This window comes from Magallana gigas, chromosome 5, assembly GCF_963853765.1.
Source record: "Magallana gigas chromosome 5, xbMagGiga1.1, whole genome shotgun sequence".
Taxonomy (NCBI): domain Eukaryota; kingdom Metazoa; phylum Mollusca; class Bivalvia; order Ostreida; family Ostreidae; genus Magallana; species Magallana gigas.
This window is the reverse complement of record NC_088857.1, coordinates 34,239,044-34,507,863: the sequence shown is the minus strand read 5'-3', so window position 1 is coordinate 34,507,863 and position 268,820 is coordinate 34,239,044. Positions and strand designations below refer to the sequence as shown.

Genomic DNA, 268,820 nt, shown 5'->3' with positions numbered 1-268,820 from the left:
ATTTACAGATTAAAGTGTGAATTTTACAGATTAGAGGGTACAATTTACAGATTAAATTGTGAATTTTACAGATTAAAGTGTAAATTTTACAGATTAAAATGTAAAATTTACAGATTAAAGTGTAAATTTTACACTTTAAAGTGTGAATTTTACAGATTAAAGTGTAAATTTTAAAGATTAAAGTGTAAAATTTACACTTTAAAGTGTAGAAAATGAAAAAAATGTGAAGTGTATATGTTGCACTAATACGCTTTCGTAATCAAAGAATATGTTTAACGCGTGTGAAATTTATTGTAATGTTTCATTGAAATAATTTATTTTCTCATTCATGGTGGGTTTTTTTTTTTATTGTTTTACGGTTTTGTTTTTTGTTGTTGTTTTTTCGTTGTTTTTTTTAAGAATGTTTTTTAAAACATTTTAATTGACGACAAGCATTTCCTCGTCATAAACATAATCGAGAACAGAATCCTTTTTCCGCTTTTTAGTAGGGATTGTTTTATTTTAAACAAAACCCTTTCATATGTTATGTGCTCTAAAATACTGCTTTGTTGTCACGTGAAAAATTCATAATTTCATTTGATAACCTTTCAGTTTTCATAGAGGCTTATCAGTTTTTTGTCGGAAGTCTATATTCTGAAGTCGCCCAACGCATCGACCTAATTATCAAAGCTTTATTCGGTTGATGCTCCATTATGGCCTCGAGCAATCTGACGTTCAAATGCATTGTAAGGCCATCTCTTTTGCTTCCTCATGATGCTATGAAGTGCAGAGAAAATGCACCGAAAAATTGTCGCAATTGCTAGTAGCTCGATATACAAAATACATTTTAACGCGGTCGAATACATGTAACTGTTTATGTTAATAAATAGACAATTCGCTTGAACAAGCGATATTTAGACTCGGGTCTAAAGCGCGAAGAAGCAAGCACGCTCTCTTAGTCTGTCACACGTTTTCTATTACCCTGGCTCAAACATTGCTTATATTTCGTAGTTTATTTAGTTATTTAGCTCGATTATGCGCGGATCTACAATGTAGGGATGTTGGGGAGGGGGGGGGGGTGGTTGTAAAAGATCAGTATTAGCTCTGTGTTACAGAATTAATTTCCATAGCAACCCACACAAGTCTTGTTACACGGTTTTCATTTATAATCAATATTTTGTCTTTTTAGAATACATGAATAACGACAGTAACGTTCTCTTTTATTTCAGGTTCCCTATTCTGGAACAACTTACAAGTATTTAGCAACCAGCAACTTTCAATGGCAACCATATCCTAGTGATATTTGTTTGGTAAAACGATTTAAAGTGAAACCATAATGGAATTATAAGATACTACACATTCGGCCAGTTAGAAGGAGTGTTTGAAGAAATACAACGAACGGTAACTCCGAAATAAGAAATAATGAAAATTACCGACCCGTTGTTAAAATATACCGGTGAATTGCACGCATAAGCTAGGATTTGCGGGTGGGGTTTGGATGGATTTAGAGACATAACTTTAACAATTTTTTTTTATTCAAAACTAATAGTGATATGAATTATTGCAACTTTTCGAAGTAACTCGTAAAACAACTGTAGGCCCCAGGTAGTCCATCTGAATTTTTCAGACCAGGAGCTACAGACCTGCAACTACGACTTCTCAAAAGCACGTCCATCCGCCTCCTGGTTATTTTTCTCGCAAAATGAGGTTCTCAATAATGTAGCATGTTCATCTGTTTTGAATAATAAATGTGGCATTATGTTGAAAAAAGAAAATTGAATGAAAGCGTTAATTTTCGCCAGTAGCTCTTAGTGTTTATGACAAGGCATCTTAATGAATAAATTTTAAAAGCTTGACACAGGTCTATGAAATCAAGCGACCACCATCCAAACTAATAAGTTAAATTAAAATCTGACTGGGTTATTAAAGTCTTTTCGACATGGAATAGTATTGTTTATATTTATACAAGACTTTATTTTAACCTGTGAACCCACATTTTTATCAGAGAGGATGAACAATGGAAAAGGAGATAATTGATTAAAGTATTGCCCATACCAGGCCCATTCCACCACTCTTTCTATATCCAATAGATTTTTAGGGTCTTCCGTTTCCAACGGAAGACCCTCTTGTTATTCTATTGTTTCTTTTTATTATTAGGGTTTTCCGTTTGTTATTCTACTGTTTCTTTTTATTATTTTTTTTCCCCGCAAATTTTGTGCAGTCCACTTCTCGTACATTTTTTGTCTGATTGCTATGAAACTTTCAGGGTATGTAGATGGTATTAAGATCTCTAGACGTTCTTGTCAAATTTTTGCTAGATGTGTCCGCGCAGAACAAATCTCTGTCGGCGCCCCTGTCTGTAACCCCAAATATAAACAGCGATGAACGGCATTATGGGAAAGACAGAGCCATGGATGCCGAAAGCAGAGGAGAAGTGTATTTTTTCGCCGTACATGTTGTACGTTCACGTGCACTTTTCAATCCACAGTGAAGCACATGAACAGATGTTTACGTTTACATTGATCAGCTGTTGATAAGCTGATAAGAGTTACGAGTAATAACAGAAAAAAAATGGACATTTAACAGGTCTAGGCAACCTCCGTTTTTGGAGGATAGCTCAATTTCAAGATGGCTGCTGATTTTTACCATATATGGAAAGTCACTTTGCATTGTGGGTGAAATTATCCTCCATTTTTGGAGGATAGCATGGGTATATTTCAAAGGCTTCGTGCATATCTTTAATGAAAAAATGCAAGCACCAGACTATATGGGAAATAAAGTTATGGAAATAAACTAATGATTGTATGCGGCGATTTGAAATTCTATGTATAGTATTTTCACAATATGCTTTGAAAGTGTGTACTTCCTGTGTTCAGTTTTACAAATGACATAGACTATTTACATCTGTTTCATTTAATCAAAATCACAAAATAGTGATGTTTATTCCTCATTAAAACATTAATGACTTAATTCACGTTTAGAGACACATAATAGATATATTGATCTGCTATATTGTACATGTACAAAGGAAATGTTTGCATATACCTTAGGAACTTTGTAGCTCTTATTCTAATTAATTCACAGGTTATTTAGTATCATTTAAATTTAATCCCCTTCACACAAAAAGACAATGTTAAATTTTATTAATCAAAATGATACCATTTATAGATATCAATTATCCTGAATATTGAAAAAAAAATGTGAGAGTCTTCACATAAAATATTTTCTTTAAAATCAGCCCTGCAATTATTTAAACTTAAATATTATCAATAAATATAATTATTAATAGCTAAATAAGGTGATATTTTTATTGTCTAATAGTTATATTTTATTCATAGTTAACGCCCTTTGTAAAAACAGAATTAATTGCCCTTCATCTGAAAAGATCCACCAGGGGGCACAAACATCTATCCTCCAATTTTGGAGGATAAAATCTATCCTCCAAAAACGGAGGTTGCCTAGACCTGTTTAAAAGTGTGATTTATGTGGATGTTACTGAAGAAGGTAAGTCTTTTTACTCATTTTAAAGTTTGAACTTTCTTGTCTTTAGTGGTTAAAATGTCAGCATGTAAACTAGTTAACATTTAGTCTATAGATGTGTACATGTAAGTACGTGCACACTGTCACTGATGTATGTTATTTTGTTAGTTCAGACAATATAAATCCTTTTAACAGAGTTGAATCCAAAATGTTTACCTTTTATTTGTTTTTTTCCTTTACTTTTTACCAGAATTTTGTTTGAATTACAATTCAATTTATTGACAAAATCCACATGTGGCGAAAGTCATACATACAGTATACAAATATAGTTAGTACATAGATTTTCTTATGTTATGTGCATCACGTATGAAGTTACAAATATTTCTTGCTCGAGGTTCATGGGAGACTGGAAAGGATGACCAAATTTATCTATTTAAAAAAAAACAGTTTGTGAATTTTGAACTCAAAATTCAAAGCAGGGTCTAATTAGAAACACATGATATATTCTGGTGCGGAAGACTTTAAATGTAGACATGAATACCCTGTAGACATAACATCAAGTAAATAAATTGTATACTTCAGAGTTAAAACATGACTTTAATATTTTTATGATGCCGATCATTGTATCATTAGAGAGGTTTAGCAGACCAACGGGTACCTGGTACATGTACATGTAGGTTACAAGTTAGAACTATGCGTACCAGTTCACATAATTTTTCTTGTTTAGCAATTATGATGTGTACTTAAATTGTCCTTGTTAATGTTTTAAATGTAATTTTTATATTCTCTTTTTTTTAATCTGACTACTGGCAGTACTGGCGTGCGAGCAGTTCTTGCCGAGGACCATTTCTTGCTGGTGCATTGTTACATCATATTTTCATATATAATTTTATGTGTTGATATTAAAAATGACGTAACAATGCACTGGTGAGAAATGGTACTCGGCGAGAACTGATCGCACGCCAATATTGATTAATTACAGACAAAAACTGAAGGCTGCAAGTGTTATATTTTATTGAACACCATTGTTTAAATAATTCTTTATATATGTGACAGTCAGACTGGTTTGAATACCAGTGCCAGATAGCTCAGTTGGTAGCTAGAGCACCTGACAAGAGATTCAGGGGGCCCAGGTTCGAATCCCAGTCTGTTCCGTCATTATTTCTCCCATCTTGTACATATATATCAGATATACATGTATAAAAGATGATTAAGAGTCATCACATGTTTTGCAAGATGCAATTTATTTAAGTGTTAAAAACGTTAACTTTACAACACAATACATTTAAGTGAATATTTATGTTTCTTGATATTATTTGGTGTGGTTTTCTTGACAGCGTCGCATTCAAGTCAGTGTCAGCTACATTATGCATAAACAATTTACCCGCTCCTAAACCACAAACTTTCTTATTAGTGGATTTAGGTTACCACTGATTGTCTGCTGTTGCAGCAGACTAATAATATATGCACAGACAAAACACAATGAACTTATCAGAGAATGAAAAATCCCTCGAGTTACTTTCAACTGTTGGAATTCGGGTATTTTTTTTTTTAAATTTACATACTTGTGACAAAACATATATGTGGTACATACAGCTGTAGCTTTATGAAGAAAATTTGGGTTAGACCATATATAGCTACCATGCAAGCTAAATGATATTTACAAAAAACTTGCAATTTATGGCGCACGAAATATACGCTAGTTTTATAAAGATTGACATACATGTAATGTACCACATTCTGTGAAATATAATCTATTAAAAATTCTTTATTAAGTTTACTCATACATGTTTTATGCTTATTGCACATAGTATATTTTAAAACATGTAATTTATAAGAAAAGAAACAAAACCCTTGCTAAATTTATTTGCAAAAAAAAACAAACCAGTAGAATTGATAAAACATGGTATACCAGAAGCTAATACATGTACTTTGACGCTGTTTGGATAGGTAATATTCCTTTGTAATTTACGAATTGAGATATTGACTGTTGCACTACAAGTAATAAACTCTCTCTCTCTCAATCTCTCTCTCAATTTGATAAGTGTCTATACCTAAGAAATTTTTTTGATATTGCCTAAATGTTATGTCATGTATTTGGATATGTCATACTTATTACACTGCTTGGTCAGTGTATTTTTTCCAGATATACTATGCATATGTTAATGTAAACACAGCTATTACCAGTACATGTATGTAAACACAGCTAATTTTTTTTTTTATTTCAGCTCAAAACGGACTCCTGTTACCACATGGCACAACATGGCTTTTACCGGTACCTATTGATTATAGTGGGTCAGCTCTTGAGGTTAACCTGTCACCTCTAATCACATGCATATTCCTTGTGTTCTACAGACTATTTACTGGTAATTCAAATTAAATCGGATAATGCAAGAACAATAATGGAACTTTAAGAAAGCATCATGGTATGTTGTGGTTTGTGTTTGATAAGAAATTATGAAAAACAAAATTAAGACTGTTTAAAGAAATTCATAATTGTTGTGAAAATTTGTTTTTCAATAAAAGTATGCAATTATGTTTCCTTTATTTTTTATTTCATAAAGATATTAAGATGTGTTTACATAATTGAAAAATCAACCCCCCCCCCCCATCCAATTGTCTGCATTAAGATTACATGTAGGATATGTAAATGTACATTTGACTTTGAAATAACATCTGCTATGATAATTACTTTTGAAATGAACAAGAAACAACCTATTTCTACCTTTCTAAGGTATATATGCATAAAAAAAGTAGAAAAACATGTCAAATTTGAACATTTTTCATGGAAATCAACTCAATCTGTCTCCAGCTACCTGGGTGTGTTTGAATTTAATTTTAATTTAAGGCAGATGTCTAACTTGTAGGTTGTAACTAACTGTTTTAGCATGGTTAGAAGGAGACTAGAAATCAGAATAGATTAGATATTCACTATATATGATTGTTAGCTTACTTTTTTCATGAAAACAAGAAATCACAAGCAGGACAGCTGTCTATTTGTTAATTAAAATGGTACAAATCATACAATAAACAAATAAAGATCAAATTTTAGAATCAGTGATGATTGTTTTCAAATATGTGTGAGAAATGACTCAAGGAAATTGCCACAAGTTTCATAAAATTAGGTAAAACATTTCAAACCATTACTTTTTGTGAAAATCAAAATATGGGGGGGGGGGGTATACATGTAAGGGCATTTCTAAGTGATGTGAAGCTTTTTATCATGATTATATCATGTAGATGTATGTTGTATTGAATAAGGTTTCTTTTTAAAGGTGGTTGAACAACAATTGACCTCTAAAAGGTCAGGTAAAGATGTTTTACTATGGAGAACCCTATAAATCTGTGTTTACTAAAGGAAATTGGAAATGGTGGGTTCACTTAAATGGCCATATTTTTATTAAACCTCAATGGAATTGGCAATATGTGGTATTCTTTTTCTCAGAATTGCATTAGCTTTCTTATTCTAAGACAAACCGTCTTTTCATAAAATGTTAGTGTATTAAGTTAAAGGTACAAGGAACAGTTTCGGATAAAGTACCGTCAATATTTTTGTAAAATTGAGAGTGACTGTACTTGAAGGTTTATCAGTGTTGCGTAGATTCATGAAATGAATTTTAATGATTATCATTAGTTAGAGGGATGTCTCTTGTTGGAATTGGTAAGCAATATTAAGGCCCTCTTGTTGGAATTGGTAAACAATATCAAGGCCCCTAATTTTAAGTACATGAGAAGCAGTAAATAAATAAATTATGAAACTTGCGGCTATGACTGTTGTGTTGACTTTACACAGTGAAATTGAAGGTTGCAAACACAGGTTATATAACATGAAATGTAGGTGGATGGGATATTATATACCTATTTACTGGGTATGAGGACAATAGCAAGTTTAATGTCCCCCAAGACAGCAACTATTTCATGAGGCAAAGCCAAGGGAAATAGTTGCTGTGGAGTGGGACAATAAACTTGCTACTGTCCGAATAGTCAGTTAATTTGTATTTTATTATACCAAAGAAAACTTTATTTGTCAGCGATACAGAATTTCTTGATGATAAACAAATTAGAGTTATAAAACTTTGTATTTAATGCAGCGATCTGATTAGGTCAGAGGTGTTCCTAGTTTAAAAAGGAGGGAAATCGAATTCTGCTGATGAATGGTTTTGATGACTATTCACCATGGGCATATAGCATGGATAATATTTCAAATTAGATAAAAAAGCATGTTTATGTGGGCGCGCCTTCTAGTTATCAGTTGATGTCCGTCTGTCCATCCAAGATTGCTTGACTGGAGCATAGCTTCTCTCCCCTTGGCCCAATCTGGCTCATACCTCATCCACAGGGTTTCTTTGGGTAAAGGATGTGCAGTGACATTGAACCATGTTCTTAGGTATAAGGTTAAGGTCATAGCAGAATTATATATATAAAATCCTGTCTGGGGCATATCTTCTCTCCCTTTGGTCCAATCTGGCTAATACTCACAGAGTGTCTCTATGGTTAAACGATGTGCAGTGACCTTGAATGAAATTTCTAGGTAAATGGTGAAGTTCATATCGGATCATGCAAAAATCCTTTTTTCAGAGCTTATATACTTTCCACTAACCCCTATTTGGCTAAGACTTCACATAAGCAGAGCTTTTGAGTAAAGGGTGTGTAGTGACCTTGAACCTATTTTCAAGGTAAACTGTGAAGGTCATAGCAGAATTATATTAAAAAAATCCTTGTCCGGAGTATATTTTCTCTCCCTTTGCTCGAATCAGGCTCATACTTCACCCACATGATGCCTCTGATCAAAGGATTTGCAATGACCTCGAATTATATTTGTAGATCAAGTGTCAAGGTCATATCAGATCACACAAAAATCCATATATTTTAAGAGCATACATATACTCTCCTTTAAGCCCCTATTTGGCTAATATTTTACCTAAACAGAGCTTATTGGTTAATGGCGTACAATGACCTTGAACCAAGTCAATGTGAAGGTCATAGCAGATCTTTTTAAAATTAGTTTTAGACTGTAGATTATTTCCAAATATGCTTAATCTTGGTCAGATTGCACAAAAATGCCTGTATGTTAGGGGGAATGAAATTGATCTAGAAGTTCTATGCCAGCTGGAAAAATTTCAATTTATAGGTCAAGGTCAAAGCAAAATTCTCTTAAATAACATCAGCGGGGCCCTTTGAAATGCTCACCATTTCAATGTTGTCTGGTTCATTGTAATTTTACATAGAAAATATTCACAGAGGTATAATAAAGAAAAACTATACATCAATAAGTTTCTGACAGTTGATGATGCAACAAGCACACAGTACGAAAGGTCAACCCCTTTGAAAAGCAATGAAGAGGAAAAGTTGCTCAGAATTATGTTTTAATCAAAATTTTTGGTTGGTGGCCCTGTTAAGGAGTTTAAGGGTTCGGCCCCTAAAAGACAGTGTTTCAGATATATCTTGAACGGTCAACAATTCTTGAACACTTGTTGAACAAAATATGTTTATATTTACGAGATCTTTTATTTGATATTAAAAAATTGATTTTTACAGAAATTTTAATTTTGCACTCTGGATTAAGAAAAAGATATTAGTTCAAGGTAAAGTTAACTTGTACCTTAAATGTAGTTTATATCAATTTGTTAATTCGTACTTAAACACATTGGGATTTTTTGTTAAGTCGTTCTTGAAATGGTTAAGGTTTTTTGTTAATTCATACTTAATACCATTCGGGTTTTGTTTAGTCGTACCAAGAATCATTCGATTTTTTTTTTCTTTTTGTACTTAAGTTACTTTTGTTACTAGATTAAGAACTCTGCTTCTTAGAGGTACTTCTAGCGTTACTTCCGACATTAAAGGAAAACCCACTTGTTGCTTTGCAACGAGCTTTGCTCTAATTATTATTTTTATTCTTTTTCTTTTCTTCTGACTCCTTTTTTGCTTCATAACTCAAAAGGTTTTTAACCGATTTTAATGAAATTTTCAGAGATTTTTGGACGTTAGCGTCCCTCAAAAATGTTAAAGTTTTAAAGAGAACGTCACCTCCGTTTTGACGTGACGTCATTTTTAAAAAAATTTAAAAGTCATTTTGTCCGGGACTTTTCTCAAAAACGCTTTAAGATAGAGGGTTCAAATTTTCAATAGTTATGATTTGGTCGATTTTAAGGCTCGAAATGAAAATCTGTCACTTCCGGTCGAAACCGGAAGGGAAACAAATTTTTCGAAAAAATGAATTTTCTGATCAAATCAAAAATGAATATGTGTTTTTTAGAGCTGAATCTAATACTGAAAGCCGTTTTAAAATCGGACGATGCATTACAGAGATATCGGGGTTTAAAAATTGATTTTTCCGGAAATTTTGATTCCGCATCCTTGGTTTAAAAAATAGCGTGATGTTCACAGTAAAATTAACTCGTACCAAAAATAATTGTTAAGTCGTACTTGAACACATTCGAAATTTTTTTGTTAAGTCGTACTTGAAATCGAAAAAGTTTTTGTTAAGTCGTACTTAAAAATCATTCGTATTTTGTTAAGTCGTACCAGGAATAATTCGATTTTTTCCATCTTTTTATTTTAATTACTCTTGTTCTTGGTTTAAGAGCTCTGCTTCTTTCAGGAACTTCCAGCTTAACCTCCGACATTAACGGAAGACCCACTCGTTGCTCTGCAACGAGCTTTGCTCTAGTTTCCATTTTACTTTTCTTATTAGGTGGAGACCATTGAAAAGGCTCAGTGCCTATACCCTGGCCTCCCTCTCAGGAAATTTTTTTTTTATAGCTTAAAATAGTAAATATTTGTGCGTGTGTGGGATATTTTCTACTTTTCCGCCAGACTTTCATCAGTTAAAAAAACAACTTTTGAAAGTACAATGTGGTCCAAACACTTTTGAAGTAAGTGGCTACGCCACAGCAAATAGCATTTTCGAGAAAGAATGCGGGATGCATAGTTATAGGTCTGTAGCTCCCGAAATTGCATTAAGAATTTAATAGTACAAATTGTTTCACAGAATTTCGTATGAATAATGTCCAAAACTAGCATACGTTTTTGTGCGCATTAAATATACATTTTTTTAAAATGGATGGCACTGTATCTCCCAGGTCGTCCATCCCAATTTTTTCAGACCGGGAGCTACAGACCTGCAGCTACGGTATGCAGTGATTGATTCATGATTTAAAGTACGTTTTACTATTTCTTTTAAATGTAAAGCACAAAGTAGTTCTATAATATGAATCTAACACCCCAACCCCAATCCCACGAGTTTTCAAAGGTTAATTAAACATGCATAAAAAAACACCGCTGGTGCACTGTCCAAGCTATATTCCTAGCAGTCATGTCTTTTATAAAAAAGAAATTTCTTTATATATTTATGGATACTTTGGACAGCAAGATCCATTGCTTAACTTGTGCACTTCTTTAAAACCGTGAAAGTAAATCCGAACCTATTTTTTCTAAACCTGTATGCTCATGGTCTTGGCGATGACAAAATTCAAATTCATTCCGGTTCAAATTCCGAATTCTAAGGACTTGTTATGCTGATTATTAATTAAATTAATTAAATAATTAATTAACGCTCATAGAATATATTTATTACCACTCTATCAATGTGTGTAATTTATCTTTTATGGTTTGCAAAGTTTTCAAGATACCATAAGTAAAGAATAATTCTTATTTCAGTTTATTTATTTCTATTCAATTGTTTTACAACATTGATTTGAGAAAACGGAGATGTTCATGAAAATGACCGCTTGTTGTTATTTTCTTGAATTTATTATGTTATTTGCTCTATTAGATGTAGTGCTGCGATTTACAACACAATCATATCATTGAAATGTAATTGAAAATTCAGTTGTAACTTTGATCCTTGATCCTTACTTCCATCATATAAAAAGACTGATGTCCAATCCTATTATGTACTTATTTGCCAAATAAAATATTTTTTAAATTAGATTCTGATACCTCACTTCTCATCAGAAAATAACCCTCTTTTGACTATTGATTGTAGTTCTTATGATTTTACTTTTTCAAATATATCACATGTATGTAGAAGTCTGTGTTACTTAATTGCATCGATCGGAAAATTACTAACCACCGATCTACTGTATTCTATAGTATACCAAACCATGCAGTTAACAATATATACTGTTAAATTACATAACTTGCTTAATAAGTTCACAATGTTTGAGGGGAAAAAAATCGTTAAATTTGACAATATTTGGTCTAAAAAGATAAAATGTTGGTATATGTTTTTTTCTTTCGTTTTTCAACACAGTGCAACACAAAATATAGTGAAATTCATCTCCAATGTCTCTTTAACATAAATTACATTATAACCTCTTACTTCTGTCTACATGTGTATGACATTCCGTTTACCAGTTTCAAAAGGTAATTTATGGTGTGATGTTTGAAATCTAGCGAAAACCTATTTCATATATTTACTTAAATTACAATTATCATACGATTGGCATCTAAAGTCTACATCAGTAAACAACTGATATATGTAACACCTTTTGAAGAATTATCACATATTGATTCCCAGTTTTGTTGAAATGATCTGTTAGCTTTTGTTTTAAGCTTTTAATTAGCCATTCATTATTAACTTCTTGGTTATTCATCCAAATATTACTATACCAACTGTCATCTAAAATTGTTTTAGGTTTTTTAACCATTTAGATTCTTTACCATTTACATATTTAACATAAAACACTATACATTATTTAACAATATTTAGAATGTTTTCCATGGATAATTTTAACCAATATGCAATAATTCTTGTCTTGATATATACAATTAATGGACACAGATACTCTCCCTATTTCTCCATATGTCATAGTAGAAGACTTAAGATGAAAAAGCAGGTTACAAAATTTAACATGTATTCTTTCTGTTACATGTATATTAAAATTACTATATCCCCATACTTCACAGCCATATAACAGTATAGGAACTAAGATCCTATCAAACAAATGTAACTTATCGTCTCAAGAAAGAAGCAATTGATTACCCTATATAATGACAGGTGTTACGCACCGGTTTGTTGAATCGGTTGTAAACTTAGATGTTCAGAGACCGATAGGCAGACAAAGAGGACCGTTAAATTATTTTACCGATGAGTTTTAGGCAAAATTCAAGCTGATGTGGCAGCTAAATCTAATGTAAATCCAAGGTGGCGGCGATGAATGTTATTTTTTAATATATTTTGTTTCTATTATGAAAAAATATAAAAAAAAAAAACGTCAAATGCCCGTGTTTCTATCTTAATTTTGAGCATTTTAAAAAATACATGTACATGTATTTGCCCAAATTCATAACTCTCCTTTTTTTTGTTGACAATAATTGAACAAGTTTAAAGGCAGATTGAATTTCATAATAACGTTTTTGTTTACATACATCACTCTTACTTTTTCATTTTTTCGGTAAAATGGACAAATTAGAATAAAACAAAACTCACATTCAATCTGTGATAGTTATCATTGTCTACACAACCTCTTTTTTTAGGAATATTATAAAATATACCACGCTTAATCTGAAGTTGGTGAGAAGATAAACAATATCTATTTATAAGCTGTACATGCATATTCTTTTGTTTTTTCAAATGCACTTGTAATTTAAATTATTATATCAGTGCTATACATAATACATTTGAATTTTGAAAGAACTTAATGATAGTCCGATATATGATGTGCAACAATTCCTCAAGTTAGTCTATTCAGAAAAAGAAGAAAAAAGTCATAAAAAGAGAAAATTATCCTAAAAGTACCAATCAACACATAACAAAACGATTAAGTCACCATACAGATAGGGTGGTGTAACGTCAAACTGTTAATGGTTTATATTAAGGAGTAACTGAAAAATTGCGATTCAAATTTCCATCGATACTTGAACATAATCACATCTAGCCTTCAAAATTGCAACTCATTAACTTTTTTTTGGTCACGTATTTCAGCACAGAATAAGCTGATCGGGGGCTTTTTTTAAGAATGTCATGTCATCCCGGGGTATATCAACCTTTTACTATAAAAGTTCAGAAAAAGACCTGATAAGTTATTTTATCTACAGGAATCACAATGGTAAGTCAAAATATCGTGGCATGAGTGTATTTTATGAATGAATGCAACACTTTTTAATTCAATAAACAAGTAGAAATTTATGAATATTTCATTAAAAAAGTTATTATTTTCATTATTTTCAACAAACAAAAAAATAAATTTCATCATTCTTCAACTAATTTTTAAACAATTTATGTTCAGATTTTTAAAAATGTCAGCCATTAATTAAGTCATACCGGTATTTTTTTATTCAAATTTTAATACATTTTGATTGGAGACATTGTGCAGGGTATAGATTTTATGGCGGGCCCACAATGAAAACACCAGAGTCGACTGACATCATTGATGCCCACAACTTAACATCATGGATCTCAAACTACACTACACGAGCCATGCTGATGCAGTACCTTGTTCTTTGTCCAGAACAAAATATGTGTCAGGGACAAAGTCTGAGAAGAAGTTACGTCTTTGATGTAGAAATGACCAGAGCTTGTACGCCTTGCAACTGCGATGCATCTTGTATAAGAAAATCTTCTTGTTGTCCCTCAAAGCATTTGCTTATGGAAAATAGCTCAGATCCGATTGAACAATTGGAGCAAAACAAAACGATTTCTCTTAGTTGTTCATTGCCTTTATTGAACAATCATTCCGATTTTCAGGGACAGTCGTACTGGATGGTCGATAGCTGTCCAGATGGAAAAGTATGTATCCCATCCAAAAGCCAGTCTATAAACGTTTCCCTATTCACCCCGGTGACCTCTCTTTTGACCAACGAAACACACCGGTATCTACAATGTGCGCTTTGCAATGAGGAAAATATTTCCGACTTACTGCTTTGGAAACAGGACAAGATCGTTTGCACGTCGCGGTCTTATCTTTTGTCGTCGGTTTTGATCCCGATGCAATATATCAGAAGATATTTAATAGACTTTTGCCATGCAATATCTTGTTTTATCCACCAAACACAATAAGAGAATTGGTGACTCCCTGTATATCTACAACAGGCATTACTTGCAACCAAACAGGATCTCTCGACGGAAACTCATCGTACCTTGTTCAGGCGTGCAAGGACTATTACCTACCTTTCATTACAAACTACAATACATTTAAAAATATATTCTGCGCTCTCTGCTTTTATATGAACTTGTTAGAATTACCAATTGAAAATAAAAAAAAGCTTTGGTAACGCGGGGTCCAAAGATTTTCCACTTTTCTCGGCTTTAATAAATTTCAACCAAAAGATATCCGTCGATGAATTTCACAATGACGTAAAATGTAGTCATGGACAAATATTTCATAAAGAGTTGGTGTGTATTTGTTGTTCGGTGTCTTTTTAATTTTCACATTAGAACCACTCGTCTGATATTGCAGCAAGTTCTGTACACTTTTAAAGAATCTTTCAAATTTGTTATGAATGAAGGTGATAATGCAAATCTAGTAATATGTGTTCTTTAATGTTGTAGAAGACCTGTTTTGCCTTGACCTGTGAGCAGGAATACGAGTTCACTCATCACCCACCTGAACCACCATCTTGCCAATCATCTTTTTCCAGATGGGAAGAAAACAACTACGAGATCAATTTGATTTTTGAAAAAATCGGTGGACACAACAGTTTAGCTTTCCTTTCAGTTGGAGTGCTTTTGCAAACCCATTTAGAAAACAAATTACTTAGCGACTATTTATGCTCTCTGAATATATTTGAACTTGACGAACGAACAAGTCTTCTTAAAAACCTATTGGTAGGAAAAGCAGAAACTTGTGTGGAAGCATATATTCATGTATTGTACATTCAAATGTAGTTCAAATCATGACCCCTCCCCGGGGGTGGGGTCATAATGGTAGTCGACGTTTACATAGTGATATAAAATGAAAAATCTCTAAAAATATTATTCTCAAAAACTATATAAGCCAGAAAAGCTTAGACTTGTGTGAAAGCATCCTCAGGTAGTGTTGATTCAAATTTGTTCAAATCATGGTCGATGGATTCCCTTAAGGAGGATTGGGACCATAATGATATTTAATTTTTTTTACATAGAAATATCAAGGAAAAAAACTTTTAAAATCTTCCAATTGCATTAAAAAGCTATCACTTAAGTGAAAGCATTCAAAATTATTAACTTCATTATTCAAGGAATAAATAGCAGTAATTAGAATTTTAAAAGAGCAAGATATGTAATTATGAATTAAATGAAACATTTATAATTGTAAATTGATTTTGTATAATATCCAACTGAAATTGAAGTATAGGACCAATATATACAAAAAAAGTGTGAACTTCAACATGTTCTTTCCTATTTAAGAGTTAAATAAAAAATCAATTTATAAAGATCATTGTTGAAAGCAACTTTAACAAATCGCCAATGTTACTATAAATAGCACAACTTCAAAAGTAAATAAAAAATCTAACAGCGTCAAAGTAAAAGCTTCTGCTATACCAAATAGTTACACAAAGAGCCACATTTTCTCAAAAGTGTTGGCATTTTGTTTCTTTTATTCTAATTTCGAGAGAATTGTGTATCTTTTTTAGTTTTCTTATTAATTACTTGTTTTAAAAACAAGACTAGGCATTTTGGATACATACAATGCGCATGAATTTTATGAACTATTTTGCTGCGCGTTGAAGAAATGGGGATTGAATATATAACGCTTGTTGCAAAATTCAAGGCAGCAACTGTTGAGCATTTTCTACTAGACAGATATATTTTTGTTTGTAGCCGCTTACAAAATTTGGTCGCTCTCTGACGCTTTGCAGACATTAAAAGCATAATTATGAGAAAGAGAGATATTAATTTTCAGTCTTTACCACACAATATGCATAGAGACACACCAAAAGAGCTCGGCTTTCAGTACTTCAGTACTTTAATTAGATTTTGTTTATCATAAAAACACTGCCTTTTTACCATACCATTCAAAATGAGCTCATACGACGCGAGATTACTCTATAAGATTTCTGAAAATTTCTCGATCATACCCAAAATCGAACTTGACCTAGATATTTTTATGGTAAATATGTATTTCAAATTTCATACCAATATACACTGTATGCAACATATGCCAAGAAATGAACAGAAGAACTACAAATAATTGGAATTTCGAAGTCCAAGGCACATAACTCTTCAAAAATGTATCAATTGTACCCAAAAATCAAACTTGGCTTAGATATTCTTATGATCAATTTGTATACTAAATTTTTTTTACAGTAGGTGCAACCTCTGCGAAAAAAATAAACAGAAACTGCAAATAATTGGAATTTTTCGAAGTCCAAGGAGCATAACTCCGTCAAATATTTCTCGATTGTACCCAAAATTAATATACTTGACCGAGATAGTTCTATGGTTACTCTGTGTAGCAAATTTCATTACAGTGGATGCAATACAGTGGGTCCATTAGGATTATCTGTAGACAACTCTGAAAATCTTTCTATACAGGCTACATTCGAATACATAGTCTAGATTAGAAAATATTTAATGATTGCATCTTGTTTTACAGTTTTTACTGAGAACTTAATATAGTCCCTTCGGAGGGTTGGGGTATTGAAATTCACAAACTCTTTCTTCTCTATTACTAATATTACACAACAAATTTGGTCATTGTAAGCACATAATAACAACTAAACACAAAATTGAAAAGTTTGCGATCGATAAAAGCACGAACGAAGTCGGATGCATCTAGCAATACGATACCTGATTGAACAGATGTGTGTTTTGTTTTTCAGTGCTATTCTATACCTAAGTTTATTTTTTTTTTTTTTTGTTATTTTTTTTATTTTGATATACATTATAAATGGCTGCTATGTATAATTGATCTACTACATTATTTACTTAATAGTAGCATTTTAAAAGACTTCTCATTGATGTGGAAACGAATGGACTAAAAATTGCAGAGGGATGATTAATTTTCAAACGAATTGTAAACTTAAAATCAATTTGGGCATTGTTCACGTCTATAATTTTTTTTATTTTGATATAATATTTGTGGCCATGAGATTAAATATCGGGGGCATATTGTTTTTGTTCTGTCATTCCATATAACAACTTTCCTTATGAGATACTTTGATAAGTTATACGTGTGTATCTTAGTTAAAAAGTTTTTGATTTAAGCGTTTTTGACCATTCTTACCGTTCGCCCATTTTTGCGTGAAAATAAATTATACTCCAAAAAAATGACATCGGTCAGAGCCGGTATTTTATGCATTCTTGTAGCATTGGTGGACGAAATGAATGCGGTGTACAAAGAAGAAGGTCACCATTGTTCTTTTTTATGTAATATGTAAATAAGTCGTGTTCTTTCAAATGTTAATTAAATGCTTCACGCTATCACGCATTGTTTTGTTTTGTTTTTGGTTGAAATATCGAACATTGCAGTTGACAAAAATGTTGTTTGACCTGACCAGCTGATGGTTTAAATGTCGAACATTATAGTTTAATGTACATTGTCTTACCTGATTTATGTGGGAGAAGACACTGAATTCTTATGTGACTATCAATTTCTCTTGAATGGTATGGTATGGTGGAAATTGGAGAACATGAATTTATTAAAATGCAATGTTTGTTTTTATGGATTTCTCGTTGGAAACGTCTTGCAAAATACGTTAAGTTAGAGGCATGTACATTCAACTTCCTGATATTATCTCCTCTAACAAATAAAATACACAACATTAATATTTTGACGCATTTTAGGTTTGGGCAGTCATGCATTGCATTTATTTTATTTGTTTAAGTAATTTATACTAGGAAGGACATTATGCATCATGTTTATATTATATATAAAAGGGAAATTGTCAAACAACATACATGTATGCAGCATTCCTTCCCACATTGATTATTATTGACGGTGGTTGTAAAATATTATGCATATTTTAATTATGCAGTACATACAATTTCTACTCTCAAAGGCATTTGTGTTTATCAAACATTATGTTATTTCGAGATTCCATACATACACTTATCCGCTGGATAAGAGTGGAATAGCTCGCTTTATCAAACCATCAACAATTCGGTTTGAAGTAAAAATTCATTCAATTGATAAAACAAAATTCGCACTTCATTACGAATAGTTTATTTCCACAAACTTTAGGACATTGCTTAAGAGGGTTTGCATGACACGGAAATGGACATTTGATCAAATTTTCCGCATTGTTCTATTATATTTTTATAGATCCTTATAAGGATTTCAAATTGCACGAGTAAAAAAACCGTACAGATAAGGAAAGTGTTGTATTATAGATTTCATCTGCTCTATATGGTGGCATAGATCTGCCACCACTTGTCAGATAATTATATCGACTGGTCAGATGATTATGTCGACGTGTCAGATATTTATGTCAACTTGTCAGATTTTTATGTTGACATGTCAGAAAATAACCATATTGACTAGAACCTCAGTATTTTGTTAATAAAGCGTGTTAGGGCTACTAACTGCCATTTACTTGGCATCATAATATCTGACAGGTCGACATGAAGATCAGACAAGTTAACATAATTATTTGACAAGTCGACATAAAAATCTGACAAGTTAACATAATTATCTGACAGAAAAAATAATATGGCCACTAGTTTAAAGGATATTATCACTCATATTATAAGACGACTTTTCAGATAATGATATTGACTTGTCAGATGTTATGTCGTCTTGTCAAATAATTATGTCGACTTGTCAGATAATCATGTCGACTAAACGAGGCCGAGTACAGAACGAGTACGCATGCTTTCGCGCAGCGTTTCATTTGTATTGTGACGTCATCTTTTTTGCTTTGTTGACGCCGTGGCGTGATAGTTTCAACTGCAGATATTCAGTGAAATTTGTTGAAAATAGCTCGTTTGATGCGTAAAATTGATATTATATTGTGGAATAAACATAAATGTCTCGAAGTATAAGCTATATTTGGACTTGGGTCGAAAACATGAAGAGGGTTCAGCAAGCCTAGCCCTTTGTCACGTTTTCTTAACCCGCCTAAATATAGCTTAATTCATATATTTCAAAATAATAACCATGTATTTCATATTAATGACCCTTAATATATGATGTTATATATTTATTTATTACTTAAATATGTCTGAATATTTTAATAATAATATAAAGATCACCATTTCCGCCTTTGTGAAATAAAAAATAGACATTATGGGAAATTGGGCATACAAAAAACAACTTTGATAAGGCCCCTGGAACAAACCAGGAGGCAAAAGGTTTTTTTTATTTGACCATTTGATGTCTTTTAGCAATAACTTTAATATGTAGAACAGAAAAAGAAATTCCTAGGGCAGAAGTTTAAAAACATTGTAAAAAATGTGCAAAAATTGATCAAAATTCCATAGAGTCCTATGTTAAAAATTAACAAACTTTGAGTTGATCCCTTAAACAAACGGTGTGGTAAATGTCTTATTTTTCTATCTTAAAATAATAATTATATCAGTAGAAATTCATGTAAAAAATTTCATCCAAAAATCTAGGGCAGAACAATTTAGACTCGGCCTCGTTAAAAGATGATTAAGTCGACTTGTCAGAAAATATTATTTCAACTGGATGGCACAAATTTGGCGTGGAAAGGTTATAGTGTTAAATTTTTAAACACGTGAATAAGTCACAAGTCGACTTAAAAAACTGACAAGACAACATAATTATCTGACAAATCGACATCAAGATCTGACAAGTCGACATAATTATCTGACAAGTGGTGGCATATCTATGCCACCATAGTTCTACATAGGTATTGTGAATGCTTATCCCCTCTTGTTTTATGGTAAACGCTTATCAATTTAATTTGATCTGTCTCTTCGGAAAACAAGTTTTAATGATAGATAGCTATTTTTATTATTTTTGTCAGTCTTTTTTTTAAATATTTTAGGAAGCTACATTCAACAGATGTTTTATGCATTCTTTTCAGCTTTTATAAACTCGTGTGTACATTCAATCGTTTATCTTCTTAGCGTTTGTAAATCTTCTTTACTAATTTTTTTTACATTACAAAATAATATTAAACCTTAAATTTAAAATTAATAAAGAGTAAATAAAAGTGGTGCTACTTCATATAAAAACGTCAATTGCTTTGTTAAATTGTTAATGTTAAATAAATGAGATATATGTAGTTACAAAATGGTTGTTTGAAAGAAGATTTGTTTGACCTGTACAATATACAGGAAAATAATGTAACAGACAGTACCATTACTGAGAAAACACCGCATACATTACATTTTCATTTCAGACTAGTATTAATATTATTTCTTATATTAACTTTTGTGTGTTAGTAACGATTTGATGAAATATGTCGATGATTGATTTATCCTTTGTACAGAAAGAGGAAAACATGCTATAGCTGATGCTGAAATGTAGTGCAGGTGTAGACTGTATCGATTCTGTTGGAACACAGACATGGTCAGATGTGGAAGCTGTGAATTGAATGGCCTACTTCTACAATGGGTGTGTGGGTTTAATCAATAACGGACATCGAGGTTGGTTTTACGATGGCATCAATACTCGTCTCTTCCTCTCAACCACACGAAGAAAATCACTTTTAAATTGACACAACTCACGAATAAAAAAAATATAAATTTGTGTAGTGAGGAAGATGTTTAAAGAATTCAGCTCAATAGATGCATGTAGTAATGTACATGTATCATTAAAATATTACGAGTCCTATGGGTCACAATGCTCACCTTATACTTATTGTCTTGGTGTGAGCCAACCAGTGAACTAGTAATATACATACATATCGACGTTATCAATTACAAGAAAATGAATAATTTAATACTCCAATTAATAACATTTTACTTCTTCATCCAATCTATCATTGCAAGGCAAAATCTGTCGATCTACTTACAAAATCTGCATGCAGATCAATTATTTGTTTTCATAAAGAAATGTATCTTCCTAATGTGGTAAATAATATCGGTCTGTACATCCGTGTTCCTAATTTAGACGCCTTAATTGCTAATAATCTTCGTAGGGGTCAAATGTTTGTATATGTATTGGAAAAATCCAATACTTATTTGTTTACATAGCTTCATTCGATATTTTTTAAGATGAACACGTAAATAGGCACTGTCCGTCATATTCCTTTTTTTATCACCGCTGTCCATGCAACTCCTTTAAAAATTTTACGCACTTTTGTCACGCCAGAAGTATACTAACATCAAATAAACAGATCAATGCAATATTAACAAACAGAATATGCACATATATTCACATAAAATAAGAAATAAATGCATAAAATCAAAAGACCACGAAAGAAATGCAACACGTAGGCCTCAAATTTCAGGTGTGCAATCGGGTTTAAAACGAAATTGAAGGATTTATATACCGGTACCTGGCCTCGGTGACAATGCATATTTACGAACGGTGTTAAGCTTAAAGATAAAGAAGTTTTTCATACAAAATCTTGACCCCTTAGTTTTAGCCTGGATCATAAGGTCATTCAAGCACATTCTTGATTTTAAAAATTTGATCAAGTTAAGAAGGAAAAGTAATTCCTGTGGGCCCAGTGTACCGGAAACGCAGTGCACACACACACACACGCGCGCACAAGAAGAAAACAAAGAAGAACAGTGGTTATTTTCACAACATTATCTTATTAGTGAAATAAATCTGTAATTTAATGAACACAAGGTAATATGTGTAAATAAGTCGTTGTTTTACATGTAATTGGCCGCCAAATTCAAGCGTCATTATCACACATAAGGCAAGATATTTTTTATAGCTTCAATCTTAAATCAAAACATGGGCGTTTGCTCTATAAAGTAATGCACGTCAGAAAAAAACCATACTTTAAGTCTGCATGATTAATATCTAGACTGAATAGATCCAACGCCAGACGTATAACGATACTGGGTCAAACAATGTCAGAGTGGTAACAAAGGCAGGCATTTAGCGCAAAATTGTTTGCCTTTGGTGTATCTACTAGTTCTATTACACAAAAAAAAATTTATTTGATCAAATTATTTTATATTTCTATATATTTTTAAATCCCAAGCAAACAGCATACAAAGAAATCCCTTGGTACTAAGTAACTATCCTAAATAGCAGTATATATAAGAAACACAAGCATTTGACACGCCCTCTTTCTTGGCAGAATCATCTGTACAAAATGATTCAAACAATCTTCCATTCATTAAACTTTCACGATTTTCTCATATTTTCTCATATTTTTAAAAGATAATTTTCAAAGCCTCTTATTTTTTCCGAACGGATTTATTATTTTATTTTTTTTTTTGCTGCTGCTGCTATATATTCCTATCAATATTGAGTTCCCTACTTGTGCCATCTAGTGATCATAGGATATAGTAACTACATGTATATATAATAAATTCCACATTCTTCGAACTTGGTGTTTCCCATAATTTTTTTTTCATTAAGTTTGTGTATTAGTACAAAACAGCACCTAATATTATATCAATGACCAATGTTCTAAACAACGAAAGTTTTATTGCATTTGTACGAGATTATTTCATGACAATGTCTCATATTACAGTCTGCATGCCATCTTATACTTGTACAATGATATAAAGTCAGTCGACTGCACTGGAAATCAGTATGCGCCCACATAACATACATGTAAATGAAACCGGATGCAAATTACCGGCTTGGGGTAAAATGCTGACGATGGACCCTCCACTTTGGAGGGTCCATAGTGGAGGGGGTGGAGCTTGGTGTGTCAATCTTAATTTAGAGTCTGTTTGATTTGTCATTCCAATTTCATCATGCACCTAATAGCTAAAACATATGGGTTGTTTATTAGAAATTGAAAAAAAGGAGACGGAGATCCTAACATTTAATGTATTTAGCAACTTCAAATGAACTTTATCAGGCTTGGGGTAAGATGCTGACGATGGACCCTCCACTGTGGAGGGTCCATAGTGGAGGGGGTGGAGCTTGTTATGTCAATCTTAATTTAGAGTCTGTTTGATTTGTCATTCCAATTTCATCATGCACCTAATAGCTAAAACATATGGGTTGTTTATTAGAAATTGAAAAAAAGGAGACGGAGGTCCTAACATTTAATGAATTTAGCAACTTCAAATGAACTTTATCAGGATACATAAATTACTCTATGTTTGTGTAACAATTATTCTGAGTCCAGTGAGACTGTGAACAGGAAGTTTACTCATCTCAACGTTGGGAGAGATTTATCTTTTTTCCCCGAGTTACATTAATTGTAAAAAAAAAAAAAATGCTATGGATGTGGACAACTACTTACAGAAAAATTTAGAAAACCACCCAATGATCCTGTTCTCAAACAGTATGATTATTGGAAAAATCTAAGTCCAAATTCCAAGTCACCAAGAGTGTCAGCTTCGTTGCAAAATATGTATTAACAATGGGGATTGTTGTCAGAGACAATGTCCGGTGTTTGAAATGTCTCGCCATGTCATAGTGCATTTAGAAATTTCAGCACAATTATCTTCAGGACATAGGGACATTTAAAGGAAATGTAATATAAAATAAATTAATCATTTTTACAAGACTTACACTTTTGTAGAAAATTTGACATTATCATATTGAATATTTTCATAAGCTGTTATAAATTTTAAAAATTTTGTCCATTTCAGCAATAAAGCAACTGTAATATTTTTACTATATATACATCTTGTGTAGAACTAATGAACAATATGTACTTTTAAAAAACCCAGCACCTAAATGAAAGTGCCATCATTTGTCATCGTCAATTAGGGGAGAGAAGTTTTATGTGCTTGTGTTTAAAAACAATGTGCCCCATTTTGTTTCTGATTACATAATTGGAATGACAGATCAAACGGACTCTGAATTAAGACTGACACACCAAGCTCCACCCCCTCCACTATGGACCCTCCAAAGTGGAGGGTCCATCGTCAGCAATCTACCCCAAGCCATCAGGATACATAAATTACTCTATGTTTGTGTAACAATTATTCTGAGTCCAGTGAGACTGTGAACAGGAAGTTAACTCACCTCAACGTTGGGAGAGATTTATCTTTTTTCCCCGAGTAACATTAATTGTAAAAAAAATGCTATGGATGTGGACAACTACTTACAGAAAAATTTAGAAAACCACCCAATGATCCTGTTCTTAAACAGTATGATTATCGGAAAAATCTAAGTCCGAATTCCAAGTCACCAAGAGTGTCAGCTTCGTTGCAAAATATGTATTAACAATGGGGATTGTTGTCGGAGACAATGTTCGGTGTTTGAAATGTCTCGCCATGTCATAGTGCATTTAGAAATTTCAGCACAATTATCTTCAGGACATAGGGACATTTAAAGGAAATGTAATATAAAATAAATTAATTATTTTTACAAGACTTACACTTTTGTAGAAAATTTGACATTATCATATTGAATATTTTCATAAGCTGTTATAAATTTTAAAAATTGTGTCCATTTCAGCAATAATGCAACTGTAATATTTTTACTATATATACATCTTGTGTAGAACTAATGAACAATATGTACTTTTAAAAAACCAGCACCTAAATGAAAGTGCCATCATTCGTCATCGTCAATTAGGGGAGAGAAGTTTTATGTGCTTGTGTTTAAAAACAATGTGCCCCATTTTGTTTCTGATTACATAATTGGAATGACAGATCAAACGGACTCTGAATTAAGACTGACACACCAAGCTCCACCCCCTCCACTATGGACCCTCCAAAGTGGAGGGTCTATCGTCAGCATTTTACCCCAAGCCAGTAGCCAGTTTCATATCTTTAAAAAAAAAACGTGCTTGTGTCATTTACTCCAAACTTTAAATAAATTAATCCAGTCAGACTAAGGTGAAATCAATGTTTCTGTAAGTGCAATCCATTGATTATTAACGCCATACCATTTTGTGTAGATATATGGTGCACCCACAATATATGTATACATTTCTGATCAGAACTGGCTTAATAAGAGTTACTATAAAAGAACAGAAAAACGCTTCTTCAATTGATTTAATTGGTTTGTCTCAAAAATAGTTTAGTCTATAATGCTTTTGTCCGTAAAGAAACAGCACAAAACGTTTTGTTTCGTCTGGGTCTGAGTATTGCATTTGGGGGGGGGATTGAGGGGGTCAGTTCATTTATTTAGAAACTAGCTATCTCATATTAATAACTCCTTAATGTTGCAAATTATTACGACATATTTAATTGTATGTATACATAATGCACAAAAGGTTTAGAAACAGGTTCTTAAAATTTACCAGGGCTTGCTTGTAAACAATGTCTTATCACAGAATGTCTTGGAAAACATGTTATTCAATAGGCTATTCAACATCAAATGTTAAAAGAAAAGAAAAAGGTGAAGAAGTTTCTCGTTTTTTATCACAGTATCGTTTATAAATTATAGTAATGAAATTAAAAAAAACAAGTAATTATTTTTGAGAGAGAGAAATAAAGGTGGTTTTTGAAACCAATATTACGTAATGAAATAAAAACAAGTAGTTTTGTTGGACAGAGAGAAAAAAAGGTGAACACAATCTTTTTTGTAAACGCATTCCATTGCTGATTAATGTCATCCAATCTTACGTAAATGTTGTAGTGTTTCTCATCACTTTAAAACTAATTATATAAATTCTTCAACCTTAGTTCGATTAACAACTTTTCTGCATAAATATCCAAGATAGAACCAAGGGTTTCCTCCACCTGTTGGAGTGTACAGCTGAAGTTCAATGTTAGGCTTGAGAGCTTTTCTCCCTTCTTGACTATATAATGAGTAAAGAACCTGCTGGTCAGAATTCATTAGTTTCTGGTCAAGAAAGTATAATACTGCTCTCTCGTAAAGTTTTTCAAACTCTATCACAACATTTCTGGTCCCAATGAATAATCCTCCACCGACCCATACTATATTGCTACGAAATATGCTAAAGGGTCTTGTGTTCATTCCCCGATGAGATATAAGATTGACTGCTAAACGAGATGAGTCAAAGTTTGGTGGGATTTTTAATTCAAAATATTGATTGCTTCCAATCAAGTCTCGAAAGTATCCTATATCAAGCCAAGCAAAATATGAAGTGTTGTATAAATTCCTTCGCGCTGCATCTGCAACCACTGCGTATTTTGCATGTTGCGCAGCAGAGTAGGAAGGATTTACGGTGTTTGGGTAGTGCGCTGGGTACCCTGGTTGGCTGTACACTTGTTTAATTTTATCCAACAATGAAAATGGCCAGAGAGATGTCCTATTTATAAAAACAAGTTCAGTCTGGTACTCCAATTTTCCTTCGGACCTCTCTTTGGTTATTAAATCGCGAAATTGCACACAGTCTGTGTATATCACAAGAGGATTCATAAGGTACTTGAAAGTCTTGGTCCATGTTAAATAAGTATTCGTTGTAAATGTTTGATGAGATCCTTTCCTGAAAGTTCCAAGATTCCAGTAAGCCGTTACGACTGTTAAGTTAGAATGGGATATTTTTTGGGATGTTTCATTAACAGCATTTCCATCGACATATTTCCCTTCCTTCGGAAAGATTTTCGATAAAAAATTCCATGTACCTTCATCTGATGTTTTGTTGGACACCAAATGCAAATAAATCCTGTTTGGTAGATTCCATTTCTGCAAAAGATAAACAGGTTTATAACAAATAGTGATACTTCCTCGAAATCATCGTCAACTTAAAAATGTACACGGTATTCCTAATTTTATTTATTCTCCTAGAAAAACCATATACGTGTAACAATTTTGTTATTTATGAGATTAAGAAATAAAATACGTGTTTTCTTGGATCACTTAAGTGGACTTAACAAGAGTTTTCTTAGACATAACAAGATCACTCAAGTTTACTTAACAAGATAACTTAAGTGTGTTTTTGAAATACTTGTATAATAGCAGATACGAGATCGAGCACATCAATAACATCAATAAAAACTTCAATTCTGCTCTACTAACATCTCAGATTTCACATTATATAATAATAATAATAATAAATTCCAGCTTTTTGTTTGGCTTATTTAGGTAGCTTTTGCCTCCATTTTGGATCCGATTGTGTCAAAACCATGTGAACTCAGGTATTTTAAAGTAAACTTCAAAATTTTGAAAAACTGATAAATTGAAAATATAAAAATATACACTTTAGTTCACTTCAAAATACTTCTTTTCCGATTTTTTATGTTTTCATTGACAAGACAATAAGACTTTCTACAGTCTTTTTTCTTTGGTCAAGTTTTATGATTAATTTGAGTGTATTAGTGTTCGTTCAAACACTATTCGTTGGTATTTTAACAGTACGAAGAGATGTATAACGCGTTATAAACTTTTAAATAGACAAAATGATGGAATAAGATAATAAACTTTTACTATTTGAGATATATATCTTTCTTTCCTTTTTTAATTGCATACAATTATTTGTAATTGGGCTATTTTCTACATATTGTGGCTACCAACTCAATGTACTGAAAAGTACACTAAAGTGGTGCGCTCATTAGATCCTCTGTCATTCTCACTCTATCAAAGACAACAACTTTGTGACCCAGATCAACACCTTTCTGCTTACATTCATCAAAAAACAAATTGTTAACTTGATGTTTGATTATTTTGCAATCCAGACAATATGTAAAACAATAAATCTGGAGTACCCAAAATAACTGATTTTTATTAAGACTAATATTTACTAGTCTTTTAAAATAAACCTGCTCTTTATACCACTTTACTTTACCCAATACCCCGGTGTTACTACATTATATTTATATATTTCTTTTCTTTATCTCGTGTAACATAATTTATGTTTTGAGTGTAATAAATGAACATTGATTTTAGAATACCCAACAAATAATTAGTTTCATGTATATATATATATATATATATATATATATATATATATATATATATATATATATATATATATATATATATATATATATATATATATATATATATATATATATATATATATATAAATTGGAGGATGTGTAATTAGTGTATATGTTATAATTTTATTCTTGTTTTGATTGATTAGTTAAAGACTAACGATCACGACACTTCTTCGACTATGACAAAAACCGTACAGGAAGTAAAGTACATGTACTTGCATATTTCCAATGTGTTTATCCTGAAATGGAAGTAATTACGCACAAACAATGTGTTAAACTTGTCCTCAAAATGAAAAAATACAGAATTCCAATTTTGAATATTGAAAGTCTTTTTTAATATTTTATAATTAATTCGAACACAGCTCAAGCGCGAAGTATTGCTCAGCACATTGTGAGGGGGTGTTGTAAAGAAGGCAATGTGAAATTATTTGATAGATATCATTTGCATATCATGCTGAGCCCGTGCAAGTTTGATAAGTATCCTCGGACTGGCTTTCAAAATATAAAATAAAATTAAAGAACGCCTAAGTAGATTTAAAGGAAAGAGTGTGTGTTGAAACTAAACACTACGTTCATTGCTCTTGTTTCCGGAAACTCGAGTACTTCTCCTCCTAAAAATACTAGTATGTCACACTTAGTAAATGTAGGAGAGGTTTAACTTATCGGTTTTGCATAGTTTATAAAAGCTTGATTCTTCATCTAATTAGTATATATATCTAGATTGTCTTACAAAAATATCAGATCATATTATCATGTCAAGTCAATGTATTTTGACAAATCAAAAAACAAAAAACAAAAAAAAAAACAAGATTGTAAGCAAAATACAAAATTGCGTAAGTTTAATGTGGAAAAGAAGTGGAAACTTACTGTTGAGATAAAATTCCTTTGTCCATAATGATTTATCAAAAACCCAATAAGAAATGGTACCAAAAACAAAGAAAGGGCATAATACTTCCATTTTGTCATCTCTATCCTATTCAATCTTGTAGTGAAAACTTAATGGATACAGGAAATTAATCACGTGATTATATTTTTAGACAACCAGACGTTCTGTAGCGATCTCATGTACTGTGTTACATGAGTAAGACTGTTTCTCATAAGTTGAAGTAGTTATCGTACTAGGATCTTGCTTAAAGTAGTCCGAGTATCGCACTACGTCATAATACGGATTTTACAATATTGGTTCGACTTTTACAAAGCGTTTTAGATATCCGGTATTGATTTTGCTCTACATCGCTGTTGTAAACAATGGCAATAATAAGCAATTAGAACGGTAATATATGTATTCTATGAGAGATAGAAATTATTAATGTTGAGAAACTCGATTCTGTTAAAGTAAAATGAAAAACGAAGTTTCTGATTAACCAGGATCTCAGGTATGCTTATATCTTCTTTGTTTTGACCCCCCCCCCCGAATTTCTCTTTTTCTTTTACTAAAACCGGTTTAAATTTAGAGACAGAAGCTTTTTCGAATTTAATCAATCGTCAATTAATTAATGTTTAAATGATATCTAACACTGTTGACAGATCTAGGCAGAAAACTGTAGCAAAATGTGATTTTTACGGATTTTTTCGTCAGGGTCTACTTGGTTTAGAGCTTATAGCGTGAAAAGTAATCCGTCAACATACAATTTATTTTACCAAATCTTTTTTCTAAGATGTCAGTCTATAGAATAAACACCATGAATTTAAGTTTGAGTCCATAAAATAGTAAAAAAAATTACCAAACGCGATACTAGCAATGCATTTTTTGTATTCTATTTTGATACATCAGGTCCATAAAGCGTACTTACTTACAAAAATTTGCGCAAAATTATTGATGAGATATGGCTTAAATAAATATTTTTACTATATTTTGTATGCTCAGTTCTAATTTTCCCAAAATTGGTAATTATTTTTTTGAAAAACAGACGTCTAGCAAATTTCATAATTGTCAATAATTTTCGCAAGGGGGTACACCCGTCTGAGAGGTGATAACAAACAAACTAGCATGTAAACATACATATTTTCTTTTGTATATGTATTGCTAGAATGTATATTTATCATTTAAAGCTAAGCTTTTAATGATTGAGCCCATTTAGTGCCGAGTATAGGACTACCTTAATACGATATTTCCGTTAATTTTATCCTCGGGATCTTATTTGTCCTTGACCAGACACCTGGCGTTGTCTGTGCCACGTTATATAACCCAGAATTCTCTCCTCCTCAACCTTAATAAAGTTCTCTAACTGGAAGAATTGACGTTACCGTGGCTTGGACGAAGACCGGATTTCAACCACTATATCGTACTAGGATCTTGCTTAATACGATATTTCCGTTAATTTGATCCTCGGGATCTTATTCGTCCTTGACCAGACACCTGGCGTTGTCTGTGCCACGTTATATAACCCAGAATTCTCTCCTCCTCAACCTGGGGAGTAGCCCTTTCCCTGTATAAAAAGAGGAGGCAAAAGACAGCTTCCAGTTGACTACTTCTTTTATTCAAGTTTACTAATAAAACATTCCAATCAAATTCCACAATATAATATAATGTATAATTAATAACAATAAACATTGATTACAAAAACTCTGAAAATAAGATATTATATTTACTTGAACCTTCTGAATCATTTTTGTTAACTTTTATTAAAACCGCGCAAGTATCTTAATATGATCTTACCTGTATAAAAAGAGGAGGCAAAAGACAGCTTCCAGTTGACTTCTGGAGAGCCGCTTTCCCCGCACCTCCTTTTTATACGCACGGACACTACCTCCGATCTCCGGACCTTATAAGTAAATGCGATTAAGTGCATACTAATGATCTGACGCACCGTGGTCAGTAGAAGCGTTTTATTTAGATTTCTGACCCGGCATCGACAGGCTCATCACTGGACTTAATAACACATTTCTCCATGACCATAAATAAACATACGTTATCTATTTACCGCATGTCCTTTAACCAATTTCTGTATAATTTCCGTTATGATATAGTTATAAACATCCAAGCAGAGAGAGAGAGCGAGAGAGATATTTGTTGAATGTGAAAATTATGTTATTGTTGGTGTCAAAGTCTTATTTCCTTTAAACTTCCAATTCACATTTGTATCCAGTCCTTCGATTTACTTGTTAAACTATTTGAACAAGTAGGAAATAAAAGCATCATAATCCGGAAAATAATGTCTGCAATAATTGAACTTCCACCTTTATTATGTGGAAATCATCCGTAATATCTCTACCAAGTTGGTACAGATGACCCCGCTAAATATAATACTTACAAAATAACTTCTATATTAAGTGGGGTCTACTGTATTTCTATCTGTACATAGATTTAATTGAGAATGTTGTAACTTTTTGTCATTTTCATTTTTCACATTTTTTATATAAAAATCGTAGGACAGAAAGCGGTCAGTGAGTAACAATGGAGTGAACACACCCTATAACAAAGCTGATATCGCAGATCTAATAGAATTTCCTGATATTCATTATGCACATGCCTTTTTGTTCAAACTACGGAACAGACTTGCTCAAACACTCTAAACCATCTTAAGGTTTTCAATGTATAATGATCTTGGCATATAAAAGTATAATGTATTTACATTTACATGGAAATTGCAGCCAAAAATTGAAATTTTATGTGATATGCAATGTAAGAAAATTTTGCTGTTTGTGGTTAAGATTTATTGTAAGATTGGCACAGTTTGTCAAAAAAAAGAAACCATGTTCATTTATCTGTTTATTGTTGTGTATACGAGTTGGTAAGGGGTGATGCGTTGCAGGTACCGTTGTAATTGAATTGTAAAGAATATTTGATTTTAAAATGGGGTAACGTTTTTAAGCGTGTATCGTTTTGAAAAGATGTGCAAAAAGAGGACGCGTGAAATGTCCATTGTTTACATGATTATTTCAAACAGTCAAACACCGGAAGGTGTGAACCCCTCACACCTGCAGGGTGGATTGTGTATACAACATCTGGTTGGTTTATTCCCACGTAGCTAAAATTCTAAAATTCTTATTCCAACCTAGCTAAAATTGTGTTTTCACACCTGAGTGAGCATTGTGTATAGTCTGTTTTAGGTGTGAACTACCTGTATAGAAATCACCTGTGATATATAGTTATATGTATATATATTCTTGACAATAAAAATTTTGATTTAAGTTCTATCAATTATTCAAAGGTTTAATATTTATAAATTGAAAAAATAGAATAAATTTAAGAAAGAATAAAATAAATTTAATAGGCCTGGCAGGCAATTGCGTAAATAAACAACACACCACAGAAATAAATGGTTAAATTAGATCATATGAAACTTCAATCAAACTAATGCTTGATTTAAATGCCATTAAATTTCATTAAATGCTATACCATTAACTATCATACATGTACATTAAATGTAGTTTATGTGTATTCTTCTAAAATGTTAAGGTTCCCAGCCCAGTCCATCATACAAACATGATCTTTTTGAAGTATATATAAAAGCAAAATAGATTTTCATAAAGAAATTTCTATCTATGACACGTTTCAGTATTGTAAGTATATTCAGCCTCTTACAAGCCTTTTCATGTATATTTGTTACAATAGTATATAATAAGTCCAAGTTCCATCAGCCTGAAAAATCATTCCTAAATGTACATGAGCATTTGATTTTTTTATATATATATATAATCACCACCGTAGCCATAGTGTATCCTGTATGATGTGATAATTTCTCTGCTTTCTTGTAAAATTAACATTAATCGTTTTTCCACTATTGGAATCAACAGCCCAAAATTTGGACCACATAATTTTAATTTTTTTCAAGATCCTCAATAAGGGGCATAGAAGGGGTAATAATGTCATTATCAACAATGGCAAACAGAAATGTATCATCAGCAAAAAATCTAATGTATTTAATATGCCATCAGCAGTATCATTAATATATCTCAAAATCAAAAAAGGATCAAGGACTGATACTGGCTCTTGTGGTATCCCAGATCATTAATTTCAATCTCAAAACCACTTTGCAATGGTATAAAGAGACTATGTAATACATAAACATTTCTAAAAAAGAGATATTCTAATTAAATAACAATTATCCAAGCATGTATAGTTTTATAAGTAGATGAAAAACCTTCTAAATTCACTTTATGTTAATTGTCTATCGGTAAGATAAGCTTCAATCCACCCCAGGATATTTGCAATAAAAAAGTAAATTATAAATAACTAACATGCTAAAAAATTGTTATGTACATGTATATGATATTCAAAATAAGCTATAACTGCTAAACAGAGTTTGTTGTTGACTTTGATTGTACATGTACAAGTATTTAAAATAAACTTTGATGCAACTATGTCTGTTTCCCCTCTCCTCAAAAGAATGAATATTGAGTAATTTTACATACAATAAACTTTAGCTACTATCCATCATAAAACAAACCCTTTTTAATAATCAAAATTTACTTCTATTACAAGTATTTAAGTTTTTAAAATTTTGAACAAAATCTTAAAAAATTGCCTGGTATTTTTTTTATTTAAGGTCAATAATTGAACAGACTATAGTTCACCTGTAATTAATTACCTTTGTTCTTTGACACCCTTACCTGTGCACCATTCCCACTTAGCTAAAATCAGTCATCCATAAAAAATTCAGAATTTTAAGTGGGAAGACACCATCTGGTACAAGCCATTGTTTAATAAATGACACCAATCAGTTTCATTTCATGTTTATATAAGATAGACTGGCAAAACTAAAGTTGAAATGAAAATCCAGTTTTAAACAGTAATAATTTTTGTGATTTATTTGTGTTCATCAAGCTACATGTATACGTATTTTCATTAAAACTCTGTGCTGGATATTTACTGACTCAGTTCGGGAAGGTACTCCTTTAAAAGAATTACAAAACAGTACCACTTATTTTGTAACAAAATAGTCGAAATTGAAAAATATAATTGAAAAATATACCCCGGACATTTAATGTTAGGCGGACCTTTTCTTATACGGGCCGGACCCTTTTAGAGCAAAGGCGGACCCTAAATGTTAACATTAAGGGTCTGCCCCGGACCATTTTACGGGGCGGACCTTAAATTATACGACACCGGGCACATTTTCGTTTGTTAGGATAGTGTCGGGTTTTAACTTTCAAGTTCGTCATACGTCATTTTCTTTTATAAACTGTGTAGGAACAGGTTTAACAATTATTTACAAAACCGTCGCTGTCACACTCTGTGGGAACAAATTAATTTGAAATCAAAAAAATTAACTAACCTAAGGAGAGTTTTCAACTACAATGAAGCGCATTGAAGTGGTAAAATTTGTCGTTCGAATGGAATGTTCTAAACTTTGTATCGAACGTCAATTGTTACATAAGACACGCCCATTTCTTTTGAAACGAATAAAACAGTATTCGTCACAATGCTTTCGGAACCGCTACTCTTCTAAACAGCACAAGCAGGAATTTCACACACGTGCATTATACACAAAAACAGACATAAACACACTTTTTTTCTTTCCAAATATATGTTCAGAAACAGTGATATTGTTCAAAATGAAGAGTCAAGAATATTTTAGTAACAAATTTATTTGTGTTTACATTGTGACGAATACTATTTTCCTCGTTTCAAAAGAAATGGGCCTGACTTATAGACATTCGATACAAAGTTTAGAACATTCCATTCAAACGTAAAATTTTACCACTTCAATGCGCTTCATTGTATTCAAATTTGTTTTGATCAAATTCAATATTACTCTGAAATATTCTGGGGCCTGTATGAGAATGTATTAAATATTATGAAATCACATGTACAATGTATCGAATATGACAAGACGGGTGCATGATTCTTAATTCGTATATACATACATGTAACTATATATTTTTAACTTCCTATTTACTAACCTGATTTTAATACATCCTTAATGTAAATCTAGTTAAAAAATCCATTAAGATGGACTAAATTTCGTACGTGATACTGTCACCCGATATTTCAGAATGTAGCGATGTCGATCAATACCTTCCCCTTTCTTTGTTGTCTCCCTAGATTGTTCAATTGTGTAGACGTTCCGCATAAGTGGTTTTGGACACAGGTTTAAATCAATAGCAAGACGGAAATGACCGGTTGTTTATCGTAGAAGCCGAAATAGATTGACATATCAAGATTGTCTCCAAAACACGCTAACCGACCTCAGAAAATGAAGTATGTTAAATTTACATTAAGATCAGATCAAGAGTCGCCATTTTTTCATGTAAACACACTGAACCACTTCACTTCACGATGCTGGTGATGGTGTTTGAAAAATTATCAGAGGCAAATAATGAGACGACATTGGAAGTAAATTGCACGAGGAACTTAATGGTACTAATTTTTCCCACAGAATATGTGTGTAAATAATGTTAATTTGTCAAAAACTAGCGCAATGTTTTTTGGCGCCGTAAATTGCAGTTTATTTTAACTTTAGGAGGTGCCAGTTGTGAATCCATTTGGGTTGAGTGAGGGCAAAAGTTTCGAAATTCCCAAGAATTTTCTCTATATCCATTAATATTTTAACATTTACACCTTATGACGACTTTTGAGTCCCCTCCATTGGAAATATTTTTTTTGGGGGGGGGGGGGGGGGAATGACTTGTTTTTTTTATCAGGAACTGCAGCAGAAAAAAGTATCTATAAGAATATGTCTGTACAATATAGACAAGGGTCTGAAGGTTAAGTACATTATGTATTACATTCAAACTGGGTCTCTGTCAATATTTCTCTAAAACCCATTGACTGTCGAGGATCTTTTAAATTCCTTTCAATTAAGACCATGTCCGTATTTCGGCAAGAACAGTTATTGTTGGAAGAGCCTTCCATGGCCATACACATTTTGTTTGGGTACTATGTTTTATTATCTGTTTCATATCAAAAATAAAAATCTGCGATTCACCAGCTATATAATGATTCCGAATCCAGCTATATAGGTTACAGTATGTGAGGAAACTGTTGGTAAAAATGGATCAATGTATTGACACTGTAGACTTGGTGGTATCTAGGTACTAAGCATGTTAAGTATTTGCAGACACACGTTTATATTCCAATGTGTACAGTGTACAATATAACATATGGACGAATAAAAAAAAAACCTATGAAAATTAATAATCTTTAACATACAATTCACGGATGCTCTATATTTTACCCTGTATATTATGTGTTTTAATAATCGCGACTTACCGTTATATCATCCAGAAAAACTGCGTAGGAAACAAAAGTCACGAACATAAAAATTGCTGCAGCAAGAACTATTAGCTTGGGTCTCTCCATGAATACTTCGCTACATGCACATGTACGTCCATACCATTATCACGGTCACACATGCGCAAACACTGCCGGGTATGTCGGTCATAAACTGTTTCTTGAACGAAAATAATGAAATCCTAAGGAGGGCGAACGTAAACTAAGGTGAGTGGTGAAAATATAAGTGCATGTACACAGAGAAATTCAAACCTTCTCCAGTTTCGATCCTTACAAAAAAAAGTGTGCATTTAAAATCCCCAAAAACAATTTAAATAGTTTATGTTTACGGACATACCGCGGGTTATTCCACACCTTTTATGAAAACATTTGCATGTCCACAGGCATTTGGTTCAAAGAAGCGGAAAGCCATCAAGGAAGACAATGCTGTAACTCGACCGTAACGAACTGTGCTGAAGGCACAAAGCCGATAATGGAGCCGTTGTTTGCCTGCACATTTTGTCCTCGTAAATTTTCCAAGAAAATGTGTGTCCATATGGACACGCAGTTCACAGCTAAATATAGGAACACAATTCAAGAAGACAGATTACGTAACCTCATTTTTAGCATCACAGCGTTTTTTTTACAGAACAAAGAAAATTTCGGAGCCGAGCAAATTCTGAGCTATAGTTATGTGTAAGCACCAATTTAAACAACCATGCATTTTAATCTCCTAGCTGTACAATATTTATTCAGAAATGAGGTTTTTAACAATGATTTGGCCATGAAGTGGCAAGCATGCAGATAATGTCTAAGATGTAATGATCTTACGTATTGTGGTGCTAAAGGAGGCATTGTTATCGATTATGTATTGGGCACTCCGGGCATTCTAAATCATATGTTCATAGCTAAACATATTTTTTTATTTCAAGGTGGAATAACACATCATCACAAAATGGCTGACCGCTGATCGAAACGACATTTCGTTTTATTAAAAGGATTTTATGGGATGGTGTACATAGACGTCGGGGCGGGGTGGGGGGGGGGGGGCTAGGGGGGGCTAACCCCCCCCCCCCCCCATGGCACTAGTCTAGCCCCCCCCCCCCCCCACTGTAAATTTGCTTCCGACACCAGTGATGTATGTAACTTACTCCCCCATAGCCGAGTGGATAAAGTGTCCGACTTGTGATCCGTACATCCCGACTTCGAATCCTGGAGGAACTTTTGTTATTATTTACTGGAACTATTATTTTAGATATTAATTTTTTATCCCCAAACTGCAATTTTTTTGCTTTTTTGACATTTTTACAGTTTATTTATCATTATATCGTTCATTATCAAAAAAAATCCTGTTAATTTGAGTGACTTTTTCCGGGTGTGTTATTCCACCTTAACCATTATATTCTGGTCAATAATTAATTCACATTGAACTGAGAATGTGTTTGAATATCACATTAAATTTCAGAAGGAAATATATTCAACAGACATGCTTAATGTATATAGCTGGAGGGAAGATTTAGATCTTTAAGTTGATTAAATTATCACTTCCGCAAAATGTACTTAGATTAAAGGAATATTTAAATTTGATTTATCTATTAACACAGGGTTTGAAAAATGTGACTAGACTTTTGTGAATGAAGTAGTGTTCCTGATGTCTGACTCTCAAAAGCTGCCCAGTTCCCGTTAGACAAATCGATAATGAGATCGACTATGGGCGACGGAAAGGGTAAAAAGACGTTAATGCAAAACGAACAACTTATTGCGTGGACCCTGAGGTCCACGCAGAAAATATATAAGCGAGGTTAAACCGGATGCTATGGGTAAAATGCAACCTGCGCATGAGGTAGCCTGGTTCCTGTGCGTAATGGGTAGCTCAGGGAACCAGGCTAGCACACGTTTATCTGAATCGGGATCGGGATTCCGTGCCATAAGTTCAAAGGCGCTGTCATGCGCGGATCCAGAAAATTTTTCCAGGGGGGGGGGGGTCCGAAGGATAATTGTGTTTGCCAGGGGGGGGGGGTCCGAGGCATATTTTCGCGATAATTTTACTATGTAAATTTAATAAATTTTCATTTTCCAGGGGGGGTCGGGACCCCCCCGACCCCCCCTCTAGATCCGCGCATGGCTGTAATTGTAAAGTTGTCGGTTAACAGTACAGAAACAAAGTATTCCTTTTAAAGAAATGATCGGCATGTGATATAAACTGTCAGTATTATGAAATAAGTTAATGTTATGCCGAAACTACAACATGCATCAAATAGCATAATTTGCAATGTATTGTTGTTTTCCGAATACACATGATACTTAACTTTACCTTTATAGTAGGCGAGGCTAGAGTACTTACCGATTAAAATTGTTTAAGCATTTAAGTATGATTGAATAATTATGTCACTGTATAAACGTTTAAATCTCAAGAAAAATGCATAAAAATATGAAGTTTTTAATTTACACAAAGCTGTTCCTGCATAGTTAACGAAGTCGTGCGAATCGTAATGTGTGAGCAAATAGTAGAATTCACCGAATGCCTGATACTATACATGCAAACTTCATCAATAGATAGATCATGATTATTTAGGAAGTATGAAGCCTTTCAATTCTGAGATAAAAGGTCTGGGCTGTATACTTAAACAACGTACAAATTTAGTGGTTAAAAGCATGAGGCTAGAGTGGGTGAAATCTCTGATAATCTTATCACGTTTTCGTTGGAAATACGTGCAAATATTCCACGTATTGTAGTCCTTTTTTAAAGGACAGCAACTTGTTTTATAATAAAACAAGCTAAAATACAAAACAGACCAGCTTAAAACAAAACCTAGAGCCTCTTTTGCGAAATCAACAGATAATGATGCCAATCATATGATCACCGATGCAAAACCAAAAGTCATGCACTGAATTATTACTAGATGGAATGCAAAGATGTATCAGGAGAAATCGTATCCTGAAGAAAACGTATTCATAAATAAGGGTGCGTTTTCTCTGAGAGAAAAATAGGAGAAATTGGAAAAAACGAAAAAAAGAATTGAAATAGTAAAAAAAGAAACTGTACTAAAGTAATAAAAAGTACGTTAAAATCCTGATCCGTTGGGGGGTGGGGGGGGGGGGGGAGAAATATCGTAATTTACACCAGTTCCTATATTAACTTCAATTTCACCGTTGATTTCCTTCCTTTCACTTCAGTTTCTTATTATGGACTGGCCAACTTCACGTCCATTAACTTTTATAAATGTTAGAATGATTTTATTTAAAAAATTCCGAAAATTGAAAAACATGCGATATGTCCTTTAAACAAAGCGTTTTTCTTTTTCCAATCGTATTCGTTTACTTCAAGTTGCTGAATATCATATGTTTTGGAAGGTAAAATTCAACGCGTGTGAAATTTATTGTAATGTTACATTGAAATAATTTATTTCCTCTTTCATGGTGGGTTTTTTTTTGTTGTTTTTTTATTGTTTTTCGGTTTTTTTTTTTTTAAGAATGGTTTTTTAAAACATTTTAATTGACGACGAGCATTTCCTCGTCATAAACATAATCGAGAACAAAATCTTTTTTCCGCTTTTTAGTGGGGATCGTCATTTTTAAACCAAACCCTTTCATATGTTATGTACTCTACAATACTGCTTTGTTGTCACGTGAAAAATCGTACTCATTCATAATTTCATTTGATAACCTTTCAGTTTTCATAGAAGCTTATCAGTTCTTTGTCGGGAGTCTATATTCTGCAGTCGCCCAACGCATCGACCTAATAATCAAAGCTTTATTCGGTTGATGCTCCATTATGGCCTCGAGCAATCTGACGTTCAAATGCATTGTAAGGCCATCTCTTTTGCTTCGTCATGATGCTATGAACTGCAGAGAAAATGCACCGAAAAATTGTCGCAATTGCTAGTAGCTCGATATACAAAATACATTTTAACGCGGTGGAATACATGTAGCTGTTTGTGTTAATAAATAGACAATTCGCTTGTACAAGCGATATTTAGACTCGGGTCTAAAGCGCGAAGAAGCAAGCATCGCTCTCTTAGTATATCACGTTTTCTATTACCCTGGCTCAAACATTGCTTATATTTCGTAGTTTATTTAATTATTTAGCTCGATCATGCGCGAATCTACAATGTAGGGATGTTGGGGAGGGAGGGGGGGGGGGGTTGTAAAAGATCAATATTAGCTTTGTGTTACAGAATTAATTTCCATAGCAACCTGCACAAGTCTTGTTACACGGTTTTCATTTATAATCAATATTTTGTCTTTTTAGAATAGATGAATTACAATATTAACGTTCTCTTTTATTTTAGGTTCCCTATTCTGGATAACTTACAAGTATTGAGCAACCATCTATATATTTAGTTTCAATGGCAACCCTATCTTATGATATTTGTTTGGTAAAACGATTTAAAGAGAAACCATATTGGAATTATTATATACTACACATTCGGCAAGTTAGAAGAGGTGTATGAAGAAATACAACGGACGGTAACTCCGAAATAAGGAAAAAAATAAAAATTTACCAACTTGTTGTAAATTTAAAAATATTATCACCAGGTAAAATGTATATTTTACATGTTGCGAACATTTTCTATAGTTTAGCTTGTTGGTAAATTAACGTTACTTACCCTTCTTAATTATCGTGAAATTCCTCCTGACTGTGATGTGATAGAATGTAAATTAATGTTTATCAAACGTCTTAACTTTAACAAAAAAATAGGACATCGAAGTAATCAAGTTTAGCTTTAGGAAATATACTTATTAGAAAGGCAGGATTAAAGGACAATGGTTTCAGGTAACAAATGTGTGTTTGACACTAACAGAGTTAATGCAATTAAATAACAATTAGCGGATTAACGCATGTGAATAAATGGGCGTTTACCTTGGAGATGGTCAGTTTAGGGATAAAGAAATATTCTCTGATTGGATGATTTATATATGTCAATTATTTAGATGTTCACGCCAGTAAAATATTATTATATGTTTTATAGATGATTCTAAGTTAGTTGAAGAGAGAAGAATTCAGTAGTTAGAGGTTAAGAGTCAAGATACAAGTCGCCCGTCTAATCCGTTACGATTTCCCTCACTGTAATATGTAGGTTAACATTAAGTAAGAATTATTGACAAGCGAGTTTCCCCTTTTTAATGTGTACGGAGTGGAGAGTAACTGTTTGTATAATTGTGTTATTAACTGGAATAAATGTGGAAAATACAGCGAGTGTTGAGGTAATTCCCTAGTAATCGCCCGGTATGGAAAATACCCCATACTGTACAAATCCGGCGGTTATAATATACCGGTGAATTGCACGCATAAGCTAGGATTTGCGGGTGGGGTTGGGGTGGATTTAGAGACATAACTTTAATTATTTTTTTATTCAAAACAAATAGTGAAATAAATTAAATTATTGCAACTTTTCGGAGTAACTCGTAAAACAACTGTAGGCCCCAGGTACATGTAGTCCATCCGAATTTCTTAGACCGGGAGCAACAGACCTGCAACTACGACTTGTCAAAAGCACGTCCATCCGCCTCCTGGTAATTTTTCTCGCAAAATGAGGTTTAATCTCAATAATGTACCATGTTCATCTGTTTTGAATAATAAATGTGGCATTATTTTAAAAAAAAAGTTAATGAAAGTGTTCATTTTTGCAAGGAGCTCTTAGTGTTTATGACAAGGCATCTTAATGAACAAATTTTAAAAGCTTGACACAGGTCTATGACATCAAACGACCACGTGTCATCCAAACTAATAAACTAAATTAAAATCCGACCGGGTCATTAAAGGCTTTTCGACATGGAATAATATTGTTTATATGTATACTAGACTTTTTTTTAACCTGTGAACCATCATGTTTATCAGAGAAGATGAACGATGGAAAAGGAGATAATTGATTCAAGTATTGCCCATACCAGGCCCATTCCACCACTCTTTCTATCCAAAAGATTTTTTCTATTTTACTTTTTTTATTAGGCGGAGACCATTGAAGAGGCTCAGTGCCTATACCCTTCACCCCCCCCCCCCCGGATATTTTTTTATATAGCTTAAAGCAATATGAGCTGTATTTTTTAGAATTGTATTTTGTTGTTAAATCCTGCTAGTATGATAATTCTGCATGTGACTTAAACTTTTACGATAAATACGGTTGGAAAAAATCATTAATTTTTGTCAGAGGAAAGATAATTCTTCTAAGGAACATATAGTAAATCAATTTTTGTACAGGACGACAATAATTCAATTTCGCTCCAATTAATGCTCCTTAACGGCCCTTTTCACACAAATTTGGCGAAATGAAATTTAAAAACCATGATATTTTTGTCATTTTAGTAAAAAATAACATTTTCGTTAAAAAAAAAATTTTATCATGAAAATTGCAGCTCATATTGCTTTAAAATAGTAAATATTTGTGCATATGTGGGATATTTTCTACTTTTCCGCCAGACTTTTATCCATCTCAATTTTTTCAGACCGGGAGCTACAGACCTGTAGCTACGGTATGCTGGGATTGATTCATGATTTAATGTACTTTTCACTATTTGTTTTAAATGTAAAAGTTTAACACACAGTAGTTCTATAATATGAATGTACATTGTAAAACCCCCCTACCCCAATCCCGCGAGTTTCCAAAGGTTAAATTTATTTCTTTACGTTTTTAACTTCGTTTATTTCCGTTAGTATTCGTATTATCTGGTTTACTTCAATACTGGTTATTTCATGCACGAGCGCTTTCGCTCTCAGTAGTATTCGGGGAGTATTCGATTAATGCGACGTTCGTTACAAAGCAGTATAGGTTGTCTTTGGTTTTTGGTATGTCGACAGAATCTACAAATAGTTCTACGTCGAACAGAGATGTTACCCGAGAATCACAGGCCGAGTCTAATTCCAACTCTGGACAGGATTTTGATGTTATTGACGCAGTCAGTTTATTCAATAGCAGGTTAGACGCCGCCCTTGAAAAACAATAAACGTTGATACCCTCAGAAGTACAAGATAAACTGAAGCCTACAAATTCTCTTGAGTTTCGAGGGGAAGGGAACGAAATTCAGTACAACTTTAACGAGGAAAGACTGCGTGGTTTAGAGCTTCTATCACAAAAACTTATATCCGGCGACTTCAGCGGAATCACCGATTTAATTTCTTCCGAGAAAGAGGCCATTCGTCAGAGAAACAAAATTCTACGCATAGCTGATAAACATGGCTGGGGGACCGTTAAGGACTATGTTGATTCTGATATTGCCGACAACAGTGAGGATGCCGCCAGACTACGTACGTTCTACCATTTCAAGAGCCGCAAACAAAAAGCGACAATCTCCGTACGAAAGACCGGGTTTCCAGAGAAATACGGGAGTGTTCGACGGCTAATCCACCCGGCAGCTTTTTCTTGGGAGTGCAAAATTCAACAGCCGTCCGCAGTTCGCGCCGAGATTCAACTTGCCCAACTACACAAAACCCTACAAGCACAGACCGCAAACATCGTCTGCCACTACTGTCGGCTCCCTGGTCACTTCGCAAGATTCTGCCCGTATACCCAGCAGTTCCAGTCTACAGAACCCACAAGCCCCAATCATCAGCACTCGTCCCAACATCGACAGCAAATCAGCAGTGAAGTTGAGTATCATGATATACATCAATTATTAGATTACAAATCTGACTTTGAGTTAAAATCTAGCACTTCAGTTAAAAATCGTTTAACAAAAAAAATTCATTCAAATTTTGGAAAAATGTAATAAAGCCTGAAGATTATATACTGAATGTCATAAAATTTAGTCACAGGATTGAATTTATTACACATCCTGAAAGTGTATTTTTGTCTAAGTTTGAGTAGGAATATAGAATTTTCTGTAGCCTGGGTTCCACGAGAGCAGAAGAATGTAGAAGCGGATTTAGTGAGTTTTTGATTTTGACGATTGGGCTGTGAGAAACCATATTTTTTCATTTTTAAATACTGTTTGGGGGCCTTACACGTGTGATATTTTTGCAAGTTGCAATAATTTCAAAGTAAACAAATTTTATTCTTTGTTTTGGACACCTGGAACAAGCGGTGTAGATGCATTTGCGTTCGATTGGTCACAAGATGTAAATTTGATTGTGCTGCCTATTTCTTTGATAGGGAGGGCAGGAAGACATTTATTAAGTTGTGGCGCCAAGGGTACATTAGTTGTTCCGAAATGGAAATCTGCAGTGTTTTGGCCTTCTTTGATTGATAAAAATGGAAAGTTTTTGTGGTTTGTTAAAGATAGAATATAAACATCCAACAATTTTTTTCGTTCCAGGTTCTGATAAAAATAGCATTTTTGCAGCTCAGAAATTTAACAGTAACGTTATAGCATTAAATCTGGACGCTTCATTTTGAAGTTATTAGAATGTTGTTTATTTATATGAACTCATAAATACATGACTGTGTAGTACATGACTGTTGCAGGTATAATTGTATATACATATATATATTGATACGTGTTGCACGTGTGAGATAAATAGTTGGTACACAACGGTTGACTGCTGACCAGTGTACTAGAAATTATTATTGGAATGATTTGTTACGTTTGGATGACTGCTATCCAAAAAGGAGGACTGCTCTCCTGTGATTTGAATAAATGTTTTGCTGATGAATGACTGTTATTCAATTATATATGATATATGATATTTAATGATTGAGGTCCAGTTTATGGATGACTGCTATCCAGTATACAGACAATTGTTCTTTTGTATTGTATATAAGTAACGTTTTGAGTGCATTATGCTGGTTGGATTATATTGCATTGTTGTTGATACGATTTTCTAATGCGCATTTTTTATGTATTACAGAATGTACAGAACTTTCAAGGCCAATGGTTAAATATTGAAAAGTTTAAGAAAGATCGCCATTTACGAGATACAGCGAATTTTTTGCCGCATATTGTGAAAAACGCAAAATCTCAATCGACGAACAAGAAATACAACACATATTTCTCAAAATTCAGAGAATGGTGTTTGAAGCATTCTTTTGTACATCTTCCAGCATCAGTGTCTACCGTAGCTCTTTTCATGGGAGGTTTGGTTCAACAGAGGGTTTCAACTTCCGTTTTTGAAGCATATTTCTACAGTATTAACTGGACTCACAAATTTTCTTCAAGTTCGAATCCAAGTGAAGACAAGTTTTTAAAACTAGTGCTTGAAGGAGGGAAACGTATGTTATCAAAACCTATCAACAAAAAGGAGCCTATCAACACAGATATTCTACGCAAGTTAATGGATTTCTACTCCAAATATCCTTCAAATGTTTTGCAATTTAGAACATTTGTGATGTGTTTACTTGGGTTTTCCGGATTTTTCCGATTTAGTGAGTTATCAAATATTAGAATGTGTGACATCAAGTGGGAAAATGCTCATATTGAAATCAACATTCCTAAGAGTAAAACGGATATTTATACAAGAGGAAATTCCGTGATTATAGCAAAGACTGGAAATGACCTGTGTCCTGTTTTTTGGTTGAATAAATATATTGATTTGTTAGGGTTAGAAAAAATTTCCGAAGATGATCTGTTTACAGCTGTTAATTATTTAAAATCCCAAAATGTTTATAAAACTTCAAACAAATCCAAACCTCTCTCATACACGAGAGCTAGAGAAATATTGTTATCATCTTTGAAAGAAATTGGCCTTGATAGTTCCAAATTTGCGTTACATAGTTTACGCAGTGGTGGTGTCACCGCTGCTGCTAATAAAAATGTGTCTGATCGATTGTTGAAAATACATGGTCGTTGGGTCACGGACAACGCCAAAGACGGCTATATTAAGGATAGCATTGAACAAAAATTGCTGGTTTCAATGAATCTTGGTTTGTGAAATTTTTGTATTATAGTAACACTATACTCCTTTGTATATGCGATTTGTAACGAACGCACCAATCCTAAAAAATCTGTTTTTGTTTTTCAACAAATTAGTTGAGAAAATATTTATTTTCGGAGGAGTGAAACGAGGGAGAAAATAAATTTATTTCTTTACGTTATTAACTTCATTTATTTCCGTTAGTATTCGTATTATCTGGTTTACTTCAATACTGGTTATTTCATGCACGAGCGCTTTCGCTCTCAGTATAAATAGATTTCCCGGGGAGTATTCGATTAATGCGACGTTCGTTACAAAGCAGTATAGGTTGTCTTTGGTTTTCCCTATCCGCCCTGACCCAAATATGTTTTTTGATATTAACTTATATTTGTGCTGCCATTTATTTGTATGTCGAATGGATATTAAAAATGCGATTTGTAACGAACGCACCAATCCTAAAAAAATCTGTTTTTGTTTTTCAACAAATTAGTCAAGAAAATATTTATTTTCGGAGGAGTGAAACGAGGGAGAAAATAATTGAACATGCATCAAAAACACCGCTGGTATATTCCTAGTAGTCATTTCTTTTATAAAAGTTCTTATTTCTTTTATAAAAGTTCTTTTTTCTTTATATACTTATGGATACGTTGGACAGCAAGATCCATTGCTTAAATTGTGCTCTTCTTTAAAACCGTGAAAAGTAAACCCGAACCTATTTTTTTCTAAACCTGTATGCTCATGGTCTTGGCAATGACAACATTCAATTTTATTCCGGTTCAAATTTCGAATTCTAAGGACTTGTTATGTTGATTATTAATTAAATTAATTAAATAATTAATTAACGCTCATAGAAATCGTTATTATTATTTACAGATGATAATACCCTTTATGTGACGTGTGAATTTATTTCATGTATGTCTTTTTATCTACATGTAAATCTTTATATGATTATTATTTCTGTTTGTTCATCTGAAATGTTTGACGACAAGTGTTATGTAATAGCAGGTGCTACGTTTTGGTCTTACTTGCTAAATTTAACTGTCCTGTATTATGCAAAATGATAAATTACATCACTTGCTTTTGACAATATTTGGTCTAAAAAGATAAAATTTTGGTATATGTTTTTTTCTTTCGTTTTTCAACACAGTGCAACACAAAATATAGTGAAATTCATCTCCAATGTCTCTTTAACATAAATTACATAACCTCTTACTTCTGTCTACATGTGTATATGTCATTCCATCTACCAGTTTCAAGAAGTAATTTTTGGTGTGAAGTTCAAAATCTAGCGAAAACCTTCTTCATATATTTACTTAAATTACAATTATCATACGATTGGCATCTAAAGTCTACATTAATAAACAACTTATATATGTAACACCTTTTGAAGAATTATTGCATATTGATTCCCAGTTTTGTTGAAATGATCTGTTAGCTTTTGTTTTAAGCTTTTAATTAGCCATTTATTATTAAGTACTTGGTTATTCATCCAAATATTACTAAAGCAACTGTCATCTAAAATTGTTTTAGGTTTTTAACCATTTAAATTCTTTAACATTTACATATTTAGCATAAAACACTATACATTATTTAACAATATTTAGAATGTTTTCAATGGATAATTTTAACCAATATGCAATAATTCTTGTCTTGTGATTTTTTGAAGTATACAGTCTCATAACTGCAGCGATTCTGGCATGCAAATTTTCATAACGCGCTAATGCGCGTTACTCAATTTGTATGCACACACCGCTGCAGTTATGAGACTGTATACTTCAAAAAATCATGATTCAATGCTATATAGTAACTTATCGTCTAAAGAAAGATGCAATTGATTACCCTTTATAATGACAGGTGTAACGCACCGGATTGTTGAATCGGTTGTAAACTTAGATGTTGAGGGACCGATAGGAAGACAAAGAGGACCGTAAAATAATTTTACCAATGAGTTTTAGGCAAAATTCAAGCTGATGTGACAGTTTGTTATAAATCCAAAGTGGCGGCGATGAATGTTATTTTTGACTATATTTTGTTTCTATTATGTAAAAAATATAAAACGTCAAATTCCCGTGTTTATATCTTATTTTGAGCATTTTAAAAGATACATTTACAATCATGTATTTGCCCAAATTCACAACTCTCATTTTTTTGTTGACTTTAATTGAACAAGTTTAAAGGCAGATTAATTTTCATAATAACGTTTTTGTTTACACACATCACTCTTATTTTTTTTTCGGTAAAATTTTCAAATTAGAATAAAACAAAACTCACCTTCAATCTGTAATAGTTATCATTGTCTACAAAACCTCTTTTCTAGGAATATCATAAAATCTACCACGCTTAATCTGAAGTTGATGAGAAGATAAACGATATTTATTTATAAGCTGTACATTCATATTTCTTTTGTTTTTATAAATGCACTTGTAATTCAAAATTATAATATCAGTGCTATAAATGATACATTTGAATTTTGAAAGAACTTGATAATAGTCCGATATATGATGTGCAACGATTTCTTAAGTTAGTCTATTAAGAAAAATAAATAAAGAAAAAAGTCATAAAAAGAGTAAATTATCCTAAAAGTACCAATCAACACATAACAAAACGATTAAGTCAGCATACAGATAGGGTGGTGACACGTCAAACTGTTAATGGCTTATATTAAAGAGTAACTGAAAAGTCGCGATTCAAATTTCCATCGATACTTGAACATAATCACATCTAGCCTTCCAAAATTGCAACACATTAACTTTTTTTGGTCACGTATTTCAGCACATTGCTGATCGGTGGCTTTTTTTATGTCATATCATCCCGGGGTATATCAACCTTTTACTATATAAGTTCAGAAAAAGACCTGATAAGTTATTTTATCTACAGGAATCGCAATGGTAAGTCAAAATTTCGTGTCATGAGTGTATTTCATGAATGAATGCAACACTTTTTAATTCAATTAACAAGTAGGAATTTATTTCATTAAAAAATTATTATTTTCATTATTTTTAACAAAGAAACAAAAATTTCATCATTCTTTAACTAATTTTCAAACAATTTATTTCAGAGTTTTAAAAATGTCAGCCATTAATTTAGTCATACCGGTATTTTTTTTTTAAATTGTAGATCCCTGTATTTCTTTTAATACTCTTTGATTGGAGACATTGTGCAGGGTATGGATTTTATGGCGGGCCCACAATGAAAACACCAGAGTCGGCTGACATCATCGATGCCCACAACTTAACATCATGGATCTCAAACTACACTACACGAGCCATGCTGATGCAGTACCTTGTTCTTTGTCCGGAACAAGATATGTGTCAGGGACAAAGTCTAAGAAGAAGTTACGTCTTTGATGTAGAAATGACCAGAACTTGTACGCCTTGCGACTGCGATGCATCTTGTATAAGAAAATCCTCTTGTTGTCCCTCAAAGCATTTGCTTATGGAAAATAGCTCAGATCCGATCGAACAACTGGAACAAAACAAAACGGTTTCTCTTAGCTGTTCATTGCCTTTTTTGAACATACATTCTGATTTTCAGGAACCGTCGTACTGGATGGTCGATAGCTGTCCAGATGGAAAGGTATGTATCCCATCTAAAAGCCAATCTATAAACATGTCCCTCTTCACCCCGGTGACCTCTCTTTTGACCAACGAGACATATCGGTATCTTCAATGTGCGCTTTGCAATGATGAAAATATTTCCGACCTACTGTTTTGGAAACAGGACAAGATCGTTTGCACGTCGCGGTCTTATCTTTTGTCGTCGGTTTTGACTCCCGATGCAGTCTATCAGAAGATATTTGAAAGACTTTCGCCATGCAATATCTTGTTTTATCCACCAAACACAATAAGAGAATTGGTGACTCCCTGTATTTCTACAACAGGCGTTACTTGCAACCAAACAGGATCTCTCGACGGAAACTCATCGTACCTTATTCAGGCATGCAAGGACTATTACCTACCCTTCATTACAAACTACATAACATTTAAAAATATATTCTGCGCTCTCTGCTTTTCTATGAACTTGTTAGAATTACCAATTGAAAATAAAAAAGACAGTGCTTACGGGGGGTCCAAAGATTTCCCACTCTTCTCGGCTTTAATAAATTTCAACAAAAAGAGATCCGTCGATGAATTTCACGATGACGTAGAATGTGGTCATGGACAAATATTTCATAAAGAGTCGGTATGTATTTTTTGTTCGGTGTCTTTTTAATTTTCACATTAGAACCACTTGTCTGATATTGCAGCAAGTTCCGTACACTTTTAAAGAATCTTTCAAATTTGTTATGAATGAAAGTGATAATGCAAATCTAGTAATGATGTGTTCTTTAATGTTGTAGAAGACCTGTTTTGCTTTGACCTGTGAGAAGGAATACGAGTACACTCATCACCCACCTGAACCACCATCTTGCCAATCATCTTTTTCCAGATGGGAAGAAAACAACTACGAGATCAATTTGATTTTTGAAAAAATCGGTGGACACAATAGTTCAGCTTTCCTTTCAGTTGGAGTGCTTTTGCAAACCCATTTAGAAAACAAATTGCTTACGAATAATCTTAGCGACTATTTATGCTCTCTGAATATATTTGTACTTGACGAACGAACAGATACAGAGCAATTCGGTGCACTTATTGAATTAACTCTGAATCGTGTTCACAGTCTTAACGACATGATTAAATACTTGTTAAATCTTTTTGCAAAAGACAAAGAAGTTGTTCTTGAGGATACCTATTTGGGCTTAAACATAACTTTTTCAAGTTTTTTAATTGGACAAAGATTTATTTTGTACGAGGAAGACAGATATTTGTCCCTTTTTGCCCGTCATTATGTTCATCCAATAAGTTATCGAACAAAATCTTCTTTAGCTTTTATTAATATGGCCTCGACTCGTATTTTCTGTTTAAAGTCTCTCTCCACAGTGGTTGTTGCCGACTGGTATACTTGTCCCAGAGTCAGGATCAGTACGGAAAATACTCTGATAAGTTTGAAAAACTACTCTTTGTGTCTTCCAGAACTGAACACTTGTATTCCTTCTAGGTACTTTAAGAAATCTACAAGTAATCTTCAGTATGACATCTGTTTGGACTGGTTCAATCGAGCTCAAGTAACTGCCGCCCAGCCATCTGCAGATTTAGAAGAGAGTAAATATCTGTCATTGGTTTGTCTTTCCCTGTCTACAGCAGGGTCCGTCTTGACGATCATATCTTACATTGTCAAATCAAATCCGTTGGTTTCTCCAGGATCTCACATCGTTGTTTTGTCCTTCTTTATAACATTTGCAAATATTATATACACAATTTCTAAGTTTTTCCTTTGGAGCAAATCTGCATGCATAACCGCAGGTGTCTTCGTTCATTTCTTTTGGTTATCTTCGATGTTTTGGATGAGTCTCTCTTCCTTCAAGATCTTTCAGACTTTTACTGACATTGCCACCTTTCGAAAAAAATCCAAAGTTTCTACTCTCTTGTTGGTAAATTTCTTCTTCTGTTTGTTTTTTATTAGTGTCAACATATCTGTAAGCTTCTACTCTAGCGGTGGTAACAGTTTTGGGTATTCTACTTCAACGTGTTACATTGCCAATCCGAACATGATCCTTTACACGTTTGCTCTACCTGTTGGTATTAGCGTCATTATCAACACATTTATGTTTTTTGTTACGGTCAAAAAGATTTTTGAAAAGGAAGACGTACGCAAGTCAAGGGAACAGCAGAGAGTCAGTGCTTACTTCCGGTTATCCACTTTGACTGGTGCGTCCTGGTGTTTTGGTTTTCTTGCTCAGATTACCCACCTACAAGTGTTTTCGTTTTTGCATACAGTTTTCAGCGGGGGTCAGGGCGTTCTTCTTTACTTTGCCTTTGGAATTCCCTTGTGGGTAAATTGTAAAACCGATAATAAACGAAACATGTCCAGTAATTAACAATAGAACATAGGTGCAGTACTCATCACTATTCTACAGTTGAAACATTTGAATTCTTGTCAATCTGGCGGCGTGATGCATGTTAATAAGTTTCTTTCAAAGTGTTGGCTGTCGATTTTGAATCAAACATTACTAGGTATGTTGTCACACTAGCATTGTTTTTCTCCTAGATGAAATACCCGGTATTTATTTCCTAGATGATATATAGACTCTAGATTTTTATAATGAATACTTCCTTTAATACTTGCTGGTTTGTTTGTTATTTGTTGTTATTTGATGTTATTCGCGTATCAAATGTGTTTTATGTGGTGCTTTTAACTTTTGTTTTTAAATTCTATAATATAAACGTACGAAATGTTGATTAATTAGTAAACCATCCAATGTATCATATCGTAATTTAAGATTTTTTGTCAGGTACGGCGATATTAGCTGACTTTTCTTGTACAATTGGAACTTTTATCTATTATAAGATCAGTTTATTATTAAAATTAGTTTTTGTTTCTTCAATTTGGTGCCCACGTTTAATATTTCATGCTTAATTCATTTACTTTTCATAACTTATGTCCTTTAATATAACCTTTGTACATGTATATGTACATGTAATTATGTTTTACACGTATTCAATACTTTTGGATAACCTTTGTGTATGTACATGTAATTATGTTTTACATTCTATTCAATACTTTTATTTTAATAACCTTTGTACATCTTTGTTCGTAAAATAAAAGAGGCAAATTAGGTTTTTTTCTCAATATAAATCATGATAGATTTAAGGTATTACAAAGCTGACAAATGTTTTATTGAGATATACTTTTATTCATATACATGTACCAAGCATAAATGTTCATGAAAGTGTTGGATACATTTTCAGAGAGAAAACAGCACCTAAAAGCATCACAGGATTGAAATCTTCTTACTGATCTATCAAATATATAACACAGTCGTGGTTGTGTCAATATTAATCGTTGAATACCAATTTTTGTGGATTTTGGTTGAATTGATCCACTAAATTAATGTTCATTAAAAGGGCAATACTGATATCTAAAAGTTATTGTAATATAATAGGAGCATTAACCACGAATTTAACTATTCTTGACACTGATTTTTTTAAATAAAATTAAAAGAGCTCGATGGTCTTGGCCATTATCGCCATTAATATCACATGTCAAAGTTTAAAGAACATCTGATGGTTAAAGGACATATCGCATGTTTTTCAATTTTCGGAATTTTTTAAATAAAATCATTCTATATTCATTAAAAATAAAGTTTATTATCGTTTTCATAAAATAATCTGCCTATTTCGTGAGTTTGAAAGCAATGAAATTCAAATGTCGCGATATGCATATTTTCTCTCTCGATCTACCCGCCATGATGTGTGACGTCATATGCGACCTCGAGCGAGAATGTGCCGTTACCCATCTTTGTAATTGGATTAGATTTAAACGACAATTAAACTAATTATCACCTATTAAATTGCCAATAACGGGACATGATGGTGTTTTGTGCCTCCTGCGGGTGTTCTAGCCGCTAAAAATGGGAATTTGGACTGTTGGTTTTTTTTTTAATTTCCCTTACGAAAGTATGCGGAAAGGGGTCTATCCGTCGACGAGAGGATTTATAAATAAATATTCAATGCATATATTATTAATTATATGGTATATTTTTGTAATTATAGTTTCATAAATAGATCTGGCTTATTTTTCAAATAGAAAAAAATAGAAGTTTATCCACAGGAGCCTGTGTACAAAACGCAAGTTCATCGGAGAAAAATAACGAGGGGACGCCATTTTGGATACCGCCTCGCTTCATTAGCTGTTTTCTTATTGTTATTGTTAAACTATACGTTCATGTATGCGTCGGTTTTGTATAAATTGTTTCTTCATTCATAGCTCAAACTCTGCAGAAATCTTAATTTAAGTACGGTAGGTGAGATTTCTGTGAGTTTCATTTTTTTGTGGGAGAAGTAAAGGATCCAGTTGTCAATACTAAATGTTTACGCGAGAAAGAGACAAAGTTTGTTGATATACATTTATACGTAAATGGATAAAAAGATACGGATATGGGATCTTACAGAAAATTAAAGAAAACGTTCTTGCCTTCTTTTATAACATATATTTATACAATGTAATATTGAGTAAAGAACCTTAGAAAGTTGTGACCAGTTACGGCCGAAGAAACAAACTTCTTATGCACCACAGTTTTACAATAATGAACATTCTGAGTCGTAAGGAACGCCAAAAAACAAGACCATTGCAGATTTTAATAGAATAAACACTTTTAACCGATTTTTTTCAGCTATAATCCTTACTAAGTTGTGTTAACAATGTTACACATCGATCAATTTGATCGTTATTGCCGACTTTATCGTCGCTTCTCCGGCAATATCATCGTTTTTTATCCGTACTGGTGGCTCAAACATGTATGACTGAATAAAAAGATTCTTTTAATTTAGTCAGCAAAAAAATGTAAAATGTCCCATACTTTAAAAACATGCGGTCTGTCGTTTAATGTGTTGACCACCCAGGCTCCTTAATAATTGATGCCTACATAATAGCAAATATATAATTTTATAAAAAATATTATTATTTTATACTGAGTGTAATGATCACAACCTTCATATATTTACCCGCGTGCAAACCAACAAGCTTATTAATTCATTTATTGAATGTCGAGACAAAGTGCAAAATATATTGACTATTGTCATTAAAGTCAGAAAGAATTTCATTGTTTATATGTATATCCTTTTATGGATGAATAAACTAGATGACATATTATGATAAATGAAGCTATATATACATACGACTCTTTGATTGTATCTTATCCGTTTAACCAAATGTATCGTTAATAGTGCTTAAACCGTCTAGCGAACAACAATTGTTAGAAATGGGATGAATAAACTTTTTACTAGTCTATGTTCTAAATATTCTCTTATAAAGTACTATAGTATTCTGAATATTCTACTTTATTCAATGACATATAAATATCGTTGATGACACAAGAGCACGTAGTTTCAGATATAAGCAGCTAATTGATTTTCCAACCAGAAAAAGACGTTCTTCCCCATGGGTTACTCGTCATAGGCAGGTTTCCGTCTGGTATTCCGCCTCCGTTTCTGGTTCTTAGATATACATCGTCCCCTTGGTTAAGGTAAAGAACAACAGTTGTACTGCTCTGGTCTGTCTCCCCGACATGCGCGTGTTGGTAAACAGCCCCATACTCTTCATTGTTAATCACCAAGGTAACAGAATGTTGATTACCATTGTATTCTCGGATTGTCCATGTGAAGACATACAAACCTGTAATTCAAAAACAAAATACAGGATATCGCAAGTAACGATACGCCTATAACTTTGAAAATAAGTAGGATTTGATTCCTTTACAGTGCAAAAAAGTATGTAAACTTTGATGATACTAGTACCGGTAACTCGAGATAGCTCGAAGTCCATGGGACCGAGGAAAAACCTCGAGGTTTCAAGAGTTCGGAATTTTCCGGATTGACCGACGTGTTTAAAAATTAGTCTTACCGGATGTACGATTAAGCCATTTATTTAGTGGTAACTAACTTTAATGTACTAAGTTTGCCAAACATACATTAACACACCAGTAAGCATAATTTAACAGAAACTGTTGTAAAATTATCATTTTCTATATCCTTTTCGTTACGAGATACAGTACATGTAACGCGGATCCCGTGTTTTTTCCGCGCGCCGTCACGGTATAAATCGGCCAGGTGAGACAGGTATACCGCATTTTCATCACGGTAAACTCATCATCTACCTGTCCCCGCCACGGTAAAATTATCGATGGAAAAGTATCGTATACAAGCAGGAGTTATCTCCCCGAATGACAAATAAATTGCATGTTTATTTATATTTAATGACGATATTTAACCAGATTTTGACAGATTATAATCGAAATACTTGGAGTCTTTTTTACTGTTTTTTTTTTTATTTTATAGCTATTAAATAAATTATTAAAGTATTTAATTTAATACTTGTGCAGCAATTGCAAATAAAATATTTTCGATTCCATTATCATATTTTAAGAAGGTCGTTAAAATAAAAATTATCATGAAATTGTTTTAATTGCCAATAAAATTATAAATGTGTACGCAGTGGGATTGTGTTTTCTTAACAATTAATTGGTCCGCCTATTATTGTATTGTTTGTTGTTGAAGTCCATGCGTGTCAACTAATGATGAGCAAGTGATTAAAAATTAGGGCTTCCTATAATCACCAACCCGGTATTTTTAGCATGTTCGATTCATTTCTTACAAGGTCTTCTATGTGTAAAAAACATTTTTTGTGAATTCACGTTTTAGTGATTTTGTGTTGCGTTACTTTAAGTATGGCTCGTCGTTTGTAATTGCGCTAGGATTCCCACGTTCTAGTGCGTTACGTTTGCGACGACAATCTTCAAGTGTGAAGCCGTGTGTTCTTCAAGACAACAGAAGTACTGCTCCGATGCATTCTAACTATCTCCAGCTTCAAATCGTGTCGAATACGCCCCATCGTAATGCGAAAAATCAAATTAACGTGTATCTCTCTGAACTGAATTATAACAGAGCAGAGAGGAAGGAGCCTTAGAGATACTCAGAGTTGCATAAAATTATGTAATCGAAAGATATTGTGGGTATCCCTTGTCATGTTGGTCGTGATGGTGTACCAGCTACCCGCCGTGACAGAGGTTTGCGTTCGCTCGCGACCGAGCCTCTCTCTTAACAGAATAACTATATTTTTTTTTGAGAACGAAATGTTGTTAAACCGTACTCATATGTTCTGACACATTTCAAACAAATTAAGAACATGTTTTGATAGTTTTGTTGTTGATATTTCATGCCGATAAAAAACATTTAAACATTTCAGTAAATGTATTTATATTTAAATTTAATTCTCTATTTGATATAAGTAACCGTTCAAACTAAAGTAAAATTGGGCAGTATTTCATTTTCAACATCATCGGTCAATCCAGCGTATATCTGCTGCATCTTGTGGTATGTTAATTTTATATTTACTTATATATTTCTTTACTACCATGTTAGTGATTAGGGCATTTTATTTTAATAGCAAAGTTTATACTTTATCGTATGTGTGCAGTTAGATTTCTCATAGTAATTTCTAAAACTTGTGTTCAAATGTTAAATTGTTACAAAACATGTTTTTATATTATAAATGAATACTGGAGTAACGGTAGCTTATTGTCAAAGATTTCAGAAACTAAACATATCAAATGTACATGTAAAACTGTATTTTATGTCTAATGTATTATATCTTTGTTTATAGGTCAATGCTCTATTTATATATTTAATAAATTGACTGAAACCACCATCTGTCTCCTTTCTGCTCGGTTACATCATGGCACTGCGAGAAAACATATTCAAGCATTGACCACCGTAGGAATTTATTTTCCAAATATGCAGCTAAGTTTCTAATTGAAGTGAATTTTATATCGGAAAGAAATATGATTTCTTTCGTTTGAGGGACGAATTAGACAGATATCAATTTCTACTTGGTATAATAATGAATTAATTATCCAGATATATAAGGTTTTCATTCGAATACCTGTTTGTGTCACCTGGTTCTTAAGAACCGGTATATTAGCAAGGCTATATAAAGAATTGCTCAGGTGTTAAATACCAGGTTAGGACGCCACGTACAGCGGAAAGTTTAAATTTTCAGAATTGTTTTATTAAATAGATAAATCATGTGATCCAACTTTATGACATAATTATGTGTGTGTACATTTAATATGCCAAATATTAAATAGCTGCAGCGTGTCGTTGCTAATTCCACACAATGTGTTGTTATTTACTAGTATCATAGTATTCAGCTTTCATTTGGAAAGTAATGAATGGATTTAAAGGAGAACTTGTTCGACTTGCTATTGTTTCAGTGAGTAGATATCATGCCGAATGATTTCCTGTCTGTGTTAAAGCCCTAGTACTTTCCGCTTTGTGAATCGTTTTCATGAGTACTTTTGATACCATTGTAAAATTATCACCATGAAGAAAGCTGAATTGCAACACCGTGTCCATGAATTGGAAATGGAAATACTAGAAGCAAAATATAGATCGCAATCGAAACAAGTCATTGAAAAGCAAACCTTTATCCCAGAAACAAGAAAAAAAAGACATTTTGTGGCCGCCATAAATCAAAATCTGACATATCTGTTGATGATGACTGGATGGATGACATAGAAATTGCGTTTTCAGCAAGAAAATACTCAGATACTCAAAAAGTTGACTTGATATATTCACATTTAGAGGGTCAAGCAAAAGAAGAAGTCAAATTCCGACCAGATATACGACAGGATCCGCACGCCATTTTGGACTGTCCTCTTTGAACGAAATCAGCTAGAATCGGAAACTATTCGACACTATTCATACGCATTGCTGGATTTATATCAAAACGTTATCAGAAAAGACAGAAGTGTATTTCCAAATAAACACATTACGCTGTGCGAGAAGTTTGCGAATGGTCTACGGGATTCATTGTTAAGAAAAGAAGCAAAGAAGCTTTTGCGTAATGAACCTACAGACTTCCACAAGTTCCGAGACGAAATTATACTACTTAGCGAGGAAGAGGAAATGATAGACAAGGATTCCGCTAACTCAACCCATTCGAACATGATCAGTGATCAGCATAATTTAAACACCCAGCCGAGCGACTCGCCTACAACGGAACAGCTTTTGAAAATCATCGAAGCACAGTAAAAGCAGATCAACCGGTTTGATCAGAGATCGCGGAACCAGTCAGCATACAAAGGAAAACCGGAATTTTTATCGTTCACCACCTGTGTGCTATGAGTGCGGTAAAGTTGGTCATATGCAGAGAAATTGTCGTTCTAAACCAAGTGAAACAACAGCCGGGTCATCGGAAAATAAGTCACATCTATTAAAGGGAGTTCGTTAATAGATGGGGGTTTACACGACTCTTCATTTTCGTGTCGTATCATAGGACAGTGTCCAGTGATTAACATTTGTGTGATGGATTTGAATATCAGATGCCTGGTTGACACTGGTTCGATGGTTTCTGCAATAACCGAAACCTTTTATCGAAAGTATATCGAGCCGCTTGGAAAGATGGTGAACCCAACATGTCATTTAAATGCTGCTAACGGACTAGGTATTCCTTACATTAGTTATATTGAGCTTGACGTAAATTATAACGGGAAAATCATACCTCAACGTGGATTCCTAATAGTGAAAGACTCGAGTGATGACACCACGCGTAAACGTAAAGAATCTGTTCCCGGAATAATTGGAATGAATATTCTTGGTGCCTGCACGGACATTTTAGGTGATGTTCGTAGAGACGGAAATTTAAGTGAAGTTTTTGTGACATGTAATTTAAAACAGAAGTCTCTTTGTAGGTTTGCCAGAATATTCGGAACTGTACCAATGGCATTCCTGCAAATACCGCCATTATTATTCCATGTACCGGACCGCATGTTAAGGGCGATGTTATTGTGAATCCTTTGACCAATGGTGCCCATTTACATAGGAATTTCCGTACTGTGAATACTTGTGTCAACATTCATAACGGTCGTATGTGGGTTCGTGCAGCTAACATTGGTGATGAAGATATTTATCTTAAACCACGCAGTATGATAGGTACAGTGTCTCTATGTGATGTTAAAGGTGATAATTCAGATATTGGCTTTAATCGCGTGGGGAACACTGAAGAGATCTTCATTCAACCAAGTCATGCAATCAACGAAATTACTTTCTCTGAGACACTGTTTGATTTACCTGAAGATATATTTCAACTTGACTGTAGTGAAGAAGAGAAGTTCTTGATCACATCTTTATTCCGAAAGCACAGAGAAGTCTTCTCGAAGGATGATGACGATATTGGATGTACAAATACACTTACACATCAGATTCGCCTCACGGACAACAAGCCTATCGCTCAACAGTACCGACGAATTCCTCCGTCCCAGTTTCAAGACGTCAAACAGCATATACGCAAGTTACTGAAGAATGATGTCATTCGCGAAAGTACCAGTCCGTTTGCTTCACCGATAGTGCTAGTTCGCAAGAAGGATAACACTTTACGTCTTTGTGTGGATTACCGCAAACTGAATGAGAAGACCATCAAAGATAAATTTCCGTTACCAAGAGTAGAAGAAACATTTTATGTTTTACACGGATCGTCTATGTTCTCAACTATGGACCTTACCTCGGGCTATAACCAAATAGCAGTTGCCGACGATGACAAAGAGAAAACTGCGTTTACCACCCCATTCGGACTTTCTGAGTTTAAAAAAATGCCGTTAGGACTTACCAACGCACCTGCAACATTCTAGCGACTAATGCAGCATTGTTTCAGAGAGGAAGTGTTCAATATCTTATTAGTGTTCTTGGATGATATCATAGTGTATTCCAAAACATTGCGTGAACAAATAGACCGTCTCGACAAAGTGTTTCATATTCTTCGCAAGCATGGATTAAAATTGAAAATGCGCAAGTGCAAATTTTTCAGTCATCTGTGAAATACCTAGGTCGTATAGTGAGTAAAAATGGAATATCCACCGACAATGAAAAGATCAAGTGTATCGAAAATTGGAAACTACCCGAAACAGTCAAAGAGCTTAAATCATTTCTCGGATTTGCGGGATATTACCGGCGATTTATTCGAAGCTTTTAGCAGATTGCAGAACCTTTATTTGAACTTTCCAAGAACCACGGGAATCATCCGAAAACAAAGTTTGGTGATAAATGGAACAGTGAATGCCAGAATTCGTTTGAGAAGTTAAAGACTGTCTTATCAACTGCGCCGCTACTGGGATACGCCGATTTTACTATTCCGTTTATTGTGGAAACTGACGCCAGTGCGCATGGACTCGGTGCTGTGTTATCTCAGAATCAGAGTGGACGTATTGTTGTTATTGCGTACGCCAGTAGAACTCTTAGACCAAATGAAAGATCCGCAAAGAACATGAGCAGTCTCAAATTGGAATTACTAGCCCTCAAGTGGAGTGTTACAGAAAAATTCAGGGATTATTTACTGGGAAATAAGTTTGTAGTACTGACAGATAACAATCCTCTGAAATATCTATCTACAGCAAAGCTTGGAGCATACGAACAAAAATGGGCAGCACAAATCGCTGATTTCGATTTCGAAATAAAATACAGACCAGGCAAAGAGAACACCAACGCTGATACTAGGGACATCATTAGTGAATGTATTCATGGATCCATGATTCCACCAGAAATTAAAGTTGCACAGTCTTCGGCGATATTCATTGAAGCTACGGACGTGTCAAGTGCAGAGACTTTCCCTACTTATTCCAATTGTGATTTGAAAGACATGCAGTTGAATGACAGAGTGATAAGTAGATGTGTTGAATTTGTGAAATCAAAGACTGTCCCAAAACAAAATTTTCTAAAGAAACAGGGTAAGAGAACTCAAGTGTTATTACGGCAGTTAAAACACATGGACTTCATCGATGGTGTTATTCTCAGAAAGATCAACGATCCGAAATTAGGTGACCTCAATCAGTTATTACTTCCGGAGTGTCTAAAGGACATCGTTCTCGAAAGTCTACACGATCAAAATGGACATCAAGGCATAGAAAGAACATTTAATTTGATTAGACAACGATGTTATTGGCCAAATTTTTCCTACTAGAAAAAGCACAAGGGTACGAAAATGTTTTGGTTATAACAGATGTATTTCTAAGTGGACAATAGCTGCACCTACACGTGACCAGACAGCCCAAACTGTAGCTCGAATATTAGTGAATGAATTATTCTTTAAATTTGGAGTGTGCAAAAGAATTCATTCCGATCAAGGAAGGTGTTTCGAGGCAGAAATTATTCAGCAACTGAGTACCATATACCGCATCAAGAAATCAAGAACAACTGCATACCACCCTCAAGGCAACGGTCAATGTGAACGGTTTAACAGAACACTCCATGATCTACTTCGATCTCTACCCCCAGCGAGAAAACGGAAATGGCCGGAATACATCAGAGAACATGTGTTTTCATATAATGTGACGCCGCATGCATCCACCGGATATTCGCCATATGTCCTTATGTACGGACGCGACCCATACCTACCTGTAGATTTCCTACTCGGGAGGGGCAACGCTACTTCAACAACCGATCTAAACATGCGTACGGTCGGACCAAAGCAGAAATCCAAAGCAATGAAGATAACCGGAAGAGAAGACACGAAGCGGGAAAAGTTGACAGTAAATTACAGATTGGTGATCGGGTGTATCTACGCAACAGAGGAATCAAAGGACGCGACAAGATTCAGGATAAGTGGCGAACGGAAGTGTACGTCATAATCGGAAAACCATATCCGTCAGTGTATAGTGTAAAGTTAGAAACCAGTGATTCCGTAATTAAAAATGTGAACAGACTGGGGTTCCAGCGTGTATTCATATTTTTCATGCATTTGCTAAAATGAACTTTTGTGTTTTTTAATTTTTGTGGTTTATATATTTTGTGGTTTCTATATATATTTATTAAAATGATAAATCTATAATCTGAGGACAGATTAACAATTTTCCGGGGGAGTATGTGATAGTATTAAACATATTTCTATATGTATTCGTTTTATTTATTTTATTATCCGTTTTTGTTAAACACAGTCTTAAATTTTAAATAACCGCCAGTTACACTGCGCAACTGGATTGAGTTGGCTGAGTAAAGTCTTTCGTTTTTCATTGGTTCTTTAATTTCATTGGTCTTTCTTATTTTCATTATCCAATAAATTTAATTCTCTATTTGATATAAGTAAAATTAGGTAGTATTTCATTTTCAACATCATCGGTCAATCCAGTGTATATCTGCTGCATCTTGTGGTATGTTAATATTATATTTACTTATATATTTCTTTACTTCCATGTTAGTGATAAGGGCATTTTATTTTAATTGCAGAGTTTATACGTTATCGTATTTTTGCAGTTAAACTTGTCATAGTAATTTCTAAAATTTGTTTGTAAGTTCAAATGTTAAATTGTTACAAAACATGTTTTTATATTATAAATGAATACTGGAGTAACGGTAGCTTATTGTCAAAGATTTCAGAAACTAAACATATCAAATGTACATGTAAAACTGTATTTTATGTCTAATGTATTATTTCTTTGTTTATAGGTCAATGCTCTATTTATATATTTAATAAATTGACTGAAACCACCATCTGCCTCTTTTCTGCTCGGTTACATGTATACACAAGAATGCATACTGACATAACACGTTATGATGCAATGTGCTATAACGCAGCACTAACTTTATATATGAATGATAATTTTATTATTGAATGGAAAAATAGATTTGTTAGTTGATTCTCGACATTTGTTCATTTCTGAATTTAAAACATACACATGTACATGTATTGACAGTTTACAGCGCCATGCGTGTCAACTTATATAATGAGAAGATAGATGAAATTGCTCTGCACTGATACAAGTTCATCTAATGAAAATATTTAATTTTAAGATTGTTATAAAAACAGGATTAACAACTATTAGAAATAATAACTGAAATAAGTACGTCAAATACAAAGATATTTGTTCTTATTTACACATCACAAAATTCAACAGCGTAATAATCATGTTATGTTGTAATTCGAATGTAGTTACCAATTTCATGAAATTCTATTTCATAAATATAATTTATTAATTTTATATTAATATGAACCACACTTTATTTACAATGCAGCTGTTATGCTTAAATCTGAAGTCGCATATTTGACGTGGATTTTCGCGCACCCGCATTGCCTGTAATGTACAGTACAGGTAAAGTAACAACAACAAGCAGTAGCAGAAATAACGGGAAATCACACCGTCGCGGTGTCATCACGGTCGCAGACCATACTGCGGTCAAAAACCGCGATGGTGTATCGCGGGAACGATAAAAATACCGTGACTGTAACGCGGGCCAATACGGGATCTGCGTTGCCTGTACTGTATTACGGTTACTTTTTGTGTAAAATGTATGGAGGATGCTTAAACAATGCATCAATCACAGTTGTGTGTACATGTACCTGATGATGGAACCATAAATACTCCAGTACTATGGTGGAAACTGTTTCCAATGTTAGTTTTCACAGTATCAAAGACTAGGACATGATGATTGTTGGTATATGCCACTGATGTTGACATGTAAGCATAGAAAGCAACAGCGTTTTGAACAGGCGACCCTGGGGTAGTTTGGGATAAAAGCCGTTCTGCAAAACAAAGAAACCAATTTAATTAGATATCAAGAACCGAAAGTTGAAGTATAATTTTCTGAAAGGTTTCTATCGTCGACCGTCTGTCTTTATCCCTATCTGTCCGTCCATCTGTATGTTTACTTTTTCGTTTACGACTTTCTCCTGAACCACTTGCTTTAAGAGTTTCACTGAATAAAAAAATATTCGAACACGGAGACTAGAACGTAGAAGAAAGCTTATATGTAGAAGTTTATTAATAAGTTTTCTTTATACCATCAAAAATGTAAATGTCAGAAAAAGACGAAATTTTCCTTTTACGTAGGAAAAAGTACAACGGGGTATGGGGGTCTGATAAATTTACGGAGAGTTACATAGAAAGATAAAGAAAAAATAATCTAACAAAAAATGAAGCCTGAGATAAATATTTCATTTTTGGATGTCAGTAAGTACGAATTTATTCAGTACTTTGAAGCTGGTATTCCTGAACGACAGAGACGGAGCTCAATAAGAATCAAATGGAGTCGGGGGAAAACGTGCAAAATATTTGTAGACAATAGGCTAATATATAATGAAAGTTTTGTAAGAACAAAAACAAACACCTTCTCCTTCTTGTTTGTTTTAGATATACGATAAGAAAAGTAATTTTTTTATTTGAATCAAAGTAGGATATTGTAACTTAGGTGAACTATGTGGCCCATGGGCCTCTTGTTCTTGGGTCCATCATTAATTTGACTTATGATAGGTTACTCTACAACACTGATATTTCGCTGCAATATTCGCCTCTACTTTGGGATTCTATGCATAATAACCCCATATATTCATATTCCTACAAATAATCGATTTGAGAGATAAGATGTGATAATCATGAAATGTTTCTGTGTGTCATTACATTTTAAAAATAAACATAGATTTAATTGTTGGTATATTTTGTACTGTTTTCATGAATTTGCTGTTATACATAAATGCAATATATAGAATTGAAATCCATTAATTTAAGCACTCATGAACATGCATGACGGTGTCTGCATAATATCTAGAAGAGATAGAATCTTACACAATCTTACTATTTCTTTGGTCTTCAGCCAGCAATCCTTCGTGTGAACTTTCCTGATAGCCCCGTATGACCCTTGAGTTTTCATATACCGGCATGTGATGTTCCCCGACGTTTTCACTTTTTTGGTTTACTAAACCAGTCCGTTTGAAACTCCAATTCCGAGATTTATTTTTAAGATCTTGATTCTCTGACAAAAGCTTTTCAATGAGCACCTGTTGTTTTTCTATTGTCTTTTGTTGGTCTTCTGCCGTTTTCTGCAGTGACTTAATCTCTGAAGAATGAAGGCGGCAAACATCCTGGAGACTTACCACCACACTTTTCAGATTCTCCACTTCACGCCGCAGAGTCTCCACCTCTGGGTCGCCGCTCACCACAACCAAAACTATTGCGGAACAGACAACCGCCACCAAATTCATTTTCCTTTGAGTCACGTTCGCGTGGCCCAGAACTTCTGATAGCATATATAGTGCTTGGCTAGTAGATACAAATGTAGTAGATAAGGCAAAAGGGAATATGAGGGAGAAAGTCTTTGATGCCCGAAACATAAATAGAGTTTTATTGAAATTTGCTTAAAGATAGATTAAAACATATGTACTATTTATTTAGATTTATATAAATTGTCTAAGAGCATGTTTTTACTATGATGTGCAAAATAATATATGAACAGTGACATATGTGTTACTGGCTGCGTTCTATTTTTCCTACTGTTGAATATGAGGAAAAAAATGAAGAATTTTCCATGTTTTTGAAAAATGGCGGGAAATGAATTCATAAAAGCACAAGGAAAGAACGATTTTATATACTTAGTTAAATTTAAAATTCGTTTACATGCATACTATTGCTGTATGCTGAGAGGAACTATAGTTCTAAGTTGTTAGAACTTGTTTCCGATCCATCTGATTAATGTCAATAAAATATGTTCAACCCAATGTTGTACAATTTGTAAATTTTCTGTAATTTACAAATTTAGCTTTTTATGTTTTGTATAAGTATCAGTATGAAATGAAAATATTTTAAAATTTGTAAAAACAAGAGGCACAAATCCTATCGAATATCATCCTATTTTGTTAAGATGTTTGATATTAGCACAATACTATTCACATCTTGCTTATTTTTCAAATTTTTTTTGGCAATCAGAAACGATTGAGTATTGAAACAGTACTTTATCCAGTAATTTTAACTAGTAATTTTAACTAGTACATGTAATTGCAATTACCAAACGTTTCAGCGTGTTTTCTATAAAAGAAAATCTGTTTAAGGTCTGACCAAATCAGAAAAAGAATAATTTCAACGTTTCTTTTTGAAAAATATTGAAAGTAACAATATTGTTTAAGTATTTTCTCAAATACTACCAGCGAAACTGTTACAGCAAGCATCGATTCACAATGCACATGTTATAGAAGTGGTTTGAAATACTGGATGTGTTTTGTTTTGGTTACAGTATCATTTAAATGAAATGTTTTTAATGTAGGGATACCTTTTGAAATGATAATCTAACTGTAGACTAAGCTTTTAATAAAATCATACTAGACAATCAATGGGGAAGCTTCTTTTTTCTTCGAAACACGATACTTTGGAGTGACTAAGCCTACTAGTATATGCGATATGTCATTTGATATATTTTGTCTGAAAAAGGTGATAACTAAGTGTAAGTAATTTACTTAGATGTAGTACGACAAAGGGTTTTTCACGTAGAACTTTAATGATTCACGTTATCTTCATTAGGAAAGAAATTGACACTCATAGTGACATTTCGCTGACTGAGTGTCCGGTCGGAGAGACTCTTTCTTTGTGAATACGACACGCATTGGTAAAAGAGTGTTAGAATGACGCTAATGTCCCAAAAGATGCGCAATTGTAATGCAAGACAAGTCATGAAAAGGACAATACCAACAAAACATTAAACAAAAACAAATAACAACAACGCGAGAGAAAATGACTAGGACCGAGATGTATCGGTCAAAACACATTTTAAAAATGAATCTATTTTGTACAAATTTATTTTTAGACTATAAACAACTATCTATTATTTCTCATTTAATTCAGAAAAAATGGAAAATTTAAAATTAAAATTAAAAACTATTGTAAAATGAAAATGATGTGAAGTGGCAGGCATGCAGATAATGTCTAAGATGTAATGATCTTACGTATTGCGATGCCAAAGGAGGCATTGTTATCGATTATGTACTGGGAACTCCGGGCATTCTAAGTTTAAGGGTCATACATGTAGCTTAACTTCTTTTTTTATTTTTTTTTATTTCAAGGTGGAATAACACATCATTACAAAATGGCTGTCCGCTGATCGAAACGACATTTCCTTTTATTAAAAGGATTTTATGGATTGATGTATGTAACTTACTCCATAGGCGAGTGGATAAAGTGTCGGACTTGTGATCAGTACATCCCGAGTTTGAATCTCGGAGGAGCTTTTGTTGTTACTTACTGGAATAATTATTTAGATATTCAGTTTGTATCCCCAAACTGCAATTTTTTTGCTTATTTGACATTTATACAGTTTATTTATCATTTTATCTTTCATTGAAAAATATTCCGGTTAATTTGAGTGACTTTTTCCGGGGTGTTATTCCACCTTAACCATTATATTCTGGTCAATAATCAATTCACATTGAACTGAGAATGGGTTTGAATTTCATATTGAATTTCAGAAGGAAATGTATTCAACAGACATGATTAATGTATATCGCTGGAGGTAAGATTTAGATCTTTAAGTAGATTAAATTGTCACTTCCGCACAATGTACTTAGATTAAAGGAATATTTAAATTTGATTTATCTATTAACACAGGGTTTGAAAAATGTGTCAAGACTTTTGTGAATGAATTAGCGTTTCTGATGTCTGACTTTTATAAGCTGCCCAGTCCCTGTTAGACAAATAGATAATGAGATCGACTATGGGCGACGGAAAGGGTAAAAAAAAAAAGACGTTAACGCAAAACGAACAACTTATTTTATAATAAAACAAGCTAAAATACAAAACAGACCAGCTTAAAACAAAACCTACAGCCTCTTTTGCGAAATCAACAGATACTGATGCGAATCATATGATCACCGATGCAAAACCAAAAGTCATGCACTGAATTATCACTAGATGGAGTGCAAAGAGGTATCAGGAGTAATCGTATCCTGAAGAAAACGTATGAATAAATAAGGGTGCGTTTTCTCCGAGAGAAAAATCGGAGAAATTGGAGGAAACGAAAAAAGAATTATAATAGTTAAAAAAAACCTGTACTAAAGTAATAAAAAGTACCTTAAAATCCTGATCCGTGGGGGGGGGGGGAAGAGAGAGAGAAATATCGTAATTTACACCAGTACCTATATTAACCTCAATTTCACCATTGATTTCCTTCCTTTCACTTCAGTTTCTTATTATGGACTGGCCAACTTCACGCCCATTAACTTTTTTACCTGTAAATTTAAGAAGAATGCTTGTTTTAATGTTTCTAATAATTTAATGTTTTTCAGTGTAATTCTTTTTATAATGAAGTGATTTATTTATTTGGAATTTGAAAAGAGGGTTTATGTTGAAACACTTATAGATTCTTTAAAATACATGTACCATTGGAGTAATCATTGCTTAGCCAGCTAGTTATATCACTCTACTTAATTTTAAACAAAGCGTTTTTCTTTTTCCAGTCTTATACGTTTTACACCAAGTTGCTGAATATCATATGTTTTGGAAGGTAAAATGAGTGATAGGAGACGTTCTTCCTGTAATCAAATAAATCATGTACTGGTAATTGACCTGTATCTTTGGTTAACCCCCACCCCAGTCCTCATCCCCTTTCAAAAAGACGGTAAGTAAGATTCTCTAGTGTTAATGAGTCATCATTCTATCAACAAATTAGAAATTCCATTTCAGAATTTGTGATTTAAACGCATTTTTTCAAAGTGCATAAATTGTCTCGATACTAAAAAATGTTGATGTACCTTCATAACGCGTTTTGAAAAAAATTTTCAAAGTGCGTTGGTCAAGTTCTAAATCTAATGCACTTTGAAACAATTTTTCAAAGTGCGTCATTTTTTCAAAGTGCATTGCCACACCGCCGTACATGGCCGACCAAGGTTTAATGCTGAAAGTAAGCGATTGTAGAATATTTTATCATAAAGCGCCAGCTGACTTTGACAAAAAAAACATAAATTTTCAAAATCAAGTAAAATTCAATACAAAATATTTGAAAGAAATACCAATAAAAAATGTCATAATGAAGGTGATTTGTTAGAATAAGTGGTATAACTTCTCGGGTGAAAATTGAATTAAATAATACAATAAATGGTATTGTTGTTCCGTCCGCATTTTTAAACAAGATTGTCCTTTTTTCAAACAGCATTTTATAGTGCATCAAAATAGATATAAAAAGTGATTTGACAACAGGCATGCAGTTCCTATATAAATCTTCTTCACAAGGAATAATGTTAGAAATGATTTACATGTCACAATTAAAGAATATATTTAACGCGTGTGAAATTTATTGTAATGTTACATTGAAATAATTTATTTCCTCTTTCATGGTAGTTTTTTTTTTTTTCGATTTTTTTTGTGTGGGGGGGGGGGGGGTTGTTGTTGTTGTTTTTTTTTTTTTGTTGAAGAATTTTAATTGACGACAAGCATTTCCTCGTCATAAACATAATCGAGAACAAAATCTTTTTTTTCCGCTTTTTAGTAGGGATTGTTTTTTTTTAAACCAAACCCTTTCATATGTTATGTGCTCTACAATACTGCTTTGTTGTCACGTGAAAAATCGTGCTTATTCATTATTTCATTTGATAACCTTTCAGTTTTCATAGAAGGTTATCAGTTCTTTGTCGGAAGTCTATATTTTGCAGTCGCCCAAAGCATCGACCTAATAATCAAAGCTTTATTCGGTTGATGCTCCGTTATGGCCTCGAGCAATCTGGCGTTCAAATGCATTGTAAGGCCATCTCTTTTGCTTCGTCATAATGCTATAAACACCGAAAAATTGTTGCAATTGCTAGTAGCTCGATATACAAAACACATTTTAACGCGGTCGAATACATGTAGCTATTTATGTTAATAAATAGACAATTCGCTTGTACAAGCGATATTTAGACTCGGGTCTAAAGCGCAAAGAAGCAAGCATCGCCTTTTTAGTCCATCACGTTTTCTATTCCCCTGGCCCAAACATTGCTTATATTTCGTAGTTTATTTAGTTATTTAGCTCGATCATGCGCAGATCTACAATGTAGGGATGTTGGGGAGGAGGGGGGTTGTTGTAAAAGATCAGTATTAGCTCTGTGTTACAGAATTAATTTCCACAGCAACCCACATAAGTCTTGTTACACGGTTTTCATTTATAATCAATATTTTGTCTTTTTAGAATAGATGAATTACAATAGTAACGTTCTCTTTTATTTTAGGTTCCCTATTCTGGAACAACTTACAGGTATTGAGCAACCATCTATATATTTATAGTTTCAATTGCAACTCTACCCTAGTGATATTTGTTTGGTAAAACGATTTAAATTGAAACCATATTGGAATTATTATATACTACACATTCAGCTAGTTAGAAGGAGTGTATGAAGAAATACAACGAACGGTAACTCCGAAATAAGAAATAATAAAAATTTAGCGACTCGTTGTAAATTTTAAAATATACCAGTGAATTGCACGCATTAGCTAGAATTTTTGGCTGGGGTTGGGTGGATTTAGAGACATAACTTTTAATTTTTTTTTTTTCAAAACAAATAGTGATATACTAGTAAATTATTGCACCTTTTCGAAGTAACTTGTAAAACAACCGTAGGCCCCAGGAAGTCCATCCTAATTTTTCAGACCAGGAGCTACAGACCTGCAACTATGACTTGTCAAAAGCACGTCCATCCGCCTCCTGGTCATTTTTTTTTCGCAAAAAGAGCTTTTATCTCAATAATGTAGCATGTTCATCTGTTTTGAATAATAAATATGGCATTATGTTGAAAAAAGAAAATTGAATGAAAGTGTTAATTTTCGCCAGTAGCTCTTAGTGTTTATGACAAGGCATATTAATGAATAAATTTTAAAAGCTTGACACAGGTCTATGACATCAAGCGACCACCATCCAAACTAATAAGTTAAATTAAAATCTGACTAGGTTATTAAAGGCTTTTCGACATGGAATAGTATTGTTTATATTTATACTAGACTTTATTTTAACCTGTGAACCCACATTTTTATCAGAGAGGATTAACAATGGAAAAGGAGATAATTGATTAAAGTATTGCCCATACCAGGCCCATTCCACCACTCTTTCTATCTCCAAAAGATTTTTTCCATTTTACTTTTTTTACTAGGTGGAGACCATTGAAGATGCTCAGTGCCTATACCCTGCCCCCCCCCCTCTCAGGATATTTTTTTTATATAGCTTAAAATAGTAAATATTTGTGCGTATGTGGGACATTTTCTACTTTTCCGCCAGACTTTCATTAGTTAAAAAACAACTTTTGAAACTACAATGTGGTCCAAACACTTTTGAAGTAAGTGGCTACGCCACAGCAAATAGCATTTTCGAGAAAGAATGCGGGATACATAGCTACAAGTCTGTAGCTCCCGAAATTGCATAAAGAATCGAATAGTTCAAATTGTTTTACAGAATTTCGTATGATTAATGTTATTCAGTCCAAAACTAGCCTACGTTTTTGTGCGCAATAAATATACATTTTTTTTAAATGGATGGCACTGTATCTCCCAGGTCGTCCATCCCAATTTTTTCAGACCGGGAGCTCCAGACCTGCAGCTACGGTATGCAGGGATTGATTCATGATTTAATGTACGTTTTATTATTTGTTTTAAATGTAAAACACAAAGTAGTTCTATAATATGAATCTAACACCCCCAACCCCAATCCCACGAGTTTCCAAAGGTTAATTGAACATGAATCAAAAAACACCGCTGGTGCACTGTCCAAGCTACTGTGGTTTCATCAATATTCGTTGAATACCAATTTTAGTGGATTTCGTCGATTAGTTGATGCACGAAATTAAATGTTCATTGAAGTGCAATTTTTATTAACATTTTGTATTGAAAGGGTCATTGGCCACGAATTTACGTATCCTTGAAACTGTGATTTTCACTTTATCCACGAAAATTGATGCCCTTGAAAATTAATGAAACCACAGTATATTCCTAGCAGTCATGTCTTTTATAAAAGTTTTTTTTTCTTTATATACTTATGGATACTTTGGACAGCAAGATCCATTGCTTAAATTTTGCACTTCTTTAAAACCGTGAAAAGTAAATCCGAACCTATTTTTTTCTAAACCTGTATGCTCATGGTCTTGGCGATGACAAAATTCAATTTTATTCCGGTTCAAATTCCGAATTCTAAGGACTTGTTATGCTGATTATTAATTAAATTAATTAAATAAGTAATTAACGCTCATAGAATATATTTATTACCACTCTATCAATGTGTGTAATTTATCTTTTATGGTTTGCAAAGTTTTCTAGATACCATTAGTAAAGAATAATTCTTATTTCAGTTTATTTATTTTTATTCAATTGCTTTACAACATTGATTTCAGAAAACGGAGTTGGTCATTAAAAATGACCGCTTGTTGTTATTTTCTTGAATTTATTATGTTATTTGCTATGTTAGATGTAGTGCCGCGATTTACAACACAATCATATCATTTAAATGTAATTGAAAATTCAGTTGTAACTTTGATCTTTTGGGAGATGACTTGCATATATAAAGACTGATGTCAAATCCTACTATGTACTTATTTGCCAAATAAAATATTTTTTAAATTAGATTATGATACCTCACTTCTCATCAGAAAAATAACCCTCTTTTGACTATTGATTGTAGTTCCTATGATTTTACTTTTTCAAATATATCACATGTATGTGGAAGTCTGTGTAACTTAATTGCATCGATCGGAAAATTACTAACCACCGATCTACTGTATTCTATAGTATACCAAACCATGCAGTTAACAATATATACTGATAAATTACATAACTTGCTTCATAAGTTCACAATGTTTGAGGGAAAAAAATCGTTAAATTTGACAATATTTGGTCTAAAAAGATAAAATTTTGGTATATGGTTTTTTCTTTCGTTTTTCAACACAGTGCAACACAAAATATAGTGAAATTCATCTCCAATGTCTCTTTAACATAAATTACATTATAACCTCTTACTTCTGTCTACATGTGTATGTCATTCCATCTACCAGTTTCAATAGGTAATTTTTGGTGTGAAGTTCGAAATCTAGCGTAAAGCTTTTTCATATATTTACTTAAAGCAATATGAGCTGCAATTTTTATGTTGATGAAAAATTTTTTAAAGAAAATGTTATTTTTACTAAAATGACAAAAAATATCATGGTTTTAAAATTTATGTTAGCTCTGTTTTTGTGGGAAAAGCCATTAAGAAGCCTTAATTGGAGCAAAATTGAATTATTGTCGTCATGTACAAAAATTGATCTGCTATATATTCCTTATAAGAAAAACCTTTCTCCTGACAAAAATTAATGATTTTTTCAAATGTCATTTATCATAAAAGTTTAAGTTACAGGCAGACTTATCATACTAGCAAGTTTTTGCAGCAAAATAACATTCTAAAAAATACAGCTCATATTGCTTTAAATTACAATTATCATACGATTGGCATCTAAAGTCTACATTAGTAAACAACTGATATATGTAACACCTTTTGAAGAATTATTGCATATTGATTCCCAGTTTTGTTGAAATGATCTGTTAGCTTTTGTTTTAAGCTTTTAATTAGCCATTCATTATTAACTTCTTGGTTATTCATCCAAATATTACTATACCAACTGTCATCTAAAATTGTTTTAGGTTTTTTAACCATTTAGATTCTTTAACATTTACATATTTAGCATGAAACACTATACATTATTTAACAATATTTAGAATGTTTTCCATGGATAATTTTAACTAATATGCAATAATTCTTGTCTTGTGATTTTTTGAAGTATACAGTCTCATAACTGCAGCGATCCTTGCATACAAATTTTCATAACGCGCTGACGCGCGTTACTCAATTTGTATGCACACACCGCTGCAGTTATGAGACTGTATACTTCAAAAAATCATGATTCAATGCTATATAGTAACTTATCGTCCCCTTTATAATGACAGGTGTAACGCACTGGTTTGTTGAATCGGTTGTAAACTTAGATGTTGAGGGACCGATAGGAAGACAAAAGAGGACAGTAAAATAATTTTACCGATGAGTTTTAGGCAAAATTCAAGCTGATTGACAGTTTGAAATAAATCCAAAGTGGCGGCGATGAATGTTATTTTTGACTATATTTTGTTTCTATTATGTAAAAAACATAAAACGTCAAATTCCCATATTTATATCTTATTTTGAGCATTTTAAAAGATACATGTACAATCATGTATTTGCCCAAATTCACAACATTTTTTTGTTGACTATAATTGAACAAGTTTAAAGGCAGATTGATTTTCATAATAACGTTTTCGTTTACACACTTCACTCTTATTTTTTTTCGGTAAATTGGACAAATTAGAATAAAACAAAACTCACCTTCAATCTGTGATAGTTATCATTGTCTACAAAACCTCTTTTCTAGGAATATTATAAAATCTACCACGCTCAATCTGAAGTTGGTGAGAAGATAAACGATATCTATTTATAAGCTGTACATTCATATTTCTTTTGTTTTTTTAAAATGCATTTGTAACTTGTAATTCAAAATTATAATATCAGTGCTATAAATGATACATTTGAATTTTGAAAGAACTTAATAATAATCCGATATATCATGTGCGACGATTTCTTAAGTTAGTCTATTAACAAAAAAAGAAATGAAGAAAAAAAGTCATAAAAAGAGTAAATTATCCTTAAAGTACCAATCAACACATAACAAAACAATTAAGTCACCATACAGATAGGGTGGTGTCACGTCAAACTGTTAATGGTTTATATTAAGGAGTAACTGAAAAATCGCGATTCAAATTTCCATCGATACTTGAACATAATCACATCTAGCCTTCCAAAATTGCAACACATTAACTTTTTTTGGTCACGTATTTCAGCACAATGCTGATCGGCGGCTTTTTTTTTTTTAAAAGTCATATCATCCCGGGGTATATCAACCTTTTACTATATAAGTTCAGAAAAAGACCTGATAAGTTATTTTATCTACAGGAATCACAATGGTAAGTCAAAATATCGTGTCATGAGTGTGTTACATGAACGAATGCAACACTTTTTAATTCAATTAACAAGTAGGAATTAAATTCATAAAAAAAAAAATATTATTTTCATTATTTTTAACAAACAAACAAAAAAAAATTTCATCATTCTTCAACTAATTTTCAAACAATTTATTTTCAGAGTTTTAAAAATGTCAGCCATTAATTTAGTCATACTGGTATATATTTTTTTTAATTGTAGATCCCTGTATTTCTTTTAATACTCTTTGATTGGAGACATTGTGCAGGGTATGGATTTTTTGGCGGGCCCTCAATGAAAACACCAGAGTCGGCTGACATCATTGATGCCCACAATTTAACATCATGGATCTCAAACTACACTACACGAGCCATGCTGATGCAGTACCTTGTTCTTTGTCCGGAACAAGATATGTGTCAGGGACAAAGTCTAAGAAGAAGTTACGTCTTTGATGTAGAAATGACCAGAACTTGTACGCCTTGCGACTGCGATGCATCTTGTATAAGAAAATCCTCTTGTTGTCCCTCAAAGCATTTGCTTATGGAAAATAGCTCAGATCCGATCGAACAACTGGAACAAAACAAAACGGTTTCTCTTAGTTGTTCATTGCCTTTTTTGAACATTCATTCCGATTTTCAGGGACAGTCGTACTGGATGGTCGATAGCTGTCCAGATGGAAAAGTATGTATCCCATCTAAAAGCCAATCTATAAACATGTCCCTCTTCACCCCGGTGACCTCTCTTTTGACCAACGAGACATACCGGTATCTTCAGTGTGCGCTTTGCAATGATGAAAATATTTCCGACCTACTGTTTTGGAAACAGGACAAGATCGTTTGCATGTCGCGGTCTTATCTTTTGTCGTCGGTTTTGACTCCCGATGCAATCTATCAGAAGATATTTGATAGACTTTCGCCATGCAATATCTTGTTTTATCCACCAAACACAATACGAGAATTGGTGACTCCCTGTATTTCTGCAACAGGCGTTACTTGCAACCAAACAGGATCTCTCGACGGAAACTCATCGTACCTTATTCAGGCATGCAAGGACTATTACCTACCTTTCATTACAAACTACAATACATTTAAAAATATATTCTGTGCTCTCTGCTTTTCTATGAACTTGTTAGAATTACCAATTGAAAATAAAAAAGACAGTGCTTACGGGGGGTCCAAAGATTTTCCACTCTTCTCGGCTTTAATAAATTTCAACCAAAAGAGATCCGTCGATGAATTTCACAATGACGTAGAATGTGGTCATGGACAAATATTTCATAAAGAGTTGGTATGTATTTTTGTGTTCGGTGTATTTTTAATTTTCACATTAGAACCACTCGTCTGATATTGCAGCAAGTTCCGTACACTTTTAAAGAATCTTTCAAATTTGTTATGAATGAAAGTGATAATGCAAATCTAGTAATGACGTGTTCTTTAATGTTGTAGAAGACCTGTTTTGCTTTGACCTGTGAGCAGGAATACGAATACACTCATCACCCACCTGAACCACCATCTTGCCAATCATCTTTTTCCAGATGGGAAGAAAACAACTACGAGATCAATTTGATTTTTGAAAAAATCGGTGGACACAATAGTTCAGCTTTCCTTTCAGTTGGATCGCTTTTGCAAACCCATTTAGAAAACAAATTGCTTACGAATAATCTGAGCGACTATTTATGCTCTCTGAATATATTTGTACTTGACGAACGAACAGAGCAATTCGGTGCACTTATTGAATTAACTCTGAATCGTGTTCACAGTCTTAACGACATGATTAAATACTTGTTAAATCTTTTTGCAAAAGAGAAAGAAGTTGTTCTTGAGGATACCTATTTGGGCTTAAACATAACTTTTTCAAGTTTTTTAATTGGACAAAGATTTATTTTGTACGAGGAAGACAGATATTTGTCCCTTTTTACCCGTCATTATGTTCATCCAATAAGTTATCGAACAAAATCTTCTTTAGCTTTTATTGATATGGCCTCGACTCGTATTTTCTGTTTAAAGTCTCTCTCCACAGTGGTTGTTGCCGACTGGTATACTTGTCCCAGAGTCAGGATCAGTACAGAAAATACTCTGATAAGTTTGAAAAACTACTCTTTGTGTCTTCCAGAACTGAACACTTGTATTCCTTCTAGGTACTTTAAGAAATCAACAAGTAATCTTCAGTATGACATCTGTTTGGACTGGTTCAATCGAGCTCAAGTAACTGCCTCCCAGCCATCTGCAGATTTAGAAGAGAGTAAATATCTGTCATTGGTTTGTCTTTCCCTGTCTACAGCAGGGTCCGTCTTGACGATCATATCTTACATTGTCAAATCAAATCCGTTGGTTTCTCCAGGATCTCACATCGTTGTTTTGTCCTTCTTTATAACATTTGCAAATATTATATACACAATTTCTAAGTTTTTCCTTTGAAGCAAATCTGCATGCATAACCGCAGGTGTCTTCGTTCATTTCTTTTGGTTATCTTCGATGTTTTGGATGAGTCTCTCTTCCTTCAAGATCTTTCAGACTTTTACTGACATTGCCACCTTTCGAAAAAAATCCAAAGTTTCTACTCTCTTGTTGGTTAATTTCTTCTTCTGTTTGTTTTTTATTGGTGTCAACATATCTGTAAGTTTCTACTCTAGCGGTGGTAACAGTTTTGGGTATTCTACTTCAACGTGTTACATTGCCGATCCGAACATGATCCTTTACACGTTTGCTCTACCTGTTGGTATTAGCGTCATTATCAACACATTTATGTTTTTTGTTACAGTCAAAAAGATTTTTCAAAAGGAAGATGTACGCAAGTCAAGGGAACAGCAGAGAGTCAGTGCTTACTTCCGGTTATCCACTTTGACTGGTGCGTCCTGGTGTTTTGGTTTCCTTGCTCAGATTACCCACCTACAAGTGTTTTCGTTTTTGCATACAGTTTTCAGCGGGGGTCAGGGCGTTCTTCTTTACTTTGCCTTTGGAATTCCCTTGTGGGTAAATTGTAAAACCGATAATAAACGAAACATGTCCAGTAATTAACAATAGAACATAGGTTCAGTACTCATCACTATTCTACAGTTGAAACATTACAATCCTTGTCAATCTGGCGGCGTGATGCATGTAAATAAGTTTCTTTCAAAGTGTTGGCTGTCGATTTTGAATCAAACATTACTAGGTATGTTGTCACACTAGCATTGTTTTTCTCCTAGATGAAATACCCGGTATTTATTTCCTAGATGATATATAGACCGTAGATTTTTATAATGAATACTTCCTTTAATACTTGCTGGTTTGTTTGTTATTTGTTGTTTTTTGATGTTATTCGCGTATCAAATGTGTTGTATGCGGTGCTTTTAACATTTTTTTTAAATTCTAAAATATAAACGTACGAAATGTTGATTAATTAGTAAACCATCCAATGTATCATATCGTAATTTAAGATATTTTGTCAGTTACGGCGATATTAGCTGACTTGTCTTGTACAATTTGAACTTTTATCTATTATAAGATCAGTTTATTATTAAAATTAGTTTTTGTTTCTGCAATTTGGTGCCCACGTTTTATAATGCTTAATTCATTTGCTTTTCATAACTTATGTCCTTTAATATAACCTTTGTACATGTATATGTACATGTAATTATGTTGTACACGTATTCAATACTTTTGGATAACATTTGTGTATGTACATGTAAATATGTTTTACATTCTATTCAATACTTTTATTTTAAAAATCTTTGTACATCTTTGCTTGTAAAATAAAAGAGGCAAATTAGTAGGTTGTTTTCTCAATATATATCATGATTGTTTTAAGGTATTACAAAGCTGACAATTTTTTTATTGAGATATACTTTTATTCATGTACCAAGCATAAATGTTCATGAAAGTGTTGGATACATTTTCAGAGAGAAAACAGCACCAAAAAGCATCACAGGATTGAAATCTTCTTACAGATCTATCAAACATATTACACAGTCGTGGTGGTGTCAATATTAATCGTTGAATACCAATTTTTGTGGATTTTGGTTGAATTGATCCACTTAATTAATGTTCATTAAAAGGGCAATACTGATATCTAAAAATTATTATAGTATAATAGGATCATTAACCACAAATTTAAATATTCTTGACACTGATTATTTTTAATAAGATTAAATTGAAAGAGCTCGATGGTCTTGGCCATTTTTAGTCTATTTTAATCTTCTTAAGGTGGCAGGGGACAGGTTTTTTTTTTATACAATTCATTGTAGCCAAGGGATGTGTGTCTTCGGAACTCTATAACTAGAATTTCCTCAGTTCCCATTCAGCACAAATACCTTTAATTCACTATTTATAAGGCCAATCACCAATTTCTGAAGAAAATTATTATTCAAAACCTGTAAAATTCTCTACATACTGGTTTTTATGAGATTTTGACCCAAACATATTTTGCTAATTTTTCATGATTTTTCAGCTTTTTAGACCTCCCCCAGCTAACTCCCTGCAGAGGGTTGACCTTCCGTACCGCGTGCATGTTGCACTATCACATGTCAGAAACTTACCGGTGTATAGTTTACAATGTCCCATCCACCTACTTTTCGTGTTATTTTACCTCCCGTCTGTAACTTGCAATTTCACTGTGTAAAGTCAGCACAACAGTCATAGCCGCAGGTTTCGCATTTTACTTCTGATTCTTATGTACCTAACATAAGGGGCCTACATATTGCATATCAATTTCAACAACGGACACCCCTCTAACTAATGATCATCATTAAAAATCATTTCATGAATTTTAGCAACACTCATAAGCCTTCAAGTACAGCAACTCTCAATTTTACAAAAATATTGACGGGTACTTTATTCTAAACTGTCCATTGCTACCTTAAGAAGAAGAGTGTGAATACAAATATAGAAAAATGATCAAATATCACAGCTAAAATATTTGGTATTTTTCTTCACTAATGTAAGTTTATCGCCATTAATATCACATGTCAAAGTTTAAAGAACATCTGATGGTTAATGTGTTGACCACCCAGGCTCCTTAATAATTGATGCCTACATAATAGCAAATATATAATTTTATAAAAAATATCATGATTTTATACTGACTGTAATGATCACAACCTTCATATATTTACCCGCGTGCGAACCAACAAGCTTATTAATTCATTTATTGAATGTCGAGACAAAGTGAAAATATATTGACTTTTGTCATTTAAGTCAGAAAGAATTTCATTGTTTATATGTATATCCTTTTATGGATAAATAAACTAAAGGACATGTTATAATAAATAAAGCCATATATGCAGACAACTCTTTGATTGTATCTATCCGTTTTATCCGTTTAACCAAATGTATCGTTAAAAGTGTTTAAACCGTCTAGCGAACAACAATTGTCTAAGAAAGTAGGATGAATAAACTTTTTACTTGGTATGTATATAGAGTGCTAGTATTCTGAATATTCTACTCTATTCATATAAATATTGTTGATGACACACGACCACGTAGTTTCAGATATCAGCACCTAATTGATTTTCCAACCAGAAAAAGACGTTCTTCCCCATGGGTTACACGTCATAGGCAGGTTTCCGTCTGGCATTCCGCCTCCGTTTCTGGTTCTCAGATATACATCGTCCCCTTGGTTAAGGTAAAGAACAACAGTTGTACTGCACTGGTCGTACTCCCCGACATGCACCTTTTGGTAAACAGCCCCATACTCTTCATTGTTAATCACCAAGGCAACAGAATGTTGACTACCATCGTGTTCTCGGATTGTCCATGTGAAGACATACAAACATTTAATTCAAAAACAAAATACAGGATATCTCAAGTAATGATACGCCTATAACTTTGGAAATAAGTAGGGATTGATTCCTTTACAGTGCAAAAAAGCATACAAAGTTTGATGATACTACATATGTAGTACTAAGTTTGCCACAATCTCGTACATCAACACACCAATAAACATAATTTAACAGAAACTATTGTAAAATTATCCTTTTCTAGTATATTCTTTTCGCAACAAGATATTGCAGTTACTTTTTGTGTAAAATGAATGGAGAATGCTTAAACAATGCATCAATCACAGTTGTGACTGTATACATGTACCTGATGATGGAACCATAAATACTCCAGTACTATGGTGGAAACTGTCTCCACTGTTAGTTTTCACTGTATCAAAGACTGGGACATGATGATTGTTGGTATAAGACACTGATATTGACATGTAAGCATAGAAAGCAACAGCGTTTTGAACAGGCGACCCTGGGGTAGTTTGGGATAGAAGCCGTTCTGCAAAACAATGAAACCAATTTAATCAGATATGAAGAACCGAAAGTATAAGTATACTTTTCTGAAAAATTTCTGTCGTCTGCCGTCTGTCTTTATCCCCGTCTGTCCGTCCGTCTTCCTGTTTACTCTTTCGTTTACGACTTCCTCCTGAACCACTTGCTAAAAGAGTTTAACTGAATAAAAAAATCTTCTCTCGAACACGGAGACTAGTACGTAGAAGAGAGCTTATACGTAGAATTTTATTAATAAGTGTTCTTTATATCATAAAAAACGCAAGTGTCAGAAAAAGACGAAATTTTCCTTTTACGTAGGAAAAAATGAAACGGGGGTAAAGGGGTGTCTAACAAATGTACTGGGAGTTACATAGAAAGATAAAGAACAAAATAATCTGACCAAAAAATGAAACCTGTTATTTATATTTCATTTGGATATCAGAAAGTACGAATTTATTGAGTACTTGGAAGCTTATTTTTACTGGTATTCCTGGACGACATAGATGGACCTCAATAAGGATGAAATGGAGTCGGGGGAAAACGTGCAAAATATTTGTAGACAAAAGGCTACCAGTATAATTTATTGAACGTTTTGTAAGAACAAAAACAACACCTTTCCCTTCTTGTTTGTTTTAGATACACGAAAAGAAAAGTAATTTCTTTATTGGAATCAAAGTAGGATATTGTAACTTTGGTGAACCATGTGGCCCATGGGCCTCTTGTTCTTGGGTCCATCATTAATTTGACTTATGATAGGGTACTCTACAACACCTATATTTCGCTGCTATATTCACCTCTACTTTGGGATTCTGCGCATATTAACCCCATATATTCATATTCCTACAAGTACTGTGGAATCATTAGAATTCGTGGTGGCTCAATTTTCGTGGAATTCATGGCTACCTCTCATCCACGAATATACACCCCCACGAACTAATAAACTAGGGCTATTAAGTCATAATCCTTTTGTATGTATACGAAAATACACGAAATTACGTCCCCTCGAACATGTAAAATATAAGCAATCCACGAAAATTGGCCCCCACAAATTTTAATGATTCCACAGTAATCGATTTGAGAGTTAAGATGTGATAATCATGAAATGTTTCTGTGTGTCATTACATTTTAAAAATAAACATAGATTTAATTGTTGGGATATTTTGTACTGTTTTCATGGATTTGCTGTTATACATAAATGCAATATATAATATTGAAATCCATTAATTTAAGCACTCATTAACTTGCGTTACGGTGTCTGCATAATATCTAGAAGAGATAGAATATTACACAATCTTACTATTTCTTTGGTCTTCAACCAGCAATCCTTCGTGTGAACTTTCCTGATAGCCCCGTATGACCCTTGAGTTTTCATATACTGGTATGTGATGTTCCCCGACGTTTTCACGTTTTTGGTTTACTAAACCAGTCCGTTTGAAACTCCAATTCTGAGATTTATTTTTAAGGTCTTGATTCTCTGACAAAAGCTTTTCAATGAGCACCTGTTGTTTTTCTATCGTCTTTTGTTGGTCATCTGCCGTTTTCTGCAGTGACTTAATCTCTGAAGAATGCAGGCCGCAAACATCCTGGAGACTTACCACCACACTTTTCAGATTCTCCACTTCACGCCGCAGAGACTCCACCTCTGAGTCGCCGCTCACCGCAACCCAAACTTTTGCGGAACAGACAACCGCCACCAAATTCATTTTCCTTTGAGTCACGTTCGCGTGGCAAACTTCTGATAGCATATATAGTGCTTGGCTAGTAGATACAAATGAAGTAGATAAGGCAAAAGGGAATATGAGGGAGAAAGTCTTTGATGCCCGAAACATAAATAGAGTTTTATAGAAATTTGCTTAAAGATAGATTAAAACATATGTACTATAAATTTAGATTTATATAAATTGTCTAAGAGCATGTTTTAACTATGATATGCAAAATAATATGAACAGTGACAAATGTGATACTGGCGTTCTATTTTTCCTACTGTTGAATATGAAGAAAAAATTAAGAATTTTTCATGTTTTTGAAAAATGGCGGGAAATGAATTCATAAAAGCACAAAGAAAGAACGATTTAATATAATTATTAGTTAAATTTAAAATTCGTTTGCATGACTACTATTGTTGTATGATGAGAGGAACTATAGTAATTTGTTGGAACTTGTTTCCGATCCATCTGATTGATGTCAATAAAATATGTTCAACCCGATGTTGTACTATTTGTAAATTTTCTATAATTCACAAATTTAGCTTTTTATGTTTTGTATAAGTATCTGTATGATATGGAAATATTTACAATTTGTAAAAACAAGAGGCAGAAATGAGATCCTACCGAATATCATCCTTTTTTGTCAAGATGTTTGATATAAGCACAATAAGAATTAAGTCTTGCTTAATTTTCAATTTTTTTATGGCAATCAGAAACGATTGAGTACTGACACAGTACTTAAACCATTAATTGTAACCAGTAATGTAAACTAGTACATGTAATTGCAATTACCAAACGTTCAGTCTGTTTCCTATAAAAGAAAATCTCACAGGTCTGACCAAATCAGAAAAAGAAATAATTTCGACGTCTCTTTTTGAAAAATATTGAAAGTAACAATATTGTTTAAGTATTTTCTCAAATATTACCAGCGAAACTGTCAAGTTGCAAGCATCGATTCACAATGCACATGTTATAAAAGTGGTTTGAAATACTGGATGTGTTTTGTTTTGGTTACAGTATCAGTTAAATGAAATGTTTTTAATGTAGGGATACCTTTTGAAATGATTGTAGACTAAGCTTTAAATAAAAACATACTAGACAATCAATGGGGAAGCTTCTTTTTTCTTCGAAACACGCTACTTTGAAGTGACTAAGCCTACTAGTATATGCGATATGTCATTTGATATATTTTGTCTGAAAAAGGTGATAATTAAGTGTAAGTAATTTACTTAGATGTAATACGACAAAGGGTTTTTTTCACGTAGAACTTTAATGATTCACGTTATCTTCATTAGGAAAGAAATTAACACTCATAGTGACATTTCAGTGTCTGAGTGTCTGGTCGGAGTGACTCTTTTTTTATGAATACGACACGCATTGGTAAAAGAGTGTTAGAATGACGCTAATGTCCCAAAAGATGCGCAATTGTAATGCAAGACAAGTCATGAAAAGGCCAATACCAACAAAACATTAAAGAAAAACAAATAACAACAACGCGAGAGAAAATGACCAGGACCTAGATGTATCGGTCAAAATACATGAAAATAAAAATGAATCTATTTTGTACAAATTTATATTTAGACTATCAACAACTATCTATCATTCACCATTTAATTCAGAAAAAAAAACTATTGCAAAATAAAAATGACGTGTATAATTTGTATAAGACATGATACTAGTATATGTGAAATTATTATTCTTTTCTGATAAACGCTTTCTAGATGGATGAGATAGATGTATGTTTGGGTTAAAAAGTTATATCCATGTTGATGAAAACGTGGTACATTTTTTTATTCTGACAACCTGACTTCAAAACATACTACAAGTATCATGGTATTTTATTTTGGATATATAAAATGTAAAAGCCTATCTTTTAGATAAATATCAGACTATTTTATTGCTTTGCTATTTTGTAGAATAATTGACATTTAAGTAAACCTACTTTTTACCTTTAGGTTGAATGAGTCGAAAAGTATGCGATTTTTTTCATTCCCATGAAAATATTTTAAAACTGTTAATTTCTGGGTTTCCTTTATGTTAGCCATCAATCCATAGATCTTGACTTGGTCTTGAAGAAAGAGAATACCAACGTAAACTCAGAATAGGTTTCATAAGGCATGGGTAATTACCAATTCAAACCTAATGTACCGAAAAAGCACAATTTCAAGCACTTTTCATAGAATTATTTTGGTTTTTTTTTCTAAAGTAAGCTGTGTATTTGATATGATAAAATGGCCCCAAAAATAGATTAAGCAATCATGATACCATTCGGCTCCAACTCATTGTCCTCACTTTGGGCGTTTACGTCATTGTGTTAATTGCGTCATTTTAATGTATTCTGCGTATGCAAAAAAATACAAAAGCTTCAGTCTATAATGCTTGTTAAAATGATCATTTTATTAAAACATTATGCATCGTACCGTATAAGGAAGAAAAAGGGGCATTATGTTACTAACATTACATAACGGACAGTAATGAATTATTCGACACGATGAGTTTTGCATCAGTTGTTAACAAATGGTAACTATAAAACAAAACATGAAAGTACATAAGAAATAAATTAAATCAAAATGGATGCTACCAGTATATATTTTACGCCATTAAACTGCAAAAATGTGAAACTGTGCTTCCATGTGCAAATCTGAAGAGCTGAAAATATAACAAATATTCCAAGTTATATAACAAATATTCAAAGTTACAACACGTAATTTTTCGTTATCAAACAGCTACTTAAATAGGAGAGGGGGTCCGATTCTATTTCAGTAAGGCAGTATATAAGATTTAAACATTGTCTCTGGAATACCACCTAATGTCATGGAACGTATACCAAAACGTTAAAACGAATACAAGTGCAACCTGGCATATTGAACCATCTGAACATTTCGTTAGGTAGTTTTCTTTAGATACAAATGACATGAGAGGAAAACATCTTTTGAAAGTGACCTCGCAGACAGGGAACCCGGGGTGGCGCGGATGGGGGTGGCCGTCTACCCGGCCGATTCAATTGTCTGACGAGACTGGAGCGACGACCGGGGAACCTCCACTTTGGGGGTTTCCACGACCTTGATGACCTTTTGACGCGTACTTGTCCGGCTGGTCAGCGTGGAGTGGGATTTCTTCAGTGACGGCCGCGGTTGTTTCGGCAGGAGGCTGACGTTGGCTTGGTCCTTCAGCAGACTGGCTTGGATTCCACTGATGCAGTCGTCCAGCGCTTGTTTGGAGCCTGGGGTGTTCTTCAGGTAGGCATTGTACGTATTGACCATGCTGGGTCGGTTGTACGTGGGCCGCATTTCGTTAAGTTTGTCCAGCTCCATCCTGTAGAAATCATTCTTAGTTTTCGTGTAGTCTTTCTTCACTCGTTCGGGTGAACGTTTGCTCCATTTCTTCTTCAGTTGTTTCCTTTGAATAGATTAGTGCTTTGTAATATTTTTTCTTGATTGACTTGACAAAAATCGGCCAACAATGATTTTTATAAGCATGCAAAAACATATCTTTTTTTATTTGTTTTTGTTTTGTTTGGGATGTTTAACATTGGGGTGCAATTAAGCAATAGTTGGATGCATTTATTCACGAGTTTTCATACAGTACAAATTATTAGTTTTTGATTTTTTAATAGAAACTATTTGTAAGTATGATAATATCTCCAACGCCCCTTACCTGACTTTGGGTACGTCATCAAGTTCAAATATGCGCGTGGGACTCTCTGATCCACCATAAGGATAATTGACATTGGGAAATTTGGGGAAGTAGGTGCTGCCCTCTGGCGGCGGTCTGTTGGGGTAATCTCTCCGCCGTCTGAAAGGAAAGTGCTAATTTCAAAATTTTGCAAAGTTTTAACATGTACAGCCTTAGCACGTGTAAAAATTATGGATTATTTAAAACATAGAGCACTATTATTTTATTATTCTTGTAAATGTTTTCTCCAGTGTAATTCTGGAACGCTGTACTTGATGTCCACTGAATTGAAGAAATCGGGTCTTACATGTACATGCGTATTAATTATGGACTTTACCAGTTTTTGATCAACACACCTTAAACAACGCGCGCGTACGAATCGTTGTAAAATATTTTTGTTTATTTACTGCAATGTGAATAGATGTGTATTGTTCAGGCCATTCGTCCAGTGATTCAGTGACAAACTACATGTACATATATGAGGTCTCTCGATAATATTAATGGTAAACAAATAGTGGACAAATTCGTAATTATGTTCATGTTATGAATTAGCAATTGCAACCAATACTTTCGTAAACGTCCGCGGCCATGCAGATTTTGAAAAATGTTTTACAGCTGTTTACTGTGTGGGTCTACACGAGTACTCGCGATCTTGAGCGTTCATCTACAACACATATACTTACTTCTGGGCTCCCCTGTAACGGGGAACTGTTCTTCTGGAAGACTCTACGCTGTCCAGTTCCAGGAAATCCCAGGGATCCAACATGTCGACGGCTGTTTTCCGATACAAGTAACCATGGTCCGAGTCCGGGTTGGACGGCTGTTCAAAGTGAAATGTACGTGAAGTACAGTATGTATGTACATTTTGCATACAAATTATGTACGCGTGGAGGAGTGAATATGTACATGCAGTAAAGTATATATGTACGTACATGTAGTGTACAGTAGGCCGAAATATCTGACGTTTTCCTGGCTTTTTAAATGGTTTTGATACTTTACAAGCTCATGTAAAATATCAAAATCATGAAAACGCTAGACATTTTAGACTAAGTGTACAGTAATTAATGTGTATATGTAGTTATGTGCATGTAGTTCAGTAGGTTTGAACATGTAGTAATGCAAATAGGTATATTCAGTACAGTAAATATGCATGTGATGTGCATTAAATAAGTACAACAGTACAGTAAATATGTACATGTAAATGTAGTAAGTACTGTAAATATTAACATGAGTACAGAAAATTTATATTTTTATAGTACATTTTTTTCAAATTTTGAAAACTAGTATTAGTCATTTAACAATTATATAAATGTACTAGACTAGGACTAATTCTCACCAGTTCTCGCAAAGAATTGACAAAATGCATGGTTCCCAGTAAAGGAACTTTGCGAGAATTGGTTCAAGACCAGTGTAGATATTCAGCCAGTTATGTTATTAAGTTTGATTTGTGCATCTGACACATTGATCAAAGAACATAGTAAACTCACAATGGATTTGGTGATTCTTTTCATTTCTTTCTCCCCCTGTTCAACCTTGTACGGGTCAAGTCTGGATATGAGATTGGATTTGGTTCTAAAACAAAAGGACCGATCTTAAAGGACACTAACCACTAGCATTTACTAACTGACTGTAGAAAATTAATTTCCATTCAGTATCATTACACTTATTTTACAAAAGCGTTCGATCACTTGATCACCTTTAACTGTACTTGATATTATTTTTTTTATTCGTCACCCTTTATAGTTTTGCGTCCGAGTACGGGTGTTTTCTGCGATATTCATTCTATGCCAATTGGAAAACAAAAATTAAAAATTTGAAAAAAATAGTGATTTCCAGAATGCATTCACTTACGGATTAATCCTCGGTAGCATGGTGCGGTCAAAAACGTGTATTTCTTTGACGTGGAAAAGTTTCTTAAATGCAAGTTCTTTCCTATATAAACTGCAATGAAAATTCAAACAATTCTATATATACTAGTATATAGATTACTCATTCTGAAGATAAACATTGCATCTCTCTCTCTCTCTCTCTCTCTCTCTCTCTCTCTCTCTCTCTCTCTCTCTCTGAACTACTTACGATTGGAATCTCTTGATGTTGACCTCGTCAACTTTTTCTTGGATGGCGGGTAGACGAGCTAACTCACGGGTTTGGAGATTTCTGTAATGTGCGACTCTGTTCGAAGTCTTCCTTGTGTGTTTCAAGTGGTCGCCACCATCCGCTTTTTGCGAACCTTCAGTTGTTTCTCTTTCTTTGCTATCCTTAATTAAACTGTCCTTTGACGCAACACTGTGTTTCTCTATCCCCTGCTGTTTACGGCTTTTTCCCGGTGCAGCTGCCTCTGGCCCGTCCCTTTTCTGGTCATTGACCTGAGGGAGTTTGGTTTCCTCGGTGTCTTTTGGTCCTGGATCTTGTTTCGGCTCCGGGCTTTTGATTTCCGGAAGCTGTTGAACCTCTTCTGGTTTTTTGCCCTGACCGGAACCTTAACAGGAGATGAAATAGTCCAAGATTATTTGAATTGTATAGCAAGTACAGAAAACAATTACACAGTTCATATAACTGGATGTTCCATAGAAACTACACTGATTTGGTCACAGCGGAAAGGGTCAAGGTGCAAGTATCACCAGGTAAAAGAGGCCAAATGGGAATCCCAGGTAGGAATCGAATATTTCTTATTGGTATTTGGCGCTGATTAAAAACTTCACAGCTTTTTTTATGTTGTCTCACAAGACCAGTTAACATTCATTTCTTGCATAAGAATATTTATGTTGATTAAATAATTTTGTTTACCGTTGTATAACGTCCAGAAAACGGTCGATTTTCCTACAACGAGCCTTTTTTATTCACGTAAGAATACAAACCGATTAACATATTTAGAGAAGAAAACAATGTACATTAACATGTTGAGATAATCTGAAAGGTATATAAGCTTTAAACTTTCTCTCTAATACATCTTAGTATTGATCTTTTTGATAGGGTTTGTGAGGGACTTCCATAATTAAGCTGCGGCAACACTAACCTTTAAATCCCGCTTTTAAAATTAACTAAACTTCGCCTATATATGTTTCTAGATATATGCGGTCTAAGTCATTCTATTTTTTACTCATAGAATGGAAGGTCAATATATTAGAAATACTCGAGAATATGAGATAGCTAAGAGACTGATAATGACTGTGTGAATCTCGTTGAAAAATCGGAGATATTTGAACATATCGGTACTTACAGCCTACATATATGTGCAAGCGTGCCTTAAAAAGTTTTTAAAATGTTGAATTTTCAAATAACTTTATATATGTACATTAAAATCATATTCAGACCAACATTTATTTGAGTGAAGACTGGTAAGGTTTCAGTTACTTATAAGTATTGATGCCTAATAATTATAAATCAAAATACACGTAAACCGTCGTTTATCATTATATTAGTTTTACAATATAACGATCCAGCTAGTGTTGTTATTTCACTAAGATTACTTAATCTATATGCAAATTTACACGCTATTTTCATCAATCTAATAAAAAATAATCTCAAATTCTTACATATACATGTGCCTCTTATCTTTCTTTTTGCCGTATTAATGAACAAATGTCGAAAACTGGGTCAAAGTCGGCGCATTTTTGGTTTTTAAAGAGCATTAACATACAAGGATGCTTAATGGCAAGAAATGTATCTCTTAATGGCTCCAACATTTTAAATCGTATATTGATAAGACAACACATAAATGTACATTATCATGTAGAAATGGATTTCCTTTTTAAATGCAAACAAACTATTATGTAAACTTGAAACGAAATGAAGAATAAAGGGGCATAAATCTTTTGGTGTAAGGGGTATTTGTAAAGGATAAAGCATCCCAAGATTAGAAGACCACTTACACGAACTAAAGACTTATCATACAAGGCTATATTATCAGTTTCCATTCCTACTAGTAAAATTGACATCCCAATTAAAAATAAAAGGGAGAAAAAAGCGCGACTTCAGACAATAGTTATCTGCGATAACCAACCCCCCCCCCCCCCCCAAAAAAAAAAATATGAAAAACACAATGGAAAAATACAAACAAGCAAACCAAGAACAGATAGCATCATAGCAGATAAATTTTAAAAAAAATGCAAATTACATGTAACACTGTGTTTGAGACAAACGCACGCCCTATATCGTTTTTAACCTGAAAAATTGTTTACAACGTGCAAAACGTAATTTCAATTGCAGCAAATATAAATTATAAAGAAAGAATATACATCAATTTTATGAAGTTTAAAACGCAGCAAATACCACATCCCCCTTTCAAAAGTTCGTATTAATATTACTATTGATTTGTCACAAGAATATTAATTTTTGCGAACGAAAATTTAGAATACGTACTTTTCAATTAATTTTTAATAAAAATAATACATTTTTGTTTTTGTTACTATCTTTTTGAGGCAACATACGGGGTATGTTACAGTAGCGTTATATTATTTGAAAAGGACATATTATTTGAAAAGGACACTCATGATCAGTTTAAAATGAATCAACGAGTGCTCGACTATCGCTCGACTAAAACCTCCGATTAATCGACTAGTCTTTACGAGTAAAATTGACATACCAATTAAAATTAAGTGGGAGAAAAAAGCGCGGCTTCTGACTCTATGAATCTGCGATAACCCCCCCCCCCCCCCCCAAAAAAAAATGTGAAGAATAAAATATAAAAATACAAATATCCAAACCAAAAACAGATCCATAGCACATAAATGAAAAAGATGCAAATAACACTGTGTTTGAGACAAACGTACTCCGTATATCGTTTTTAAGCTGCAAAATTGTTTACAACGTGCTAAACGTAATTTCAATTGCAGCAAATATAAATTAATATAAAGAATGAATACAACTTTATAAAGTTTCAAATGCAGCAAATACCACACCCCACTTCAGAAGTTTGTATAAATATTACTATTGATTTGTCATTAGAAGTCAGTTTTCGATTGTTACCTTCACGAGTCTCAGGGCGTGCTATATCTGGTAATTTGACATCAGCCATTTTCCTTATTAGGGTAGAAAAATTCCCAAATTCCAAAATTCACATATAAAATTATAATAAGTTATTAAAATGATTGTTTCATCTTCCCCGCCTTGTAACATCCAGAGAGCTCGATCAACTTTCTTTCACATTGAAAATGTTGAGTCGCCTATCTTGTCTAATAAGCCCAAACTGATAAGCAACCAAAAAAATTCCTCTATTCTTTAAAAGCGCGTTAATGTGCCGCCTTGGTGTGTATTTTACAACGATTACAAAGATAATGCGATACACTAATGATAAAATAACGATTACACCTGATAGAATCATTCTGATGCTATCGAGGAGATCATCAGAAAGATATGATAATACAGCTTTAATTAATTAAAAACTGGTACATTGCTGCATTAATATAACTATTAATGACAAAAATATGGAATTTAGTTTGTTTAGCTTTGATTTTAAGATTTATAATCAGTACTTGATATCAAATAAAAATAGAACGGTACAGGTGCCTTAATTGTACTTTAAAAAACTATGTAACTATGTCACTTGTACACCCGATTACATTCAAGTCAATTCAATTCAAAATGTCACACAGTTAATTGTTTAAATTTAATTTGTCTGTTGAAAAAGGGGACTAATGAGAGAGAGAGAGAGAGAGAGAGAGAGAGAGAGAGAGAGAGAGAGGGGCTGATCATTTTTCAAAACGTTCTCCGTTTTGTTGGATTTTCTACAATATACATTGTATGTAAATAGTATGCAAGCAATTTACTTTTTGTATTTTCCCTGTTATTCGTAAAAGTTATAGAAAGAAAGAACAATGAAAATTGTAGAGATCATACCTTTTTGGATTCGCCGCTGAAAATAATGCAATTTGTTTTACCCATCGCATTCTATTCTCTACTTTAAAAAAATCGGTCCAGATTTCTGAATATATTATAATAGCAGAGAAAAATAATTCATTGAATTTGCGCGAGATAACAAAAATGAATTCATTCCGTATGACCCGCCGTTATCTTTTTTCAAAGCAACTTGTTTTCTATATGAATAATAAAGAATTATCATGAATGAAATGTTTGTGCAGCTCAACAAAACTTGCCCCCTGACTGTGTCAGGTCTAAGAATGGAGGGATCAATTGTTGTTAACAGATGAATAGTCCAATACCCCTTGTGTGGAAAATGTCGGTATTAAACTTATTGAGAAGCATTGACCTTTCATCATGGATTTTAATTTTGATTACGGTTTTTTCCTCAGTCTTGGTATGTCTCATTTCTCATATACTTAAAATATGTTTTGCCCCCCCCCCCACCTCTGCTTATCATTTTGTTTTTAGGTGTTTGCTTTGTAAAAAAGGGGCTTTTTGCTGCAAAGTAGAACATGAAATCAAGAATCAACCAGATATCGTTTAGATGATGACCTTTTTAAAGGATTCCGCTTAAACAATGGACAATAGGATGAAAAGCATTTGGATAATTTTGCTTTTCCATTTTCCATTACAAAGAAATTTTCCATTGCACGCCCCTTACCTACAGGGGTTCCTTTGATTTAATCTGAGCAAGAAAAAGACACAGGGACATAATTTATGTACTAAAACTGGATATTAAAGAGATCTGAAGTGACCTTTACATTTGACCTTGAAATCTGGGTCAAGATCACTTCACACCCTTTATCCAAAAGTTCTGTTATGACCTTTACATTTGACATTGAATTTTGGGTCAAATTCACTTCACATCCTTTATCCAAAAGTTCTGTTAATGTGAAGTATTAGCCAGATATGGCAAAGGGGAGAGTATATAAGCTCAGAACATGTGTATTCCTGAATTGTTCAAAGAAAGATAAACCCACATTTAGATATACTTTGTTTATTGCGATAACAGAGAGTGTTACACATAATAGTCAATCATGCACATTGCTCCTTGTGAAACAAAAAAACCCAACTAATAAGCATCTGTATATGAATGGTGTGACCTAATTTGAATTTTACAATCGATCTATAAAAGTAGCGTTCTAAGAAATATGGACCCTGGTTCAGTATACATTGTAAAAATAGAGCTACTTTCATATTTGAGGTTCTCTGGGTCAAAATAGTTAGAGCATGAAATATTTTTTTCGTTGTACTATTGCATCACATGTTTCTCAATAATTAATATTTTTTTTAAATTGTGGATCAATAATTCAAGCCATTTAACTTTTTTTGTAAAATCTACAAGACAGTTTATCTGTATATTAATTTTAACTTTAAATAAATATAATATCAAATTGTATATATATGCTATTTTTCTTAAAATTGTTAATATAAATTTTTGCTATAAAAAGAACAACCTTTAGAAAACTATAGAATATTTTAGCAAACACTTAAATGTAAATATAATACAATCATTCTTTTTACAACATGTTTCTATGAACTTGGAATCTTCATGTGTCTAAGCATTGTGCATCTATTCAAATAACGAAAACAGCTGATGAAATGAATATCTCATAAAATATATGATAGTGTATGCATTAATTTCTTTATATAATAATTAGATAAATCAAAAAATAAATACCTAGCTTTTATAAAAAACCCATTTTAAACCCTTTCCATTTGTAAAAACAAGGAAACTTGCTAAGGACACATTTCAAACTGACATATTTTAGGTTATGTGGCATTTCTATGTAGATGAATACATTTATACAAACACAGTTGTATGTAATACATGTATAGGAGAAACTCTATATGAAATCAATGAATATTAAAGAGTTATATTTTCACATAAAACAATAAAACTGACAATTGTTCATAAAAGTGTACACAGCAATGAAAGGTTTTCTTGAATCTTCTTCCATTTTGACTTGAATTAAGCTATAGTACAAATGAATATTTTGCTAGGTCATTATCTGCAGAAATTTTAAATGTGACAATCAACTGAAAGGTGTATAAAATGTATATGCAAAGAATGCAATCATAAGATGTACATGTATTTAAATGTGTTTTTGAAAAATTTTGGCACTGGAAATTGAATCTTTAGACTTTTTGACTATTAGAATTTAGACTTAAAACTATTAGACATACCACTTAATATATGAATTTAGAATTCTTAAACAAACAGGCCCTGTTCCTCTGACTAGAACTCTTCAATGCAATGAGACAGAAAAACTTCTTTTATCATAAGCATCATCAAATCTAACAACATAAGAACAAATACATCAACAACCTTGAAACAAAAAAAAAAAATCTTTTACCTGTGAAAGGAAGCATGTTTTAAATATGTGAAGATCCATATTTTTGTCAAATAAATGAGGTCACTAGGTACATGTGTACTAAGGCACTGCTCCTGAAAGGAAAGATAACTCCAATATATAATGTTAGTTATTAGAATGTATTATCAAGGAAGGGTACACTGTACATTCCCTCTATGTATTTACAAAATCCATGGAGATGGACCCCCCACCCACAAACAATGATGATTCCACAGAAACTGACATGCCACAAATGTAAATAAAATTGCCACTCCTACACCACATACAAATAAAATTATGTAGTTCTGTGGGGAAAAAATCAAGTAATCTGTTTAACCCTGTGGTGAAACCAAAGATTCCTTTTTTTACATGAGTACCTGTACTTAATTCAGAGATTCTGTCGCTTTGCATCAATTTGCATGATTAAAATTACACAAAGGAGATTTATTTCAAAGTTTCATATAGTTCACATTTGACAAAGAAATGAAGGTGAGATTTGAAAATCTGTGTGATGTGCTTCTTGCAATTTACACAGACATTAATTCCTCATATTAAATTAGGAATCTTTAGTACCAATAATTATCCCAACCCCTCAAACCCCTTACCCAAAGAAATCTGAACCTCAAGAAATCTTCCATTATACACTGCATACATGTATGAACAAAATGGAGCACATAAAATGATTATTCAAATATGTCAATAATAAAAATCAGCAGGCACCACCATACATGTTGTACATGTAGCTTGTCATGATTTTGCATGGCACAGTATTGTTCTAAAGCACTTAATGTAATGTTAAAATCCTTGGAATGTTATGATCTTTCAATGCATGGCAAGAAGGAAATGCTCAAATGTGTGTAAAAAAATGTACAGCAAAAAAAAAAAAAAAATTCTAGAGTTATAAACTCAAAATATTATATCATTAAATTAAAGCTTTGCATAGTTAATGCTGCATACCAATATGGCTGCTAGAGCAAAGTGCACTATTTCTAGCAATGTATGCATAGTGCTCAACTCATAAATATAAAAGATAAATCAATTGCTTTCAAACTCTCAGATCTATGGTAACAGTAATTATTGTTCAATTTTTATATATCTGGTAAAAAAAAAAGTTCTCAAACATAAAGAAAAGCATAAAAGACATGCGTCAAATAAGCACCGTTTTACAGGTTTGAAAACAAACAACAATGGGTGCATTGAACAATCAATAAATGATGTCTTTATAAAAACAAAAGGTTTACCCATCATCTATTTTGTGTGTAGTTTGTTCTATGAATTCATTGAGAAAATTTATTTAAACAATTAGCTGAAATGTTTAAACTTAAAACTGGTGGGCTCAATCGAACACTGATTACATATTATTGAAAAAAAAATCATTACTTATATACACAAACAAACACACTTACAATATTTAGCTGGCACATGCTCCATTGACCAATTCTTTTTCATTTTCATACATATAAACCAGAATTCACTTATAAATCATTCATCAAATAAGGAAGTTCTTTCAACATCTTTGATGCACAGACGTGGTGGTATGTTTGATTCAAACTCTGTATAAAAAATTCTACTTTTTTTTTTACTGTAGACCCCTTATATCACAAGTTGCTGCAAGATAGTGTGAGTTGCAGGTCTTAGATCAAAAATAACAAATAAGGCAAATATTGTTTTTTTGCCTCTTCATTAATCTTCACAATAAAAAAAACATTTCTTGTATGAAATAAGAGATCTACAGTTACAAACCTAATTAATATACAAACTAGTCTGTAACACAAAATATAAACAACTTTGATATCATCATGATAATTCATATTGGCATTAAACATCTACAGAATTCACACAACTGCATGTAGCATTCGTCAACATTTTCCCTTCACAGACATCACATGTACTTGAATGCATTGAATAATTTGCTGATAAATTATTAACCTATTGCACTGCTTTCATCACAGCTTCTCACAAAATCCCATCACCACTCCATTGCATCTACATTCTCACACAAAATGTGTATATAACAACTAAAACCTAAACAGACAGAAGGAAAAGTTCATCAAAACAAAACTTTGTCATAATTATCAATAACTTCTAACTGTTCTCCCTGAATCATATAGGGTCCAGTGTTCTCCGCGTCTTCTCGTCAATGTCTGGGTGCCAGAAATCCACGATCAGGATCAGACGATCAGAGGCTCCTGTGTGCCAGACCTCGTGTTCGAAGGAATCGTCAATAATAATGAACTGTCCCTCCTTCCATGTTCTGCAAACAAAATTTAGGCAGACGTGCTGTCAGAGCTCAAAAAGTCATCAAAATTACACAGGTTACATATTACAAATAAATGTAGGATCGCATGCCTGGCTAAAGTTACTGTAAACATATTATATATAGCAAGTACAATATATTCAATTAGCAAAAATCTGAATGTATGCGACTTTTGGCAAATTTGTACTTGATTTAGTGGAAGTAACTTTCGCTAAGATTGCTAAATAAAATACATATTGCCAAATACAGTAAATATACACTACTGACATGGATTAACCATGCAGTAAACCTTGTTCATTTGGACTTTATGATAGATAAACTGTTGTCAGGGAACAATAAATCTTCAAATGAGGAGTACAGAATCATTACCTTGTTTCATCAGCGACTCTGATTTTGGGTCCCTCAGGGATGACTAGGCCGAGATGTGCTCGGATTCTGCAGTTAGTGGGGCCACAATGGGGCCATACATGTACCCCGGGCTTCATCAAGGAGTACTTGATCTACAACAGACACCAACACTTCACATACCTCTAAGTATGATAAATTACATGTATATGACCATGGTCTAAGACTTTAGGTAATACACGTATATCTTAAATAAAAACCAATACAATAGATTACAATTAATAGAATTTCTTTTCATGGAATGTAAATTAAAGTGACATCTCTCACTACAATTTTTACAACTAGATAGGCATGAATAAGAATGTCTACAAGTGATACTTTAGCAAGATTATCTATCTATGATTGCTTATATTCCTGCTCTCCTCACCTGACCCCTGACACAGGATTTGGCTGGAGTGATCTGGTCCAAAAGGTCACACACTTTGGGGACTTTGGCACAGTTTTTAGCATTCTTTTTACCTGTCAAAGATGAAATCGTAAGTCTATATGTGCATATAATAAATGCAAAAAAACAACATATATTTCCTCATTATTTAAACTTCCAAATAAACATTAAAATTCATGTATCAAAATCTATTAAAATGCAGTTTTGTTCATAATTCATTCAGGTACCATATAAGTTGATATTTATAAGTTGAAGAAAATATCATCACTCGCTTTACTGTGAGGAAGATAACCAATTGATTCAATTGGAAGCTCTTTGAATTGATATTCAAATCAATTTATATCAAAAACCAAATGGAGAGGAAATGGACAAGACTTATAGTACAGTTATGTCATGGCAATACCTCTAGCATACAGGGTGAACTGCATCCACTGGCCCTTGTCAAGGAGGTTTTCCTGCTCGGGGAGAAAGCTACCTGTCTTGGGGTCAATCTGCTTCATTCCCTCATCTCTAATCAATTTCCAGTTGTCTGTTAGTATCTAAGAAAATATTTAGAATAAAAAGGAATTTTTCATTAAATCCAGAAGCATTTTTAATTTCTTAGCTCTCCTTTTGATACATTGAAACTTGCATAATAAAATTGACACATCATTGGAATGCACGTGTAAAAATATTCATATTGGTCACACAGATTGGACTTATCTAATGCCTATAAATAGTACTTGACAGTCAATACAGCACTGTACCTTTAAATACTGTTGGTAGCCTGTTTCCTCTGGTTTCCACCAAGGTTGTGCTTTAATCCCATCACAGTTATACAGAGATCGCTGGTACTTGGACAGAAACAATCCTTTCTTTACACCTCTCTCATACACTTCATATGCCTACAAAAATAGCATTTAATATCTTCAATTAATCCCTTGATATACACCATGCATCTATATTCCTTGTAAATGCATTATCCTAATTTGTCTATCTTGCACAGATTAACATTCTACATACAGGTACACACAGTATATTTTTGTTCAGTTATTTTAAATTGAGCTGTATTGGAATGATTTTTGAAAGCTATCATTGGGTGTAATGGCTATATTAATAAGAAGAAAAATCCATGTTTTATGAAATGTATCTATAGATAGTAAATAAATACATGTGCTCTACAAAACAAAAAATGGGATTTTGTAACAACATTGTAATATGTCTGGTTGATGAACTTCCATAGACAATCAATAACAAACCATATAAGCAATCATAATCTTATTTCCCCTGACATTTTCCTGACCCTTACTTCTCTCCTTGTATACTGTAAACATATTACATTTGGCTGTGTATTGTATTTGGCGTTTTTGGCCGAATGCAGCTTCTGCTAAATCAAGTACATCGCTAAATGCCATACATATACATGTATAATAATAATAGTCACATTTAAGATTACATTAATTCAAAACCAAGCTGATTTTTTCAAAAACTATTTTCCGCCAAATATTGTACCCGCCAAACATATTTTTACAGTAAAACAGTCACCTATATTTTGCAGACAGTGAATAGCACAAATGTACAGTAAAACATGGTTATAGCAAACAAACTTATAATGTATTGACACTTAAGCGATTTTCATTCCCAATGACTTTATTAGGTGTTGTAAACTTGACGGATATAATGAATTACCCATATAACAAAGCCAAATCACTGTCCCTTGCACTTTGTTATAAGCATATTTTATTGTACATGGAAAATTGAAACATGGTGAATCAGATATATGGTTGTTCAAGCCCATAGATGAACATCCACAGACAGTCAAGATAAAAACCTTACATGTATAGTAGCCAATCATTCCTGACTTTTTCCTCACCTTTTCTGTCTGGTTCAATCTCTGGTAGGCATCCCCGAGTTGAAAGTAGAATTTGCCCTCCTGAATCTCTTTGCTATTGCTCTCCATTATAGCCCTCAAGAGGGGAATGCTTTCCAGAGGATTGTTGTCAGTGACTTTTACAATAAATCCAAGATGGACCCTGGCAAAATTGTTTCCCTTGTCGATATCTAGAATCTACAATAATAGATAATAAATTTTGTCATGTTTAAGACTATAAATACTCAAATTCCTTAAGACTTCATTGGCATAAATCACTAGCTTCTGGAGTATTTAACAATGCAGAGTAAAAGAGACAAACTCAACATAGGTATTTCTAAAGATATGGACTTACATCTGAGAATACTCTGCGGGCTTTTTCATTTTGGCCCATTAACAGGTATGACACTCCCAGCTTTTTCCTGACAGTTATATCTGACGGGAATTTGCTCACCAAGTTTTGGTAGGTAGCAGCAGCCTTGGAGTTCCAACCTACATGTATTACAAAGTTTAACAATAAAAGTACCAGAAAATGTTATTTCATTTTGATAATAACAATAGTTTATGATATAATAATGGTGTGAATTTACACCCCCACTCCTCTCCTCAATTACTTCTACAAGTTCTTGGCTTGTCAGGCCCATATTGAGAAACCAGCGGGGACTATAGCCTTCATCACTGTTTGCCTGTCAGTCATTCTGTCCTATCTGGATTTGTCCCAACATAATTTTTTCAACTATGGTTATGAAAATTAGTATAAAACTTGCTGTGTAGCTTTATAAAAAGAAAACTACACATCAAGTTTAGTTTATAAGACTGATGAACAGATGATAAGCAAATTTTAAATTTTCTACTTCTTGTTCTTTAATGTCCTTAAAAAATCATATTTGTATGAGTATTTTTCAAAACCTGTTTATGCAAATCAAATGACATTCCTTTTAAAAATGGGAGGTGCCAGAAGAGTACATATTTTGCTTATGCGATACTGTAGATTCCTAATCAATCACAAGGAATTAATATCTGCATAAAATCATGAGAATCATGAATTTTAAAATCTCCCTTTCATTTTTCAAACAGATGTAAACATAATGAAACTCTGATAAAGATTTGGGGTTCATGATTTTATATTCTCCCTATCTGATGCAAAAAGGTTGAACCACGTAATTAAGTACTTGCATAGAATGCTTGTTACCTCGGAACTCTAGTTTCTCTCCTAGCTTCAGACCTGCTTTTTTGAACAGTTCGTCTGGGGTATCCTTAGCATCCATTACTTTCTGGTATGTAGCTATGGCCTCCTCCAGCATCTTATTGCTTCGCTGCTTCTCTGCTAGCTTGTCCAAGGATCGGGCCTTTCCATACAAGGCTCGGGGACTGTTTGGGTACTTGGTTAAAAGTTGCTCAAAATGATCATTAGCTCTCTCCAAGTTTTTCTGTACAAATAAAAGCAAAACAACTCAATCCAATGATAAACTTTTGAAAGTAAGGATAAGGAGTTCGGTATACCTGTTTTTAACATACACTAGTATTAAATATCTAAAGTCATTACATGGTACCTCTTATGTTTACTGTCAAGGCAAATAACATGCTAATATGGGTGCATGTACCGGGTACTAACTTGCCTTTTTAGAAATATAAATGCAATCACCTCTTGTATAAAGTCATCTCCTAAATCTAGTAAGTCACTGATATTGTAATCCTCATCATTTGTGATGTCTTTCTTGGGATAAGTTGCCTTTTCAAAGTTGACATCTTCATCCTCTTCCAAAACAAATTTTCCTTCTCTCTCGTCATTTGCTTTATTTAATTCCTCTCTCTTTCTCATTTCCTCTGCTATCTTTTTCTCTTCCTCTTTTTTCTTCTTTTGCTCAGCTAATTTGTCTTCTTCTTTCCTCTTCTGTTCAGCCAATCTTTGCTCTGCCATCTTTTGCTCTTCCTCTTTCTTCTTTTGTTCAGCTAACTTTTGTTCTTCTTTCCTCTTCTGTTCAACCAACCTTTGCTCTTCTTCTTTTTTCTTTTGCTCCACCAACTTTTTTTCCTCCATTTGTCTCTCCTCTTCGTGTTTCTTAAACTCTTCCTCTAATCGTCTTATTTCTGCATCTGTCTTTTCAGCTTCCTTCTTTTTTGCTTCACTTTCTTTGCTTTCGTCTACTTTCTTTTTTTCCTCTTGCCTTTTCTTCTCTTCTGCTAACCTCTTTTCTTCAGCTCTCTGTTTTTCCTCTGCCAATTTTCTTTCTTCTTGTTTCTTCTTTTCTTCAGCAAGCTTTTTCTCTTCAGCTTTTCTTTCTTCCTCTTTTTTCTTTGCTTCAGCTTTCCTTTTTTCTTCAGCTTTTCTCTCTTCCTCTTTTCTTTTTTCCTCAGCCAGTTTTTTCTCCTCAGCTTTCCTCTTTTCTTCTGTTTTTTTCTTTTCTTCTGCTAATCTCTTTTCTTCTTCTTTTCTTCTCTCTTCTGCTATTCTTTCTTCTTCTTTTTTCTTTTCTTTAGCTTTCCTCTTTTCTTCAGCTTTCCTCTTTTCCTCAGCTATTCTCTTTTCCTCAGCTATTCTCTTTTCTTCTGCTATCCTTTTTTCCTCAGCTAATCTCTTTTCCTCAGCTTTCTTCTTTTCCTCTGCTATCCTTTTTCCCTCAGCTATTCTCTTTTCCTCTGCTACTCTTTTTTCCTCTGCTATTCTCTTTTCTTCTGCCTTTCTCTTTTCCTCAGCTACTCTCTTTTCCTCAGCTTTCCTCTTTTCTTCTGCTTTTAATTTTTCTTCTGCAAGCCTTTTCTCTTCTGCCTTTCTCTTTTCTTCAGATAATTTTTGTTCTTGTTCAGTTTTATCCTTAGTACTTTTAGGATCGTTCAGTAATTTTTCAATTTCTGCAAATCATGAAAAAACAAAACCAATTAATAGTTATTGTTATTAACTGTGAAAGTTCCAGACGATGAGTATACTGTATACAGGGTTATGAATTATTTTCTCCTTTCTTCACTTGCAAACCATTTCATCTCATCTTGAATTAGCCCAGAAATAGTTGTGTTTTAAGAGAGATATTTGGGACATTAAAATTTGATCCCCCGTCTTAAATTCGCCCGTTGACAACAAGGGCGAAAGGGGCAAAATTAAAACTGGGGTGAGTATTTCCCTGTATACATGCAGTATTCAATTTAGGACCATACATCTTTATCATGTTTGGCAATGTGGTTTAATCAATTGACTGAAACCTTTAGCAGCCAAATAATATTCTTGGACTGCACAAAAAAATCATGATGATAATTTGACTAAAATTTCATATATGAAGATCTGGCTATTTCTTTTATTGAATGTACTGATGCACATTTACAATAATTTAGTTACTGTCACTTTTGATCAATTCTTTAATTTATTAAAAGACAGATGTAAATATAAACAATAAAATGCTTTCTTCAATGATTCATGTGGGTTATGAAGGTAGTGATCTTTGCAGAAAAAACTTACATAACCTGCTACATGTTGTGTATTTTTTCTGTGATGGTGCTACCTTCATATAAATGTACTACATAAATCACCAAAGAAGCATTTTTTGTCTGAGTGAATTTCATCAGGTCTACATACATATACACATACTACATGTGATAGGGACATATAAAAAATTCAAATTGTTCACCTTCTTTGGCTTTGTAGAAGAGTTCTGTCCCTTTATCTAGCACGATCTCACTACTTTCTTTGACCTTGTGGAAGAGTTCTGTCCCCTTTTCTTGAGCTATCTCGGCATAGGGTTTTACAAACTGCCAAGCATCCTTAGCTTTATGGTAACCCTCATCCACCATCTCATTTCCAGCATACTGTCGTAATACTTTATCTGTCAAAAGAGTTAGCTACTGTAAAATGTCTTTTATTCATGACAAATTTAATTCGCATTTGACAAGTGATAAAATGGTTGTTTATTAAATTGAGTCTAATTCAAACATTTTAAAACACATTTGGACATTAATTATGTTAATAGACTGATTCCAGTGAGAAATGCTTATACTAATGAATTTCTAGTGAACCTCTGAAAATGTTTCTTGCTTACGATTAAAAAATTGACTTATAGAAACATGAAAAAAACCAATAAAATGCTTACAATATAGAATGTATGTATACAACCAATCAAGAGATCAAGAAACCAGTAAAAACAATAATTATATGATATGACCAGGAAAGTCTCACCTAGCTGAGTGCAGTATTCCTGGTTGGAATACAGTACTCCTACACCCCCCAGCAAGGCAGACAGGAGGACAAAGAAGCACAGACAGCCCCCTCCACAGCAACGTCTTTTCTTGGATCCAGAAGTCTGGCTGGAGACCTTGGATTCTTGCTTATTTCCATTTTCTGTAAAGATGTAAAAATCATTGCTTAATTAAATTATCCTGTGAATTAACAGTGACATTGTTCCTTGTGTCACTTCACAATCCACTTTTATTTTTAACATATTTTATCATCAATGAATTTATGAACCGAAGAAAATATGCAGTTGTCTGTTTGTTCAACAAAATTGATTTTTGTTGCCCCAAGGTAAAAGTGGCATATAGCTTGAAGAAAATTTCATTCAACTGTATCTGATTTTTCACTGTTATAGAACTTGTGACATCTTTTATTTACACCATAATACAGTTGAACTTTAATACCTCGAACACTGATATCTCGAAAACAATGGCAAGTTTTTTGTAAGTCCCAACCACTTATTTTTTTTGGTGTGTTTTACCCTCTATATCTCTATAATACTTGGATATCTCAAAGTTTTTAAACAGAACCATCTAGTTTGAGATAACGAAGTTTGACTGTATTAAGAAATGTGTACTCAAATGTGTACTGTTTTGCCTAAGCTATCTTGAATGCAATCAATACTGGGTTTTTTTACGGTACCATAGCACCAAAAAAGCATATTGACCTCAAATTTTTGTTTAAGTTTTCTGTGTAAATATTTCAAAATGCTCTATAAAAACTTCAAAACTTTTGGCCTTCAATAACTTCAGAAAGAAGTCTTACATAAATTCATGCAGCCCCTTAGGCCTAGATTTTACAATTGAATTGACACGTTGGCTAAAACTAATATCAAGATAAATAGTTTCTTTAAACATCTTTCTTTTCAGTTCTCATATTGCGAAATGCAAAGAATAATTTAACATTTAGTTTAAGATGAACAGCAATGAGCAAGAAGGTAAATGCATTTTCAAAGCTGTCTTGCCAATTCTTTTGAATTCAGATCTACAATTCATTACATAATAAATTTTCACATCTGGACATGGAAAATCAACAGACTGCCTACTCTTTAGCTTTAAAATTTACTTTCACTTTTATTCATTACAACTTTCAATCATTTTCATCAATTAGTCAAATAATTAATACATCAAAGTCATATCTCAAAAGCTCTTAGAGATCACTCTAAAATTCTGTTTGTCTTAATTCTTATTTACATCTTTCCTAATGAGTTTGTGAGTAGCAGAGATCAGACCAGACTTGTCAGTTTGTGATTAGCAGAGCTGATCAGAATTCAAAAACCGTTGACTTGGGATGATGTCTTACTAACTGATCGTCCTTAAACAGTGTTACACTATGAAAATTCATTTAAGGCAAAAAGAACCTGGCTATAGCTAGCTGACTTACTTTAAGCACTCTCAGATAAAATATATTTTTAAAATTCATATGCAACTCTTGTGTGACCGCATTAAACTCGTGCATCGTGTGTCAATATATAATTTCATACCAAGCATCTTTTTAAACTTTCCCGTTATGTACTGTATATGTCTCCACATATGTATTATAACTGTTAGCCTTGTTCAACATTATATTGACATTGGGACATTAATGTTATAAGCTGGTTATTGAACATTTTCTATAATATTGTTAACAATCCGTGGTATCTTCTTTTAAAAAAAAATACCTTTTTTGGATGCCTTCTTGCCCCGAAAATTTCCTTGCTTCCCCATTTTTATAATCGGAGCAAAATCAAAAGTAGATGACACCGGGCAAACGTGCAACACCTGTAACGTGTACCATTGACATCTGACCCGGAAGTTGTTTTTTTTTATTACTGGAGGAAAAAATATATATGTAAACCGGGTTCGCTTGGCAAAAAATATTTCCGGTAAAGTAAACCAGTAAACCAGTATTACTGTTATATATCTCTCTGTCTTTATTTATGATGAAGAGTATTAAATATACAACATAAGTAACCATAATCTACATTTCAACATAAAAACATCGTTATAAAAGGGGTACCTTAGACAGTTGAGGCCCCTGTGATATGCGGAAAGGGCGAATTTAAAAACGAAATTTTATAAAAACTTTCTCAATATGAAACTTGGAAAGGATAGTTGCTTGGTGACGGGACCAATGACACAATATACACCCTACCACTGGAACTTCTCTTTTTGTCGCAGCGGTATACCCGGTATATATTTTTTATCATGACAAAGCTTATTTCGCGTCAATTGTGATTTTTTTAGTATATCACACATCACATATTAAAATGAATAAAAACTAACTTACGAATGAAAGGGGTGATTTTTTTTTTTGGGGGGGGGGGGTCCCGTTCCCAATGACCTGTGGCAAAGATTTCTGATGTCGATTTTTTGTAAAACTATAACTCTCGTAAATTGATTTCATAAGGAATACATTTTTTTTTTTAAGTTAAATATAAAACGTAACAAGACTGATTTATATAATAAAGAAATGTTCTGTCTGCGTACAAAAGGAAAACTTGCATGCTTAATTTTTAGTTTTAAAGTGTTAACTTATATAAGGATATATCTGCTGCATGTATATATCGGGACAATATTTGGAGTTTATTTTCTAACACCGTCCCAGAAATGAAAAAAAAAGTGTAATGGTGGTGGTTGTGGTGTTGCGTGTGTGTGTGTAAGGGGTGGGGTCTGCTATCCCGCAATGCCCTTCAGCATCGCAAGTATGGTCTCTTATAGTTGTTCATACATGTATCATTGATTTTATGTTGAAAAAGGTGTCGTAACATAGACATGCACTAAAGATGTCCTAATACTGCCTCTATATACCTTTATTATTATTGGGAAAATATGTATACGAAAATTACAGAAGTTTGTCTGGAATTCTGCAAACATTCTAAATGAATAAATGTTTATCTCTCTCAAACCATATATCAATGGTATGTGAGATTAAAAAAATATTAACGAATGTACAAATGCAAGGTCAAGTTAGGAAGAGTTGAGAAATTAAAAAAAAAATATAAGTGTAATGTTTACTAATATGACAAGAACGTTTTTGCTTGTAACTGGAGAAACTGTAGTTTAAATACAAAAGACACACAAGGTCTTGACGCTCACCTGGGTGCCACAGTCTGTAGATGGATATGTAAGGGAGTATTTTAAAGCTTCATTCAGGCACGTAGTATCGTCGTTTTTGAAAGTGTGTGTGTGTGGGGGGGGGGGGGGGGGGGTAGACTCATTAAGCAAAATTTGACAAGCAAAATAAAAAAAAAATCCAAAATCATGAAAATCCTTATCAGTTGGGGGCGGGGGTGTAGTCTACCTATAACTTCTTTTTCTGTCTTAATTTCGTTATTTCATTTATATTTTTACATACTCCCAAAAAGGGGGGGGGCAACTCCATGATAATTCAATTTTTTATATGTAACTTTTATTAAAAATAATCTTTGCTGCGAGAAAAAGTGTGTGTGTGTGGGGGGGGGGGGGGGTGCTACGTCCCTGTCATTTTGGAGTCTAGACCCAATCGTAGACTCCTTAGACTGTTACCACCGCTCTTATTATTTGATGTTTACCAAAGGCAGTGGATTATTCGAGTGATTCAGGTGACTTTAAACAATACATGTTCCTACATGTAGCTAGAGTCTGAACCCTTGATTCAGGGCCATGGATTTCACAATTTTGGCAAATGGCTTCATGGACATCATAACCATGCATTTAGTTGTTTTTTCCCCCCAACAATATTGCTTGGGGATTGTCAAGTAATAAATTTCACCATTGAGATTCGATCCTCTTATCTGAGACATGCTTCAAACCAAAACTGGTCTCCTAATTTTCAAGAAGTTAAAATTTTAAAATTGTTAACGGACGACAGATGAAGAACAATTGCAAGAGGTCATCTGAGTGACTCAGATGACCTAAAAACTTTGACCTCAAGGTCAGAGTCCAAGTAGCGGTAGTTTAATCAATTTTTAACGAATCCATATCCAAAATTGAAGCATTAAGTTACAGTTCTTGAGATGAGCATTTTAATAACATTTAACCATTTATGTCTATATTTTATTAGGTCTCTTTTCTAGGACTAGGCCACAGCAATGGTACCAGTAAAGGGCCTTATAGGTAAAGATTCAACCAATTTAGAATCTATACATTTCTGATGCAGTGTTTGGTTCTTCAGAAGAGAGGTTTTTGAGATACCCAACCTACTTTCACAATTTTTGTTCTCATCTCCAATTTAAACAAGAGGCCAAGAGGCCTTATCGGTCACCTGAGTTGCATATATAACCCATACACAAACTTGTCGAGTAGTCTCATTTATGCATTTAATTAGGTTTCATTCTGGAGAAGAAAAATTATAAATTTGTAATGAAGACCACCTCCCTGCCTAAATCTTTCAAAAAGAACTGTGAAACCTATAATTTTGACGAAAAACTTAAAGATCTGGTCTATAGAATAATGAATTAAGTTTTCCTTTCTGGTGTGTGGGAGTAAAGAAGATAATTTTTTTAACATTATATGCATTAACACCTATACATTTATTTTGGCCCTGTCCTAGATTCAAACCCATACTCCAGGGGACATGAAATTTAAAATTTCAGTAGGGGACTTCCTGGTAAACATAATTATAAGTCAGTTTTTCATCGGATGTGTGAGAATAGAAAAGAAAATTTTTAAACACTATATGCATTAACACTATATTGCCCCCCCCCCCCAATGTCCTGAACCCTTAACCCAGGGGCCATGAATTTCAAAATTTAGGCAGAGGGGTTATAGGAGATCATAACCATGTATTAAATTTTTTGCCCACATGTGTGGGAGTAGAGAAGAAGATTTTCTAAGATTTAATACATTTTTACTATATGGCCATATTGGCCCCACCCTAGAGCCTGAACCCCTGACCCAGGGGTCATGAATTTCACAATTTTGGTAGAGGAGTAAGTGGACATCATAACCATGTATTCAGTTTTTTGCCCACATGTGTGGGAGTAGAGAAGAAGATTGATTTTTTAAAGATTTAATACATTTTTACTATATGGCCAATTTGCCCCACCCTAGAACCTGAACCCCTAACACAAGGGTCATAAATTTTACAATTTTGATAGAGGGCTTCATGGACATCATAATCATGTATTCAGTTTTTTGCCCACATGTGTGGGAGTAGAGAAGATTTTCTAAGATTTAACACATTTTTACTATATGGCCATATTGGCCCCACCCTAGAGCCTGAACCCCTGATCCAGGGGCCATGAATTTCACAATTTTGGTAGAGGGCAACATGGACATCATAACTATGCAACCAGTTTTTTCCTCACATGTGTGGGAGTAGAGAAGACGATTTTTGAAATTTGGCTTTTTTTTGCATATTAGGCCCCAACTGTGGTGCCCCAGGAGTGGTAGAGCCATGCATTTCACAATTTAGATTTCTCTTACCAAAGAGATGCCTCACACCAAAAATGGTAACAATCAGCCTTGTAGTTTTTAAGACAAAACGGATAGCAATAGGTCATCTGAGTTTACTATTAGGTGTCCTAATAAAAATTAAGGGTTTTTTCCTCTACTCTGACAGAAAGTGATCAGAAATTAAGTTCACTTGAACTTCAGTCCAGGTGACTTACTAAGGCAGTACAAATTGTTTGGTACATGTATGTCTCAATGGACTGAAAAATCCCAAAATAAAAGAAGTGCAAGTTCGAATCAAAACTTTATTTCAAAACCATCAAAACAATTAACAACACTTGAATTTTTCAACAATAACCATGCAGTAAAGTTGATTTTGTAGTTATAATTCACCAGTCACAGTAGATTATTTTGAACTTTTCATAAAAAGTTGCTGAACTTCTGAAATTAACAATATCACACAGAAAGTCATCAAACAAGAAATATCTATATGTGATATTGGACTTAATGAACTCGTGCATAATGGAAAATTTCAAAACAAAATATACATGATAACTATAATTCTATAACTATTGAAAAACTTCCTGATACTAAATATATAACATGTAAAATAATATTTAACAAAAATTGCATTGATGTTGCATTGAAAATAGAGACATATATATGCTTGCTTGTTACGGAAGCATGATATAGGGCAGTCACACATGACTGAACTCTCCAATGACTACACACTGAAGCAGTGTTGAATTAAGATACTAATTAAGAGACATACTGATTAGAAATACCAGTTTATGAATCGATCATGTTAAAATGTTGACTTGAGTGGCCTTCATTTTCCTACATTTCCAAACTTTAAATGCATTGCTTCATCTCAGCTAGGTGACATGATTTTAAGATATATATATATATATATATTTTTTTTTATCCATTTTCTAAAGAAGTAAATGTGTCCAATTAAATTGTCACAACATTGTCTATTTTGGGCTTCTTTATGAATACTAATGAGGTAAAAATAAAGATTTAAGTCATGTGTACGTGGGAGAAAAGGAATATACTATACACCAACTGTTTAGCATAAAAATTGTAAATTTTTGGAATTCCAATAATTTTAAAACAGAGATGATGGAATTTCAAAGCTAGCTAGAAAACTAGAAAATTTTCAATAATACAAACAGAATGGAGGGAAATGCAATAATATGGCTATTCAATTACTAAAACAGGAAATGTTTCATAATTACATTGCATATGTACACTGCAAGTGGAGATTCAGGAATAAATACCGGTATCTTTATCTCTATAAAGTTATCTCCCCACCCCCTTCTGCGAAAAAAAAATATCATTATAACAGTTTCTGAAAATTTGAACACCATGGATAAACATATTGTACACAATTACACGTGCATGTATAATGACTTGAAGATCAGACACAGTAGTTTATGTTACATGTATAATCTTGCGATACTTATCCGAGACTCCTTCGATGCAACCCCCCCCCCCCCCCCCCTTAAAAATGGCATTTTATTTAGATGTTAAATATATACATTTCACGTTAGCTTACATCTACAGTGATGTATTGAACACATCCACATAAAACAGGCCAAGAAGGAGTCTTGGAATAGATATAAACAAGTACTTTACATGCAAAGGGGTAGGCGTGCATGAAGAGAATTATGTTGACAAAAAATGAATAAAATATGCAAATGTGAATATCAACTCTGGTTAATTATTATAATATTAATGTTACTGGATACCAGTATTTTATCCACTAATTCCATAGCCCTCAAAAACTGTTTTTAAAAATAAAAGAATAATTATTTAAGAAAAAATTGAAATCAAGCACTACATAAAAAATAATATCATAGATAACAAATAATATTACTCATGTAACAAATTCTGAAGGACAAAGTTCAAAAGTCAATATTACCAATGTTTACCTCAAGATATAAATAATAAGGTAAGTATCAGGTAATTGACCTAAAAAGTAAATATAAGTGCATACCTTGATAGGTATGTAGGTAACGACACACTGAGGGGATCGGACGTTGACAGATGATTGGAGAGCACAGGTCTCCATTACTTTGTTTGTATGAATACAAGTTAATGTAAGCAGAAAACAAGATTATGTATGTATCGGTATATATACATTTAAGTACACAGCCAAAAATGTTAATGATCAACTGAATTCTGTCTTAAAATTTATCAGAATTGTTTTTGATAATCAAATAAAGAAATTAGTGATTTTTCTTTTTTTTAAATGCAAAATAGTGGAAAAATTCATTAGCATTTCAGAATGAGAATATGACATTTTTGTGTCACAGATAATGAAATTCAGAGCCAGGCAAGCAGAATTTGAAACATAAACACATTTATCCAAATGAGAAAATAAAACAGTAAGTAAAAAATAAGAATGTTAAATAACATACACATAAGCCAGGGTGTCTGCTAAAATAAAATTTGGCCTGATACAAAGTATTGAAATGCAACACCTGGCATTGTATATATATTGTATATTTAGTGTAATGCAGATTCATGATTTGAATATGTCAGAGTTTAACATTTTTGATTATTTTGTTTGATAAAGAAAAAATCACAACATATTTTCAGCACATTAAATCTAGTAAACTTTCAAAGAAAACATATAACTGTTAAAAAATTCAACTGAATTCACTTTTGAGTATTATAACAGGGCAAAATGAAATTTTGCAAAATGTGCATGATATATATCAAAGTTTTTTTGTTCAAACCATCAATATTGTCAAACAGTTGACATTAATAAGCACTCAACATCTAACACAAGAATCCCAAACTACTAGCTACTGTATTAATATACTGCTAAACTATACACATAAAAGACTACCCCTCACTGCTCATAGTTTTGTTTCACACTAACATGGCAAGTTTCTGTAATCAGCAGATATATGTACAAGTATCAAATGGTGTTCAATCAATCCATGCAGATATGATTTGAACACACAGTCCCCCCTCTGAGGTACTAGTATACTTTAAAGTATAACTACAGTTTTGGCATGAATTAACCATTTCAATAGGGATCTGTTCCTTAACTCCAAACTTTTCACCATAATTTCTGTTTTTGGGTCTTCTCTAGAAGCTCATCAATAGGGCTGTCAACTACAGACAGGGATATTCCCAGTTGGGCAGCATAGTACGTCAGCATAATTATCTGGTGCTGGAATGGAACCGGATATCTGAACTTGTTGACAGCGATCGTGATGTCAGAAATTACGAAAGAAATAGCTCCCATGCAGCCGCAAAGTTTGGTCCAAGTCCAGAGATCATTGTAGAACTCCACCCTGGCCACCGCCCGCCACGCCATAGTGCAGATAAGGGTGATGTATGCTGCCACAATGTACAGCATAACGCCCTCCAATGCTGGTGCTAAAAACATATAGACTAGAGCACCAGCAGTAGCAAATCCAAGACCGTGTAAGATCTTCATGGGGCGCCATCCGAAAGCTTTGGCATACGAGAACTGGGCAATGGCAAACATAAGGATGCCAACCTCAAAGTAATCAGGCCATACCAGGAAGGCATCTCCAAAGCAGGAGAAAATCAGCCCAACAAGGACTCGGCGTGAGTAGCGATAATATTCTGTCAGGTTCATTCCATGTACAAGGACAAATAGAATCAATGAGATGACTGGGAGGCATTTTACTATGCAGTAAAAGATGGACTCATCTCTGCAATCATCACCAAATAAAACAAAGAATATTGCGACTGTCTTGAAGAAAGGAACAAGATATGGTCCAACACTCTTCACCTGTAAAATATTCAAAAGAGATGGATAGAAAATTGAAAACATGTACAAATATGCAAATCTGAAAAATCACACATGTATTAATTATTTACAGTGAATACCAATTTTATGATACTGCTGGCTATATTTTTTAATTCCAAAACATATAAGTTTGGTGTTAAAAATTATACAGTATTTTTTAATTAAATTTAAAATTTAGAGAGTTGCAAAGGAATGTTCATCTGCTGACAACTTGCATTCGTACAAGAAAACAGAGTAAAATTTACAGCTGTGCTACAACATGGTTTGTATATGTAGAACTATAAACACACTTCAGATGACAATTGATCATTAAATGAAATGTATAAAGTCCCTGCGCAAAGTATTTTCATAAAAATCCCGACCCTATAAATGAAAAAAAAAAATGTTATTTCCCCCTCCCCGACAAAAAAAAACATAAAAAAAACAACTCATCGCTAGCTCTTGGCTCTCACCAGAAGAAGGGGGGATTTGCTGATTCGGTATCCCCGGACAATGTGACTAAAGGCCATGATGTGATCCTCAACACTCATTACCAGCTTCCTAATTGTCTAACAACTAACAGTCACTTAAAGTATTGGTTTCCTTCCAATTCACTGTCAACTTCAGAACTCATGACATTACCCATGCTTGCTTACACTATATATACAGCCATGTATTGAGGTTTTAATGAGTCAATGGATCTCTTAAATGGTACAAAGTCCATCTGACAGAAATTCTGGCAACAATATAGGGTATAGTTTTGTGCTGATAAGATGAGAGTTCAACAAACTCAATAGCAGTTATTAAATATCAGATGTCTTGTTGTGGGCTTTGTCCTCTTTCCTTCTTCATACATATAACATGCATTCACAAAAACAAACAGTAAGCAACCTTCACATAATCATTAACTGAATACTTGTTGATGCCAATATGAATTAATGTCATACTGAATATCAAAAGTTCAGTGCACTGCATACCCATGAGAGAGAGAGAGAGAGAGAGAGAGAGAGAGAGAGAGAGAGAGAGAGAGAGAGAGAGAAGGTTTGATATTAGATGTATTGTATATTTACTGATATTTAATTGTATCATGATTATTCCTTTAAAATATTTGATAGATATTATTAAAGAATAAATACAAAACCTTTATCAACTAGAAAGGAATTTAAAATCTGATACATGTACAAGTGATTCATAAAGTACATGAAATAAAAATTGAATCATGAATAAATTAAATTTAATGGTTGATCAATTGTGTGAAAAAATTAATTCATTTAACACTATGTATATTTGATTAAATGTAACATACAAAAAATGAATTTAGAAAGAAAAGGTAAAAATTTTCAGTTTCTGAGATGCGTTTCTCAACTTTTCAATGTACATGCAGTGCTGACCACACAACTTGGAAAGTTGACCCCTGCTTACTGAACCATGTAAAAGTTTGTTTTCTCCGATCACATGTGATTGACTATTAAGGTATTCTTTGGCTGGAGGGAATGGGAGGGGTCATACACAATGGAATATCATATAAGGAATAAGGAATCATTCTTAAGTTGAGTATTATGAGGTGATAATTTTGATCGGGGCGTGATCAAATCCAATAAAGCCCGAAGGGCTTTATGATAGATTTGATCACGCCCCGACCGAAATTATCACCTCATAATATTCGAAGAATGATTCCTTATTGCTTATATTTAAATAATTTTCAGCCATCGTACGATTAAATATTTAAATATAAATAAGCAAACTCCGCTGGCGCCTCGATTTGGCGTCATTTGTTTTATGGGATATACAGTACAAAATCGATACCTAGTGTTATCACAGGCAAAGACACTGGAAAATGTAAATATAAAGCATATAAAGCACTAGTATTGGGTCAGCTTTACTCAATAAAGCAGCTAAAGCAAACTGCAGATGTCCATCAGAATTATAATGGCGATGACATCTGTTGACCTGCAATCAGCTTATGTACCAATACATGTAGCTGAAAAAATATTTTAAAATTTTAAATAGGTTAAGTCTAAATTAAATATATTTAAAAATAAAAGTAATGCATTTTATGTATGTTATTTGTCAAAACTTCATTGAATTTTATTTAAAATTACATCTTTTAGTTTAGACAAATTAATTTACATCAAGATGCATCAATCAAAAATTATCATAACTTTTTTCCTATGTTTGACCAATCTGTCAATAAACTATGAATGCAGTTCAAGTACCCTACCAGGTACCGTCCTTATAACATGAAAGGTTTACAATACTCATGCATACAGGTCATAGGGAAAAAGCAGGAACCTCCGATCTATCATGACTGGAAGCCTAAGGAAAACCTTGGTAGCAGATGAAGGGTACGTTACACAGAAGAAACTCCCTGAATGCTAAATCTCAGAGATCAGTCCCCTAATCTTGACCATTTGCTTTTGGGTTCTGCGACATGACAGGTTTTGTTTTAATGGTCTTACAAAGTCTAAAAACGGTTAACCAAGTTAATTTATTTCTCAATTAAATATCCCACTCATGGCACATGTATATTTTAATCACATCTAATCAATTAATTCATGATTGTGAAAATTATCATAAACAAACGAAAATGTACAATCGATAAACATGTAATTGATTAATATAAATTGTACACTTTCATCTGGTGATAATAATTTTTAACTTATTAATAAATGCCTAATTAATTTTTCTCTCTCTATTAATATTAATGAAAAGGGCCTATAGTAAATCAGCATATTTCCCAAATGTTGTGACATATAGGACAATTAAACAACACTAGAGTCACATGGCTATTAGACAAAGAATGGCAATTTGCCAACACAAAGAATTCACCTGTTTACCACTTTGGCTTCATTGGTATTAAATATATATACATGTATTTATTAATTAACAGTATTATCAATGTTAGGATGTAACATATGAGCTAGCTAGATAATGGTAGACACAAATATATTTGTAACTTTAAGCAATAAAGTCTATTAATAGCTTTAGAGTCACGCTGTTCGACACTGTTTCCAGAGAGTGCGTAGAATAAAAAAAAAACAACCAACATTAGGAAATTTTCTTTTTGCAATGCATGGTACTGTGAATGATAATTAATATGTCTACTCAAAAACGGTCAGCAAAGGCAACATAGGTATACAGCAAAAGCACGGTTATTCTCTAGAAAATATGGCGCTTAAATAAATGGAACAATAAAGAACTTTCAGAGATAACGTTAACCGTTAGTTCTATATGAAATGATGCCTTAAAAAGATCAACTATCAATAAAAATGCAAGTTATTCATACCACTGTTTTAGGACTTGTTCGATTATTCATGTTTATCCTTTATATTTCAATAGCACATCAAATGTTTTCACATCGCCTGCACAGCTGATATGTCCTTGTCTATGTTTACGTCTTCTATAATTAGATGGATTGTTTACGTCACGATGCAAATTAGCTTTCGGGGTTTTACATCGAAGAAATGTCGAAAAGCTCAAGTGAATACCGATGGTAAAGATCACGACTGCGCGAAAAAAATGTAAACTTACTTTTAATTGGCTTAAATCTGGAGGAGTGACTTACTTTGACCCAATAAGGGTAATCTTTATATACGGTTTACGAAATACTCTTCGAATTTAAGAAATATAGTTTGATTGGTTGAATTTTAGTAAAATAAACCATTCACAACCGTTGTTAGAAACGATAATAAAAGATGGTGCAAATGAGATGAGGAAGTAACTCGTTAGCATTTGATATGCTTTGAGAACTCGTGGTATGGCTGCTATTCGTCAACTTGTAGGAATAGACAAAGATGCAGAATTAATTGAAGCAGCCAAGAATGGAAAATGTGATGTCATCGAGAAGTTGTTGAAAAAATCAACAAGTGGGAGCAGCCTGTTAACCAATCTCAGGTTGGTTGGCTTTCGGTCCGCTTTCACACCTATTAGATATACATTGCATAACATTACAGGATCAAGGTGTCATCCATGTAATAGCATGTTTTTAGTCTTTGCCTAACTCTACTGCTGCATACAATTATGTAAAGAATTAGCTTCTACCATTAAGTACATAAAAACTATTTGTGCATCCCTAAATTTTAGTAATAATCAATGGTATTGCTTCACATCAAATGTATAAAAATTCACATACATAGTCAATCTTTAAGAATGATTAGTTGGTATCTCTGTTTTTAAGATGTGTTTACACAAAAATTGTTGTGTGAATGGTTGTTTTATGTATGTTTTGTGCATTTGAACATATTTGTACACCTCAATAGCTTTTACACAGTATTAATGCTACCATGTTAGGCATGTAGCATAGCTGCAGAACTGAAGCTCCACATAAAATTTGGGCTCATGGTCCATGGTCCCTCAGCTCAAATTTTCCGTGGAGCTATAGTTTGGTTTGATTGATTTGATTGCAATGCCAGATTGCCCAGTTGTTAATTAATAAGCACCTGACTTATAATACAGGGCATACAGGTTCAAATCTTGACCTGGTGTCTTCCATCCCATCACTTTTAAAACTAATAATATGTGCTAAAACTGTTAAAACTATTCAAGAATATTCAAAACCTTTTTCCTAGCTCATTTAAGATGGTATGGGACACATCCATGTTGTGACATTATTCCTATAGAAATAAACAATAAAATCAAGTATATTTTTAGAATTGTTAGGTAACGACGTAGTGCATTAGGTTAGAGCGTACATGAACTACAAATCTGTGAGTTGGAATCCCGCTGGGGATTTTATGATTTTCACCTTTCCAAAAATTTTTAAAATCAATATTTTGATCAAATATTGTAAAATTTGAACTTTGTAAACTTGTGAATGTATTTTGAATATCAGTAGCTTTTAATAATCCATATTAATCTTATTGATATCAACAGATATGTCCCATACCACCTTAATATGATACCATGCAGGCAATTCATTTTCTAAGTCTATCATGATAAGTAAAGCTATAAATTGAAGTATGTTTTTCAAAGTGTAGCATATCAAAATGTGATTGAACTGCATTGATTCTGTAGTTATTGTATATATTGTATATTGTACCTATAGATCTGTACCCAATTACTGTATGACTACAAGAACTCATTGAAGATTTACATACTTCACCATGTGTAAGTCTCTGAAATGTTATATTTTTCTATTTGTAGTAGTCTTCTGAAAGTAAATATCAACTGCGTGGACAGAGAAAAGGACACCCCTCTCCACCATGCTGCTCTGAATGGCCATGTGTAAGTCAGGATCTCAAAATATATGGAGAAGTCAATATTCAAAGTACATGTATAAGCTCAGTGTCAACATATACTGGGGTAGTTATGTAAATGGCATATTCCTTTGCACACATTTCATTATTAAACATCTTTGCACAGCAAAGATATCCAAGTTCAGCGTCAATATATAGTTATGTAAATGGTATATTCCTATGCACACATGTCATTATTAAACATCTTTACACAACAAAGATATTCACATACAACACATTGTAGGTATAGGCATGTGTTAAAATAAAGGTATCCTTACATGACTGTAGGGTGACTACTTGGGATAAAGTCTTAAGATGTAATCTTTCAGTAAAGAATATCTTAAGGGGCATATGAAATTGAAGAATATACTTTAACCAAATCAAATGCATTACATACATCAGTTGATACATACCACACCTGCATTATAAACAGTTTAACATTATAACTTCGGGACAATGTTCACAGGTATCCCAGAGGATTCCTGGCTGTATAGATTGATACAAATTAGAGAAAGTATATAGCTGTTTCAGAATTTTTACAATTGTTAAACTGGTAGATAAATGTGTTTAATAGAGACATCGCTTGTGCAGCCCACATAAGGAAAACATTAGTAAATCAAATAATACAAAATCTCATGAAAAGGAAGAAGACAATCTGACATGTAGTGAAATTTAAAAAAAAAAGTTCTTGGTAAACAGAACACACCAGTATGTGTATATTTTGCGGTCAATCTATCTTGTCAGAGATAAGAAAAAGATTCAAAAATCTGTTTTATTGTTTTAATAAGTCAGGGGCTTTATAGGGTACCTTAATGCTCAACAATTAATGTAAATGAATGCATGCGTTTCCATAAAACAACCGTATACTGTAAATATTCTGCTAGCTATCTTTGTATGATCTAGAACTCTATGCGTTTACCTTGTAACATAACAGTTTGATCAAGATGGGGTTTTTTTCCTTAACATGTTAAAATGCCAATTCAGCCCACTTAAAAAACATTTCAGACCTGAGTAGCTGTGAAGTTATTTTAAAAGTACATCCTCAGTTTTGTCAAATGTCTCCTGTGTAGTATGCATTTATGTATAATACGCACTACCCAAAAATTGGTTATAAAATGCTATAAAAAAACCCACTGTTTCTATATACGCGTACCCAAAAGACGAAATTTTTATTGGAGATTTTAGAAAAGTCACTGATGTGCAATCTTTGATAATGTACCAGAATTCTAAGCTCCTAAAAGTAATTATAACATTTCGTATCTTTACCAATGGTAATATCTTAATAGATAATTAGTTCAATTCTTTGATTATTGTTGTTAAATAAAGTTTGTATGCATGTTCAGAGGCGCCTGACATAATAAATATTTCTTTTTTATAATAAGATGACTCTGTACACTGCTTCATTGGATATTGTTAAACAAACATTGACCATGTGACGAGTATTACTATACATAAGACTTTATGATAGTCTAATGTTTCTTGCTTTGTGTATGACATGTTTTTAGACTCAATCATCATTTTAATATCATTCATCATTATGATGACGTTGACCGTGACTTTGACCTTTAACATTGAACCTTGTTATTCATTTGATCAAAACTGCAGGGCTGAAATCTTGTAGAGCATCTCTCTTGAAGAGGAGTGAAAGAATTGATAATAAATCAGCTTTAAGCAAAATACTGGTTAAACCATCTTGTGGCCTTTAGCTCAAGTTGACAATTCATTTATTTTGCCAGCTATCCACATATTAACCTGTCAAGTGCCTTTTTTGCAGACCAAGGGGTTGTTGTGGTTGATGAGAGAGAGAGAGAGAGAGAGAGAGAGAGAGAGAGAGAGAGAGAGAAAGAGAGAGAGAGAGAGAAAAATACAAAATACTGTTGTAATCACAATGTATTTCAAAATCTGTAAACATGTTAAAGGTACAACAATATCATTATTTAAAGGCAACTGAAGTAGTGCAGTGTCTCAGATAAGTTTATTGATTTACATGTAATTACTCAATATTCATAGTTTTAAAATGTATCGTCTTATATTTGTATTTTGTAATGATGTTTGTTTTATTGAACACTGAAAAAGTACAGATGGAAACTGTAGATAGTTACACTGTGTGCAATTGATTTAAAGGAGGATAAACAATTTTCATCTCACTTGTGTCATAAAAAACTAATTATCATCCGAGAATTGTATTTTAAAAAAAATGTTGAGAAGAGTGCTTTCTTGAAAAGTCCATAAATGTGTATACTTATCACAAATAATGTATTTAGAGTCCTTTCCGTATTACTACATTTACCATAGGTAAATGTCTACAATAAACATGATACAGTATACAGAGTTATTTTCGCCCCGTGTTATTTTCACCCTTCTTCACTTGCAAACTATTTCGCCCTGTCTTCAATTCGCTCAGACAAAGTTGCGTTTAATTGAAGATTGATAATTTTGAAACATCAGAATTTACCAAATCTTAAATTTGCCATTTTCTCTATGCACATTATTTCAGATAAGCATCATATTGTTTCAGATGTTGTAAACATATTACATCTATACTAGGTGTCCTTGAATTGTGACCCTGGCTGCTGCCTACATTCCAGAATCATATGGTTTGGGATAGAACCATACAGTATGATTGATTCTGAATTTTAATACAAACACGCAAAAAAGAGTCCTAACCCCATTAAAATGAAAAAAAAACCCAATTAAATACAGTAATTCATTTATCCGAAATGCAAAATTTAACCTGAGGTTTTGCTTTTAGCGATTCATAAAAAATACTGGACATCTCAAAGAACCATGGTGGTACTGATTAAAACTGACCATGAGCTTCAAGGACTCTTCATTTTCTTCTTATTGATATTTTTCTCCTGAACCAATTAGGAATGGTGTATGTAAAGAAAAATCAATTGTGGAGGAGAGAATTGCATTCTCAGTTCCATCTAGTGATTCCATCTAGGTCCATGCAGGGTAAACTTAACTGAGACACTAAGAAAATAGGCTGGAAATCAATTAGGAAATAAAGCAGTGCTATAGATATGGATATTTTTTTGGGGGAAAAAAGGTTACATTTTAGAGAGAGAGAGAGAGAGAGACCCTATTTTATATCCTTTACTAGATGACGGTTTTGAAAAATCATCCTTATAAGTAGGAATGGGTAAAATATTTGTTAATAATATATGGGCCATTGTATTGATAAAAAAAAGATACCGGTACATGTAAAGATTTGTTGGTGTTTGTTTTATATCCACTGACTGTTGTAGTTATTTATATCTGTTTTGCTTTTGTTTTAGAGGTGCTGTTGAGATTTTACTGAGAGAGAATGCCAATGTTAATGTAGTGGACAGCAGGGGATGTAATCCACTCCATCTAGCGGCCTGGAAGGGTAATGTGGAGATCTGCAGGATTCTCCTCACAAGTCCTCACTCTCAAATCCAGGTCAACATACAGGTAATTTCTCCTCACAAGTCCTCACTCTCAAATCCAGGTCAAAAACATACAGGTAATTTCTCCTCACAAGTCCTCACTCTCAATTCCAGGTCAACATACAGGTAATTTCTCCTCACAAGTCCTCACTCTCAAATCCAGGTCAACATACAGGTTATTTTTCCTCACAAGTCCTCACTCTCAAATCGAAGTCAACATACAGGTAAAATACATGTACCGGGGTATTAATTAATCTACCTGAGAAATGTAGCTTTATTTTAGGTCTTTCTTACAATTAAACAATTTTCAGCAATCAACAAAATTGATAGATTTATGTACATGTAACTAAATTGAAAATGTTTTGAAACAATTTATGTTGAAATTTTCAAGAGAAATTTGAGTGAAACATTTATATAGAGATTTATGATCATCAAAATATGTAATATAGAAAATGGGACAAAGTGGTGTTTTTGAACATTGAAGAACATTATTATATTTGATTTTTATTTTAGTATGATTTAAAGCTTTTTCATTTCTATTCTTGATCAGTCCAAAGTTATTTTAATCCGTCCACCACATGTTCTTGTGATATGTAGCAAGTTTCCCGAAGACCACATTGTGTGCAGGTGTTATAATTATTGGAAACAAATAACACACCATAACATTTTGACCTCGGATGCATTGTTATGAAGGTCTAATCATACTTGTATACATATATAGGTCTGAAGCTGCCTATTGTTTAAATCTAAATTGCCCAGCTGTAATGATATCCTTGTGATGAAAATAAACTTCCCCTTACAGTGGTTAGTCTGTCTAAATGTACAAACACATTCAATGCATCTGTATTTTTGATGTTATTATGGCTCCTCTTACGATATGCCCTCAGAACCTATAGTTATATTTTTTGTGTGATATTTGAATTTATGATTATCAAATGAAGATGATTATCTGTTGAAATGGCGACAGACATCTTGTATATGCATATTTAACAGCAATTGTTTCTTGCCAGCAAGCTTACATAATTAAATTTTTGCATGACGCAGCATACTGTGATTTTATCGTGAATCTTTGAGAACCAATTTTTGTGGATTTAATATAATTATTGCACAAAATCAGAACGTTGATCGAAGAAAGCCGTTTATAATTCAAAATACACTTTCTTTTTTTAAATCGAGCAAAATAATCATAGCATGTGTAAAATATTTTACTTAATCATAAAGTATAATACTCCATGTCTTTCTGACTGTAGAACTGTGATGGAGAGACCCCTCTTCACAGCGCCGCCCAGTACGGATCTACTCCCACCGTGAAAATTCTCCTGGATTTCAACGCAGATCCCACTATCCGGAACCTGAAGGATGAGTCGCCGCTTGACCTGGCCGCCCGCTACGGTCGAGTGGATGTGGTGCAGTGTCTGATGGACAGATGTCCGGACCTGGTGCAGATTCCAATTCTGATCCACTCTCCACTCCATCTGGCCGCAGCGTGCGGACACAGACAGATTGTGGAGATCCTTTTGGACAAGGGATTTGATGTTAACACTACGGTATAGATATACATCACGAGGCTTATGAAATGCATGCATTTAAAATCTTGAAAATTTTTGGTAGGGAATTAGGAGCCTAAATCAAAAATATGATGTTGAAATTTTATAGAGTTGATGATTTGAAATATAGATAAAGTTATTTATGCATTTGCAAGTTAAAAAAAAAGACTGTTGAATAAATGATACCTGAATGTTTTATGTTGAAATGTTACTCATTTCATTTTGTTTAAAAGAAACAATGGCTTTATTTTTATTGTGGATAATGTTTGAATAATATGAAAAGAAAATTTATTAATTAAAAAAATTGTCCATTGCAACACCTGCCCATGCAGTATCAAATCTCAGGCATGTAAAACCCAACGTGATGTCAGGAATAAAATAAAGCATGCGTTCTTTGTGATTGTAGACGGACGAGGGTACTGCACTTCACCTAGCAGCCTTGTACTGTAAAACAGAACTTGTTAAAATTCTTTTAGACAGAGGTTGGTATTAATTTTACATCAAAACTAAAGAATGATACTGAATTTGAAAAAAATTAATCATATTGCTATAAATTCTCATAACAATATAAAACTCGCTGTGTTTCAAAGATGTTGTGTAAAATATTTGAATGTTTACTTTCTAGGTTAATAAAACTTAAATTAGCATTCTATTTCTAATGAAATTTTTTAACTGTTAAAAAAATCATGTGAATGGACAAAAAATAATTATTTGATGTTAATTACCAGCAGGTGTATATAAAAAAGTAAATACAGTAAATTCATTGTATTGAAAATCAATACATATAAGATAAATCACAACAGAGTACAAACTTCTGACCGCATGAAATTCACCATATCAATGCTTTATACTATTGTAAAAAGTTTGACAGCTTGAATTTCACTATATCAGTGTTGTGCTATGTCATAGTTTTGGTGTACTATTGTATAATTAAAAGTTTGTTTAAAGTATTATACAAATATGACTAGTATTTAGTTGCATTCAGCAGATTCAGAAGATTATAAAATTTCTTTTGTTGCTAAATAGGCATTGACTGTTCTCTCAAAAACCGAGATGGGAAAACAGTAATGGAGATTCTGACAGAACAAAAGAACCAGTCGTCCTATAGTGAAGTTATTTCATTGATTACAGGTAAAAGTAACTTGGACAAGGATATTGATAATAAAACTTTGTGAAAATTATCCAATTCTGAGAAAAAAACCATGTGGCACATATGAGAAATCAAGTTCAGGAAATTTGATTTTTCTTACATGTAAGTTCACAAAGGAATTGAAAATGCTGAATATACTGTAGATTCCTAATTAAACGCAAGGAATTATTATCTACGTAAAATCGCGAGGAGCACCCTTGGCGAATTTTAAAATCTCGCCATTATTTTGTGAGAGTTGAGAACTATGAGAAATAAGGATAAAAGTTCTGCGCTCACGATTTTATATTCTCACGATTTGATACAAAACAACAGGATCGCGGAATTAAGTACTCGCGTAATATAAGGAATTTACAGTATAGGAACAAAGTGTTAGAAGGGGAAATCAGGACTGACAGACACATGGTTAATTGTTACATTCTTATACTGCTCCAACAAGTATTTCATTCAAGATATATGACATAAGATATACAATGAACAGATATACTGATTAAGACCACCAGGCCTAATGCCTATCATTCTTATCACCTGACTAGATTATTTACCTCAGACATATACAGTACATGTACTGCTTATCATCAGTGTCTGACAGGTTTTGACTTTCTCTGGATGGAATCAAATTTCCATGATGAATGCTTTCTCTTTTGATTTGTTTTGCTATCATTTTAAGATGTAACAGGAGAACATGCGAAATGCACAGAATATATGTACTGGTAGACAGTGTCTAACATAAACATTCCTTAGTGTAGACGTCTCAGACTCTATAGGTATTAAAAACAAAAACACCGTTTACCGTAAGTCTTGTGCAGGCTTGGGGCAAATTACATTGTAAAGTAATGCATTACATTACCATTACTTCATGAATTTTGGCATTAAATTACCATTACCATTACTTGATTTTCTTGAAGTAATGCATTACATTACCATTACATGAGTAAAGTAATGCATTACCATTACCATTACTTTGTTTTAAAAAAGTAAAGCTCATAAAGAGTTTTTGCAAATGTTTCAATATAAAACACTCTTTAACATATCTACAGGTTCATGCTCAGTATCAGGTTCAAATTCAATGACTATATTCAGGTTGCACAACACTATTAATTTTTACTATATATTCTTACCAAAATTACGCAACTTTAGATACGGGTAGCAAGTTTAAAACAAACTTGTGGGAAAATTCCTCTTTACAACTTTTAAAACAATTGTTCCTAACCAATTTAGTAGCAAAAAACACATGTTTACATCAAAGTTACACATGTGCTTGAAAATCATGTCCGAGCCCTTTTTTAAAAATCTTTTTTAATAATACAAATAAAACATTTTTATCTCAAGAATTATTTCTTTCTTCTTATAAAATAAATTTAGTCAAATTCAATTTCAACTATTCATGTATTCATCACATTTTTTAAAGTGAACATGCATAAATAAGCAATGTAATGCAAAGTAATGCCATGTAATGCCAGCATTACACTAGATTTTGAAAAGTAATGAATTACATTACCATTACTTGTAATGCTAATTTTGTGGCATTACACATTACTAGCATTACTTTGAAAACATGTAATGCATTGCAATGCATTACCATTACATTTAGCATTACCCCAAGCCTGGTCTTGTGTATATTACCTCACTTTTTCTATCCAAAATTAGACCAGAAGTTGGGAAAGGGATGTTATGCATACTAGGTCGTTAAAATATGTAGCCAGTATGGGTGAACTTCATCTTTGGTTTATATGGTAGGACTTAAATATTTAATTTGCAAACTCTCTTTACAGAGCATTTAAACAGGGTTTCACAGCAGGAGAACCAGGAGCCCAGCGTTTATGACACGCTGGTGGAACAACCCACTCGTCCAGTCCCCACCCCCCGACTGTCGCTCTCCCCTGAGCCCGAGGCTAGGGGTTCTGACACCAGTGTCGGGGAAACTGTGTCCGTTCATTACGCAAAGATTGATAAATCCAACACCGATAGCATTCCAGCAAGGTAGTTGACAGTAAAAGCTCTCTCAAGTTTATTTGTTTGTTAGATATATGTAGCAGTGAAATAAAAACCTGTAACATGCATTATTTAAAACTGAACAGCATTTGAAAAAATAATTTGCTACAATGTATACATTGTGTTGTATATATTTTAAACATGAAGGTATTGCACTGTTAAAGATTTTCAGGAAATGAAAAAATGTATTGTATTCATCCTGAAATCCTTACAGTGATGCTAAATAATGTAGTAAGTTTGGTTTTTAAACAATATTTATCATGCTAAAATTATCAGGAATATGAAACAAATTGTGCAGTGTCCTGACTGATGTTTCCTGATTTCTGAATCAATGCATTCAGTACACGCTCTCCAGATTGAATCATTAATGCCAAGTGGAAACGTCAAGGGCAGAGGCAATAAATTGAGGGAAATACTGGTACATGTACAGCAATTTTAATTACCGGTACTAGAGATTTTTTAACAAAAATGCCTGGGTGTCTTTTTTCAGTGGATCAGATGACGATGCTGTATTTGAAAGCACCCCACCCCCTGTCCCCCCGCGACAGTCCACCTTCGATGACGGGGATATCTCACCTGTCCACAGGTAGCACTAGTTCATTTAACTGAACAGTACATGACATCATAGGAGATACATGTACCATTACTAATTCATGAGCTGGACACTTTGGAACAGTACATGATATCATGATATCATATGATACACAATCACATATTTGTTTACCAGGACACTTTGGAGTTATTGAATATCTTGACTCTGATATTCTATGATTAAAAAGAAAGGCAGTCACTATGATACTTTATAAACAACAGAAAAAATATGAGTGGAGATGCTGCTCACGAGAGCCTGGGATAATTCATATTTTGCAAAAATATTGGAACTAACTTCCAATATTACACTCTTACAAAGACACACCCATGAGAATGAACCATTTTAATTAATATGATTTCCAATGTGTTGTTGCTGGTTGTCATTCACATTATAACATAGTCATGTTTGCATTGTGTAATGAAGTAATCCTCCCTGGAAATAATCATGATCCTACTTACATAAACTTACCAGTACTGCGTATTATAACTATGGAGTGTGGAGTGATGGGAAGGAAAAGAACTGGTAGAAATTGATGAAAATTACATTTGATTTGAGGATGTAGTTTGAAGAGAACCCTCCCACCCAAACTCCAACCCCCCCTCCCCCTTGATAAAACACCACCTCAAAACTCAAAGATTGTGTACAGTTTTATGTATCTTATTTTAATCCAAGAGATTTATTGGATAAGCAAATTACAGAATAAAATACATTGAGGTATTGAATGAAACAATGTTGTTCAACCATGTAATGTTACTGTGCTGTCAAATGCTATGATTTTATCATCTATCTGTAACAGGACCATCCAAGAGGTCAAGCAGGAGAGAGACTCGATGGCATTCCAGAACATCCAACCATTCCAGCCCCCCTTCCATCATCAGGCACCCACCAACACACCGGTCTCCAGACCCATGCCGACCCGCCGGAACGGTAACAGTCGACAGACTGAATCCCTGTATGACCCACCCATGCAGCTGCCCCCGAAGATGTGGAGGGGGGCCGCCAGCACCCAGAACTTGAGTCTGGAGGACACGCCCCCCTCTCCCTGTGAGACTGGAAGACAGCAGCAGGGTATACTCAGATGCCAAAGTATCTTTATATTTGCTAAGATATATATCAAAATGTTTATATTTCCATTCACATTTCACAGTTTCTAATTTTAAAGTTTCTTTTGAGAGCAAGATGCATCTGAGTGAGACTGCCTATAGTCTTAGTTTATCCATGTACATGTATATGTCCTACCTGTAGTTAATTCTGTATTCTCGCTTTTACCTATGCTGATAATGCTTTTAAGCTTGATTAACACCCCATGGTTATTTAAAGAATGAATGAAAATCACTAAGCATTCATTATAATTAATATATCAATTTAGAAATTGAATGAAAATTGATTATATCAATAATTTTAGCATCACTCAGCATTCGAACTCTTTCTAAAACTTAAAATAAAATGAAGTTATTGATATCTTTTTTTAATAATCTCAATCAATAAATATGTGAGAGATATAATACAAAACACAAAACGCTAACTATGTACACAGTTTGAAGGAGGACACATTTCCTTCTACAATACAGGAAACAAAGCTCTATAGGCTTCTCAGTCATTACACCGGCCTACCAAGAGCTCACTCACCCTTCCTTTCCTAATGTTCTTCTCATTTGGAAATTCTATCAAATACCGGTACTCTCAAATTTCAAAAAATAAACTACTCTTGACAATTAGCCTCTTATCCATCTTCTAGTCAACTTATTACTTTTAAAAGAATAAGCTTTATATTCGTACTGAATTAAAGTCGTATTAGAAAATATTTGATTATGTTTTATAGTTTGTTAAAAATTCAAAATGATAGAGAAATCTTCATTCTTTTAATTTCTAATTTTCTAAAAGCATCTGTCATTGTTCCCCATTGTTTCCATTAAATATTCAATGAACATTAAGGTCTGTTGAACAATTTTTTGTTTGAACCTTTATTACTGACCCTCTTTGACTTCCTTGGATCATGCAATCAGCTGAATTTTTAAACTGCATCATTTTAGTATAATTGAAAATAATTATTATTTTATAACTTCAAATGATTTCATGCTGACTTGCTCAGAAAGGATTATAAAAACCAGTAAGGTGTGCAGGGTCAGATTCGGATACCGTTGCACAGGTTAAGGTTGTGGCCCACTTACCTCCTGTATAATTCTTACTTTATGATTTAGTGATATGACATGGAGTAAAAGTTTGCATATGAAATTTTGAATTTGCTCATAAATTTTAATAAAAACAAAATAGTCATACTTTGGTATTGAGAACATTGATATGTTATAATTACCATGAAAATGTCAAAGAGATTTGAGGTCTTGACGAGTATTTCTATGCAAATTGAATGTGATTTTTCCATGGAAAAGTTGATTTCAGTGGATCTGAACTTGTCATTGTCATTCAATTGTCATTCTTAAGATCAGTGCAGATCCCCAGACAAATTTGATCTCCTCTGTTTTCTTTTTCTGCCTATCATATTTCTGATGTATAATTTTAAGCTTGAACCCTTGAATAAATATATCTTGATCACAGTAAGTTCAAAATGCCTAGGTTTTGATAATTATGTGAAGAATATTACACTGTATGTTATGAATATACACATACCCACCCCTATAACTTTAAATGTATTCTAATGATGTTTACATTGTTTAAATTTTGTAGGAAAATATTTTGAAATGTCAACAAATTCCCCTGTGTCAAGTCCAAAGGTGAGAGATTACTGGTATATAATGAAAGGTTTATTTATGGACATAGCAATTTCAAATTTCAGTCAAAGAGGAACACAACTCAAAGAGTGTTTCAGGTTTTTTTTAAACATATAAGGCTGTACAAAGTTAATTCTATGTTTCACATCACCCACCAAATCGAAACTTATCTTTCTAAAGATTGGAGTTTTTTTTGGTTTTTTTTTAGTTGCAAAGTAAAACGAAACTGATGGAATGATATTTAAAAATTGAATTGATCAATAATACTTAACTTTAAAACAAAGAACAGAATTTTGTCTCATGGGTGTGGATGGGTTTATAGATCTTAATGTGCTGCATCTTGTTTATTTTTACAACCTGCCCGAAAAAAGATGTGCGGATCCTAGCTGCTATAAATGAATGCAGAAAACTTCTGTTTTTAGATACTGAATCAGAATGCAAATATTAATAATCTCAATGCTTTTACCTTCACAGGCTGTAAGACCAGTAAAACCTCAAAGAAAAAAGAAAGCATTAAGCCCTGTACCAAAACGAAGTAATCTATCAAACAAAATCACTGACACAAAAAATGAAAGCACTGAAACTAGAGATGGCAGCCAACCAGTGAACAGTCAAACTGACCACGTTAGTGCAAAACCAGCAGAAAATGATGTCACTTCCTGTCCCACAAAAACCAAAGGTCAAGATGCCACTATTGCTCCAAATGATCCCTCACCTTGTGCTAAAACCAAAGACCATTCAAAAGAGGAGGGAGACTTAGAACCAACAGAATATGAAGTAATGGCCAAAGTAAAACACCCAGATGAAGAAGACCAAGTTTTTTCAAAGCAACAAAGCAAAAGTCATTCTTCTGACAAAATAGATGTTACAGACACTTACCAAATTTCTTCGCGTACTGACAGATGGAACTCCTTGGACAGACAGGATGTGATTGACACTTATAAACTGGCTGGTGAAATAACAAAATTCAGGGAGGGGGAAAGCTTACCGACCCCCTGTCAGCCTGGGATACTAGATGAAGATGAAGACCAGTCGGAAGAGTCTAGTGTTCCTGGGAAAAGTGGAAAAAACAAGTATGGTGAACTTATTCCTGAGGAAGCTGCAGTAGAGTATGAAAACAATAATTCTGTAGTTTCTGCATTTGGAGGAGAGAAAGAAAAAAAGGAGGTGGAAGAGACTTCCTATGAAAATAACGCCTCAGTTGCTAAGGGAAAATTTTCTGTCAGATGTTCTGAAGGATTCATACCAACAAGAGATTCCAAAGGATTTTCTCCAGTCAGAGAATCAAAAGAATTGGACACAACCAAAATGGATGCGGCATCCAATGAGACGGAAGAAAACCCTTATGATGCTACCCTGTTTCTGCAGTCTAAACCAGTTTCCAAAGCTGAGAACATTCCACATGCTCAATGCGAACCAAAAGGTGACATTCCAAAGACTGAAATTAAACCGAACAAAGGTACCAATATAGAAATTACCAAAACCTCACTTGCAGGTAGTGTGACCAACTGTGATAAAAACTCTAACATTCCAAGTGAATCAAAAGAAAAAGATGTGATAAATGTTGAACCCAAAAGCCCTTCTAAAAAGGGGGAACTTCCAAAGAAACCCTCTATCAGAAAACTAGCAGAAAAGAGTTCTCCCTCTGGTGAGAAAATTCCAGACCTTCCAAAAAGACCCAAACCCCCACTTGTCCCAAAACCTGTTCTAAAACAAATGGTTAGTGCTACAAAGAGAGATAACTGTGATGTACCTGTCTGTGATAACAGTGGCGGTGGGGTGTATGTGACTCTCAAAGGCCCCACCCCGTGCAGTGTGAAGGACGGAAAGTTGGAGAGGTTGTCGAATGGGGTTAGTGAGTCTGCAAGGACCAAAGAACAAGGTAGTTAATCCCTCTGCTGGTATTTTGCATTTGTTCAGAATATGGCAACTTGATGTACTGTGTATTTTTGATTGTCAATGAAATGGATTGAATTATTACCTAGTTCTAATAGGAATATCTAATCAAAGAATGAATGCTAGGTTCAGTTTATATTGACATAAACTGCAGAGTTTTAAGAAAAGTGTAAATTTTTGTATTCCAGTTTATACATGTAACAAGAATAGATTAAAGTGCTTTTTTTTAAGTTCATTCCTTGAAATTTGATTTGCAATCTTTAAAATGTCAAATGTTTTGAAAAATTAAAACATTCAGCCAATGAAATTTTAGTTCACATAAAGAGCTTATAAATATGTAAAGAAATACACTGTACATTTTTTTTATATTGTAATACAATTGGTCATTTAAAATTTGTACAAAAACTTTTTTTTCCTTCATAGCTACCAAGCCACCTGGGTCTTTACAGTTTGATAAGACTAAACATAAGGAAGGGATCCCTTTAACCCCCACGGGCTATACCCAGCCCCCCACACCTGATTTCCCTCCCCCCTCACCGCATACAGCCATTCTAGGCATTGAAGAGAGAATGGCCATTATTGATGTAAGTTTTTTTTTAACAACTGTTTTTATCACCCCAGAACATGTAGAAGTATTCTTATAGCCGAGGTTGGGGAGCCTTGGAATCTATAAGTTGACATTATATATAATGAATAAATTTTGATACAGGGTATTTTTACAAATAGCATTATTGATGTAAGTTAATAATTTAGAGTATGTATATCTTAAAGATGTGAAAATGACATTTTATTTTTTCTTGATCCGTTCAAATTTTGAAAACTTTTGCTCATGAACAATGATGTTTGAAACATCATGTTAAACTTGAATACTGAGAAAAACAAAGATCGTTGTAACCAAATGACTATGGAAGTAGGCAATTATCTGAAACCACAATTAGTGAAATTTTATGAAGGTATCAAGCATGTATCTGCACTCAAACTTGTAACAAATATAAATACATCTTGTAAAAAGACAATTTTATGTATCTTCCAATTAAATTCAGAGTGAGATCATTGATATTTAAAGGAGAGGAAATATTATTTAAAGGATTTTTTTCCTGTAATGTTCCGCCTATATTGAATCAGCAACATCTGCAATGAAAAAAAATATTATTAGGCAGAACAAAAGATTGAAGAGTTTTCAAAAATGTTTTACCTTTTGACCAGTGGAATGTAGATCATTTAGAATTCTTTGATGGCTAATAATTGGCACATTAATAGTCTACCTGTAGAAATACATGCCTGGTTTGGTTAGTTTTTACCTGCAGTTTAATTATATCTAAAATCATTAAATGTGAGCTTGACTTTCAAGTGCTTGTTAAAGCTTAAAATGTATGTTTTTTGGCACAAAATATTTTCTTTTTGAGTCTTATGTAACCTTGGAAATTTTTAATCCACATACAACTTTCTTCTTTATTGTTACCATGCACATCCAAACTTTCTTTGGTTTAATTGAAACTCAAAATTACTAGGTATGTTTTAAAATCCTTCATGTATTTGACATTTGGCAGTAGATTCTTGTGACGTTGTATATTGTGTATTAATGGAGACTGTGTAATTTACTCGTTAGTGTTAATGATCAGTAGGTGCTGGTTTGAATACTGTAATTAACAGGGGGCTTTTAATCTCACAAATTGTGGCCCTGGAATAAGTACCTTTAAACTTCTTCCAGATTCCTAGCACTCTCAACTCAATGGTTCATTGATTAATTCAAGATTTCCTTATAACCTTTGTTCATTAATTGTGAGCAAGTTTTAATGTAAGAACCTGTAAATATGTTTACAACCAGCAGGTATATGTAGAAATTCCTTTCTTGTTTAGCAGTATCCATCAGACATTATATTTGTTTCATCTTTGCTCACTATGATAGCCAAGAAGATGGGTAAGCTGGTGTACCTTATGTATAGGCCACTAACATGTATTTGTTTTACATTAAATTATGATAATTATATGCTGTGTAATATCCTTATTAATACTTGAAAACTATGCTATAATAACCTTTTGTTTTTGTTGTTTTTGTTTTAAAAGTATTTCAAGAATAATAATATTGTTCAGTAAAGAGGAGCACATAATCAAACTATAGTACATATAAACGTTCTGAAGACCGTCCTCTGACCATAACCATGTGTTCTAGTGTAATAAGTGTATTTGGTGAAAGTCCCCCACCCCACCCCATATAACTTTGATTGCATGAAAAATAAAATTTGTAACAAGCTTCAGAAAATATTTATGAAAACAAAACTAGAATAAGGGCTCATAGCTTACTTTTAATCGTACATTGTACGACATCAATACTCTGCATATTATCTCTGATTTAGGCATGAAAAGCAAACATGGCAATAACTTATCGTTTTATTGAGTAATCTCCCTTTGCATCTCCCTGATGTAATCTGCTTGCACTCCTAGTTTATAATCAAGGTTAATTATGACAATTAGTATTAAAAATGTTAATTTTTGTTCTGAGATAGGTTAATAATACATGTAGGTATGTGAGTTGGTATTGGAATTGAAGTCATTATTTTGAATAGTTATTCAGGAGAGACATATATCACTAGACTTGTTTGCACCACTACCTGGTTGTTCACAGATAAGTTTGTCCTTTGACTCTTTATATGAACGTGCATTTAAACAACAACCACCTACATGTACTACATATGATATGATGTCTAGGTCATTTATAATGTAAGGAGTGCATACAATGTATGTATTAACTTAGATAGAATACAACTTTTGACTTTAGACAGGCGCTTGGTATGAATATATAAATTTACAGGTAATGTACCATCCAGTATGTGGTGTATGTACCGTATTTTGATGAAATTCTATCTGTTCGGATATTGTGAAGCTTTCTGTCAGTGATAATTTGTCCTCTCTAAAGCCTTTGTGTAGAAGTGATGACATACTTCCTGTCAGTTGATTAAGAAGTAAGATATTTTAAGAGGACCTAGGATTTTTGGAAGTGCTTGACTTTACATGTAGTAACAGTGAATTAATGCATTTATAGTCTGGATCTTACATATTGTTACAGAACAAGAGGTCTTCTAAAGACATGGAAACTATAACAGAGGACAACATGATGACCGGGTCACAGGGTAAAGGTCAAGGCCATGCTGCTGATACCCAGAATTCCAGAGCACCTGCAGGCAAGGTGATGGATGAGCCAGAAGAACCAGTTGTATTGAGAAGATCTTCCACGAGGGGGAGCAGTACCAGCCTGGATGACATTGTGACGGATGACAAGCTTGGCCCTTTTGCAGGTCAGTCTTAAGAATTTTCAAAGGTATAATCTGCATATATATACATGTAAATGTATTAGTTAATTGATTTACTATTAAAAGGAATCATTAGTGTATGCAGTGCAAGAGAAGTGCAAAGATGATATGATTATATTTTGTTCATGGTATGAACAGGAAAAAGTATCATCAGCTTACCTTGGATAAATATTCTTTAATTTATATTTACCAGTAAGATGTAAGAACTCTGCTGCTGAAAGCTTATGGAACTTGAAATAATAAATAGTAATTGATGTAATATTTTGAGAGCAAAATGTGTGAAGCGTAATCAGTGTATGGTTAAACAATCTTTAACAGGTGTTGATCATTACTGTTTCCTCTAAATCAATATTCATTTTAAAATTTAAAATTAAATTTGATGAAAACTTGAAATTAGGTTTATTAATTAACAGATGTACAAAGCTGTCACGGATAGAAAATTGCATATATTTTGGTATAGGATATATTACATGTACATGTACTTTGGTTTCATCAATATTCATTGAATACCAATTTTCGTGGATTTCGTTGTTAAGTTGATCCACGAATTTAAATGTTCATTGAAGTTCAATTTCAACTAACTTTTTGTATTGATAGGATCATTGGCCACGAAATTACGTATCCTTGAAACTGTGGTTTTCCGAAAATCCAGGAAAATTGATACCCACGAAAATTAATGAAACCACAGTATTCTTATTTGCTAAATTGTTTTTCCCTAATTGGTTAATACAACCTTGTTTAATCTTAAGTGAATATGTTGATTTTGATCAAACATTGTTATTTCTAATGATATATACACCATTCAAAAACAATTTTAAGTTTTAAGAGATTTTTACACGGGAAAAGTAAAAATTTGAATCTCTATGAAAATCATAGTTGAATACAGGAACTCTTTGGTTGATTACATGTACAAACCCTTTATTTTTTTGTCACTCTTTTTATTATGCTACAAATCATCCTCTTTTTCACTGTTTTCAAGAAAGTGTTATACTATGTACAGCTTTGAGATGGGTAGCCATTTTGATTTGGTTGTTGTCATTGACAACTGATTTGCTTCTTTAGCAAGCTCTCTTACCCAGGACCATGCTGACTGTAAGTCTTCCTTAGCACTTGTCTCCACCATAACTCTCAGTTTTGTTATCTTAAGTTTTGACTTGTCTCCACCATAACTCTCAGTTTTGTTATCTTCAGTTTTGATTAGATGAATGTTGTTCAATGAATGGATTTTTTTCTTCTCTCTTTCTAGGCATTGTAATTTTCTGTATATCATTTGTTATTTCTGTTCAATAATTGAAACTTAATATTACTTTGGTTTGTGAGTCCGCTATATGTGATATGTATGATAAATACCTGTATCAGAGGCAATGCATGAGTACGGTGTGTAATCTTTGAACCAACATAGTTTTTCAAATGGTGAAAGTTTCTGTGTTGTGCAAGTTTATTTTTTTTAATTTTGAATTACCCGTATTTACAGATGCTGAAAGTGAAAGATGAGAATGTTGATTTACCCATAAAGAGCTAGTTTTCAAGGAGTGTTATTGTAGTGTTAAAAAGATTATGGATCAGGCTTCTGAAAATACATTAGAGACTTTATATAAATCCCAGCTATAAAGCTTACCCACAGAAGCGTAATGGCTCTACTTTTCAATGCAATATGAGTTACACTAAAAGAAACCTCTTCAAAAAGTATTAGGCAGCAGAGACCCGGCCTTCACTTGTATGTAGCTCAATAAAATTGAATCATCTTTTCCACTGACCTCGCCGTTCATATGAATCATATGAAACTCGCTAATACTGATGTATGGTAATAGCTAGAACATGGAGATTGCCAAGTTGCTATGACTTTATTAAGAATATTGATTGTTTTTGAAGAGGATTCTGCAATACCATATGGTGAAAACGGACTAAATGATTCATTTTCTTTGAAATGTTGATCAATATAGGGACTGTGAACCAAGATCCTGCAGCTAATTTGAGTTTTTCTGTTGAATTGCCCATATTTGCTATCTGCTACTTAGGAGGGGTAAAGTAAATTTACATAATGCGTCAATATATCCAAGGTATTTTCTCTCTTGCATCCCAATGCCAATATTCTCTCAGCCAAATGCCATTCTTACATGACTGAGTTTGTGTCAGAAAATTAATAATTATTATGATGTTGTCTGTAAGCTTGGAGTGTAAACTTATACTGTAATCTTTCTTTTTTCTTGAGTTTCTTTACTGTAGCCTGTGTGTGCGTCTCTTTCTCCCTTACCATACTATATAATTTCTTGGTATTTGTCTGTCTGGTCAGGTTAGAATAAGAAATACATGTTGAAGTAAATATGCTTATAGGTGTACATTTTAGTACATGTACATGTATATGTATTTACTTTGCCAAAATTTATACTATACATGTATATATTATATATGTAATGCACCTTTTAACATTCTCACAGAAGTTGTTAATTTTGGTTTTAATTTACTGCAAGCAAATTACAAATGATGATGACTATATGAATTAATTCTAAGAAGAAAAAGAATTATTGCCATCGGAAGTCATTAATCAGTTATGGGATATCCATCAATTGTTGTAAAATCCTAACTGCTAGAAATCTTCAATGACCTTGGTAGTGAATTTAAAGGATTCTGAATAAACAACTTTCTCATTAGTCTGCCTGAGCTAATTAAAAATTCTAGCTGAGTTGACCCCCATTTTTATTACAGATTTGATCTTTTGATCTTTACTAATGGCTGTTGCAGTGTTGTGACCCTATGTGATTGTGAATATCATTAAAGTTAAGCAGCAGTTATGTAATCGGCTGCAGATGTTGCTTGTAAAAGGGGTAGAGAGCTAACTAAACAATTTGCTTTGGCAGATAAGAGAGAGGCCTTTTAATGAAGAGAAACCAAGAGAAATTAAGCAGAAAATAGAAAACTTGCATGTAGTCAAGATACACATATTGCTGTGTAATGCAGTTGCCTTATTGTCAACATCAGCTGGTTTTTTTGTGTTCTTTACAAGTTATGTTTGGAAACAAAAGTAAATCTAATTGATGCGTTGCAGATGCTCCTGCGGTGTTGCACTTGCTGTAGCAGATCGTTCATGGAGCCACTGATTTACTTAGCTTTAAAGTCAATCAGTTTTGTGTATAAGAAGTGATTAATTAAAAACTACAATATCTTACATTCCACATTTATTTTGCATGTAAAATGTGTGGAAAGCTATGGCAGTTATAGCACTATAGCACACACAGGGTACTGAAAGGTTAAAATGTTGAGTTTTATTATGATGTCACAAACATTGAGTGCTGCTTGAGTGCAATGTCACAAGCAAAAATCAAAGCTCACACTTGTGGCTGTTATGGTGGCTCTTCCATTAATTTGGACTTACCTTTAGGCTAATGTGCAGTTTGATAATTTGTCTGCACGGCCTGGTGTGTTAAAGGACCTACGATATCCCAAAATAAGGATTTAATGTTTAATTAATTGATCTTCATATTTACTGCTAAACAATCGAAAGCTGAGATTCTTTGAGGCTTGGTGTAAAATGCTGACTCTGGACCCTCCACTGTGGAGAGTCAGCTAGGCCGGGGTGCAGGGGGTGGAGCCTTTCAGTAGAAATTAGGACATTATTGCTAAGTCCATTTCTCATATTTAGTGCTGTGACCACACTTTAAATCTCTCACGTGATCTCGATGCTGACGCATACTGATGGAGAATTTAAAAATTAAACGATACTTACAAAGTAGAAGTTTGATTGTAATTCTCCGAAGTATGCGTCAGTATTAGAGATCAGGTGCCACACCGCACCCACCCTGTATTGAGAGTCTCGGTTTGTGGTCTCAGCACCTTTTAAGATTGAATTCTGGGAATAGCTTTGCAATCTCACCTGATCTCTAATACTGACGCATACTTCGGAGAATTACAATCAAACTTCTACTTTGTAAGTATCGTTTAATTTTTAAATTTTACACACAGCACACTTTGGGTAATCTCTTTCTCTGTCATATCCTGAATGTATTCTTTCTACTTGATCCAGGTCCCTAGATTGATATTTCTGATTACTCAATGTATTAATGTTTCTAAATGTGAAGGAAAGATTAGCATTTAGACTTCAATTAGTCTAAATCAATTAAAGCTCAACTTTTCCCAATTTTTTGCATTAAATATAGATGGCATTGTTCTACATTTAAAGACTTACAGATATACTATAGTCAAGGTTTTATGAATGCATTTGCATGGAGCTTACATAAAGTTGTCAATTATCCATATGTGTACAACGAGGAAGTTTGGGCTTTGGGTGATCTAGCTCCAGGGTTACATGTATGCTTAATTATAAAGACTTTTTTCTCTAGATTCTGTAGAAACAGACTTCCTTTAAGGATCCATACATGCAAATTCAACTGCAGTTCATGTACTACATGTATAGTCATAGGCTAAGGTTCTTATGAATAGATCAGCAAAGTAATAAAGGGATATATAGATTAGAGCATTGTACAATATTAAGTGCCATAAACACATGTTTGAGCTCATACAGTTCTCCTCATTTGAGTCTATAATAGCGTTGTTTTTCACAGTATTAAGTTCAGACACAATTACAGTCCACCCATCTTCCATGGTAAAATAAGGTCACTTTGTATTGGTACCCCCCCCCCCCCCTCCCAGGGCACCAGATTACCCACAGCACCTTCCATTAGTTTGTGTTTCTTGTTTTATCATCACTGCCTTCTTAAGGTCTTATATTGATTGACCTATTGCGATAAAGTTTTATAATCGGCCATAACAGGAAGAAGGTCAGCCTACACCTTCAGTAGGTTAGGTCTTACTGGGAAGCCCTTGATACGTCGACCAATTGACAACCAATATTGACAAGTTATTACTATAGATTGACACATTCTTGTTTGGATCAGTATACCAAGTGTCCACTGGTTTTAATCAGGAGACTTTGAGCCTTATTGACAGCAAAGTTGTTGGGTATTAGACTGTGGTTGATCCAAAGATTTCTCTTGTTTGATTTTGCACAGATAAACACACCTAAGGTTTGTTACTTTATTTAAGTTTTGATTCTTGGAGATTTTTTTTAGAAAATTCTGCTTAATTCTGTAATTATATGTTTGTGTGGGTACTTGTACATGTGCATTTTTGAAAAATGCAAGAAATCCTGAAGCAATTTTGATCGAGTTGGAAGCCTACGTAAGGATACACATGAAAATCAGACAGACAGACAGTTTATGAGACCCACAGAGCCTGTTGCACATTAATTTATTTACTTAAACTTTCTTTTAAACAGGTTCTGTTCATTCTTATTACTAAATGTACCACTTCTAGGTTATGTAGAATAAACAATCTCGGGTGAGGGAAAAAAATTGCTGAGATTCCTAAGATTTCATGGGATGTGTACAGATTATAACAGATATAGATTCAAAAAACATTGCATTAATTAATTTAATAATGCATAGCATTCAGACGAAATCATTTAGCTTCAGACAGGTGTCAAACGGAGTAATAATCCAGCATAATCCAATTAGGGTATTAATGTCCTTTGAAGAGATTTTAAAGAACTTGTAAATGTAAACAGAAGGGCACTTGATATGTGTAGGGAATGTTATGACTAGGGTATAAAGTCGCTCTGAATAAAGCTCATTCAGCAAGTTTAGATGCCCTGACACAATTCCCTGCATTGAAAATCATCGAAAGTAATGAATGCTTTCAAAGGGGGAATTGAAAGTAAATAGTGTGTCTATGTATCAAATGGGAAACGAGTTTTACAAAATTGTGGAATTGATTGCATTTACTGTGTTGTGGCAGGGACTGTACGAGGTAAGCATGGTAAGGTCGAATGAATAATTACATGTGAAATTGAGTTCTAGCTCACAAAGGCATTCAATTTGCCGAGTGGAATTTTGAACAATTGATACATAATATCAGTGTACTCAGAATTTAAACCTGAACAAAAGCTGTGTGACTGCATTGGTCCGATGTTGAATGTCTTATTATCAAAATTAAAACAGAGTTTCTCTTGAATTTGCAATGCAAAATGAGCAGGATCTTAATGGAGTCACAAAAATGGTAAATTTAATATTTGATGCAATTAATGATTCAGTGTTTTACCAGTAATGGTTTGTTTTCGTTTTGCACCATTTCATTTGTTTAGACAAATAGACTGCATTATATCTTTTGTGAATTAATGCAGAAGTTTGTGCCTGCAATAGATTGATTTCAGTTTAGATTAGGCACAGAAATTTGGCTTTATTGAAATTAATATTTGATAACAGAACTCCAATTCTTCCAAGGGAAGATAATATGAAATTTGTGAAGTATCAAGAGAATATCCAGACATGGTTGTTTGAGTTGATGAATTCATTTCTGTTTGCTTTGCTGGTAAAGTGACTTAACTTCAACATTTGACAATTGAATCATATGTGTAAATACTGTGGGTATTGAACATTTAAAAAAAAAATTTCAGATTCCAAAATATGCTACTCATTACAATGTCTGAATTACTAATACTTGTGTTCGTGATTTTTGCTAAGTCATTCTGAGCTTGTAAATCTTTTTGAGTACACGTGTGGTAGCTGCATGCATGATTTTGTGTATATATATTTTGATTGGCGATATACTGTGAAATCTTTGAGCAAGTGCAAGGTACAAGCTGTCTTCTTTTCTTCAAGTGATCAAACCCAGGAAATGTGGCTAGACATTAGAATGTAGAAAATTAGTAAAAGTCTTCCTTCCTACAAATCCCTGGAGTTCTTGAGCCTGATTAACTGATTTGTGATTGCCTGGCCATTTAATGAGGGGGGAGAGCCATTGTGAGTCGACTGAAGTGTTAGTAGTAACAGTGGTCTGTAGTGATTTGTATTTGTTATAGGGGGTCTTTAACAAAGAGTGGAGTCAATAGTGAGATAAGTCACCAGACAGATAGAACAAGTGTCCTACATTGTTGTTTTGGAGGATTAGATCAGTGGAGTGCCCTCTAGTGGTGTATTGCTGATTGGGGTCTTTGTGAGGATTGTTGTTGCAGGACTTGTGTGGTTGGAGTACCTGGTACTTACAGTGTGTATAATGACATTACAGTGCTGTTCTGAGTACATTGCTACAAAAGAGCATGCAGCAACACTATAAGAAGCAAAAGTCTGCAATTGTTTATTGATACATGTTTTGACTTGGAAAGTGAAATTGGAAAATAATTGGAGCCGCAAGTCTTCAAGTCCTCGCTGATCAACAAAGAGCGCATGTAAGATACTTTTGATTTTATATTACCAGTACACCAAATAATTACACCTTTGTTTATTTCAAAACAGCTGGCTTAATTTTACTCAATAGACATCAAGTTGTGCTGGTCATACCTGGGTAGGTGTTGAAGTTTTCTAAGTTGGTTGCAGTCAATGATATTTGTGGTGAACAAAAGGATGTAATTACAAAGACATAAAATTTTAATGAGTTTATGCTGCAGTCATTATGGGGTGGTTGTCTGAAAGTGAGAAGAGAGGAATGGTTTTCTTCAGTGAGTGGTAGACAGTGAATGCATTGACAGATCTTATAGAGCAGGTGTGAACTGTAGCAATATCAATGAACACTGCTGAAAGACTCCCCTGTTATTTATGTGCAGGCCAGCTTGAAGGATTAGAAGAGTTGGGATAGAGGGAATTATAATCCGTGTGAAGTTAGTGATTGCAGCCTGTAGGTAAGGTGGGAGAGGCTGTCGTTTACATAGGGAATGTTGGCTGACGATCAGTAGTATTATGACGGAGTTTGGCCTCCAGAAACATTACACAGGATAGGACAAATTGTTTGGTTGGTTTTGAGTTTTGAAATTTTGTCCATTTTGCTTCTGCTGTTTTAGAAAAGATGGTTTTCATTGATATTCCTGACATTTTTCTTTAACATCTTTTTATTAAACTTTTCTCTGCACTTATTGATTTTTTTCACATTTTAAGGATGCAAATAAATTATATGGATAAAGTATAGGATAATTGAACATATTGTTGACTATGTTAAGCCATCATGATGTAATAATTACTGCGAGGTTATCGAAAGTGTTTAGAGGAAGAGACCTTGACCTACATTTTCATCTTACAATAGAAGTATTAGTGCCATTCCTGGCAAGTACGCCCCACTTCAAACATAAATTAAAGTTACAAAATTAAAAAAAATTAAACACAAGTGATATACACAAAAACTTCCACTTTGGGGGTTATATATGGACCAATTTAAGGACATGTATATATATTTTAGCATCATGAATTAAATCCTTTAAGTATATAGGGAAATCACTCTTAATGCAACAAATTAATTTGTCAACATTGAATGAAAATACAACATGTAAAATATGTACACAATTGTAGCTTATACCATATTAAATTGTCTGCCTGTTTACTGTATATAATAAGTGATTGACCTTTCATTTTTCTACGAAAAATTTATAAATGATATATTTTTTTTACAATTACTGATTTGTTGATCATTAAATGTTGCATGCTGCAGAATGATGGCTCACACATGTCAACTAACCAATTAATTTTTGCCATTTTACTAGATCTTATAAATGAAAGTAATTGATGTAATTAATTGGTACATTTGGTATGATTATGCACTAAAAGGAGGCCAGAATGCCCTTAAAGTTCAGCTTAAAATTTAATATATTTAGTTTTTTGTGTTAATCTTTTAAGCTGACTATATGGAATTACAGTTTATCAAGTTAAAAATAAAAAAGGCACTGCAGGACTCGCTCCTCAGTCACAAGTAATATGATACATGTACTAGAAAGTCAAATTAAACTTGAGCAACTAAATGTATATTCTGATATCGAATGGAAATGGGAGAAACCATTTTATTAAATTTTCTCGGTAATATAAAGAGGGTTTTGTGCATCAGAGTTTTACAAATATGAAGTACCTCAAGCATGTTACATAATTTTTATAAAAATGTTATAAAGATGAAAGTAGACAACCAGAGAGCATTGCATTAAGCTGTAATTAAATGGGGAGGGGTGGGGGGGGACATTTAGATATAAACATTAAAGTTATACAATATCATTACACACACATGCATAAACGTCAATGGACTGAGTGTGTATCTTGGCCACAGGAAGTAATGGCTGGTAATGATTCCTGGTTATATGAGCCTTATCCTGAATAGTGTGTAATAGCGGGTGATGTAAGGACAGTGATTATAATAGTCCCAGTACGCAGGGAGTTATAGCCATCCACAAACACCAAAACATCCCAGTTAGGCTGAACAAAGCAAAATCATTTGTCAATTGTTGTGCAAGGATTATACACACAATGAAAGGAAAATATTGTGTTTTTGGTGCATTGAATCACAGATAGTGACTTTCAATTGACGGGCTCCGACTTCCTATTTGTGTTTGATGAGGTCAACTCTTCTTTCCTGAGTTTCCCCCCACCGGATATTTCAGCATTAATAACATGAGAGAGGAAGAGAAGGGGAGAGAAGGATAGGAGATGTACGCTGTGCTGTAGCTGCCCCATTCAGTATTTTGACTGCAGGCTGATTGGCACGGTTTACTTTCCTTGATTTAATCAGGGTTGTCTCAGTGTTTGTTTCTGTGTCAGCATCCTTTTATTTATTAGGAGAGCCTAATCGTTCCAGAGTAAACATTTTGTCTCTGTGAACCAAGAAAGAGACCCTATTTTAACTATTGGGATTTATCTGGGAACTTTTCTTTCTGTTTTTTTGTGTGTGTGTGCAGACCATTCAAACATTTTGGGAAGGAATTTATTGATTTACAGTAAAGAGGTAATTATGGGATGCTGTATATTTAATCCATCAAATATTTTATATGTGATCTCTATAAAGATTAGATTGATTTTTCAGGCTTTCGTCAAAAAGGGGAGAGTCAGTTTTGATTTTATTCATACAGAAAACTATCCTATGTATGCACAATAAATCTATATGATAGCCTTTTAATGTCAGCATCAGGCCAGTTTTTGCCAGATACCGAACATTTTTTATCATTTTTGATAGCTCTATAATGGACAAAAACCCAGATAGAATGCAGGCATTGGTGGGAGGAAAACTTTTTCCTGTGCTTGAAACAACACACAGAATGATGTTCAGGCTTTGAGATGTTTCTATAAGCATGCTAAGATCTCTATCAGATTTCCCTGTAGTCTGCTCTCATACCAAGATCTCTTTATTTCAGTCCCCTAGTATATATATGTAGCGTACTGATACATCAACATTCTTTCCATGTCAACATATTATTCTAAAGCTCCGAACTTATTTTTATGTGTTTATCCACGTATCTGTGTTAATTTGATAATGGTCTTATTACTTACTTGACAGGATTGCGTACATATCTGTGTGCATGTGATTAGTGTAAATGGCTTAAGTTTATCGAGGTGTCCCTCTTATAAGTAATTTTAGTGAAAGGAAGAAGCACATGTCAATAAATGGTTAAAGCTTGCTAGGTCACAACAAATATTATAGTTGGCGACATTTAATTGACCATCTAATTGTTTCTATGTCCTTGCTATGGATGAGTTCCTTGACATATAAATTTAATCGAAACCACCAGCTGCTAGATTTACAGAAATATTTTTTTCTCTGAAACAGAGAAAGCTTTAATTGCGTGAAAATGGTGTTTATCTTCATCGAGTACGAGTTTGTTTCACCTGATACCTAATCACTCAAGGTAAAAAATCCAAAGATAATGGGGTGTGGGGGTATGAATTAAAACTCAGAATCCATCGGTTCCTTGCTAAGGACATTCCTCTTTCCACTTTTTGGCACATGGTTGACTTCTTCAGGCTCCAACCTATTGGAATCCATGGTTCTGGTGTTGGAATGCAAAAGGAGGGAGATGTGTTTTATTGCAATCAAAATCTGTGGCCCCTAGTTTTTCCTTAGATTACATATGTACAGAGGGAGCTTTAATGAAAACGGCAGACACATTAGGTTATCTGATTCGCGTTTGATTATCCAGACAGCAAGCACACCTCCCGGAATTCATTTTTTTCTATCTCCGCATGTACAAGTGTCTGAAGAACATGGAGCCATCCAATCTCTTATTATTATTTGTGAAGATTTTCTCTCTCTGTTTAAAACATCAGGTGCGTAAGTCTATTATAATTCCAGTTTGATGTTGCAATGAAAGCTTGAGTTGCTCATTGTTTTATTTTTCTTTGATCTTTCAATGGTTTTATGTAAATTCACTGGATAATTTTGATATGTGTCTGCATGGAAAGAAAAAAAGAATTTATGATTTATAAAAGATTTACTGTTCCTCAAAATATGATACATTTGGCAGCTAGCTTAATATTTTAGTAATTCAATTCAGTAAACCCATCAGAATGAATGCAATACCAATATAAACAAATTAGGACATAAATTCTTCCAGCTTTAATAAATTTTTTAGGTCAAGCAATTTCATATTATCGTGCCTGTATATTTAAAAAATAAACAGCAATTTAAAAAGTTCACCAGGATATGAACTTGGTTTGTCATGTGATCAAATCCTGCGAAGCCCAAAGGCTTCTCAGAAGATTTGATCATGTACCAACCAAGTACATTTCCTGATGAACTTTTAAACATTGCTGTTTATTACTTATATTTACATTTGTAAAAGGAAAATCGTTCAGAATTGTTAAAATTACCGTGTTTTTTTGTTTACAATAATCCAATTGATAAGCATGTGCTATAATCATTGTGACGTCATGAAAATGTTAACAGAGAATTGAACGTTTTCGCTATTTTTTAAGTTCATATAAGGAAGCATTTTTGCAAATGTAAAAATAAAAATTGAAATAAGGGATTGCATGGACACTTAAAGTTTGCAGAAAAGGGGAACTTTGCGAACCTAGTACACGTTCTACGTCCGTCCTTATCTTTGTGGAGTAACTTGAGGATAATTTTGTAGTGGGAGGTAATTCTTTACTAATTCTGAAAAAGAGATATGTAATGTAGAATGTTTTTTTAGTGTTTCAAGTGATTTTGCTGCATTTGTGAGTTTCATGAAGTACTGGTATTTACACTCCTTTTTTTTCATTTACTTCCTCATTATCGGAAAGGGCAATTAAGATATCCCTGTCGGGAAGGAAACAAATTTATATTTGAATGATTTCAGTACTGGTTCAACGGTGTAATTTTGTAACAATTGCTGTACAAAAGGATGCGAAATGGAGTGATGCATAAAATTACATGATGTTTTACAAGGGTGTAGACAATATGCGGAGATGTCACTTACCACAGCTATATCATCAGCGAGCTGCTTCTCCATACAGATTGTGTTATTCACTACAGGAAGTCACTTGCAGATGTATAGATTGCAAATTATGTACTGTTTTACGTACAACAGTAAAAAGCTCTTCTCTTGAATGGGAAGTACATGTACAGTAAACGACTAGTTTATGGGTAAATTTCATCTTTGTGCTTTTATTGGTTCATAAAGTACATTTGATCGACTGACCATAATAACTAATATAAAAGACACTTTATAGGTAAGTGGAATTTTTATAAAGTTTTTACACTAGGCTTATTATCTTCCATTATAGTTTATATGTTAAATGAATGTACAGTAGAAAGTAAAAGTCCTTTGGGAAAACCGCAACATTTTCATGAATTATGATACATAAGCTTACTGGTAGTTTGAAAACAGACAGATATTTATATTGATTCAATATAGAACGCTATGTTTAAGGTGAATCATGCTGCTTTTTAATGGGTAAAATTGGATAGATTCTTGATACATTGAGATATTTATATTTATTCTCTTAAAGTATGGTAATATTAGTAACTTCTGGTATTGGACGTATATATCACCATTGTCACATCTAGATATTTATTCATTATAAATTAATTGAAAGTATAAATGAACCTAATTCTCTATCACTTCAAAAAAGGTTACCCTTCATTATCACCATACACAGAAAGTTGCGCCAGATGCTTTTTCTATTGTCTGTGGGCATGCTTTATCTTGACAAGAAGCTAGGAGTCAAGCTGGAAGCAAAAATGAGGAGCAAAAGAATTCTGGCATGAATTCCAGGGAAGTCAGATTTACCTGCAGATCATAGGCAATGTATCAAATGCTGGCTGACATGATAGTGTCTTGGGAGGCAATAATGTCTTGGTTCCTGGGGAGAAGTGAAGCATAAAATGCTGTTATTCCAGGCGCCAAACAATGATGCACTTACATATCAATCATACCTATAGTAAACAAGATCATAATGTGGTGCTAGGGAGTAACGAAAATGACCCATTTCCAAATTTTCCCACAGGTTTTTTTTGGCAGTCTATTGCATATGGTATTTTTTGCGATCAAGCTGTGATGTCAGTGCTGTGGTAGTAATTTTGACACAGCTGTTGTCTGTTTCGGAGAACTTTGTCAAATTAGTTAGCTTATCGGAGGAATTTTCAGTGATGATCATGGAGAAAAACAGATCCGTACACAGCTTTGATAGCCTTCATTGGCTCCCGTCTGCTCCCTGTAATTTGTGCTGTGATAAATTGAAAGCAAGGTATTTTGCACTTGATAAAAGTGCTTTGTTTCAGAGGTTGGTGTGTTTAGTTTATCTGACACAGAGGAGTTATAGTGAGGGAGTTATATTGGAAATTTGATCTCTCATTTGAAGAGAAGAAGAACTACAGTATATTTCTTTAGGATGTAGCATCACACATTTGTTGGCAAAGATAAATGCAGTCTCAAAGCAATTTTTTAAATAATGTTTCTCTTATAAATGAGTATTTTGTCAGTCTTTTCATTGAAAAGTAAGCATTTGTAACCCAAAGGTATTCATTTTTCCAATATATGTAATACGTAAGAAGTTTAAGTTTTATTATCGATAAAGGTGGTGCAAAGCTGTACAACTTCTTGAGATATTGCATAATCAACATTTTATGTTGTGTTGGCACTGAGGTATAGCATTTGGATGCAAAGGGTAATGGCTTCAGAATATGCAGTTTAACACTTCAAATGTGTTTTTTAACCAAAAACTCACACTTTCTATACTCTGAACACTTTAAGTCATTTAGCCGAATTTTCAACCATAGACTATTTTACATGCAGCTTTATTCTGTGAGCGTAAGGTGAGGTGGTTATTTGAGTGTTTGATCTTCATAGAAGAAGATGTCTTCCACCATGCAGAATTCTTAGTCTGATATCAATTTTGTTCTCATTCAATTCTGTTATGGTTGGTTGTGTTTGGCTTGAGAGACTGCTAGCACTGGAGCATTTGCAGACGCTACAGGTTCTAGAATTTCTGGTTGTAATGTGGCATAAATTTTTTAATTCCTCCATAAATAAATATAAAGAACACAGTCAAAAAACTTTGCCAAAAACTGATAGGGAGTAAAATTGATTGATTCATGATCTGTGCTTTCAAACAATTTAAATACAATATAAAAGAATTCTTGAGATTTTAGGGGCATGTGCTTTGTACTTATAGATATATCTTTAACGTCTGAAATAATCCATATTGTACATATTGCAAACGGCAGGAAAGCACTTCCTGAGAGTTCTATGTGATGCATTACTAGGTGCAAGTATCGGGATAATGTATGGAGACAGCGGTAATATCCCACACAGGCAGGTTCAGTATGAGTTATGGCCCTTTGGAATGCACCTGTATAAGAATTATGAGTCAGCTAGAAAACTAAACAGAGATCTTGGGAACGTTCTAAACTAGCCTGATATAGTATTGTCAGGAATGTCAAGTGGCCATTAAGCTGGTCAAGATATATCAACGTCAGCTAAAATTGATTTTGAAAATGACCTTGAGTGTATTGTATTCCAGAGGTTTCAACAAGTGGTTTTTCTATGAATATGATTCAATAACTAATATGTTTGGATGAATTCCAACATTCTAGAAATCACAAAAGCATGATATTGTGAGGTCAAGGTGACTTAAGTTTTAGTTCTCTTTGCCATCATAGTTTCTAAATAAGTCATAGAGTTTCCAAATGAACCTGGTATGATATCCATGGAAAACTAGTAAGTGACATTTAGGTGTTCTATGAGATATCGTTTATAATCCATCTAATTTGAAAATTTAAGGTGGATGAGGTTATATTGTTATGGTTAGTCATATGGTATACTGTTAGAATTCTGGATCAATGATACAGACATCTAGCTAAGATGTCAACAATTGTTATTGACATTCGAGAACATTGTTGCTGTTTTGTTACAAAAAATACCAGTAACATTGAACTTTATGTAGAATGATCAACAATTATGTAACCCCATAACATATTATTTTGTTATATTCTATCATTGTAATATATTTAAATTTTTGACAAGTCAGCATGAAAACAGAGAGTAGCAATTGATATATTTTTAGCAACATGACTTAAAAATTTGATGTAATATCTAGTCGAGCTAAATAAACTTTACTACCTATCCCAAATTCAACACTAAGAAAAGTGTATTACAAATGATAGAGGTTGATATGGCAGCACTCCTTGGGCTTCTTCAAGTAAAGTTATGTAAACTGTACATTGCCAAATGTTTTTTTCACATATGAGCGGGAATCAAGGACTTACACTCCCCCATCATAATCAGAGTCAGATGGGTGATTGAATCAGCAGCCAGCAGAGGCTTGGCGGGAGTTGCACAACAGCGATCCCGCTCAGATTTAGATTGTTTTAAAAAATTTATTGTGTCTGTTTTTTGAAAATTGTGTAATAATGCGGATTTGGTATCAGCCAGGTATGTTTTGTATTTTTAGATATTTCAGATTGAGTCTTGAACATTCATGGTTCAGGAATTCTTTCTGCAACAATCCACTGTAATCAGAAGGTTTAAAATTTTTATTAAATGTTCAACATATTGGCACGCTTTTGAAAAAGTTATTGCACATTTTGTGTAGTATTGAGTTAGTATATTTTATGTCATCAATGGAACTTCTATTTATTTCCTTTGGATCTTAATAACTCAATCAAGGGGCATCTTATTAAGTCATCATCATTAGGTTTCATTACAGGTACATTAACGTCATGATGAAATTGAAACTCTAAAATTCAAATCTGGTTTATTATGGTTATCAACCATTACCTGAGTACATGGATTACCAGTACAAATGATTTTTTTTCATTGGTTTGATTCAAGGCATGGATTAAGTTGCAATAAGTCATGAAGAGTGTAGCTCATTAAGTAGTTAGAAACAGGTAGATCTTATCAGTGATGTAAGATGTATAGGTCCTGACCTGTTCATGATGAGAGTATATTTAGTACTAGTGGTCAAGCTTAGATCTTCTGTGATCATGTAACTTGTTTGAAGATTCATAATGTTGGCAGCAGTTTCATGGTCATATTGAAAGGGATTTTTGCTCAACTTAAGTTAGTGTCATAACTCATAATGTTTTCATGCAATTCAATTCAGATAATATTATTAATTACCCGGGTATTTAATAAACAGCACTTTTTTAAAACCTAGCTCATTGAAACAGGGAATTTTAATTGCAGCAATAGTTCAATGTACCGGGTAATTGATGACAGCATTTCCTGTCAATGTTTACTTGTTGCACAATTTGTTGACTGTTGTACAGTTAGTCAGACAGAAGATGGGCCAGCATCTGGCTTGTCTTGTTTACAGTGAGGTATACTCGATACAGATCATTAGTCAGATGTTCTGCGGGCACCCACAAGCAATGAACTTGGGTAATGAAGTGAAAAAGAAGAAGGAAACATGAATTCTTGGCCAATTTGTGAGAAAAAAACAGTTGTTAACATCAGAACTTTGACATCTCATTTACTGCTGTTTTTACAGCTTTTTTTTTTTTAAGTTTCCTGAAGATTTGCTGTTTGTTTTTTGCTGCAGGTTTAGGAAAAATGGTTTTGATATCTTGTTTACGAATTGTAGAACCAACCAAAAAATTTCATGTATTGGTAAATTTAAAAGCACTTTGCATAATGTACAAATGATGCGTGTATGGAGACTCAGGACACATCTTCATATAGTTACTCATTTGCCTTCAAGCATACTATGATCAATAACAAGGGTTTTTAGAAAAATGCTCACACACACGTGAATGAATGCAGCATTGCAGGGTTCCTTAAGTTTAAAATCCTTAGTGATGTAACAGTCATCTTCATCATCATCATCAAACCATTATCATCAGCAGCAGAGCATTGTGCATTGATTCACCTTTGGCTATGTTTTGTATCTGAATGCATCTTTCCTCCAAGGAATTTGATATTGGCATTGAAATATGGTTGACTTGGGACTTTACTGCTGCCATGGCTCAAGCAGTGCTAATTTGTAGGTGCTAATTGAGGATGGAAGAATAATGGCTTTTACAGATTGAACATGCTTTTCATTAGTGTTAGAAAAAATATTTTGGCAGTGATAAACTGATATTTCAGGTATTTCAAATTTCATATCAAACCAATATGCTAGCAATCACTTCAGGAGTCATCTAGTCCTGTATTTCGGGGAGAACTTTTGATCAGATTTTGCCTATAAGGAGAGTGATTTTGGATGTTTATTTTTGCAATATATATTGAATGAACACAGTACAGTAATAAAATGTTAATCAAGACATTTTGATGTTTAAAGTAATACAATTTATAAGTTTACATTGATATTACTGATTTACCCACAGAAAGAGGTAAAATAAAAAGTAAAAGAGAAGGAAGTCTCAGCTTGTTGTACATGTATTAGCAGGAAATAAATTAAGATACTGTGCAAAGAGTAGTTATGCAAGATCTTGCGTCAAGGGGGGGGGGGGGGGGTCAACAAAATTTATTCTGATATATATGTACATGCTTATTTAAATGCTTTTGTGGAAAATAAAGGGGCCTGAAAATAGTGGCAGAATCAAATGTTTACATTTATAATTTTTCTTGTGTTTTTGAAAATGTATCATGCAATATGTTATTGAGCGAGAGTTTCTCTTAATACACAAATTTAATTACCAGTAAGAATACCTAAATTGAGTGGATGACTAATTAGAGAAAGTTAGATAAATATAAGTAAGTATTTCCCTTCAGGGTACAGCTCACACAGCAGGGTGCATTAATTGAGGTGTCGGTGACACCGATGAATATATACTGATCAATAAACCATATGTACATACTATATATTTTATTGTATGATGTGTACACTACAGTGAAGCAGTGATGGTTTTTTTGGTCATTGTAGGTCTGTATCGGGGCTCTGTGATTGGTGGACCAAGGACCTTAGTGACCCAAATTTCAGACAATGTCGCTCATCGAAATTCCTGGTCCTCTAAGAGGAAGTCTCTTCCTGGCGCCTTGGCAATGACCTTGGATCCCATGAAGGAAGAAAGCTTTGAAAAGAAAATGGCCACAATTGCAATGTCATCTCATGATCCAAGAATGTCAAGGTTACATGGTAAAGAAGATGGACCAGATGATGATGAGGAATGGGCGAAGGTAAGCATCATAATGTCAAATGAGCTGGCTTCATTTTAATTTAGAGTGAAAACTTATGAATATGCTTTAAAACTTCCTCTAATAGAACCAGGATTTTCTCAGTCCTTTTTTATCGCCTTGATTTAAATATTATCAGAGTTTAAGGTACATATTCAGGTGATGGTAGAAAAAGTGGTCTGTATTGATAGGAACATGGCACATTGTACTGTTAACCAACTGTTATAGGGTACAAGAAATACTCTCAATGCCCCTGTTCAAATCATTATGAATTACTGCAATATACTGCAAAAATACATGATAATATGATTGAAGTCAGATAGCTAGGAAAGGCAAAACTTTGTCATTGGGAATATTATATTTTAAAGTTGGTTTACAGAACTACATGAAACCTTAAGCTATCTTAGAGGCAATATTTTATCCTCATTTTGATATTTTGACATGTATTATGAAATGTAAATTCTTATGAGATGTTTATATTTTGGAAACGCGAAATTAGAATTAATTTGACCTTTGACCTTTAGATTGCGGATATTGTCTCTAGTTTTGGAGGAGACATTGGTGTGTACACTGACCTGCCGTCATTTGAGGCCGAAATACAGATGCTCAACCGAGGTACACCAGCATGCTGTGAAGGCACACATTGTCTTGTGTGTCCATACCAATTTCAGAATTATTCACATCTTCACACAATAATCTGCCCATATTCTAGGCCATGCATGAACAGAATGAAATCTATTACCAATTTCAGTACCAATTTCTTTTTGTGATTGCTGATTCTCATACTAATACATTCCTCTTTACATGGAACATTCTGAGCTTGCAGATACTATATAGCTTAAAAAGGCAGATAATTTTAGGCTTGCTAGAACAGAAGAGGAAATCGTCAGTAATGGAGTGTTTTTTCCAAAATATCACTCAAACTTTTAAAACAAAATCAATTCAAAATCCCATTATGATGGATATATATATCGAAATTGAACATGCTAGTACATATTACATGTAATTAACAATAAATTGGAATATATATACACTGAACAGATACTGGTAACAACACTAAGGTTGCAGAGTAGAAGTATAGACTAAGGAACGGGCACTAGTTTTAAAGACAAAAAACTGGACGAGGTCCCAATCTCCTCTAAACCCAGACTGGTTTCTAATTTCTCAGCTGACTAACCATTGAATTAACAAGATTTTTTGTGGATTTCAGGTTTCTTTTATATTTTTTCCTTCCTATTTATTCTACTAAAAGCGGCAGGACTTGTTTTTCCTTATTGAAAGCGCCAGATATCCTGTGAAACGATATCTATTTCCTTACAGTATTTGCATGACCTTTCTGCACTTGTAGTCTTGCATGTTCTTTAGATTGAGGACATTATGGCATCTTTTGGGGGTGGAATTGCGAGGGAGTCAGTGTTCATGCGAGAAATGGAACCCGCCTTTCTGAAAAAGTTAGCCGACAGTTTGCAACAGTGTATGTATTCATAATGTCTCATAGCTGGTTTATCCTGTTATGTCATCAATATCCTATCACACATAGACATAAGAACGACACTCAGATTAGAGTCTATAAAACATAAAGCACTTTAAGTAGCATCACAGCTTCACTCATGTTTAGAAGTTTTTAAGATTTCTAAATTAGTAAAACATAGCTACAGCACATATAACTAAGGAGTGAAAAAAAGTAAGTTTTAAATATGTTTGGGGTTATTGAATCCCCCCACCCACCCCCCCCCCCCCACCCCCATCTTCCACTGCCAACCTAATCCTCCCTTCCTACTCCCCCAATTACCAAATCAGATAGGAACAAAAAAATAACCAAAATGACATTAAGAAGCAGAGGATATCCTGAAACCCCCCCCCCCCCCCCCCAAAAAAAAAAATAATAAAAAAAACTTACCGTAATACTCCAGCTGCCAAAAATCTTTGGAATTCCAGCCACCATTTATTCTTAATAGATTTCTGTTGTAATTTTTACAATATCATGATTGTGTTGATTATTTTTGATATTTTGATAGAAAAATTGAAGAATGCGGTCAGGTTTGAAAAAAAAAGATTTGATAAAGTAAAGGAATCCACATTGTTCCCAGCTATTTCCTCTCTCTCTCTCTGCTTTGATTCTTTCAATGCTAAGGCCAAGTCATGCTGCAATTGCAGATTTCAAACTGATTCCATAATCTCTCCGATTTGAAAATTATTCTGAATATATCTTGCATGCTTTTTTAAAATAAATCTTGACTTGTTTGACTCTTTGCATTCCTGTGCAGATCTTCATCATTGATTATATGAAAGTATTCCCTGTTATAATATGATTAATGTTTCAATTTTTCTCTGTACAACATGTTGTATCGTAGCCAATTCAGTCATATGTATAGAGATAGTGGGGTCGATAAAAATCACTTGGTGCATGTTTGTAACAGATGGGATATGAGTCAAGATATTCATGCATCTGATATGAGTACATGTACCGGTACATGTAGGATAAAATGATAGGTACAAGAAAAAGGGAGAGGGGGTGGGAATTATGTGTAGATTTTTTACAAGAAATTTAACAAAAGTTATATTGGGAGTTAAAAATTGAGGAAAAAAATATTTTACATGTGTATGTAAAATGCATGTATTTTATTTTTTTTTTTAATTGTAAATCAGTACTAGTAATAGGGATAATTAATATGTTTTTATTCATTTTCATGTACCAATACTTTTGTATGTATGCATCTACATCTGTTGCTGTTTGATAGACCCTGGGAGGATTTTGAGTGTCGGGGAGTGGCTGGAGGAAAACGGCCTGGGACATTACGAGAACACTCTGGTCGCTAATGGCTTCGATCACACAGACTTCTTGGTGAGTTCTCAGTCATTTAAATGAGGCATCTGTTAATAGCATGGATGTTTTATCCATATTCATAGATGCAGGTGTATATTTACACAGTCAGGTATTATTAAAAAGCTGCACGATGCTTTTTTTTGCAGGGAGGAAAGATAATGGAGGAAAGTGACCTTGAAGCCATTGGAATTACCTCAGCAGAGCACAGAAAGAAGATCCTGGACTCAGCCAGAGCTCTGCCCCAGCTTACCCCGATAGGTAATCAAAGTACTGAAGCTACATGTAATTACTGCAGTTGCTTTTTTGTTTAGAGATCAAGATGATTTAGAAGTGCAACCTCATCACTGCATGCACCAATGTTGGAGCATTGCTGCTTTGATGGTAGTTAATTTTTCTACATTAATTTAAATCAAAGACTGGCATGATGATCATAGTATTCACAACCAAAAAATTAGATAAGAAGAGTGCATCTGACAGTAATATTTTACTTCCCTAAATAATTAAATGTACCGGTATTTAGATTTCTATGCAGAGCATAGGTAAGCCAGGGCTTTTTGTTCACATTTATGGTGAATGACTAAATACCAAAGTAAAATTTTCAAATCAACTAAGTATGCATACATGTTTCACTTAGATTGTTTCATTCACCATTGCATGGTTATCAGACAATTACATGAGTCCAATATAGTGTTGGTACGGAAATCATTTTGGATGTTTGGGACAAATGTAGCAATATATCCTTTATGTGCAACTGTTATAGACTGTTTGTTTAGAAGTGTTGTGTAAATATTTCAGACCCTGATAACCTCCCCCCTTCCGTCAGTGAATGGCTGAATTCGCTGCATCTGGGGGACAAGACGGAAACATTCATGAACAAGAACTTTGACACGATGGACCGAGTAATGAAACTGTGGGAAGTGGAGCTGATCAGTGTATTAGACATCACAGCTGTTGGGCACAGGAAGCGGATCCTGGCCTCGCTAGAACACAGGAAGAAGCCTGACCGACAGTTCACCAGCTTGGTACGACAAGGACAAAGAGAGATAACTCCTGCACTTCTCTGTCATATCCTAAATTGATTCAATTATACTTCATTCTTTTTACATGGAAGTGTTGTCATAACATGCAAATCATGTGTGTTATTTTTAACTTATTTTGAGTGAATTTACTCATTCGGTTTGATTTTTCATTGCTTTGCAAATTCAGTTAGAATAGATGCTATATCTAAAACCTATTGAGATTTTTGTATAGCATACAAATAATTTGATGACCATTGTAAAATATCTCCTATTTGCCAATCAATGCAAGCATTTCAAACAGAAGCACTATCTTTACCATTACACATGTAGTCAGGCTTTGATATATATATATGTCACCTTTTTAAAGTTTTTAATTTAGAGAGCTTCTGGGAATATGAATTAAAGATTTCTTATTTTTATTTAATTGTTTATGAATTATTATTTTTATTTTTTATTTTTAGAAGAGGCGCAATAAGGATGAGGATCGATCATCCTCAGAGCCTGAACTTAACCTTTACAAGGATTACACCAAGGTCAAACCTCTTGCCTCATCCTCCGAGGAGGACAACAAGGTATCCCAGTCCCTCCCAGATAGCAGTGAGGATGAGGAAGTTTTCCGCAAAGAACAGGTAAAACCTTCATCAGCAATACATGTAAACAGTAAAAAAATGCATAAATATATACTGAAGCTACAATCACATATCTGGAATTTTCTATGGTATATTATTTGCTAGTTTTGGAAAACGTAAAAATTGCAAAAAATTTTGGTTTGTGTGTATCTTAAAAAGGCCCAATATTGTGTTTGCATTGAAAAAATTACTCATGCAAAAAAAAAATTATTTAAAAATTACCTTTTATTTTTCAAAAATTGTACTAAAGAAAAAAAACAAATAATAAATTTACGTTTACCAGTATGATTCTATAGTGTTCAATATTTTCCTTGTAAATATAATTTACCGAGTTTTCAGTACTCTGATAAGAAGTAGTTAGTTGCATGATCCTTGATGAAAAGTAAAGTTTGGTTATTTGATGATCCTTTCAGGGTAAAGCTTTGAGGGACAGCTCTATACACATTCGCCCCCCTCACCAGGCTAACACCACCACCCCCATCAAACAGTGGAGGCACCGGCCCGAGATGTTGATCAAAGGCTGCTGTAACTACACCGCCCAGGTAACAGAGCAGAGTGAACTTGCGGCGTCTGTAGGGCTTATTATTGTAAATTCCTTATTAAAAGCGAGGAATTAATATCCGTGTAAAATCGCGAGAAGACTGTTTCGCGAATTCTAAAATCTCACTTTTAATTTTCGGACACATGTAATCTACATGAAACTATGATAAAATTTTGACATTCGCGATTTTGTGTTCTCGCGATTTGATGGAAAATCGTTGAATCGCGAAATTAAGTACTCGCGTATAATAAGGAATCTACAGTATTATATGTTTAAACTAGCTATGACATGGATAAGATGTAGAAACATCTCAAGTTTTGATTGATTCAGAAATAATCCAAACCAAGTCAACACCAAAAGTACAAAGAAAGACATCTTTGAACAATGTCAAAATTATTTAGGTTCAGAATTAAGGTTGACATTTGTTAAGCTAAGCAATGCATTTGTAAACAATTTTTAAAGTTAAAGGAAAGTTTTTATTCATTTTTGGACAGGTCATTTTACTATTCATGTCAGTTTCTTTATGAATTACAATTGATTTTCATAAGAAATAGAGGGGAAACTGTCTTCCTGTATGAAGCAAAAAAATAATAAAAGCTTCATATAACATAACAAAGTTTGACTGACTTAACAATATTAGTACAGAAGTTAATCCTAATCTCTGTAGGTATTGTATGAAATTTTCAATGCTTTCAGTATCTGGGATCTACGCTAGTCAGAGAACTTGTAGGGACGGAGTCAACGATAGAGGGAATCACCAAACTTAAGGTAGGTGTGTGAACCAGTGATTGGGGCAAGGAGAGTACGACATGCAGTGGTTTCATTGATATCCGAGGGCATCAATTTTGATTGACGTATACAGTAAAATTCAGTAGTTAGATCATTTACATTTGATATTTTTATACTGCAATTAGCATTTATTTTGTGAAACGGCTTGACAACAAAATTAAATGACAGAAATTGTTTGACAAATATTGATAAAACCACGTTAATACAAGAAAACAAATAAATGTTACTAAAAGGACTTTTATTGTTTCAACTTTGTAAAAAAAGGGAGGTAATTGAATAAGATGAAACCAACAAGTAATATATGTCTCTAATAATTGAATTTATGTATCAAAATACAATATGTTAATAAATATTTAACAGACATATGTTATAATATGAGTTATCTCATTAATTCGGTGAATGACCAATTTAAATGACTGATAAGGTCATAATATTAATCTTTCTTCTGCTAATTGTTCATTCTGAACTTTAATTTTAATTACATAACAAAATCTGATTGGCAGATGAAATATAAGAAAAAAATTCAGGTTGGTTAATTGTTGTAAGCTCTGTCAGTAGTTAGCTTTGGTGATCTTCTAAAACCTAAATCAATCACCTCTGTTGTGTTAGATTTTTAATAATTGTGTCATTTATTTCTGATATACTAGGTGTATGCATGACAAATGAAAATAGTTTCAGGTCTATTGAATTTAATGGTCTTTTTCTATTTTTGTTTTTAAGTTGAAATTGTTAGAGAAGGTAATTAATATGAATTAATGTGCAGTCATTTTTATTATTTTTTCCTCAGTTCCTGCATTTACTATTTTCTCTTTTTGTGCATAGATGCGCATGAGTCTGGGGTTCAACAAGAGTTATCATTCTTTGATCACTCAGTAATCAACTCATCCGACCACTAACAAAGCTACCTCCGTCACTTCATTAACTTTCTCTCTATCCAAGCATGGCAATTTCAAAATTTGATTTTGTTTAAGTAATACTGTATATCACTTCCCTGAAAAGTAAATATAAAAATTTAGCAGTACTTTTTAGATTACAAGATGTATGTTGTGTTCATGCATGTGTATAGTTTTCTGTGTTATTGATACTGTGCAGAAAACTCCAAAGCATGTTGCACTTAATATTGTTTGATTATAGATGACATGGCCTTGTGAAACCTTTGCTTGCATGTACAGGCAGTTCTCTTTTCCCAAACTTTTTGAATTGTTGTACACTATATTGTGTGCCATTTAATCCTCCTATGGACATCGGATTCAAATACAGGAGAAATAGTATTCCGCATTGGGAGGAGATGTAAAATAGCAAGGAGGAAATGTATATATATATAGAAATAATATGTAAAGATTAACTTGTTCTACCGTGAGAAATGAGGAAGTTAATGAACATATCATTTGTGGTAATTTATTTTGTTGTAAATAAATTGGGAGCAGATTTAAAATAGTGAAGAGCATTTTTAAGCATTTCCCAATGAACTCTGTATAATAGTATAGGATCATGGTGGAAAACAGTTTTAATGATCAAATTTTTAATTGCGCCCATATACTGATATATAGCATCTTGGTTAAAGTCAAGTGAAATTAATTGAGCATTAACGGAACCTCATACAATGTAGTCAGACTACTTTCTCTGACCAATCTATAGAAATAAGACTAAATATTGACAACCCTATATATTTCCTACGATGTAAATCATTGTAAGTAAAATTGAATTTTCGAGTAAAAAATCTGTATTATATTTTGATTCTTGCATGTTGCACTCTTTGTATGATATGGGAGAATATTAAGCATTTTGTCTCTGGGGAATTTGATAGGTTTCTGGGTTTGAAACGATGCTGCCTTTTTGCATGCTATAAATCTATATATATATTCTTTTTTTCAAATTTTGCTAAAACAGGGAAGAAAAAAACTGATTGAATCTTTTACTTCTAGTTGAAGGATTTAAAGATGAAATGTAAACTTGACTTTATATTTGATTGGACCCTTTCACTCCAGTGAGCTGAATGCATTCTCAATAACTCTGAATAATATCTCCGGCCATTGGAAGCCCATAAGTCATCTGTGATCAAAAGAAACTAGACATATCCACTGAAATCGGAGATTTAAAAAAGCATATTTCATTTCGGATGTTGATTCTCAAGGGAGTCCGGGCCAGAGCTTTAGAGTCATCGTTTATAGTTTAAGAGATGAGACAGTTTTGTTTTCTTCTGATCTGCGAGTTATATCAAATTTTCCGAGCCAGTACCCATGATATCAGGCAGTATTCAAGAGCCAAATTAATTTGAAAAATGCTAATTCTCGGCGCTCATCAGGAGCAGAAATCAAGCGAATAAAACAGAACATTTCTGTCCTATGGCTGTAAATGATGTGGTCTGGAAGAAATCCTCCGTTTCTGAGAAAATGATAAAGGCCACTCCAATCATTAATCATGTGACTTCTACACAGAGTTACGCATTAAAATTTCCTCTTTCTTGTCAACAGAAGTAATGGTGAAATATGAACTAATATGACTTGTCAGGTCTTCTTTTTAATCTCCTTGATCTTATTGAATTGGAGATGTTTAGAGCTGTCAACAGCTACTAAATAGCTTCCCCTATCTTTGTCCATTATTGGACAGTCAAGATTTATTTCACTCAGCATCTTAACTGCAGAATCTTTTTTTAATTTTTCGAGATTTAGTTGGAATCTGTTTTCTAATGGTGGATACATAGAAACTTGTCTGTCACATTTAAATCTCTGTTAACTTACATATATTATGCATGTTGCATTGAAATTTCTTAATTAGTAATTAAAAATGTCTTTTGATTGATTTTTTTTCAATATTTTTTTTTTCAACTTACATTATAAAAATACTCCAATAATGTATATAAAATTTTAAAAATTGTGAGCAAAAAATTAAAAAAAAATTTATGATTGATTTTTCCATATCAAATTTACTATAAGTTGAGAGATATTAATTTTCATTTTTAGAAATCAGCAGACGTCATTGCCAAAATCCCCACCATTTTGTTGTCAATTTCCTATAAAGGGGTCAAGTTCATTGATGCTAAGACCAAAAAAGTGATATGTGACCACGAGATAGGGAACATCTTCTGTGCCTGTCAGGACGCCCAGAGCATGAACTTCTTTGCTTACATCACTCGAGACAACCAAACAGCCAAACATTATTGTCATGTGTTCAACTGTCGGACAGCAGTAAGTGGATTGAGAGATCAAGAGAGAAAGATAAAGATGAGAGAGAGAGAGAGAGAGAGAGAGAGAGAGAGAGAGAGAGAGAGAGATTAACTGATATGTTGTGACAGGGTTTTTTGAATGTGTATTACTTGGTATCAATTTATCTGCATTTTGTATTAAAATATACATAACCTGTACACATTAATTTCTTCCCTATAAAGTCTTAAGTGATGGACATATGGAAATAACTGCAAATTTTAGCCAAAGATTGGACTTATTAGCAAGGATAAAAAATCTATCTGGCCCTTATAGTTTTTTGAACATATTGCTTTAGTGGTGCTATTGCCAGAAATAGATTTTCTTTTGATTTGTTATTAATCTGACATTAAAGTCTCAATATTTTGCAGACAGACTGCATGTCTCTTATGTTAAATAGAGAAACAACGACAGGAGAACTTGTAAATTCTCTTATCCTGAAGTGTTGAAATAGCATTATCTCCCTTTATACTGAATTTTACAGTTTGTTAAACATTTCTGGCTGAGTGGTTTTTAAGCTAGGAAGGGTTCCATAGATTTTCCCCCTGGCTGGGTTTTGGGAGGGGCTGGCTGATGAAGCAGCATCTGTCAGGGTCAGAGAGTGGGTCCCTCCCGGTAGGAGGGTGCATCTGTATGTTCCCTGTGTATTGTGTGAGAGGCCGTCACCTGAATTTTAGCTGAAATTCATATTCTAATTAAGTTAAAGTTAGAACGAATTCATGTAAACTCCCGCAGGGCAGTTCCTTGCCATGATGGAATTTTATGCTATCGAAGGAGGCTTTATTTAAAGAAGAGAACGATAAGTGTATTAGCATTAATTTGGTACAGAATTTAATCATAGTATTCAAACTTGTTAATTGTTATAAAATAATGTTATTATAAACGTAACATACAACTAAGATTTTCTTGTCTGAATTGTAGAATGCTTATACTGTGTGTAAATTGTACAACTTGTTTGAAGGATATCATCATCTATCCGTCAAACCTGGACCAAACTCTCTATTACACATGGAAGATCTTTGCCTACTTGTTGTTGAAGAAATGTCTTTGAGTTTGCGCAGTCATCTGCATGACCTCGTTCTGAAATGCATTCAAAATGGCGTCAGTTTCTAGAATTTAAGTTTTGCAAAATGGAATTGGAATTAATTTTTTTTCCATAAACTGAATACAATAACCTAAGATATATTTTCTTGTTGAGCTGTTTATTGTTCTCAAATTGAGACTCTTCAAAGTTCTGATTTCCAAGAAATAAATTCTTGCTGCAGAAAACCATCCTGAATAGACTTTGAAATACTTGGAGATTATAATGATCTGAAAAAAGTAATAATTCATTAGGGATTATTACAATGTTTACAGCGTCCATTAAGGGATTAACTTTTCAACAATTTATGGCATAGAAGTATTTAAATTTTTGCGGGCTCTGCATGTTCAATACCTTGAATATGTTAACAATTCAAGTCCTTTTATGATAATTACACAAGAAGTCATGTAGGGAAGGGTTATAATTATTTTACACCTGTAGCATTGTGCCAGTTTTGTAAGAAATAAAATATTTAAGAGAAAATCGGTACGTCCACTCGAACTAAACTGTTTACATCATAAATCATTAAATGGTTTTCTTCTAGTTCGATATGCATTCATGGTACCACTGAATAGCTGGATGCCCTAAATATAAAATTTGCCAAAGAGTGCAAAAAATAACTGAAACTTACAACAAAAGTTCTAATGGATCTCGGCAAGCTATCCCTTCATGTCATTGCTGCAATTAAGGTTGCTCAGCGTTTACCATAATGACTAAAGTGAATTGGGAGACTTGTGTAATTATGATGTATTTGTTATTGGGGCTGCATTAAATGATATTGATATATGTTTCTCAATAATTGTGCATTGTCCAGAAAAGCCTTAAAAATGATTGATTCGTCGAAGCTGTTTTGTTTGATATCAATGAATTTTTTTTTCGCCACAGTTTAAATATTGCATTTTTTAACTTCTTCTTTTTTTTCTGAAGGAAAGAGGAGAATCAATGAAAACATTTATCATGATCTGCGATTTAAAGATAACGGGCATTTATTTGATATTAAAGGCACACCTTTTGTGAGCAAATTTGGAAGCAAAGAGGAAAATGTGATGATTTTGATAGTGCAATTTTATCTGATCTTGGCCACAAAAGATTTAAATTCTTGGGGTTCAAAAGTCACTGATTATGAACAAAAGTTGACTGCTCCTTGTGTCATTGAAAATAAAGTAGTTTAAAGTGAACAAGCTGTGAGGCAAATGCAGATAAAAAAGGAGTTAATGTTCATTGACAAATTATGTGAATGAAATGTGTTACAATGCCTTTAATGGACAGATGAGTTAGAATTACAGCCAGAGAGAGCTGCCATAGAAACTCGTGTTCTGGCTTCTTCTATCTGCATGTTCATCAGCAGTAATGGCAGCCATGCTCATCAAACTCGCATGGTGACCTTGGGATTATGCAGGTTTAGCTCACCTGTGACATTAACTCAGTATAGCTAAATTAAGAGGGTCGGATGGGCGTTGCCAACTTTAGATGATATTAATCTTGAGATTATATTAAGACAATATTAATCTTTAGATGAAGAGCTCAATTTAAAGATGTTGGGAAATATTTAAATTTATGATCTGAGATATTTTGAATTTTTTCTTTACCAATAAATAATTCACAGCAAAATATATAATTTTTAAAATTTTAAGATATCTGATGGGAAAATTAATGACATTCTAGCCTCAATCATTAATTAGGATTGCCTGCAGTGATGACAGGTACTTGCATACTCCTCTTTTTTCATCCGTTTTGTCGCAGAGCAACTTTCTCATTCAAATAGACCAATCAAATCTGGATTTCCTATAACAATAAAAAGTAAGAGTAGTTAAATATTTAAAGTTTGTGATATGTGTTTGGTCATACAAGTGCTTTCCTTGGTCTACTCCCCTATAACCTTTGAAAATATGTTTTAGTTTTAATTGGTTTTTGGTGTGGAAGGCAGTTTGAATAATATCTTTGTTGCCATTTCAACTTTTTGTAAAGTTTGAATCATATAACGTTAGCCCTACATTTACATAGCCAGTTAAAGAATGTGTCAGGTTAGCAATGTGGTCTTCAGGCATGCCTTGTTTTTGCTATTAAGGTTAAAAAAAATGTCCAAGCTTCATAAATTATGCCAAATGGACACAAGTGGCTATTTCTTTAATTTTTGTTTAAATCAGTTAATTATTTGTGCTTCTAAGCAAACATCATTATTGTGTGTGGCATCTATATGTTAATGGCAATTATCTTTTTAGTATACTACGTAGAAAAACACCACATTGAAATGTAATCTGAGATACTTAACTTATGATGATTCAGAAATGATGGAAGTTAATGTGCTTAATATGTATGGAAAAACTGCATCATGATAATAGATTTAACAATCCTGATTTTCTCAGAATACTAATGGACACTTTAATATAAAGAATTCAGTTGTACATGTATTATTTTACATAATTTTTTTTTTTCAAATCACCCAACCTTATTAAATTTCATGTTTAAAGTAAATCTGAGACCCTATCAAAACATCTGAACTAATTCAGTCTGTTCGAGTAAATATTTTCACGGAGTGATAGGATTGTTGGATTTTCACTGTTAATAGGTACTTTGAATGTAGTCAGCACACCCCATTAGGCCAGTGCTGAGCTGACATGTTTTCTTTGTAAGGCGGAATTGTCCGTCTGGGCCTGGCCTCTCATTTGTTGACGCCTCTGTTTGTTATTGATCATCAGCCTCCGACAAGTATGTCAACAGTTTAGCATTGTAGCCTTTGTATTGTCAACAGTGTCACTGGGCAGCAATATTTTCTTATTTCTGGACAAAAATAGTCCTACACCCACAGTCATTTAGAACTTGTACAAGTGTCTTTAGTTAGGGAAATGGTGATGATGATTTAATAATGATTTTAATTTACTAATGATTTAAATCTTAATTGTTGGAGAGAGAGAGAGAGAGAGAGAGAGAGAGAGAGAGAGAGAGAGAAAACTTGCATGAGAATATCAGTATATGTATCATATTTTATGTTTTTTTAAATAATGCCTTATTTGACTCAATTTACTCATTTTGATGAATGAAATATTGTTGACAAAATAATATGAAAACCTAATTGTGATCAGAATAGTACAATATTTCATTTTTTTTTATTTGAACATACAATAATGTAAAACTGCAAAACCTCACCACTGTATAATTATTTATAAAACTAATTTTATTTAATACTTTGAAGGATCTAGCAAGGGAGATAATTATGACACTTGGAGAGGCATTTGAGGTCGCCTACCAGATGGCACTGAAGGACAAGGCTATGGTGGAAGCCAGCGAGTTTGAGCAGAAGTTGAGTCAGAGTGACACAGATGAATCCAGTATATCCTCCTCGAAAGCCTCCATTAACACCGTCTGACAGCAACACTTACCAGGTGATTTGTTGTAGGTGACCATCTGTTTTATCATCATCAACATTAAATCCTTTATGAAGGATGAATGGTGGCATTGAAACATATGATGAATGGGGTAACCTACATGTATTAACCAATGATTGGCAAGGATTATTGTTCTTGGTGGTCCTTATTTTACCTTGGTCTTGGGGTATCGGTATATCAAGATCATATACGTTTTCAGTTTAGTTCATGTCTATGATGTTGAAACATTTAAATGCATCAAAGCCTGATTAAAAAAATTTGACAGAGAGGTTATTCCCCTTTTGCCATACACCATATGACGATAGCCTGTGTACACCCTGTAACCTTTGTTAATTACATGTGGGGGCAAAACTTAAAGGGCTTTATGGCCTAAAAATTACAGCCTGCATATTTTGATGAAAGATTACACAACTGTCAACAAGGCGGTTATGACATTGCTAGAAAAAATATAGAGTTCAATCATTCGTAGAGGGTACGGACAGCGATTTTATTACTCTCCAATTTCACGATCGCATAATTCGTACCTGTTAACACGTATTTAACGAAAAACTAGTGTGTTCATTATCTGTCCTTCACTACCTAGTAAAGCGAAATTAATTCTGAAAGCAAGCGCGATTCAATCTAAATATATGCTATATTGCTACATTGATCTTTACTGGATTACATGACCGCTACGAAGAGGTCGAACTTTCAGTTAACGAAAATGATAAGAAGATAGGAAGTAGATATTAAATTAGGAAACATTAGCTTAGATTTTATTGCATTTTATATACATGTATTAAATCTCTATATGCAGATGTTCTTGAAAATGTAGATCAGTAAATGGCTACCGATCCGGGTGTCATTTCGAGGCGTTTGTTTTTTCTACTAAATTTGACGTCAATTGTTCGTGCCCAGTGACACACTGTGATTGCTGCAACCCGATCTCATTTCTGGCTTTATTTTCTTTGTATCCTACGGCGCTGTGTCAATACATGCCAAGTTGCGCTGCCGTTCCTCTATGGAAATATAATAGGCTTGACCCTGATCTTGTGCGTAGCTAAATCAACTATATTGCACAATGGCAATTTCAACTAGATTCGTAGGGGCTCAATTATGTGTCATTAAGCACTTTAAATGTAAGGGCGGAGCTTAGGTATTTTTGGAAAAGAGGAGGAGACATATGAAAGCGTAAGGGAAAGAAAATTAATTTTGTTGTTTTATGTGCCTTAAAATTGATTTTTTTAGTGGTTTTCTGGATGTTTGATCATGCAAACAAATTTTATTCGTTGCAGCGAAGAGATTTCTAGCAGCCATATAATTACGTTTACAAAGAACGATTGGCCTTAATATACATAATATCTATTATCTATGTCAAAATTATGATAGCGTGTTCAGACGTGTAGATAAAAATTTTGGTGCAACATCGAAAGAGTAGTTTAACGTGAACAGCTATTATCGCTTTAACGTTTTTAATATGCAAAAAATATGAATCGCTTTGGTACGCATTTCAGTATCTGTCATCGTTTAACATATGTTTTGATTCAGTCATAATAGTAAGACATTTTCAAGTAAATAATTGGACATTCGCATGAATTTGAAATCGTCCTTACAATAACTCGCCAAGATTTTATTCTGATATATAGTCGTCAGATTGCATTCAAGGACTATCCTTATAGAAAAACAGGGTTGATTTGTCATCGAAATCTGTTGTTCTGTTCTTTTCCTGAATTTAATAAAAAAAAATTCTTTATCGTATTTCCAAATATATTTTCCATTACGATAAAAATTTTGACATTTAGATATAATTGGATCTAACCGAACAAGTCAAATCGATACTGGTAAAGCAAACAGTTATTTTACCATCGGCAGATTTAAATGTTGGGAAAGAAGTTGATATAAGGATTGCTACCCACTCTATGATTTTGCTTGAAAAATGAAAAAAAAAAAACGCATTTGTAAAAAAATCGCTAGCTGTTGGATTTGAAGTGGCCAAACATTGTAAAAAATCGTAAATATAAAAGTTCATATCAACACGTGGGAGCAACATTCATTGTATTGACTGGTATATTAGTGGTTTATTTGTACTTTGATTATTCATACCTTTAATACACGTTGTTCTAGGCTAACAATAAATCAAGAATATGGCATGATTATCAATATACCGGTACATAAATAACTAAATGTAAATGAATTTTACGAAAAAAATTGCAGGAGTTCTCTTTCCTTAGGTACTATTTTTTTTTATGGAAGCTTGTCACTAAAACTTGTAAACAACTATTTGTCACAAGAAAGACATAGGTAGATGTGTCACATCATTTACAATACTTCAGGTAAATATACACAGTTGGGACCAGGTAAAATTATAAAAGTAACAAAGTAGATTTATGTTTTCAGAAAGCTTTTCATTCTAGGCTGAGTTAAAGACCTAAGCATAGTTATGCAATCATTTCTATAAAAGCGTTTAATAGAGATAAATTATTTCAATATAAACAAGGTAAACAAATCATTATGACTCTTCATGAATTTGATCTAGCTTATATCTAGCTAAATCTTGACAATATACAGATAACAACATTATGTTAACACAAAACTGTAACTATTAGATCATGAGAGAAATATTCTATAGAATCTTTATGAGATTGAATGAATTAAACCACTTTCAAAGCTTTATGCTCCTCGAAACACTACAGTGTAGTTTTTGGTAATTGACCAAGTATTCAAGTAATTGCAATGGTCAATTCAACATTTCATGATTCCTTTATGGATTTCATGTAACACTGACCAGCTTTTGAAAATTTCCAGTTTCCTCGTCGGTGTTTGTCTTTTTGCCCAGAAGACTGGCGGAATTTCTGTGGTCTGAGTTTGTCACAACACTCGTTCTTGTGTGCTCAGTGCTCAGGCTCTGAGATGACTGTCTGTTGAGTCTCCGTTGATGAAGCATCCTCCTGAAATAGGTCGAGTGTTTGGACAAGAAAGAAATATAACCCAGCTGAACCTCTTTCAGTCGGATAGCATATATGATTGGGTCAAGCAAGGAATTGCAGAGCAAGAGAATGTACAAGTAGTTGTTGGCTTGCACAAAGACCACCAAAAAGTCTTTAACTTTGGATGCATCGACATGAACTTGTATGATCATGGCCAACTCGAAGAACATATCAGGTAACCAGCAGATACCAAAGGTTCCGATGATGAGGAGAGTGGTAACCAAGGCTTTTTTGTTGTGCATTTTATTTTTGGACATCACTGCCACAGGAAATTTATCCATGGCCTTGATTTTGGAGTAGAGGGTGATATAAATGACAGTTATTCCAAGAAAGCATAGAACAGTCAATAGGATGAGGAGGTATTCGGCTTGGTAATTGCTGTAGAGGGCACGCTCACACATATTGAATTTCTCTAACTCAGGTGGTTTCTCAAGTCCTGCATAGAAATTAGAAAAGCCACCAAGAATCGCAATGCCCCACAAAGCGACTATCATCAGCTTCACTCGACTGGATGTCATTATTTGGTTGTAGTGTAAAGGTTTCATGATGGCAACATAGTGGTCTTGAGCCATAGCGAAGAGGTTAAGAAGGGATATTAAGTGTGCGGTGACGTTTAAGGAGACCACAAACTGGAACCCACAAGCAGACAAGAGACGGTCATCCTTGGTGTGCATATGAAATAGAAGAGGGGGGTTCAAAGCTTTGTTCATGATATGAACCACAACACTGAACACTGTAAAAATATCCGAGGCAGCCAGGCTGAGAATCAGTCGAAAATGTGCGGTGAATATGTTCGATGGAACATGAGTGGTAGCAAGAATAGACAAAACGTTTGTACACAGAGCCATGATACAGAGAATAATCAGGATTATTGTCACTGGTTCCTGGAGATATTTGTCCATGTCTATTTCCAACATTTTAGTTAAATTTAAAGACTGCAGAAATCTGTTAATGTCCTCCATTGTAAGGTTTTCCATAGGGACATTGAAGAAAGTTTTATTGATGCCCATTTGTTGTAAAAGCATCTCCATTTGCAGGTATTGGACAGTGAGGTTGGTCATTATCAGTGATTATTTTGTGGGAATCTGAAAAAGAGAAGAGTACCAGTATATATTGATTATATGAATTAGTTATTGTTTCTTGTCAAACTTTAATTTACTCATATCTATTACATTCCTTGCAAAGGTTGAATATTTTTCTGATATTTTCACAAAAAGTATCATATAGAAACATGCAGTTTTTCATTTTAAAATAAAATTAAATGAAAATTTAATTGAATTAAATTACCCTTGAAGCAAAATACTAATTTATTGATACAAATCCACCTTGCAAGTATACTAGTTTTTTAAGGAATTCTGGGTAAAACCGGCATACATAAGAAAAATTAGATATTTCATCTTGAATGTCTGTTATGCTGCCAAAAAAATAATACAGTCATGTTACACTTCTTATTCATTGATACTGTATTTTAATATTGATTGTTTTTTTGCTTTACTAAAAGAGTAATTTTGTCATTTGAAGGTCTTAATTGATGAATATTAATGCTTTAAATTTATTGGAGACTGAAATTTATTAATATATCAAGCTAGGTTTCAAGTTAATTAATATATAGTTGTATATGACCCCCCCCCCCTCCACCTCCAAAAAATATTTTTAAAAAGCAACCATTGAGTTGCATTGGTCTATTAAAATCTTAATACCAAATAGAATTAAGAAGATAGGAACAATAGACTCTGACCAGCAAAACAAAATAATGTACTTGCATACCTTGGTGGCAACGAGTCCAAATGTTGTTCAGTACATTTTTAGTGCAACTGATTGTCAAGCTCCCTCTAATCCAGGTTGGGCCTGGTCACAATTGACAAGCAATGTCCTAACTGTCCAGGACAGAATGAAATACGAACGCTACGTACTTGCCCTCACATTTAGGCCCTGGGGGTCAGGTTATAAGAGAGAGAGCTACAAAACAAAGACTTAAAAACCTCCTTTAGGAGAAGCTGTGGTGGTGCATTGTGGGTTGTCAGGAGCTGTAATGAAGAGGTCCATCATATGAAGTATACTTTTGTTCTACATATATATATATATTCCACGGAAAGTAAAAGGAGAATGCTACTTATGACATGGAGGGCAATTTGGAAATTGATGTAAAAGACAAATATTGTCTATTAATGTTTATTTATTAAAGAAAAGGTTGTCTATTAAAGAAATGGTAATGTTTCCACAAAGAGAATACTCTTAGCTTTTAAGAATAGTTCGCAGAAATTTGTGAATGTGTCAGTATTTTTAGGAGTGTCTATTCTTCGATATGTTCAATGCAGGTCCCAATGGCTCCCTGGATACATTCATGATAATACTGTTAGTAGTTTCTAGATAGAATTCTTATTCCCTCAGTTTTTCATTTTAGTCTTTTCCATCAGACATGAAGGTTTAATGTAAGATAAGGGACAGAACATTTATATATAGGTGATAAAATACATAATTGTTTTTTTAACAGTTATATATACATGTAGATGATAAAATACATAATGGTTTTTTAAACATGTAGCTATAGTGTTTACAGCTTGAAGCGTGTGCAGGACTTTGATTTATGTTTTTCATGTTGTCGTGTATATATATGGATGAAGAGTGTAAGATTTATAGTGAAACAGTTATTAGCTTTTCCATTTGTTAACCATTATTACAATAGAACGCATTCAATAATATCAACAAAAAATTGATAAGAGAAGACATCAGGGAATTAGTTGACATACAGTAAAAAGTTGTCTTCTATTTTCTCCCAAATGAAGTCTTAATGTGTGTTTAAGAAAAAAGAGATGTCTTCCATGACCTAATTATGTCTTTTCTGTTATTTGTAGGGAAAGGGAAAACAGAGGAGACCATACCTCAAGGTAGTGGATAGTGTACCTTAAGGTAGTGGATAGTGTACCTTAAAGTAATGCATTAAAGAGAACTCTGGGAATATCATGTCTGAAAGTGCCATATGTAATTCTGTAAAGACTGCTTCTAAGCTGTGATGCTGGGGTCCTGCTTCCATGCAAGTACAAATGTAACACCCTCTGCTTACATGGCACAAACTGCTTCAGGGATCGCACTGTTCACTGAGCACTTGCTGTATATAAGAGCCAAGGACTCTGAACCTGCTATTGGACATCGGCCATTGAACCAGTGTTATTGTACATACTGTTTTATGAACAAGTAAAGAAACATTTGTGAAATGATGGGGTTGGAGCTTTCTTAATGAATCCATTGTAGTGTTCAGCCATTTATTTTTACTCAAAAGCTTATGAAACATATTTTTCTTTTTTTACAAAGCATGGATGTATGAAGGTTTTTTTAATTAAAAATTGACAGAAATTACATACACTCTTGACTACTTCAGAGACAATTTCATATAAATATTTATTATAACAACCCATTGCTTGATTTTTGCTTATATTTTTCAAAATGTCATTCATGGGAGTGTATTGTGTAAGTACACAGTCCTATGTCAGTGAAATAGTTTCAAAATGATGATACACGTGGACATTGATTATGAATTGCTGGGTTTTATTTTTACTTTGTGTTATAAATGCAGGTGCTTAGTTACTAGGATGATGAGCTGTGTGAACATTGTCATGAAACTCGAACAAATGTCGGTACTTAACGATCTACACATAAAATCAAAACCTGTGTTCATGCAAATTATTTTATTTATATATTAAAGTCATGTTTTTGAAACATGTCAGAAGATATCATTGTACGTAGAATTCATGTACAAATGTATTTATATTTTTTTATAGTTGATTTGAGAACATGTGGCAAGTACTGTAAACCAACTTTAAATTTATTCGCGAAGACATTATTTCGCGATTTACTGAACACAAACTAGTTCGCGACGACTCATTTTCGCGAGTAAGCCTTATAAAGACTTATGTTGTTATAACAATCATAAGACAATGGCTGGTTTGCGGCGAGAAATATTCTCGACAAACCTTAGAAAATTTCTCACTCGCGAATAAAAGTTGGTTTCTGGTACTTTTCCATGTATTTCTGATTGCAGTTAATTATTCAAGATGTTTTGCTTGGTTTAGTACTAGACTGCGTACAAAAAGTGCTTATTTAACCAACACAAAGTTGTTATTTCTTGACAGTAAATGTACATATATTACAATGTAAACACAAATTCAAAACAGAAACCTTTGAAACATGTCAGACATTCATTTTACTTTTCCATCGTAATTTTAAGGGAAAAAAGCATTTTTTGGGGATTATATATCTTCAATATAATAAATCTAATTTAGTTTTACAAATTCCAAACTTACACAGATTACGTTATCTTCATGTATATGTTTTCTGCAATATTACTATTACTATACTGATAGTCATGATTCATGCAAAGTTTGATGAACGATTGTCCATTATTATTTATATGTGTATCTCAGTATGAAATTTACGTGTACCTTTAACAATTGATGGACATGATAATTCCATGTGTTGATAGTTGTTGGGAAAAGTTGTTATAACTCTTGTTAACAAATGGAACAGATTTGCAAAAAAAAAAAATTCTTAAGCATTTTGCAGATCTTTCTGTGCAATATAGAATGATTTGAAGTTGCTTGTACCCAGTAGTTTAACATGAATCCTGCTATTTGATGTGTGTACAGAAAATTATTATACATTCCTCCAGGGTCAGAGATTACTCTTTGTTCTAGCCATATTAAACTGTTATATCTTTGTCTGATGTAAAATGGATTTTTTTAGATGAGATTATAATCATGTTTTTCATTGTTATGTATACTAACTTTTTATTACACCTTTTAATTAATTCATTTCCGATTGGGCTTTCTTTAAAACAGAACTGATTGATAAGTTAATTATAATATGATTATATAAATTATCTGTTTTAACGTGTACTTAATATTTTGATAGTCCTTTAAGTTTGATAAATAAATGATGCAATTTTTTCTTAAAATTAGAAAAAGTTTATACTGATAATGAAAATAAAATGAAAATGTATGAAAACAGAAATAAACAACATTCATCAGCGAGTTATTTTTGTTGTTGTGTTGTGACAATCTCAGTCCTTAACCCTTACAGTTGTAAATCAGTATTTTTGTTGTCAGCTGAGGGTTTTCCTCGTAAAAATCTACCGCCATCCAGAACTGTCACAAAAACGTACGTTCTCCACGTGCCTTGGTAGTAACTTGGTACATTACTCTGTCGTCCGTACAGAGATTTATGATGGCAGGTATTCACTGGCTTAAATAATTTTCTCGAGCCCCTGCACAAAAACATTACCGGCTTTCGTTCTCAGCAATTTCCATCGTTACGTGTTTATTATGGACATTGGTTAAAATTGCACGTAAATACGAATTGAAGGAAAAAACAAACCTTTGACAGACTGTCCCCAGCTACAGAAATCATTGTTTTAGAAAACACATACAAAATTACAAGAAATGGTCACATTTCCAGTGCTAATGTCATCGGAAACTGTTAATTGCCGATTGTATAAAAAAAAATAATAATGCACTAAAACTCGCCCAGATCACTTTTTCTCTCATCTATGCACTGACATTAGTAGTCCTCTTTTTTATCCCTGCAGGCTAACAGAGTCACCTTCTTTCCATTTTTTGGCAATCAGAGAATTTGATCTTTTATCAGAAAATATCTGAAACACGCTTTCACCATTCATGTTATCTGCTGTACATTTCAAATGATGAGAAGATGTCACCCTTTGATATTCAATATAATGCCAACATAAAATGCTTTTAAACATTTGTATGATAAAGTTACTAGTCATAAGAGATATGATAAAGCATTGTTTTGGAGTCGAGCTATACTTTGCTATCTAGATTTCCAGTACTTCCTTTTTGCATCAGATTTTTAGATCTAAATCAACACACCGGAAGTTAGTCCAATAGATGACGATGACATTCAGATCATATGTCGGCTGTCAATTTGTAACTTATCCTTTGAGGTTTCACTTGCAGCAGAAGAGGGAATGCGATGCAAGTGCAATAGTTCAAAAAAGTTGTTTTTTTATTGTGTTAGTACAATGTGCATATTAGGCAGAGCATATAAAAATGGAACCTCGTGAACATTGGTCGGAAAGATTTTTCTTTTATATTTTTAGATCAAATATTAATGCTTCTCATATGGAATTATTTTCACATGGAACTTTTTTCACATGATCCATTTAGTATTTTGAAAGCCGTCGTGAAAGATCAAATTGAGCATATGGTATTATGATAAATATATACATGTACATGCCTGTTTACGAAATGTAAGAGATATTGCTCACTGTTAAGAAAATATAAATTTATCAAATCCTAGCAGTCGTGCTTTTGCATGAAAACTCTAACATTAAACGCTACAAGAAGGAAACTGGTATTTTAATGCGGAATAGTGTACATGTACATCTATGTCGTGTTAGAAGATGACATATATTTTTAATTCCACAACATGAATCTCTCTGTCGACGCAATTCACCAAACATCTTTTGCAGTTTGGCTCTTTTACAATCCCCCATCCCCCTCCCCCCTCTCTCTCTCTCTCTCTCTGAGAATTGCAATGAAGGTCAAGGCATATCATTCACGACATTTGATTCATAAATTGATTAACCATACTACGGTCTAAAAACAACTGACAAGGAACAAATTTTGCCACATCGACCTTATTCTTACTATTTATGTACTATATTTACCCTTGGATTTTCGCCTGTACAAGTACAACTACGTAAACAACATTTGCAAACCTAGTTGTCACGAACGTAAAAATTATTAATGTACCATCATGATTTGCAGAATTGTAATGCAACGATTGTAAAACTTAATCTGCAGGAAGTGGAACTGAAACACGAGAGAGAGAGAGAGAGAGAGAGAGAGAGAGAGAGAGAGAGAGAGAGAGAGAGAGAGAGAGAGAGAGAGAAAATTATTCTGATAAGTTAAAATCTATATTTTTTTTTACATTTTGTCTTTAATAAGTATTTTGTTTACTACCCTATCTTTTAATCCCGATCATTGTTTTTATTACCTAAAGTAAACGCAGTGTTTATTGACTTATTTATCTTGAACTCAAAAGTTAAAAAATTGTTTTGTTATTGTTTGTATACATCGGCATATTTCATCTTAAAAGAGTGATTTCGACTTCAAATTCTAAGAAATATATAAACATGAATGACAGTAATATCTTAAAGTTATCAATGCCATTTACAAGTACTTGAATTTATAAATAACTAGCGATAGAGTAATTAATTTTTCTATAATTACATGTACATGTAAGTCATTAATTGAGATAAAGCAACCTATTCACATCTATGTGGAATATTATATGTCGTAAAACAGGGGTAATACGGAGTATTTTCAATTTGTTACAACCATAACAGAATTAGGAAATCGCTTCATTTATGTTTTAATTTCTGTAATTTTCTTATAGAATTTCTCGAAAATGAGAAAAATGAAAACAATTGGAATTCTTTTCAATTTTTCGAAAAAAAAAAACGATGCCACAGTCACAGTGTCAGTTTCTTTAGATATTAGTGAATAAAGATAAATAAGTGTTGTCAAATTACTACAGGCTAAATTACACGGTGTAATGTTAATGTACGACTTAGCTGCTACTTCAATTACTTAAAATATGGAATATTTAACTATCGGGGCTTATTGACAGCAACAAAAAGGTAAATAAAAACTACAAAAACAATAATTTTACAAAACAAGATTGCTTATTTACTTGTATAAAATAAGAAAAAAGACTTTGTATTCTTTTTAAATTTAAAAATGTTTATAAATACTCAAATGACATGTTTTATCAATATATTCGTTGTCGTATGAATACAATTAAAATATGCTTCCAAAATATGGCATTGCAATTTTTTTAACCGTAAGCTTTAGTATAGTTTACATTTTATGTTAAATATTGTCTATATTTTCATTTTTTTCTTTCAAAGTGTTGCAACACATAGACAATCAAGCCTGACCTCGGGATTTTCGGATGACAAGTGTATGAATTATTTCTAATCATAACAAAAAAATCAGAACTATTATTTTCTTTCCAAATCTACAACTTTAATCCAATATAAGGTCATATTGTGACCAATTACTGGTTTAAATGTATAACATAATATTATAATTTGGAACAAAATGTAAAAGCAATTTAGGTTATTCGTTTACTGTCATAAAATTCATATAATTACATGTAATATTTTACGTAACTCGTTGTTGTCTTTTGTTTCTAAAGTACCCGTACAAAGAAAAAAAACAAAAAAAACGCCTAATCTATGCTTATATTATTTTCGTAATACTATGATGTTAAGTATCATTGACAATTATCCCAAATTTTAGTTTATTCCATTTATTACAAAATGCTTCAAAAAATAAATAATTTGAAAAGAAATAATTTATTTTTAAAATTTAGTAAACTTTGAAAAAACCTTTTCTTGAAATTGAAAACTTATTTAAGCATTCCACCTCATTCATACAATATTACGATGTTTCATTTTATTTGAATAAGAATAAATAAAATTCAAATTTTAAACACAAAGAGAACACCTCTTATTTCATAAGGCATTCAAGAGTTTCAAGCTGTAACGAACTTACCAAATGTATTAAGATTTTAAATAAATCCTTTTACACAAATACATGTATACTCGTAAATGATTAAAGTAATATGTGGTTAGTTTTGAAAAAAAAAACACCAACACACCCTCAGCCATTACTTTTAGGACAAAAAGAATGCATATTTATAAGTAGGTCACGGAATTTCGTCTAAAGTTTAATGATGCATGAAATCCGTGCACATTTTTCTGCATACAAGCCGCTCCTATATTTAAGAAATAATTACAGCATGAAATGATAGGTTATAGATCTTTCCTTTCAGTGGGGCTGAAACAGTGCCGTCGATAGTTGTACTGGATGAAATCTTCGATGATGCGATATTGAATAAAAAAAAAACCCAGCCAAATTAAAAAAAAATATTTTTAAACTTATGATTTTTTCTCTTTGATTAAAGTGTCCTGATATTTTATTTATGACTTGAAAATATTTCAAAGCTACTCATTATATACTTTGCAATTGCCGATGCAAACATTTTCTTTCCTCAAATCTCATATTCATCAGTGCTCGCTATCTCTGATTATTTTGAATTCAAATTTTGAAATGAATAAAAATCTTTCCGATTCTTCTAAAGCTGTCTTTATAAGTTCAAAATCCCTTTAAAGCGTTGCTAAACACCCTTGCATCTTATGAACCACATCTTTTGAAAACAACGCAAGACATACAGATCTCATGCGTAATATTCCAGAATCTCAAATAACGCGAATTGTCACGGATTACGAGATTTTACACGAGACTTACCGTGAGCTGTTTTGTCAAAGAAAACCATGAACTGAGAGGAACCAGATTAGTCTTTGATCTCGCTATTTTCAAGGTGAAGTTGAATTAGGATTAGATGCCGATTTCTTTTTCATAACACGGATTATGCTAATTATGTAACATAAAGCAAGATATTGAGATGAATTCAGATTAAGATGGCACTATCGATTCGCTTAGACTTTCGAGTTTCCAAGAGATAACGTTACGTATCAAATTCAAGGTTTCATCCAGTGACTCGTAATTTTTAAACAAATCAATTGAATCAGTTGATTCTATAAATGTTACGAGGCAAATGTCACTAATTTGCATACATAATAACGTCAAATGTACACATGTTGACCACTAGTATATACTGACATATTTATGTAAATATTTTACAACTTGATCAGTACCAAGGTTCATCATGTTGATGCTTTTTATAAAGGGTGCGAAGAGGAATTCATTCATGTGCTTTCTCTGATGTGTAAGAATTTCATTCTGAAGTTAAGTACATGAAAAAAGTCAACGTTTAATCTTTCATTGGTATACTGGTAAACATTAAAAGAGAGATTTCATGATTCTATATAATTACATTGATAAATTACACACACTTATTGGCTATACTGATTAGTACATTCAATTATATTTCAACGACAATTAATATGGACATATTGTTATATAGAAAAAAACCCCACATAAAACCCACGGATGGTATCCTCGTTGCGCACTGCCACAACGAAGATTTCCTGCAACGAAGCTTCTAGTATTAAACCTAGAATCATTAAATAAATGAACAGTATAAACGTTTAAAACAAAAAGGGGGGGGGGGATTACACCATACATGTGTATGTGCAATTAAGATCAATCAGTAGTTTGAATTTCTTCTTATTTGTTACATCTTTCTGTAAGGAACTCAAATTTCATGCTAAGAATATGCCTGCGATTGACTGCCATTGGCAACAACGTTTCATTGGTGCAATCTAATTGTCATTAAAAAAGACTTGCTAAATACATGTACAACGTTGGAATTGGGCTGTCTTTAACTAGACAACCCTTGTACCAATGTACCAAACATACATGTTATGAACCATGTATCTCAATGACGGCGGATCAAAATTATGCTGTGATGTACTCTCATAAAAAATTTAGTGATTTGATACGAACTTGAAGGGTTATGGGGAACAGAACTGGACGTGGAAAATCCTTTATGAGCACCAGCTACGGAATTGTTATAGAAATCTGAAGTAGGAACTTGCATGAAACTATCAAACACCTTCTCTTGCCCTTCATCTATAATCGCATACTACAAACTTCATTGCAACAGAACAACACGGAACTCCATTTGTTTTTTACTTTGTCGACAGACCTTCATCACAATGCATTGGCGTAATGTTTCACCCTTTGTAGATTCGCCATGTAAATAAAAGTTGTGTCTACTCTCACATTCTACAGCGCAGATTTTTTACTTGTCTATTTTTTATATAATATGTCAATCAGTATACTCGATATCTCTTATGTTGAGTTCTGCAGTAAGGACTGGATGGCTCAATCAATCATTGGTCCTAACAATTGGTTCCAAATGGTTCTTTAACATATTGAATTTTCATTCTTCATTCATGTAAACCACTATCTCATATGCATATAGCCTAGTTTAATATTTTTGTAGATAAACAAGTCTTACGGACGTGGCGCCATTATCGGGAATCCATGCAGTGCGTGGACAGTATCCTTCCAACAAATCTGGCAAAAAGGCTTTAAAGTAAACTGACACAGGACTTGACTTTTTTGATAATTTAAAAATAACTCTAATGATACGATGTAAATATTTATTTACCGTTGTCCACCTTTTATACTGTAGTACAAAACAAAGGGGTAAAAAAGATAACCAATGATATCTACCGTGGATATTGGCAGATATTAATTTATCTGATCAAAAATTTGCATCGGCCGGGAATCGAACCCGGGCCGCCCGCGTGGCAGGCGAGCATTCTACCACTGAACCACCGATGCGATATAATAAGGAATATTTCTCATAATTTTGACACTAATCTATTTATAATTTTTACCTGAAGGGATGATTTACCTGTGTCTTGTTTTGGCCTATAGCCGCGGGCTAACGACAGCCAAGGACTACATACTTCGATATTTTTTTTAGAGATAGACTGTGTATTAATAATTATCAATTTTCTATGTAATCAGACTTTTTAAGAGTTGATATAACTACATTTTTAACTAATTAAAAGTATTTCTGTGAATAAAGATACCTTTGCACTTTGTTACGTGTTATACTAGAAGTCCAGGAGATAATATGTTCGTGAAACCCACAACTGTCATTCATAAATCATACATATATTCTTTAAATCAAAACCTTGTCAAACCTTTTTTTATTCCTGTTTTAAGGCGTACTTTAAAATATGCTATGTATTCTTAAATATATTATAAATAAGGAATCATTAAACAAAATATACTTTGCGTTTATTCGTCTTGTGTTTATGGTGATGTAGTTTGGGAAAATTGGACACATGAACAAAGTAATTTATTAGAAAGTATACAGAATGAAGCTGCACAAACAACTACTGATCCTAAAAGAAGCAATTTCTATATCAAGAGTTTGGCTTGGAAATACTTAAGAAACGTATAGATATATAACCACAAATCAATATCATTGCTTAAAATATGAAACAATTTTGCCCCTGTATACTTATATAATAATGTTGATGACCCCCCCTCCCCACACACACACACAATATAACTACATGTGCTGTACAATAACTTGACCTACAGCATTCCAGTTGCAAGAATGACATCTTTTTCTCAAAAGTTGTGTACCTACTACAATTACATTGTGGAACAATTTACAACAGAATACAAAGAATATAACTATAGTTTCAGCATTTAAAAACCGTCTCAAAATATCAAAAGTGAAAAATTGAATACGTAGAAATTGTATAATTATGGCAAAAGGTTAGAAAATATTTGGCATTTACAATGGAGAAAAAAAAACCGCAGTAGTGATATTAAAGTGTTTAAAAATGCTGACCTCCACTCACATCACCTTATTGAGTCACCACTATATGCCAAAAGTGTTTTTAAGATGTTGATCCTAGACCAGAGTGGCACATTGGTCAGTGGCATATGTTACCACGTGAGGCCTTGCAGAATTAGACACTGAAAATATGAATTAATAAATGAATTGTACATGTATGTAGTTTGCCTAAGTCTTTGTCCCAAAGTTATGTCATTTTCCTATATGGTATCAATTTATATAGTGTCAATATCTCACCTGGTAAGTTGGGCAAACTCAAAACAAAAGTGGTTTTTCAATTTCTTGGAATCGTCCAAAATATAGCATGCATTGATTTAATTTGGAAAAAGAACCCCTGACTGTTACAAAAATGTATAATTATCCAATACATTAGTTTAATATAAAACAATACCTAATTAATTGGTCATTGTTCAGATATTCAACTCTAGATTGTGGCATCTTCCTAGTCGTGTTAAAAAAGAAAATTTCGTCCTTCTCTCTTTCTTTGAATTGTACAAAGTTATTACCTCTATTTTCTCCAGAACATTAAATATAGACTTTTATTGGATATCAGACGGTTCAAAATTGTGACCTTTCTCTGAACTATCCTACTTGACTTTTATTGACACTTGTTTTCTGGGTTTGAGATTTGAAGAAACTTAAAATTTAACAAACTTGTTGTTCTGGAAAAGAATTATTAGAATATTTTACACTATATCAACAAATGAAGTATTATATCTCATCGAGAAAATACCTGGTCCTTCATTTCAATAAACTGGTAAGTCAGTGCTTCATGGAAGCATAGTTTGTGCCATTTTTTGTAATTTGTAAAATGAGAAAACAACAAACAACGAGGACTACATGTACAGAGGGTATATAATTATTTTCCTCAGGTGAGCTAAATGATAAAATTTGTTGATTTTTTTCTAATGTATACCGTAACAGTTTTCGTTCCCGCAGGTGACCATGTCCTTCTTTACTCCCTTGGCAACAATTTTTGTATATCAAGAATGTGGGTGCCCTGGGGGCATACATTTCACAGGTAAGAATATATAAAACATTGCTGAATTGTTATCCAAATATGAGGTCGCACTGAAATATAAGCATCGGTGGTTCAGTGGTAGAATGCTCGCCTGCCACGCGGGCGGCCCGGGTTCGATTCCCGGCCGATGCAATTTTTGAGGTATTGTAAAGACGATTAATTATCTAAAGTACAATCAAATGTTTAATGAAATATCTTTTTTAGATCGAAAGATTTACACAACAACAATTTTACCAAAAATTAGTCACTTACTGACTGTTTGAATTTACGAAATAATATAAAAACATGCATTTGATTATGAATATATTATTAATTGCTTTGATGTATTTACTGATGTATATATTTGAAACCTGATGATGAAGTAAAGACTATAACTGATGCTTTTTCTTATCTTTAGAATAAAAAAAAGATCAATTATGAATATAGGACCAGCATTAAAGTAACTTCTTATGAAAATAAATAGACGCTGTTTTATTCGAGAAATTTAACATGTTTTATGTTTTTTTGAAGTGTTTTCGTTTTTATGGGCTTATAAATCCATTTTTTTTTCTACAGCTACAAAATACTTTTTTTCTCCAAATAACAACTACATGTATATAGGTATAATTCTTAATCAAAATAAAGACAACATCGTATTGATAAAATATTGCAGCGTTCAATATGCCATTCCATATGTTTATTACATGATGATATTCAATGCATGTCATTCAATTTGAACAAATACTTTATAATGAAAAGCCTCCTGTGTGATATCTATTTCCATAATTCTACTTGATGAACGCATATTTTTTTTTTTTACATGAGGTTGCTTTGAAGGATAAGATTTTTAATTCGTGATGAGAGAAATTAATTATTTGTGATGTGAGTGGGGTGGTTTTAAAGGAATTTTCTTCCAGAACCATGCAAATATGGCAGGTTCAGTTTGTAAAAATCATTATCTTAAACAATAAGGGGCCGGGAATGATTCAAAACGAGGATTTAAGGAAGGAGTCTTTTCTGGTTTTCGACTTGTCAAACGTAAATTAAATCAAGATGAAAGGAAATTAAAATAGTATATTTTTCTTTCCTTTTTTTACTATCATACACTTGGCATAGAAAAAGTAATCAATGTTTAGAATCTAACAAGGACTATATTTTTGGCCTAATATTGGCGTTGGAAAATATCGCATATTTCGCAATTCAGAATTGCAGTCTGTTTTAGCATTTTAAAAACAATAACATTAATGTTGGATTTTTTTTTTACTAATGTAAACTAATAATATGATACTTGGGTTTCAGAATATGTTTTTAAAAAATGATTTGCCTGTCAACTTACATCTTATAAGCTTTTTAAAGCGCCCATTCTATACATTGATTTTTGTGGAAAAAATCGCTAAAATCAGTTTTTCTCTCTTATTAAATGGTCAATATATTAGATTTTCTGTCAATGTATATCTTTATATAAAGTCTTCATAATACAGAAAAATCAGAAATATTTTATTATTGGAAGCCTTAAAAAATAATCAAAATTTCTTCAAAATTTAAGAAAATTAGAGGAAATGCGGGCTAAGCAATATCAATTTTAGTATAAATATTATATTTAAATTAGTAGTATAAGCTGATAGACATTCTGATATTCTATCATTTCATTGAAGAATAGAATCTTCAAATCTTTAACAAATGTCTACAGAACGACAAAGAGCTACACTTTTACGTTGAGGAAACAGTTAGTGACCTTGACCTGACCTATATGCATAAACAAAGAGGTCAAATTTGATTAAACTGTGAGAATCATTTGGTAATATGATCCGTTTGACTGTGTAAAAATTTCATGAATTTCTTATTATAAGAAGTATGTTTGATAACGAGAAGATTTCTTCCTTAAGAGAAAGGCAACTTTTGGGGTTGTCCGATATCAAATAGAAATCTATGAAAAATTCTTTCGAAGGTTAAATAGGTTAAAATCATTTTGCAATTGAATGGAAGAAATATAAAAGTTTCAATTTTTTTGACATGATTAGTAAGGGATCATAATTCTGGAAGTGTAATATTTGAACATCGACCACTGCATTAAGTATTTTTTTAATTGTGATATTTAATTAATTTAATTACTTTGCTGGATAATTATGCCAGTGCCAAGTTGGCATTATTGTATATATCTAAGGTGCAGTTTTAAAAAGTTCAAAAATGACATTTGATAGTCCTTTGCCAAAAGATTATAATCACTTTCTCTATTATTATTTTTCACCTGGCAAGTAAAATATTTACCTTTGAGAATTAATATCCATTAAAAAATAATGATAATTCTTTGGAATGATAAAGTTTCTTACTGGTTATTTAAGGTCATAATGGTCAAAGATAAACATGGTTGCTCAGATGAGCGATGTGGTCTATTGCATTTTCTTCCATTCAAAATAATTTGAAATAATTTTTTTCATTAATAAATATGAATGAATGTCACATCATTCATTTAAAGCATCGAGCATAACAATACTAGTATATTCGATCAATATTGACATAAGTAAATGCTACTACATGTAACAGTGAATAAAATTTGTGTCCACAATTTACTTCACGCATTGAAGTAAACAACACATCAATATACTAGTATGCATTATATCGCACTAGGCTTTATTTCGTTGTAGTCTAACATAAATTAAGCGGGGTAAACCAAAAAATATGGCGGATTCATTCTCACAAGCCTAATTGTTGATAGGCAAATTATAAAAAAACCTTTACAATGAGCTAAATTCAACTTGCTTGGGTAGAGCGTGCGCTAGAAAAAGAACTTCGAAATACCAAGAATATAACTCAAACACGTTTCCAAAAGTCTAATTCCATTCCAAAATAAATGCATCGGCCGGGAATCGAACCCAGGCCGCCTGCGTGGCAGGCGAGCATTCTACCACTGAACAGCCGATGCGTTTTGCAACATAGTACATGTATAATTCCTTATTTAATACTTCAGCAATAAATTCTATATTCTTACCTGTGTGTTAACATTTAACATTTTTATTTTCTTATTTAAAATCACAGAAAACACTGTAACTGAAATTTGCACAAAATCTCTTTCTGAACAACTCTCAGGCTAGTTCAAATGAAGGGTACGTTTTTCTCACATAAGGGGACCAATCACTCATTTTTGTTTATATATAGTTGCTTTCAGAATTCTCTTCCAGAATCATATAGACAATGTCAAGATTATTAAAGTGTACAGATATTCATTACTTATTTCTTTTTTCAAATTTGATTCTCATATGATACATGGTGAGGGGGGGGGGGGGTGTCAAATAATGATGGTCAGAAAAAGACAACCATTGATTGTGTTTGTATCAGTTGAAATCATCTATCAAATGTCTGAACAAAGAGGTTATTGCTTTCAACTGTTTAATTAAATTAGGGGTTTAAAGTTTTAAAAAGCAACGAGGTAGCTAATTGTGCTCAGGTGGGCAACTTTGCATCTTGTTTAATGACGATTTAAAATCAATTCAATCTGTCCCTTTCGCCTTCATCAGTCGATATAAAATAATTGTCATCATTTTAAGTTTTACCTGTGTAAATATGTCATATCCTTAATTTCCCCCAAAAGAATTGCATCGGCCGGGAATCGAACCCGGGCCGCCCGCGTGGCAGGCGAGCATTCTACCACTGAACCACCGATGCTATACCAGAGTTGGCATAATTCCAGAATGGATAATTTAGCAATTATTTCAATAAAATGGCATATTCTTACCTGTCGATTTATCCTCAGGGCACGCACGACAAGATAACCAACACATCTATAACAGAATGTTTGCTGAAGTGGCCATGGTTTATTGCGAGAAAAAAAATTAGTATGGTAACAAGGAAAAGCATTAAATGTGATTACATCTCGTTTTAGCTCACCTGTACAAATGGATTCAGGGTCTGTTTTCCTTAGAATTAATGTTCTTTTCTGTCGTCATTATTGATGTCTACAGCGTTAACATTGCTTATTAAATCTCCTCCTTCAGAACCTTTGAGAAAATTCCAGCAAAAATCAAAACAAAATAACCGCTTGAAGCGCTCTCAGGTTAGTTTAAACGGACAAGTTTTTCTTACAAAGGGAGAATATTATTCATTTGTTTATTATAAAGTATAGTGTTTTAAGAATTTCTCCAGATTCCTATAGATAATATAAAAATATAAACTCTTGCGTAATTATATGGAAGACTTAAGTTTTTTTTCAAATAAAACTGTCATATCATTATGATATAAGAGATGAAAGGTGGTTCAAGTAAAGAAATTCAGAGAAAGGCCACCGTGCGTTGGTTGATTTTCAACAAAAATGGTCCATCGGATTAAAAATCCGCTAGGCAAATTTAGTTTTAAAGTCAAACAATAAAATCAAATATATTAGCGTAGCGCAATGCGATACAGCGTTAACTACGAAGCTCCTGGTCATGAGTTTGAGTACCAATAAGTTTGAGTTTATAAATTTTACATCTCTAAAAAAATTAAAACACATTTCATTAGATCAGTGTTAAAGTTGATAATTCTAAAACAGTGGAAGTATTTTGATTATAATGTAATTTTATCCACATTATTTTAAAAGTGCAGGAAAAGATGAAAATTAACGTCAATTGGATTAATACATGAGGTACCTTAACATTTTAATGACTGAATGAATTGCATCTCAATGTTTTCTAAAAAAAAAAAAACTTGCATCAGCCTGGAATTGAATCCGGGCCGCCGGCATTGAATGCGGGTATTTTTCATGTACCCCTGAACCGCCAATGCGGCTCTAGAGAAGACATAAATCTATTTTTTGATAATTTAGCAATGATTTCTTTATTTATACCTTCGGATTTACTCCCAGATTCCGTGCGACGAGACAACCAGCACTGTAGAATGATGGTAAATGTGCAAAGAAAAAGTGAGATTTTGCGAGAGAAAAAAAAGTAGTAAGGTAATCCATAAAAATTCTATGTGATCGCATCTTTTAAGCTGACCTGAGAAAAAAGACTTAGTGTTTGTCTTCTTTTTGGCACGTTGTCGATGTTCACAGCTTTAACATTTACATTTATATCTTTTCCATTAGTACCATTAAGACAATTTCATCAACCAAAAAATGGCACAAAATATATGTGCCTGAAACGCTTTCACATTGGTTGATTTGAAGGGACAAACATTCTCACAAGGGAGACAGTCATCCATTTGTGATGATAAAATATGTTGTTTAAAGATATCTTTTGATCCATTTAGACGAAACATAACATATAACCTTATGTTGTCGAAACATAAACATATAGGCGACTCAATTTTTTAAAATCATATCTTAATTTGAATTCAAAGAAAGGCAACCATTTGTTGTGTCTAATTTCAAACAGCAATCTTTAAAAAAACTTCTCTTGAAGAAAATGAAGGTCTATTTCTCCTCATTATTCAATGAAAGAAAGCGTGTAAAATTGCATTTTTTTTTTACACATAGCACCAAAGAGTCTAAATTCAGAAATTTTAATATTTAACAATGACAACTGAACTCCGTATTGGTTTGCATTATTTGCACACTGTGACATATAATTGTGTAAGTAACAATACATGGTGGCAATTTGAAATCTTTTCCGATTTCAATAATTGTTATATGAAAGACTTTTAATGTAATCAAAATTCTTGTTACTTATACATGCATAAAACCATTTAAGGAAAACAATGCTCTAGATGGTTATGCTAGAACTAAGGTGACAATTTTGTATCCGTCTGAGGCTCATTTTATGTAGACATATGGTTTGCCATTGGAAAGTTTGATTTCTTTACCTGATAAATCCGATAAGAGTTTTGTTTTAATCAAATTTAATTACATTATAAATTATATAATAAAATGAAATTTAAAAAAAAAATATTTTACATTAATTGATGAACGTAAATGTTTTTTACAGGCAAACAAGCCAATAATGCTTACATCAGTATATCTATAAGCATTATTGCTAGGGTTAGCAAGTCTGCTCATTGTTTTATTATAATTGATTTACTTCAAGTCCTTTAGCAGTCATTACGAAATGTAAAATAATTTATTTCAGTGATATAATACGTGTGTATAAAACCATTTAAAAAGCTGGGTGGCTAACAAATTCCCCATCGATATCAGATCTGCCTCCAACCTTAAAAATATGACATAATTTATCATGCATTTTTATTCAGTAAAGAAAAAACCCGACATATTTTGAAATTTGCACATTTTTCTACGTCTTTTTACAGAACTTCGTCTAAAAGAGGTAATTAAAGGGGCATGGTAACGATTAAAGTCAAAATTTGTTTTCCCGTTTTTAATGTTTACAATGCTTCAGCTAGCATTTCTGATAGTCAACCAAAATTGATAATAAATATCTCATAAATATTTGTTGTGTAAGCAAAGCTCAGATGCTGTTTTTGTTTACATTTTATATATTGAAAGAAACTTCCAAGTTTAGAATTTGACAAACGTAAGGAATTTATAGTTTATTCATGTTCAAAACGAATAGGCAGAATAAAAATATCTGCTTGGAAAAGAACTTTACCGGTATATTGAGCCAATTTAAACAAAAAACATGGCACGAGCATTGTTTACATAACAAAGAAATGTGAGCCTTGTGTCTTACTTATATCTTGACGACTGGCACTCAACTTTTGGTTGACTAATAGAAAAGTCTTACTGATGCATTGTAAACATTAAAAACGGAAAAACAGATTTTGACTAAAATCGTTACTTTGTCCCTTTAAAGCCTTAAGGTGGAATGGGACACTTCCATATTGTGACGTATTGCTTATCGAAATAAACAATAAAATAACGTGTAATTATATAAATAGTTTCTTTCCCAATATGTTCATCTAATAGCAGCGTAGCGCAGTGGGTTAGAGGGTTAACTACAAATCTGTAAGTCATTAGTTCGAATCCCGGTGGGGGTTTTTAAAATTTTTTCCTTTCCAAATATTTTTTAAATGCTAAATTTTGGTTAAGGTACTTCACTACACCGAGACTTACACTTTTTAAGACACTACGTCACATGGCGATTTAAATGTTTTGTTAAACTGTTTGTATCAATCGACTCAGATGTATATCGTGATAGCTCAGTGGTTAAAGGATTAGGCTTGTGAACCGCAGGTCATGAGTTTGAATCTGCCTGCGGCTTTTTTTCATGTTTACTGAATGAAATTTTTGAAAATATCATTTTTTTTATCTAAAATTGCACATTTTTTCGCCTATTTGACACATATACTTCTTATCCATCATGCCATCTTTCATAATCGTGTAATTTTCTGCTGATTTTAGAGAATATTTCAAGGTGTAGTGAGGCACCTTAATTAAATATTGTAGAATTTGAAAATTTAAGACTGGTGAAAGTATTTTAATTATAATTATAATCAATGTACTTCAATCCACATAATTATCGACAAATATCCCATACCACCTTAAAGGGGAATGGTCACGATTTTGGTCAAAATTTATTTTTCCGATTTTAATTCTTACAGTGCTTCACCAGGGCATTTTTAATAGGAAACCAAAATTTGAGTGTCATTCGTTGAGGTATAAGCGATTTACAGAGCTTCAAATTATTTGCAATGTAAACAAAGCTGTTGTTTACATTTGAGTGTTGAGTGAAAATTCCAGTTTTATACCTAAAATGAATGTTAAATGTAAGAAACTGTCTATATATGCTTAAATTGAAAAAGAAGGTAGACAAAATCATTTTGAAAAAGATGTTTTACTAGTATATTGAACCTATGTAAACAAAAATATGACACGAGCCTTGTTTACATGACAAAGAATTGTGAGCCCTGTATCTTGCTTATAACTCTACGACTGACTCTCAAACTTCATTTAATCACTAGAAATGCATTCCTAAAGCATTGTAAAAAATAAAAACAGAAAAACAAAATTTGACCAAATTTGTAACCATGCCCCTTTAAAATGGCATTTAGAAGCATTCTCTACGTATGAATTCATTTCTAAAAATTGCATCGGCCGGGAATCGAACCCGGGCCGCCCGCGTGGCAGGCGAGCATTCTACCACTGAACCACCGATGCGATATTTGATGTGATATAATTCCATATCTTAATTAATCAGCAATGATTTATGAATTATTACCTGTAGATTTACCCCTAGGACACGCGCGACAAGTCAACCAACAAATCTAGAATGTTGGTTAACGAAAAAAAGATTTGGTCAAGTCAACCGCGGGAAAAATCTTGTAAGATAAAACAAGAAAAGTCAGTGATAATATTGTTTGAGCTCACCTGAACAAAGGAAGTCTGCGTCTGAAGTCCTTAAGTAATATCCGTTCCTCGGCATTAACATTTCACGTTTTCATTTGTATACTAAAACAATTTCAAAGAAAAATGACCTGCACAGATTATTTATGTGTGAGGCGCTTTTAAGTTAGTTCGAATGAAGGGCCAGATGTTTTCTTGACCCATATAGACATAAAAGTCAAAGGCTTAATTAATGTAGATTTAGTGTCAAGGTTTTTTTAAAATCATACTTTTATATGAAAAAGGGAGAAGAATGGGTATCAGTGAAAGGTTACCATTTGTTTTTTCTGGTGTCAAATACAATGTAGAAACCGTTAGATTTTTTTCCAAAGTCATGGATTACCTTTAAATGGAAGAAAGTATGTGCATGTTTCGCTACACAAGACCGGAAATGGGCTACAATCTACAATTTAGGGAGTTGAATAACTGAACAATGACCATTACATTAAGTATTGTTTTACACTTTGCATTCAAACACTTTGTCTGATAATAAAGTACTCGAAAGTGGTATTATTGTACCTAGTGTATTTTCAAAATTCAATAAATTTCATTAAAAAGCCCATTGCCATGATCATAGCATGCATGTAACCATATTTTAGAAGTGTGTCTCTCCTAACGTGAAATATTTACTGTTACTCCTCAAGTTTCAGTGTACCTACATGTATTTTGGCCAAAAATAAACATCCTCCCAGATAGCAAGCTTATATTGGCCCAGCGTTGGCCCGATGTTATCATTTATGTGGGCCCGATGTTGGAAAATAACATCGGCCCAATGTAATTTTGCTCATCGGCGCAGCATTGCACCAACACGCTGGCGTGACGTTGGCCCATTGTCAGTAGATTGACAGTTTTAATGTTGGCCCAATGTTGGGGCAACGATTTAATCCAACCAATATTCCCCAAACTAAGTCCTTATAAAACAATCTCACAAAGATTAACAGTAAGTCTAATCTTTATTGTTTTCTCACAGAAATATAATCAATATTCAAATTTTCAAATGGTTTTTTATCGTCGATCTATATACTTCCACATCCCTTCAATCTTCTTCATTTGTTTTCTTTACTCCTATTTTCATCCCCTTTCCCAATCAGATGAATAACGAATCACAGTAAATGCGTTTGGTCACTATGTTTAGTTCAGTTCCAGTTTAGTTCTCTAGTTCTGACCTCGTTGATAACTTCAAAAGCCCGTTTCTGCAAAATGTTGCTGTAAATTTAAAAAATAATCATATAAAATGGAAAAAAATAAATTGATATAAATAGAATTGCATTTACATTATAAAAATAATAATGCAGAAAAAATCCTCAATATATAACGATTTAAAACAAATAAATTTGTTTGCGGGAAGGGGGTCTATTTTACTGTGCACAGTTTTAATATGTGTATCAGAAATTTTTTTCCAACATTACTGCTTTTTTACTGTGAATAAGTCAATTTGAATTTTCCGGGGAGGAGGCCAGGGGCGCGGGGGGGGGGGGGGGGGGGGGGTCTGGATATATCCGACCTTCTTTAGATCCGTGTAAGACCCACAGCTTCTGATCTAATATTATCAGCATATCATGCCGATGATTTATCATACAAACATACGAGAGAAGTATTTAATAAAGCTGCATTGAGGATAATTATATCATTTTGCCATGACATATTCTGATCATCTCACATCATTGATAAAAAACTGTGCCTTTAATTCCTACCCTAAATATTGAATATTATCATAATATTAAATTCAGTTACCTTAGATGTTCCTTAATTTGAGCCGATAAACTGCATGGTTCTATTCATCTTCACAAATAATATAGGAGACAGCCATGTCACCGAGTTTGAACATCAGCAGGAGGATGTCTGTACAAAAAATTGCCTTTAATTTGCTTTCAAATTTTCATTTAAAAGTATTGAGAACATTATTGTATAATAATCACCCATATATGATAAAAATCTGTAAAAGAACATCTGCATACTTACATTATTCCTACAGGCAGCCATGATGATAGCATAAGATCAAGTTACTCTGATGGATTTGTCAAAAATGACATCACAGTTCTTTTGGCGGTAATGTTTCATTCACGAGTGCAGAAAAGTTACTATGCATTGATGCTGCATTTCATTCAAAGTGTAGACAAGTAAAATGCTTCATGATGGACACACATAATATAGTCATGTACATTTTTAAAAAATTAACTAAAATTCTAAATCTGAAATTCATTTGAATACATTTATATTTATAGTAACCGTTATATTTTACACATTTCACACATTTTAGTCCGTCGGCCCGACATCGGTGCAGTGTATTCGCGCCCACCGAGATCAATTTGATATTGGCCCAATGTTGGCACAATGTTTATGTTCCAACGTTGGATGAACTACGTTGATCCAATATTGGAACGATGCCAATGCACCAACAGTGATAAATACAAGGTTGGTCCAATGTTGGTCCAACGTCGTTCAACCAACAGCGATATGTAGCCAACCTTACAACCATAAGCCAACGTTGGGCCAACATAAGCTTGCTATCTGGGCTTGCACAAGTAAGGGATTATCACGATTTTAAACCAATCCATTCAGTCTGTTCACAGTCATCAGTAAGTGTAAAATTATTTAATTTACCGGTATCTGTTTATTTAATATGCATTAAAATAAGTCACATTCTCTTTATGTGAATGCATCACATCTTAAACTTTCCAAAAACAAATGCATCGGCCGGGAATCGAACCCGGGCCGCCCGCGTGGCAGGCGAGCATTCTACCACTGAACCACCGATGCGATATATGATATGTTATTAATCCTTAAATTACCAATGATTTTCTATATTCTTACCTGTGTAAACCCCCAGGGCACACGCGACGAAATACCAAAAAGTTCTGTACGTTAGGTTAGCAAACGAGCAAAGCAAGATGTGGTCAGTCGCGGGAAAGGAAATAGCAAGGTAAACCATTGATAAATTCAGTGTCTGATTATATGATTTTAGCTTACCTGCACAAAATTATTCAGAGTTTGTAATCCTGAACATGAATAACTTTAACGATACAACAGGCATATAGGGAGGTATTAGCTTAGAATCCATAATTGCCCGTCTCCACTAGTGATTTAACACACATCAACATCATTTGCTTCATTATCGGCATCTGTAAGATGTAAAAATGTCCATGTCATCTATTTGGAAAACCAAAGAGGGAATATCGAAATCTAAAAATGTCGAATAATAAAAAGGTGTGATAGACTTGTTCTGTATTAAATCCTGACTGATTCCACAAGGCCAAAAGCACTGTTGAGCGCTCAAAAAAGCTAAGGGCAATTTCGATATGTAACCGACTGTTTTGAAGAATAAAAACAAACATAACTTTATACTTGTATTAGAACCAGTCTATCACACCTTTTTATAATTCGACAGAATGAAACATTGCTAAAATCTTGTAAGATTAAAAGTTCTTTAGACCGAGCTTATTTTTATGAAATATAAAAGTGTATAGATGCACGTTATAATAATTAATGAATAAAATGTCCCATCATCTTGTTAAACTATAATTGTAAAGTAAGGATGGGTTTGGACCATATCATATCCTGATCATATATCTGGATCTTTTGTCATTTTCAATGGTGATTTTGTAGTTTGTAGATTTTTAAAAAAAATCTTTATTTAAATACTTCTGAGCATATTTTTATGATATAATGAAAATGATCATTCATATTACGTCCTTTTTGGAAACTAAATTATATACTGTTTGTGTAAGTTCGAATTTACACGTAATAAATGATGATCATATTTTCTCATAGATTGTTTAATGTACAGATAAATTTGAAATGTCTGAGGGAAATAAGAAGGTTACAGATTAGTATACTTTACAAAAAGCTGCTGATTTTATGTAATAAAGGGGAATCGTATCATAACACTGCTGTGTTAAAGACATGACATGATCTAAAATAAAAGGATAGTTAAATTAACCAAACGCTTCAAAATTGGCACAATCGTACAATGTTTTGTTTCAATTGTTTATTGCTGAATATTGCTACCTATGGCTGATATGCCCTTTGGGATTGTTCATAAACGTAAACAAGGCAGAAACAAGAAACTTTCGGAAGGAAAATCGTTGGCATACGAGCAAAATGTTGTATAAAATATGACCAATAAAAGATCAGGGAACACATTATTTAAACCTTAAGGTTGTGTTTCTTTTACCAAATAGATGTTTGCTTACCTAATAGAAACACTTAACATCGGCCAGATTGTATAAGTTTATACTTTTATTATAAACAAAAAGGACATGTAACATATATGTATTGCAGTTGAAAACACATCCGTTTCTTATGAGAGAAAGTTTAGTTATGTTATAATATCGTTATATCAAGGAATGCTGTGATTTTCTCGCAGACTTTTTATTAATTTAATTTAAATACTTTGAATGACGTTTCTTATGCAAGCGATCCAGTAATTTAGCAAAATAATTTTTAAAAGGATGCACGAGAATACGGAGAAAAGCTCTTGGAATACATGTATGGTATATGGTGTAAAAGTGTAATGTTTCCTTGTTGTCATCTACCGTTTTAAATGAATCTTAAAAGTCGTCTTTCATAATTTTGTTCAACTATATTTACCATCTTTTCGGTTGACCCATATGATTGATGCACAAACTTGAGATTTTTTCAAACATCGTTGATCTTAATATAATGAATAATAAGAATTGAAATTAAAACAATAGGTTATTGAATTTGATATGGACTATCCAAAGCTAAGTCAAATGAGAAATAGGAATACGGAAGAGAAATAATTCGTTTAGCTTATGATTATACAGAAATGTAAAATATTGCATCGGCCGGGAATCGAACCCGGGCCGCCCGCGTGGCAGGCGAGCATTCTACCACTGAACCACCGATGCGTGTAATTCTAATTTTGAAAATTATTCTAAATGGTAATTTTTTTTTCCTGGCAGATTCTCACTTGTATAAAAATTACCATCAAAGTGCTTGTTTTGTCAAAATTTATACAGTATAAAAAATCCATAAAACTAAGTTTTAATGACGTTTAAGGCCTGAATTCCCTATTTTATTAGACAATTGAAATAATGATTTTTCTCTGTATATTCTTAACCAGTGTTAAATAATATAAAACCTTTTTTTATATATTATAGATTTATTGTATAATATATTTATGATATATATTTATTTTGATATAGTTTTTAATATTTGCTGAAATCAAACTATTATTCATTTGAGGCCAAAAGTGTTCTACATCTAAGTGTGTAAGAAACATGTTTTTTGTTATACTGTCATGTTAAATACTGAAATCTGATTGGTTTAGACGCAGTTCATAATCTGTTCTATTACCCTCAGCGTTAGCAACGCTCTTAGCAACGGGTAACATTCGCGTAGGTTGACAATGGTTTTCTCGGGGTGTCAATTTCAACTGTTACCCTCCCAAACAGGCACTATTTATATAATGGTAAACTATTAATACACAACTCATTCATGTAAATTCAAGTAAAATAAATTAACAGCAAATTAATAACGTGTTATTTTATATCATTGATGAACATTGTTTTTACTGTTTCTCAAAGCTGTACAGCATTATAATTCTGAAAGTGTTATTACAAAAATGTTTTTATATACTGTAAAACGCTTACATTTATGTCTGTTAATAATTTTACTGTTATCAGGATGGTAACGGGCTAGTCATGTCAGTTGGAGACAAAACAAATGTACATGCTAATAGTTGAATTTTTTGATTTTGTCAAGGGCCAAATTGCCTAAACATAAATATATACATGTGTAATAGTAAAAAAACACAACGGAAAAGACGTTTTGGTAGTAACCAGGCTAAACCAGTCACAACTTTCTGGTCAATACGACCAAAAATGAAAATAAAATGAAAACAATTGTTTTTTCCCCACAGATCTTTGAAAGAGACCCGAGAAGTTGCGAATTTAAGTTTTTATGTAACTGTTTCATTCATTCTAGTTTGATGCCAAACAATACCTTTTGTTTGTATTTCCAGGTCACATTGTAAACTGAAAACAAACGTATAGGACAACATGGCAAACATACGAATTGTTTGAGCAACGAAAGAACATTTCCCTTTATTGGTTCTCATACGAATTCCCAGCAAAAAACCCAACAAGAACCCAAATGTTCCAGGGAAGATTCGGTAAGCGAACCCTGTTTGTCCGAATGGCAAGTAAGCGTTCTGCTACTAAACAACAAGTGTAGTTATTTGTTAGGGGGTATCGTTTGCAACTTAATCTTTATGTCTGGTTTTGATACAAAAATAAGTCAATATCGCAGATTTCAGGGAAGGAATCGTCAAAGACATCTCTAGACGTTGCAAGGATATATATCATTGCAATGTTCAAACACCTAATAAATAACAACAACACGCAAATACATGTACATCAAAGTATCAAAATAATGGGTAGAGAAATTATTCATTTCATGAACTTTTTCAGGAAATATTTATTGTTTTCTTTCATTATGTTTTGATAATAGAATATATTTATTAAACAGTTATAGTACACGTTGTATTTTTCTGTGGGGAAAAAAGAATGCCGTTTAGATTATTTTGCCATTTATTAAAAACTATTCTGAATGCAAAAATGATTTTTAAATAATTATTTACTTCTGGGTATTATACTTAATTCAAATGTGAAGCAAATTGTTCGAATTAGCAACCTGTTTATAGCAAATTTAATAGATTTGAACTAGAAGTTATATCACAGAACAAGGGACTGATAGAATGAGGCAGAAATTAAGATTAATTTAACATTTAACATATCAAAGTATTTTTATCTTCAATAATATATGTGAAAAAAGAGTTTTATTTTAAAGAACATGGAAAAAATTTCTTATTCGGGGGTATGTATTCAATATACGTAATTAGTTTTGGTTTTTATTTCATTTTAAAATGGTTTATGCCTTATTCAACGGAAAAGTTTCTAACACAAATACATCTGTTAATTTTTAATGTTTCTTCATCATTGAAAGAATCAATTTTGATTGAAATCTATTTGTAACCGACGGAACCAATTTTCAACCCCTTATGTAAGAAAATCGCCGACAGAAACAAAATCTAAATATAAGATAAAACATTGTTATAATAATAAATTAAATAAAAATTATCAAAATGAGTTGAATTCTGTTAGGATTTATCTGTATACCTTTGCAAATTGTTTAAAACAAAATAAGATTACAGAAAGTGATGTCGCAGAAGGAGACAAATATATTAAGCAGCATTATTTACCATTATACCATGTAAGCCAAATCTATGACTGTCCGAAACGCTATGCCTGTTGCCTAGAGATTTACGGTTTTGAACTAGGGAAACTCCTCATTAATAACCACTGCATTATTACGTAACAAATTTCGAACAGCCATTTTGAAATAGGGACGCGTGAAATGCATGGAATTTGTTTTAATATCTACGGTAAGAGAAAGCATAAACTTGTTGCTTATTGTATTGTATATGTTTAGATAAACAACATACAAGTAAGTATATTGAAGCATTGATTTGTGTATTGATTTTATGTTAGAGATTTTTATGTAGAAATGCGAAAAACCACAGGGTTAAATCTAAATGGAAATAGAAAAGTTACAATCATAACATCAAAATTTACTTATATTATTTTTAAAGAAGTATAAGTGTATCATTTTATTTTATCCCAAAGATTCATTTTAGTATCTTCTGAGGTAAAATTCAAGAGAATTAATATAAATTAATTGCCTTTAAGAAGGTGAAATACTGAGAAATTTCAAAACATTAGAATGTTAAACTTTGTTAAACCGTTTGAAGTGGGTCCCTACTAGTTTTCTTTCAGGTATCAATTTTGAATTCTAATATTTCTGATAATATCTATAAAATGAAATCAAAGCCCCAAAACACATTTGCTTTGTAAATTTTTCTTTTTCTTAATTCCATTTAAAAAAAATTGTTATGTATGAGACTTTCAAAACATTATAACAAAAAGTTGTGTCATCATTGACCAAAAAAAAATGGCAACTAATCACTATTAGTTCAATAGTAAAAAAAATCTTTCTTTTAATATACATTAAAGCCTTGATTTTTTTTAGTTGTATTAATCTTTACTAGTTTATTATGTAACATGCAGAATAATTGTGTTATGATAATATTAGTGTAAAACATAACCTCATCGACTTGAATTTTACATTATATTTCTGTTAGTTAAGGATTCTGAAGACATGTTTTAACATAATTACTCAGCTTTTAGTTTTACTAATGCATTTATTTGTATATATCAGATTTTACTTTGATTCATTTAGCATGACTTAAGTAATTTATAGATGTTTAGAATTCTCACAATGGTCAAGAGTACTCAAAACCCTAACGCTGTGATGCTGAGGCTTGGAAAGACACAATCATGAGAAAGTTTTCTAGGAATAATATTTTTGTTGTTAAGTTTGTAATTTTGATAGCTTGGAGTTTATGAAAAATATGTTTATAAAAATCAGAATCAAAATATTAAATCTTTTAAGAATTTCTGAGTAATTTTCCTCTTGTCATTGACATAAATATATAAAACTAAAAAAGGGAAATATAATATATAAGGCAGCTTAAGCTAACTTTAATTCATATAAATTAGTACATGTATATAACATGTTATATTCCTAATGTTATTTAAAGTATCTTTTCTTTTATGTCGATGTAGACGTTTATTGTAAGCACAATAGGAAAAATAAACCCATAAAATAACTGTTTTTCTACTCTTAAAAGACTCGAACGGATTATCTTTCTGGATTTTACTAATTTTATAATCTTAAGTATTTTTTCCATTTTATAAGAAGTTTTGTTTTAAGGTTTTATACCATCTTATGTAGAACATGCAATATAAGTAAATTGGAAGTCTATTTCGAACACTTAACACACCCATACTTAAAAGGGTATGTAGTTGGTTTTTGTTCTGTCTGTAGATTGCTTGATTCAAAATAAATTAAAGTGAGAGTTTGTTTTTAAGTTACTTAGGGAATCAAAATATTTGACAAAGGTACATGTATAGACCAATCCACACTTTACAAAAGTTATGTCCCTTGGCCGCCATCTTTGAGAAAAACCCATATATTTCTCGAAGTAGTCTTTGTAGTTTAGAGGGTTGTAACTTCGTCATTTGACATTAGAAATCCGTTTCCGCTGTGAATTTTATCGCCCCAAGTTGGGGCCACCCACACATCGAAGGAATAAATTAAATTCCAAAAGATTTTTTCACAGGACGCCCAAATATTTGGTTGCATAAAGAATGAAAAAGTTGTTTTTTCCCCTTTGACCTTTGGGTTGACCCCGCAAAGGGGAACACCTTTTGCAAAGTGTGGATTGGACTATTGGAAATGTCATTCAATTATTAATTCAAAACTGATTTGAACCGACCACATCTGCGAGATAGGTGAATGCATGTTCATAAAGATAAAAAAAAAATTGCATCGGCCGGGAATCGAACCCGGGCCGCCCGCGTGGCAGGCGAGCATTCTACCACTGAACCACCGATGCGTTCTGAGTAACCAAACAATCTTGTAAATTATTTTTAAAAAGGGTTCATCATTACCTGACAAAGATTTTCAATTGATGACTTTTAGCCAATGGTGAGTAATGACATCGACTAGATCGAATAGAAAGATAGAGCATACACCACACTTTATTAATATATCTCAGCCTCCACTTCCAGTGCTATTGTTTTTTTTATCTTTACAGTAAAACTCGGCGAAGTTTTTTGAGTCCCCGGTGATAAACTTAACAAATCTCTGGAAAATTTTACGGTTATAACGAATTCGGATATAACGAATTCACGGATATAGTGAACTGATTTTGAGTCCCGTAACGGTGAATAATAGCGAAATTTTATCACTTTTATATCAAATTTCTTTAGAGTTAAAAAAGTTTGCATTATTTTTTAACATAACAGTTTGAATGAATTAATTTTCACATTTTTTTTCAATTTATAATCCAATTATTAAAGGTATAAAAGTAACGTTTTAGTTTAAGCCTCAATTAGCAAAAATTCGCTATCGTTACTCTTACGAATTCGTTATACAGATATAACGAATTACGGTTATAACGAAGTAAATCCATTGGTTCTTAGGACTTAGTTATAACCGAGTTTTACTGTAATTGAATTCAGAATATACTAAAAATTTAAACAAAATTATTTTCGTTTTTGCAAAAATCTGTCCTTAATTTTGATTTAGAAGTATATGTGAAATCTGTACTGTTTCGTTTCATTTCCACTTTTGAAATTTATCATCTGATATAACACAATCGATCGAGTTATCTCAAAGATGAAAAACTATCACAGATATTTTGAAAAAAGACAATGTACTAGTAACATGTTAAAATTATCAGATCATAATTTATGCACTTAAATATTATAAACTAAGTATATAAAATAATTATGTAGTGTAAGTGGCGGAGGGCTCAGACTTATACGACTGTATAACATAAATAAATACTTTAAAAAATGATTCGGAGTCAAGAAACAGTATCATGATCCATATGGTATTTTTACATCATTGTATATTTGGCTTTGATATTAAAAACAATTAAAGCAAAATTATGCCATACATTTTATATGACACCGACTTTATTTTCTTATATTATAATAGTCTTCCTTTGTAATGAATTAAATTAAAAAAATGTTTTGTTTCTAACTAGATTGGTGGTCTGTCATTGGATAAAACGTGTCACGTGTTTGTCGGCTAAACTTCTATAGATTGCATTATAGCGGACAGGAAGGTTTCATTCATCTTCATTTTCTAACATATTTACAGTATGTATATACACAAGGCTTAGATTCTTGAGAAAACATAATACTTATTTGGTTTGTTACAAACTGTCAAAGGAAATTTGAGAGGTTGTTACCTTTTGCAACCAAACAAGTAATATCTCTGTAGACAGTCAGATGAAGTCATATGTAATACCACCATACCTATGACCAAACTTTTTTTTTAAAATTATCAATTCTAATTGGCTGACGCGGTCACTTGGAAACCGTGTTTATTATATACCATGCCAAATCCATACTTCTTTGCATTTGGCGTATTTGACATTTGTTAAACTCTGTCAAAAGTCAATCATGAAAATATTTATCGCTTACTAAATTTGTTACACAGATAATATGGCTCGTTAGGATACTGTTTAATCACGTATCCCGATCTGAACATTACCATTTAGCCAACATTTCTTCGTCGTGATATAATTTGTCCATATATTGTTTTTTCTCTTTATTTATTTTGTTCCCATGTTAAATCATTGAGTATAAACCCTCTTACATTCGTACACAAATACGAAAGCGAAAAATCGAAGTAGGTAAAATAGCAACATAATACATGTATTAGAAAATGACAACTTTTACTGAAACATTTAGTACAAGTGATTAAAATTTGGTTACTAGGCTTGCTAAAATCAGTTTTGAATTAATCCTATTATATTTATTATTTAATTGAGACAACATTATTAAGAATACGAAATGAAAACAAAACTAAATTTATTTATCATAATTCTCAACGTAAGCTGCACAATTAAGTTCTTATAATGAGTCATACTAGTAGTTTTCAAAATGTTTGCATGAAATAAAAAGAAATAATAGCACTACAGCAATAAATTATTAAATGGATAAATATAAATGTAGGAAGATACATTATTTTCATGCCCTGCCAGACAAAACACATGTACGCGGATGTTCATAATACTAGACCTGCTGTTGTCTAGAGATTTACTGTTTTGAACTATGAAACTGCTTATTATTAACCACTGCATTATTACGTAACAGAATTTCGAACAGCCATTTTGAAATTTAGAAGTGTAAACTTTGAGGGATTTGTTTATATTTCTACGGTAAGATAAATCAAACCGATATCAATGCTTATCTTAATTTTTAGCAGTTTACTCCATTGTTAAACAAAATAAGATACATGTAGATCTATACTTGTAGGATTATACCTTGTTTAGAAATGACATAAACATTGACCTAAAATATGAGACCATCTTACATATGTAGTTTTCAAAATTTCAGTTTGGTTGATTTCTTTAATTCTTTAAACATATCTTGCCTAAACATAACAAATGCATACATCTATTGAATGTTTTGCTTATTTCTAAAAAAAAAAAAACAACCCCGGTTTCTAGCATGATCCTTAAATGGAAAATGTTTGAGTTTTGTGATTAAACCACATCATGGAATAGTAATTTGTATATAACATAAGTTTGTGATTAAAAAACTTTACCATAGTATACTAATTTGTATATAAAATAAATTATTTTGAACTAAATCATTTTCATAGATGTGTTGCACTGAAAATTCACATAGAATTTATGATTTTGCAATTAAATTAATCTTAATGTCGTAAGCATTTGCAGATTTAAAATTAAACACTGCCTAAACAATGAATTTGAATTTTTTGGTTCACCTTCTTAAAATTGTTATTGTGCGGTCAATTTTTGGGCTAAATCTAAAATTTAAAGTTGAAAATAATAATAATATATTTTTGTTAAGACGTGTAAAAGCATTAATTTTAAGACTTGTTCTACTTTTTATACATGTACAGATAGAATATTCATTTTCTTAATAAGATATTTTAAGCATTGCCACAATAAATTATATTTTGTTAATCTAATGTTATTAGTTTATGACATTAGATAAGTATCTTCTTTTCAAAACCTATCTTTAGCGATGCACCATATTTTGTTTATAATATCAAGAGCCGTTCGAGAAGCAACAGACAGTCAAAACAAAAATTAGAGCAGTTTCTTGATTTTTTCAACCCACGTGTGAAAAGATTAATTATTAACTGTCACGGTAATTTCATTGATAAAAGATTGTGTTTGTCATTGAGTTTGAATTTATTATGAGTTTAATATCAGTAATTTGATCCTGAAAACCAGCAGCATTTTTTTTTATTTAATCATTGTTGCTCCTCTCTATTCATTGCAACATGAACAATGATTAAAAATCAGTAAAACTGTTATTTGAATAAAATAACTAAAGAATTTGTTGTTTTGGTTTTTGTTTTTTTTTGAAAATCCGATAATGAAAATAGATCGATTAAACTTGGTGGGCAAGGGCACATAATTTTAGCAAATGTGTGATTATGTGTAATAATAGTTCTTTGGATGAGTCGTCATCAATTTATTATTACATTAGAAGAAAAAATAGGTATTTAATTCTTTATTTCCATTTACCTAACTCATTATTTATTTTTCCAACATGTAATATGCCGCTTTTTTTAAAATGATTAATTCGATAAAACAGAAACTGGGTATATTGTTGTCTAATTGTGTATGCATATTTTTTTATTGTAATTTTACATGTGACTATTTCTATTTAATACATTTCAAATATATTGAGAAGATCATGTGACAATTGTGGAAAAAAAAACTAGACTTGGATTTCCATATAGGTATATCTCTCGGGTGGCCACTTTAGAATATCCTTGCAATTTATGACGCGATAAACCAATTGTCTAGAACCTTGTTCAAACTTTTTTCTATCTGTTACATGTACACAAAATGATTAATCAAAATATTTTTGATCTAATTTAGATTATTATCATCCTATACTTATCTTAGTTTTTGGTTTTGGGGTGTTTTGTTTAATTGTGAAACCTCGCAGCAAAAGAACGTTAATTATATATTTACCATTACAACATTTTGTATAGATCTTACAATTTAATTTTACAATTACGATTCTTTTACCAAAAAAACAAACTGTTTTGTTTTATTCTCATTAGTGCTCCCACTTACAAAATGTTTTTGATATCATAATACTTCAATTCTGAATCGTACCTAGTATGTTTCTGGCCAAAACACATCAGATTACATCATACCTGGCGTATTTAAGAAGGATAAGCGAGATTTACTCATGAATGAAATATTACTATTATGCAGTATGTTAAATTATGTAAGGGGTTATGTTGGAAACCTTTACAATTAGAATGACAGCAATCTATGAACATTTTATAGATATACAACAATTTCCTCTATAATGCATTAATAATGCATTAAGTATTCATATACACTTGTAAGGTTAGTCTTATTTACAGCCATTTAAGTTTCACATTGAATATTTGTTATATCTCAGCTTCCAAAATAAAAAACACATTTCATACAATTACTAAACAATATTTAAACTATCTGTATCAAAGTGTAAATGTCTTTTGTGTCACGTTAAAGGTAATGAATATCTGTCATTAACTGCCGATTTATTCGCAACTTTAAAAAATCATTAAAACAAAGAGAATAAGGTTTTTGTCAACATTAAATTTGGCTTACACTAATTCTGCATAGAACTTAATCTATTTACTAAAAATAAATGAAATGAAAACAAAGGGTTAGACACATCAAAAGAAAGATGAAAGATTCTAGTGCTACAGATCACATTATGAACGCAATTTTTTTTAAAAGGATGCTTCAACTAAAGCCTAATAGTAGGTTTTAAAAAACAAAAATATACTACAGACTGTATTTCATGTCACTTAATTTGTTTAATAATGAAATTGTTTGGCAAGAAAATAGCAACTTACAGTGCTAAACATGTATCTAAGGAAATATTAATTTTATTTTTCAGAAAGCTTTCATACTAGAGGTCTGAATAAATCTTAACATTATACATTGATTGTTAAACAAAATTATTTTAATTTATAAATATATATATATACATAAATATATATATAAACCTTTGATATATCTTTTTACAACTTAAGCTTGAATAGACAAAATATCTTTAACCATTAACCAGATACAAATATTTTGGAGTATATAAATGGTTTACAGTAATATTGGAAAGGCACGGTGATACATGATTTTTATTGCAAGGTCATTCATCTTCATTCATCTTCCAGTGATGTTCCTTTTGAAAAAAGTCCATGTTTCATTCAGATTTAGATGTTTTATTCAAAGTTGTATAAACTAAAATAAACAGTCTAGGTCAATGCTAGTATTATTCACCACTGTCAGTTATGTTTATATAGTACCCTGGATACCATTATATAGCCAGACGTTCCATCCATTAATCTATTTAAGTCTTAAGTTATGAAGGACACCTTATGAAAAAAGATGATTTTTTTCTTCTTAATTTGAAAAAGTAATAGCGGTATATAAAGTCAGAAATGAGAACAGAATAACATTTTATATGTTGGATAAATATTTCGGTATAGAAAGTGATTCATGGATGACAAGTGGACAATATAAACCACGAATTTTATAACAGAACGTAAAAAGTGTATCTCAAAGGTTGTAAAAAAAGCAATGTCTAGCAGGTTGACAAGTTGCAGGAGAATGACAATTAAAGAGGGAAAAGATCAAATCGAAGGTTTATTAATAAAATAAATCATCATAAGTCTAAAAAAAGTTTTGAATGTTTTGGCAACGGACATTGAAATTTCTCGTTTCTCGATTGATTTTTACATTTTGTACAAAGTTAACTCAATGTCTAAATTTACCCTATAACTAGACACTCGTTAGTTTTTATATTTATGTCCTTATGAGCCATTGTCTGTTTATTAGGCTGTAAAGGTGTCAGTTTTCAATAGCGTGAACGTTATTATACAGCGATCTTTTTAGCTCACCATGACAAGGTACCGAGAGCTCAAGCAATACCCTCATCCTCGATGAGCAGGTCCCTTATTTAAATTATTACTGTTTTTTTTAAATTAATTTAACTTGTATTGGATTGTGCATGATGAAACGCATATGAACTTAATTGACATGGTTGCTGAATTTGGACCATAAATTACATATGCTGGATTAAATCCATGTTAATGAACTGGTTAAAAGTTTTTGATGCAAGTACATATAGATGCCCAAACAATATATATATATATATATATATATATATATATATATATATATATATATATATATATATATATATAAGTGATTTGTGATAACATTGCTACCAAAGTTGGATGGATGATGCATCTTGTGATGTCTGAGCCGAACGTATCGGGAGTTGATAAGTCGATTAGCGTTGGGAAGAGAGACGGAGCCCTGTGATGACCACATTTATGTTATTTACTGTTTTTTTTACTAAATGTTGATGAATGGTACATCTTTTTATACCTATGTATTTGGTCATTTTGATTTGCTATGTTGATTGCTAAATATGAACAGTGCTTGAGTAGGATTTGGAACATAACAAACATTTTGAATCAGGTTTTTTCGCCATATTTAAGTTACAGCTGGCCCTGACAACAAACGACTTAACCACACCTAGATGGATGATGCATTAAGTGAAACTAATGGATCCTAATTCATAACCAGGTACATTTATCATGAACCCGGGGAGGTTAAATATAATTTGGAGTACTATGCATTATAACTAATTTTAAAAAAAATATACCTCAAATATCTTAAAGCATTTAAGTAACTGTTTCTAGTCAGTCATTATTAAACCTTAGATATATAAATAAAACATTTTAAGATATCAATGGAAAATACTAACAGTTGTGGATGAATCTATGCCATTGTTCTAGAGTAGTATACGAATCTAACTGAATATAAGTTCTAACCTGTTCAACTGTGCATGGATTACGTTATGATATATTTGAATTTCAGAGCTATTATCAGATACGTTTTTCATGAATGAGTAAGGTCGTAGAGATGCACTAAACAGGAAGAAGTTCTTTTTTAAAACTGTACATTTAATTGTAAATTTGATAAGAAGTAATATTAAACATGTATTAAATAGAATAAAATTACTATCAAGTTATGTAATTTGACATTGAATCATTTGATAACATTAGATGATATTATAAGATATAAAATCAAATTGTACCTAGATTATATGACATATTACGATATGAAATTCAAATATTTAAGTTCGATAAATTATGATATTTAATAAAAAAAAAATTAATAATAATATTATTATATCTATTTTTGAAATTGAATCAAGTAATACATTGCCTGAAGATTGTTATAGTGTAAAGTCTGCTTAGAAGGAAGAATGGATGCATATTTTGTGTAAAAGATAATAGGTTGGAAAACTACCCCGATCAGCTGTGCATCTATTTGGACATTGAAACAGATGATCAAATGCTAACAATCATAAAATGAAATGTATCTGAATAAAATAAATTGATAGAAGCAAAACAATAGGTAGAAAGATTCCGCAAATCATAGATGTGATGGCTAATTCGTATATTTAAAAAATGTGCAACTGATTTAATTTGACAAAAAGAGTTTACGTCAGAACATATTGCAGTATCTTTGTATATCTATTTGAACTTCAGTATACACCTCCCTATATACCACATGTTTCTTTGGAAGTAAGATTGGCTTAAGGGTTTTATATGTCAGTAAAAATTAATAGCACCACGAAAGTGGGGGGCACACAAAAGAAGAATTAAGACAATTCGCACGTCAGGAGTGGATTAGGAAGACAACATCTTGCTGGAATATGATTATAAAATTGGGTTCATCCTATACGATCCCCGAGTCAAGATGGGGAGGCTGGAAGTGATACACATAGGCGTTAGCCTTCTAGCCTTCCTTTGTATTTTGGAATGCGCTGTGTCCGCAGATCAAATGACAGAAAAGTGCACTGAAGCAAGCGTTTTGATAAATAACATCACTGCAACAACACCAAGGGATAACGATGGATGTGTCATGCAATTTTCTACCAAAAGGGGAACTTGCTGTCTAATTGGAGCAAAACTGAACCAACGAGAACATTTCAAAGGCCGGTTTTTTATTGAGAAGAAATGTTATAAGCTCAAATGCCTCTATAACAAAAAGAAGAAGTGGGAAAAATGCAAATGTCAAGTGAATAAGGTAAAGTTGCCAAAGAAAAAGAAAAATAAGAAACGTAAAAAAACTAAAGTAAAAACAACAACGACAACAACACCAAAACCCATTTCATCTACTCCTTCAACAACTCCGAGACCTTCGACAAGTTCAAAACTACCATCGATGCCACTCTCTAAAACGCCCCCACGTTTGCAGGGACAAGTTCTCAGAAACTCAGTACGAATAGTCGGACCTCCCCCCTTCATGCCCCAAGCTCCAATAGGAAAACCAACGCCTTTGCCCCCTGCTCCGACAACGAGTCCTAAGGGAAAACCATGTGTCTTTCCGGGGACAGGGGTACAAATTCCACCGGGACGTGAAATTCCGGCGCTAAATAAGAAAATAGGTCGGAAATGCTGGTCTGCCTATTGCTCCAATGATGGGAATATTGTGTTTGACGAATATGAATGCCCGGATGATCTAGATTTAACAACTTCTATCGGTTTAGGATCAACGCGACCATTTCGTTTTATGACAATTGTACCTGGAGAGGAAGAGTAAAGTAAGTAAAAACTATTACATCGCTGGGAGCGAAGCTTTTCTTAAATGATTATCATAAATTCATTTGGGTATAGAAAGACTCGCTAATTACTTTTATTAATTTCCATTGCCTTTCATCGTATTGATTGTCTGTTTTCAGATTAGGAGAACACTATTGGTGCATCGAAGTTTCTGATTGAGGAAGCTACTTCAAATCAAAATACACAATAAAATAGTCTTTTTCACGAATATGAGTTGTGTAGTTTGTTATCGAATTTAGATACTTATTTCTTTATGAATATTCAGGTTTAGTTAAGAAAAAATACATTTTTATATCTTATGTAATGATTCCTTTAATATCAGAAACTTCGATCACAACAGAATATTCATAATGGAAATAAGTATTTAATGGAAATATGTGTTTTTGAGATTTCATATCACATGATGTCCATCGTATATAAATTTTGTCATATTGAAAAAGAGATTAAAGATATTACATGTATAATGTAAAAGACATTAATTTAAATTTTCTGCTTTTATATTGTCTGATTTTTTGTCTTTAGTTTTACCTCTTCATTGTTGGCAACATAAGATGTATTTAGTTTGAATTTGTTAAATGAAATTTTTGTCAAGACCAACATTTTCCTCTCATTTTAGGATTTATTCGTTGATGACGATGATGATGACGACGACGATGATGATGATGATGACGACGATGATGACAACTGAAGATCTCTAACAATAGAGATGTGCCATCATCAAAAGTACATTGTCATTGAATTCATGTGATTAAATCTTGATCTCTACCTAATGAGAATCTACATGTGTTTCTTTAAAGTAATCACTTGACGTATATATTTGATTGAACCAAGCGTACAATTTACAATTAAGACTTTCTTAAATAAAAAAATAGATAAGTTTTGCAAAATTAAAAGCAATTGTTACAAATGAAATTGACAATGAATGAAGTTTTGTAATATAATATTGAAACGATCCCGGCCAGCAATAAATATTAGGCGAGAAAGAGATAGCAAAAGGCAGATATTTAGCGTTTTAAAAATGTCTGTACGGATCAACTAAAGAGTTTTTCCTGTTTCAAACAACGTAAGACAATTGGACAACAGTAAATATTAATGAATAATGCTACTGGAAACATGTATGATACTTTTTTGGAAATGATTCTTTTAAGTGGGGATGGGGGTGGGTTGAGGTTAATCATCATTGACGTGTCATTTCCCAAACATGTTGCTTCGTTTTATTACAAGTAATCCCTCAGTCATTCACCGGTCTCTCTGCACAGATGTGACAGAGTTAAGAGAGACACGGAGGGGATTAGCCAAATCCCGTAATTTATGGACCTACATTGAGAACGCGTCTGTTCGAATCTGCTTTTTTCTCCACGATAACAATGGCAAATATAGGATCAATGCATATGGCCACATCAAAGGTTGAGCAATGCTTTATATGTATATGTAGATAAATATATGAGGAAAAAGAGAAAAAGTTGCTTAGCGACACGATGAAAATGAATAGTTTACTATTTTCAAGAAGGATTAAAACGATAATGATACTTCTAACACCAGACAAGGAATCTTTATATGTCAACGACTGAAGCCACGACACCAGTTTGGACCGTAGTAATTTCATATGAAAGTGAGAATGCCAATTGTAAAAATTGGTAATTACTATTTGTGCGACAAGCGTTATTACCACATTTTCCAGTATCGTTGATGATGACAGCTAATTATAAACATTTGTTTCGATTCTTGTTTAGGAATTTCCAAAATATCCTAGCTAACCGTCTTCTACAACCGAAACTTGAACATTTCCGACAAACGGAAAAACAGCATAGTATGCAGTACATAGGCGTCCATGACACCCTTCCTCTTCCTAACACTTACTATAAATACAATATATTTTATCATCTGTTGAGCTATACTCTAAAAAAAGTGAGAGGTAGGATCAGGTGCCATGGAGGAGTGAGCATCCTCCGTGTGCTCTTTGCCGTAATCGGGAAAAACGGAAAATTCCGTAGACAATTAGGTGATTAATTATGGTCTAACAATAAGTATGAAAAACGTCAGTCATCATGCGACCCAGTGCAAGATTTTATTTGCTGACAAGGTCGTTGTATCGACCATAGAACTTACGAAAAGATTACTTCAATCGAGACTGTTGCTAGCCCTGTTTAAACAACTTGTCCTCGCCCTAGAAACTGTTCATACGTAGAGCATGCACTTGCGTTTTGCATAAAATTCTAAAAGCCGATGATTTTCACACATTCGAGGTGTTTTTCCGAGCTCTGTCGGGGAGGCCTGAGACTTACACAAAATAAGTTATCCACATTCACATCATATACATATACATGTACGCCTGCGTTTCACTTGCTAAGTGATAAATGTTTCCATCTATTCCAAAGGCCTGTTTCTTATCTAAAAGTTCATTTTTACAATATTACACAAAAAACGTGTGCGTTTCAACTGCTTAGTGATATATGTAAATGTTTCCATAATATTCCAAAAGTTAATTTCTAATTTAAAAGTTAATTTTTAAAAGTATTACACAATTAACTTTTGAATATATCTTAAAACATTGAAAGTGCTTAAGGAGGCTGGGGGGGGGGGGGGGGGGGCAAAAATGTTTTCTCCAAAATTCACCAAATTTGCAGAAATGTTTCATTTAATCTTAATTTACATTTTAATATGGAAGACCACATCACAATCATCGTTAATTTTATCATTTGTTGCATCTGAAGAAATTGCATGTACTAATGAAAAAACCCAATTCCACTGATGATAATGAAAAACCGACTATTGTGTGTTATAGACCTTACATGTACATAGTAGTGATATTCTTCATTTTCAAAAAAGTAGGCCAATGACCTACTTTTTGAGTTAATGGCCACTGAATGTTTTTGAAAATTTAAGAAAAATCCCCAAAAATCTTCCACTGTGAAGAAGATTTTCTCAATTGTGAAGAAAAATACAAATTGCTAAACTCTTTAACAAATGAAATACAGATTATGAATGGCAGTGATATTAAACAGATACAAAGTATTAAGTTTTCATTCATAATTTTAATAGATATTCAAGACCGAATTTCCTCTATCAGTTTTCAAATCCCTACCCATTTTTTATTCAATGTAACAAAAAACTGAATGATGATAGTGCTAAAATATTTATAGTATTAAACTAAGTACTGTAACGTGTCGAGGGGTCCATACCTAGTCAATTCTAGTGTCTGGGGGTTCAATATAAAAATATTAAACAATAATAATTTTCCTCTCTAAAATGATTGGTGATTACAATTGGCCTACAAAATATTTACAAAATGGCCTTCCCTTACTTAGGATAAAACTACAAAATGAATATGGTCGGCCGTGATCGAAACTTTATTAATACCACGGGATAAACACCATTTATGCCTTATTCAGGCGGTAGTGATAACCCGTGGCACGCCCTACCTGGATAACCTACTCAAGAGGTAAACCCTCAGCAGACGCAGTCACTGTGTTACATACTGTGGAATCATTAAAATTCGTGGGGGCCAATTTTCGTGGATTGCTTAAATTTTACAGGTTCGTGGGGAGGTAATTTCGTGTATTTCCTTATACCTACAAAAGGGAATATGACTTTAAAGCCCTAATTTATTAATTCGGGGAGGATGTTAATTCGTGGATGAGAGGTAACCACGAATTCCACGAAAATTGAGCCACCACGAAATCTAATGATTCCACAGTATGTAACGCCTTGTGCAGGACGGACAGTGTACAGCCTCTAAGTAAAGGCGTATCCATTCCCTAACACTACTAGTAGAGTATCAGCGACGACTAACTTAGGCTGGTCTCCGCGAGGACAGCCTCTATAATAACCAACTAGTGGCCGGCCTCCAAACACGAGTGGTCCTATAATTATCAATGTGGTAAGCCTCTATCTCAAGGCAACCCACCTACCAAATCGTACTTTAGTCTCGCAATTCCTCTCCGTTGGAACTGAAGAGAACGCTGTAACTGCGATGCGCTCGTTTATATACCCTCTTTGGGTCATGTGACAATCTCTGCTGGTTGCTAGGCGACAATACAAACACAGTCGTCATGTGCTGTACGCATGATTCAACATTACATAACATAAAATCGTTATAGTACATTGACCTTTCTCTCCTGGAATAAAATTTATTTATGGTCATTATGGTCAATGATCAAAATTTTAAATAGGGTGTCTTTAATCATTTTTATGCACTTTTCAATATTTTTGTTGTGTGTGTCATACAATTACATAAACGAAAAAGCGAGGTAAAACAACTTTAAATATTATAGTACTACCAAACATATTACAGTGAAAACAAAATCTGAAAAATTTAGTCCGAATTTCCTCTGTTTTACTAAAAGTCAAACTTTGTTTGAGCCTTATTCCATGATATAGTAAAAATATAGAATGTTATGTCAATAATAATTCATTTTATAAATACTTTTTGTGTTTAGAACAAATTTTATTCATGACATTGAACTTTTGAACAATCCGGATTGGAGAACTCAAACCCTGAGTAAACAACGTTCTTAATAAGCAAAGCGTACATTATATCACATAGAAAACCTGCTAGCTAACGCCTGTCAATATTTATATACATGTTAATCAATTGACAATTTTAAGATATCCATAATTAATCAAATGAAATTTGAAATTGAAACAGCTCAAATTTTTTACGCTCCTTAACTGTATCACTGTCAGCCATTACACACGTTCCCCCTTAACTAGGGAGCGAGCTTTGAGCGACCGTATCACCATACTGATCATACTGTGACTCAAAATCAATTGGCTTAAACTTCGAACATGTATTAACATGTGGTATATAATTAATAAAACAATTTAGATAGAACACTGCATGTATCATGACGGTAGAACAAGATAAAGGAAATAATCCATGTTTTTAAAAATTCTAGATTTCAAATTGAAGAATCTGACAAATATACGGCCCATTTTCAGGAGATATGGGACATCTCCATGTTTTGACGAAATAAACAACAAAATAAAGTATAATTTAATGAATACTTTCTTTCCCAAAACTGTTGTCTAACAGAGTAGCGCAGTGGGTTAGAGGGTTCACTAGGGATATGTAAGTCATGAGATCGAATCCCGCTGGGGATTTTTTTATTTTTATGTTTCCATAATTTTTTTAAACTTAATTTTTTGGTTAAATATTGTAAAATTTGAAAATTCTAAACCGGCGAAAGTATATTAATCATACATGTAATGTACTCTATCCATACAAATATCGAGAGATGTCCCAGACCACCTTAAAGGGGCATGGTCACGATTTGGTCAAAAATTATTTTTCCAATTTTAATGCCTGCAATGCTTCAGTAAGGCATTTTATTCGGCAACCAAAACTTGAGTGTCATTCGTTGAGTAATAAGAGAGTTACAAAGTTTACAATACTTATATAGACAAAGCCATTGTTTACATTTTGAATGTTGAAGTAAAAATTAAAGTTTTAGACCTAGAATGATTGTATCAAACGTTAAGAACTGTTTATTTTTGCTTAAAATAAATCAGAAGATGGACAAATCAGCTTGAACATTTTTTTACTGGTATATTCAACCTATTTAAACAAAAACAGGACACGAGCCTTGTTTACATGACAAAGAATTGCGAGCCCTGTAACTTGCTTATAACTCAACAGCTGACCCTTAAATTTCATTTGATCATTAGAAATCCATTCCTAAACCATTGTAAATAAAAAAAAAACCCAGAATAACAGAATTTGACCAAAATCGAGACCATGCCCCTTTAAGACTATTAGTATCTTTTGTACTCTTTGGGACATGTACTATTATTTTCATGTTCAGTTTTATTCAAAATATTTGAGATATATTCTGCATTGCATCTTTAAAACTTATATGCCTCCAGTGAGAGTCGAACTCACGACCCCTGGTTTACGAGACCAGTGCTCTAACCACTGAGCTATGAAGGCTGATATGTACATTTAAATGACACATGCAGGAAAATCTAGGCCTTAGATATTAGATCAATATTTTCCCAATTGTCCTGTCAAATCAGATAATACGTGCATCTGTCAGGCAATTTATACTTACTGCATGAAATAAAAAATTAGGAAATCTATACGTGTATAATGTTTATAACATATAGAAATGAATTACAAAAGAAGGAATGAAAGTAATATATGTAATGAACATATATGTTAAAAATACAAGTCAAACAACATTAATAAATCGTCTGACACATTACGTTTACGAGAACAATTATTTATAGATATTTCTAAATGAATAGTGTACCATTGAATCTAAGTCTTAATTTATTTAAGCTTTAATTTTTGTAACAAACGGTGCAGGTGCCCAAGGTGAAGATTTAGAACGGTACAAGTAAGATATAGGACACCACGTTATCAAAAGACTGTTGAATTTTCATTAAAGAAGTATATGTAGATAGCACGCATAACAGTATTGTTGAGATATTCCTATAAGATATAGGAACAAAACACAAGTAGAAAATTAAAATTTTTACACAATTTCAAAAGCAGAATTAAAACTATCTGTCAAAAGTTTAATTATTCAATAGGCATACGTGTATTTCTTAATAGCGCACTATGGATATAAATAATCATTGTAATTATTCAAGTGTCTAAAGACGGTACAGGTATTTAGGTTATTATTTCAATAATTTTTTCTTTCTCTTTAAATAATGAATATCTTTTCAGAATTCGATTCAAAGTTAACCGAGTGACAGTGAACATCTATCCAAACCAGTCCATCAAATATACGTGTATAATTTAGTTAGTCATTTATACTTATGTATGCGACATGTATTATGTCTGTCTTGAAAAAATGTAATTAATTAGATGATTTATTTATAATACTGTCGCTGATTTGAAAGACAGAAATACTTTCTCTAAGCGAAATATATTCTTGCTGCTTTCTGATTGGATAATCTAACGCCTGCGCAAGTACGACTGTTCATTTAACCATGTGTTTCTTCGCGTGTAACATGTCGCCTTTAATGGCAGGTTTTTGCTTGATATTTTATTGATTCCAACTTTGAATCTGGTAATATTTTAAAGATTGATAACTACCGCTTAAAAGTAATAATTATCTTTGGAGGTTCACAGCCTCAAGCGTGCCGGAAACATTACTCAACAACCTTCAAAACCGATAGTCTTGTACGATGTCCAGTTAGTGTGCTTCACTATTGACATATTTTGTTCTTCACGAATTTGTTATTTATTCGATTTTAATACATGATATCATTGCACATAGATGTACATGATGTAAACCAAGAATTACACGAACGTTTTTGAAAATAGATGGGCAAAATAAAAAGTCAACTATTTAAGAGCGTGGCTGGTACGTTTATTTTGTTTTCAGATGTTTATAAAAGGTATACTTATGAAGGGCCAGCCCCTCCTTTCCTGATTCCCTGTTGCTATGTGAATACATGTAATAAATGTATTAATTGTACATAGTTAAACAATACAGAAATATGAAGAAAAAAATCTTGCTAGGGGAAAAGGTTACTGTAATGCTCTATTCGATAGATAAAAGAACAATACACAGACAGGTATGAAACGTACAGCTACAGATATAAAAACATTGGCCATATATTTCATTAGCATAAAAGATCACTTTCATTTAAAAGAATTGTATAACAACGATCTATAAGTATCTGTTATTGTCGTTTACTTCACATGAATTTGATCAGACATCAATTTACTAGACATGCGTTTCAGTTTTGGATTTATTCGCCTTCGATGTTAAATTACTGGTCATCAACGAGTCTGGGGATTTCTTGATTATATCGCCACATAAAGTAGTGTATGAAGATTGTCTTTTATCTTCCATTTTGCTGTCACGTGAGAAAAAACTACCCATCAATCACGTGACCTCAGGGAATTGTAATGTGGAATAAACCATCCGAGAGTCAACATGCGATCGCTTCGATCGATCTGATAATGTAAAATCGAGCAATGGTTTACAAAAGCAGTGCTCTTGACATAATTGGCGAATCTAGTTTATACTTGCACTTTGCAACTCTTTTAAAAGTTAATTGATGGCATAATCAGCATGCAACATTCCTTCCCGAAAATACAGCCATCATATTTTATGAATGACGTTACACTAGAAAACTCCTTGCAACAGCCCTTATATTGACAGCTCTATTTCTCCCAATTCGATAATTGTGTTTACTTATTTTTTGAAAATCGTTAGCCACAGATGTAAATAGTTTCATAACAAGAGGTATAAACAATGACATATTTCTTCACAATCAGTGTCAACATGTCAATAGGTATATTGTATATGTGTATGTACCCTTTTCACTTTATGAGCAATGTTGTCTTTCGGTTCATCAAGTTCTCATTACTCTCACGTCTGACCGACTTTTGTCGATGGCTTCATTAATTTCTAATATATTAACAACTATTTAGTGATAACATGAAGTATTAAACGGATTAGGAAGGTAATCTTGCGATCGCTGGATAATCCTTGACAAGTATAAAATAACACCCTTAAACAAATTAATTTACGAAACCAAACGAAGATAAAGACATTCACGTGCGTAACTATCTGATTATTGATACTATTTGAGTATGGAAATGTAGAGCTTAAAACAACAGAAAGGTTTAATTGAATTTCATATTCTTTAATCAACACATGATATGGAAAATTCAAATCCATATGGTATGGAATCGTCCAGTATCTTGTAGGTAATGTAAAAACGTTTTCTCTCTGAGGATGGCCTTTAAAGTTAAAAGGTATGGTGATGGTACTCACCTGATGACCCCGGGCCCTCCCTTGATGACCCCCAGGTTACCTAACCATTGGATACCAACAACTGGCGTGGATGTCGTTGACTCTCGTAACCGACCGGAAGCGCAGGTGTGCTTTCCTTTGTCTCAAAATTTGCAAGACCACAGTATTTTGATTACTTCTATAACGCAAAGTTAAGTCGAACATTAAACCCCAAAAAGTAATGTACCCCCCCCCCCCCAAAAAAAAAAAACCCCATCAAAAACAATACCTGAACTAATTTTGAACAAAATCATTTTTATAGCACATTTCATAATCTAAGTATATTATGTTTGAATTTTTGTTAAGAATATTTCCTCAACAATTGGCCATTTCTGCAGCAACTGTGTACGATACTTATTGATGCATCTCTTGTCTATGACGTTGGCATTTTTTTCCTAAATTCAAAATCACGAATCCAACTTGTTATATACATGAGGTGACCTTTAACTACATCAATCCTAAACTAACAATACTTTAACTGTAACAATATAACACATCAGTGTCGACACTTTGAAATATATTGGTGTATCGCATAATTAAAAATAAAAATCGCTGCATATCCGAAAAATGGCAACTGCATTATTTGTAACACATGTACTATAAGTAGGTTTTGATGATGAAACCATGTCTGTAGACTAAATGACTAAATAAAACTTTCAAAAAGGGCATTTTTTGCAGAACACAACATTCTAATATGTATTTATACATGCAGTCCCATACATCAATAAAGGGAATTAGCACTTAGTCGACTTGCAACAAATTACGTTGAATGCAATCTTTATTCAAGGAATAACGATTTATTCTCTGAGTATCATGAGGTGATAAAATACGGTCGGGAGATGATCAACTCCAATGAAGCTGAAGGATAGATGTGACCCCCATCGGACCATATTTGATCACCAAATTAGAGAACGTTTCCTTATTACATTTAGATATTTTTCATAAATTGTTCAAATAAATATTAAATTATTGGAATTTTTTGCATTAATTGCGTAAAATTAAGCAAAACCTGCTTATGACCACACATTATGTCGTTTGCGTCATAGATGAAATGTATTGAGCTATACGTTTCAAATTTGATTTCTAGTCTTATCACAAATACACTGTAAAATGTAAATATAATTTTATTGAAAAGAGATAATTCTGCAATGTTCTTTTTCGGATATGTTTTCCAATGGAAATAATAGAGTGAAGTTTTGACAGAGGAAAATAAATTCCTGTCAGTATTTAGTCTTTAAATAATTTTATTAAATTAAATTTAACGAGGTCGAGTCTAATTTGTTCTGCCCTAGATTTTTGAATGAAATTTTTTACATGAATTTCTACTGTCGTGATATAATTATTAATTTAAGATAAAAAAATAAGACATTTACAACATCGTTTGTTTAAGGGGTCATCTCAAAGTTTGTTAATTTTTAACATAGGACCCTATGGGATTTTGCTTGAAATGTATCAATTTTGCCTATTTTTACATTTTTTTAAACTTCTGCCCTAGGGATTTCTTTTTCTGTTCTACATATTAAAGTTATTGCTAAAAGACATCAAATGATCAAATAAAAAACCCTTTTACCTCCTGGTTTGTTCCAGGGGTCTTAACAAAGTTGTTTTTTGTATACTCAATTTCCCAGTTTGCCAGATAATGGCTATTTTTTATTTGACAAAGACGGAAATGGTGATCTTTATAGTATTATTAAACATTCAGACACATTTAAGTAATAAATAAATACATAACATCACATATCAAGGGTCATTAATATAAAATACATGGTTACTATCTTGAAATATGTGAATTAAGCTATCTTTAGGCGGGTTAAGAAAACGTGACAGAGGGCTAGGCTTGCTGAACTCTCTTCACGTTTTCGACCCGAGCCCAAATATAACTTATACTTCGAGACGATTATGTTATTCCACAATATAATATCAATTTTACGCATCAAACGAGCTATTTTCAACAAAATTTGCTGAATATCTGCAGTTGAAACTATCACGCCATGGCGTCAACAAAGCAAAAAGATGACGTCACAATACAAACGAAACGCTGCACGAAAGCGTGCGTACTCGTTCTGTACCCAGCCTCGTTAAATTTAAAATATTTAGAAAAAAATTAATAACTCTGTTAAAGTATTAAATAAAGGCAAAAACATAAAGCAATATAAGAATAAACATTTCTTGAAATGGCGGCAGTTAAACCAGGAACCTTTTTGTTCTTGAAGGGTGCTATCTTATTCCAAACATAAGCAAATAAGCAAATTCTAATAAAAAAAAAGATCGATGGTTTAATTAAGACGACAAGAGCAGCAATTGCAATTTTAATATAATTGAAATTGTATGTTCTTTGAGAATTCGATAAAGAACAACCACCTTTTAATTCAAAGCAAAACTGATGTAAAATCTTACCTTGGTACTCCAAGCAGTACTCTTAAACCTCTGGATGCTGATTCGGATGATTTGTTTTATTTGTAGAGAAAAGTCATCCTGAAAGCACATGAACGTGCAATAAAAAAAGGTAAACGTTTAAAAACATGCGAAATATAATATATATATATAGTGAAAATCTTTGTTCAATGACTGATATAAGAATAGCAATTTACTGAAATAATTATTTGAGTTTAGATATATAAAAATGTGCACAAACAAATAATGTGTGAACGTTAAGGATAAGAAGCTATAGAGTAGAGCACATTGTGATTTTGATAAAAAAGTTAAATTAATTAATTTATCATAAATCAATTAAAGTATGAAAGGACTATGTGCGATATGGTCAAATATCTGCTCTCGACTTCAACCATTTTTAAATAGTATCGTAAAAAAAATCAAATCTTCACAAATCATTGTATAGAGGATGCCGATAACTTTAATCTTGATTTTAGTCATCATTGCTCATTCGCTGTTTATATTGTATGACGTCACATAAATGACCTTATTCCTGCAAATTAGCAAACAAATGAAAATATTCTCATTTTTGCTCTATATTTTGCATTCGGAAATACAGAGCGCAGGTCTGCTCAAGTACGATTTTAACATATGTTTTTCTTTAGATAGTTATACACATTATATTAAAAAATGGTACTTGACAAGCCTGCGCTCGATGTTTTCCAGTCGAAAAACCACCGGAAAACACCCATATTTTGCTACAAAACATCAATTTATCAAAATAATGCAATCTTCTTGACGTCATTTCTACATTATGACGCCACTGTAGTAAAAACCTTTTACACCTTTATTTCCAATATGATTTTAATTATCTTTCACCTTAGTTTTAAAGCTCTTTCTAAAACTTTGATTTGGGGGGCAAAAAATGCATAATACCGCACATAGTCCTTTCATATTTTGACAATGTTAACCAAACTAAGTGCTAAAGGGGGATATGGGAACCAATCTTGAGATATTGATATAGATAAAATTACATTATGCATCATGAACCTAATGTACAATATTTAACCATTAATACATTTTGAAAAATTCAAATATGATTTACGGGTTATTTTGTGCTCTGTTAAACAACGAAAGTATGTTATAATATATTTTATCAATTCTTTTTTGCTGCATTGCGAAAATTAGCATCTACTCTAGTAATTTAATGAATTGAATCAGAAAATAGGTGGTCGAGTTAAGATTTTACTTAATGAAGTGTGTAATAATGCTTTCTGAATTTGAATACCATTACATTTAAATTTCAAAATTATAGAAAAGTGTCGGATAGCTACGTTATGCTCCGGTGTTATTTTGCATCCTTTTCAGTTGCAGTATAATAAAATGCATATATGTCTTATTACATATATTGCTGAGAAAGAATATGAACACAAATTATTTTTGCTTTCAATATGTCTTACCTACATGTAATTGATAAGAAATATGTCCTTAAAAATAAATATCTTACAGGAAAATATTAATTCCTTAAAAATAAATTATATTCCCTTAGGAAATGTAAAAAAAAGTATTCCACACCTTTTAATTTCGAACAAGTAGTTTTCCTGAAGAAAATACATGTATATCATATATTTAATTTTTATAGTAGCAAGAAATTGAAAGAAGGTCCAAATCCTATAGAATTCTTGATTCCAATTGGAAGTAATTAACTCAGGTAGCTAATTACAATTAATTACAATTACAAAAGCAATGATCTATCAATATTTTGACACCAGTTTTTGATTGATCTTTAAACTGCAAATTTTGACGAAAGCTAAAAAAACCAGACACCTTAGGTAGCATAATTATCCGGCACTGTAACTTTTAAAAAAGAACTTTCACAAAATTATATTGATCGAACAATAGACAAATTTTTCATAAGAATAAATGTTTTCAAAGATTCACAAATGAGTTACTGGCACTTTGATATAAAAAATTATCAAAAATAAATGTTCAAATTCTTTTCTTATTACTTCGACGACCGTTCTAACATTCTATTCTAAACTATGTTTCCATATATATGTGTTTAACCCTTTCTGACTAATTTTATAAAAACAAACAAACGAACATAACAAATAACGAATTTTCTGGTCTTATAAATATCAAAATTGTCTGGTTTAATTATTGATACATGTATTTCCATTTTGTTTCCAAACTTTAGTTTTATTTCCGTAACATCAATGTATTATAAACGTAAGTTACCGAAAAAAGCCCCAGAAGAATCATAAAAAAAGAAAAAATTGTTAGAAAATGGTTCTAATAAGGTTCCCTATTTGGCTTTGGACATTATCTAATGAGTTCACATAATGCATAGCCATTATACTATTGTGCTTTGGCATGTCTAATTTCAAATTACCGATTTTGGATGACGTAAAAATTAGTTTCATGCCAATGGCAAGACTCATGAAAGGAATGCACTAAATCCACATCCTTTTTCATGACGTATTGCCGGAAAGAAGGCGTTGTCATATCTTAGATTATAAATCCTAATTTTGTGGCTTTTAATAGAACGTCATAAATCTCAAATGAATTTTCATTGGAATTCATCGAAACTTTTATTTTTTTTATGATAAAGTGCACGGTTTACTTAAGAAATTCCTTAATTTCCTTTCATAAAGTATGAATAAGGTTAGAAAATAGTAGTGCATCTTCTTTTAAAAATATTTTAAATTAATTTATAAATAAATAAAGAATTATCTAATCATTCGTGGTCTGAGTATGGATTTGTTAATGTCAGTTTTGAGGTCTTTATTTTTGATAAACCAAATTTTCCTCTTATATAATTATCATTTTTTTGTGTTCTTTAATAACTATTTAAACTTTTATGAAAATGACCTTTACATATTTTCAGTAAATGTGAAGTCAAAAATGCATAAGAAATTGTAATAGAATACTATGTCTAGTTGTTTTTTTTCTTCTGAAAATAAAAAGCCCAGCTATGAAATAAACATGACTCAACTAACAAATTATTAAATTATTGAATTCCTAATTATTCGAGTATCTATTTAAGAATGAAAGGAACCTTAAGTTCGAATATTCCAACAAAAACATTACTGAATTATTGATTATCTTTATTATCTTCCTCTATGGTTTCAAAAATAGATTGAACTTAAGGAGGCAAGATACAAAAGTTACTTTTTTGACTTTGAAATTGGAACATAGTTTGTGGCTGTTTTGTTTAGTTTGCCTTAGGTATTTCGGTAAAATTAAATTTGAATCCCCCAGAAACAAGAATTTTTAATGAAAACCCATAAAGTGATTCTTGCTTTAGCAAATAAGTGAATATTGCAAAGTGTAAAACAAATAATTATATCAACTTTCACGGTACATGTAGTTTGGGGCTTAAAATATTGGTCAAATGCATTAAACACAACAATTTCAAGTGTTCATAAACCCGATTTATCATACTTTTGTTTTACTGAACGCATGCCACTTACATGTACGCCTTTCTAAGCCATAGTGAGGAAAGAAAGTAATTCGAAAGGCGAAAAACTAAATTATATGAAACGTCATGCATACATGTACCAAACAAAGCGATTTCATCTATTCATTGCTCTTGCATTATTATTATTTTGAATTATTAAGTTTCAACCTACATTGTAAAAATTTGAAATTAAAAACAAAGAGTTATTCGCTAGTTATATTACATGCAATGAAAAGGTATTTTAGAGTCAGAAATATGGTTGTTTGAAATTCAAATTTTCATATTTTACTTGTCTGTCCATCATAAATCGTTTTTTTAAATTCAATTGTACTTTAAAGTAAATTTTAAAGTTTAATTAAATTCTAATATCTACTGAGAGAACTTTTTGGGAAATTATATAGCCTTAGGGTTAAAGAACTTGTAGTCATATATGAACCAACAAAATTGGCATTTTAATTTCCTATTTCTTTTTCTCATTAATCATTTCTTGAACAAGGTTGAAGTGTTCCCTTGCGTTATGGCATTGTTGCCTAGAACAAAAGAGAATTCTGATGTTTAGGTGTGAACCAAAGTCAAAGAGTACCATATAAACCCTTTGAGTTATTTGGTCAGTGAACTTTTGTTTATGCCCCGACATATTTTTCAGGTTTATCTCCCACCCAGGATGAAAAAAGGCCTATCCTTTCAAGGTTATGAATGAAAAGAGTCGGCTATTGTACCCCGACAAACACTTGTTGGGAGATCAAGTTACAACATAGACTATATTTGCAATTTTCCAAGTGTCATTTTTGTCATCGAACAACTAGATTTACATAAGTTTTTTCCCCTGAAGTTGTTGTTATTTTTAGCATTATGGGGAGTTCACACGCCATGACACGAACGATTGACCTTGCATGGGATTTCAGTTTCCTGATAATGGTATCTATTATTGTGATATGATCGGTTAGATTGCTCGTCTAAAACTTATCTCTTCCAGACAGTATGGATGAAAATCAGAAATGCAGTTTGATGATTCTATCTGCTGCTATTTGAATCCAAACAATCAATTGCAGTTGGCTGACATTGATGTCCTGCCATGCCTTGATACAACCATTGTAATACTCGATATTATATTTTATATCTTGAATTAAGAAGACTTGATTTATTTTATAACTGATGAGATATAGGTTTAAAAACAATCATTCATTTTATCTGTCTCCAAAGATTTTTAACATGATTGTATAAGAAATGTTAATGTTGTTGGAAAGTTTGATTCGTTCAGAAATGAAGTTTTTCGAAGGGCATATATTTCCGACAAATAAGTTTGCTTCATTATTATTATGACCTCAGGTACACAATGTTTCTTACCATGGAAGATGTTTCATGTTTTAGAAAATTAAATATGCAAACATTATTATTAATATGTATTGTAATAGTGTTATCATTATTGTTGTTTTAATTTATGTCAAGTAATACATATAATGCGTCCCGTATATTGATGATCATTTTTTGTTCAGTAATCAGGAGATTCAATTAATATTCAAATTAACACGTGCACATAACAAAATATCTTATTTTGATCGATACTTCATGTCCCAATGTAATTACTTATCACAATTGTTGGCTTTTCACGCATTTAAAAACATGAATTTACATTTTATTTATCAAAATGAAGAGGTCTTATTAAGCACGTTTTAATATATCTCTTTATAATACAAAATTCAAATGCCATCAATCGCTCAAACCAATATCTTTACGCCTATTTATACAATACTTGCAAGAAAAGAAGTTAGAAAATAGCCTTTAGAATAATACTTTACATACTTCAATTTACATAATGTTCTTTTTTTCCTTTGAATTTTTGTAATGAACGTCTATAAAATTAGCTAACAAGGCAAATATTTTCTGCGAAATTGACATTCAAAGTTTTTTCACTCAAGTTGTAAATATGTGATTATTTTTTAAATATTATTCATGCTTTTCTGGTAAATATTAAGTAATAACTACAATACAAAATTAATATTAAAAAAACGGTTCCAGTACAAATGTTAAAAACTTTTGCCATAAGAAAAAAGTTCATACATGTATATAATTGATTAATAAAAATGTTTTGACAAATATTGTAACATCATTATATCATCTGCAATATAGTATTTAGAATGTCTAAGAGCTTAAAAATATTATGAACAAGTTAATTAGAATATAAAAAGTTTACGATGTTATAACAACATTTCAAATAATTACGATTAATTGCATTTTCAGACTCTGCAGAGATTAAACACTGACTGTATAATTTGTGCAAGGAATAATACATGTAACTAAAGATTTTTTGTTATTAATTTTGTTAGAATAGTGGTATCAATATTTCCCTTAGGTGTGTGATTTATTTAGGGTAAGGACTCGAGTAACTGTAGGACATAACTGGAAGAATTTTATTCAACTACTGTCAATACTTTTCCAGAAAACAAAATTCATGAACTTGCAATGTGTTTATTTCTCCAAATGTTATAAACTTTATAAAAGTTTATACTGTTTTATTATTTCTTTAAAAATCAAAATTAAAAATGTCTTTATGGTCCTTGCAGTTGAAAATATTAACAAAGTTGTTTGTTTATTGGGTTTTTTTAACATATGTAAATATTTTTAATTTAAAAAAATATATTTTTTTAGTAGGTATAGCTTTTATGAGTTCAATTTTGTTTGTATTCAAATTCATGCAATACTGTAAAATATTTATTGTATCTTTTTTATTATTAGTTACATTACTTTGACTTTCAGTGTCATTTCACAGCATATAGATTGTTATGCTAAATTTTATTACTATTAATGGAAACAGAATTTATTTTATCACAATTAGTGTTAAGAAAGTACCGATTTCAGTATAGAGTTCCCGACTTTCTATTCTTTGTTGTGTAACGTGGTAATTTTATCATTAACCACTGTAAATTTATTACCTTTCTACTATTACTAGAGAAATATGGAAATCTTTTTTATGACCATTTTTAACACATGAGTTGTTTTTCACGAGATTCATTAATATGTTAGGTATTCCAAACTTATTCGTTTTTCATTTAATTTTTTTTTTTAACTTACCAGTATAATCTTAATCTTATTCTAATTGATAGGTTTTATTTCTGAATTAAGGTTTGTTTTAATATGAAAAATTACCATCAAAATATTACATAACATTGCTATGAGATTAGATATTGGAATACTCTAGTCGTGAATACAAAGAATTTTTGCAAACTTTTTAGCTGAGTGGTGGTGTCAATTTTTATACTATAATAATCTTCAATTGAAGGAGATCTTTAAATTTTTTTTAGTATTCAAATTTTAAAGCTTACATATTTAAGGATTTACTTTTTACTTAATAAAAGTTTATGGCTAAAAATATAATTTGTAAAAATTTAAGGCAGATCTGACGGAGACTCTATTGACCTTCCACTCTCCTTAACCTTTGAATGCCCGAAAAAATACACAGCAATTTAGAAATGTACCAACAAATGTATCCAACTAAATCTAATTGATTTAAAAAAAAAATGCTTTAACGTTCAACTGAATGTTATATTACATACATGTACAACTGTATATATACACATTTCGTAATTTTTCAGGTTTTTAGAATATCCATGCCATGCAATCACTCTTTAAACATATGTAATGCCAAAAGGAGATATCCTGTACTATATTTGGCAAAGTTATTTAACACACTGTTTAGAAATTGACACCAGTTAACTTAAAGAACTTGAAGTCAAATAAGTAATCATAAACAAATGTCTATATCAGCTGAAAATATAAGCAAGTTGATGCCATACCTATGGTAAAATTTGTAAAATTTAATTCCTTTGAGACACAGAGAAGCCGAACAAGAACCTAAATGGCCAACTTTTCCTCGTTCTTGTTCCAAATTATCGGCTGTTTGGGGTATATTCAGTGCAAGGCAAAAGCTGGTCATTGCGTTCACCAATCTTAATAATAGAAGTGATAATCCATTATGGTTATTCAACCAGCAACTTGAAGGCCGTGATCAAAGCCAGTGCTTTGCCTGATGCTTTTGGTGTCCATACTATATCATTTTGCCTTGGTAGGAATTTTACAAGCGTGTAATTATATGATTCAAACTTTCAAAGATATTTCAATATTGCAGTCAAAAACATCCCCCGTAAAAGAAACCAGCCAAAAAGCTTATGGTGTTATAAAATAAATTTATCAATAGCTCAGTTTCTGGACTTTTATACATAGCATTTATCACATTATTGAAAAAGGAATATACATAAAAAACTTTCAACTAGGTTGAAATATTTAATAACTAAATGATCAAGAAATATAATGATCTTAATATTAGATTTATATTGTGCATCAAAGTTAAATATTAGATTGGAAAGGATGCAACTCCCAATCAAATTTAGTATCAAAAGCCGGATCGATAACCTTTTCAAGTAACTTTTAGAACAATTTTAACAAGAGCTTGGACTTTGGGTAGTTGTGTCAATCGGCGATATGACGTACACCTGTCTATTTCATTGCTGGCCACTCAGTCATGGCTCTTTGAAATCAACAAGTTTTGGCTGGCTTTTAAGCGAAGACTACGCAATCGGTGTATATTTCGCTTGAAACCAGCGTCATTTTAACTTGTTTTGACGCAAGGAAGAGATAGTTACATCATACTGAAAGTCCAAGGCCTTGTTAAAATGGTCCTATGTTGCTTTCATGCATAAAGTTTTTCAGCTATAACAAAAAACACAAGAATGCAGTTGCATTGTTTGAAATTAACTTTTTATTGCTAATTAGAATAAATTCATTTGCCTGAAAGTATGATGCAACCTTTTCGTTGCAAATGAACACTAATATGCAAATAAGCGAGGTATATTCCGGTTAAAAATCTCGTTTAACAAGTCTCTCAAACATATTTTTCTTACATAACAAAATTTAAGAATCTGTTTTAAACAGCATTGTTATATATTTTGGACATTTTAGTGAACCGATTACCTTTCCAGACAACAAAAAAGAATTTTAAATGTTTATGTAAGAATACACATAATAATTGCGGTAGGAAATGAAAACTTGTCGGTAGCAATTTGGAACTACTTTTTGTTACCGTAAATAAATAACAAGAAAAATTCAAAAAGATTCTTGCAATAACATACCTCAAAATAAAAAGATAAGTAAATAAAACTATACGACAAACATAAATCTACTTTCTCTTTCTTTCATAAAACAAGTACACTTATAGGCTACATGGAGTATACAAACAATTACAATACATAAACAGCATTCGTAGAAAAAAAAGAGATAAATTAACAACGAATATGGAGGAATGTCGGATGAATATGTTATAGATGTGCGGTAGCTGAGGTGCGGATTTCAGAATAGTTTTGTTTAGGCTGTTACATTGAGCACTGACTAGTTACTAAATGTATGGGGATTTCCTGAGCACTGGCATTACTGGCAAAACGTTACACAGAAAACATGGCCGCAACTATGAATCATCGCGTTCCTTCTCCACATACTATAGCTTTCCCCTCCCGTGTTTTCTACAAGCAATCGGTTCCAAGCCATTTTCCCTTTTGCTAATAAAGCCATATATAGCAGACATTCTATCAACATCAGTTGCCAGGTTGAATTGTCCACGTGTTTAGACACTGTTCTTTATGCTGCTCTAGACGTGACGTCATTGTAGACCCCGCCAGTATTGTGACGCCATTGCTCCCATGTGATGCCCACCCATGTCTTGTGGTCCTCCACCAGGGACTTGGATAGGGACTGACACCCCGGGAGATATAAGGCCTATAAAGGCATAAACAGTTCGTTATAAAAGTCTTGTTTATTTTTGTGCTTTCTCTATTTATTCAATAAATTACTAAATAAATTTGCAGAAATAGTATTTACATTATGCTCTGTATATTATCTATTCACTTTTTCAAAAATAAAACGAAAACTAAAAAAAAAAATCTTAAAAAACTCGGCACATAAAGACAATCACCTAGTATGAGGAGAAATAGATCTGCTCACCGGTAGATGCCGCTGAAGGATGGTTATTGTGGGTCATGTGACTCTGCATGCCTGCTGCCGGGTTACAAGATGGACGGGGGTAATTACTGAGAGATAATGGATCGTAACTTCGTGGTGCGTATTCTACGAAAGAAACGAGAAACTGAGATAACATGGTTTTTTTTTACATTCAAAGAGAGACAACTTCGGAACAACAATGAGTGAAGGGATAAAATTAATTGAATTCCATCACGTTTTGGTCAGTTCAGTGTACGGAATGGATGGTGACCGTACCTGGTATCATACACGAGTATGAGGATGCGTTACTGGACTGTAAACAGGCTGGGTTAGCTTGAATGTTATTGCTAGACAAGGTATATGAAGGCATGGTCGGCATTGAGCTGTAGAAGAAAAAGCAAATACACAGTTAAAACAGTGCATTAATTCACATCCCTTACTCACTAAACGGATTCAATTTTTCTTTTATTAGGAGTCGAAATACAACTTTAATTACCTGTAAGTGTCGGCCGCCATTGTGCCTATCTGTTGATGGATGGTCGGATACATTCCGTTTGTAAAACCTCCGTTGATTGGTAGTCTGGTGGCGCCATTGGCGACTTCTCGCCTCTGGTTCCGTAACTTTTCTTCTCGGCGCCATTTGGCTCTTCTGTTAGAAAACCATACCTGCCAAGCGAAACAAGAATTAAAGTTTTCAATAATGTAATAATTATCCATCAAATAATTAGTTATATAGAACATGTTTTCAATGAGAAGACAATAGGAACACGATATGGAACAAGCGTCTCACCTGAATACGGGCTTCGGGGAGATCAATTTTTTGTGACAGCCTCTCTCTTGCAAAAACATCGGGATAATGTGTGCGCTCAAATTCTAAAAAAAAAAAACCAAAGTTTAATTATTACATAATTTAGTTTGTGTTTGCTACATTGTTAAACCAAAGTGTATGGGTAAATGAAACTCATGATAGAAAGTAACTGCGATCTTTAAATAAACAATACCTTTTTCCAGAGCCTCGATCTGAGCTGCAGTGAAGGATGTTCGATTGCGTTGGAGTTTTCGTTTTAGACGCAGTCTTAGCTGTTCGTCTGTTTCGTTATTTTGTCCCTCGCTTTGGTTACTTTCTGAACCTGAGCCATCATTATCTGCAACGACAAAAAAAAAATGGTTTCCTTCATAAGTCATTTAGGGCAAAAATATGTAGAATGTCAATCGAATACCTCAAACACGCAACGTTGATTTCTTATCTGATCAGGAATCTTAGATAACCATAAACAAGCCCTTAAAAATTGAATCTTAGTTTGTTCTTTAATCTGATTTTGCAATTTTTCTATTATGTTTAGTACATGAATATACAGGGCATTTACTTGTTATATAAACAAACCGACCTAACACGCAACAACCGGAGAACACACATGAGCCTGCAATAATATATGTACGAGCGTTTGCCAAAATCAAGTTCTTTACTAGTGCAGCTAATTAAGAAACAGAAAAAAAAGAAATGCTACTACATTATGCCACAACATTATACCATAATTAGATCGACATTGTTCTTATCACCTAATCTCCGACGTCACGAAACGGCGGTAGTTGCATCTGCATTGTCATTTGTTCAAGGCGGCCATATTATTTCGTCAGTTCACGTGACCTAACATGGGTACAAGTGATCAAATTAATTACACAGCATTGTGCTCATTTGTTTTCCATTTGCAGTTGCATAACCCGACAGATCTCTGACTGGGTAATTTAGACGTATTAACTCTAAATATGGATCGTGGGGCTAGCATTCTTTTATGTCACTCGGGTTTCCGATTACTTTTTTATGTCCCAACATTGTGCTTTGTTACGAGGTTAAATTCAAAAGGGTTCATAATCAGCCTTTACCTGTTGGGGATGGATTTCATATCGCCATAAACCATTTATTTTATACACAATATGGGGATTTTGTTTTGTGTGAGAAATAGCCTTTCACTCGCACCAAGCTTCCAGCAAAGAAGATGCGAATGAAATCAAAATTATATTTTCATCTGATGCTGAAAAGGAAATTCTTTATATAAGATCAAAGGGTGTTACTCCCATTAATAATTTATAATTGACCATTGAGGTGATTCAAGGGGGCCAAATAAATTCGATTGCTGTCCACTAATCTGTTCAACTTTGTATGGAAACCACAAAAGTCATAGAATATTTTCTTTGACCGCCTGGGTTCCTGTGCAACTCCGGAAGTCGATTTCCAGCTGCGCAAGAGCATCATTTGCCCGTTGAGTAGTTTCACATTCAATAAAAATATTTTGGCTATTTATAAATCTCGCGGACCAGATACCCCAGGTATGGCAACGTGACTTGCATTTCATAATTTTTTCTTCAGTTTATCCAGCGATAGCATGACAGGAATGTTCTTCATTCATCTTTTATGACATAAAATATGTCTCGGCAATTTTGTACTAGTGATATAGTTCTCTTTTTAAATTATATAACACATGAGAATGGGCTTTGTTCTTATTTGATATATCCATTTTCAGCTTACGACCAAATAATCTTGACGTTGTATTCTAATATTTAGCAAGGAATTCTTTTCATAGCGAAGACCTTGTTGTGTAGTTTTACGTTTTTGCACTGAATGTCCGATACGTAAAATTACAGTGAATGGGGTTTTCATTTCAACCCCTAAATATAAAGCAGGCAATGTTGATGGTTCACAAATTTCTCGAAGCAACCAACTGTTCAACTACCTCGTCCAATGATCACCAAAACAGTGAAAGTCAAATCTGAATCACAATGGCTTAGCAAGCGTCGACGCAACCACGATATTGGTATTGACGAGTAGTGGATTGCTATTATTATCCGTAATTATCCGGTTGTAGAATTTTATCGATATCAGAGAAATTGTAGTTTTCATGAAATCGAATCCACCACCCGCACACGCGAGCAAATGTTTTCAATTCTTTGTTCGCCGATTTCTAAATCTCTTCGCCTAATCGTGTTTTATTAAAAGCACGTGAGTGCAATTACAACAACATTCACAGGAAAGATTACCTTAAATATCTTAAGGCTCTGTATGATTTGTCTCGTTGATCATGGTAATATTTAACTAAGAAAGAAAAAAAAATGAACTTTCGAGCCCGTCTCTATTCCGGACTTGCGCTCTAACCCTTGACCCCCTGTATACTGATACCTGGGTCATATCTGCTTTCATATCGCGGATATATTGTTATTTCTAAATTGTTATCATAATGAGAATTCTTTGGCAATCTGTTAGCTGCTGAGTCCCCTCGGGCCAGCACTACACAACCGCGGAGGTGGGCACTCCTTTGTGGACCCAGACGACACAGACCGTGACCACAGAGGGCCCTATCACGTGACACATCATCAGTGGTCTTCAAGATTTTTTGATTTCGATAAAACACCCCGAGGCTGGTTTTGCCAATCATAACATGTGCTACTGTTTTTACAGGCTGGTCGTATTTGGATCTTGAATATTATATTTATCTTTTAATCAGTTAGAAACTTACCTATTGATTTATATGTACCTGTGTATGTACCTGAAAAATATAGGCAGTGCCTGATGTCCAAATCATTTATGTTTTTCATAATGAAATATTGTTTACGGAGGCTGGGTGGACAACAAATTACACATCACACCTTTCCTAAAATTTACATATAATTTTGTCCATACTTGATTTATTAGGAAAGAGAGAATTCTAAACATTTTAAAGGGTTACAATTTAAATATTTATTATAAATTCATACAGAGCCTCTCGTCTGAAGGAGGTTGATATGGCCTTAAAAAAATAAAAAAGACACGTCCATCCAGCCCTCTTAAAGTAAAATCAAGTCAACAAAATTATCCTCGCTGACTTACACTTCTTGACTTACATTTTTAAACGCTAGCGCTGGTAAAATCTGTACATGTCCATTTTACGAACTTCAACGTCTATAATTTCCTTGAATTAGGATAGATTTACATGTACATACAGGAAGTATTAACATCAGTTTCAAATTTATTTTCATCTTATTCTTTCTATTGTCATTGGAATTTTTTTTGACGTCGAACTGTCATGGATTATGTGAAATAACTCCTATTAAATAACTCAATAAATAACTTTCTATTGTTATAGAATCAGTGATTTGTATAATGAGTAAGCACATGAAGACTCACTTTGTGAAGATTTATAATAACAAATCAACAGGGATGTCAACTCTCTTGTTTTTCCTTGTACACCGTCGTATCAAATTACTAAATCCGGTTTCAAAATAGGATAAGATTTTCTATATATTTATCGGCTAATGCTAAGAACATTTAGCAAATTAAACTTACACACAGACTAGCTAATCGCCAGGCACTTGACACCTAGTCTGTGTATTTGGCCTAAGCTTTCATTCAAAATTATAATAAAATGCTTCATTTGGAAAGAATCAAAACATCTTGGAGGGATTTTGGGCCCGACTTTGATACCGCGAGTGTTCACTAGTCGCAGGAATTAATGCGCACGACTACCGCGGCCAGAACATTGGCGCCTAGTAAGGCGAACTTTTTTCATTGAAGAACTAATATTTTGTCGTCTGATTTACAAAGAAAACACAAATATTATTTTCTAGCTAGCGGGACATACCACTGTTTTCTTTGTCAATCAGCTGTATACTTGTACACTATTGCAATTTTTTTTTTTATTCAATTCAACCGCACGCTTATTTCACACATCCTGATCATCGAGATGTTTGTTTGAAAAATATGGTGTAACTTTTTTTTTTCTTATTTTACGTCAAACCTGAATTCTTTTTTTCCCCGAAGAAAAAAAAAGAAATGTAGATTTTTTTTTTTTTTGGAAAAAAAAATCTCTCCGACTTTCTCATCAGTTCTCCAGAACTTTGCGGTATTTAAAATCAGAGGATTTGTATAGAATATTTATTTTTTCACAGGATTAGCTTTAATCTTTGAATAAGCCACCAGACTGAGTGACGACAGGATTCTATATGTCCCCCTCAAATGAAACCTCCCCGTAAGGCGGGCAAACGTATCCGGCGAAAAGCCATTTTCTAGCGGATTAGACCCACCAATTTCTTGGCTACTATAATAGCGATTAAGGTGACGGATCTTTGTCGTAAAACTACCAACTTTTATAAATTCTTTATGAAAAGTAATAAGCTAAAGCTATATATGTTTCGTTAATTGTTGTGGCTAACCTGTCCTAAGCTACATGTATATTTAGCTGTGCAGGTTCTTCAAATTCTATAAAGAGTTCTGTATCGAATAGGCTTTAAATAATTTCATGCTTTAGGTTGATTGTTTTTTTGTGTATATAGGCTTAGTAGCATAAATATGATGAACTTAAATCGTCATAACTGACTAAGTGTTTCCATATTTATTAGTATTCAACTCAATTTTAGGGGAAAAAAGTAAAGAAAAGAAAAAAAAGACATTAAAATTTTTTTATGAATAAATAAAAAAGAAGAAATCGAAAATCTCGAGAAACATCTTATACCCATTTTTTCTTGACATTTGGGCATATCAATCAGAGATGTTCGATTTTTCAGTAAAAAGACGTCTTTTTAGCCAATTACAAGTAATCACAGTCCGGCGAGGTGATTATCGGTTCCATTTTTATCCGTTTTTAAAAATCTACAACATTTGTGATTCTTCCTTTCACCGATTTCTATTATCCAATTAAGGTTCTCTTGAAAGGGCTCAGAATTGAATCCGCTAAAATAAAGCGCCGCGTTCAGTTCAGCGGTAGGACTTCGGCATTTGTACATTCTCCCCCTTTCTCTTCTATTCTTTGAAGTTGATTTACTCGCCGTTGCACTTTGATACATTAATATTAATTTATCCGCCTGACCGCATCTATATTGTTGATTCGATGTGAGCGGCTGTATGAATATGAAAAATGAAAAGCGGCATGGACGGCGCGAGTTTTAATCTAACGTAGGCTAATACAGAGCCCCTGTTATGGTTTTTACACCATCCTCATTGATTTTGACACCTAATGTGTCCACATGCTTTTACTATGATTGTAAAAATGCATTTTGCCTTGTTGGTTTATTTTTCTCACATTTTCCCATCATTGTAATTTTCTATTTTACTGTCGGGCATTAAAGGCTCTCGGATTTGCTGGCTTTTTTCATAGTCTATATATCATTTTTTTATAACGTGCATTCCATTTTTTTCTCTAGCATTTTAGAATAAAACACTTTATATGACAGAAAATATTTTTATTATGTTTTTATATTTAAAGAAGTTCTTTTGATAAATTGGATAAAACACCCTCCTGTACAGTTATACTTCATTTATCTTCGCTGTACAGGTTTTCATTTATTTAAACAAAAATCTTGCCAAATGAAGATTTTTGTCAGTAATTGTTTCTTCTTTTTTTATATCTGTGTAATGCATTGTACGGTCTTGTTGGTTCTAGGAATATAAAAACGTACAACATAGATACTTATTTTATTAATAAATAATCTTACTTTTCTTCTCCATTCCGAGAGTGGGGGTTGGTTGGTGGGTATAAGCTGAGGGAGGGAGACCAGGCACGCCCATATTGGTGGCGTACCATGGGTTAGTTCGAGGCCAATTCTGTCCATTCAGTAGCCCCAGTTTGTCATACATTGCACCCTGCCCCATAACTTTCTGGTTTTCACTGGCAAGATTTCGTAACACTCGATTGATGGAAGAGACCTATAAAACCATGAAAAAACAAATCCATATTAAAGATTGATCTCCTAAAATTATTTACAGAAAAAAATGCATCTTTCAGGGGGGAAAATAACTCGGGAGTTAAAGACATAACATTTTTAAAGGAATTCCATGATGGTCGAAAATCAATTCATTGAATTTATTCAGAATCACTGTTGTTTTAATTTAAGACATGTACATGATGTAAGTGTACTTTGAAATTTTAAAATGATAATAATTATAAAATCACCTGGTCTTCTTTCGCAAGATTTCGAAGCACCAGGTTGACAGAGGAAATCTGAAATACAGGAACAACATTTCACATGTGGCTCTCTGACCATTATATTCAAATAAAAAAAGCTTATCCCTTCATCCAAAATGAAAATTCCTTCATTATTTTCAAAACTTGTCAGTAAATCTATTTTAAATTTTTAATTTTGTGCAAATTTGCATGTCTGACATTTTTAATGAAAGATAAATTTTATCTTTAATTTTTCTTTCGGTTGCTCAGTGCAAAAGAGAATTGTGTTCCAGTATTTCAGTTAGAAAAGAACGACAATATTAATACAAGCAAACTACGTAAAACTGCAAAGTAAAACAAAATATATATATTGTATATCATGAAAGTCTACTGAAGCATAAAACCATAATTATCACATATTGTAAATTATGAATTTAAATGGTGGGTGTATACAACTTCAAACAATCATGTACATGTGTATACAAAATTCACAGTGTGACAATTTTGATATAGGGACAAAGAGGGTGGAATAGGGATTTTTGCTGAGATAATATCTTTTTATTTCATTCAAAATGAAAAACCTGCGAGTAGACGCAGGACCAGACGGACATAGGTCCAGTTTCCATGGAAATCCGTGGCACATGCGCCCCATTATGGGTCTGTAATTAATCATTATCACGACGGGAGCACACTCTATGAAATCTTATGAGATCATAACACAACCCATGTTTTCCGACGGTTCACGACCGATTTTCAGAGATCTGCGGACGGAAACACAAAATCAAAATGCAAATCAGATGACGCCTGTGATTACTGCTACAGTTTGTGCAACCATGCAGACGCGATTGAATTTGGGGTCCTAAAATCAAGACAGATGTGAAAAAAATAATTATCGCGAAACGTTCGAGGGAGCTAGTTAAACATTTTACATATATATGTGTGTAAGTAGAATCGATCGATAGGTATAGTAGTTTTAAACAGGATATCTTCCTAGAAAGTGCATTAAATTAGATTACATGACACAATTTTACGGTTCGTTGTGCCTAATCGTTTTCGACGTTCACCATTTATAGACTTGAAAAAAATCAAATAGTGATCGGCTTTTAATGATGGGAGTAAGTGAGAAACATGTTTACTTAAGTTATTAAGCTGTCCAAAGAGGAAGTTCTCTGTAGCAAGTACAGTCAATTTTGCCTTTTTGTGGACTTAATGTTTTCGACGAGAAAGCAAACGAAAGCCATTGTTGGAAAATGCCGCCGTGTTTACTCAAAATATTTACAGTGTCATTAAGGAAGAAGTTGAGACCTCATCCCAGTCGATGCCCAGGATAGCACGAGATTCAATGCAGCTCTTGTAAAACCCCTGCTATTACCCGGGGGATGCAAATGATGGAGGCATATGGTCATTACCGGCAATAAGGGTGGATACTCGACCTAAAGCACTCTGAACAAGGTATTGTCTGGTGCTCAAAGACCAGGAGACGTTCCCAAGCTTGCTCAAGTGTTCCATGTCTCGCGAGACTTAAAGGAAGGCGGGCGCTGATTGGCGGAGAACGAATTTTCTGTAGCTTCTTTACGAGATTTCTTTAGAATTCTAAGTTTTCCTCTGAATATTAACAAGTTAATGAATAGAATATTGGAAATATATGAAAATGTCAATTTTGTAGGAAAAAGATTAACATTATTCGAACTAACGCTCGATTTGATTTGGTACTCCAATTTTTACATTAAGGTGCCCAGAAATAGAGGCATTTGGTGACACAGAAAGGAAAATGATCGTTCAGATTAATCAAGCGTCTTTTTTTCAATATTCCTTCTCTTGTCTGCTTAATTAAGAATTCAGTTTGATTAATTTTGTTTAAAAAATTCAAGAACGACTGAATGCGATTCCGTGGCCTCCTGAAATTGCTAGCACTTAAGATAATTTTACTGAAACATGCTAGAATTAGTTTTACTATGAAAATTTCGTATAACATCTTTTTCCAATATTTGCAATTTCAACTTTCCTATTTATAAAAATTCTACTACAGTTGCAAAATACATTACCATATATTTTGAATTGCCATAACGGGTTTTAAAGTCTTTTTTTTTACTTATTGACATACTGTATCTGTTTGATAAATTGATTTTAAAATAGGATGATTCCTTTTAAATACAATATCCATTAATCCTCCCCTCTTTGAGTGAAATAGCTAGCGATCAGGTTCGTTTCTTTGATATTTAGAAAACATCGAAAGCAACCAGATGGGCTTTAGAAAACAAATGTTTGCGAACAGACATCTATTTAGGTAAACAGCGGGATACGCGCTAAAATCCTTAACAAACCAAATACTCCCGCCGACTCGGCCCTAAACCCTCTGGAGAATCAAAACATGGGCTTTGTATTCATTTCACTCAAGTTTAACTCTTTTTCTACAGCAGGATTTTAAAAGTATTTCAGAGGCAAGAGTGATGCTTCCGCAAAATGAAAACCGGGACTTTTCATTAAATCAGCACCGTTTTGACTCATTAATTTATTACTTACAAGCGTAACAAATTTAAAACTTTCCGATGGTCGTAATTCTATGTTTCTTTGTCCTATACCTCGTACAATTTTGTTTGTGACATGGACATGCAGAAGGAATATTCATCAATGGTCAATTATTTGGGTCTTTGTCACATTAAAAGTGTATGTGAGGTAAACAATCATGTACAAGTACGGGAAAGGGATTAGTGATACCAGGTATGGTGGTTGATGTTAGAGATACCTACACTTGGAATATTGTCTTGATTGCAGCAGCCTTCTGATAGCAGCCTATCACGTATTTCCCATGCAAATATAGAGGGACACTCTCTCTTGTATTGAGCAATCTTTCCAACCACTTCCGGCGTAGCGACCCGAGGCTTACTTCCGCCAATGGCGCGGGGCCGGATGGAACCCGTTTCGTAATAACGTCCAAGAATTTTGCTAACACAGCCATTGGAGACTTGCAGGATGCGAGAAATGTCACATGGCCGAGCACCACTGTGGGCAAGCTCAACTATTCTTTGTCTTGTGGAGTCGGGCAGGGGACGGCCATTAACAAAGACCCCTCCCAATTGGTTCACCCCACTGTGCCCTACAAAAACAGAAAAGAAAAGAGTTATTCGCTAAAATATACTTTTTAATAAACATTTATTCATTACAAACTTCATTTTCTACTATCGCTTTTATCTTTATTATTTCATTTTCCTAGAAGATGGTACACCAACAACTGGTATTTGTATATCATTTTTATCTCTCAAGAATTACTTTTATCATATAAAGCATATTTAAATATTTTTGGATTTTACTTTTAAATTTTAAACAAAACATTTCTACTGCCTGTTTATGAATACCAAATGCAATATTTGCTCGTTGTCAAAATATCAAGGGTAAAAAAGAGAAAAGGAAAGTAGAGTATGGTGTCACCTTCGTTTTGTTTTTCCAGCATTGCCTGACTACCAAGAATTATCCCGGTTTGTGACAATGCTGTTTTGTTGACTTGTGTAACGTTGTGTATTTTGTTTGTGACGGTCTCACAGAATAAACAGAGCAATATGTCTCAACGTGCTCAGTGCCGCTCCGAAAATTTTAAATTTCGAATGGCAACTTAAATCGTACTATACACATTTAACACTCTAATTGAATTTAACTGTGTATATTTATAAAGGTTCATATTTATCTAAAATTTTGTTGTATATAATGTACATTTGGGAAAAAACTGTGTGTGGTAGTTCGTGTGTTGCTAAAGTGAAAACTATCAGATTTACACCCTACTTCCTTACAGGAGTGGTTGAGCGTCACGAAAATTGTGAAAATAAAAAACAGTTTTAAAAATCATATTTTTATTTATCTTCGCCCTCTTGTACTTTTGCGTATAAATTACAACATAAACAATGCAATCTGTACTTAACACGCTATTTACGCCTCTACCCCTTGAGCTATTGAGTGCAATTTCTTTTTTAAAAATATGTAGCTTGAATCATTTTTGGGGTAGCGCCAGGTGTTTACACAGAAACAGTGCACCACAATTTGAACGAGCCAAAGTGTGAGGATACTCCCGAAAAATAGATAACCAAATCTTAACGATGTCTTAGCAAATGGGAAGAGTTGAAAAGAGTTGACTATGGGTATCTTCGTACAATTCAACAAAACAACTTTGCAGTCAAACATTCAACTCCAGAGGTCACTTGGCATACATAATAAAGCTTTGTACTAAACAACGTCTGTTGTAAACAGATAATAAGATAATTGTTAAAGGTTTATCCTTTTAAAATTGTAATCCCTTCAAATTTATCCAGTTGTATTATATTTTCTCATATAAGAAACCATCCTGTAAATTACAGGGTTACGAATTTTACGAGATCTTGCGAGACCTTTAACCAAAGGTCGCTGGGTTCTGTGAACGCCTACCCTTAAATTGGCCATAGTAAAAATCCAAAGATATGAAATAATTTCGAACGAAAAGGGGTATTACAACCACATGGAATTATTCACAATGAATTATTTTATTTTAAAAAATGTGAAAAGTGATATTCTTGATACTCTTTTTTTTCTCGTGTTTAATGAATGGCCACACGTGCTGGTTTTTATTTCACAAAAATACAACTTTCATACATTTGTCAAGACAAAAAGAAAATTATGAATTCATGTCTGAACTGTCAAAATTCTTACAGTTTACACGAGTTTTATGGCAAAGTGCTAAGAACTAGAATAGACTAACTGTCAAGAATGATGGTGTATGAACGAGCAGCATTTAAAAGTCTGTGTGCTGCAACCTTAGTGTTCCAGATTTATGAGGCATGTTAAAACAATACACGTCATGTTGTATCCCCTCAAAAGTCTAACAAGCCTGTCTTCTCACACGTCGTCGCTTTATCACTGTTTATTTTCATAGCTTAGGTCAACCCGCTGAATCTTGCTTGGTTTAACAGGAGTTAATGGTTCGGAAAATTTTTCATTCTTTCGCCTTCCAAATATCAAAAGAAATGTCATTTGAAAATTTTTAATTAAAAAGAAAATTAATAGCTTTAGTCATCTGGTCATTTTAATGTGCACAGTTTTAACACTTTTAACCATAAATTTTACTGTTTGTGTCAAGCTCCCTAGAATATCAAAAGGTTTTCATTTTTATTTATTTTTTTGTTCACATTTTTTTCTTTTACATTCTTTAAATGAGCTATATATCTTAACTTTACAAAAGCAGTAATTTTCATACAATTACCTGGAAATGTTCTTGTTTTATAAATAACTTTTATTACAAGTTTCTGCTCATGATAATGTAATTAATTTTTTTCTCATCAATTGGTTTTGATTAATTAGAGACGACAATAGGTTTCGAGAATGTACATTTACATGTACGTATACATGTTCATTCTTGTACGTCAGAGAAATAACGGTGTCTTTTACTTGTGCTTCAGTACCAAAAATCTTCGAGCATCATAGGTCTCTTTTATTTTTCATAGTCAATTAAAAACCAGTGCGATTGATAATCTCTTAATGACTGCTTTCAATGCAATCTCTTCGAAATTACCGTTTTAATCCAATCAGTTTAAAGGGAATAAATCTTCCTTCTTTTCACTACATGTAGTCATACGTCATGTTCAAGACATAGCCAAGAATTTGACAAGTATATTACCCGTGTCTTCAATTTACATCAAGGGTAATTAAGAGAATAGCAGAAACTTTCTGATCTAAATCAAAGGAAATATGACGACGACTCATTGCATTGAATCTGTGTAATTAAGCGATCGGAAAAGTTGCAGAATCCCTGCGTTAATGGATAAATGCTGGAGAATTATGAATCCTAGATAAGCAGACAGTGTGAGAGACGGCATGCCACGAGGAGATGGACCACCGTTGCGATGAAATGGACCAGTGGTGATAACCCCTTAACCCCCGACCAGGGTCCGTCACCGCGGCCATTACTGTATGACGTTGCCGCGGGGGATGACGGGATATGGTAAGACAGGACGAAATAAATGGTTTCCGTTCAGCCGCGCAACTTGCCATCCTAAATCAGGGGCTAGAATGACTTTATTTTGAACACTGCTGGTGTTGGGGCGTAAAACTGGTGACATGGTTGTCGCTTGAATTTATACTCAGGTAAAGAAAAAGGTGCGATTTCTAGCATTATATCATCTCTCGATGTGTTTAATGCCGTGCAGGAGGTTCAAATTTAATGGCTTTGAATATGTAATGAAATGTCTGGGCTCTCATAATATATATGGCGAGGATTATAAGAATAAGGAAACAGACTAAGTTGCCGCAACGGGAGAATGATGACACACAGGTGCACTAGTCTACAAGTAGCCATCTTGCATATGTACATGTACATATAGTCAGTGTAAACGAATGTGGGAAAAAATGCTCTTTACAGCTCTTTATTATTCAAAACAATGTATTGATTTATGATTGTTATAACAATTGGTAATGTATAAAATAAAAATATGTGTAAAAATTGACTGTAGGCTTTAATATCCCTTGCATGCGGGTCCTGTAAAAGGTAATTTTACTGCGTTTTTTCCCAAATCTGATAAGGGAAAAAAATCCCAAAATAACAGTGTCGAATGGAGGTGCCATTGAATTGTGGTAAAAAAAAAAATGAAAGATGGGAAGCTGATTTTGTAACCATGCTGAGTAAGATATCTTTAAACATGTGAATCAAAATATCTGAGTGTTAAATGATGATATCATTTATTTTATGATTACACATGAAATATGCATATGAAAATCAATAATTGTGTATAGAACTTTGTTTTTTTTTTATTTACTTGCAATTGCGGTGACTCATATTTGTCGAACACTTTTTTCCAAAAAATTAGCCATTTGTCGATGAAAGGTTCCAAACTGAAAAGATACAGGACCCTGTACCAAAAAAGCTTAATTAAGCCTTGTTGGGGAAAATTTACTTTCAACGTTGCTTATTGCTGGACATGTTCGATTTATACGACGTTATTAATAATTCACTGTGATCTATTGAATTTTTTTTGTTAAAACAATTGTTACAAACAAATTTGTTTTTCAGGTCATCTAGTATTTCAGGATTTGATCTTGAATGTAGTTGACTTTGTAAGAGAAAATGTACAAAAGGTTGATAAAAAATAGCCTTTTTTAGAAATCAAAATTATAATTATATTATAATTGTTTTTAAACTAAAAAGTTTAAAATAGAAAGCTAAGTCCTAACCATTAATTATCAGAGCTGTTTTTACTCAGTTTTGGTTTGACCAATGCAACAACAGTTTTTAAATGCCAAAGGAGCCCAACCTTCTTTTTTGTATGAATATAGGCCTATACGGATGTCGTTTGACGTTTAGATGATCTTCTCTTCAATATCTAAATAAGAATATCTAATGTAATTTCACACAAAGAAAACTATAAAGATACTTCCAAGGAGTAAAAAGGTTTGCTAACTTGACATTTGCGAAGAACCTCTCTGTATGATTTTAAAAGATAAAAATAGTTTTTACATTGCTTTTTCAATTTTCATTGTATGACTTTCTGCATTCTTCTCGCCTTGTCCCCCTTCCCTCCCTCCCCCCCCCCATGTTCTTGAAATAATTTTTCACCAGAGTGTTATGAATGAAATGAAGAACGGGTGTTTCGCACACTGATGATTCTGAATAACTAAACATGGATGCATGTCCATGACTAACAGAGCTATTGTTATCTACGGGTGTCATTCTCTCTGGGTTTTTTTTTTTACCTAGAACAATTTTGACTATAAATGCTGACAACTGTGCCATACTATCTTTGTTCTGTCCATATTTCAGATAGAAACGTGTCACGTGAAGATCGTAAGAAAGCAAGAAAGCATAGCAACTTCTACCCACTGATCAAGTTTCCGTGGTTCATTGTTCAGTCCGTCCGAGCCCACATTCTCATTGCAGTTACAATGCATACCAATCAAATCTAAATGGCACGCACAATGCGTAATAAGGGGCACTGGAACAATAACATTACCCACCCCGAAAACTCGGTCATCATTTCAAGAAATCTGAAGTAACCTACATATTGTTTCATTATTTGGGCTTAGTAATCAACGATTATTAAGTTCGTTCCTCGGTTTCTCTTCAATACCCACTGGCGAACATTCCAACGCCGCAAATGGTTGTAATTATGATTGACTTACGGGTTACAATTTAAAACCATTTTAACAATGTGTTGAGATCATTCGTTTTAAATGCAGAAATTGAACAATGAGTCGCACAATTTGATGCAGAAATGTTTCTAATATATGGGCTCAGCTCTGGGTTTTCATAGGAAGAAATCTGATAGTGGTAATCAAATCCACCCAATCTAGCACCCACAATTGATATCTCCGTCTCTGACAAGTTTTGCTGCAAGGGAAATTCAACGAAATCCACTAAGCGCCTGACGAACACGATGACATTCAATCTTTATCACTTCGGTGCTTGTCTTAACTGATTTCAATGACCACCCGTATTTTCAATCACGCTTAATTTACGCTGAAATTATATTTCTTTGTCTATTTTGTCTACATGCGAAAAAACATATATGCTGTTGGGTAATGCGTTTCCATGTAAGTTGGAATAAACGTCAGGGGATCAGGATACATCAGAGACCAATATGAGCTTTGATGACCACCAAGAGAGATTTAAAATCAGAATTGCATCCTCCATCGTTAAGCAGTGGAATTTTTGAATTGGAAACATAACGTGGAGCCCTGAACACAATGGTCTTTGATCAACGAGTGAATACAGATGTGCATTGGAAAACAATTTCAACACATTATCCAAAACAAGAGATCGAATGATGTAAAGCCTGGAGAGGGATTAAACAAGTAAGATCTCAAGAATATCTCCAGCTCAGGAAACGCTATTGAAATTGGGGTAAACAAAACAATTAGGGAAACTGGAAACAAGCTCATTGCAATCTCCTGGAGAAAATCAAAGAAATGGCGGCGCGAACAAACGTTTTCATTGTTGATTTTTCGCTTTTCAAACTCAATTTCAAACCGAGAACGAAGGAAGACGACCAAGTGACTGTATTTTTCAGTTTTCTATTCTTATTCCACAAATAAACGAAAAGAAAAAATACAGCTCGCAGAAAATAGCGGAAGTATATACTAAATGGCTTACCAATAAAATTTGTATTCAGAAACTCAATTTAAGAATTTTGCATGAATAGAATAGGTTTTATAGATTGTTGTTCTGAGCAAGAATCTTTACAATTTCCAGTCTTTTTCTTGATCAGGACGTTACATAGCTTTCTCTAAATGACAGTATAATCATTAACGAACAAGAAATCCTTCTAATAGAAACATAAACCTGGTAATTACAGCTAACAATCAATACCATTCACTCACACAAATTATTACGGGGAATTCCTCGTCTCTCAGTTAGATTTTCTATTTTGTTTACTCATTTTAGAATACATTAGATCTAATTGTGGAAGAATTTTTTTCAGTTATAAATTTTGATGAAAAAATGTAATATTTTTTGAAAGCATTTTTTTTTATTTGTTAAAAATATAATTTTTAGACCATTGATTACATATATTTCAAATATAGTTTTTGTACCAACTGCTAAGAAGTTATTTTTCACAGACCCGAACCAAATTTTTTTTTCATATACCGCATAAACAATGATGACTTTCGTTTTGTAAATTCTAAATATTAAGACGTACATTTTTCAATCTATTATTATTTATTTAATGTACCAGTGTAGGAAAAAAATAAAATAAAGATTTAAAGTGCTCGAAATACATGTTGCTGATGCAGTTTTTAAATGGATTAAATAACATACAGAGTGTTTTTGGATATTTTTATCATTTTTATTAATATCAATACACTATGAAAAAATTGTTGCGAGCATTGAGTGATAATACACTTTCACAAGTGGAATGAATTCTGGCCGTGCCATGGTCTATCCTGTACCATTATTGTGTTTGTCTATCTATCCTATTCCACATACATGCTTAGAACCCTGTCTCCACTAGAAGCCAACGAGGCTCCAAATAATGCATTGAGAACGGACGAAAGAGAGACGAGATGATGTTATAATGCAGTTAAAATGGGTTTTAGAAAAATATCAGGACCTATAGATTTCTTACATAAAGTCTCATTGAAATAGCGAAAAGCTAAAATCATGAGTGACTGAGAAATAAGGTTTGTAAAGTGTACCTCTTTTTTGTCTTGACTTCTTTGAATTTGGACTGTCAACATCTGGGCTTCCTACTGAATTACTGGCGGTGTCGTCGTCTGTCAAAGACACAAACATCACATCAAAACAATTCTTTGAAGAATTGAAGTGATCATGAATTTAAATTCCTTCGTTTAAATCTAACTTAAGTTCAATGGAGTTGTCCCCTCTTCCTAAACAAGCAAATTTCAATCAAATCTGAAGTGCAAATTACAGATTATGCATAAAAAATATATTAGAAAAATATCAAAGAAATTGGAAAAGTTAATTAATTAAGTTGTCGAGATTTGAAAGACATTAACATGAAAATTTCCGGCAGTTAAGCGTTTCGTATTGAAGATGTAATATTATATACAAATCTACAACACAGTGTGTTCCTTTGAAAAGACAAACGAGAAAGTCATTAAAAGCGGTGTCCTTAGGAACATGAAAACGTTTATGAAATCCCGATTTGACAAGTACTGTCCATTTTATCATTTTTCTCAATGTCAAGCTTGCGTTTATTTTTTAACCTTTGCTACACTCCGCTTGTGTGTCAGAGGTAAACATGAAGGCATGGATGTTTGGAGGAAAGCGGTGCTCGCTGTCTTATCCTTTTTTTATCATGTACATTGCTCGAGAAAATTTAAAGCATCGCAGATGACAGACTGTCAAGTCCAAAAATGCTTTGTCCGTTTACATTGGATGTTAAATACCTAATGGACATCAAGGACCCTGAGCTTTACTCATGTAATAGATGTAGGTTGATGGTGGTAATCGTTAAGCGATGAGCACTTTCCTTGTGTTTCTCCAGATTTCCATAAGTATTGGTTATGCTAACTAGATATAATTAAATCAATTCGAGTGATTAACTCCATTTTACATGCTTAGATAGCTTTCACGGTTCTCCCATGTATATTCCTAGCCTAGTCTATAATCCAGGGTGTGAAGATAAAATAAAACGGATGGGAAAAGATGGCGAGGGTCTAAAATGACCAGAGACCTCTTGTTTGGATTAGGATAGCAAAGAATCGAATAAAATTCGGTTTAGAGGACTAAGTCCGCGATACAGAGCGGGATTGAGGCTAAGTCTGCAGCTTTATGTGTAATTATATTGGCCTTAGTAGTAGAAATAATCAAAATGCAAAAGAAATAAACACTACGACCGAAGAAATCCCGTAGCTGACAGCCCAATGCATTTGTTCTCAGGAACTGGACTTAAAAGACACAGGAGATAGAGGGGTCCCGCAGACCAAGAACAAATTGTCGGATCATCTCTGATTGTATCGGTCAAATTTATAGTCGTGATTCTGTGTGTGTTGAGATGAAGTTTACCATTCACAGATTGTCTGCGCTCATTACAATTTCATGACATCTCGTATTAAAGAAAGAGGACAATCTCCCGATTCACGGGATTACAGCTCACTAAAGTATTGCCTTGATATTTGTTAAAGAAATTATCAATGTGCTTTCAAACAGTTTTTTCTTCATCAATGCTTAAATCAAGAAATTTAATGTTTATATTTTACCAAGTTCTTAATTTTAAAAATATTTATGATTAGGATTACTGGATTAAAAATGAAATTAATAATAATTAATAATTTTACAGATATCCACCGGTTCGATTTGATATATTTGAACTGTAAAATACCAGTGTTACATTTATATAACAATACAAGTACATATTTATAAATACATTGTATCAACTTGTGTACGATTCGTATAAATAAAATTACCTGTAATAATAAAATTAATATACATATACCTTTAATATCAGAGAAAAAAATGAACTCCGAAATAATCTGAGAGTTTTAGCATTAAATAATTTATGTATAATGGTAGAAAAACAGGTTTACAATTAATATAATTATTTTTTTACAAACCTTTCGACGGCATGGTTTCTTCCTTTAACGCGGATGTCATACGGTAATGCTATCACATTCGGCACGGAAACACCACAGTTCCGAGAATACCCGAAAACATCCAACTCTTGATTCTGTATTTCCTTTAATTTCTTCAACTGAAATTATATAGCATGAACCTCAATTCCAAAATATATCCTATATGGCAAATTGTACGTGAATCCTACGTAAGAGTATTGTTTGTTGACATATTTTTTTTCTTTTTGGGTCCGCGAAGTTTTAAATAATTATTCGGTCAGAGGAAAATGGCCATGTAATTGTCTTTCTGTAAAGTAGATTGCACCTTCAGAGTTACTGGAGCACAAACGTGGAAGGATCCAATCTTGGAGAAAAACCTAAATCACAGGGTCTAATCAGGCGTTTAGGCCGACCCAGCGTCCGGAAAGAAATAAAATGTCCCTGTGCACATGCATCAGAGAGGATGCGCAACCTTGGTTCTTCTTTGCAAACCTTTCTGAAAAGTCCGTAACGGTTTATGCGTTCCGCTACACAATAAAATACACCAATTAACCATCGGTGACTGCGATTACCCTTACTTTGTAGACACCCTAAGATTTTTCACTCGTCCCAAATCATATCATACAGTTGAACGGTGGCCGTCAGTTTATATGTATATCCCAATAAGCCCTCATTTGGATATTTTAATACGGGAGTGAATGGTTTTGAACGAGCGAGTTAAAGGCCGAACAGCACCCAGCGAGACGAGCCTTGTGATTGGCCAGCGAGTTGTCATCCGCGCGGAACAGTCAATCAAACTGTTTTTTACTTAGTAAGGCCGAACCAAAAAGCTCCAATGAGTAACTACATTTTCTTTTTCGTGTTTTGTTTCAAAGGCCATTTCGTGTTAGTGATCATAAATCACAGGACTTTTTCTATACATTGTGAATTGTTATTGAAGGTTGTATATAATAGACCAAGCGGGAAACTTCTGACATTGTCGAGATCTCGGGGCTTGCTATAGTAATCTTAACTTCACTTCTGTGCTTAGAACGGTGTTGAATTGCAGCAATATTCCGTATGAAGGCGCTGTCAATACTACTTGACTTCGGTATATGAATCGGGTATGGTTTACACATGATGCAACTTGGCATGAAATTGCATTTGAGATGTTTAATGAACATAGAGAGAAACAAACACATTTGTGACCCCGTAAAACGCTACACGAGAACAATTACAAGCCGTTCGCAAAGGGTATAATATCAATTCTTGCGTTATAATTAATCTCATTCAAAACGCTTACACTCATAAATATTATGAAACAATCTGAAAACCACTACAAGATATCAAGTGGCTTAAAGTTTATTTACCAAACGAATCAAATTATATTTATCTTTCAGATTTATGTTACTTTTGGCAGGGAGATATAGAGGTGTGTTATGAAACCGAAATAACTTAAATATCCCAACAGATAAATTGCTGTTTCATTGATATCCTGTGAATTCTCTCTTGAATGAAAATCTGTGTCCTTTTACCTTCTCAGTCAGGGGAAAAAAATAACGCATAGAGGCAAAGGACATAGCGCGTACGAAATAGAAAAAAGAAAGTGAATTTCTTTACACAAATCTCCACAGATGCCACAATAGTTCACAGTAAGTTTTTTGTCAATTAGACAAGCACTTCAAGATAAGCCCCTATCTAATCCGTATACACATGGTGATTTATGAAAGATTTTTCTCCTCAGTCAATGCTCAGAAGAATTTTCAAATTCTAGTTTTCGTTTTCTTATAACCAAGTTCATACGTTATATATCATAAGATGCCAAAGTATGAGCTCATTCAAAATCATATATTTCAGCAAAGTGTCCAACAAAATTAACAAAATTATTTTGATAGAATTCATGTATTAAATTCCGGTAAAATTTTCATAGACGTAAGTAACTTTTTTTTAATAATATCGCAATCGTAAACGTACGGTTTTTCTGGAACCTACAACCTAGCGTTGTTAGATAATTGTCAAATTAGTTTAACATTTAAATCTTGTTTAATAATCTATTACAAAGTAAACAATATCATCATCGCTAACATAAGTATCTGGCAGGATCGCGCGGAAACCCGTGAGATTTGACACGATGTAAGAAAAAAAGATACAACAGCCGCGACTAAAGGTTACATTTGCCCTGCGGACGGCCATGATCTAATGTCATTACGTCAGTTGTAGATATGTATCTATCCGTCCAGTCATAGCAATGCAGTACCAGCGAAGTTCGGCCAAAAAGACCAAGTGTGCCTTAATTAGAAAAACACGGGTACCATTGTGGTGTGTTTGTTTAAGAGGAAGTGGCTGACACGTCTGTCCGCAGCCACTGAGAGAGAACCGCGATAAGCGATTTTGACATTCCGAGCCCGAGGCATCAGAAGCATTTGATGAAGTTTTCTTTATTATTCGGACGCAGTTCGTTTTTGTGTCGATTTGAATTCAATGTATATCAACTGTCGAGCTCTCATGTCTTCATTCCAATGCACAGGAAGCAGGGCAAATTTAAAATGTTGATTAATTTAAGAAGCCCCCCTCAAGCTCTCTCGTAAGAATGGCCGTGTCTTGACTCTTTTCTCCTTTTTTGTCATCTAATTTTCTCGTTTTATTGACGCAACTTTCGTCGTAAAATTCGTATTGATTTCAGTATTTCCATTCAATAGATTCATTACTTTTATAGAGAGACATGGCTCTTAATTTGTATTTACATGGTAATTGATATAATACCCATTAGGGAAAAAGAATCACTGGCACACAAATACCTATTGATTAAGCGCATGTTGTTAATTTCATTAAAATTCTAAAGAGATTTGAGGGGAAGATTTTCGCGTCAAGTGGTTTAATCCCTTCTAAGCGGATTATCCCAGATGATATATCGCTCTCCAATAAGTAATTCCTTAAATAAGAATGTATATCATTTGTGTTATAGTGGCAAATGGAGGCAATAAAAGTGAAAGGACGGGGCCATTTATATAGGTTATACCTGGCGTCATTTCCCCGAAAACCTCGCGGGTGTGTTCATTATCTCTTATTACATCCCAAATATACAAGGAATGGACATCATTTGACGATAAATAAAACTCGATTAAAATTATAAACTATATTTTGTTTATGATGAGAGGGTTAAGCATTGAAAATAATATCTTTTTTGACGGAACGAAAAAATATTCATTATAAACTCCAATACATGAACTTGGTATATGTCATACTGGAGCAATCTTTTAGTAATATACCAGTGAAATATTAATTTTGTCATTTTTTACTTCAAAATATCGGTGTCATTTTTCTCTATTTACTCTATAATTAATTTAGAATCAAATTTACCCGATAATAAGATAAATTTAGATAGAAGCTAGAGAAATATTGTGTTGATCACGAAGTTCCGACTTTTATTTAAGTACTCATTGTTTACAGACTTAAACGACACTTCACAACCTAAGTAGAAGAGTTTAATCCGCCTAAAGAGCTAGTCCATCATTATCACCGTCTGATCAGATCTTTATTACTGGACATTTGTCGATTTCATGCCTGGCAAATCTCATACACTTTTACCTGTGCCCAAGTCACTCGGATTAACCCTCACGAATGCAACCCTGGGCTTCCCGAGGGTAGCCCTGGTCATCAGATAAGGGGCTCTGGATGATGTGTATTGCCTGGTGAGATTTCGATATAGATCTCAACAGATTTTCTTTATACTTAATATTCGCTTCAGCTTGATTTGTCGCTATTTTCTGCCCTGTTGGGCTGATTATTTTTAAATGATATTTATTTCAAATGGTAGTACCGTAAGAGTTAGTTATATAATAATACAAGTCCGATTCATCTGGGGAATGATTTTTATTTTTAAAAATCATAGGTGATTGTAATTATTAAACATTTACTTTCAAATTTTACACGACTTAAGCAATTATTGATACTTAAACATGAACATATAACACTTTAAAAAATATTGTAAGGAACTTGATAATTTAAACTTAACACATGAAAACAATCTAAATTCATGAATATTCATTTGCCTATAGATATGCACGTATTTGTGCAACTAGATTACCATTGGTTTTTTTATAAAGATTTCTGAATTTTACGTCAGACCTATATTTGTATTAAATTTACTGGCGTTTGAATTAGAATTTTTGTTATTTTCTTATAATCTTTTTAGTAAGCAAAATTTGTTTTAGAGTGAATAATTTAGAAAAATTGACATGAAATTAAGAAATCGCAATTGCATATTTACTTAACTATTGTTATTGAAGTACATTCTACATGTACGTACATTTCTGATTCTTTTTTTCAATGAAATGTATACAACTGAACAACGTTATACATTTTTTTCAATTAATTCATTATTTATTGGATGATTATGAATAATTTTAAGATGAGACGGTGGGATTTCCAAGTTTTTTGTTGTTGTTAAAATTGTGTTTTATTTAATGCGGGAAAAGATGATAAACTGTGAATTATTAGGTAATTTATTTGTTTTTAATAATTTTACACTTTACGAAGCAGACATGCACAATGAATATAGAAACGAATTTTCTAGAGAATCTTTCTAAAAACTGAACTTCTCTGAAACAGATCTCGACAAACATAGTATTCTTCTTTTTTTCCAAAGAAATATAAAAAGAAGGTTTGCTTAAATCGCAAGACGTATGGGATATATTCAATATTTCAAGTTATAATCAGTGAGTAAGTTTTAAATTCATGTATACGACCCTGCTGTAAACAAATCGTTACTAAATAATTAATTCATGTGTGGGCCCGCAATCAAACTGTGTATTCATATACTGTGTGGTCAGCATTTCACTTCTAAAAAAATATCGTGGTGAAAGCGGTAGGTACATATTTAGGAGACTGATTCATTATAGACGCACCTGGCGTACCAACATCAGAGAGGAATATTAATTAGAAATTTATGCAAATTCTGGGTCCGGCTTCTATTTGTCTCGGTAAATGGTTACCTCTAGTAGGTCTGCATGTGTCCTAATTTGTAAGATAAACACAATTAAGACATACCTGTTAATGATTTGGCTAGCACCGTGCTTGTATTTATGTTTTTCCAAGTGAGTAGCCCAGATGACCAATGCAGCGAAGAAATTCGGATATCCGTTGTGATTGGATTTTCTGTGAACAGTCCGCTGCACTGATGCAATTGGCACGGACAACTTCGCACGTGCGGTCTATCCTGACGTATCAACCCGTAATCTGAATGTCAGAGCAGAGCCCTCGTCCGGAAAATCAAGAAATGTTTATCTAATTATTATATAAACTTGGCCAATTTCACTGAAACAACAATTTCCCACTGTCCGGCAATAACAGGAGAGCAAGTTAAAGGAAATCTTCTGCGCAAAAAACAGACAGTTCTGAAGATGACCATGCCCAAATTTTCCAGAAGGATTGCGTTTCCACTATTTTGTCTATTATAAACGCCTGATTAAAAACTTGCACCTCTGGAAAAAAGTCTCTCCTTTAAACCACGAAGTTCTACATGCTCAGCAAATACCCAGTCTATGGGCGGAGCCTGTATTTTAAACCGCAGAATAATATGGATTAATGGCTAGTTCTGGTTTGCTGTGCATAGGCATTTCAAAGATAGCTGAAAAGAAGTTTCGATTGCTTTAAATTTACAGCCAGATATATTGATATACTCCCTCTTTTTTTAAAGCTACAATAAATCTGTTTTCTTGAAAAAGAAAATAATCATTCATTGCGGGATACCATATTGATTCGAGAGCTGTCATAATTTCAACCAATGAACGACGAAGTTAAGGCCATGGGTAGTGAATGAGAAGATCGGATTTCATATAGCGATATTAAGTGATTTTTACAAGTGTTGTAAGTTATGTACATTATTTTATTAATTTTGGACAACATTTTAAAGCTCCGTAATGCAAGTAAAATCTTATCTATAAATCTTAATTTTGTCCGCCAATTTTTATTTCGTTATTTGATTAAAAATTGATATATATATTAATAATATGAGTATTTATGATGGATTTTTTTTAACCTGTTAGGTAACGTTTATTCTCATAATTATTAATTCAATTTTCGTATTTATAGTTGAATTACTCTAAACATTAAAAATACAAAATATATTCTAAATAATAAAGATTAAACAAAACGCTTCACATCTGCTTGAATTGCTCAACATTGTTTATCCCCACGTAATATGAAGCAAGGTGGTAAAGTCAATATGAAGGGGCCATAACTCGATCCTCTTAAGGAGTTATCGCACCTTATTACAATGACCAGGAGGCTAAATCCCCCACTGTAAACAACAAACATTCAAGCACCACTTGGCGAGCATTTATAGAATTAAATCGCTACCAGCTCCTTCAGATAATGGTCAAAATCTCCTCTGACCACTGGTCACTATGTTGTGTTTCTTTGATGATACTATTCCGGAACAGCAGTGGTTCGGGTTTCCTTTTGTACACGCCCTGACCGCAGTGGTCATCTCGGGGATCGGGCGATATTGATCAGGTCATTTTTCTTTAACGCGCTAAAGCGTGTGATTTGGGCAGCTATCAATCTTTGTAAGCAGCAGGTAATTCCGTCTAATTTGTCCCCAATAGTCGGAGTCTGATCACCAATCAAGCGGTAATTGGATAGCGACGTTTTCGCGGGTTTTCTGCCAGTTTTATTGAGAAATAAAGATGTCCGAACGATGAGAGAAAATTTTCTTCTTCCTGAGTTTTAGTAATATGAAGTCACGAACTATTTCAGATTTTTTTTGTATAAAATCGTTTACTATTTTTTTTTATTTTTGTTCAAATATATTATAGCGATTTTATTTTTCAATCGCAAGACTGTAATTACATGTAAATAAGATTAATAACACATATCAATATTTTACACCAATGTGATTATTTTCAGATGTTAAAACTTTGTTTTCCAGAAACTAAATCTCATATTTGGTTCGTTTACAAAAACTTATCTAATTTATGATATTTCTTCATTTACATAATTTTATCTGATGTACATACTTATTTGCATGAAATCTTATCTTGTCAACAGAAGGTTACGAACTTAACAATCAAGCATTTTTAAATATTTAAATTTTGAAATCATTAAACATAAAAATAATAGAATTCAAGATCTGACGATCTCTAAATAATCTTTGTTTCATCGTAGTTTTTCGAGTTCTTTTAAGACAATAATGACATTCATTAATTAACAAAAGATTTAAAGTTTAAGAAGCCTTACGAACATAGCAGTTAGTAATAAAAATTTTAAGCCCCGTGGTCATTAATAACGCATAATATACGAGGTAAATGATCCCTTAGTTGTACAAATATATATACATTTCTCCGTCTTTGAGCGCTGAGTCAACTCCAGCCTTTAGGAAATGTTAACAGTTCACAGTTTTTCTTTCACCTGTATTCTGCACTATATGTACAATGTACGAGTCAGTAATTATATTAGGTGTAAAGATGATCACATACTGATGAATATATGTAAAACACTAGAAAGAAATTCATCAATTAACAATTTCATTAACAATTATGTATTATGATAAATGATTTTCTTTTTCAGTACTTCTATGAATTGTTAAATTTGTTTTCTAATGTTGACATCTACAAATGAAATAAGGGTCATGAATTGACATGAATATGTGTGTCTCTAAAATATTTGTATGATACTTGTGATCAGGTACATGTACCCCCTCCCCCTTCTTAAAAAATGAAATAGACAAATGTGTAGGATATGAAAAAAAAAAAATTCAAAAACAAAGCTAAGGAAAATTGGGGCATCTCTATGTACGCACTTTCTATCAAATCGAATGCAAATGTTAGCATTTTCTCCCACAATTATCAGCGCATTTTGTTCAATCAGTTGATTTGTAAACATTAGTAAGAAGCAGTCTAGTGATTTATCTTTATAAGAAATTCTTGAAATGCTACAGGGTAAATCAAATGTACAGTTTAAAGAATCTAAGCAAGGGTTAATATTTTGAATTGGATATGTTCAAGACCAGTGGTATGTCCATACACTTCATTGCAACTGAATTATTGAGACAATCTTTAAAAAAATTAAAGCCAACAATTTTACAGTACAACCGTGTTTGATAAAGATTGTTTTAAGGTCTTTAATTTAGGAGAAGATAAAAGAAATAAGAGTGATAAATGTTTTAAAAAAACTGTAGAGGGTGGAAATCCTTGGTAAACAACATTACGTTATAGCGATATAATCTACAACGGAAAGTGTTATAAGTCTCTACTAATTGTATCTAAAACCTCGTATCAATATAATTTCCGTGTAACAGTTGCGTTAATCCCTTTTCTTCTAACAGAAAACAGATGAGCAATGCGCCTTGTTTAACACCTCCGACGTCTTATAAACCCGATATAAACGGACTACTTCTTTGAAGAAAGCGACGCCAAATGCCGTTTGAAAATACACTGTACGCTAGTATATCTCCTTACCTCACATAATGCAATATTTTATCTTGTTGTTAGAAATCTGTTAATTTGAATTGACAATCATCCTTAAATTTCTTTGAGTTGTAATTTGCTTTAGTTTTTAGTTTTTAGTTACAATCAAACACTCACTGAAGACTCCAATGACAAAGGCTAGACTTAAACAGATAATGAATTTCACATGAAAAACATCTTACTTTGAATTTGTTAACTATGTCATGTTGTAAATTTTGAATTTACTAAGTGGGTGTAAATACAAAATTTACAACATGACAACTAGTTGTAGTACACAAAAATACTCATTAACAGATTAGGACTTTAACATTCAAACTTTCTCATTTGTCCAGAAGATAAAACATTTTATTATAAATGGGATCATCTTAACAATATTTTCAAGTTTAAGAGAGCTGGATGGTCGTGGTAATTGTTAGATAATATAAATCTCCTTTAGAAGAAGAGTTCTTTTTATCTAAGATAAAAAAAAAAATAAAGAAAACAACAACAAAAAAACAAACAAAACAAAAACAAAAAAACAAGACAAACAAGTTAAACCATTTTATGTTTTATTTTTTTTAATCAAGTGCTTAATAAAAAGATTCGATGAAACTGAAAACTAAATAAATAGGTTTAAAATTTCTTTTCTTTTGTCTTGCATACTGTGATTTTGACATCAAATATTAGAATTTTTACCGAGTAAATATTGCAAATAAAACTTACATGAATCTGCATTCTGTCATGCAAATTGAATGTTTTATTAAGCATTTCAGTTTCTTGGATTTTATTTTATCAACATAGAGGTGTAACATTTTTATTTAAGTTTTCTGCAGCGTAGATCAGATAAATCTAGTTTCATCAGAATTCAGTTCTAAGCAAATATAAAGATAGCCAATATTTTGCAGAGTTTTTGAAATGACAATACAATATATAATTTTATATTACAAGAAGGATTTAAAATTATTTCCTTGGTAAATTTTACAATTTAAAATAGGTGGACACTTTGTAAACATCAATACAAAAGACAAAAATCACGATCCAAATATTTATGATGAGAAACGGACAAAAGGTGAATTCAAAGAAATGGTCAAATACATAATAACATATATTATATACTCCTTTATATCCCTTTCTGATACCTCTTACATGTATTACAGTTACGATTTTTCAATATTTTACTTGTGTTGTGCAAATTGAATTTTGCTTTTGGTGAATCGTTCAAAGTCAAAACAATGATAAATTGATGTTTAAACCATACACTATACAAAGTTCATTTAGTTCTGTTGCGCGCGTTAACTTCTAGTATATTGACCATTTTCCTAAAGGGCTCATGTGATTTGCTTTTAAATTCCTTGCTTTGTAATGTTGTTTTCACATGAATTTTCTTCTCTCATTGAAATCAATAATCAATTTTTTTTTTATAGAAATATACATGTACATGTACATGAACTTATATATTGCATCAAACGTATTCGTAGCAGAACGTTTTGGTTGTTTTAAAATGTCTCTTAATGTGAAAAAAACCAACATATTACTTATTTTATAGGGTTTTTTGTAATATGTAAAAATAAAAAGTTATCAGAATGTTTTATTTGTTTAACCACCACAGATCACCTTCAGTGGCATTTCAAAACTTAATTAAGTTTAATAAGGTGCACATCTAAGGGAAAAATAAAAAAAAGTTTGGAATTTAACCCAAATGTATTCTTTTTAAATATCAAAATAGATCATATAGGTATAAACTAGTTTCCTTCCCTTGTCAGAACTTTGATATGAACGCTTTTTTTACCATACACAGAGATAATAATGATATTAAACTTCGTACAACCAATTTTGTTTTGCATTCCAATATCGACCAAATATCCATGAACTAGTCGAAGACTAAGTACTACTTGTAGTATTAATACGATTTTTCATTTAATTTTTCTCAAAGCCACTCAAGAGATTATCTTATTTTCAGATCTCTACAATTACTGATGTATAGTAATCCTACATGTTAAACTTCCGTTCTGTCTGTATGGAAAAACAATCAATATAATTTCCCTTACGATTTTTGATAGATAGATAGATAGATTAAAAGGTCCCATTCCCTATCTCTATGTATTACAACTTACAACATATTACACTGGACTTGAAATTATTAAAAATAAGGCTCAAACTATTTAACACAAAAAGAGTTAGGATATTAAAAATGGCACTTTAATCAAACAGAATCATTTGTCTTTCATCTCTATCTTATAATTTTCTAGAGAATATACACCATATACATTATTTATTTTACTAAGAAGTATATCTCTAGAGCAAAAAACAAAAATAATTTTGAGCAATTTTGTTTCTTGGCATTGCAGTTTATAAGTTCCGGCATTGGTCTGAGACCAAGGAATAAGAGACAGTGAACCATCTTTGTACTCTTTGTTACCTTCAGGTTGGCGAGAAGGAATTTCATTATTTTAGGAAAACTAAATAAACCATATAATTATACTTTATTCGTTTTATAATCATACAACACATTGAGTATGATGTAATTATCACAATGCCTTGTTACACTGTATAGATCGTACCATATTTCATTGATAAAATATCGAAAGGAAAAAAAGGAAATCCGGTATTGTTTTCTATGTAAAATGCTAATTTGCAGAAACAGCTAGATAAAATATAAACATTACATATTGATTAATATACGACATTTTGGAGAAGTGAGGGATTGTGTAATATACAATTTGACTATGTCGATGCAATAATTTCATTACTGACAAACGAACTCAGAGACTTTATACATTTGAAAAGACAATTATAGCTGAATATAATTTCCAAACTCTCTTGTTTAAAATATCGGCCAAATTCACCGCAGTCATGTATAGGGACAGGAAAACAAAATTTTGCCAACAATTATCTTTGATTTTCGGGGCCTAAAAATGATACAACACAAAAAGGATTCCTAAATGTAAAATATTTTTATCACTTCAAACATTATTTTCAAAATACATGTATCAAAGGTAGCCTTAAAAATAGTTTATATTTATAATAACTATGATAAAGTTTATTATTTTTGTTATTCATCAAAATGAAAATTTTGGTGGCCCTTCAAGATCTTTCTCATCCACCGGCCACTATGTTCCAGCTAATCGTTAAAAGATAATTCCAATAAATCTCTCATAATACCGTCGCCAGACTTGACTTTCAAACGATAGACGAGAAAGGTAACCGGTCTGATCTATTCTTTTTCTACATATTTCTCACATTCCGTTATTTCTTGGACTACAGCAGACTGGTCAACATCCCCTCATCCTCAAACAAAAAGCAGATTAAGGTCTCAATGCGCATGTACTCGTGCAACGCCGAGTCGTCTGCTTCTCGAGTGGTTTCATTTAGCGTGCCGCCATTGCACGAAGAAAGAAGGCGTCGCGGTGGCAGTTTTTCTTCTCTCAGATGCAAAATAGAAGAGTAATTTTGCCATTTCTTGAAGGACATCTTACAATAGTATTAAGATACATGATAAAGTTTAAAATGGAATAAAATACACTCAACGCCCAGAAAGATGCATCACAATGAGACACTGCTTTCATTATTGAAAAGATACCGCAAGGATCAGTTCACCCCACGTCTTCAGTTGCTTTGAAAATTTTGATGGTTAATTTTTTTTCGAAATAGACAAAAGGACCAATATGTACATCTTTACATGATTATGCGATAAAGAAATCAAATAATGCAAAATACGATTCAGTCAATAAATTAAGGAATTCCAACACCAGCCATCGCTTTATTTCATCATATAACCAATCGTCAATTATTCTTTAATTTTAATACATGCATGAACCTTCATCAGTCCTTCATCATATTTTGATACTTCATACATGGTAATATGTTCTTAACTTTTAACTTTTTACGTACTAGTCAAAAACTCGCATTGCAAATAACTATCATATATTTCCTATAATATTCAAGTGTATTTTCCTGACTAGCATCATCCGACTGGTGATCTGACATTAGACAGTGTACTATCTGTGATGTTATTTAATTGTTCTTTGGCGTTGGCTCACCGGAACAATGCCTGTCATTATATTGCATGAAAGGAACGGCTGCTCGGACGGCGGCAAATTCTCCGAATAACTATGATGGCACAAACACAGTTTAACTTGACTCACAGATGTCACCGAGGGATCATTGTTAATTTAGACCTTTTGTGGTCAGTGTTTACACATCAAGACGAAGCTTCTTTGAATTCAGGACTAAAACTCTCGGCAGCCGCTCATCTTTACTGGATGTTATTACTTCTTAAATCATCCAATATTGGACGCTGGCATTTAGAGGCACGACTTGACAAAACAGATATTGACATGTTCAGGATTTTCGATCTTATTTGTAAATATGGGGTTCTCGGAAACTGCATTAGTTTTCATGAAATATTAAAGAAAAGCCTTCTTTATCGAGAGTTAATGAAACAGAGTGGTTTATTATGAAATTGGGATTAAGTTTAACAGAACTTTAAGTAACTTTAACTAAAAATTCCTTCAAAAGTGTTTGAATAATTTTTACATCCAAGAAACTTTGGTTCATGCGAATACTAAAAGTAAAACTATGCAATTTTGTCTTATCATTGTCTATTAAATTGTTAATTTTGTCTTCTTATTTGCAAAGAACTCCCTGTATGGCTCATGATTTTTAACAACAGATTGTAAAATATGAATGAAGATACAAAGTACCATATACTATAGAAATATTTCTCAACGAAACAATCCAAAACGAGATGCTTAGGACAAATATGCTGGTATGCCCAATAAAGTTATTGATGCTAAAAACCAGTTCATTACTCTTTCAAGGTGTATCAGATTAAAATAGTTTCTCCTCTTGCTTAGTTACATGCCATTTTACTCGTGCTTTAGCAATAACAATCGTACTTATATTTGCCTCTTTGAAGTACCTACATTGTGTTGGTTGTCTTACGTCACAATACAACACAAACTCATTTGCATTTCCTTTCAGTTTACGTGAATTTCCGTCATGTGAACTTCTCTTTATTGAAAAACGTTGAGGAGCAATAAAGTTGTGATCTTTTAAAATCCATTGAATATCTTGCTTCAAATGTATTTAATGAATTAAATCCCCCCTCTTTGGGCATAAACATTAAACATATTTTATTCAAATGATTTGAGACATCAAAATGATCAATGATGGTGGAATTTCTATCATTTAGCGAGTTAGTTATAACTTTCAATGTAAAAAACGATTGATCTATATGCTTAGAGAGAAAGTTAGAGTAGGCCTACGGACAGATCAAGGGTTAAAATTCTAAGTCATGTTTTAAATTGGGTCCATTGTACTTTATATATTCTAAATGTATACCAAATATGCAAGATAATTGGTGGTTATCCTGTAAAAGATGGTTTTACATGATATATAGTCAATAAAGCAAGATCGTTAGTTACCAGCTGATGAGTCAATTCGGGTTGATGTAGTGCTTGAGCCTATTAGCCGAAGATTTGTAGATGGCTCCTGAAAATTTATCTTCACCAATATTACATGACCCCACCATACAACATCTTATGGCTATCCTCGACTTCTTAATTAAATCTGAACAAGTACGACTTGTCGAGGGGTATTGGAATATAACCAATTAATCTGAGCATGATGGGGACTTTGGTTCTTCTTGGTATTAACGCCCGCGGCGTTTCCCGGGAACAGCATACAGCGTGTAGACAAATAGAAGATAGATGATGAAAATTTTGGAGAGTCGTTCTGTCCGTTACAGCGGATGCTGGACCGGTTTGATATTAAATAATAGCCGGAGGTTTGCCGTCCAAGAGATGTAATCAGGAGAAGGCAGCGAAGCGTGACTATGGACGTGCAATCGTGCTGGCTTCCAGTATCAATGAGCTTTCATTACATTCTAAATTTTCCGCCTTATTTGGTAGAATTCTAAAATTGAATCCCTCTTCACTTGCCGGAAAATTCGTGTCCTGCCTTTTGCAATATAGAGTCTAAATTCTATACTATCTTACAATTGAATTTTACTCTGTTAATCAGGACTCATTCCAAAGAAAATGCGTTTTACGAAGGTCTAAATGAGGAGATGATGAACAGGAATGAACCAATATCTCCATCAAAACATAATAGCTATTTTTTTTAAAAAGATTTCTTTTTTCATTTTCGAACTACAATGTAATAAACGCCCAATTTAAAATGGTCATAACAAAATAAATGTTTTATTCAATTTAAAAATGTGTAGAAATATTTGTAGAACATGTTGCTAAAAAAATTAACTATAGAAACCACCGATTTTTTTATGAAGACGAATATTTTTATTCCAATTTTTTCTCCAATCTTTCTCAGAAAATATGACATTTAATATCATATTGAATTGTTACTAGTAAGATTAATTGTTATCGGTATGTATTTTTCACTGATAACCAGAAACAAAATAATTTTATGTATTCATGAAGATGACTTCTTTAATCCTACATATTTATATTGATAAATGATGCTAATGCCAATTAATGATATAAGCAATAATAATAAGTCTTGCTCTCCTGTTTTAGGGCTTTTTTGTGATTATAATTATATGTACACACTCTCTAAAACTATTCATACCATGAATGATAAGCAATTTTGAGGGGTTTTTTTTTATAAAAAAAATCACAGTTCATTAAGAGATTTAAGAAAAATAAATCGAAACAAGGCAATTAATTGAAGTTCCTTCATTTAAAGTTTCAACCTTTTATGTTCATCCTTGTCCTTAAAATCTTACATAACAACGACCATATGCATGTAATATATTGTTTGCAACTGGCATAAAGACAAAATAAATTAATTTTAGACTTGTAAACGAATCGAACGTTTTGGTGATATTTTGAACATTGATAATAAGATCAATAATACAATAATTATTTTCATTATAATTATTAATGTTATATCATTCCTGTGCAAGTTTAATTCACTACTACGCTTATAATACAAACTATTTTTAAGGTAGATTGTTTATTTTTCCTTATGAGCATATATTTTAAAAAAAATAAATCAACTTCAGATTTGTGTTCAATATGTTTTTGTAGCTAAAGTGATGCATGTATAATTTCTTTTTTCTTTGATATTTGAGTTGATCATTTATTGAATAATGTATTAAATGATTCCATGCTATTTAAAAAGCATGTAATGGAAGAAACGTTGTAACTCCAATCTCTTAAAATATCAGTTTTGTTTTTACTTTTTAAGTTTATATATCAGTAATTACAATTGAACTATTTAATTTCAATAAAAAAGAGAAAAATTAAACGTTATAGGCAATACTATGTAACTTGGTTTTGATATGAAACACTTTTTTGAACAACATTGACGTTTTTAAAAAGGTGTATTTACTATACATATACAAACAAAAATTTTCAGAATATTTGAACTAAACATTAAAATTGTAGGCAGTAATATTTCACTTAGTTTTGATATGAAACACTTTTTTAAAATTAAAATTTGTTTTATTTTAAAAGGTTAATTCACTATATATATGCAAACAACATATATCAGAATATTTATACTAAACATTTGTGTTTTTTGATGCTTTAACAAAGCTGTTTTTTTTTAATGTAAAAAAGAATATTATTTTTTAGCTAAGATTTTTTTCTTCTTTGAAAAGAAAAATAAACACTGTTTAAACACAATTTTGTTTTCTTTTAAATCTTTGATTTTACGTGAACTAAGTTCATGTATATCTAGAAACATAACGTACACGTACTTTGTACAAACGCTTTGAACTCATTGATGAAAAAATGATGAAATGTGTATCAAATAAAATATGATAAATGTTTGACTTAAACATCATTTAAGTTTAAAAGAAATAGATTTAAAACTGTTTAGATTTCAGAAGCCTAGTATTTCTAAATATTACAGAAAAGGGATGAATTTTCGATTGAGAATATGCACTCTACAAGTTGTTTAACTTTATAAGAGTTTTTGTCCGAGTTTATTTATTTTTGTTGAATTATGAAGTTAGAATTTACTTAAATCAATTTTCTTGAAATAGTTTGAAAACTATTAGTTTTGATAAAAAGTTTTATTTACCAATTTTCTCATATTCATTTATTTCAATAAAACGAACGGAACTTTTTAAAAAAGAAAATCACTGGAATGTTTAATAACTTAGGAAAGAAAATAAGTCGATAAGATTTTATGATATACTAGTAAACAGATATTATTGTAAACATACCTGTTTTGCATAAAAATTTTCACAGGATTAGTTCTAATTGCAACTTCGACATTGTTGTCAAATCTCGTATTGTCACGTCTAAATGCAGATTCTTTGCAAAGCACACCAATCGATTTACATAACTTCAGTCCTACATGGGGGGCTCTGAAAAGGTTGTTAAACATATTCACAGATCAGTTGTTGAAAACTTCTTTTGTGAAAGAGAAAATGATCAGAATGATAAGTTTATATTTTGAAATTGCATCAATTGACTGTATTTTAGTTTAAGCTTTTTTATCCGTGTTGACAAGTTCATATTGCACTCCTTTCTGAAACCCCATTCTAAATTGAGAGATAATTGCAGAGAATGCATCACTTGGTAAAAATGTTTTAGGAGTTTGAACTTGATGGTAGTGCAACGTCATACATTATAACACAATAAGAATGACATTATTGGGGTAATGGTTGTTTACCATGAATGGAGGTCTTCTGGGAGTTTCCAAAAAGAGGGACTCTGCGCATGCCTTAACCTTGAAAAAGGGAATTTTTACAACTATCATGGCGACCATTTTGGTAATGTGAATCAACATGCATTTTAAGCATTAGAAATGCTATTTAGCATTTGCGTCAATTAAGCGACTGTCACTTTCAATACTTTATATTTCACTATTGATAATGATACCATCATGAAACATGATTGTTTATCCTCTTTTTCTCAGAAAGGTATATTATGTTACTAATATTATTTAAAATTTATGCTTTAAAAATTCTGTTTGCTTCGAATAACAAACGCACTTTGTAAATTCAATTCTAATCATTATAAGATTTATTAAATTGTATTATTTCATCTATCAAATTTTAAAAAAAACAATGGATTCATAAAACAGATTATGTTTAGACTTTAAAAGAAAGAGTTATTTTTTATTTTAAGATTTGAAGTTTTTCAGTTTAATTTTGTAATGCATTGTTTATGACATGCAACTCATGGTTTTGTTGCTATTAGAATTCATGTAAATTCTGAGAGAAATAGAGAGAAAAAAGAAAGAGATTGTTACCATTAAAAATTAACATTTTTATTCATAAAAAGGTGCAGGACTTTTACAAAAAAAACTGAATATCTGTATACTTTCATTCATTTTAGCATAACATATAATTTATTAATTGTTTTTTTTTTCAAAAAGACCTTTAACTGGTTATATAGAAATATTAATATTTATGTATCATGGTCCAAGATGTACTGAATAGGGGTAAAAGCACAATTAAGAATACCATATTTTACAGTTTCACCCACCCAAAAAAGCTGAAGTTCAATTAAACCTATCAAAATGGATAGTTTTGTTTTGTGGATATCAATATTTACACAATTCTGACCAATTACTAAACGAAATTTAGATTGATATATACCCTAATTTTCACAAGTATCTTTTTTTAATAATAATAATATTTTAATTATACGGGTTTTTTTTCGACGCAATGACTTTGATTTTATCATTGTGTGAATAGAGGCGATTTTTTAAAATGTTTTTCGGTCGACATGGATGTTGTTCCTTTATTCAACTACCTTGATATCTGAATTCTATTCTTATTTATCCTGCAATAAATCATTTGATGAATGAAGAATGATAGCATATATTATTAATATTTGTTTTTCTATTCAAATTTGTACAATGAAAAATGTCAAAGCGACCCAAGCCACAAAGCCGGGGTAATGATACAGCGATAGAGTCTTTGGTTTAATACCGGGTACAACTCTATCCTAATTGCCTGCCAGGTTAAAAATTCCACTGCTAAAAAAAATCGGTCAATTTCAACCCCACATACAACTTAATCAGGTCTTCTGGTAACTAGATCCCGATATGTGCGGAAAAGATGGGCGTGGTCAAGTTTGTTGACATTGTTATGTAAATTTGAAGAACAATACCTTTTATGGATTATGTCAAGGGCCAAAGCAATTTCCTACCGACGACCCTCGCTTGTGCAACTTGTGTAACACTTGTAGGATTGGCTGTAAGGTACCAAACTACACACACAAGAGGAAGAAAAAATGTATTGGATTTTACTCGAGTGCAGAAGAGCGTTTTTGATTCTTTCCATGTATATCTTCTGAAATGTCATAAATCTAACAATACTCTGACAGTGTTTCAATCAAATAGCCACATGTTTACAATATTGAAAAGTGTCACTTTTTACCAACGTCCTATGAAATGTTTTCTTAACTTTAACTAATAACCAACCCTGTTTACAAACACAATATATCCAAAATAATATAGTAGCCCATGTATAATCCTTGTTGCTCGGGGGATATTTTCAAACATTTCTAGAACATCATTACCAAAAACAACATAGTGTACATGGTTTATGGGTTAAAGAACCTAAAGGAGAAAGGATGTAAGATCTGGAAATGTTCTGTAGTAATTTGAATTCTATATTTTCTGAATGATTTTCTTTTGCCATTTTCTTGTTTAATAGTTCATCTAATATAAACGTTTAATGAAGCATAAGGATTTTTGTAAATAAGTTTTTGGTGTTTTTTTCTTTAAAGGCGTTTGTTTTGTT

The 268,820-nt window shown here is 32.9% G+C and overlaps 8 protein-coding genes, 3 long non-coding RNA genes and 8 other non-coding genes across 38 annotated transcripts; 4 read left to right on the top strand and 15 right to left on the bottom strand.

The window, feature by feature from the left end:
- Positions 1 to 25,562: 25,562 nt before the first annotated feature.
- LOC105339128 (uncharacterized) lies at positions 25,563 to 36,700 on the bottom strand. 3 transcript variants are annotated; one of them, XR_010714010.1, is made up of 3 exons: positions 30,900 to 35,337; positions 30,488 to 30,669; positions 26,847 to 26,987 (listed from the first exon to the last, which is right to left on the bottom strand). XR_010714010.1 is itself a non-coding variant. In XM_020071757.3 (2 exons), the coding sequence occupies exons 1-2, from the start codon at positions 36,486 to 36,488 to the stop codon at positions 25,998 to 26,000; spliced, it is 1,080 nt and encodes a 359-aa protein (XP_019927316.3). In that variant the 5' UTR covers positions 36,489 to 36,700; the 3' UTR covers positions 25,563 to 25,997. The 3 variants fall into 3 exon arrangements, 2 of the variants coding, with proteins under 2 accessions (XP_019927316.3, XP_034305025.2); XM_020071757.3 differs by lacking the exons at positions 30,488 to 30,669; positions 30,900 to 35,337 and adding an exon at positions 36,399 to 36,700 and having other exon boundaries at positions 25,563 to 26,987; XM_034449134.2 differs by lacking the exons at positions 30,488 to 30,669; positions 30,900 to 35,337 and adding an exon at positions 29,108 to 29,324 and having other exon boundaries at positions 25,563 to 26,987.
- An 18,345-nt stretch (positions 36,701 to 55,045) lies between these two features.
- On the bottom strand, positions 55,046 to 83,486 carry LOC117682122 (uncharacterized). Of its 2 annotated transcripts, none has more exons than XM_066085791.1 (3): positions 83,054 to 83,486; positions 81,581 to 81,763; positions 55,046 to 55,398 (listed from the first exon to the last, which is right to left on the bottom strand). In XM_066085791.1, exons 1-3 carry the CDS (start codon positions 83,457 to 83,459, stop codon positions 55,127 to 55,129), a joined length of 861 nt encoding a protein of 286 aa, XP_065941863.1. In that variant the 5' UTR covers positions 83,460 to 83,486; the 3' UTR covers positions 55,046 to 55,126. The 2 variants fall into 2 exon arrangements, with proteins under 2 accessions (XP_065941863.1, XP_034304989.2); XM_034449098.2 differs by lacking the exons at positions 81,581 to 81,763; positions 83,054 to 83,486 and adding exons at positions 64,108 to 64,290; positions 65,340 to 65,761.
- A 2,352-nt stretch (positions 83,487 to 85,838) lies between these two features.
- LOC105324539 (uncharacterized) lies at positions 85,839 to 92,281 on the bottom strand. Its single transcript, XM_011423639.4, has 7 exons — positions 92,106 to 92,281; positions 89,214 to 89,616; positions 88,989 to 89,078; positions 88,625 to 88,709; positions 87,821 to 87,957; positions 87,120 to 87,257; positions 85,839 to 86,861 (listed from the first exon to the last, which is right to left on the bottom strand). Exons 1-7 carry the CDS (start codon positions 92,152 to 92,154, stop codon positions 86,450 to 86,452), a joined length of 1,314 nt encoding a protein of 437 aa, XP_011421941.3. The 5' UTR covers positions 92,155 to 92,281; the 3' UTR covers positions 85,839 to 86,449.
- A 2,832-nt stretch (positions 92,282 to 95,113) lies between these two features.
- On the bottom strand, positions 95,114 to 106,281 carry LOC105324538 (aspartyl/asparaginyl beta-hydroxylase). 2 transcript variants are annotated; one of them, XM_066084708.1, is made up of 13 exons: positions 106,129 to 106,281; positions 104,415 to 104,576; positions 103,870 to 104,064; positions 102,208 to 103,102; positions 101,895 to 102,156; positions 101,442 to 101,679; positions 100,605 to 100,741; positions 100,253 to 100,447; positions 99,147 to 99,284; positions 98,804 to 98,939; positions 98,383 to 98,474; positions 97,980 to 98,110; positions 95,114 to 97,607 (listed from the first exon to the last, which is right to left on the bottom strand). In XM_066084708.1, exons 1-13 carry the CDS (start codon positions 106,172 to 106,174, stop codon positions 97,457 to 97,459), a joined length of 2,778 nt encoding a protein of 925 aa, XP_065940780.1. In that variant the 5' UTR covers positions 106,175 to 106,281; the 3' UTR covers positions 95,114 to 97,456. The 2 variants fall into 2 exon arrangements, with proteins under 2 accessions (XP_065940780.1, XP_019921161.3); XM_020065602.3 differs by having other exon boundaries at positions 101,895 to 103,102.
- Positions 106,282 to 110,113: 3,832 nt separating this feature from the next.
- LOC105332397 (lysoplasmalogenase TMEM86A) lies at positions 110,114 to 117,041 on the bottom strand. Of its 2 annotated transcripts, none has more exons than XM_011434999.4 (2): positions 116,884 to 117,041; positions 110,114 to 113,600 (listed from the first exon to the last, which is right to left on the bottom strand). In XM_011434999.4, the coding sequence occupies exons 1-2, from the start codon at positions 116,911 to 116,913 to the stop codon at positions 112,896 to 112,898; spliced, it is 735 nt and encodes a 244-aa protein (XP_011433301.1). In that variant the 5' UTR covers positions 116,914 to 117,041; the 3' UTR covers positions 110,114 to 112,895. The 2 variants fall into 2 exon arrangements, with proteins under 2 accessions (XP_011433301.1, XP_034326616.1); XM_034470725.2 differs by lacking the exon at positions 116,884 to 117,041 and adding an exon at positions 114,071 to 114,251.
- Positions 117,042 to 117,276: 235 nt separating this feature from the next.
- LOC105332396 (ankyrin repeat and sterile alpha motif domain-containing protein 1B) lies at positions 117,277 to 175,267 on the top strand. Of its 7 annotated transcripts, none has more exons than XM_066084700.1 (27): positions 117,277 to 117,491; positions 118,740 to 118,820; positions 122,113 to 122,269; positions 123,495 to 123,791; positions 124,198 to 124,273; positions 124,818 to 124,922; positions 126,714 to 126,921; positions 127,424 to 127,519; positions 128,322 to 128,593; positions 130,211 to 130,257; positions 130,729 to 132,136; positions 132,574 to 132,734; positions 135,218 to 135,446; positions 136,524 to 136,553; positions 153,545 to 153,798; positions 155,161 to 155,269; positions 156,537 to 156,640; positions 156,769 to 156,880; positions 157,418 to 157,644; positions 158,103 to 158,270; positions 158,684 to 158,812; positions 159,508 to 159,579; positions 160,104 to 160,127; positions 160,321 to 160,338; positions 162,564 to 162,788; positions 167,078 to 167,267; positions 173,092 to 175,267. In XM_066084700.1, exons 1-26 carry the CDS (start codon positions 117,355 to 117,357, stop codon positions 167,249 to 167,251), a joined length of 4,920 nt encoding a protein of 1,639 aa, XP_065940772.1. In that variant the 5' UTR covers positions 117,277 to 117,354; the 3' UTR covers positions 167,252 to 167,267; positions 173,092 to 175,267. The 7 variants fall into 7 exon arrangements, with proteins under 7 accessions (XP_065940772.1, XP_065940777.1, XP_065940775.1 ...); XM_066084701.1 differs by lacking the exon at positions 155,161 to 155,269 and adding an exon at positions 154,320 to 154,410 and having other exon boundaries at positions 117,278 to 117,491; XM_066084705.1 differs by lacking the exon at positions 127,424 to 127,519.
- On the bottom strand, positions 168,996 to 178,932 carry LOC105332395 (melanocortin receptor 3). Of its 2 annotated transcripts, XM_011434990.4 has the most exons (3): positions 178,813 to 178,932; positions 172,004 to 172,263; positions 168,996 to 171,321 (listed from the first exon to the last, which is right to left on the bottom strand). In XM_011434990.4, the coding sequence occupies exon 3, from the start codon at positions 171,295 to 171,297 to the stop codon at positions 170,020 to 170,022; it is 1,278 nt and encodes a 425-aa protein (XP_011433292.3). In that variant the 5' UTR covers positions 171,298 to 171,321; positions 172,004 to 172,263; positions 178,813 to 178,932; the 3' UTR covers positions 168,996 to 170,019. The 2 variants fall into 2 exon arrangements, with proteins under 2 accessions (XP_011433292.3, XP_065940778.1); XM_066084706.1 differs by lacking the exons at positions 172,004 to 172,263; positions 178,813 to 178,932 and adding an exon at positions 171,524 to 171,596.
- A 2,572-nt stretch (positions 178,933 to 181,504) lies between these two features.
- On the bottom strand, positions 181,505 to 181,575 carry Trnag-gcc (transfer RNA glycine (anticodon GCC)). Its single transcript has one exon. It is a non-coding gene; the product is annotated as a tRNA-Gly (tRNA).
- Positions 181,576 to 183,693: 2,118 nt separating this feature from the next.
- Positions 183,694 to 183,764, top strand: Trnag-gcc (transfer RNA glycine (anticodon GCC)). The gene has a single exon. It is a non-coding gene; the product is annotated as a tRNA-Gly (tRNA).
- Positions 183,765 to 187,203: 3,439 nt separating this feature from the next.
- On the bottom strand, positions 187,204 to 187,274 carry Trnag-gcc (transfer RNA glycine (anticodon GCC)). Its single transcript has one exon. It is a non-coding gene; the product is annotated as a tRNA-Gly (tRNA).
- Positions 187,275 to 191,563: 4,289 nt separating this feature from the next.
- Positions 191,564 to 191,634, bottom strand: Trnag-gcc (transfer RNA glycine (anticodon GCC)). The gene has a single exon. It is a non-coding gene; the product is annotated as a tRNA-Gly (tRNA).
- Positions 191,635 to 192,793: 1,159 nt separating this feature from the next.
- On the bottom strand, positions 192,794 to 194,370 carry LOC117691650 (uncharacterized). The gene is made up of 3 exons (XR_004603339.2): positions 193,822 to 194,370; positions 193,594 to 193,701; positions 192,794 to 193,065 (listed from the first exon to the last, which is right to left on the bottom strand). It is a non-coding gene; the product is annotated as an uncharacterized lncRNA (long non-coding RNA).
- A 178-nt stretch (positions 194,371 to 194,548) lies between these two features.
- Positions 194,549 to 194,619, bottom strand: Trnag-gcc (transfer RNA glycine (anticodon GCC)). The gene has a single exon. It is a non-coding gene; the product is annotated as a tRNA-Gly (tRNA).
- A 2,040-nt stretch (positions 194,620 to 196,659) lies between these two features.
- Positions 196,660 to 196,730, bottom strand: Trnag-gcc (transfer RNA glycine (anticodon GCC)). The gene has a single exon. It is a non-coding gene; the product is annotated as a tRNA-Gly (tRNA).
- A 4,539-nt stretch (positions 196,731 to 201,269) lies between these two features.
- Positions 201,270 to 201,340, bottom strand: Trnag-gcc (transfer RNA glycine (anticodon GCC)). The gene has a single exon. It is a non-coding gene; the product is annotated as a tRNA-Gly (tRNA).
- A 2,077-nt stretch (positions 201,341 to 203,417) lies between these two features.
- Positions 203,418 to 208,458, top strand: LOC117689445 (uncharacterized). The gene is made up of 3 exons (XR_004601728.2): positions 203,418 to 203,680; positions 208,015 to 208,102; positions 208,397 to 208,458. It is a non-coding gene; the product is annotated as an uncharacterized lncRNA (long non-coding RNA).
- Positions 208,459 to 208,496: 38 nt separating this feature from the next.
- LOC105332394 (uncharacterized) lies at positions 208,497 to 210,920 on the top strand. The gene is made up of 2 exons (XR_010714235.1): positions 208,497 to 210,131; positions 210,767 to 210,920. It is a non-coding gene; the product is annotated as an uncharacterized lncRNA (long non-coding RNA).
- Positions 210,921 to 216,006: 5,086 nt separating this feature from the next.
- On the bottom strand, positions 216,007 to 216,079 carry Trnat-cgu (transfer RNA threonine (anticodon CGU)). The gene has a single exon. It is a non-coding gene; the product is annotated as a tRNA-Thr (tRNA).
- Positions 216,080 to 229,475: 13,396 nt separating this feature from the next.
- LOC105332393 (paired box protein Pax-6) lies at positions 229,476 to 255,289 on the bottom strand. 8 transcript variants are annotated; one of them, XM_011434985.4, is made up of 12 exons: positions 254,694 to 255,289; positions 249,669 to 249,805; positions 247,788 to 247,865; positions 240,392 to 240,738; positions 237,651 to 237,698; positions 237,193 to 237,403; positions 231,732 to 231,875; positions 231,521 to 231,603; positions 231,227 to 231,396; positions 231,007 to 231,113; positions 230,734 to 230,856; positions 229,476 to 230,508 (listed from the first exon to the last, which is right to left on the bottom strand). In XM_011434985.4, exons 2-12 carry the CDS (start codon positions 249,706 to 249,708, stop codon positions 230,393 to 230,395), a joined length of 1,467 nt encoding a protein of 488 aa, XP_011433287.2. In that variant the 5' UTR covers positions 249,709 to 249,805; positions 254,694 to 255,289; the 3' UTR covers positions 229,476 to 230,392. The 8 variants fall into 8 exon arrangements, with proteins under 8 accessions (XP_011433287.2, XP_065940765.1, XP_011433288.2 ...); XM_066084693.1 differs by lacking the exon at positions 254,694 to 255,289 and adding an exon at positions 250,244 to 250,416; XM_011434986.4 differs by lacking the exon at positions 254,694 to 255,289 and adding an exon at positions 249,991 to 250,415.
- Positions 255,290 to 268,820: the final 13,531 nt, after the last annotated feature.

Excerpts from the sequence above, each read along its gene's own strand:
- LOC105332395 (XM_011434990.4), bottom strand. The coding sequence starts at position 171,297 with ATGACCAACCTCACTGTCCAATACCTGCAAATGGAGATGCTTTTACAA.
- LOC105332393 (XM_011434985.4), bottom strand. The coding sequence starts at position 249,708 with ATGACATCCGCGTTAAAGGAAGAAACCATGCCGTCGAAAG. Across the intron at positions 231,876-237,192 it reads TCTCGGAATGGAGAAGAAAA|ATAATGATGGCTCAGGTTCA; the intron begins GTAAGATTATTT and ends TTGTCGTTGCAG. Across the intron at positions 231,397-231,520 it reads TCCCCGAAGCCCGTATTCAG|GTATGGTTTTCTAACAGAAG; the intron begins GTGAGACGCTTG and ends TTCGCTTGGCAG.
- LOC105324539 (XM_011423639.4), bottom strand. The coding sequence starts at position 92,154 with ATGGCTGATGTCAAATTACCAGATATAGCACGCCCTGAGACTCGTGAA. Across the intron at positions 89,617-92,105 it reads ACGCCCTGAGACTCGTGAAG|GTTCCGGTCAGGGCAAAAAA; the intron begins GTAACAATCGAA and ends TCTCCTGTTAAG. Across the intron at positions 87,958-88,624 it reads AAAGAATCACCAAATCCATT|CCGTCCAACCCGGACTCGGA; the intron begins GTGAGTTTACTA and ends CACTTTGAACAG.
- LOC105332397 (XM_034470725.2), bottom strand. The coding sequence starts at position 114,148 with ATGAGTGTTGAGGATCACATCATGGCCTTTAGTCACATTGTCCGGGGA. Across the intron at positions 113,601-114,070 it reads GCAAATCCCCCCTTCTTCTG|GTGAAGAGTGTTGGACCATA; the intron begins GTGAGAGCCAAG and ends AATATTTTACAG.
- LOC105332396 (XM_066084700.1), top strand. The coding sequence starts at position 117,355 with ATGGCTGCTATTCGTCAACTTGTAGGAATAGACAAAGATGCAGAATTA. Across the intron at positions 153,799-155,160 it reads ATGATGAGGAATGGGCGAAG|ATTGAGGACATTATGGCATC; the intron begins GTAAGCATCATA and ends CATGTTCTTTAG. Across the intron at positions 157,645-158,102 it reads ACCGACAGTTCACCAGCTTG|AAGAGGCGCAATAAGGATGA; the intron begins GTACGACAAGGA and ends TTTTATTTTTAG.
- LOC105339128 (XM_034449134.2), bottom strand. The coding sequence starts at position 29,206 with ATGACAAAATGGAAGTATTATGCCCTTTCTTTGTTTTTGGTACCATTT. Across the intron at positions 26,988-29,107 it reads AAAGGAATTTTATCTCAACA|AAATGGAATCTACCAAACAG; the intron begins GTAAGTTTCCAC and ends TATCTTTTGCAG.
- LOC117682122 (XM_066085791.1), bottom strand. The coding sequence starts at position 83,459 with ATGAATTTGGTGGCGGTTGTCTGTTCCGCAAAAGTTTGGGTTGCGGTG. Across the intron at positions 81,764-83,053 it reads GGTTGAAGACCAAAGAAATA|AACGGCTTCTATCCCAAACT; the intron begins GTAAGATTGTGT and ends ATTGTTTTGCAG. Across the intron at positions 55,399-81,580 it reads ATTTATGGTTCCATCATCAG|GTTTGTATGTCTTCACATGG; the intron begins GTACATGTATAC and ends TTTGAATTACAG.
- LOC105324538 (XM_020065602.3), bottom strand. The coding sequence starts at position 106,174 with ATGGGGAAGCAAGGAAATTTTCGGGGCAAGAAGGCATCCAAAAAAG. Across the intron at positions 103,103-103,869 it reads CTTCTACAAAGCCAAAGAAG|AAATTGAAAAATTACTGAAC; the intron begins GTGAACAATTTG and ends CATGATTTGCAG. Across the intron at positions 98,475-98,803 it reads GTTCACCCTGTATGCTAGAG|GTAAAAAGAATGCTAAAAAC; the intron begins GTATTGCCATGA and ends CATCTTTGACAG.